General features: G+C 40.1%; 3 protein-coding genes, 1 non-coding gene and 1 pseudogene across 16 annotated transcripts; 1 reads left to right on the top strand and 4 right to left on the bottom strand.

Moving 5' to 3' along the window:
• Nucleotides 1-53,693: 53,693 nt before the first annotated feature.
• On the bottom strand, nt 53,694-189,605 carry ATP7A (ATPase copper transporting alpha). 12 transcript variants are annotated; one of them, XM_063634672.1, is made up of 24 exons: nt 189,361-189,493; nt 138,114-138,305; nt 130,867-131,007; nt 112,375-112,864; nt 111,147-111,872; nt 102,127-102,333; nt 97,260-97,423; nt 91,253-91,414; nt 89,312-89,388; nt 88,883-89,108; nt 87,447-87,680; nt 85,839-85,930; nt 84,714-84,841; nt 80,218-80,372; nt 79,534-79,668; nt 74,656-74,850; nt 72,517-72,699; nt 70,270-70,486; nt 65,094-65,240; nt 63,349-63,491; nt 61,286-61,489; nt 60,644-60,761; nt 58,506-58,608; nt 53,694-57,786 (listed from the first exon to the last, which is right to left on the bottom strand). In XM_063634672.1, exons 3-24 carry the CDS (start codon nt 130,984-130,986, stop codon nt 57,510-57,512), a joined length of 4,503 nt encoding a protein of 1,500 aa, XP_063490742.1. In that variant the 5' UTR covers nt 130,987-131,007; nt 138,114-138,305; nt 189,361-189,493; the 3' UTR covers nt 53,694-57,509. The 12 variants fall into 12 exon arrangements, with proteins under 12 accessions (XP_063490742.1, XP_055124534.1, XP_063490744.1 ...); XM_055268559.2 differs by lacking the exon at nt 138,114-138,305 and having other exon boundaries at nt 189,361-189,605; XM_063634674.1 differs by lacking the exon at nt 138,114-138,305 and having other exon boundaries at nt 102,127-102,249; nt 189,361-189,577.
• On the bottom strand, nt 133,666-189,112 carry LOC129476339 (renal cancer differentiation gene 1 protein-like; annotated as a pseudogene).
• A 5,139-nt stretch (nt 189,606-194,744) lies between the features above and the next one.
• On the bottom strand, nt 194,745-200,643 carry COX7B (cytochrome c oxidase subunit 7B). The gene is made up of 3 exons (XM_055268562.2): nt 200,461-200,643; nt 197,300-197,424; nt 194,745-194,946 (listed from the first exon to the last, which is right to left on the bottom strand). The coding sequence occupies exons 1-3, from the start codon at nt 200,498-200,500 to the stop codon at nt 194,869-194,871; spliced, it is 243 nt and encodes an 80-aa protein (XP_055124537.1). The 5' UTR covers nt 200,501-200,643; the 3' UTR covers nt 194,745-194,868.
• Nucleotides 200,644-204,253: 3,610 nt separating this feature from the next.
• On the top strand, nt 204,254-269,053 carry MAGT1 (magnesium transporter 1). Of its 2 annotated transcripts, XM_055268561.1 has the most exons (10): nt 204,254-204,513; nt 223,908-224,077; nt 228,557-228,674; nt 241,996-242,136; nt 242,619-242,759; nt 243,893-243,982; nt 245,514-245,577; nt 255,762-255,836; nt 264,553-264,643; nt 266,180-269,053. In XM_055268561.1, exons 1-10 carry the CDS (start codon nt 204,316-204,318, stop codon nt 266,193-266,195), a joined length of 1,104 nt encoding a protein of 367 aa, XP_055124536.1. In that variant the 5' UTR covers nt 204,254-204,315; the 3' UTR covers nt 266,196-269,053. The 2 variants fall into 2 exon arrangements, with proteins under 2 accessions (XP_055124536.1, XP_063490779.1); XM_063634709.1 differs by lacking the exon at nt 243,893-243,982 and having other exon boundaries at nt 204,350-204,513.
• LOC129476514 (U6 spliceosomal RNA) lies at nt 258,576-258,682 on the bottom strand. Its single transcript, XR_008654955.1, has one exon. It is a non-coding gene; the product is annotated as a U6 spliceosomal RNA (small nuclear RNA).
• Nucleotides 269,054-270,075: the final 1,022 nt, after the last annotated feature.

The following is a 270,075-nucleotide window of genomic DNA, read 5'->3' as shown; positions in this document are numbered from 1 at the left end:
TGCAGGCTCTGCAAAATATCTCAAGCACTGATCTTAGGTTTTGCAATGGTGATGTTATTCCCAGAAGCAATTTGGGGAGGTTCAGATTCTTGCAGCCAGAGGCTGCATGGCCCCTAAACTGTAATTTATAATCTTGTAGCTAATTTGTTACACCTACGAGGAAAGGCAGACTGGTCTCGGCAAGAAGGGGAAAGGGCTATTATCAATTTTTTCTCAGAGTTTACACTATAAATTCTTTCCCAAGGCTAGTTTGGCCTATACCCAGGAATGAACAAAGACGTTTTAGAAGTTAGAAGGAAGATAGGGTAGGTTAGGTTTGATCTCTTTCACTGTCATAATTTCCTCAGTTATGATTTTTGCAAAGGCGGTTTCAAAAGTATACTCCACAGGGTGAGAGCAGGCCTGAGCAAGCAGCTCAAGAGCTTGGTTACAGAATTTTCTGGGGTTTAAATACCCTCTAGAGGTTTCCCATTAGCCACTTAGTGTACACCCCATGCAAATGAAGTAGTGGTCCATGGTCAGTCTGATTGGTTGCAGAAAGTGACCAATCAGAGGCTGAAGTGAAGTTACAGTGTTACACTCCTATACAAATGAAAACTTGGCCTGCCACCAGCCTGATTGGTTGCAGAAGGGGACCAATCAGAGGTACTTTCAATTTCTCATTCAACTGACTTTTATTCACAGTGCTGGGAAAATATATATACTGACTGAGGAGATATTCTAGTTAACTAAGTGTGATGATGATATGATATATCACTCAGATTCCCTCCTTCAGAACTGAGGCACTCATTATTAGCTGCTGGGAGTATTAGTTGCTGACAGCTCACAGCTGAGTCTCTCCCCAGAAACTGCCCTCTGTTGAAGGAAGCTGCCTTGCCTAAGGTTATACCCACTTCCCAGGGGCATCCATCAGTGATTACTCAATGACGTTCCAAAGGCCTGGCTTCTTTGCTTCATTTCAGGACATCTCTAAAGGACCAGTTCTGCTTCGGAACTGTCTGTGGGGTTGGCTGAAGCCTCTATTGAAACTTCTCCCTTTCTATCCAAATCTGATTTCCTTACTCCTTTACAGGAGTTGTTCCCAGAAGCAACCCCCAGTGATCCACCTGCACACAAATCTCAATCTCAGAGCCATTTCCCAATTCTAAGATGGTGCCCATGATCTCTGCCCTCTAGTGTTCACATCTTTCTATAATTTCCTCCCCTTGAATGTGAGCTGGAACTATGACTGGCTTCTAACCAATAGGATGTGGCAGAAGTGATGAGATATAACTCCCATGATTAGATTATGATGTAGATATGAGATTCCATCTTTCTAGTTTGCTCTAGAGAGACACTCTTGTTGGCTTTTTTTTTTTTTTTTTGAGACGGAGTCTCACTCTGTTGCCCAGGCTGGAGTGCAGGGACACAATCTCGGCTCACTGCAACCTCCGCCTCCCGGGTTCAAGCGGTTCTCATGCCTCAGCCTCCTGAGTAGCTGGGATTACAGGTGCATGCCGCTTCTCCTGGCTAATTTTTGTATTTTTAGTAGAGACGTAGTTTCACCATGTTGGCCAGGCTGGTCTCGAACTCCTGACCTCAAATGATCCGCCCGATTCGGCCTCCCAAAGTGCTAGGATTACAGGTGTGAGCCACCACACCCAGCCTGATGTTATTTCTTTAAACCAATGAGAATTCTTGACAAACAACTTTGCAATCACCCCCTCTCCTGATTCATCCTTTTTTCTTAAAACATTTGAACTTCCCCATTGTTCTCCAGAGTAGTCTTCAAGGCAACCTGGAAGTGTGTCCCAGGCTGCAGTTCTCAACCATGGCCCAAATGACCTTTCCATATTTTGCCTACACTTCTTCCTTTTAGGTAGACATGATCTATAGAGAAAAATCAATTGAAGATATCTGTAATGTTAAATTTGTTAACCATAAAATGCAACTGTGAGACAGATTGCAGGCAATTTTATGAAAAAAATAAGACCATATTGAAAAAAATACATTTTTCAGAAAAATACCAGTAACATGGTATTAGAGACAGATATAGCTAAGAAACTGATCAAAATATGTGTATGCCCCCCAAAAAATCTGCTTGTGGTTATTTTTTTTGGGGGGGGGTTGTTTGTTTGCTTGTTGTAAAGACAGGACCTCGCTCTGTCTCCCAGGCTGGAGTGCAGTCCAGCAATCAGCTCACTGCAATCAGGCTCAACCTCCGGGGTTCAAGGGATCCTCCTGCCTCAGTCTCCCAAGTAGCTAGGACTACAGGCATGAGCCACCACGCCCAGCCTCCCTAAACTCTTTAAAGTATCCCAGTTTAGGTGATAAATCATATGGTCTCTCTAAGGCTATAGGATCTTTCTTTTTTGGCTTTTTCCTATCCTTTAGTTTAGTTATCTATTACCCAGATCCCCTTTTATATATAAGTGTAGTCTTCTGTAAATATAAAAGAGCCACTTACTTGAGCCACTTAAATTGTCTATTCTTTATCACATTCAAGGGAGATATCAAAGGAAGGGAGATAGGAAGTTCAGAGGTATCAACAGGCTCGGGCTTTTGTTCCCGGAGAGGCTTCTTTTTGCCAATTAATTCATTAACAAGCCCCAATAGTTGCCTCAGAAATAGATTGATACCTCCAAGGACATGTGAGTAAAGCAGTGAGAAAAGAAAAAAAAAAAACGCACACATACAGCAACATATACAGAAAAAGAGAAAGAGTGTGCAAGAGCTCTAACAAATAGTAAATACAATTCTAAGCAAAGAGAATCCCACAAATGTGAAGGTAAGAGGTAGAGCCTATATGAATCCTAGACTCCTCTGCACCAATCCTCTATTGTGAATTCCTGGAGGAAAGTTTATGCCATTATTTATGTTACAATGCCCCAATACCTTCTACATTGGGGTCCTTACCATCAGGTCACCATTGTAACAGAGACCATTTTCCCTTTCTTTACTAATAGAACTCCTAAATTTTAATCAAACACATGGCTCTCCAGCAAGAGACTACATTTCTCCATCTTCCTTGTGGCTTGGAGTGACCATATGAGCAAGTTCTGGGCAACTGATATAAGCCATTTCCACATAGTGACCCTAAAAAGGAAAGTTCATGCTGTCTTTAGGCCCTTTTCTGCCTTCTGCTGACTGGGAGATGGCAGAAGCTGGGACAGCCACCTTGGCCTCAGTGATGGTAGTGCTTCCTCACCAGCCCTGGACCACTCACCTCTATACTGTTAACATGACGGAGAAACCAACTTCTATCTTGTTTAAACTACTTGTGTACAATCTTTGTTACAGTACCAGTCCCCTCCCTAATAAAACTATGGTGAGCTAACCTTGCAAAATGAAAAAAGCACACATTGAGTCACTGGAACATGAGTAGAAAGACCAATGGGACAGAATAGAAAGTCTATAAATAGAACCAAATGCATGTAGAAAATTAGTACCGAGTCAAATCAGTGGGGTAATAATGGACTTTTATTTTAAATCAATGGTCTTGAGACAACTGCATAACTATATAGAAAAGATAAAGTTTGATCTCTTCTTCACACATATGGCAGGCAAACTCTAAGTGACACAAAGGTCTAATAGATTTACCCTTTGAGCCAGCAGTTCCATTTCTGTGAATCTAGTGTAAGGATAAATCTGGACTTTATATATTTCTGTATGTACATTTTCTCATTTGTCATAGCAAAAGACAGGAAAAATCCCAAGTGTCTGTCAATAAAGGACTAGTTAAATAAACTATGGTACATCAATACAATAGAATACTGTACTATATGAAGCTTAAGAATGAGGGAGCTCATTCCATATCAAGGCTGCAGTAAGCTATGATGGTGCCACTACTCTGGTCTAGGTGGCAGAGAGAAACCCTGTCTCCTGTCTCTACAAATATATATATATATATATATATATTTGTATGTATATGGCTTGTGTTTGCATAAAGAAACACTGGCAGGACACAGTGGCTCATGATTGTATCCCAGCCCTTTAGGAGGCCAAAGCCAGATAATCGCTGGAGGCAAGGAGTTTGAGACCACCCTGGGTAACATACCAAGACCCCTGTCTCTACAAAAAAAAAGAAGAAGAAGAAGAAGAAGAAACACTGAAAGGATATATAAGAAATGAATAATGTTGTTATTTATGGGAGTAGGAAGTGTAAGTTAGATGGGGACAGGAGTAGGTATGGGGGTTCTAAATGTAAATCTTGTTAGTTTATTTTTTGAACCATGTTAATGTATTACTTATTCAAAATAAGTAACTTAAAAAAAATTGGGGTTAGAGAAACAAGATCATCCATAAGCTACATTAGGAAAGCCCAAGATTTTCTGAGAGGCCAAAGCTATCAGTAGTCGCTGCTACTTAAACAACTCACTGAATACCAGTGTGCCTCCAGTGAACCTACAGAAAAGGAAATCAAGAAAAATGGCATGTCTTTGGGCTGTAAACTGGCTAGAGAATCCAGATACCATGAAACAATAGTAGGAATTCATACAGAAGTTGATAGGTTTAGCATTCTCTATGGTGGTAGATGAGACTTCTTTCTGTCCCTTTTCTTGTCATCAAGTATGGTTTCACGTGCAGTCACTTTAGACCACATAGTAAAATGGCAGAGATCATCAACAAGATCACAAAACGCAATGAGCGTTTGTTGAATCACTTAGCATCTGGGACATATGCAAAGACAGCTAGATGTGTAGAGAGAATTGATAATGATGGCTAAGTAGCTGCCTTGCTCAGATTTTCTGCACTGAACTACCAAGGATACAAATGTTACCCTTTAAGGCAATGATTGAGTAAAAGGTTGGAATGCTCTGGATAAATAGTGAGTTGGGGAGTTACCATATTAGGCAATTACCACCCAGTAACACCATTAGCCAGTTAACTAGAGTTCTGAAATGTGAACAATAAGTTATTAGGTTTTCATGCTGAAATAAAGGCTAAAAGGAATAGTGCAATGAATAGTATCAGAAGAGGGCAGGCTTGGGAGAGTAACAGTAATGGGGGTTTAGGGAAGGGGATGAAACATGAGAGTCTGGGAAATGACAAGGTACAGACCTCGTCATGGAGGAGCCATTACAAAAACAGCCTAGTTCCATGTAGCTTGCCACACAGATGTCCAAGCCCCACCTAGGTTTAGTGTTTTGTTTATTTATTTGTTTTGTTTGTTTTTGTTTTGAGACGGTGTTTTGCTCTTGTTGCCTAGGCTGGAGTGCAATGGCACGATCTTGGCTCACTGCAACCTCTGCCTCCCGGGTTCAAACGGTTCTCCTGCCTCAGCCTCCCAAGCAGCTGGGATTACAGGCACCCGCCACCATGCCCAGCTAATTTTTGTATTTTTAGTAGAGATGGGGTTTCACCATGTTGGCCAGGCTGGTCTCGAACTCCTGACCTCATGATCCATCCGCCTCAACCTCCCAAAGTGCTGGGATTACAGGCGTGAGCCACCACGCCCGGCCCCACCTAGGTTTATTAAATCATATGTCCTGTGAAATTCCAAATGGAACGGCAATGTAATGCACTTAAAGGGAAGTTATAAAACTTCTTAAGTACCCCAGGTGAATCTAATGCACAATAAGCCTCGCAAACTGAAACTTTCTGGTATCTACTGGCCATGACAGTTATATTTCTCACTGCAAATAAATTTATTTTTTTCTGTCAGGCAGTTTCTCAAGGGATCAACCCTGGGACATGCCTAATTCCCCAATGAGAGTGGGGTAGCCAAATAGCTCATGATCGAAGACTGGAATTAACACAAATGAAAACAGAGAGGGCAAAATAAACATTTTAAGAACAGTTTAAAGTAAGGCAACTTTGCACAGACATTGGCCTAATCATAAGATGAAGGAATTGAAACTGGCTTTGCAAAAATTATATCAGTGTGTAACAGAGCAGCTTAGCTTCAAACCATGTTTTAAAACTTTTTTTTTCTTTTCTTCTTTCCCCCAAGTCTCAAGACATAGCTTTGACACAAACTACAGACGTGTTTTCTTTTTCCTTGAAATACAGCCTGGGGATGTGCTTTAAAACTCCACTTCCTCCCCTTTCCCACCTTATGCTCCCATGCCTTATGCATATTTATTTACCTGAATGCTTGTTAAGTTCACACGGGCTCACTTACCTGGTCATATATTTCCTTAGAAGCTTCAAGGACCGAATCCTGACAGGAAACAGGCACCTCCAGGATTCTCTCCCCAGCAGGAGATTACTTCAAGACCGGAGTTCCCTCTGGGCTACAGATTGACTGCAAGATTGAATGTGACTGATTTGTAACCTGTCAGGTCCACAATGGTGCCATGGAACAATAATTCAAGATAAACCATCAGAGCAAGTCACACCATCTGGCATCTCCTAGCCCCCTTCCTCTCTTGCATTCCAAGCCCCTCTTCTTAAACCCTTGCCATCTCTCCAGAAATTGGAAATTGGCAATTTTTGGAAAGGGTTCCAGCCACTTTCCCCCTTGCTGGCAACGGGTAATAAAATTCACTCTCTTTTTATCATACCTGGCTCTTGTTACTTTAACTTCTTACTGCAACCATCAAGCAGCCAGACCCTCTTTTGGTTATAAGACATACTCACAAATTCCAGCAGAATCTATTATGGTTACAAACTAAAGGATAATGTTCACATATGCATAGTATTAAAATAATTAGTGGTCATACACTGAACCATCCACCACGTCACATTTCTCTCACTATTAGCCATGTTATCATTAAACATAAAGGACAATAAATTAAATATATGTAATTTAAGTACTTTTACCAATGGAGGTGAGCAATGTCAGATAATTCAAGCTATCAAATAATTCAAAACGAATATCATTTTGGCTGTGGAATATATTTTAAAATGTGCTCTGCTTTAACAAAACCAAATATATATCAAAGCTCAGATGACAAGAGGTAAGTGTTTACTCGAATTACAAAAGATTTTTTGCATTATAGCAAGTGTGCTTAGAGTATGATTCTGTTTATAATAATTCCTCTTGTTGCCATCACTTTAAATCTGTTAAATTTGTTTTAATTATTTGGGGAGTTGAGGGGCAAGTAATGACTGAAAGGGACACAAGGAGGCTTCTGGGTGCTAACAATGTTCTGTTTGCTGATTGGCTGCCCATTACATGGGTGTTTTCAGTTTCTGGAATTTCATCAGCTTACAATATGTTTGCTTTTATGTATGTATACAGCAATCGAAAGGTTAAAAATAAAAGATGGAGGCCTAGTGTGGTGGTGCACTCCTGTAGTCCAGCGACTCAGGAACCTGAAGCAGAAGGATTGCTTGAGCCCAGGAGTTTGAGGCTGCAGTGAGCTATGATCGCACTACTGCACTCCAGCATGGATGAAAGAGTGAGACTTTGTCTCTAAAATAAAATAAAGGATGGACAGAAGTATCGCAGAAAAACAGAAAGAGCACAAAACAAAACATAAACAATGCTAGGGCATTATATCTAAACAGATGCTATCTCATTTTCTTTTCTTTTCTTGGTTTTTTTGTTTGTGTGTTTTGTTTGGAGAGACAGCGTCTCGCCGTGTTGCCCACTCTGGAGTACAGTGGCATCATCATAGTTCACAGCATCCTTGAACCCCGGAGCTCAAGCCATCCTCCAGGCTCAAGCTATTTTCCTGCCTCAGCGTCCCGAGTACCAAGAGCTATAGGCACACAGCACCACAATCACCTAATTTTTTAATTTTGTAGAGACGGGGTCTCGCACTGTTGCTCAGGCTGATCTTGAGCTCCTGGCTGCAAGCAACCCTCTCTCTTCAGCCTCCCAAAGTGCTGGGATTACAGGCATAAGCCACCACACCCAACCGATGCTATCTCATTTTCCTGTGAGTTTGATCAAAACCAAACAATCCTGTCCCACTCACCAATCTAGAGATAACTGTGAACTGCATGTGGAAGAAAATTTGGATATGGATGTGAATGACTGAACAAATGGGAATTAAATTTTTGACAGTACTTTCTCTTTCTTTTTTTTTTTTTTTTTTTTTTTTAGACAGAGTTTTGCTCTGTTGCCCAGGCTGGAGTGCAGTGGCATGATCTCGGCTCACTCCAAACTTTGCCTCCCGGATTCAAGCGATTCTCCTGCCTCCGCCTCCCAAGTAGCTGAGATTACTGAGATGCACTGTCGTGCCCTGCTAATATTTGTATTTTTAATAGAGACAGAGTTTCACCATGTTGGTTAGGCTGGTTTCAAACTCATGACCTCAGGTGATCCACCCGCCTCGGCCTCCCAAAGTACTGGGATTACAGATGTGAGCCACCACACCCGGCCAACATTACTTTCAAAAACAATAAGACAAAGCTTTTTGGCTATATATATCCTCTCACATTTTCTAGAAGAAAATTATATTGTTTGCAAACAATGAGTTTTGTCTCTTCCTTTATAATATTTATACATTTTTCTTTCTCTTTCACATTGACTGGAACCTCCAAGAAAATGTTGACAAGAAGCAGTGTTGTTGAACATCTTGCTTTTGTTTTTGACTTTATAGATACTTTCGCCATCTACATAAAAGTTTTCCAACTTTTTTTTACCATGTCCCACAGCAAAAAACAAACAGAAAACATTTTAGTTTTGCAATCCAGTACACACACACACACACACACATTTTCAAGAAATAATGCTTACCCTTTCCACATGCAACACACTCTAAATTAATTTTATATTCTAGTACACGTTTTCATGCTGAGTGCATTAAAGACATTTAGAGGCTATTGGGGAAGTATGCATATGACTAGGTTTTAGATGATATTAAGGGATTGCTGTTAATTTAGGTATGATAATAGTATTGTGATTATGTGAGGAAATGTCCTTACATTTTAGAGATGCATACTGCTATGGTCTGAACGTCCCTTCCAAAACTCATGTTGAAACTTAATCCCCAATGTGGCAGTATTGAGAGGTGAGGCCTTTAAGAGGTGATTGGATCATGTAGGCTCTACCCTCAAGAATGGATTAATCCATTCATGAATTAATAAATTAATGGATTATGAGTTATCATGGGAGGGGAACTGGTGGCTTTGCAAGAGAAAGAAGAGAGACCTGAGCTAGCAGGCTAGCACAGTAAGCCCCCTTGCCATGTGCTGCCCTGTGCCACCTTGGAACTCTTCAGGGAGTTCCTACCTGCAAGAAGGCCCTCACCAGATGTAGCTTGTCAATTTTGGACTTCTTTGCCTCCATGACTGTAAAATATAAATTCCTTTTCTTGATAAGTCGAGGCAGCGCAAGATGGGGGAATAGAAAGCTCCACGGGCCATCCCCCCCACTCTGCAAAAACACAAAATTAACAACTATCTACACAGAAAACAACACCTTCATAAGAACCAAAAATTAGATAAGCACTCCTAGTACCTCGTTTTAACTTCGTATTACTGAAAGACGTACTGAAGAGATAGGAAAAACAGTCCTGGATCTATAACGCCACCCCTCCCCCACCCCGGTAGCAAAAGCATGATGTGGAGAGCATCTCTGGGAGGTGGGGGAGGCAGAGCACAGCAATCATGAGGCACTGTACTCAGTGCCATCCTGTTATAGTAGAAAGGAAACCTGAATCAAACTTAGATGACACCTGCCCACAGAGTGAGCATTTAAACCAACCCTAGCCAGAGGGGAATCGCCAGTCCCAGCGATCCGATCTTGAGTGCTCGCAAACCTTGCCACCGAGGGCTACAGCACTCTGCGTCTCCAAGTAAACTTGAAAGACAGTCTAGGCCATAAGGACTGCAACTCTTAGGCAGCCCTAGTCTTGAACTAGGCCTAAAGGCAGTGGAATGAGGGGCACGATGTGTCATACTGAAACACCAGCTGGGGCAGCCAAGGGAGTGCTGAGATCACCCCTCCCCTAACCCAGGCTGCACAGCTTGAGGATCCAAAAGAGACCTCTTCATTCCACTTAAGGAGAGGAGAGGGAAGAGTAGGGAGGACTTTGTCTTGCATCTAGGAAACCAGCTCAGTCACAGCAGGATAGGGCACCAGTCTGAGTTGTGAGACCTCTGTTTCAGACCCTAGCTCCCAGATGACATTTCTAGAAGGGAACCCACTGCTTTGAAGGGAAGGACCCAGTCCTGGCAGCATTTATCACTTGCTAACTGAAGAGCCCTTGGGCCCTGAATAACCAGCAGCAATACCCAGGTACTACATCAAGGGCCTTCAGTGAGCCTCTGAGATTTGCTGGATTCACATGGAACTCAGCACATTACCAGCTGTGGTGGTTACCAGGAAAAACTTCTGCTTGAGAAAAGCAGAAAGAAAAGTAAAGGGGCTTAGGTACCAGAACAGCCACAGGGGGGTAGTAGAGCACCAAGCAGGCACTTGGGGCTCTGATTCCAGGACTTAACTCTTCGATGACATTTCTGGACATGCCCTGGCCCAGAGGGAAAACCACTGCCCTGAAGGGTAAGTCCCAAGCCAGGCAGCATTCACCACAGGCTGACTTAAGAGACCTTGGGGCTTAAGAGAACATCGGCTACAGACGGACAGTACTCCTCATGGCCTAGGGTGGTAGTAGCTACTGGGTGGGGCTCATCTTCCTTTGCAAAGGGGAGGGAAGAATGGAAAGGATTGCATCTTGTGGTTTGAGTGCCAGCTCAGCCGCAATACAGTAAAACAACATGTAGACATCTAAGATATTTGACTGTAGTCCTTGGCCCCTAGACAGCACTTCCAGACCCACCTGGGGCCTGAGGAACCTTGCTGCCCTGAAGGAAAGAATACAGGCCTCACTGGCTTTGCCACCTGCTGATTGTAGAAGCCCAGGGCCTCGAGTGGAAATCAAAGGAAGACCATCTGTTGAATTGCACAAGACACTGCACACCACAGCTGACAAGAGATTCCTATCAAGGGCACTGGATATGGGCCTCAAATCTGCAGCTTCACAAAGCTTGAAGAGAGGGTCAACTCTGCCACTTAGGAACTTCTCCATGATTTTCTTCATTTGTGATAATTTACCTTTATTTTAAAAAGATTAATAGACTTCATTTTTAGAACAATTTAAGCTTTATAGAAAAATTGAGCAGTAAGTACAGAAAGTTCCCATAGACATCCCCCTTTGCCCACTCCCTCACATATACATAGATTCCCCTACTATTACCATCTTGCATTAGTGTGGTGCATTTATTACAAGTGATGAATCTATATTGAACACATTATTATTATTATTATTATTATCAACTAAAGTGTATAGTTTACATTAGGGTTCACTCTTTGTGTTGTATGTTCTGTGGGTTTGACAAATGTATAATGACATATATCCACCATTACAGAATCATAAATAATATTTTCACTGCCCTAAAAATCCTTGTGCTCCACCTACTCATCTCTCCCTCCCTGCTCCCTAACCCCTGCCAACCACTGATCCTTTTACTGTCTCCATAGTTTTGCTTTATCCAGAATGTCATACATTTGGAATCATACAGTGTTTTAGTTCGCTTTCTGTTACTATAGCTGAATGCCTGAGACTGGGTAATTTATAAAGAAAAGGATTTTATTTCTTATAGTTCTGGAGGCTGGGAAGTCTAAGGTCGAGGGGCCACATCTGATGAGGTTCTTGTTACTGCATCATAACATAGCAGAAAGCATCACTTGGCAAGAGGGCAAGAGCATGCCAGCTCATGTCTTTCTTCCTTTTCTTATAAAGCCACCAGTCCCACGCTAATGACTTTATCTAATCCTAATTACCTCCCAAAGCTCTACCACCAAATGCCATCAAAATATGAATTTGGTGATTGAGGTTTCAACACATGAAACTTTAACGACATATTCAAACCATAGCATACAGTATGTACCACTTTAAGGTTGGCTTCTTTCACTTAGCAATACATGTTTAAGGTTCCTTCACATTTCTTTGTGGCTTGAGAGCTCATTTCCTTTTATCATTGAATAAATAAATATTCTATTATCTGGATGTATCACAGTTTATCCATTCATCTATTGAAGGACATTATGGTTGCTCCCAAATTTTGGCAATTATGGGTAAAGCAGCTATAAACAAACATTTGTGTGTAAGTTTTTATGTGGTTGATTTATCTTTTATTTAAAAATGAGAGTTTTTCTGAAATACTTTTTTTTTTTTGAGGTGGAGTCTTGCTCTGTCGCCCAGTCTGGAATGCAGTGGCGCAATCTTGGCTACTGCAACCTCCGCCTCCAAGATTCAAGCGATTCTCCTGCCTCACCCTCCTGAGCAGCTGAGATTACAGGCGCGCCACCGGCTAATTTTTGTGTTTTTAGTAGAGACGGGGTTTCACTATATTGGCCAGGCTGATCTCAAACTCCTGACCTCATGACCCGGCCGCCTCGGCCTCCCAAAGTGCCAGGATTACAGGCGTGAGCCACCGTGCCCGGCCTGAAATACATTTTTAATGTTAGTTTTTCATGACAAAATAATACATGCTTGCTGCCACAAATTCAAATGACATGGAAGTTAAGTAAAGTAAAAAGTGAAAGCTGGTCCCTGATTCTGCTGAGAGATCGTTAAAGAAAAAATAATTGGCCAGGCACGGTGGCTCACGCCTGTAACCCCAGCACTTTGGGAGGCCGAGGCAGGCGGATCACGAGGTCAGGAGACTGAGACCATCCTGGCCAACATGGTGAAACCCCGTCTCCACTAAAAATACAAAAATTAGCTGGATGTGATGGCGGGCGCCTGTAATCCCAGCTACTCGGGAGCCTGAGACAGGAGAATCGCTTGAACCTGGGAGGCGGAGGTTGCAGTGAGCTGACATCGTGCCACTGCACTCTAGCCTGGCGACAGAGTAAGACTCCGTCTCAAAAAAAACAAACAAACAAACAAGCAAAAAAGAAAAAATAATAATAAATGATAATAAAATAAGATGGTCCCTAACATCACTTTCCAATCATTCCTTTTATAATATAAAATAAGACTGTGCACACTGGCTCACTCCTGTAATCCCAACACTTTGGGAGGCTGAGGTGAGAGGATTGTTTGAGGTCAGAAGTTCAAGACCAGCCTGGGCAACATAGGGAGACACCATCTCTACAAAAATTTTTAAAAATTAGCCGGGTATGGTTGCCTGTGCCTGTAGTCCCAGCTATTAAAGAGGCTGAGGTGGAAGGATTGCTTGAGCCTGGGAGGTCAAGGTTGCAGTGAGCTGTGATGGCACCACTGCACTCCAGCCTGGGAGACAGAGAAAGACTCTGTCTCCAAAAAATAAATAAATAAAATATAGATATTCATTATAGCCCATTTGGAAGACACAAAAAGTAAAATAAAGAATTGTCCCCCAGTTCCACCTCACAAAGACACCCATTATTACTAATATATTGGTGTATTTCCAGTGCTAAGGGTTTAAACAAATATATATAATATATAATATAAATAAAATATTTTATATATTAAATAAAATTATATAAATTTTTATATAAAATTTTATATAAAAATTAAATAAAATTTATATATATTAAATTTAAAAACATATATACACACACACACACACACACAAACCATACACACAAATAATACAGATTGAGGAAAAATTAGAAAATACGGGTATATTAACAGAAAAATTTTAAACCACCCAAAGTTTCACCATCCAATGATCATCTCTATTAAAATTCTGGGCTGGGCATGGCTCACACCTGTAACCCAAACACTTTGGGAGGCCAAGGTGGACAGATCGTGAGGTCAGGAGTTCAAGACCAGCCTGGCCAATATGGTGAAACCCTGTCTCTACTAACAATACAAAAATTAGCCAGGCGTGGTGGCACACCCCTGTAATCCCAGCTTACTCAGGAGGCTGAGGCAGGAGAATCACTTAAACCCGGGACGCAGAGGTTGCAGTGAGCCGAGATTGCATCACTGCACTCCAGCCTGGGCAACAGAGCGAGACTCCATCTCAAAATAAATAAATAAATAAATGAATAATTCTGGTATGTATCCTTATAGATATGCTCCTTCACATATAGACATATAAATGCATGTATATGAAAGTGAAATCATGCTTGACATACCATTTTTGACTTGCTTTTTTAGTTTACAATATACTGTGACATCTTTCCATTTCAATAAATATATAAATTAATACTGTCATTTATGAAGCCTCTATCACATTCCATTATATGGACATATAATTTATTTTATCAGTGTCCTGTGGCTGAACATGATTACAGTTTCCAAGTTTTCACCATTGAACAACGCTTCAAGAAGTAGCCCTATCTTTAAGTATTTTCCAGTTACTTCCTTACTATAAATTCCTGTATTCAAAATACTAGGTCAAAGAATACGGGCATTGAAAAAACAATGGAAAACACACACATACATACATACATACATAGGTTGACTAAAATTCAAATCATGCAAAAGGATAAGCAATGAAAATAATTCTTCCTCTTACTCCATACTTTCCAAGTCCCTCTTCATTTTTCACAAAATTACAGGACAATATAAACATGGTTTTGCATTTTTTCACTCAATACGTGTTAGAGAGATGTTCGTGGTAGTACACATAGGTCTTATTTTTCTTTTTTCATATTAAAAATAAATAATGATCCTTAAATTTATTATGCTAAGTGGAATAAGCCAGATACAAAAGGACAAATAGTGTATGACTCTGCTCATATGAGGTACACAGAGTCATCAAATTCATAGAGATAGAATGTAGAACAGTGGTTACCAGGGGTTGGAGGAAGGAGGAATGGAGACTTATTGTTTAATGAGTATAGAGTTTCAATTTCAGTTTAGGGATAATAAAAAGTTCTGGAAATGTAACCGAACACAGGCCCAGTTGCTTGCTGCTTGCAGAGTCCAATCATAACAAGAGCGAGGGCCAGGCACGGTGGCTCATGCCTGTGATCCCAGCACTTTGGGAGGCTGAGGTGGGTGGATCACCTGAGGTCAGGAGCTTGAGACCAGCCTGACCAAGATATAGTGAAACCCCGTCTCTACTAAAAATTACAAAAATTAACAGGGCATGGTGGCACACGCCTGTAGTCCCAGCTACTTGGGAAGCTGAGGCAGGAGAATTGCTTGAGCCCAGGAGGTGGAGGTTGCAGTGAGCCAAGATAGATTGTGTCACCGCACTGCAGCCTGGGAGACAGCACAAGACTACGTATCTCAAAAATAAATGAATGAATAAATAAATAAATAAATAAATAAATAAATAAATAAAATAACAAGAGCAAGGTCTGTTACGAAAAATAAGTGACTTTATTAGCCAAAACTAGTAAACCCCATCTGTACATCACCATCATCAAAGATCAAAGGTAGATAAAACCACAAAGATGGGGAAAAAACAGAGAGGGAAACCTGAAAATTCTAAAAATCAGAGCACCTCTCCTCCTCCAAAGGAACGCAGCTCCTCACCAGCAATGGAACAAAGCTGGATGGAGAATGACTTTGACGAGCTGAGAGAAGAAGGTTTCAGATGAACAAACTTCTCCAAGCTAAAGGAGGAAGTTCGAACCCCACACAAAGAAGTGAAAAACCTTGAAAAAAGATTAGATGAATGTCTAACTAGAATAACCAAAGCAGAGAAGTCCTTAAAGGACCTGATGGAGCTGAAAACCATGGCATGAGAACTACGTGATGAATGCACAACCTTCAGTAGCTGATTCGATCAACTGGAAGAAAGGGTATCAGTGATGCAAGATCAAATGAATGAAATGAAGTGAGAAGAGAAGTTTAGAGAAAAAAGAATTAAAAGAAACGAACAAAGCCTCCAAGAAATATGGGACTATGTGAAAAGGCCAAATCTACGTATGATTGGTGTACCTGAAAGTGACGGGGAGAATGGAACCAAGTTGGAAAACATTCTACAGGATATTATCAAGGAGAAGTTCCCCAACCTAGAAAGGCAGGCCAACATTCAAATTCAGGAAATACAGAGAACACCACAAAGATACTCCTCAAGAAGGGCAACTCCAAGACACATAATTGTCAGATTCACTAAAGCTGAAATGAAGGAAAAAAATGTTAAGGGCAGCCAGAGAGAAAGGTCAGGTTACCCACAAAGGGAAGCCCATCAGACTAACAGCAGATCTCTCAGCAGAAACTCTACAAGCCAGAAGAGAGTGGGGGCCAATATTCAACATTCTTAAAGAAAATAATTTTCAACCCAGAATTTCATATCCAGCCAAACTAAGCTTCATAAGTGAAGGAGAAATAAAATCCTTTACAGACAAGCAAATACTGAGAGATTTTGTCACCACCAAGCCTGCACTACAAGAGCTCCTGAAGGAAGCACTAAACATGGAAAGGAACGACCAGTACCAGCCACTGCAAAAACATGCCAAAATGTAAAGACCATCAAAGCTAGCAAGAAACTGCTTCAACTAACGAGCAAAATAACCAGCTAACATCATAATGACAGGACCAAATTCACACATAACAATATTAACCTTAAATGTAAATGGCTAAATGCTCCAATTAAAATACACAGACAGGCAAATTGGATAAAAAGTCAAGACCCATCAGTGTGCTGCATTCAGGAAACCCATCTCACGTGCAGAGACACACATAGGCTCAAAATAAAGGGATGCAGTTAGATCTACCAATCAAATGGAAAACAAAAAAAGGTAGGGGCTGCAATCCTAGTCTCTGATAAAACAGACTTTAAACCAACAAAGATCAAAAGAGACAAGGCCATTACACAATGGTAAAGGGATCAATTCAACAAGAAGAGCTAACAATCCTAAATATATATTCACCCAATACGGGAGCACCCAGCTTCATGAAGCAAGTCCTTAGTGACCTACAAAGAGACTTAGACTCCCACACAATAATAATGGGAGACTTTAACACCCCACTGTCAACATTAGACAGATCAACAACACAGAAAGTTAACAAGGATACCCAGGAATTGAACTCAGCTCTGCACCAAGCAGACCTGATAGACATCTACAGAACTCTCTACCCCAAATCAACAGAATATACATTTTTTTCAGCACCACACTGCACCTATTCCAAAATTGACCACATAGTTGGAAGTAAAGCACTCCTCAGCAAATGTAAAAGAACAGAATTTATAACAAACTCTCTCTCAGACCACAGTGCAATGAAACTAGAACTCAGGATTAAGAAACTCACTCAAAACTGCTCAACTACATGGAAACTGAACAACCTGCTCCTGAGTGACTACTGGGTACATAACAAAATGAAGGCAGAAATAAAGATGCTCTTTGAAACCAATGAGAACAAAGACACAACATACCAGAATCTCTGGGACACATTCACAGCAGTGTGTAGAGGGAAATTTATAGCACTAAATGCCCACAAGAGAAAGCAGGAAAGATCCAAAATTGACACCCTAACATCACAATTAAAAGAACTAGAAAAGCAAGAGCAAACACATTCAAAAGCCAGCAGAAGGCAAGAAATAACTAAGATCAGAGCAGAACTGAAGGAAATAGAGACACAAAAACCCTTCAAAAAATTAATGAATCCAGGAGCTGGTTTTTTGAAAAGATCAACAAAATTGATAGACCGCTAGCAAGACTAATAAAGAAGAAAAGAGAGAGGAATCAAATAGACGCAATAAAAAATGATAAAGGGGATATCACCACTGATCCCACAGAAATACAAACTACCATCAGAGAATACTACAAACACCTCTACGCAAATAAACAAGAAAATCTAGAAGAAATGGATAAATTCCTCGACACATACACCCTCCCAAGACTAAACCAGGAAGAAGTTGAATCTCTGAATAGACCAATAACAGGCTCTGAAATTGTGGCAATAATCAATAGCTTACCAACCAAAAAAAGTCCAGGACCAGAAGGATTCACAGCCGAATTCTACCAGAGGTACAAGGAGGACCTGGTACCATTCTTTCTGAAACTATCCCAATCAATAGAAAAAGAGGGAATCCTCCCTAACTCATTTTATGAGGCCAGCATCATCCTGATACCAAAGCCTGGCAGAGACACAACCAAAAAAGAGAATTTTAGACCAATATCCTTGATGAACATTGATGCAGAAATCCTCAATAAAATACTGGCAAACCAAAATACTGTGCTTTCCCAATGGTCTTAGCAAACGGCACACCAGGAGATTATATCCCGTGCCTGGCTCAGAGGGTCACATGCCCACAGAGACACACTCACTGCTAGTACAGCAGTCTGAGATCAAACTGCAAGGCAGAAGCGAGGCTGGGGGAGGGGTGTCCACCGTTGCTGAGGCTTGAGTAGGTAAACAAAGCAGTCAGGAAGCTCGAACTGGGTGGAGCCCACTGCAGCTCAAGGAGACCTGCCTGCCTCTGTAGACTCCACCTCTGGGGGCAGGGCATAGCTGAACAAAAGGCAGCAGAAACTTCTGCAGACTTAAATGTCCCTGTCTGACAGCTTTGAAGAGAGTAGTGGTTCTCCCAGCATGGAGTTTGAGATCTGAGAATGGACACACTGCCTCCTCAAGTGGGTCCCTGGCCCCTGAGTAGCCTAACTGGGAGACAACTCCCAGTAGGGGCCAACTGACACATCATATGGGCAGGTGCCCCTCTGAGACAAAGCTTCCAGAGGAAGGATCAGGCAACAACGTTTGCCGTTCTGCAATATTTGCTTTTCTGCAGCCTCCACTGGTGATACCCAGGCAAACAGGGTCTGGAGTGGAACTCCAGCAAACTCCAACAGACCTGCAGCTGAGGGTCCTGACTGTTAGAATAAAAACTAACAAACAGAAAGGACATCCACACCAAAACCCCATCTGTACATCACCATCATCAAAGACCAAAGGTAGATAAAACCACAAAGACGGGAGAAACAAGAGCAGAAAAGCTGAAAATTCTAAAAATCAGAGCACCTCTTCTCCTGCAAAGGAAAGCAGCTACTTGCCAGCAATGGAACACAGCTAGATGGAGAATGACTTTGACAAGTTGAGAAAAGAAGGCTTCAGATGATCGGTAATAACAAACTTCTCAGAGCTAAAGGAGGATGTTTGAACCCATTGCAAAGAGGCTAAAAACCTTGAAAAAAGATTAGATGAATGGTTAACTAGAATAAACAGCATAGAGAAGACATTAAATGACCTGATGGAGCTGAAAACCATGGCACGAGAACTATGTGACAAATTCACAAGCTTCAGTAGCCAATTCGATCAACTGGAAGAAAGGGTATCAGTGATGGAAGATCAAATGAATGAAATGAAGTGAGAAGAGAAGTTTAGAGAAAAAACAATAAAAAGAAACAAACAAAGCCTCCAAGAAATATGGGACTATGTGAAAAGACCAAATCTATGTCTGATTGGTGTACATGAAAGTGACAGGGGAATGGAACCAAGTTGGAAAACACTCTGCAGGATATTATCCAGGAGAACTTCCCCAACCTAGCAAGGCAGGCAAACATTCAAATTCACAAAATACAAAGAACACCACAAAGATACTCCTCGAGAAGAGCAACTCCAAGACATATAATTGTCAGATTCACCAAAAGTGAAATGAAGGAAAAAATGCTAAGGGCAGCCAGAGAGAAAGGTTGGGTCACCCACAAAGGAAAGCCCATCAGAATAAGAGTGGATCTCTCAGCAGAAACTCCACAAGTCAGAAGAGAGTGGGGGCCAATATTCAACATTCTTAAAGAAAATAATTTTCAACCCAGAATTTCATATCCAGCCGAACTAAGCTTCACAAGTAAAGGAGAAATAACATCCTTTACAGACAAGCAAATGCTGAGAGATTTTGTCATCACCAGGCCTGCTCTACAAGAGCCCCTGAAGGAAGCACTAAATGTGGAAAGGAACAACCGGTACCAGCCACTGCAAAAACATGCCAAATTGTAAAGACCAATGGTGCTAGGAAGAAACTGCATCAACTAACGAGTGAAATAACCAGCTAACATCGTAATGACAGGACCAAATTCACACATAACAATATTAACCGTAAATGTAAATGGGCTAAATGCTCCAATTAAAAGACACACACTGGCAAATTGGATAAAGAGTCAAGACCCATCAGTGTGCTCTATTCAGGAAACCCATCTCATGTGCAGAGACACACATAGGCTCAAAATAAAGGGATGGAGGAAGATCTACCAAGCAAATGGAAAACAAAAAAAGGCAGGAGTTGCAATCCTAGTCTCTGATAAGGCAGACTTTAAACCAAAAAAGAACAAAAGAGACAATGAAGGCTGATACATAATGGTAAAGGGATCGATTCAACAAGAAGAGCTAACTATCCTAAATATACAGGCACCCAATGCAGGAGCACCCAGCTTCATGAAGCAAGTCCTTAGAGACCTACAAAGAGACTTAGACTCCCACACAATAATAATGGGAGACTTTATCACCCCAGTGTCAACATTAGACAGATCAATGAGACAGAAAGTTAACAAGGATATCCAGGAATTGAACTCAGCTCTGCACCAAGCAGACCTAATAGACATCTACAGAACTCTCCACCCCAAATCAATAGAATATACATTCTTCTCAGCACCACATCACACTTATTCCAAAATTGACCACATGGTTGGAAGTAAAGCACTCTTCAGCAAATGTAAAAGAACAGAAATTATAACAAACTGTCTCTTAGACCACAGTGCAATCAAACTAGAACTCAGGATTAAGAAACTCGCTCAAAACCGCTCAACTACATGGAAACTGAATAACCTGCTCCTGAGTGACTACTGGGTACATGATGAAATGAAGGCAGAAATAAAGATGTTCTTTGAAACCAATGAGAACAAAGACACAACATATCCGAATCTCTGGGACACATTCAAAGCAGTGTGTAGAGGGAAATTTATAGCACTGAATGCCCACAAAAGAAAGCAGGAAACATCTAAAATTGACACCCTAACATCACAATTAAAAGAACTAGAGAAGCAAGACCAAACACCTTCAAAAGCTAGCAGAAGGCAAGAAATAACTAAGATCACAGAGGAACTGAAGGAGATAGAGACACAAAAAACCCTTCAAAAAATCAATGAATCCAGGAGCTGGATTTTGAAAAGATCAACAAAATTGATAGACGACTAGCAAGACTAATAAAGAAGAAAAGAGAGAAGAATCAAATAGACGCAATAAAAAATGATAAAGGGGATATCACCACTGATCCTACAGAAATACAATCTACCATCAGAGAATACTACAAACACCTCTACGCAAATAAACTAGAAAGTCTAGAAGAAATGGATAAATTCCTCGACACATACACCCTCCCAAGACTAAACCAGGAAGAAGTCGAACCTCTGAATAGACCAATAACAGGCTCTGAAATTGAAGCAATAATTAATAGCTTACCAACCAAAAAAAGTCCAGGACCAGACGGATTCACAGCCAAATTCTACCAGAGGTACAAAGAGGAGCTGGTACCATTCCTTCTGAAACTATTCCAATCAACAGAAAAAGAGGGAATCCTCCCTAACTCATTTTATGAGGCCAGCATCATCCTGATACCAAAGCCTGGCAGAGACACAATAAAAAAAGAGAATTTTAGAGCAATATCCCTGGTGAACATCGATGCAAAAATCCTCAATAAAATACTGGCAAACCAAATCCAGCAGCACATCAAAATCTTACCCACCATGATCAAGTGGGCTTCTTCCCTGGGATGCAAGGCTGGTTCAACATACGCAAACCAATAAATGTAATATATCATATAAACAGAACCAAAGACAAAAACCACATGATTATCTCAATAGATGCAGAAAAGGCCTTTGAAAATGTTCAACAGCCCTTCATGCTAAAAACTCTCAATAAACTAGGTATTGATGGGAACGTATCTCAAAATAATAAGAGCTATTTATGACAAGCCTGCAGCCAATATCATATTGAATGTGCAAAAACTGGAAGCATTCCCTTTGAAAACTGGCACAAGACAGGGATGCCCTCTCTCACCACTCCTATTCAACATAGTGTTGGAAGTTCTGGTCAGGGCAATCAGGCAGGAGAAAGAAATAAGGGGTTTCAACTAGGAAAAGAGGAAGTCAAATTGTCCCTGTTTGCAGATGACATGATTGTATATTTAGGAAACCCCATCATCTCAGCCCCAAATCTCCTTAAGCTGATAAGCAACTTCAGCAAAGTCTCAGGATACAAAATCAATGTGCAAATATCATAAGCATTCCTATACACCAATAACAGACAGAGAACTAAATCATGAGTGAACTCCCATTCACAATTGCTTCAAAGAGAATCAAATACCTAGGAATCCAACTTATAAGGGATGTGAAGGACCTCTTCAAGGAGAACTACAAACCAGTGCTCAACGAAATAAAAGAGGACACAAACAAATGGAAGAGCATTCCATGCTGATGGTTAGGAAGAATCAATATCGTGAAAATGGCCATACTGCCCAAGGTAATTTAAGGATTCAATGCCATTCCCATCAAGCTACCAATGACTTTCTTCACAGAATTGGAAAAAACTACTTTAATGTTCATATGGAACCAAAAAAGAGCCCGCATTGCCAAGTCAATCCTAAGCCAAAAGAACAAAGCTGGGGGCATCATGCTACCTGACTTCAAACTATACTACAAGGCTACAGTAACCAAAACAGCATGGTACTGGTACCAAAACAGAGATATAGACCAATGGAACAGAACACAGCCCTGAGAAATAATGCCGCATATCTACAACCATCTGATCTCTGACAAACCTGGCAAAAACAAGCAATGGGGAAACGATTCCCTATTTAATAAATGGTGCTGGGAAAACTGGCTAGCCATATGTAGAAAGCTGAAACTGGATCCCTTCCTTACACCTTATACAAAAATTAACTCATGATGGTTTAAAGACTTAAATGTTAGACCTAAAACCATAAAAACCCTAGAAGAAAACCTAGGCAATACCATTCAGGACATAGGCGTGGGCAAGGACTTCATGTCTAAAACACCAAAAGCAATGGCAACAAAAGCCAAAATTGACAAATGGGATCTAATTAAACTAAAGAGCTTCTGCACAGCTAAAGAAACTACCATCAGAGTGAACAGGCAACCTGGAGAATGGGAGAAAATTTTTGCAACCTACTCATCTGACAAAGGGCTAATATCCAGAATCTACAATGAACTTAAACAAATTTATGAGAAAAAATCAAACAACCCCATCAAAAAGTGGGCCAAGTTTATGAACAGACACTTCTCAAAAGAAGACATTTATGCGGCCAAAAGACACATGAAAAAATGCTCATCATCACGGGCCGTCAGAGAAATGCAAATCAAAACCACAATGAGATCCCATGTCACACCAGTTAGAATGGCCATCAATAAAAAGTCAGGAAACAACAGGTGCTGGAGAGGATGTGGAGAAATAGGAACAGTTTTACACTGTTGGTGGGACTGTAAACTAGTTCCACCATTGTGGCAGACAGTGTGGTGATTCCTCAAGGATCTAGAACTAGAAATACCATTTGACCCAGCAATCCCATTGCTGGATATATACCCAAAGGATTATAAATCATGCTGCTATAAAGACACATGCACACGTATGTTTATGGCGGCACTATTCACAATAGCAAAGACTTGGAACCAACCCAAAGTTCCATCAATGATAGACTGGATTAAGAAAATGTGACATATATACACCATGGAATACTATGAGTTAATGTCCTTTGTAGGGACATGGATGAAGCTGGAAACCATCATTCTCAGCAAACTATCACAAGGACAAAAAAACAAACACCGCATGTTCTCACTCATAGGTGGGAATTGAACAATGAGAACACTTGGACACAGGGTGGGGAACATCACATGCCGGGGCCTGTCATGGAGTAGGGGGAGTGGGGAGGGATAGCATTAGGAGATATACCTAATGTAAATGATGAGTTAATGGATGCAGGACACCAACATGACACATGTATACACATCTAACAAACCTGCACGTTGTGCACATGTATCCTAGAACTGAAAGTATAATTTTTAAAAAAAAGAAACAATATGTCAGTATGTTTGATTATTTGCCTTCTACTTTTAAACTTAACTTTCTCATAAAGCAACATTTTTCCATCACCTGCTCCACCCTGACTCATTCTGATTACCTCCTCCACCCTGACTCATTGTCCACCCTGACTCATTCTGATTTCCTGCTCTGCCATTACCATTTTTCCCACCAAGCCACTCCCCCCATCACTCTCTTTAAATTAGCCAATCGAAATTAGTTTAGCCTGTGTGGTCTAACCCTAGTCAATAGGGGAATGACACAGCAGCAGGGGCCACGTGCATCAGGAATAAGAATCCCTTCCCCTCCCTTGTCCAGGTGTATGCTCACTGTTGTTCCACCTGTGAGGGCGCACCCTTCTATAGAAGAAAATTGCCTTGCTGAGAAGAAAAAAAGAAAATTTTTTATTCAAGGGCTATTTCTTTTGCAGCACCAAAACTTTATTTATAACACCAAGATAATTGAGGTATTCATAAGAGAATAAATGTTTTAAATGCATGCATTCATTTGTTAATTCACTCCATACACATTTGCTAAGTATGTACTTTGTTTCAGCTACTACGCTAGGTGATGCTCTCATCAGCAAATCATGTGAGGGATGGTCCCTGCCCTGAGCAATAATCTACAGAAAGATGGATTCACATACACTAGTAAGTTATGTTACATGGAAGTAAGCTCTCTGATAAATGAATAAGGAAAACGTTATAGGAGTTGAGGTCTCCAAGCCCAGATCAAAAACAATTTAAGGTATTAAAAAGACTTCTTAGATATAATTTTGAAAAAAAACTGCTGGTAATCTTTGAGAAATTATAACAACTAAAGATTTTTGTTTAGAGAGCCAAACATGTTACAGAATTGTTCAAGCAACTAATACAACCTTGGATTAAATTAATAATATATTGTTCCCCTGGTCAGACCATACCTAGAATTTTTCTGTTCACCATGTTTTAAATTAAATAAGCTCATTTGAAAGTTTGCCAAAATGAAATGGGTATCTAAAGAAAGGTGAGTAGCATGAGGTGGGTTCTGGAAAGGAAGTTATTGTGAGTGACCATTGTGCCCTGATGTATGCCTAATGCTCTGTCATTCCATCCCATTATTACCCCCTTCCCCCTTTTCATTCTTTGTTTTTTGTTTTTTTGTTTTTTTTTTTGACGAGTCTTGCTCTGTCTCCAAGGCTGCAGTACAGTGGCATGATCTGGGCTCACTGCAACCTCCGCCTCCCAGGTTCAAGTGATTCTCATGCCTCAGCCTCCTGAGTAGTTGGGATTACAGGCACGTGCCACTGGGCCTGGCTAATTTTTGTATTTTTAGTAGAGACAGGTTTTCACCATGTTGGCCAGGCTGGTCTTGAACTCCTGATTTCAAATGATCTGCCTGCCTCAGCCTCCCAAAGTGCTGGGATAGCAGGTGTGAGCCACTGCACCTGGCCTTTTTTCTTTTTATTTTTAAGACAGAGTCTTGCTCTGTGTCCCAGGCTGAAGTGCAGTGGCATGATCGGCTCACTGCAACTTCTGCCTCCCAGATTCAAGCAATTCTTCGGCCTCAGCCTCCCAAGTAGCTGGGGTTACGGGTATGCGCCACCATGCTCAGCTAATTTTTGTATTTTTAGTGCAGATGGGGTTTTGGCATGTTCTTCAGGCCGGTCTCAAATTCTGACCTCAGGTGATCCACACGCCTCGGCCTCCCAAAGTGCTGGGATTACAGGCATGAGCCACTGTGCCTGGCCAGTTTGTTTTTAAAGAAAGAAGGGACCCACAAATGTAAAAGTGCACAGGGTCTACAAAAATTATAATGTGGCCCTGGTAATGAGTGGCCGAACTGGGATCCAAATGCAGAACCTATACTCTCAACCTCTATATGAAAAGCAAACCAGCTAAGGGGACAAGAGAAAGACAGACTCGGAGCATCTTGCTGGCTGTCCTCAGCTAGCCAGAGGGTGGCCACAGAAAGAGAGTACCTCTGTGCTTATTTGTTGTTTCATTTCTGCCTTTCTGCTTCAGCTGTGCTTATTGAAATCTTATCCAAGCTTCAAGATACAGCTGTTACTGTCTTTAGGATACTTTACCTAAACCACCTTTGTTGGTATTAGTTTCACTTTCTTCTGTACTCCTGCAGCTCGCCTTTGTACAGTCAGGCACTGCATAACACCATTTCAGTCAACAACAGACCACATATATTATGGTGGTCCCATAGGATAATAATGAAGCTGAAAAATTCCTATCACCTAGAGATGTCATAACTATCATAACATCATAGTGAGAGGTGAAGCCAGCTGAGCTTCTGGGTCAGATGGGGACTTGGAGAACTTTTGTGTCTAGCTAAAGATTGTAAATGCACCAATCAGCGCTCTGGGTCTAGCTAAAGGATTGTAAACACACCAATCAGCACTCTGTAAAATCACACCAATCAGCACTCTGTGTCTAGCTAAAGGATTGTAAACGCACCAATCAGCACTCTGTAAAATGGACCAATCAGCGCTCTGTAAAATGGACCAATCAGCAGGGAGTAAGTGGGGCTAAATAAGGGAATAAAACCTGGCCACCTGAGCCAGCAACGGCAACCTGCTTGGGTCCCCTTCCACACTGTGGGAGCTCTGTTCTTTTGCTCATCACAATAAATCTTGCTGCTGCTCACTCTTTGGGTCCGCACTACCTTTATGAGCTGTAACATTCACTTTGAAGGTCTGTGGCTTCACTCCTGAAGTCAGCAAGACCACGAACCCACCGGGAGGAGCAAACAACTCCGGACGCGCCACCTTTAAGAGCTGTAACACTCACTGCGAAGGTCTGCGGCTTCACTCCTGAAGTCAGCAAGACCACGAACCCACCAGAAGGAAGAAACTCTGGACACATCTGAACATTAAGAACTGTAACATTCACTGTAAGGGTCCGTGGCTTCATTCTTGAAGTCATTGAGACCAAGAACCCACCAGAAGGAACCAATTCCGGACAGAATAGCACAATGTGTTACTCACATGTTTGTGGTGATGCTGAAGTAAACAAACCCACTGTGCTGCCAGTAGGTTTGCACACACCATTATATACAGTACATACTACTTGATAATGATGATAAACAACTATGTTACTGGTTCATGTATTTACTGTACTGTCCTTTCCATCATTATTTTAAAGTGTACTCCTTCTACTTACATATAAAAAAGTTAACTGCAAAACAGCCACAGGCAGGTCCTTCAGTAGGTATTCCAGAAGAAGGCATTTTTATCATAGTAGGTGACAGCTCCATGCATGTTATTTTGCCCCCGAAAACCTTCCAGTGGGACAAGATGTGAAGGCAGAAGACAGTGATATCGATGATCCTGACCCTGTGTAGGCCTAGCCTAATGCGTGTGTGTCTTTTTTTTTTTTTGAGACAGTCTTACTCTGTCGCCCAGGCTGGAGTGCAGTGGCCTGATCTTTGCTCACAGCAACCTCTGACTCCTGGGTTCAAGTGATTCTCCTGCCTCAGCCTCCAGAGTGGCTGGGATTACAGGTGCCCACCACCACACCTGGCTAATTTTTGTATTTTTTTTTAGTAGAGACAGGGTTTCACCATGTTGGTCAGGCTGGTCTCGAACTCCTGACTTCAAGTGATCCACCTGCCTTGGCCTTGTGTCTTTGTTTTTAACAAAAAAGTTAAAAAAGTAAAAATAAAATAAAATAAAATATTTTAAAATAGAAAAAAGCTTATAGAATAAAGAAATATAGAAAGAAAATACTGCTGGGCACAGTGGCTCACACCTGTAATCCCAGCACTTTGGGAGGCTGAGGCAGGCAGATCACGAGGTCAGGAGTTCAAGACCAGCCTGGCCAACATAGTGAAACCCTATCTCTACTAAAATTACAAAAATTAGCTGGGCATGGTGGTGGGCGCCTGTAGTCCCAGCTACTTGGGAGGCTGAGGAAGGAGAATCACTTGAATCTGGGAGGTGGATGTTGCAGTGAGCCGAGATCACGCCATTGCACTCCAGCCTGGGTAACACAGTGAGACTCTGTCTCAAAAAAGAAGAAAGAAAATATCAAATATTTTGTAGTGCTGTACAAGGTGTTTGTGTTTTAAGCTAAGTGTTAGTACAAAAGGGTCAAAAGTGAAAAATATTTAAAAGCTTATAAAGTAAAAAAGTTACAATAAGCTAAGGTTAATTTATAATTATTATTATGATTATTTAAAAGAGACTTACTCTGTTGCCCATGCTGTAGTGCAATGGCATGATCAGCTCACAGTAACCTAAAAGTCCTGGGCTCAAGCAATCCTCCCACCTCAGCCTCCCGAGTGGCCTGGACTACAGGCACCCAGCTATTTAAAAAAAATTTTTTTGTAGAGACAGGGTCTCAGTATGTTGTCCAGGCTGGTCTTGAACTCCTGACCTCTAGTGATCTTCATGTTTCAGCCTCCCTAAATGCTGGAATTACAAGTGTGAGCCTGTGGCAGGCCAGGTCTCACTAACATAGGCCTCCTTAACAATTGTTTCAGCACTGACTGAGTGGTTAAGTTAAATATTAAAAGCTAAAGAGCCAGTGCCCTTATACAAAGGCTGGGATGTAACAAAAGTCCACCAAGAGTTTTGCCTAGGCCCTCCTGGGCCTTGAAGCATGAAAAAATAATGAAGGAATTCTTAACAGAACCTGTTGAGGATTAAACAAGTCTTATTGGGGGTCTGAAGAAACTCCCCAGACCTCCACAAACAAGTTTATTGGGGGTCTGAAGGAACTCCCCAAATCTCCATGATTTAGCCGGAGACAAGATAAGGGTAATCACTCCAGCACCTGGACCCATTTAGGTTGAATAAATTTACTGAGGTTCCAGAGGAAGGTCTTCAGGACTCAGACCTTAGTTATAAATTAAAAGAAGTTAATCACTTATTTCTTTAGATAAATGTACACTTACACGTAGACATACAGCTTAGAAGGTATATAAACGCTGGAAAACTTTGTAATTTTGAGTTGATCTGGCAATATTTTATAGGCCTTCTCTGTAACCGGTTACAGAGATAAAAACTCCCTCCTTTCCCAGTTCATCTGTATCTTGTTAGCCTGCGAGAATAAGCAGCCCGACTCTCGGTTTGGTCCAGGAACAAGCTACCACACCCAGCCTCATTTATTATTGAATAAATAAAATTTTAAAAATAAATTTAGCAAAGCCTAAATGTACAGTGTGTACATTATACAGTAATGTCCCAGGCCTTCACATTCACTCAGCACTCACTGACTCAGGCAGATCAACTTCCAGTCCTATAGGCTCCATTCATGGTAAGTGCCCTATACAGGTATACTACTTTTTGTCTTCTATATTATATTTTTACTGTACATTTTCTATATTTAGGATATGTTTAGATACACAAACACTGACCATTGTGTTCCAATTGTCTGCAGTATCCAGTACAGTCACATGCTGTAAAGGTTTGTAGCCTAGGAGCAATAGACTATGGTAAATAGGCTAGGTGCGTGGCAGGCTATACCATTTAGGTTTGTGTAAGTACACTCCGTAATGTTCATACAAGGACAAAATCATATAATAATGCATTTTCAGAACATATCTTCATTGTTAAGTGACACGTGACTGTATTCACATTATAGCATGTAGCATAGTCTGCCATATATAGTAGCCATTATATGAATGTTTATTTCTCTTAAGAGTCTGTAAGGTACAGGATATATCCTTTTCTTTGTATATACCAAATAGAATGGTTTGAACGTAATACAAGTTCAGCAAACACGAGCTGAGAATATTTTCTTCCCCAGCTTCCCCAGTTTATTGTTAAGTTAAACTTCTTAACAATCAGAGACAATCCGTATTGGAATGATCTACTTTCGAGATACCAAGCTCCTGACACTGAAAATTTTCAAGCAGGGCAGGGAGGGCATACAAAGGATTCCTCTATTGATTGGAAGGTTGGACCAAAAGTCCATTAATTGCCTTTCCAACTCTGAGTCTGTGGTTTTAGAGTTCTTCTTGTAGCCTCAAGAAGCAGCACAGTATTATGGCTGAAAGTATGGGGGTCTGGAGCTAGACTGCAAAGGTTTAACTCTGGGATCTGCCACTTATTGACTTTGTAGCCTTGGGTAAACATTTAACTTCTCAGAGCCTCAATACCTTCATCTGTAAAATGGGGATAATAATTGTACCCACTGCATAACATTGTTATGAGGATTAAATGAGTTAATACAGGTAAAATTGAGAGGTGACAGCGTGCTGGCAGTCCTCACAGCCCTCGCTTGCTCTCAGCACCTCCTCTGCCTGGGCTCCCACTTTGGCAGCACTTGAGGAGCCCTTCAGCCCACAGCTGCACTGTGGGAGCCACTTTCTGGGCTGACCAAGACCGGAGCAGCTCCCTCAGCTTGCAGGGAGGTGTGGAGGGAGAGGCGCAAGTGGGAACCGGGGCTGCACGTGGTGCTTGCGGGCCAGCTGGAGTTCCAGGTGGGCGTGGGCTTGGCGGGCCCGCACTCGGAGCAGCCAGCCGGCCCTGCTGGCCCCAGGCAATGAGGGGCTTAGCACCCGGGCCAGCGGCTGCAGAGGGTGTACTTGGTCCCCCAGCAGTGCCAGCCCACCGGCGCTGCTCTCGATTTCTCACCAGGTCTTAGCTGCTTTCCCGCAGGGCAGGGCTGGGGACCTGCAGCCTGCCATGCCTGAGCCTCCCACCCCCTCCATGGGCTCCTATGGGCCTGAGCCTCCCCAATGAGCACCGCCCCCTGTTCCACGGCACCCAGTCCCATCGACCACCCAAGGGCTGAGGAGTGCGGGCGCAAGGCACGGGACTGGCAGGCAGCTCCACTGCAGCCCCAGTGCGGGATCCACTGGGTGAAGCCAGCTGGGCTCCTGAGTCTAGTGGGAACGTGAAGAACCTTTACGTCTAGCTCAGGGATTGTAAATACACCAATCAGCACCCTGTGTCTAGCTTAGGGTTTGTGAATGCACCATTGGACACTGTATCTAGCTACTCTGGTGGGACCCTGCAGAACGCTTATGTCTAGCTCAGGGATTGTAAATACACCAATTGGCACTCTGTATCTAGCTCAAGGTTTGTAAACACACCAATCAGCACCCTGTGACTAGCTCAGGGTTTGTGAATGCACCAGTGGACACTCTGTATCTAGCTACCCTGGTGGCGGGGGACTTGGAGGACCTTTGTGTGGACACTCTGTATCTAGCTAATCTGGTGGGGACGTGGAGAACCTTTGCGTCTAGCTCAGGGATTGTAAACGCACCAATCAGCACCCTGTCAAAAGAGAACCACTCGGCTCTACCAATCAGCAGGATGCGGGTGGGACCAGATAAGAGAATAAAAGCAGGCTGCCGGAGCCAGCAGTGGCAACCCACTGGGGTCCCCTTCCACACTGCGGAAGCTTTGTTCTTTCGCTCTTTGCAATAAATGTTGCTACTGCTCACTCTTTGGGTCCACACTGCTTTTATGAGCTGTAACACTCACCGCAAAGGTCTGCAGCTTCACTCCTGAGCCAGCGAGACCACGAACCCACCAGAAGGAAGAAACTCCGAACACATCCGAACATCAGAAGGAACAAACTCCAGACGCGCCACCTTAAGAGCTGTAACACTCACCACGAGGGTCTGCGGCTTCATTCTTGAAGTCAGTGAGACCAAGAACCCACCAATTCCAGACACAAAATATTTAGAACAGCACCTAGCACAAAGTAAGAACTATGTAAAAGCTTTTCAAATAAATAAATATATTTATGATTGCTTTTCTTCCCCCTTAACTTCATCCACTTATATTCTGAAACCCAAAGCTGAAGCTTTAAGAAACCTGGACAAAAGTATAGCCCAAAGAAAGCTGAATTCCCAACTCCAGTACCTATCGTCCCTGATAATGTGACCCCATATCATTCTTGCTATTTGAACAGCTTTGCAAGGACCTTCTTTTGCCCATCTGAAACATCAGGATCCTACTTCAGAACCCAAGGAGAAGGGGAGACATGCTAACCCCTTTCTTGTTTTCTTGGTCAGTGTCGGTGTTGCTGCAGCTGAGGAGAGAGGCCATTTCTCCTACTCTCCCCTGTCTCCAAAGAAAAAGAGGAAGTAAAAACTGAAAAATAACAGACTGATTGGGGCCACTGGCCAGGCCTGTAGGTTAAAGATTAACCCCCACCCTAACCACTTGTGCTATCTATAGATCACAGACAATGGTATGGAGAAATACTTGCCTTGCTCACCACCCTCACCTAGTCACGTACCCCATGCTTACTCAATCTATCCTGACCCTTTCACGTGGACCCCTTAGAGTCGTAAGCCCTTAAAAGGGCCAGGAACTCTTTCTTTGGGGAGCTCGGTTCTTGAGATGCAAGTCTGCCGATGCTCCTGGCTGAATAAAGCCTCTTCCTTCTTTAACCCTGTGTCTGAGGGGTTTTGTCTGTGGCTTGTCCTGCTACACAGCAAGAAGAGGCTCCCTCATCTTTTGATCTAAGATGTATTTTCTGGTTTGGCACATGGTCAAGAAAACTAGATTCCAGTCTTAGCTTCAGTGAGTCATCTGGAGCAAATCCTTTATTTGCCCTGCATTGATATGCCCATCAGAAGGATCTCACTTCAGCCTGGCTGGCTTTCAAAACCAACAGCATTAATGTGAGGGTCAGGGAAGTGACAACTCTGGTGATCATAGAAGAAGAAAAGGGCCATGCACAGTGGCTCATGCCTGTAATCCCAGCACTTTGGGAGGCCAAGGTGGGTGGATCATCTGAGGTCAGGAGTTCAAGACCAACCTGGCCAACATGGTGAAACCTCGTCTCTACTAAACATACAAAAATTAGCCGAGTGTAGTGGCTCACACCTGTAATCCCAGCCACTTGGAAGGCTAAGGCAGGAGAATCACTTGAATCCAGGAGGCAGAGGTTGCAGTGAGCTGAGATCACGCCATTTCACTCCAGCCTGCGCAACACAGTGAAACTGTCAAAAAAAAAAAAAAAAAAAAAAAAAAACAAGAAGAAAAGGCCAGGCACGGTGGCTCATGCCAGCACTTTGGGAGGCCGAGGCGGGTGGATCACCTGAGGTCAGGAGTTCGAGACCACCCTGGCCAACATGGTGAAACCCTGTCTCTACTATAAATACAAAAATCAGCCAGGCTTGGTAGCGCTCACCTGTAGTCCCAGCTACATGGGGGGCTGAGGCAGGAGAATCACTCAAACATGGGAGGTGAAGGCTGCAGTGAGCTGAGATCGTGCCACTGCACTCCAGCCTAGGCAACAGATTGAGACTCTATCTCAAAAAAAAAAAAAAAGAAGAAGAAAAGCTCCCTCAAATCAGGCATATCCAAGTTCAAATCCTGGTTCTGCCTGACATTGTGTATCCTTGGGGAAGTCAGATCACATAAAGCTCAGTCTTATCTGTAAAAGGCAATAAGAATCTCATAAGATTTTTGTAAGGATTAAATATGGTGAGATAAGTAATGTAAATATCTAGCACATAGTCCTGCAGTTGATGTTACCATATGTACCTGTATTCAATATGCTTTCCGCCAAATGTATATGTACATTACTCAGTGTCTATAGCATACTGTTATTATGACAGGAAGCCAAGAGAAGGAGATATGAAATAACAGATTGGCTTAACTGCAAACAGAAGTTTGTATTATCTCACCACTGCTCCAGAATTCAATATTTAAATGAATGAACTAAATTTTGCCCCTGAAAAACACTATTAAATCACTTTTAAAACAAGTGTGATAAAGAGTTGAGACCCTCCCCAACACACACACACACACACACACACATTCACTGCGTAATGGAGATACTTTTACTGTCTTGTGCATCTTAAACATTGGCAAATATAGGTAGTCTCCCCTTATTGGTCCTTCCCTCATCCCTGCCTGTCCCCTTAACATTTTGAATGATAACAGGCATTGTTCCTATCCTAAAATGGAGAAATGAAAGCAAAAGAAGCCCAAGGTCATAGGCCACATGTCTAATGGAGTGGGCATAATAGGGAGAAAGTGAAAGAACTAAAATAACTAGAGATGTCTAGTTTGAAATAGAGAAGGTTCAGGGGCTAGCATAGCTATATCTTGGCAACCATCATCCGCCATTCACTATTTCTGCAGAACCTCTTCTTCCAGGCCTCCGTACAAAGAAGGCCAACTGCTTCTTCTAGATTTTTATTTATTTTTATTTTTTATTAATTAATTAATTATTGAGATAGAGCCTCACTCTGTTGCCCAGGCTGGAGTGCAGCAATGCTATCTCAGCTCACTGCAACTTCCACCTGCCAGGTTCAAGCAATCCTCCTGCCTCAGCCTCCCGAGTAGCTGGGATCACAGATGTGCACAACCATGCCCGGCTAATTTTTGTATTTTTAGTAGAGACGGGGTTTCACCATGTTGGCCAGGCTGTTCTCTAACTCCTGACCTCAAGCAATCTGCCCGCCTTGGTCTCCCAAAGTGCTGGGATTACAGGCATGAGCCACTGTGCCCAGCCTTCTAAATTTTTTGTTTGTTTTGTTTTGTTTTGTTTCGTTTTTTGAGACAGAGTCTCACTCTGTCACCCAGGCTGGAGTGCAGTAGCACAATCTTGGCTCACTGCAACCTCTGCCTCCCAGGTTCAAACGATTCTCCTGCCCCAGCCTCCCGAGTAGCTGGGATTACAGGTGTGTGCCACCACGCCTGGCTAATTTTTGTGTTTTTAGCAGAGACGGGGTTTCACCATGTTGGTCAGGCTGGTCTTGAACTCCTGACCTCTTGATTTGCCTACCTTGGCCTCCCACAGTGCTGGGATTATAGGCATGAGTCACCACGCCTGGCCTGGATTGTTAAAGGAGGAGAGAGATGGGGGACCAATAGCCAGACAGACCCTAACTTCTGTATCAAGAAGCACAGCCATCACTCTCTAACTCGGCCTCAATTCCATCACAGAGACAGGCCCTGAGCCAGGAAACTCTATGTAATCCTAAAACTCCAACCTATAATCCCAACAAGGAGATGAAAGGCCCATGACAAAAACTTCCCATAATCCCAAGTAACTTGCCCCTAAGGAGAGAATGTGCTTGTGGTTCTCAATCCTGCCTGAACATCAGAGTTATCTAGGGATACTGGGCCCCATCCCAGAATTTCTATTTTAAAACAAACAACTTGGGTATGCAGCCCAGGTTGAGAACTAAAGCTCTTAACCCAGTAGTTCTCAAACAATAACATGAATCAGAATCACCTGGAAGGCTTGTTAAACTGTGAATTGCTGGGCTCCACCGTAGACGTTATAGATTCACTTGTCTGGAGAGCAGCCCAAGAACTTGAATTTTCATCAATTTCCCAGGTGATGTTGATGTTACTTGTTCCCGAGACCACACTCTGTAAACAACTGGCATAACCTATCAGAGTTTGGCCTCGATATCTTTTTTCTTTTCTTTTCTTTTCTTTTCTTTTCTTTTTTCTTTTCTTTTCTTTTCTTTTTTCTTTTCTTTTCTTTTCTTCTTTTCTATTTTAGACAGAGACTTACTCTGTTGCCCAGGCTGGAGTTCCATGGCGTGATCTTGGTTCACTGAAACTTCCATTTCCCAGGTTCAAGCAAGTCTCATGCCTCAGCTAGTAGCTGGGATTACAGGCATGTGCCACCATGCCCAGCTAATTTTTGTATTAGGTTGGTGCAAAAGTAATTGTGGCTTTTGCCATTAAAAGTAATATTTTCAGTAGAGACGGGTTTTCACTATGTTGGCTAGGCTGGTCTCAAACTCCTGGCCTCAGGTGATCTGCCTGCCTTGCCTCCCAGAGTGCTAGGATTGCAGGCGTGAGCCACCGTGCCTGGCCCGGCCTTGATTTCTAACAATTCCCATGGCTTCCTCCTCAGTTTGCCCCTGCACCAAATCATTGCTGAGGATGTCAGAACTAACCCCAACCCTCAATTATCAAGTCAGTCTCCACCTTGTGTATCACTACAGAAAATAATCAGCTCACAACCCTCCCAAGGTCACCACAGCTTAAGCAGAGGGACACACAAACACACACACCCCTCAAGCTAAATTTTCCCAACACTGAAACCTTCACAACTGGCTTCTGAAGAGAAGGGCTGGCCCATCAGGGAATAGCAGTCTTTGACCTCACTCTTTCACTGGAGCCTACATAATACAGAGTGCACAGATTTGTCAGCAGTCAAATCAAACACTTTTCCAGCAGGAGATAAACTTAACTCTGAGATCAGAAACCTCATCTTGTCACACTTATAAGGTTTATCATACCTCACGAGAACTTTTGAGTTTCTTTCTAAGGCTGATGACCCCATTGCTTTTGCCAGCATCCTTCAAAGGCATTGTGAACTTGTAGACAGGGGCAGAGAATAAGGGTCTGTGGAAAGCTCAAAATGTGGAATGGAGTCATAGTGAGAGTTTAAAAAAAACATGACTCATATGGAACTCATGACTCACTCTCATGAGGGGTGTGACATTCCTTCAAATAACGCGTTATACCATCTGTGAAAAGGCACTCTAAGAGTCTCAGTCAAAAGCTCATTATAGGCCAGGTGCAGAGGCTCATGCCTGTAATCCCAGCACTTTGGGAGGCAGAGGTGGGTGGATTACCTGAGGTCAGGAGTTCGAGACCAGCCTGGCCAACACGGCAAACCCCATTTCTACTAAAAATACAAAAAATTAGCTGGGCATGGTGGTGGGTGCCTGTAATCCCAGCTACTTGGGAGGCTGAGGCAAGAGAATCGCTTGAACCTGGGAGGCGGAGGTTGCAGTGAGCCAAAATTGCACCATTTCACTCCAGCCTGGGCAACAGAGCAAGACTCTGCCTCAAAAAAAAAAAAAAAGCTTGCTATGAAGTGTAAATAGCTTATTTTTAAAAAAAATTCTAGGCTTTCTCTGTGGAAGTGGAAGGAATGGATGCTTCCATTTCCACCGTTGGCAGTTTTTTGACAGTGCTACTATTTGAGCATTAGGGTCGGAATGGAGGAAATGAGAGAGGAGGTGACCCAGGGTCCATACTCTAGTCTAAGGGATCTAATGGAACTTGATGCCCAGAAAAAGCACTTCAGAATTGCTTAACATTGACAATTTTCAGTCTTGTCACATGATTTTCCATGAAGTTTTGCAGAAGAGAAAAGGAGGCCCAGAGAAGTAGTGAGACTGGAGGACGGGAGAGTTCCCTGACTCCCTCATGGGACTTGCAAGGGTGTGGGTGGGGAGACTCATTTTGCTCAAATTGAGCTCAAACCCCTTGAGGGAGGGGGAGCATGCAGGTGGGTAGATGCAGGAGCCAGGTCAAGTGCCTTTAGATGCTGGCAGGAAAGAATCCTGTACCAGCTTGCAACAGTGTCTAGCAGTTGCCCGTGACCTTTGGAGCCCCAGAAGATGTGTGTCATAAATAATGCTCTTTTAGCAGTTGCCATCTGTGGACAAATGTCTTCCCTGAAGCCTGGCCTTCTTCCTGCTCCAACCCCCTTTCAGCTCCCCTTCTGCTGAGGGCCACTTCCACCACTTAATAAAGTCTTCACATTCAACACCCTTCAAGTCCGTGTGACCTGATTCTTCCTGGACACTTGACAAGAACCCAGTTACCAAGAGGGTATGTATGACTGAAATTCAAATCCAAGCCTCCTGACTTCAAATCCAGTGCTTTTACCACCTCAGCAGAGGTGGTGCAAAACAGACCTTGATGCCTGTTCCCCAAAGGCTACTGCATAGACTGTGGGTAATTTGAGCCCAGAGTTCTGTCTAGAATTCTACCTGCTCCTTCTAACTGCCTGCTCCTGGCGTATCTGAGGTGTGGTAAAACCCAATCAAGATCCACTGCAGTGGTCAAAATGAAAATTAATCCTAAACTTGTATATGCTGTCTTAGACAGTTTATTAGACTGAGCTTGGAATTACATTTTTAAAGCATTATAATAACTTGCATAGCAGATTTTGCACAGTAGTTATGGCAAAACCCGTCTTGGGATGTATGTGGGGATCTCAAACTCTTAAGAACTGCTTAAGCTGCTGGGTATGGGCAGAAAGGTATAAGCATCAGGGATCAGAGGCTTATTGGGCAATATTAAAATAAATGCTTGTCTGCCTCTATGTAATGCTAGTGTCTATGGTGGAATTTCTGAAGTGAGTTACTTTGAAGAAAAAATTATTTTTTCTTGATCCCTCAGTCTCTAGCAATGCTATCTATTTCTTGGTACCATTCTGAGAAACCAAGGACTTCTTCCCATAACGCCCTGTATATTGCTGGGATGCAATCAAGAGTCAAGGAAAACAACATACCTGTGAGAAGCTCTTGGTACATGTGATGGTTAATACTGAGTGTCAACTTGATTGGATTGAAGGAGGCAAAGTATTGATCCTGGGTGTGTCTGTGAGGGTGTTGCCAAAGGAAATTAACATTTGAATCAGTGGGCTGTAGAAGGCAGACCCACCCTTAATCTGGTGGACACAATCTAATCAGCTGCCAGTGAATATAAAGCAGGCAGAGAAATGTGAAAAGGCGAGACTGGTCTAGTGTCCCAGCCTACATCTTTCTCCCGTGTTGGATGCTTCCTGCCCTCAAACATCGGACTCCAAGTTCTTCAGTTTTGAGACTCAGACTGGCTCTCCTTGCTCCTCAAGATTGCAGACAGCCTATTGTGGGACCTTGTGATCATGTAAGTTAATAAACTCATATATATATCTCCTATTAGCTCTGTCCCTCTAGGGAACCCTGACTAATACAGTACACTTGGTACACGTTCCTGTTGTTCCTCCTTCTGTAGTCAGATTTTTTCTAAAATAAGGACCTTCTCTTGGGAATCTTCAAAGCCTTATGATGGTTGCTCTCACATATCAATCAGCAATCAAGATGATTGTTTCACATATCTCTTCAGACACCTCTTAGGACATGTGGCCAAAAGCAAGAAGCATTCTCTTCCTTTTCAGATTTCATCTTTTTCTCCAGGCTCTGGGGAGCTTCTTCACAAGTGTCAAAATCCTGCTTGTCATGTGTTACAAAGGCAAACAGGTTTCTAATGAGATTTCACCTTCTGCCCATTACAAATTCCTCCAGATTTCTTGCTCCCTGAAAGCTCTTCAGGCCCTCTTTTGGGAGCAGTTCCAGCAAATGTGCCTAGAATTGCACAGTTGACTGGTAGAGAGAGGCCTGTCTTCCCATCTTTCCTTCCTGAAACCAGTGTGCTGCTTTTACCTCTAGGTTCCAGCTGTGTTCAAGTCTTGTGACCAGGCTGTCTCACTCTACTTCCTTCCCCTCTGACCCTTTAATTCTACCACAAACTTGGCTGCCTATCTGAAGAGATTTTCCATTTTGTCCTGCATTTAGTTTGGTTTAGGGTATAGAATTTGTTTTTTCCCCTAAAATGATCCCCAAGAGAAGCTTGCGAGGAGACCGAATCCTTAAACTGCCGTGCAATCAACAACTGATTTGAGACAACTACAGATAGAGGGAAGAAGAAACACACAAAAATGCAGTTACAGGGCCAGCCCTTGGCAGAACTGAGAAATTTCTAGCCAGGTCTTGATAGTTTAACCTTCACATATCTCTAGTGTATTAGGGACAAAAATTGCCTTCTACCAGGTATGTCACACTCCAGAAACTTGGGGATGCACCTCCCTTTGATAGCCCAGCGCTCCTCACATTTTCTTTTCTTTTTTTTTTTTTTTTAGACAGCGTCTTGCTCTGTTTCCCAGGCTGGAGTGCAGCGGCACAATCTTGGCTCACTGCAACCTCCACCTCCCGGGTTCAAGTGATTATCCTGCCTCAGCCTCCTGAGTAGCTGGCGTTACAGATGCCGACAACCACACCCAGCGTTTTTTTTTTTTTTTTTTTTTTTAAGTAGAGACAGGGTTTTACCATGTTGGCCAGGCTGGTCTTGAACTCCTGACCTCAGGTGATCTGCTCGTCTTGGCCTTCCAAAGTGCTGAGATTACAGGCGTGAGCCACCATGCCCGGCCTGGTTTTTGTTTGTTTGTTTGTTTGTTTTGTTTTGTTTTGTTTTTGTTTTGAGACAGTTTTGCTCTTGTTACCCAGGCTGGAGTGCAATGGTACCATCCTGGCTCACTGCAACCTCTGCCTCCCAGGTTCAAGCGATTCCCCTGCCTCAGCCTCCCAAGTAGCTGGGATTGCAGGCACTCACCACCATGCCCGGCTAATTTTTCTATTTTTAGTAGAGACGGGGTTTCACCATGTAGGCCAAGCTGTTCTCAAACTCCTAACCTCAGGTGATCCACCCGCCTCAGCCTCCCAAAGTGCTGGGATAACAGGTATGAGCCACTGTGCCCAGCCCACTTTTAAGCACTGGAGCCATAAGGTTTTAGTAAAGGTGTAGTTCAAAGAAAGAGATAAAGATGGAATCATATATTCTGCAATAACTTCATAATGGAGAGGAGGTGAGCTACCCCTAGACAAGGTCTTTCGTTTGTGGCTGAGGAGACATTCTCTACCAGGATCCATGAGGTTCGTGGCAGTGTCCTCATTAGGGGTGGGAGGGGGACTCTCTTTTAGCTTTTTAACACTCTTGCTCATACTATGTATCCTCTCTTGTTTTCTAATAATTATAATAGCTAATAGTGAAAGTTATAGCACATATATTGTGCCAGACATTGTAATAAGTGATTTATATGCATTTACCCAGGTAACAAACAACTCTATGTGGTAAATATTATCACTGTCTCAGTTTTTAGATGGAGAAACTGAGGTGTGGAATGATTAAGTGGCTCAAGGCCACCCAGCCAGTGAGGAGCAGCGCTGTTATGGCATGCCCCATTCGTCCAAGCTCCTGTGTGGCTTCTGTTGATCCAATGTACTGTCTGCTGGTGGGTTAGGCTAGTGCCTTCTTCTCTTTGGGATCCTGGATCTCTCTTGCTCATGGCACTGCCAGCTTTTCTGAACACTCTGGATATGCTTTGAGGCCTATGCCTTAAAAAAAATTACTTGTTTTGGCTGAGACAATTTAGAAAACCACAAAAAATTTTTTAAAACGATTACAGTCACACTAAGTGATACCACTCCTAAAACTGTATTTTCATTAATTATTCTGGGAATACAATTCCCTATCAGACTTTCCTTCATGAAAAGGTCTTTAGAAGCCTACCAGTAAGATATCCTCCCCTTCTTTGCCACTCAGAGACGACTTCTTTATGAATTTTCTTCTAGAAACCATTTGTGCTTAGTTCTCCCAATTAAGTTACCAAGAAAGGTTAAAGTGAAAGCCATACTTTAGCCCATTTTGTAAGTAATTTATGAAATAACTTCAAGTGCTAATAAGTGCTATTTTTTGTAGGTGAATATACCAGAATGCTGAACTGGACACTCTCAGAATTGCACATTCTTCCAACAAAGCACAGCCTATAAACCAATGAAGTCTGATGCCACAAAGAAGAAACATTTATTTGAATGCACTGTTTTATCTCCCTAAAATAATAAAATGAATTCTATTTTTTTCAGATGCTTTTCTTAAATCAGTACACAACTCCCTCCTCCCTCTCCTGGGTCTGAGATGAAGCCAACTAATTTCCCAGTCTGCCCTACTGGAGAAATACCTGGAGGGAGGAAGAAGAGGGGGAAATGGCAGATTGAGGATTGATTTGTTTATGGTATTGCCATAACTCTTCCTGGAAACAGAAATGGGTGTGGGAAATGGCCTCTTCTTTACTTCTCCCCTATTGAATCCACTGACAATGAAGGTGTCACTGCATGGTCTTTCAAGAACAGGGTCAAGGTATGGGGTTTCTTGTAGGTAGTACTTTTTTGTTTTATTTCATGAGAAAATAAAGGGAAGGCGTAAAGAAATTAGATAGGAAGCCCCAGACAGCATGTCCTCTAGATGGTGAATAATAATTCCATTCTCCTTGCTCATGATTGGTTTAGGAATAGGTATGTGATGTGACTCTGACCAATAAGACACCAGGTGGATTCTTCTTGGGCTTCTGGGAATGTTTTCTTACCCTTAAAAAGTGGCACAAATAAGATACTGTTACACATCTATTTAAAACATCTTAGTCTGCTGGTAAAGATGTGAAGCAACTAGAACTCTTCTATAGCACTGGTGGAAATGTAAAATGGTATGGCCACCCTGAAAAACAATTTGGCTGTTTCTTATAAACATATACTTTCCATGTGATCTAGCAATTGTACTCCTGGGTATTTACCCAGGGTTTCTCAATCTTGGCACTGCTGACATCTCAGGCCGGCTAATTCATTGTTGTGGGAGGGAGACTGATAAGGTTGGCTGTGTCCCCACCCAAAATATTATCTTGAATTGTAATCCCCATAGTCCCTATAATCCCTGCGTGGCAAGGGAGAGGCCAGCTGGAGGTAACTGAATCATGGGGCAGTTTAACCTGTGAAAGAAAAATATCTTGGGCCCCCAGGATCACTAAGGAAAACTCAAGCTAGAAAATGCTTAGGGGAAACCTGCCTCCCATTCTATTCGAAGTCACTCCTCTGCTCACTGAGATAGATGTATATCTGATTTGCCTCCTTTGGAAAGGCTAATCAGAAACTCAAAAGAATGTAACCGTTTGTGTATCACCTACCTGTCACCTGGAAGCTCCCTCCCCTCTTCCAGTCTTCCTGCCTTTGCTTCAAGTTGTCCCACCTTTCCAGATGGAACCAATGTACTTCTTACATAAGTGCTAGGTAGTTCCTCATGCGGTCCTCTTCCTTCCTACCTACCTTCCTTCACCTTGTGAAGAAGGTATCTTGCTTCCCCTTTGCCTTCTGCCATGTAAGATGTACCTGCTTCCCCTTCGCCTTCCACCGTGATTGTAAGTTTCCCGAGACCTCCCCAGCCATGCTGAATTGTGAGTCAATTAAACCTCTTTCCTTTATAAATTACCCAGTCTCAGATATTTCCTTATAGCACTGTAAGAACAGACTAATACACAGACCCATGCACTGTAGAATGTTTGGCAGCATCCCTAGTCTCTATCCACTAGATGCCAGTAGCACTGCCCCTACCCCAAGTCTCTAGATATTGTCAAATATCCCTTGGTGGGGGCAAAATAGTCCCCAGTGAAGAACCACATCCCTAGAAAAATGAAAACTTATCTTCAGAAAAAAATCTGTACCCAAATGTTTATAGGGGTTCTAATCATAATTGCCAAAAACTGGAAACAACCCAAATGTCTTTCAGTGAGCGAATGGCTAAACAAATGGTGGAAATCTATTCAGTGAATTAACACTCAGCAATAAAAAGGAAAGAGCCGTTAATAGGCATAACAAATTTAATGGATGCCAAGAGCATTATGCTGAGTTAAATAAGTTAGCCTCAAAACATTACACACACTATATGATTCTATTTATATGACATTCTTGAAATGATAAAACTATAAGGCCAGAAAACAGATCAGTGATTACCAGAGGTTACATATAAAGGAAGGTGTGACAGAGGGATAAAATCAGGGAGTTTTTTGGGGTGATAGAACTATTTGGTATATTCATTATGCTGTTGTTTACATGTATGAAAGCTAGTTGAACCACATACTTTCTGTTGTATATTGCATCCCACACCAATCCATTAATCCTCTTGTACTTCTCTGTCAGAGCTCTTACGTGGCTACATGCATTGTCAAGAAACAATAATATTTTGAAAGGAATCTATTTTTCTGAGCAGCAGATCTCAACAGTGGGCTTTTTTTTTTTACATACAAACAAAAAGATGCATATCAAACATATTAGGAAGGTTGTACATGGGAAGACGGGGAATAGAAATGGGGGGTGGGAATTAAAGAAAATAAATGAGAGAGGGACTTTGTATGGATCAATGCTAATAACTCAATCCTCTATTTGACAAAGAAGAAGGAGAAGGAAGAGGAAGAAAAAGAAAGTGGGATAAAGGATCAGAAAGGGAGGAAAATAGAAAAAATTAGAGTATGACTCCAGGGTAGACCTGTTTTGTTGTCGCTTGGCTGGTTGGTTGGTTTGTCTGTTGTATTTTTCATATGATTCGCCATGTTGGCCAGGCTGGTCTCGAACTCCTAGCCTCAAGTGATCAACCCGCCTCGGCCTCCTAGAGTGCTGGGACTACAGGCGTGAGCCACCACGTCCAGCCCCCACATTGCGTCTGGCCTCCGTGGTAGACCTCCCAGACGGGGCGGCCAGGCAGAGGTGCTCCCCACATCCTAGACTGGGTGGCGGGGCAGAGGCACTCCTCACTTCCCAGATGGGGTGGCGGCCGGGCAGAGGTGCTCCTCACTTCCCAGACGGGGCAGCTGGGCAGAGGGGCTCCTCATTTCCCAGATGGGGCGGCCAGGCAGAGGCGATCCTCACATCCCAGACGATGGGCGGCTGGGCAGAGGTGCTCCTCACTTCCCAGGCGGGCGGCTGGGCAGAGGCGCTCCTCACTTCTTCCCAGATGGGGCAGCTGGGCAGAGACGCTCCTCACTTCTTCCCAGACGGGGCGGCCTGGCAGAGGCGCTCCTCACTTCCCAGACGATGGGCAGCTGGGCAGAGGTGCTCCTTACTTCTTCCCAGACAGAGTGGCCAGGCAGAGATACTCCTCACTTCTTCCCAGACGGGGTGGCTGGGCAGAGGCGCTCCTCACTTCTTCCCAGATGGGGCGGCCGGGCAGAGGCGCTCCTCACCTCCCAGATGGGGCAGCCGGGCAGAGGCACTCCTCATTCCCTGATGGGGCAGCTGGGCAGAGGCGCTCCTCACATCCCAGATGATGGGCGGCCGGCAGAGGTGCGCCTCACTTCCCAGACGGGGCAGCCGGGGAGAGGCACTCCTCACTTCCCAGACAGGGTGGCCAGGCGGAGGCACTCCTCACTTCCCAGATGGGGTGGACGGGCGGAGGCGCTCCTCACTTCCCAGTGGGGCAGCTGGGCAGAGGCGCTCCTCACTTCTTCTCAGACGGGGCGGCCAGGCAGACGTACTCCTCACTTCCCAGGCGGGGTGGCCGGGCGGAGGTACTCCTCACTTCCCAGACGGGGCGGCCAGGCGGAGGCGCTCCTCACTTCCCAGATGGGGCAGCCGGGCGGAGGCGCTCCTCACTTCCCAGCCGGGCAGCCGGGCAGAGGTGCTCCTCACTTCTTCCCAGACGGGGCTGCCGGGCAGAGGCGCTCCTCACTTCCCAGACGGGGCAGCCGGGCAGAGGCACTCCTCACATCCCAGATGGGGCGGCCGGGCAGAGGCACTCCTCACATCCCAGATGGGGCGGCCGGGCAGAGGCACTCCTCACATCCCAGATGGGGCGGCCGGGCAGAGGCGCTCCTCACATCCCAGACGATGGGCGGCCGGGCAGAGGTGCTCCTCACTTCCCAGATGATGGGCGGCCGGGCAGAGGCTCTCCTCACTTCCCAGACAGGGTGGCCAGGCAGAGACGCTCCTCACTTCCCAGACGGGGCGGCCGGGCAGAGACGCTCCTCACTTCTTCCCAGACGGGGCGGCCGGGCAGAGGCCCTCTTCACTTCCTAGACGGGGCGGCCGGGCAGAGGCACTCCTCACTTCTTCCCAGATGGGGTGGCCGGGCAGAGGCACTACTCCCTTCCCAGACGGGGTGGCCGGGCAGAGGCGCTCCTCACTTCCCAGACGATGGGCAGCTGGGCAGAGGCATTCCTCACATCCCAGACGATAGGTGGCCAGGCAGAGACGCTCCTCACTTCCTAGATGAGCTGGCAGCTGGGCAGAGGCACTCCTCACCTTCCAGACGGGGCGGCCAGGCAGAGGCGCTCCTCACATCCCAGACGATGGGTGGCCAGGCAGAGATGCTCCCCACCTCCCAGATGGGGCAGCGGCTGGGCAGAGGCTGCAATCCCAGCACCCTGGGAGGCCAAGGCAGGCGGCTGGGAGGCGGAGGCTGCAGCGAGCCAAGTCCACGCCACTGCACTCCAGCCCTGGCAACACCGAGCACCGAGTGAGTGAGATTCCGTCTGCAGTCCCAGCACCTTGGGAGGCCGAGGCGGGCAGACCACTTGAGGTCAGGAGCTGGAGACCAGCATGGCCAACATGGCGAAACCACGCCTCCAGCCAAAGGACAAAAAGCAGGCAGGGGTGGTGGCACGTGCTCGCAATCCCAGGCAGGCCGCAGGCCGAGGCAGGAGAATCACGGGAGCCGGAGGCAGGGAGTCTGCCGCGAGCCGACTGTACTCCAGCCTGGGCCACAGAGGGAAGAAAGAAAGAAAGGAAGAAAGAAAGAGGGAGGGAGGGAGGGAGGGCGGAAGGAAGGAAGGAAGGAAGGAAGGAAGGAAGGAAGGAAGGAAGGAAGGAAGGAAAGAAAGAAAGAAACAGTGGGTTTAGAATATTCAGTGAACCATGCTATAAACAGATGTGCTGTCATCCAGGCTTTGTAGTTCTATTGATAGAGCACAGACAGAGTAGATTTAGCATAACTCTTAAGAACCCGAGGATTTCAGAATGGTAAATGAGCATTGGCTTCAGTTTAAAGTCACCAGCTACATTTTATCACCCAACAATTGAGTCAGACTCTCTTTTTAAAGCTTTAAAGCCAGGGATTGACCTCTCCTCTGTAGCTATGAAAGTCCTAGACAGCAACTTCTTCCAATAGAAGGCTGTTTTGTGTACATTGAAAATCTGTTGTTTAGTGTATTCACTTTCATCATCTTCTGGACAACTTACTGCAGCTTCTTCATCAGCACTTGCTGCCTCACCTTGCACTTTTATGTTATAGAGATGACATCTTTCCTCAAACCTCATGAATCAACCTTGGATAGCTTCCAATTTTTTTTTCCAGCAGATTCCTCACCTCTCTCAGCCTTCATGAAATAGAAGCGAGTTAGGGTCTTGCTGTGGATTAGGCTTTGGCTTAAAGGGATGTTGTGGCTAGTTTGATTTTCTATCCAGACAACTAAAATATTCAAATTTTCTCCATATCAGAAGTAAGGCTCTTTTGCTTTCTGATATGCTTTGGATTTGTGTCCCCACCCAAATCTCATGTCCAAATTGTAATCTCCAGTGTTGGAGGAGGAACCTGGTGAGAGGTGATTGGATCATAGGAACAGACCTCCCCCTTGCTGTTCTCGTGATAGTGAGTTCTAATGAGATGTGGTTCTTTAAAAGTGTGTAGCACCTCCCTCTTTACTCTCTTTCTCATGTTCCCACCATGTAAGACATGATTGCTTTCTCTTCACCTTGCACCATAATTTTAAGTTTCCTAAGGCTTCCCCAACCATGCTTCCTGTACAGCCTGTGGAACTGTGAGTCAGTTAAACCTCTCTTCTTTACGAATTACCCAGTCTCAAGTAGTTCTTTATAGCAATGTGAGAACGGACTAATACAAAAAATTGGTACCCAGGAGTGGGGCATTGCTATAAAGATACCTGAAAATGTGGAAGTGGCTTTGGAGCTGGGTAATGGGCAGCGGTTGGAACAGTTTGGAGGGCTCAGAAGAAGAGAGAATGATGAGGGAAAGTTTGGAACTTCCTAGAGACTTGTTAAATTGTTGTGACCAAACTGCTGATAGTGATATGGACAATGAAGTTCAGGCTGAGTTGCTCTCAGATGGAGAAGAGGAACTTATTGGGAACTGGAATAAAGGTCACTCCTGCTATGCTTTAGCAAAGAGACTGTTGATATTGTGTCCCTGCTCTAGGAATCTGTGGAACTTTGACCTTGAGAGTGATCATTTAGGGTGTCTGGCAGGAGAAATTTGTAAGCAGCAAAATGTTCAAGATCTGTGTATTAGTCCATCCTCATGCTGCTATGAATAAATACCTGAGACTGGGTAATTTATAAAGAAAAGAGGTTTAATTGATTCACAGTTTTACATGGCTAGGGAGGCCTCAGGAAACTTAACAATCATAGTGGGATGCACCTATTCACAAGGCAGCAGGAAAAAGAATGAGTGCCAGCAGGGAAAATGCCAAACATTTATAAAACCATCAGATCTCATGAGAACTCACTCACTATCATGAGAACAGCATGGGGGAACTGCCCCATGATTCAATTACCTCCCACCGGGTCCCTCTCATGACATGTGGGGCTTAAGGGGATTATAATTCAAGATGAGATTTGGGTGGGGACACAGCTAAACCATATTAATTTGGCCTGGCTCTTTCTAACAGCATATGGTCATATGCATGACCAAAGAGATAATCTGAAACTGGAGCATATTTAAAAAGAAAGCAGAGCATAAAAGTTTGGAAAATCTTCAGCCTGACCATGTGGTAGAAAAGAAAAACCCATTTTCTGGGGAGGGATTCAAGCGAGCTGCAGAAATTTGCATAAGTAAGGAGAAGCCGAATGTTAATATCCAAGACAATGGGGAAAACGCCTTGAAGACATTTCAGAGACCTTTGCAGCAGCCCATCCCATCACAGACCTGGAGGCCTAGGAGGGAAAAATGGTTTTGTGAGCCAGGCCCAGGGCCTCACTGCACTGTGCAAACTAAGGACATGGCACCCTGCATTGTGGTCATTCTAGCTCCAGCCATAGCTAAAAGGTGCCAAGGTGCAGCTCAGGCCATTGCTTCAGAGGGTACAAGCCCCAAGCCTTGGTCACTTCTGTGTGGTGTTATGCTTGCATATGCATAGTGGGAAAGAGTTGAGGCTTGGCAGCCTCTGCCTAGATTTCAGAGGATGTATGGAAATGCCTGGATGTCCAGGCAGAAGTCTGCTCCAGGGGTGGAACCCTCATGGAGAACCTCTACTAGGGCAGTGCAAAGGGGAAATGTGGGGTTGGAGCCCCCATATAGAGTCCCCATTGGGGGGTGGAACTATGAGAAGAAGGTCACCATCCTCAGACCCTAGAATGGTAGATGCACTGACAGCTTGCACCGTGTACCTCGAAAAGCTGCAGGCACTCAATGCCAGCCTGTAAAAGCAGCTCTGGGGACTATACCCTAAAGAGCCACAGGGGCAGAGATGCCCAAGGCCTTGGGATCCCACTTGCATCAGTGTTGCCTGGATGTGAGACATGGACTCAAAGGAGATTATTTTGGAGCTTTAAGATTTAATGACTGGCCTCCTGAGTTTTGGATTTGCATGGGGCTTGTAGCCTCTTTGTTTTGGCCAATTTCTCCCTTTAGGAACAGATGTATTTACCCAATGCCTGTACCCCCATTGTATCTTGGAAGTAACTAACTTGGTTTTGATTTTACAGGCTCATAGGTGGAAGGGACTTGTCTCAGATGAGATTTTGGACTGTGGACTTTTGAGTTAATGTTGAAATGAATTCAGATTTTGGGAGACTGTGGAGAAGGGATGATTGTATTTTGCAATGTGAGAAGAACATGAGATTTGGGAGGGGGCAAGGGTGGAATGATATGGTTTGGATTTGCATCCCCACCCAAATCTCACATATGAATTGTAATCTCCAATGTTGGAGGAGGTGATTGGATCATGGGGACAGACTTCTCCCTTGCTGTTTTCATGATAGTGTGTTCTCATGAGATCTGGTTGTTTAAAAGTGTGTAGCACCTCCCCTTTCACTCTCTTTCACCTGCTTATGCCATGTACGATGTGCCTGCTTCCTCTTTGCCTTCCATCACGATTGTAAGTTTCCCGAGGCCTCTCCAGCCACACTTCCTGTACAGTCTGCAGAACTGTGAGTCAATTAAACCTCTTTACTTTACAAATTACCCAGTCTCAGGCAGTTCTTTATAGCAATGCAAGAATGGACTAATACACTTTCCTTTTTTTTTTTTCCTTTTCTTTTTCAGAGATAGTGTCTTGCTCTGCCACCCAGGCTGGAGTGCAGTGGTGCAGTGGTGCAATCATAGCTCACTGCAATCTTGAACTTCTGGGCTCAAGTGATTCTCCCACCTCAGCCTCCCAAGTTGCTAGGAATACAGCATGCACTACCACATGCAGCTAATTTTTTAAATTTTTTATAGAGAGAGTCTCACTATGTTTCCCAGGCTGGTCTTGAACTCCTGGCCACAAGCAATCCTCCCATCTTGGCCCATTTCAGACTTTTCACCTTCAAAACTGTAAGATAACAAGTTGGTTTTAACACACTACATTTGTTGTAATTTGTTACAATAGCAATAAGAAACTAACATAGTCAGTCACCCAGCTGGTAAGTAGCAGAATTGGTATCTTGCAAATAGGTGTGATGGATTCCAGAATCAGCACTCTTTCCATCACTATGGGTATGTGGTGATTTTAAAGAAACTGTGGATTCAAAAATTAGACCTAAAACCATAAAAACCCTAGAAGAAAACCTAGGCAATACCATTCAGGACATAGGCATGGGCAAGGACTTCATGTCTAAAACACCAAAAGCAATGGCAACAAAAGCCAAAATTGACAAATGGGATCTAATTAAACTAAAGAGCTTCTGCACAGCAAAAGAAACTACCATCAGAGTGAACAGGCAACCTACAAAATGGGAGAAAATTTTCACAACCTACTCATCTGACAAAGGGCTAATATCCAGAATCTACAATGAACTCAAACAAATTTACAAGAAAAAAAACAACCCCATCAAAAAGTGGGCGAAGGATATCAACAGACACTTCTCAAAAGAAGACATTTATGCAGCCAAAAAACACATGCAAAAATGCTCATCATCACTGGCCATCAGAGAAATGCAAATCAAAACCACAATGAGATACCATCTCACACCAGTTAGAATGGCCATCATTAAAAAGTCAGGAAACAACAGGTGCTAGAGAGGATGTGGAGAAATAGGAACACTTTTACACTGTTGGTGGGACTGTAAACTAGTTCAACCATTGTGGAAGTCAGTGTGGCGATTCCTCAGGGATCTAGAACTAGAAATACCATTGGACCCAGCCATCCCATTACTGGGTATATACCCAAAGGATTATAAATCATGCTGCTATAAAGACACATGCACACGTATGTTTATAGCGGCACTATTCACAATAGCAAAGACTTGGAACCAAACTAAATGTCCAACAATGATAGACTGGATTAAGAAAATGTGGATCCCAGCACTTCGGGAGGCCAAGGCAGGTGGATCATGAGGTCAGGAGATTGAGACCATCCTGGCTAGCATGGTGAAACCCCGTCTCTATTAAAAATACAAAAAATTAGCTGGGCACGGTGGCGGGTGCCTGTAGTCCCAGCTACTCGGGAGGCTGAGGCAGGAGAATGGCGTGAACCTAGGAGGCAGAGCTTGCAGTGAGTGGAGATCGCGCCACTGCACTCCAGCCTGGGCTACAGAGATAGACTCTGCCTCAAAAAAAAAAAAAAAGAAAAGAAAATGTGGCACATATACACCATGGAATACTATGCAGCCATAAAAAAGGATGAGTTCATGTCCTTTGTAGGGACATGGATGAAACTGGAAATCATCATTCTCAGCAAACTATCGCAAGGACAAAAAACCAAACACTGCATGTTCTCACTCATAGGTGGGAATTGAACAATGAGAACACATGGACACAGGAAGGGCAACATCACACTCCAGGGACTGTTTTGGGGTGGGGGGAGGGGGGAGGGACAGCATTAGGAGATATACCTAATGCTAAATGACGAGTTAATCGGTGCAGCACGCCAACATGGCACATGGATACATATGTAACAAACCTGCACGTTGTGCACATGTACCCTAAAACCTAAAGTATAATAATAATAAAATTTAAAAAAAAAGTGGAAGGCAACGAGCTGTAAAAAGCAAGAAGAGCATTGGAGTGCTGATAATGGGGTCTACTTGCCTTCAAATAACTTCTTCCATATGGCCTGATGTTTTTCATTTCAATAATTATGAAGTCATTTGGGTTCAAAAGCACTCTTTTCAAATTATTGCAAATACCTCTAGCAAGAGGTCAATGGCACTTTAGGATGTATTGAGTTAATCTCAGTTTTTCTCCTATACTTGGTAATAATAACTTCAATGAAGTAATTGGAGTTTTGATAATAGTCATCCTAACTGGAATGAGATGGTATCTCAATGTGATTTTGATTTGTATTTTTCTGATGATTAGTGATGTTGAGCATTTTTTCATATACCTATTGGCCATTTGTATGTTTTCTTTTGAGAAATGTCCGTTAACATCTTTTGCCCATTTTTAATAGGGTTTTTTTTGCGGTTAATTTCCTTATATATTCTGAATATTAACCCCTTGTTAGATGTATAGTTTGCAAATATTTTCTCCCATTATGTAGGTTGTCACTTCACTCTGTGAATTTAGAATGGCTATTATTAAAAAAACAAGTGTTGGCAAGGATGTGGCAAAAAGGGGAAATGCTTACGCACTGCTGGTGGGAATATAATACAGCCACTACAGAAAACAGTACGGATGTCCCTGAAAAAATTAAAAATAGAACTACCATATGATCCAGAAGCCCCACTACTCTGTGTATTTCCAAAGGAAACAAAATCAGTACATCACAGATATCTGCACTTCCATGTTTACTACAGCACTATTCACAATAGCCAAGACTTGAAATCAACCTAAATGCCTGATAACAGTTGAATGGTTGAAGAAAATGTGGTATATCTACACAATGGAATACTATTCAGCAATAAAAAGAATGACATCCTGTCATTTGAGACAAGATGAATGATCCTGGAGGATGTCGTTAAGTGAAATAAGCCAGACACAGAAAGACAAATACTACATGATCTCACTCATTTGCAAAATCTTTTTTTTTATATACTCTTTGGCAGAATCTAAAAAAAGTTGATCTCATAGAAGCAGAAAGTAAACAGTGGTTACCAGAGGTTGGGTAGGGGTGAAGAGAGGGGATGATGGAGAGTCTGGTCAACAGGTACAAAGATACAATTAGATAGGAGGAATAAGTTCTGGTGTTCTATTGCACAGTAGGGTGACGATGGTTAACAGTAAGGTAATTGTATATTACAAAATAGCTAGAAGAGAGGCTTTTGAATGTTCTCACCACAAAGAAATAATAAATGCATGAGGTGATGGATATGCTAACTACCCTGATTTGATCATTATGCAATATATACATGTATCAGAACACTGAATTGTACCCCATAATATGCACAATTAAGATTTTTTAAAAAAGAAATTGGAGTTTTGATTGGGTGAGGTGAAGCAAATAATTTTGAAGTATTGGCAGCACTTCAGTTTACAGGCAGGCCTTAGTGGGCAGAGAAGGTGATGTCAATGAAAAGCTTGGGGCCATTGAGGGCAATGGGTACAGTATGCCAAAGACTACTCAACCTATTTCAAACTTTCCAGAGGGTGACTGACCGTATAGATGTTTTCAGATTTCTTAAACTGCACAAGACCCTCTTTATACTAGCAACTTCACTTAAACCTTGTCTTCAAAAGCCTTGCCTTTTATCTCTCACTTCATTTGTACAACCAGGGGTCACATTTAGGACGGTGAAGCTGTTAAACCAGTAGGGCTGGCTGGCCCTAGTCAAATTTGTGAAAGAGGCAGCTCTATTTCTTTTTAATTTGAGCAGGGCCTTTGATGCCTTAATTTAGCAAGCATTCTCCAGCAGAAAGGTTTTTGTTTTGTTTTGTTGATCTGGAAGGTTTTGAAGGTTCACCTGGGAGGTAGCCATCACTACATATCCTTCTCTGAGGTCAGGATACCAATAAGAAAGGGAGGCTGGCAAGCTGAGTGGATGCCTTGGGGATTTTACTCTTATGTTGCCATTTCCCATCCTATCTCCTCACCCTGAGTAACCCCAAAGATTTGGAGGGAAATGAAAATTAGTTTTTCCTCACAGGTTTACAATGGTTTCCTTAACTCAAAAAGGAGTGTTTGGGTTTGGGAATGTATCTTGGGTGGGAACTTCAAACACTCTGTATAGGGCTCCCCAATGGCGAGAAAACCTCTTTTCTCTGTTTAGCTCATTTGGAGTAGACATTCTACCAAGAATGTATTAGAGACTACAAAGGAAAGCAGAACAATAATATTCCTTCCTTAATTTCTCATCCTCACTGAATGATATGGCAGGTGTAGTGGAGTCCAAAGGAAAATAGATTTCTTCCCTCCCATCCTTACAGAAAGTGTAGTGATGCTTATAATCCACCCCCATCATAGATGAACAGTTGAAAAAAAATCTAAAAACATAACAAAGGTAGTTCAGAACTGCTGATGGAGGGGGTTGGATGATTTAACAAAAGAGACAGACAAAAAAATTTTATAACACTATAATTATAAAGTTGAAGGCACATCCTTGGCAGAAATATGATCAATTACATGCTTATGAAAAACAAACTACTGAATATCTTAACCACAGTAGATGGATATTGCACAACATCGTCCACTGCTGTTTTGGGTACCAAACAATCAATGTTCAACAATGTTTAGCTAAACATTTCTTTAACTAAAAACATAAGGTTGAGACGCCTGGTTCTGGCTACAAAAGGCATTTGTTATCAACACTGTGAAAGAAGCTTTTTTAACTGAAGAACAAGAACTCATGCTTTGTGCTCTATCTGGTTACTCATACCAGATGGAGGGACTGCAGAAAGTTAGTGTAAAAATAGGTAATAATTTGACATGAATCTATATTTTTTCTATTTTGTAAAATAATACTTAAAAATGTAGAAAAGAAACAAAACAAACAAAAACCCAAAAAGAGTGATTCCAGGAATGTCTTTATTCTTTTTAAAATAACCAGTAACCAGATGCCTCACCCAGAGAAAAAAACAAAATGGAGTAAAATAAATATCAAGAAAAATCATTTTAAAGCATGATCCATAAGTAATAGAAAAAATTATCTTAACATACATTTTTGATTTTAAGCTGTATACAGAAAAGATATGTGCACGTAAAGTTTTGGAAACATCTTGTCTACAGTGCTATTTTAAGCATCCTATACATATGAATAAAGAATACTTTTTAAAAAATTAAAGCACAATATAAAATTACTTGTTCACAAGGCATCAAATTTGACATTCTAAAATGTTGATACTAAACTAGGAAAAATAACATTTCTATTTTCACAAATGACACACCATACATCTTGAGACTACAACACTACTACTCTAGTTGTGTTTTAATCTTTGAAATTCAAAAGGCATCTTTGGATATTTAAGTTTAAGGTGCCACATAGGTGAGTCTGAACTGGCACTGGATACTAAAGTATCCTTGTTATCTTCAGACTAAGGGCACGGTTGCTGAGTGAATACAGAAGAGTGATAAATGAAATACAAATAGAGAACTTCAAATATTCAAATATCAAATTCAAATATAAATCCATTTCCCTTCGGTATGGTAATATATATGTACGTGTATGTACATATATATGTGTGTGTATATATATATGTTTGTGAATACACACAAACACACATTTATAAAATTTCTCATTATTAACTCCTGACCTAAAGCTAGCTACTAACTGAAAGCAGTGTTTTTTATTCCCTCCATAATCACCTCTTTCTCCTATAAATACAGCTTCTCTTTGAAGCTAATGAAAGTTCAAGATTGCAAAAAAGACTTGTGGTAGAGGATTCAAATGTGGCTACATATTACTTAAAGCAGGACTCTTTCTAATTAGCATGTTTTCTGTTCTTGTTGTAAGAGCTGAAATTATCTCTTTGATTATTTCAATACTATAAGCTGCTATTCCCACTGTCCCACAATATGAATACAAGACCAAGAGGATGACTCAAAGGTACACACAATAATGGAAGAGTAACTGGTTGTGTTCAACTGCTTGAGGTGGGTGGGAGGGAGAAGGAGGGATGCTTCTTTTTTCAACATTTGCCCTATCAGCTGTGTCTTCTAGAAGAAACAAGTTGTGTTATAAGATGGGCCAATGGAATTAAAATAATAAATAATAAAAGTCAAGCTGAAAGCATGGAGGATGGCATAGGCATTGGTCTAAAAAAAGGGCCTAGATATACAAACTCATTGATATTTCAGTGAAATGGGTTTGCCTTTCTAGATTAATAGCACCTTCATCAAAAGCTTCAGTTCTCTCTTTAAGACAGCTGAGACAGAAATTAGATCTTTTCTAAATCTGAAAGACAGCATGGAATAAGGTTGTAAACTTTGTGTGTGTATATATGAAAGGATAAAAGAGAAAAGGGGTAGGAAAGGAAGAACTCCATCCCCTACCCCCACTTGATTTTAAGACTCTGCTCTAGAAAAATGATTTTTTGTATTTATTACTGACCTCAAGGGGAGAAAAGAACTAACATTTACCGAGTACAAATTCTACGTGCCAGATGTTGGGTTAGCAGCAGCTTTGCTTATGGTAATGGGAACAAAATGTTAGGAATTTACTTATGAGTCCTCTTCATTTACATATTCTGCATATGAAATCCATCTTGCAACTAACAAAGAAATTTAAATAGTCTTACAAGTACCAGATCTCTGACCAGCGTATTAGCTACCAGGCACTCACAAGGGAATTTCTAAATCCATTTGGCAATGGGAACGAGCTCCTAAATTTGCCAACCACACTAACTAGGCAAGTTCAAATGTTTTAAACTAGAGAAAAGTATATGTTTGGCTAAAAAGCATCATAACCTAGGGAAATTTTAGTTTCTGTATTATGATTTTACTGTATTTTTTGGTAAATGCAGCTTTGTGTAATAGCATTATTTTAAAGTCTTTTTGAGAGGTTATCTGAAACACTAAAAGATAAATAAAATCTATTAAATTATATATACTAGCAAAGTGATTATACTCAATTCAAAAAATACAAATTTAGGCCGGGCATGGTGGCTCACACCTGTAATCCCAGCACTTTGGGAGGCCAAGGCGGGCAGATCACCTGAGGTCAGGAGTTTAAGACCAGGCTAGCCAACGTGGCGAAACCCCATCTCTATTGAAAAATATGAAAATTAGCCGGGTGTGGTGGCAGGCGCCTGTAATCCTAGCTACTTGGAAGGCTGAGGCAGGGAGAATTCCTTGAATCCTGTAGGCAGAGATTGCAGCAAGCCAAGATGGTGCCACTGCACTCCAGCCTGGGCTACAGAACGAGACTCTGTCTCAACAACGACAACAAACAAATTTAGTGAATCCAGGTAATTTTATATGACCTGTATATGTATAATAGTTTTAATCTTTGAAAATCTTTTGAGCAGAAGAGGCTAATAATGTTAAGTTTCCGGACTGAGATCAACAGACTACATGAAGAACAACTTAAAGCCCAACTTGGCAGGAGTGAACTGAAACTGAGCACAGAGATAGGAAACTTGAAGGAATAATTTGATATACTTTTTACAACAGTGGAAAGATGGGAGGCAGGGAACCCTACAGACCTTTAAGGTCTTTTGAGCTACAAAATTTAAAAAGGAGCAAAATATTAGAACAGTTGTCAGTTATTTTTAATCAATGAAAAACCACCTAAACTTGGTTAGCTCGAAAGAAAATAACAAAAGAAGACATACTGGAGCATCTAAAAAAGCACCTGCAAGGACAAGGATGCAGGGAGAATGGGGGAAAGAAAGCCTGCAATAAATAAGGCACATCTATTTTTAAACAGTTTCAACTGTTTCCCTCTAAAACTAGATGTTTTATACACAGTGCTTTGAAAGTCATTGCTCCCCAATGGGGCAGGGATACAGGCTTGAGAGTATCTTCAATATTTTGAATTCAAAAGCATGAATATCTTCATGCTCTCAAATCTTCAAATTTTTCATTTTCTTCTTCTTGGGCCTCTTTTTTTTTGGTCAAATAAAAAATATATCACTTTGGCAGCAGTTCAGCAATCTCTAATTGTAGGGCTTGTTGTAAACCTCACTGCTCTACCTTATCTGTTGTTAGTGAAAACAAAAATATACTGGAAATTCAGTTTAAATAAAGCTAGGTTCAGAGCTGATGCCTTGAAAAAGATATTTTTGCCAACAGATAAACGCAACTCAAATAGAATCCCTAATATAAGAGCATGAGACCAACATAAAATCCTTCTACAATATTTTGAAAAGTGAAGGTAACATCATGAATGCTGTGTCAGTGCATGATAAGTTAAACTGGCAGCACTCTCCATGGCCTTTTATAATGCAGTGTCATCATCTTCCCTGAAGTCTCCCACTAGGAGTGAGTGCTTATCAGGTTCACTGGTAACAACACTGTTTAGGGAGCGTTTATCAGACCGTAGTGAGTTTATAGAGGCTCTGCTATAATTAACAATCCGGTCCAGCAAACCCAGTTTAGGAGAATTCCTTGAGGTATCATCTATTCCAACATGAACGCTGATTTCTGAAGGACTCTTCTGTCCTATCTGGCTCCGGACAGGCAGTTCATAACTCTCGTAAGTTGGTTTCCTGTAACTGGACACATGCAAAAGTACGCTAGTTTCAAATAACCAAAAGTAAATGAGATGCTTGCTACATGCAGAAAAGAAAGATTTGCTTATCCACACTTAGTTTTGGTACGAAATGTATAAAGGTGATCACTGGTAGGAAAATAGCTTGAAACGAATCATGTGGAGTCATATCATCAGAAACCCTACTTCTCAGAATCAGTGTACTATATTTTATCCCACTCAGTGCTTGTGGTTGCTATGCATAAAGTACACGAAGTAACAATTACATAGCTAATTATTACTGTTAGCTAATAATAATTCTTTTCTTTTTTTTGAGATGGAATCTCACTCTGTTGCCTAGGCTGGAATGCAGTGGCACGATCTCAGCTCACTGCAACCTCCACCTCCCAAGTTCAAGTGATTCTCCTGCCTCAGCCTCCCGAGTAGCTGGGATTACAGGCATCCACCACCATGCCCAGCTAATTTTTGTATTTCTAGTAGAGATAGGGTTTCACCATATTGGCCAGACTGGTCTCAAATTACTGACCTCAGGTGATCTGCCCACCTTGGCCTCCCAAAGTGCTGAGATTACAGGTGTGAGCCACTACGCCCGGCCGCTAATAATAATTCTCATTAAGAATGGTTTGGGCTTATCATTGATCAATACAAGAATAAAACCTACCAAGAATGACTGGATGATAACAGGAATACAAAATACAAATGTGAGCAAGCTATCATACTTACAGTTTAAGGAAGAGAGAAGAAAGTACTACAGAAACAGATGAAGCAGCCATTGCTGCAGATCCCATCCAGGGCTGCAAAACCAAACCAATGGGCATAAAAACTCCTAAGAAACAAGTATGGATTAGTTAGAGTAGATAATACTAAACAGATTATCAATGTGTTTCTAACATATGTATAAATCATTTCTTTGTTTGATATTTCTTCAGCATTTATCCTCTTGGTGGTGGAGATTTTTGCTGTTGCCATTTTTTCACTAACAGAGTGTTGCTGTTAACATTCTTGTACATGTCTCCCCATGTCCATGTTTGAGAGTTTCTGTGGGGTATATACCTAGGGGTGAAACTACTGGGTCATAACATGGGCACATCTTCAACTTTACGTGGATAGTCCTCAGTTGTTCTCCAAAGTGGCTGTAGTGATTCATAATCCAACCAATAGCGTATGGGAGTTCATGTTCTACAAACTCATCCACACTTGCTTTTGACAGACATAAGAATGTTTGCTCATATGATGAGGATGAAATAGACTTTTACTTTTAACTTTTTATGTGCTTCTCTATATTTTTCTACTTTTTCTATGGTGATCATATATTACTTGTATAATTATTTAAAAATCACTTGCTCCATGAATTAATCTTACTGGACTTAGATTGTTCTTTTGCTCTTTGTTCTCTCAGTATTTGTGTGTCCTTGCTGATAAACAGTTTTGTAATTGTTCTCATGTCATTTCATGTCTTTCCTTGGCCCTCAAACCAGAGAGAACAAGAAGAAAACGATACTTATTTCTTTTATGTCATCATTACTAACTCCTACCAGGTCCCTAAGTTTAGGAGATTCTTAGATGCTTATTAAATAACTCTAAATTCTTTTTTCTCAGTTACATTGCTTTATTCACTCTATCTGTCATCTGGTCTCTCAACCTAAAAAAAAACCAGCTGACTATAATAGAATATTAAGTGAAGAGCAGAAAATTCTCTGTAAGCTACAATCACAACTATGTAACAAGACAAAAGCTGATGCAGAGTAAAAAAAAGACTAGAGGAAAATACTTGTATAATTCTTTAAAAATCATTTGCTCCATGAATTATTCTTGCTAACAGTGTTGTGTTTGGATAGTCAGATTAAAGGTAAATCTATTTAGAAAAAAATTAATTAATAAGCAAACAAATACATATCTCTGTGCAAATATATGCAGAAAGAGATGAAGCAATGTGGCAAAATACCATCAGTTGGTGAGTTTAGGTGAAAGGCATACAGATTTTCATTGTACCATTTTTTTCAATGTTCTTGTAGGTTTGAGTTTCTTTCTTTTTTTTTTTTTTGAGACGGAGTTTCGCTCTTGTTGCCCAGGCTGAAGTGCAATGGTGCAATCTTGGCTCACCACAACCTCCACCTCCTGGGTTCAAGCGATTCTACTGCCTCAGCCTCCCGAGTAGCTGGGATTACACGCATGTGCCACCACGCCCGGCTAATTTTGTATTTTTAGTAGAGATGGGGGTTTCTCCATGTTGATCAGGCTGGTCTCGAACTCCCAACCTCAGGTGATCCACCCACCTCAGCCTCCCAAAGTGCTGGGATTACAGGTGTGAAGTTTGAAATTTTTCAAAATACAAAGTTGAAGGCTGGGAGTGGTGGCTCACACCTGTAATCCCAACACTTTGGGAGGCCGAGGTGGGTGGATTACCTGAGGTCAGGAGTTCGAGACCAGCCTGGCCAACATAGTGAAACCCCGTCTATACCAAAAATACAAAAATTAGTCGGGCATTGTGGCAGGCACCTATAGTCCCAGTTACTCGGGAGGCTGAGGCAGGAGAACTGCTTGAACCCAGTAGGTGGAGGCTGCAGTGAGCCGAGATTGTATGACTGCACTCCAGCCTGGGCAACAGAGTGAGACTCTGTCTCAAAAAAAAAAAAAAGTTGGAGGGAAAAAAATAAATCTGTCAGAATGCTTATATATTCTTAAGCTATAACAAACATTACTGAAAATTAAAATGATTGATTTTAACATTACCTCTCACCATACCAGTAGGCTACAAACAAAAACTAAGCTCAAAACTAATAGTAAGAAGACAGGCTTCCAATATGTTAGGTCTCTAACAACTTTAGTGGAAAAAGCAATACTAGTTAAGAGTCACATACCAGCAGCTATGGGAATTCCAACCAGATTATAAATTAGAGCAAAGACAAAATTTATCCGAATCCTCTTGACTGTCTTTCTTGATAAGTCAATACTTGCCACTACATCCAGAAGATCATTCTAAGAACAGAAATATTTGTGATATTAGTAAGAGACTCTAACTTAACCAGTAACTTTTACATTTGATACTGTGTATGTTGAAGATTACGTCTACCTTAGGGTAATATGTGAATTAACCACAAATCTCAGATAATGCTAAAACTTAGACTCAGCTTCCGAAGGTGTTTTTCAAAAATTTTCCTCAGGGTTCTGAAAACACTTTTAGGGGTGTATGCTGGTACTATGATTAAATCTACTTAAAATAATCTCAGCAACTATTTGTTGAAGATCATTTTATTCCAAATCCATTCTTAAATCTTCTTCTTCACTTCAGAAACTTATAATTCTCACTTGCTTATGAGCCGGGTTGAGAAAGTCAGGGGGTAAATTAGCATGACTTCCCATAATCCCACTCCATATTCTCAAACAGTGGCTGATAGCATGGAACTTAAGACAGAATTGTTATGCTCAATATACTTTATGACATTATCATTGACCATGTAGGGCAGTCTCATACTCCTCAAAGGTCAAGCCATGGCACTTACCCTTATCAAAACCACATCAGCTGCTTCAATGGCTACATCTGTGCCTGTGCCAATGGCAATTCCCACATTAGCCATTGCCAGAGCTGGGGAGTCATTGATTCCATCTCCCACCATTGCTACCCGTTTCCCCTCCTCTTGAAGTTGCTTCACTTTAGCAACCTTGTGAGAAGGTAGAACTTCAGCAAACACCTTAGTAATGCCAACCTATGTGATGAAAATAAACTCAATTCATTAAAAAATAATAATAATGAGTATGTGAAACATAACTGAGCAATAACAAGCCATCAGTTTTCACCCACAAGATGTCCACATTTTAAAAGACTGATAATATCTAGTGAAAGCAAGGATGTGGAGAAATGAGCTCTCTAATACACCGGTGGCTGGTGTGTAAATTGCAACTGTTTTTGGAGGGCATCTGGCAGCATCTATCAAAATGTGAGCATCATTTGGTCTAGCAATTCCATGTCTAGCTCTATTTTGGACAGGCTTGTACATGTACAGAAAGATACATGTCCAAAGACGTTCATTATTGCCTTGTTTGCAAAAAGAAAATTTTCAAAACCACCCAAATGTCCATCATTAGGGAAATGGTTAAATAAATTATGATACATCCATACCATGGAATTCAGTATAGAAAGCATAAAGTAACTTTTTTTTTTTTTTTTTTTTGAGACAGAGTCTTGCTCTGTCACCCAGGCTGGAGTGCAATGGTATCATCTCGGCTCACTGCAACCTCCGCCTCCTGGTTCAAGCAATTCTCCTGCCTCAGCCTCCTGAGTAGCTGGGATTACAGGCATGCACCACCACACCCGGCTAATTTTTGTATTTTTAGTAGAGACAAGGTTTCACCATGTTGGCCAGGCTGGTCTCAAACTCCCGACCTCATGTGATCTGCCAGCTTCAGCCTCCCAAAGTGCTGGGATTACAGGCGTGAGCCAACAAACCCGGCCAAAATAACTTTTTATGTTCAGATATGGATGAAGCTCCAAAGTATATTGTTATGTAAAAAAAGGAAACTACTGAACAATCTGTTCAAAATGATCTAACTGATGTTGAAAAGACCAGAATTATACTGTATATGTACTCTGTATATGCACATATATGCATATGAAAAAGTGGCAGTGTGGGGAGCAGTACAACTGGATGGGGAGCATGGGGAAAAGAGGACAACATTTTTACTTAATATCCTTCTGTATTTTTTACATAAGAAGTTGTTAATAGGCCGGGTGCAGTGGCTCACACATGTAATCCCAGCACTTTGGGAGGCGGAGGCGGGCGGATCACCTGAGGTCCGAAGTTCGCGACCAGCTTGACCAATATGGAGAAACCCTGTCTCTACTAAAAATACAAAATTAGCCGGGCGTGGTGGCATATGCATGTAATCCTAGCTACTCGGGAGGCTGAGGCAAGAGAATCGCTTGAACCCAGGAAGTGGAGGTTGCGATGAGCCGAGATCGCACCATTGCACTTCAGCCTGGGCAACAAGAGCGAAACTCCGTCTCAAGAAAAAAAAAAAAGAAACAAAAGAATGTATTAAAAGATTACTTGCATTATTTATTAGAAGAGGGGAGAAGGCATTCCAAAGTTAAAAAGATTGAAAAATTTTAGAGATAAGGCAGATGTGGGAGTCAGGAGCAGAAAAATGGTATGTCAAAGTGGTGCATTAGGAAAATAGTTCCACTGGTGGTGGTATTTAGGATGGACTAGAGAGGGATGTGTGTGGAGCTATTGCCGTGTTTCAGGCATGAGATCAGGAGAGCCCAGCTTAGGCTGGCAGCACTGGTAAAGCATATGAGCAACATTTCAAAGGATGCACCAACAGAAACTGGTGTACAGTGTCACGCAAGCATCCCATGAACTAAGCAAATACTTTTTTACTTATAACAGCAACACACAAAGCCCAAAGTCTTTCCAGCAAAGCATGGTAAATTTTCTTGAAAGAACCAGATAGGACTACTCAGTGATAATGAAAATAGTAGGTAATGTATATTTCTTAGCATTTGAAGGCAAGACACAAAATGTATATCAATAATTAGAAGTTATCACATACCCCTATCAATTACCTGAGAAGCAATAGATCTAGCTGTTTTACTGTTGTCTCCAGTCATCAGAACTACTTCTAAGCCCATAGATTTCAGAATATGGATAGCCAGTTCTGCTTCAGGCTTCACTGTGTCTGCAATGGCTATCAAGCCACACAGCTCATCTAATATAGGGGCAGCACAAAATAAGAGAACTTGGAATATAGTGAAAGCAGAATAACATTTTGACTTGAAATTTCAGAATGAAATGAATTTTCTTAAGTAAAGTTGTTCAGGGCATGGCTTAACTTAAAATATCTCTGAGCCCACACAGACTTTATACTACAAACTCTGTAACAAGCCTCCATATTTGGTTATAAAAATTTCAGAGTGAGGTAGGGGTTACTAATAAAGTAATCATAGGAAAATAAAAAGAGAGACCTTACTGGATATTAGAAGACCCTTTTTGTTCCTCAGAAAGGTATTTGCCAATAGCCTCAAACACTTTATCTAATTTAAAGGCAAATGAAACTGAAGACTAATACTTTTTTTCTTTTTAAGGTAAAGGGGGGGGGGCAGAGAGAGACAAAATGGGCACTTTATAGTGGGAAAAATATTACCATAAATCTTATTATTTTATTCTATTTACAAAACAAAAGTAAAATGGTATTCTCTGCTTCTTCCCAGACCTAAAAAGGCCATAGTAAAATACTGCCTTCATACTTAGCAAACATTATAAATGTAGAGTGGAATTAATCTCACAACTAGAAATTTACCCTAAGAAATAACAAAATAAAGCACATACAACCTCAAAGATATTTATTGTAGTGTCATTTACAATAGTGAAATATTAGGAATAGCCTAAATTTCCAACAAGAGGGGAATGATTATAGTGTGTAAGATTGATAAATTATGGAGTATTATAGTAAAATTATATAGCAACATTAGAAAGCATTAAGTAAAATAAAGCATAATAGTATGTGTACAAGTGATTTTAACTTTATTGAGGTAAAATTTACTTATGATAAAATGTATCCAGTAAAAAATGGTATATGTACTAATACTGTAATTCTGCAAACACACACACATTTCAAGAAAACTAGGAATGGAATATACAAAATTAAAATTGACGTTGTGGGCTGGGCATGGTGGCTCAAGCCTGTAATCCCAGCACTTTGGGAGGCCGAGGTAGGTGGATCACCTGAGGTCAAGAGTTCAAGACCAGCCTGGCCAACATGGTGAAACCCCATTTCCACTAAAAATACAATTAGCCGGGCATGGTGGCACGCACCTATAATCCAAGCTACTTGGGAGGCTGAGGCAGGAGAATCGCTTGAACCCAGGAGGCGGAGGTTGCAGTGAGCCGAGATCACACCATTGCACTCCAGCTTGGGCAACAAGAGCGAAACTCCGTCTCAAAAAAAAACAAAAACAAGAACAAAAACAAAACAAAGAAACAAACAAAAAAAACCTGACATTGTGTTAGGATGATGGGATTATGAATATTATTTTACTTTGCTATTATTTTACTGTTGCTATTTTTAGGTTTTAAAAAATCCTTGATTAGCCTTCATTTAAAACATAGGCTAGGGAAAAAAGTAACTAAGGCAGGCAAATGCGAGAGAATTTTAAATTAATCAGTAATAATCATGTGTTGTTGACATTTTCATTTTGCATTCAAGATGCTTTTGAATAACCCTCATAGTTCAGAGGTCTCTCAAAAATAAATAAATAAAACAATAACAAATCATAACATTGAGTTACAGCATACTTATGGAAAACCTTACCATCAACTGCTACTAATACAGCAGTCCGACCTTTTCTCTCATGTTCAGTCATGAAATCATCTACATCGTTATGAATGACAAGACCATTTCTAATCATCCACTCCCGGTTACCAATGAGGACTTTATACTGCTGAGCATTAAGAGCATCTGAAAGTAGGCACAGAAGTAACATTTAGTAAGTTCAATCAATATATATAAAACCCCATGAAGCAAGTTCTTCCTGTCTAACCTTGCACAGTCACTACATTGTATGGTTCCTAGAACATAGCCTCCAACAGTGATGTTCAAATTTTCTAAGAACATACTCTGCTCTTCCATGCCTCTGGGCCTTTGCACACATTGCTGCCTTCATCTGAAATATCCTTATCCCTCCTCTTCAGACAGCAAACTCTATCACATTCTTCAAGAGCCAGTTCAAATATTACTTTCTTGGTGAGGCTTTCTCTTTGACCTTCCATAAAAATTCAATCAAATTTAAAAATACTTACTGCGCATCAGTAGCTGAATGTGGCTAGATGAACATGTATAATCATGCTGACATCTCATTTTCTTTAAGTGGGCTTTTAGTGCTATCTGGCAACTGAACTATATTTCCCTAGTCCATTCATTCTCCATTTCTTCTAGATGGCTATTTCATACCTTCTCATCTCCCTTCAAATCTCCAACTTCTCCTGCCCCATCCTAATACCAGATGATGACTCTGCTTGCTACTTCAGAAAGAAAATAGAAGCAATCAGAAAAGAACTTCCACAGCTCTCATTGCTGCATCCACTCAACTACCTGTGTCTCCTGTGTCTGTGTATCTAGCTTCCCTTCTGCTATTATAAACTGATTCTGCTCCTAATTTAAGGCCAACCTTTCTACTTGTGCACTAGACACCCCCCTCCTTTGCCTATTCTAGAACATCTCTCCAACCCAACAATTCTCCCTGCCCACTCCCGCACAACTTTTCTCTGCTGTACATTGTCCTATCTTAAAAAAAAAAAAAAAAAAAAAAAAAAAAAAAAAAAACCTCTCTTGATCTCACCCACCTCTCTAGCTACCACATTTATCTGCTTCTGTACATAGCAAAACTTCCCAAAAATATCTCTATTGGCTGTCTCCAATTCATATCTTCCCATGCTCTTGTGAACCTACCCCATTTATTGCGGTGGTCAAAAGCTTTATGCTTTTGACTCTAATACTCCAGTGAATTATTACAGCCAGTGACCTTTACTTTAATAATCCTAATAGTTAATTCTCATTCCTCATCTTACTTGTCCTATTAGCAGAATTTAACATAGCTGTTCACTCCCTCCTGGAAATACTTTCTTCATTTGGCTTCTAGGATATCACATTCTTAGGGGCTACCTCCTAATTGGCCACTTCTTGGCCTTCTTTGCCCATCCCTCCTCATCTCTCTAACTTCTTAATTTATAGTGCTGCAGGATTCAGTACTTAACTCTTTCTTTCCCTTTATCTACTCTCATTCCTTGGGGTTCTTATCCAGTCTCATGGTTTTAAATACCATCTATACCCCTGCAGTCCAAGAGAGCTTTATGTGATATTAGAAATGTTCTATATCTGCTATGTTTAATACAATAGCCACTAACACACAGATGTGGCTATTGAGCACTGAAATGTGGCTAGTATGACTGAAAGATGAATTTTAAATTAAATTAAATGCAAATTAACTAATTTAAAGAGTCACAAGTAATTAGTGGCTATTTTCCTAGACACCACAGATCTATAAGCAGAGGACTCCCAAATCTATCTCTCTGATTTAGTCTGTTTCCTGGAACTCCAAACTTATGTAGCCAACTGCTTACTTGATATTTCCATTTATATGATATCTCCATTTGGGATATCTCTAATAGGTACTCAAACTTAACATGTACAAAACTGAACTCCTGATCTTTTTCCCAATATTGTCCCTCCTGTGGGATCCTCCATCTTATTTAAATGATAACTCCATCCTAACTGCTTAGGCCACAAACCTTGGCATAATTCTTGACTCCTGTTTCTCTCATACACCATATATATCCAACCCATGAGAAAAATCTGTGACTCTCCTTTTAAGACACATCTAGAATTCTATCATTTCTTACAACCTCTACTATACTGGTCCAAGCTACCATTATGTTTCACCTCGATTATGACAACGTCCACCAACTCATCTCCCTGCTTCTGCCCTTGCCCCCCATCCCCACAAGATTCTCTCCTGCCTGAGCCTCCCGAGTAGCTGGGATTACAGGTGCCTGCTACCATGCCCGACTAATTTTTGTATTTTTAGTAGACACAGAGTTTCACCATGTTGGCCAGGCTGGTCTCGAACTCCTGACCTGAAGTGATCCACCCGCCTCAGCCTCCCAAAGTGCTGGGATTACAGGCGTGAGTCACCGCGCCTGGTTTATTTTTCAAATGTTAAGTCAGATTTTGTCCCTCCTCTACTCAAAACTGTCAGATTGGTTTTGTCCTTACATATCTAGTCCCAAACCACCTCTCTGACCTTGTCTCATACCCCTTGCCCATCCATTTACTCTGCGCTTGCCACACTGTTCTCCTTGCCATTCCTCAAACAAGTCAAGCACACTCCCGACTAAAGGCTTTGGTACTTACTATTTCTCCTGCCTAGAATGCTTTTGCCACAGAAATCCACATAGCTTTTTCTCTCATCCCCTCAGATCTTCGTTCAAACACTACCTTCTCAGTGAGGCCTACCCTGATCACCCTATATGAAACAGAACCCACTACTCCCAGCACCCCTATGCCCCTTGCCCCACTTAATTTTCCTCCATAGCACTATCTCTATTGGACTTATTGTATTTTCTTATTTATTTGCTCACTCTCTTGTGTTCTTCCACCAAGAATGTAAGCTCCATGAAATAAGAACTTAGTTTATCTTGTTTACTGCCGATTCTTTAGTGCCTTGAACAGTGCACGACGCACAGTACGTGCTCAATAAAACCTGTCAAATGGATTTCCTATTTGACAGTGTGCTTGATACTAGAAGTTCATAGACAAATAATAAAGAAGTCACAGACTAGTAGAAACAGGCAGGTAAATAAATAATTATCATACACTGCCCTAGTACAATAACAGAGATTAAGTACAGTTATTATTCAGGAAGAAGAGTAAATACCTCTGTCAATATATGTCAGTCAATGAGGGTGTCACTGAAGAGAGAGATATAAGCTGGGTCTTGAAAGACAAGTGTAAGTTCACGAGGTAGATGCCATTTGTGAACAAGAACATTACATAGAGAAAATGGTAAATGACATGATCTAATAAGCAGGAAATGACACACCGTAAGGAAGAACTGCAAGTAGGTAGGGATGGAATATGGAGTACATATGTGGTAGTGGAAAAAGACAAGATGAGTGATGCAGGGAGGCAGGAGACATATCATGGGGAACAGAACTTAAAGTCCAGAGAGACTGGACTTTGTCCCGTAGGAGAGAGAGACCCATTAAAGCTGGGATCCTTAACAGAGACCCGTGGATGGGTTTCAGGATACATGTGCATCTCTTGAAACAAAAATTTTCTGAGGGGTGGGCTCATAGCTTTCATCATATTCCTCCAAAGGTCTATGGCTCAAACAGCTTATAAACCACTGTAATAAAAGGTATTGGTCAGAAAGTGACACGACTAGATTTGCATGTTAGCAAAATCACTCAGACACAAATCGGGAGGGAGGTGTTGGAACACTTAGGTGGCTAGATCATGTTTTGGGGGCAGATGGATAGATCGGCATGGAGCCAAGGAAACAGGACTTGGCTAAAGATATGGATTTCGGAGTGGTAGTGGAAGTCTGTGGGTGGTAGAATAAGTGGTGAGCATGAATAAGATTGTACAGAGAGAGTATGTATTATAAAATGAGAAAAAGACAAAGAACAAAACCCTGACGACATACAACATTTGAAAGCAAGAGAAATGAGGAACCAAAGGACAATTAAAAGGAACAGCCAGGGGTGTGGTGGCTCATACCTGTAATCTCAGCACTTTGAGAGGCTGAGGTGGGTGGATCACTTGAGGTCAGGAGTTTGAGACCAGCCTGGCTAACATGGTGAAACCCCATCTCTACTAAAAATACAAAAAATTAGCCAGGCATGGCTGCGCACACCTGTAATCCCAGCTTCCTGGGGGCTGAGGCAGGAGAATTGCTTGAACCTAGGAGGCGGAGGTTGCATGAGCTGAGATCGCACTACTGCACTCCAGCCTGGTTGACAGAGCAAGACTCATTCTCAAAAAAAAAAAAAAAAAAAAAAAAAAAAGGAACAGCCAGGGAGGTGAGAGGAGAATCTAGACAAAGCAGGATCATGGAATCATCCTTTAGGAAGGAAGGGATGGTCAACATTGTCAAATATCTTAATGAGGTCTTGCAGGATGAGGACTGAAAAGTGACCACTGGAGAGAGCACTGAGGTCAGTGGTCATCAGTTAACTTAGAAAGAATGGATTCAGTAGTATGGATGGGGGAGAAGCCAGACTGCAATGAACTGAGGCATGACTGTGGAGTAAGTGAATTCAACAAACCTAGATTACCCTTTCTAGAACTTGGATATAAAAGAAAAAGACAGAATTTATATGGGAATATAGATGGGAAAGGACAAAATCTAGATGGGAATATAGTGATTTTGATGGAAGAAATGTTTATATGTTTAGGAAAAGAAGCTAAAACAGAAAGAGATGAAAAATAAAGAAGCAAGGGGACCTAACAGAAAGAGGGAGGTCCCTGATGAATCAAGAGAGGGTGGGATCTAGATGAAGGGATTCATTAGGCAAGATGAAGGATACTGCTTTCCCTGGAAAAAGGAATGATTCTGGGCAAAAATATGTAAGAACACATGCCCAAGAACCATAATTTTCTATATAAAAAATATGATAATTTGCAGAGGGGACAAAGGAGAGGGTCACAGGATCTTGTGAAAGATAGAAAAGGTTTGGAGTAGTTGTAGTGAGAAAAGAATGATCATGGATGATCAGCTAAGGCTAGACCTCATCACCCTATGGTGGTGCCAATGACCACAGTTGGGAAATATTCTTGACTAATTTAAATGATCAGAAGGCATAGGGTATTGACTTGAGGAAATGAAATGATGCCAATTTTTGTTTCTTCTATAACAGTTCAGGGTTATAAAGTTAGCCATCTGTTCATAACTGCCCCATAATTGGTACTACAAAGAAAATGAGCTTACTTGAGATCTGGGCATCAATAATCATGGAAGACGAAGTTGGTGACTGTTCATTACTGGCATCAATTTGAACCAGGGATGCATTTTTAATATTATTGTCCTCTATATTCCAGTTATTCTTATGTAGCAAGCCTTCAATATTGGTGACTTTACAGCTAATACCACAGCCTGGCACAACCTGGAAATCTATGCAGGTACCCAAGGTTTCAGTGTCCAGCTCCTAACAAACAGAAACAAAAGGATTTCCTCTACTGTTCTGATAATGCAAGGTCATTCATTAGCAAGATAAAAACGCCTAGTTAATTCTAAATGTTTGTAATAAAATTGTCACTTATTGCCTACTTGACAGTGGATTTTGATAAGGACAAAGGAATAGAGCATCAAACACAACATTCAAAGTTACAGAAGAGCCTCAAAATCTTTGTTTTGACCAGGCACAGTGGCTCATGCCTGTAATCCCAGCTGAAAAAGCCGGCTGGGAAGCCGAGGTGGGCAGATTACCTGAGGTCAAGAGTTTGGGACCAGGCTGGCCAAAATGGTGAAACCCTGTCTCTACCAAAAGTACAAAAAAATTCAGCCAGGTGTGGTGGTGCACACCTGTAATCTCAGCTACTAGGGAGGCTGAGGTAGGAGAATCACTTGAACCCAGGAGGCAGAAGTTGCAGTGAGCTGAGATTGCGCTATTGCACTCCAGCCTGGGTGACAGAGCGAGACTCTGTCTCAAAAAAAAATATTTGTTTTAATCCCACTCTCTAAAATTTATAGAAAACATGGAAAGCTTATCAGTATTCTCTGCTCTTTCCAGTAGATAATTACAAATTAAATTTTTAATTCTATAGTCAAGTCAGGTTTTCTATTCAGTACAGGGCAAAGGGTAACAAAGTATAGGGCCTTTAGTTACCAGAGGTTCTCCATCTGCTCTCTAGTCTACGTCTTTAGCAAGTCAAAAAGTTCTGGGGACCCTCATTGTTTCCTGGCTTTTTATAGCTTCATCCTCTCTGCTGTTTGATTTGGGTGTAAGGAAGCCAGGTCAGTAATAGGTAATAGGTAAAAGGGAAAGAACAAATAAATAAATGGCAACACCAATGGTAGAAACTGCCACATTTTAAGTGTAAAATTAATGTGAGACAATTCATAAAGAACTCATGCAAATGAATAAGAAAAAGACAAACAACTCTATGGAAAAATAGGTCATGGATACAAACAGGTTAGAGGAAAAGAAATTCAAATGGTCAATACATATATAAAAAGATGATCAACCTTATTCATAATTAAGGAAATGCAAAGCAAACCATCAAGTAAATATTTTTTCACCTATTAAATTGAGAAAATAAAAATAAAGTGTTGGTAAGAATGTGGGGAAATGAGCACTCATAACTTTTGGTGCAGGTATAAATTGATATAACCCCTCATGTGTATTGGTAATATTCATCATATGGGTATTGGTAGCATTCATCAAAATTTAACTGCATGCATCCTTTGACTTAGCAATTGCATTGATAGGCATTTAATGTAGAGACAGACTTGCAAAAACTGATAAGGATGTTGAGTATATACTCTAAAAGTCAAAAAAAAACAAACACTCACACTATAGAGTATAATATTGCCATTAAAAACAATGAGGCAGATCTGCATTTCCTGACAGGAAAATTCACTTAATAAAATAAAAAAGCAAGGTAACAAAGATTGATCATTGTATTACCTTTCTGTATAAAGTTTAAAATATGATAAATACATATATGTGGCTATATGCATTAAAAACGGTTAACAGATGCACACCTTTATGACTATACTACAATTATTGAATTGTACACTTTAAAAAGGTGAACTTTATAGTATATGAATTATATCTCAATAAAGCTGTCACTTTAAAAGACTGTTAATAGGTTAACAGTTGTTAAACTTTGGAGAGAGGAATTATGGAAGGGGGCAGGGAATGAGGTTTACAATTTTCATTATGTAATTCTCTGAACTATCTGAATTGTCCTACCACAAATATGTATAACTTCTATTTTAATTTTTTATGTCAATAGGAGTTATCTGTGTGATAGGATTATAGTTCATTTGTTTTCATCTGTATACTTGTCTGTATGAAGAAATGAGTTACATACAATTAAATGAGAAAATACAAGTCTTTTTAGCCTCATAGCAACTATATATGCAAATCACAGTCAAACACCAGTCTGGATTTGATTTGGGGAATTCCTACAGGAGATGGCTACACTAATAAACAAGAGGAAAAAAATGTACCTGTTTGCAGTATTTGGTTATGGCTGCTCCTAGAGGGTGTTCACTGTTACTTTCAGCAGTTCCCACAATGGCCAAGATTTTATGGTGTGATATTCTGTTACTTTCCGTTAGAACCTTTACTTGATTCACGACTGGGGTTCCATGAGTAATGGTTCCAGTCTTATCAAATACCACTACCTTTACCTGTAAAAAAATTAAGATACAATGATGTGATGATCCTCCATATCACCTTTCCGGAAATAAGAGAAAGGTCTGTTTTGACAAACAGATGACTACTTAGTTTCTTAGTAAACTGACCTTTGACTTAATTTGACTTAAAAAACTGATGGTCTTCGGGAAAATAAAAGAAGAAATACTCTTAGTTATACACAACAGCTCTCCTCCACCAATGTTGAACTGTTTGTTCATGCTAAATAACTGTGAATATATGTTAAACAACTAGAGCTAATTTTTAAGGGTTGACTGTTAATAGGCAATTAAGAGATGCCTCTAGTGCCTCAAGGTAAAAAAGAAAGGGTTTCAATATAATGAATTATAGATCTGATGAGGAAATCTAAGCAGTAGGGAAATGATTATAAGAATAAAGGTAAATGGCCAGGTGTGGTGGCTCAAGCCTATAATCCCAGCACTTTCGGAGGCTGAGGTGGGTGGATCACCTGAGGTCAGGAGATCGAGACCAGCCTGGCCAACATGGTGAAACCCCGTCTCTACTAATAATAAAAAGTTAGCTGGGTGTGGTGGGGCATGCCTGTAATCCCAGCTACTCGGGAGGCTGAGGCAGGAGAATCGCTGGAACTTGGTGGGTGGAGGTTGCAGTGAGCCAAGATCGCACCACTGCACTCCAGCCTGGGCCACAGAGTGAGACTTCATCTCAAAAAAAAAAAAAAAAAAAAAAGAAAGAAAGAAAAGAAAAATAAACCAACAAAGTATGATTCTGGACAGGGGAAAATAGCTGTAAAGCACATTATTGAGACAACTGAGGAAACTGAAATATGGACTACAGATCAGATAACAGCGTATCAATATTAATTTATTGATTTTGATAGTTGTACTATGGTTACATAAGAGAATGTCCTTATTCTTAGGAAAAGAGCCCAATGACTGCAGTAAAGGGCATATAGGAATTCTTTGTACTAGTCTTGCAACATTTTTTTTTTTTTTGAGACGGAGTCTCGCTCAGTCACCCAAGCTGGAGTGCAGTGGCGCGATCTCAGCTCACTGCAACCCCTGCCTTCCGGGTTCAAGCGATTCTCCTGCCTCAGCCTCCTGAGTAGTTGGGATTATAGGTGAGCCACCTTGCCCAGCTAATTTTTGTATTTTTAGTAGAGACGGGATTTTACCATGTTGGTCAGGCTGGTCTCAAACTCTTGACCTCGTGATACGCCTGCCTCAGCCTCCCAAAGTGCTGGGATTACAGGTGTGAGCCACTGCACCAGGCTAGTCTTGCAACTTTTAAGTTTGAAATTATATCAAAATTTAAAATGTCTATAAAAATTACTAGCCTGTATTCTCTGGCGAGGTGAGTTTCCAGATTTGTTCTAAGATATGTTCTATGTTTACTACATACCTCTGTATATAGCTAGCTTACATCCTCATAATAAGAACATACTAGTAGAAACATGGTTTTAGTTGAAGTCAAGTAGCTTTGAGATGATTATGGAAATCCTAATATGAGATCAGAGATAGGATTATATTCCTAAAGTCATAGCTGCAAACTGTCGGCTGGTGGCAGCAAAGGCAAAGAAACGGCACTGTAATTGAAGGTCCCAGTGAAGAAAACAAGTCACACACAAATAGGTTAGAAGGCTGCTGGAGTTTGGCAAATTTTCCTGGGCAAATACCTATTCTGTCTTTCTGCCATAAAGACTAGTCTAGTCTGAGCTAGGATAGGAGTCCAGGTTTTCCACATTAGGGTCTGCTCTAATAGAATAGGCCTGGAGTAGTTTTAGGAATCTTAGGTAACTAAGGCCAATCTGAAGCAGAACCAAAATAACACCTTTCCTACCTCAAATCTCTGGATAGTCCTAGAAGCAGCTCAGCTCATGGACCATAGAGAAATAATTTAGGAGTATGTGTTTCTCAACAGGGGTGCTACTGATAGTTCGGTGGTACAGGTTTTAGTTCTGGGGACTGTCTTACCTTATGAGCCATCTCCAATGGCTCTCCACCTTTTATTAGTATGCCATTTTGAGCACCTACTCCTGTACCCACCATCACAGCAGTTGGAGTGGCCAGTCCCAGTGAACAGGGACATGCAATACACAGAACTGTGATAGAGGCTTGGAAAGCAAATCGTATTATCGTTTCTGTTCGGGAGATACTTCTACTGTAGCCCTTTAGAAGAAAGCCATAAATTTTGGTTATTGATTTAGAGCTGTACAAAACAAAAGAAACAAAACTTAACACTATTTCAATAAAACCACAATTTAAAAAGTGACATATCCTACCTAGCTACCTACATATATTTTTTAGTTACAGGTAAGAAAACACTTTCTTTCTTTTATGAATATAAGAAATTCGGACATACTGAGATTCTAGAATTACAAACTATGGACTGAATATAAGGGCTCCATATTGAGAATGAATGTTTTTATTAGAAATCTTCAGAAATAGCTGCAAATGTGAGACATAATTTTCAAAAAATTTGATACTGAATAAACAGAATTCTCAATCCCTGTATAGTAAAACCATAATTCTGCCTTTCACACTATTCTTGAAAGACAATGAAAAAGAATCACATGGCATGCAAAGGGACCTTAGTCATATTTCAACAAAATCCTTTTGGACATAACAATGTGAACCAAGTATATCTGCTAATTAAGCTCTTAGTGACGTTCAGTGTTTGCTCACGTGGGAAAAATATAATTGGTAGCTTTAGAAGAAATCTAAGACATCCTGAACTCATGAGAAAAATTCCTGAAGGAAACACATTCCAATCTACTTGCTGGCCTGTGCACGGGTTCACATCTGTAATCCCAGTGCTTTTGGAGGCTAAGGCAGGAGGATCATTTGAGGCCAGGAGTTTGAGACCATCCTGGGCAACATGGGAAGACCTCATCTCTACAAAAACATTTTTGAAAAATTAGCCAGGTATGGCCAGGCACGGTGGCTCATGCCTGTAATCCCAGCACTTTGGGAGGCCGAGGCGGGTGGATCACCTGAGGTCGGGAGTTCAAGACCAGCCTGGCCAACATGGTGAAACCCTGTCTCTACTAAAAATACAAAAATTAGCCAGGCATGGTGGTGTGCACCTGTAATCCCAGCTACTTGGGAGGCTGAGGCAGGAGAATTGATTGAACCCAGGAGGTGGAGGTTTCACTGAGCCTAGATCGCGCCATTGAACTGCAGCCTGGGCAACAAGAACAAAACTCCGTCTCAAAAAAAAAAAAAAAATCTCTGCTCCTGATGACAAGATTCTATACCTAGAAAACCATAAAGATTTCTCCAAAAGACTCGCAGACCAGATAAACTACTTCAGTAAAGTTTCAGGGTATAAAATCAACATACAAAAATTATTAGCATTTCTATACACCAACAACGTCCAACTTGAGAACCAAAACAAGAACTCAATCCCATTTACAATAATCACACACAAAACATACCTAGGAATACATTTAACCGAGGAGGTGAAAGATCTCTACAAAGAGAAGCATAAAACACTGATGAAAGAAACTGAAGAAGACACAAACAAATGGAAAAACATTCCATGCCCATGGATTGGAAGCATTAATATTATTAAAACTACCATACTGTCCAAAGCAATCTATAGATTCAACGCAATTCCTATAAAACTACTAATGTCCTCTGTCACAGAGTTAAAAAAGCAATCCTAAATTTCATATGGAAAAAGAACCTAAATAGCCGAAGCAATCCTAAGCAAAAAGAATAAAACTAGAGGCATCACATTACTCGACTTCAAATTATACTAAAAGACTATAGTAATCAAAACAGCATGGTATTGATACAAAAATAGACATGTAGATCAATTGAACAAAATAGAGAACCCAGAAATAAAGTCACACACCTACAACCAACTGGTCTTCAACAAAGTTGACAAAAACAAACAATGGGGAAAGGACACCCTATTCCATATATGGTGCTGGGAAAACTAGCTAGCCATATGCAGAAGAATGAAACTGGACTCATATCTCTCACCATATAAAAAAATTAACTCAGGATAGATTGAAGACTTAGATGTCAAACTATAAAAACTCCAAGAAAACCTAGGAAAAACTCTTCTATACATTATCCTAGGGAAAGAATTTATGACTAAGACCTCAAAAACAATTGCAACAAAACCAAAAATTAATAAAGGAGATTTAATTAAACGAAAGAGCTTCTGCACAACAAAAGAAACAACCAACAGAATAAACACAGAACCTACAGAATGGGAGAAAATATTTGCAAAGTATGCATCCAGCAAAGGACTAATATCTAGACTCTATACGAAACTTAAACAAATCAATAAGGATAAAACAACCCTATTTAAAAGTGGGCAAAGGGCATAAATAGACACCTCTCAAAAGAAGACATACAAGTGATCAAAAAACACATGAAAAAATACTCAACATCACTAATCATCAGGGAAACGCAAATTAAAACCACAATGAAATACTCCTTCACACCAGTCAGAATGGCTATAAAGTCAAAAAATAACAGATGTTGGCAACGATGCAGAGAAGACAGAACACTTATATACTGTTGGTGGGAATGTAAATTAGTTCAACCTCTATGGAAAACAGTCTGGAGATTTCTCCAAGAACTTAAAATAGAACTACCATTTAACCCAGCAATCCCACTACTGGATATCTACCCAAAGGATTTTCTTTTATTTATTTTAAATTGTTTTATCAAAAGACAACTGCATGTGTGTGTTTATCACAGCACTCTTCACAATAGCAAAGACATGGAGTCACCCAGGTGCCCATCAATGGTGGACTGGATAATGGAAATGTAGTACATATACACCATGGAATACTATGCAGCCATAAAAAAGAAAGAAATCATGTCCTTTGCGTAGCATAGGTGAAGCTGGAGGCCATTATCCTGAGTGAATTAACGTAGGGACAGAAAATCAAATACCACATGTTCTCACTTATAAGCAGGAGCTAAACAATGGCTACACATAGACATAAAGATGGAATCAATGAGCAGTGGGGCCTCCAAACGGTGAGAAGAAGGGAGGGGGGCAAGGGATGAAAAACTACTTACTGAGTACTATGTTCACTATTTGGGAGATGGGGTCACCATAAGCCTAAACCCCAGCATCACCCAATATACCCATGTAATAAACAATATATCCATGGACCAGGCACAGTGGCTCATGCCTGTTATCCCAGCACTTTGGGAGGCCGAGGCAGGTGGATCACCTGAGGTCAGGAATTTGAGACCAGCCTGACCAACATGGCAAAACCCCATCTCTACTAAAAATACAAAAAGTAGCCGGGCATGGTGGCATAAGCCTGTAATCCCAGCTACTTGGGAGGCTGAGGCATGAGAATCACTTGAACCTGGGAGGTGGAAGTTGCAGCGAGCCGAGATCATGCCACTGCACTCCAGCGTGGGCAACAGAGCAAGACTCTGTCGCAAAAAATAAATAAATAAATAAATAAACCTGCACATGTACCTCCTGAATAAAAAATAAAATAAATAAACACAACTAAGTAAGACTTTATTTACTTTGAGTAGGAGTCTCGCTCTGTTGCCCAGGCTGGAGTACATTAGTGCAATCATGGCTCACTGCAGCTCTTATCAGTAATAGTTTTACAGTGTTAGGTTCTTATTAAGTTCTCAAATACTTAAATATTCATCCAAGAATTATAGATCTATATAGAAACACAGCTGGAAGGGGCTTTCACAGATTTCTAGGCTTGTGCTTCCATAAACTTCCTATATGTATACATGTTGTTATAGAAAAAGAACAGATTCTTGTCAAATGACCAGGAAAGATTAGGTTTGCAGACACTTTGAAGGGTGAGGGGGAAAGGAATTTATTGGCCAAAAAGGAAAAACAACTCAGCAAAATGAGATTGAGTCCTGTTAACAGGCTCTCCACCTCACCGATTGAACCCCAGGTACCACCCAGGAACAGGACAGTCCAGACTCCTCCCCTATACAAACGGAGTGAACTTCCTGGGGCCCCACCCCATCCTCCCAGTGCGTAGGTGGACATTATTTAGAAAGAATCAGTCGGGGGTAGGGGAGTAGGGCAGGCTTCATCTGGGACCAGCAGTCCGGTTTTTCAACCTTCAGGATGTTTTAGGCTTGAAGGTTTTCAACCTACAGGGGTTTCGCAGGGGGACCCTTGGCTGTCACCTGCATTTGTCAATATGTTAGATGCTTTCACCTATACTAATTCCAATCCTGTATCTTAGGTATTATTTTCCCTATTTTACAGATAAGAGAACTGAGGATAGTAAAACTTACATGACTTAAAGTTTCTATATCTAATTTGAGGCACAGTCCAGTTTTACTTTACCACTTTACAACACCATAGACAGCATCAGAGAACTAGATGAGTAGACACTAATAATATATTTGTAAAGCATTTAATAAATTACAAATTATTTCTAATATATTATTTAATCTTCACAACAACCTTAAGTTACACAAAATGGGTATTATTAAAACCTTACTTTATAGTTGAGGAAACTGAAGCTCAGAGAGCAATTAAGTAGTCTAAGATCACATTGACAGTAAACGACAGAGCTGAAATCCTGAGGTTTTCCTCAATATATCTATAGTCCTTTGTGAAAGCAAAACCATGTCAGAAATGAGGCTAAGCATAACATGTAGAAGTTTGGTATTTGCTTTTGGAAAATCACAACTCATAATAAAATTTTTTTTCCAAAAGGAAATTTTTTTTATTTATAAAAATGCAAATATTATTCTTATCACCTTCCCACTCCAAACCCTTAAAGATCCTGGTAATTATTAAAGTTATTTCCAATGAATTACTAATGCAAAAGACTCACAAATTGTTCTGCATATGGTAAAGAGTTATTACAAGTCACTTACAGGAAAGTAGGTTTCCACAATTTCAAAATTCAGAAATCCAATTACAATCCATACCAAGAGGGTGGCAATGGAAACAAAAACAATAAAAGGAACAAAATAGCCACTGAGTTTGTCTGCAAACTGCTGGATAGGAGCCTATAATTTAAAATAACAAGAAGAAGAAGAAGAAGAAGAAGAAGAAGCATATCAAAGTCTTTTCTGATACTGAATGCAGTGTATATTTAGTAGTTAGCACAAATAGAAATATTTTAACAAACTTCATGTTAATGGCCAGGTGTGGTGGCTCACACTTCCCAACACTTTGAGAGACTAAGGCAGGATGATAGCTTGAGTCCAGGAGTTCGAGACCATCCTGGGCAACTTAGGGAGACCCTATTTCTATAAAAAAATTTTTTTTAATTAGCTGGGTGTGGTGGCATGTGCCCACACACAGTCCCAGCTACTCGGGAGGCTGAGGCAGAAGGATCGCTTGAACTTAGGAGGTCAAGGGTGCAGTGAGCCATGATAGTGCCACTGCACTCCAGCCTCGACAACAGAGTGAGACCCTATCTCAAAACAAAAACAAACGAACTCCATATTCATGCAACTAAAATTTTTATTGGAAAACGTAAAAACTAGGTGAAGATTTATACTGAGAAGGCTTTAAAGAAAATAGTTTGTGTTTCTCCTAGGGAGTTAATTTACCTTTGATGTTTGTGCCTCTTCCACAAGTTTGACAATTTGAGAAAGGGTTGTGTCTGCTCCAACATGTGTTGCGCAGATAAGCAGTGACCCGTTCTGGTTAATGGAACCAGCAATCACTGTGCTGCCAGGTTTCTTAGCCACAGGCATTGCCTCCCCTGTATGGAGAGTAAAGATAGATTTAAGGAGCATAAATGATCACTATCATGAAACATATCATTATTTGTTACTTGTCAAAAATCTCTAGATATAAAATAGAATCTGAACAAATGCCTAGGTGAAAGTTGCTTTCCCTTTTTCCTTATATCAGTTCTAGGCCAAAGCCAGGAATATAAACCTTGAACTGGAAAAACCTGTATGGTAGCTCTTGTTGGCAGATACTTTTAGAGTTTCACCCTAGTCCTAGAACATCGGTTCTTAACCTGTTCTCAAGGAACATTTAGAAATGTGGGAGGGAGTTTTCGTTTGTAATAATGACTGCATGGGATGGGGAAGGGGGTGCTACTACCTCGATTTAGTATGCCAGTGCCAGGGTCAGGGGCACTGAATTGTACTACAGTGTGTAAGAGAGTCCCCCAGAACTAAGAATTGCCCCATCCAAACTGGCAATAGCACCCCTATTGAGAAACACACAGTCTCGTTGGGCACAGTGGCTCATGCCTGTAATCCTAGCACTTTGGGAGGCTGAGGCAGACAGATGGCTTGAGCTCAGGAGTTCGAGACTGGGCAACATGGCAAAACCCGATCTCTACAAAAAAATACAAAAGTTAGCCAGGCATGGTGGCATGCGCCTGTAGTCCCAGGTACGTGGGAGGCTGAGGTGGGAGGATTGTTTGAGCCTGGGAGGCAGAGGTTGCCATGAGTCAAGATTGTGCCACTGCACTCCAGCTTGGGTGACAGGGTAAGACCCTGTCTCAAAAAAAAAAAAAAAAAAAAAGAAAGGAAGAAAGAAACACACAGTACTAAATTATTTCCACATGGTTCATAAACTGAGCTTCTTCTAGGACTATCAGAGAGTTGAGATGGGAAAGGTATCATTTTGATTCTGCTTCAGATTGGCCTTAGTTACCTAAAATTTCTAAAACTATGCCAGGCCTATTCCCTTAGAGTAGACCCTGATGTGGAAAACCTGGACTCGTGTCATAGCTCAGATTAGACCAGTCTTTACAGCAGGAAGGGCAGAATAGGTATTTGCCCAGGAAAATTTGCCAAAGTCCATCAAGTTCTACAGGAAACTGAGACAACTTCCTTTGGTTATGCATGCTAGTAGCTAATAATCTCCAGTGATAAAAGCCTTCAATAGTTGATACAGTTTGGCTCTGTGTCCCCACCCAAGTTTCATCTCTAATTGTAATCCCCACATGTTGAGGGAGGGACCTATAATCCCATGTCAAGGGAGGGAGGTGATTGAGTCATGTGGGGGCATTTCCCCCATGCTGTTCTTGTGATGAGTGAGTTTTCACAAGATCTGATGGTTTTATAAGTGTCTGGCATTTCCCCTGCTGGCACTTCTCTCTACTGTTGCCTTATGAAGAAGGTCCTTATGAAGAAGGCCCCCTTCACCTTCTGCCAAGATTTTAAGTTTCCTGAGGCCTTCCCAGTCATGCAGAACTGTGAATCAATTAAATCTCCTTCCTTCATAAATTACCCAGTGTTGAGTATTTCTTTAGAGCAGTGTGAAAACTGACTAATGTAGTAAATTGAGTAAGTTGTTACCACAGGGAGTAGGACACTGCTATAAAGATACTTGAAAATGGGGAAGCGACTTTGGAACTGGGTAATGGGCAGAGGCTGGAACAGTTTGGAGGGCTCAGAAAAAGACAGGAAAATGTGGGAAAGCTTGGAACTTCATAGAAACTTGTTGAATGGTTTTAGGTTTTTTTGTTTTTTTGTTTTTGTAACAGAGTTTCGCACTTCTTGCCCAGGCTGGAGTGCAATGGAGCAATCTCGGCTCACTGCAACCCCTGCTTCTTGAGTTCAAGTGATTCTTCTGCCTCAGCCTCCCAAGTAGCTAGGATTACAGGCATGCTCCACCACACCCGGCTAATTTTATATTTTTAGTAGAGACGGGGTTTCACCATGTTGGTCAGGCTGGTCTCAAACTCCAGACCTTAAGCGATCCACCAGCCTCGGCCTCCCAAAGTGCTGGGATTACAGGCATGAGCCACTGTGCCCAGCCAAACTTGTTGAATGGTTTTGATCAGAATGCTGACAGTGATGTGAACAATGAAGTCCAAGCTGAGGTGGTCTCAGATGGAGATGAGGAACTTATTGGGAACTGGAGTAAAGGTCCCTCACGCTATGCTTTAGAAAAGAGATGGATGGTGGCTGGGCGCGGTGGCTCACGCCTGTAATCCCAGCACTTTGGGAGGCCCAGGCAGGCTGATCACAAGGTCAGGAGATTGAGACCATCCTGGCTAACACAGTGAAACCCTGTCTCTACTAAAAAATACAAAAAATTAGCCAGGTGTGGTGGCAGGTGCCTGTAGTCCCAGCTACTCGAGCAGCTGAGGCAGGAGAATGGGGTGAACCCGGGAGGCAGAGCTTGCAGTGAGCCGAGATCGTGCCACTGCACTCCAGCCTGGGCGACAGAGTGAGACTCCGTCTCAAAAAAAAAAAAAGAAAAAAGAAAAGAGATGGGTGGCATTTTTCCCCCACCCTAGAGATCTGTGGAATAGTGAGCTTGAAAGAGATGATTTATGATACCTGGCAGAAGAAATTTTTTAAGCAGCAAAGCATTCAAGACATGACCTGCATTATTCTGAAAGCATTCAGTTTTATGTGTTCACAAAGAGATGGTTTGAAATTGGACCTTACGTTTAAAAAGGAAGCAAAGCATAAAGGCTTGGAAAATTCACAGCCTGACAATGCAATAGAAAAGAAAAACCCATTTTCTGGGGAGAAATTCAAGCAGGCTGCAGAAATTTGCATAAGTAACAAGGAACAAATGTTAATCACCAAGACAATGGGGAAAACATCTCCAGGACATGTCAGAGATCTTGGCAGCAGCCCCTCCCATCACAGGCCCTGAGGCCTAGGAGAAAAATTTTGTGGGCTGGGAACCAGGGCCTCTGATGCTCTGTGCAGCCTCAGTGACATGGTATCCTGCATCCCAGCGGCTTCAGCTCCAGTCATGGCTAAAAGGGGTCAAGGTACAACTCAGGCCATTGCTTCAGAGGGTGCAAGCCCCAAGCCTTGGCAGCTTCCACGTGGTGTTGGGCCTGCAGGTGCACAGAAGTCAAGAACTGAGGTTTGGGAACCTCTGTCTAGATTTCAGAGGATGTATGGAAATGCCTGGATGCCCAGGCAGAAGTCTGCTGCAGGGGAGGAGCCATCATGGAAAACCTCTGCTAGGGCAGTGCAGAAGGGAAATGTGAGTTTGGAGCCCCCACACAGAGTCCCCAATGGGGCACTGCCTAGTGGAGCTGTGAGAAGAGGGCCACTATCCTCCAGACCACAGAATGGTAGAGATCCACCAACAGCTTATACTGTGTACCTAGAAAAGCCACAGACACTCAACACCAGCCCGTGAAAGCAGCCAGTGGCAGGGGCTGTACCCTGCAAAGCCACAGGGGTGGATCTGCCCAAGACCTTGGGAGCCCACTTCTTGCATCAGCGTGACCTGGATGTGAGACGTGAAGTCAAAGGAAATCATTTTGGAGCTTTAAGATTTAATGACTGCCCCACGGACTTTGGACTTGCATGGGGCCTGTAGCCCCTTTGTTTTGGCCAATTTCTCCCACTTGGAATGGGAGCATTTATCCAATGCCTGTACCCCCACTGTATCTTGGAAGGAACTCGTTTTTTATTTTACAGCCTCATAGGTGGAAGGGACTTGCCTTGTCTCAGATGAGACTTTAGATTGTGGACTTTTGAGTTAATGCTGAAATAAGACTTTGGGGGACTGTTGGGAAGGCATGATTGGTTTTGAAATGTGAAAAGACATGACATTTGGGAGGGGTCAAGGGTGGGATGATATGGTTTGGCTCTGTGTCCGCACCGAAATCTCATCTCAAATTGTAATCCCCACACGTCGAGGAGGGGAGGTGATTGAATCAAGGGGGCAGTTTCCCCTATTCTGTTGTCATGATAGTGAGTGAGTTCTCATGAGACCTTATGGTTTTATAAGCATCTGGTATTTCACCTGCTAGTACTTCTCTCTCCTGCTGCCTTGTGAAGAAGGTCCTTGCTTCCCCTTCTCCTCCACCATGATTACAAGTTTCCTGAGGCCTCCCCAGACATGCGGAACTGTGAGTCAATTAAACCTCTTGGCTTTATAAATTACCCAGTTTCAGGTATTTTTTTATAGCAATGTGAAAATGGACTAATAGCATAACTAAAGCCACAAAGTAAATCTGAGGAAATTGATTTAATACAGTCTTAAAAGAACTTATTCTCTTTGTTCATAATTTAGCTATTCATAGCTTCTACAAAAAGTGCTTCATCTTTCATGTCTATTTTTCTTAACATTTTGGTCATGATCCTTTGAAAGAACATACCTGTGATGAGGGACTCATCTACCATAGAATGTCCTTCAATAACACGACCATCCACTGGAAATTTGCCTCCTGGAACTACTTTAATGATATCTCCACGTTGTACAAGTTCCACATCCACTTGTTCTTCACTGGATATAAGTTAACATAAAAAGCACCATGATAATATGCTTCCTACCCTGACCTCTCCATGTAAGCTCTTTAGTTCACGTCAAGCTTGTGGCTCCATAATTACTACCAATGGAAGCTAGAACCAACATTTAAACTAGGAACTAGTATGTCAGTCTTGCTCACTGTTAGTGAACAGCACAGTAGCTAGCACAAAGTAGGCACTCTATTTTTTTGAACAGTCATTAAATTAAAAATGAAAGTTTAAAAAATAATGTAATGGGTTTCATTTAACTAAAAATGTCTTTATTATGTAACTTTGCCTAAACAATTTTATGAGTATAAAAATGAGAAATACAAAAGACTGAAATCTAATCAAGTCTTTAGCTTTATCTTCCAATTTACAAGTAACATAGGAGTTATAGAACAAGTTAAATGAAACCAAAAGGAAACAAAGGATAAATTCAGATTGTGGGATATTCTACAGAACAACTAATGGCTATTTCTTCAAGTCAATTGTTTTGTGGGAGGAGGGAAGGAAGGACTATGAGAAGAAAGAAGGGAGGCACTGTTTTAGATTAAAAGAACATAAGCCATATGATAGTCAAATGCTATGATGCATGGATCTTGTTTGAATTCTATTTCAGGCAAAGAGACTTAAAACATTTTGGAGACAACAGGAGAAATGTGAATATGAATTGGGTCTTAGGTGACATTAAGGAATTAATGTTCATTTTGTTAGGTACAATACGGTAGTATAGTTATATCAGAATGTATCCTTTTTTAGAGATAATACAGAATATTTAGCAGTAAAACAATATGACTGAAATTTGGTTTAATACTACTGCAACAAGACAGACAGACAAAATGGATAGATGAAGTATGGCAAAATGTGGATAATTTTTTTATCTGGGAGACAGATTATGTGAATTCATAATAGTCCTTTTTCTACTTCTGTATATATTTGAAATTTTTTTAAGAAGTTAAAAAAAGAGAAGAGGGAAGAGGGAAGATAAATACCTGAGGAGGATATTATCAGAATCAAGAGTTACAATAGTTGCTTCTGTAGCTTGTAGTGAAATTAGCTTTGCAAGAGCCTCTGATGTTTTGCCCTATAAATTAAAACAAACACATTGAAAATGCTAAGGAAGAAAAAGTTCAGGTCTTAACTAAAATAAAAATACAATCTTTAGCATTTACCCAAAGGACAGCTTTAGGAATATTAATTTGTTTAAAAATTAATATGAAAATGTTTCACTAGAAAATGTTTCACTTCACAAAGACAAAGTACACAAAATATTTTATTTTTTATTTATTTATTTTTTTGAGACAGAGTCTCACTCTGTTACCCAGGCTGGAGTGCAGTAGCATGATCTTGGCTCACTGCAACCCCTGCCTCCTGGGTTCAAGCAATTCTCCTGCCTCAGCCTCCCGAGTAGCTGGCATTACAGGCACGTGCCACCATGCCGGCTAATTTTTGTATTTTTAGTAGAGATGGGGTTCACCATGTTGGCCAGGCTGGTCTCAAACTCCTGACCTCGTGATCCACCCACCTCGGCCTCCCAAAGTGCTGGGATTACAGGCATGAGCCACCGCGCCCAGCCTAAAAGTACACAAAATATTTTTAAAAGTATTATTAGGTATAATTTATGAAGAAATTATATAAATTAATAAGAAAAACACGAGGAGCCCAATAAACATACAGGCAAAGAACATATACAGACAAATCATTCAAAAGGAAATATAAACATCCGATGATGAAAAAATGTTTATCCCCACCATTAATGGAAGAAACACAAACTAAAGTAACCCTGTAATATCATTTAATGTCTATTAACTTAGCAAGAATTTGTGGGGGATGCAATGCTGGTGAAGTTGTAGTAAAAATACTTCACTGACATACCCCCGCTGGCAAAAACTGTTACAATTTGTACCATGAACCAGAGAAATATTTATGCCCTTTAACCCAGTAAGCACATCCTTTGTAATGTCTTCTAAGATATTAGCTCAATGGAAATGACTATTAGACATGAATATGTTCAATGCAGGATTATCTAAAAATAAAAAATTAGGAACAATCTAATGGTGAAAAACACCTAAATGGTTTAGTAAATTAAAGCAAACTGATGTGACAGACTTAGTCAGAAATATTAGATAATAATCTAGACTGCAAAAATGGGGAAAAATTTTATAGTGTTAAGCATACAAAGTAGTATGAATACTACATTTGCAACTCTGTTAAGTAGAAAGGTATGTAGAATGGAATTAGAAAATGATTTACATTATAGCAAGGGAATATGGGTGAATTTTTTCTATCATTATTTTAAACCATGTGGTCATGTCAATTTTTCAATTAATAATGTGATGTAAGTAAATAAGTGATAAGTATTTCTCGTTTGTCTCTCTCTTTTAAAATAAACAGACATACTGTACTATCTACAGTATTAATTTCATATTTGGTAAATCTTCTAAACTGATATTTAACTTAAAATATTGCCCAAATGAAAATACGTCTTTCAGTAGATGGTTAACTACATAAAAACATGTATTTCCAATGATTGGCCTAAAAAATACTATGGTCATTTATCCACCCAACATGTTAACAAATGTCACTCTTTCTTACTTTACCTTTGCTATATGTTCCAGCCATCGGCCTAGTGCAATAAACACAAACAGCATAGGGGGTGTGTCAAAGAAAGTAATAGGGTTCACTTTGGCTCTCTCATACATTGCAACTAGAAGAATAACCAAAGAGTAGGCAAATGCAATGGTGGTTGCCAGCACAATCAGTACGTCCATATTTGCTGTCTTATGCTTCAGTGCTTTATAAGCCTGAATGTAGAAGTACCAGCCTCCGAAAAACTGCAATATAGGAATGATAATCATTGAATTTTTAAAAATGCTGAAATTCACATATATATCTCAATAACTTAAAGTATCAATAGTCACTTTCTTTGGCTTTTAGCTAATCCATAAACACTAAAGGGAGATTAAGCCAAAACAATCGTGTTTGTATTTCAATAGATGTACATGCAGAGGGAGGTATTCAAATTGCTGCACAAGCCTGTGGGGCTATCATCTATGATCCAATGGATATTCCATAATACAAGGAAAATCAGATATTTCTTCCTTTTTTTTTTTTTTTTAAAAAGAGACAGTCTTGCTATGTTGCCCAGGCTGGTCTCAAACTCCTGGCCTCAAGCAATCCTCCTGCCTCAGCCTCCCAAGTAGCTGGGATTACAGGCATGAGCCATCACACCAAGCAGATTTTTCTTTCTGAGGCTAGCAAAAACAAGAACTAGGAAAGGAATTACATTTTCTCAAGAATTTTTTTGTGCAAAACTCACCCATCTTTCCAAAACTCAAACTAAGTGGTGTATCACAAGCTATGAAATCTGTTGGCCGTTTTTGTTGGTAAATATAACTGGAAAGCTTATGTCATTAAAACAGAGAAACTAAGATGTTTTTTAAAATCATTATTGCCTTTTATAAGGATCAGATAAAGGAAAAGATTTATTTGCTAGAAGTATTCTATTCCACAGTAAAAGTTTATCTCAAAAAAAGAGTTTAAAACATACAGAAAGTAATGAACTGAAGTGCCAGGAAGAAATAACAAAAATAAAGTCATTGAGCTGGGTGCAGTGGCTAGTGCCTGGAAGTCCCAGCTACTCAGAAGGCTGAGGCAGAAGGACTGCTTGAGCACAGGAGTTCAAGACCGCAGTGAGCTGTGCTTACACCACTGCATTCCAGCCTGGGTGACAGAGCAAAACCACATCTCTAAAAAAAAAAAATAGATAAATAAAAATTGAAAAATAAAATAAAGTTATATACAGTAGCAGATATAAATACCAAATCCAAAAATCTTGAACTCTTTCTTAGGGGTCAAATGGCATCTATTATCTACTTAAATAACTACCCAGTTGAAGATTATTTTTGTAAAGCATATGGCATAAAATGATCAGACTTCTAGCTAACATCAGTTTTGTAGTTGAAAATAAACCCTGCCTGCCAAATTTTGCTTATTTTTCATTATTAACAAATATATTTGCTAACAATTCACTTGCCTGTACAGGTACACACAATAAAAAGGACAGCAAATTCATAACAGACAATCCTGGAAGAATCTGGCGCTCCAGGAACATAGAAGAATGAAGGTTGATCATTTCTTCTTTACTCATGTTTTGATTATGGTGAAGAGTTGCAAAGTGGTGGTCCATAACCATCATATATATCATCAGCCCCATTACAGGAATACAAAAAAACAGACTCACAAGAAAAGACCGTCTCCATCTTATATGGAAAAAATAAAAAAAGAAAAATCATGGTCATAAATAGCTAATGGGTAAAGATTCTATGTACTACAGAGAGATATACATTGTGACCATTTCATCCAGTATAAGGATGATATTATAAAAACTGACATGCAAAAAGGATGTTAAATTTGTAATAGGGAGTCAAAATTTGTTTTTTACTGACACTCCAAAAGTACTTACTGTCTTATTTCTCGTTTATGATCTAGGTGACTTGCTGACCGATCCTTCTTGACCAAAGAAGCTTCAAAACCTAAGCTCTAAGGAAATTCATGAGAAAAAATTATTTCACTGAACATATAAATATTGTATAGAGAAATTCTAAGCCATGGTATTGTCATTAAGAACAGTTCAATTACTGAGGGCATGTCACTCTGGGGAATACAAAGATGAAGATGTGCTTCCTGCTCTTGATTGCATTTGTTTCCAATCTTTCATAAAAGAAATGAGTATTTCCTTAATGCTAGTTAATATCTATCCTACATATAACAGTTTAACTCAAGTACAACTGTCTTCAGTAGAGGTTCTCATTAATAGGCCATAAAAGCTAGCACCAGGCCGGGCACAGTGGCTCATGCCTGTAATCCCAGCACTTTGGGAGGCCAAGGCGGGCAAATCACAAGGTCAGGAGCTTGAGAGCAGCCTGGCCAACATGGTGAAACCCCGTCTCTACTAAAAATACAAAGAATTAGCTGGATGTAGTGGCAGGTGCCTGTAATCCCAGCTGCTCGGGAAGCTGAGGCAGGAGAATCGCTTGAACCCAGGAGGCGGAGGTTGCAGTGAGCTGAGATCACGCCACTGCACTCCAGCCCAGGCGACAGAGTGAGACTCTGTCTCAAAAAAAAAAAAAAAAAAAAAGCTAGCACCATACTAAACATATTATTCAAGGCCTTGCATATGCAGTATTTAGTCTTGTTTTATCAGAAAAAGAACATGAACATAAATCATTTTCCCCAATAAAACAAAGTATAAAAAGGAAACTATCCCTAAGCAAGACTTATCTGACCGTAGATAGTAATACACATTATATTTCCAACTGCTAGGGGAAATGCTGCCATCTTACATTTGTTGGCCGTGCACAGTGAATAGAACAAGCATGAGCTTTGGAGTCAGAGTAATTAGGCTCAAATCCCAGTTATGAAAGTTACTAGCTATGACTTTGGATAAGTAACTTAACTTCTCTTAACCTGGGTTTCCTCACCTCCAAAATGAATATGACCACATTGCTGTGAGAATTAAGGGTTGAAGCTTTGCAATCTTGGTAACTGGCACATAGTAGGTACTCAGTAAAACTAGTTTCACAAAAATGGTAATGATAATGTCATCTACACTAATAGGATCTTAACTGAACTATTAAAATGCTTTAAATCACTTAAATACCAATTCTATAGCATACTGAAACTTTTAAAATACATTCACATGTATTACCACTTAAGATTTATTGAAGAACACAGGATGAATCTGTCACAAAGAAAGGGTTGTGTTTATTTGTTTGTTTGTTTTAGAGACAAGGTCTCTCTCACGGTAACCTTCAACTCCTGGGCTTAAGCAATCCTCCTACCTCTGCTTCTCGTGGGATTAATACTGTGGGTGCTTGGCACCACACCTGGCTAATTATTTTAATTTTTGTTGCAGAGACAGGGTCTCGCTACATTGCCCGGGATGGTCTTGAACTCCTGGCCTCAAGTGATTCTGCTGTCTAGGCCTCTCAAAATGCTGAGATTATAGGCATGAGCCACTATGTCTAGCTGGGTTTAGTCTTTTAAATTTCTTACTTTAACTTAAAAATAGGTCTTTTGTTTTGACCTAACAAACAAAAAGCCATCAAGCAGGATCCTTCACTTTCTTAGTAACTAATATGAATCTTATTTATAACAAATTATACTTTATTTCCATTTTCTAAATATTTAAGTGTTTTGTGGTTCTAACTTGTTTGCTCCTGAAAAAGACCAAAAAAAAAAATGCAGACATGTTTACATTAAATTTTGAGACAGATCTTGTTTGAAGTATTCAAAGGAGCTAGATTTTTTTTTCATTGCCTCTATCTGATGCAAACCAGAAATGATTCACGGGAGTGCTGATTAAATAGGTAAGAACACAGAAACATAAATTCTTGGCACTTACTTCAATTGTATGGATAATATCTCTAGGACCAATAATTTCTGGGTCATATTTAATATGTGCTTTGTTGGTTGCCAGGGCCACGGAGCAGTATAGGATCCCTCTGTGTTTTGTGAGACTAGACTCTATTTTATGTACGCAGGAGGCACACGTCATTCCCCTCACCTGTTAAAGACAAAGCATTTGTTCTTCAGGAATATACTTTTTCCACCATTAAACATGAGTTACCACTTTTTTTTTTTTGAGACAGAGTCTCTCGCTCTGTCGCCCAGGCTGGAATGCAGTGGCGCGATCTCGGCTCACTGCAACCTCCGCCTCCCAGGTTCAAGTGATTCTTCTGCCTCAGCCTCACAAGTAGCTGGGGTTACAGGCATGTTCTACCACACCCGGCTAATTTTTTGTCTTTTTTGTAGAGATGGGGGTTTCACCATGTTGGCCAGGCTGGTCTCGAACTCCTGACCTCAAGTGATCCACCGTGCCCAGCCTGAGTTACCACTTTTTACTAAAAGGACTCATGGGATTGCCACACAAGATCTTAATTGCACTACTAGTATGCTTTAGATATGATCATTAGGATACCATTTTTATACCACATTGAACAAATATATGGTCCCAGATAAAAGAGGATCTCATTAAAAGTCTCCAAATTCCTGTCACTACTACTCAGTGATAGAAGATTTGACATTTATTATTGTTTCTTGTATCCAGTCTTGCTTCCCTCTGGATTTTTTTTTCATCCTGCTGAAGTATATAACCACTAGTATAGCTTTTAGTGAAATTAATGGATGGCAAAAGTGTTTTGACTTTGTATGTCTAAAAATGTATTTTTCCCTATATCTTGAGTGGGGTTATAGTTTAGCTGGGCGTTAAATTATAAAATGGATGGGCATGACTTCTAGAATGACTGTGTGAGGAGCTCAGCAAATCCTTTCCTCAAAAAGCAATGATAAAACTGACAAAAGTATCAAAAAACAGCCATTGAAATACTCTGGAAATTGACCAAAGGGCATACCACAAATTAAGAAGGATTTATTCAAGAATATCTGCTGAAGGGATATCAGTGAAAATGGTGCAGTAAGACCTCTAAAATTCTCTCCTCTGTAAAAGCAACGAGAACACTGGCAGAAATTATAAGAACCATCTTTTTCCAGAAATCTGGAAATCAAACAAAAGCTTGCAGCAATCTAGGAAGCATTTATTCAAGAAAACAAGATGGAGTACAAAAAATAGAATGAATAAGACATAGTATTTCATAGCACAACAGGATGACTATAGTCAATAATAACTTAATCATACGTTTAAAAATAGCTGAAAGACTATAAATGGATTATCTGTAACACAAAGGATAAATGCTTGAGGGGATGGATACCCGATGTTATATGATGTGTTTGTTACTCATTGCATGCCTGTATCAAAACGTCTCATATACCTCATAAATATATGCACATGCACCTATGCTGTACCCAGAAAACTTTTGTGCTCTAAACAACACCGCCAAGGAAGAGGCAATACCAGAATGGGAGAAAATATTTGAAAATCATATATCAGATAAGGGACTTGTATCTAGAATATATAAAGAATTCTTACAACTCAGTAATAAAAAGAAAACAATCCAATTAAAAATGGGCAAAAATGGTGGAGCGCGGTGGCTCACGCCTGTAATCCCAGCACTTTGGGAGGCCGAGGCGGGCGGATCACGAGGTCAGGAGATCGAGACCATCCTAGCTAACACAGTGAAACACCATCTCTACTAAAAAATACAAAAAATTAGCAGGGCGTGGTGGCAGGTGCCTGTAGTCCCAGCTACTCGGTAGGCTGAGGCAGGAGAATGGCATGAACCCGGGAGGCGGGGCTTGCAGTGAGCCAAGATCGCGCCACTGCTACTCCAGCCTGAGCGAGACTCCATCTCAAAAAAAAAAAAAAGGCAAAAACTCGAATTGTTTCTCCAAAGAACATTTATGAAAGGCCAATAAGCACAAGAAAAGATACTCAACGTCATTAGTCATCAGGGAAATGGAAATCAAAACCAAAATGAGATACCAGTTCACTTCCACTGTGATAGCTATAATAAAAAGGTAATAGCAAGTGTTGACATGCATACGGAACAATTGGAATGTCAATACAATGTTGGTGGGGATATGAAATGGTACAGCTGCTTTAGAAAACAGTCTGGCAGTCCCTTAAAAGGTTAAATATAGAGTTACTAGATGACTTAGTAATTCCACATCTAGGTATATCCCCAAGGGAATTAAAAACATAAGTTCACACAAAAACTTGTACATGAATGTTCATAGCAGCATTATTTATAATAGCAGCAATATTCATAAAGTGGAAACAACCCAATTATACATCAACTGATGACTAAATCAACAAAATGTAGTATATTCATACATTGGAATATTATTTGGCAATAAAAAGGAATGCAGTAATGATACATGCTACAACATGGATCAACCATGAATACACTATGGTAAATAAAAGAAGCCGGTTACAAAGGACTACATATTATATTATTCCATTTACATGAAATGTCCAGAATAGGCGAATCTATACAAATACAAAGTAGATTAGTGGTTGCCTAGGGTAGAGAGAGTAGAACCAGTACAGGTAAGAGATTAGGACTAAAGAATGACTACTAATGAGTTTTATTTTAATGGGGATGAAAATGTTTTGAAATCAGATAGTGGTGATAGTTGCACAAGTCTGTGAATATACTAAAAACCACTGGGTTGTATACTTTAAAAAGGTGAGTTTTCTGGTATTTAAAAAAAGCTATTATTTTTTAATCCTTAAAAACATATAAAAGCCTACTCATTCTTTTTCATTGTTTTTAATAGCTACTCAGTATCCCATGATATGAATGTATCATAATTTATTTAGTCCCTAATGACTGAAATTTAGTCTTTCCCCATATTTTGCTATTGTAAACAATACTATAATGAACATCTTTGCATACACGCCATTTCATACATATGCAAACATGTCTGTTGGATAAATTCCTACAAGTGGAACTTCTGAGGCAAAGGCTATGTGCAATTTCACCTTTGACAGATATTGCCAAATTCCTCTGTTGGCAGCTTGTATCAATGTACACTCCACCAGCAATACATGAGAGATCAGAAACACAGTGTTAACAAAATTGTTAACTTTACCAATCCAATAAGTGAAAATGGTATTTCAGTGCCATTTTAATTTGCTTTACTCATTACAAATGAAGTTGAACATCTTTTCATGTTTAAGAGTTATTGTTTTTGCTTTTCTGTGAACTGTCAGTTCATATCCTTTATCACAGAAAAGAAATTTTGGGGTGCTGACGCTTGTCTTATTGATGTATAAAAGTTATTCATATATGAAAAAAATTAACCTTCATCTATGATATGAATTATAATTATTTTAATTGCCTTTTGACTTTCCATTTGGTGTTTTCCTCCCAAGAAGAAATGTTTAGGTATCTGAATTCATCAATCCATTAATCTTTTCTTTTATTGGCTTTGTATCATGTTTTAGAAAAACGCTTCCTACTCCAATATTGTTTTTTTCTTCTTTTTTTTCTTTTTTTTTGAGATGGAGTTTCACTGCTGTTGCCCAGGTTGGAGTGCAATGGCGTGATCTTGGCTCACTGCAACCTCCACCTCCCGGGTTCAAGCGATTCTCCTGCCTCAGCTTCCCCAGTATCTGAGATTACAGGCGCGTGCCACCACGCCCGGCTAATTTTTTGTATTTTTAGTAGAGACGGGGTTTCACCATGTTGGCCAGGCTGGTCTTGAACTCCTGATTTCAGGTGATCCACCCACCTCGGCCTCCCAAAGTGCTGGGATTACAGGCATGAGCCACTGCACTCGGCCTCCAATATTGTTTCATAAATGAATTAGATGTTATCATTGAGAAAAGCTAGATGAAGGCTACATGGAAATTTTCTGTACTTTTTTTTACTTCCTTGTGAGTCTAAAATTATTTCAGTGATGAATTGATGGATTGATGTATGATAAAGCAAATATAGTAAAGTATTAATTGTAAAATCTAGCTGGTGTATATAGGTATCTACTGTACAATTCTTCTGACTTTTCTGTATGTGTAAAAGTTTCATAATATTGAAAAAAATGTTCCAAATATTTCGTCTAGTAATTTCATGGTTTCATTATTTACATTCAAGTTTGGGAGGCAGGCAAGGTCTCACTCTGTCACCTAGGCTGGAGTGCAGTGGCATGAACACAGCTCACTGCAGCCTCAACCTCCCAGGCTCAAGCAATCCTCCCACCTCAGCCTCCCGAGTAGCTGGGACTACAGATGCACGCCACCACACCTGGCTAAATATTTACTTTTTAAATTTTTTATTTTTATATTTATTTTTTTATTTTTTGAGATGGAATCTCACTGTGTCGCCCAGGCTGGAGTGCAGTGGTGCAATCTTGGCTCAGTGCAACCTCTGCCTCCCAGGTTCAAACAATTCTCATGCCTCAGCCTCCCGAGTAGCTGGCATTACAGGCGCAAGCCACCACACCCAGCTAATTTTTGTGTTTTTAGTAGAGACGGGTTTCACCGTGTTGGTCAGGCTGGTCTTGAACTCCTGACCTCAGGTGATCTACCCACCTCGGCCTCCCAAAGTGCTGGGATTACAGGCGTGAGTCACCATGACTGGCCTAAATTTTTACTTTTTGTAGAGGCGGGGTTTCACCTGTTGCCTGGGCTGGTCGTGAACTCCTGGGCTCAAGTGATCCTCCCACCTCGGCCTCCCAAAATGCTGAGATTACAGGCGTGAGCCACCACACCCAGCCTACATTCGAATTTTTGCTTAAACTGAAACTTATTTTGGTACAAGATTAAATTTTTGTTTTAATTTTTTAAATTATACAAATAAATTTAAATACATTCTAGCTGTAAAAATTTCAATGTTGAAAAGATGCAAGTTTCTCTTTGATCTTCTCCCTCAATCCCACTCTCTTCCTGAGATAAACACTGTTAATCATGTGTATACACTAGTCCTTTCTCTAGGTGTTTATATACATATGTAAGTACACATACATGTAGTTTTGCATTTTTTACTAAATGAGATTATGCCATAAGTATTACACTGCAACTTGTTTTGCTTAAGTAAATAATATGTACTGGAAATCTTTACTTGTCAGTTAATATTGATCTATTTTACTCTTTTAACATCTATATTGTATTCTATAATATGTCTATACATAATTTATTTAAACATTCCCTATTAAAGGACATTTAATATAGATTGGTTCTAAATTTTTGCTCTTAAAATTATATAATAAATATAATCTTACGAATGTTCATATTCCTTTTTTAAAAAAAACAAAGTCTCATTCTGTCACCCAGGCTGGAGTGCAGTGGTGTGATCTCAGCCCACTGCAACCTCCGCCACCTGGGTTTAAGTGATTCTCATGCCCCAGCCTCCCAAGTAGCTGGGACTACAGGAGCACACCATCACACCTGGCTAATTTTTGTATTTTTCATAGAGATGGGGTTTCACCATGTTGGCTGGGCTGGTCTCGAACTCCTGACCTCAAGTAATCCACCCGCCTCAGCCTCCCAAAGTGCTGGCATTACAGGTGTGAGCCACCATGCCCAGCCCTATATGATCACATTTCCACAGGAAAGAATCCTAGCAGCTGATTTGCTGGGTTGGAGAAAGTGATCACTTTAAATCAATATGCCTTACACCAGGTTTTATGACTTTATAAAATTTGAGTCTTTAATGTACTGGAATGTATTCAATTACATGCTACTAGATAGGAATCATAATATATTTTAAAAGTTAATTTTCATTTATTCATTCAAACCCAATTCTTTTTTGGTTAATAGAGATATGACAATTATCTTTTTAAATTCCATGCTTGAAGAGTACCATTAAATCATACCTTATCCATTTTCCAGTTTCCTTAATTTTCATCATATCTTATTTTCCCCACCTTTAATTATCTTCACAACTCTTCTCTGAACCTTACCAAGTTTTTTTTCTGGAAATTTTATTAATCACACAAGAAATCTTACTTACAACAAGTTCCAAAACACCATCTCCTTCATCAGCATTTTCTATCACAGTGGCTCCAAATCCAAGCTCTCGGATGAACTCTGCTATCATTGGGGGTTGTATAACAGCAGGATTATACCTTACTTCTGCCTTGCCAGCCATCAGGGCCACAAGTATAGAATATATTCCTAAGAGCATTGATAAGAAAAACAATACAGATAACATTCTTTTTAAAAAGAGTAATGTTATAATTACTTTTTAGTATTCTCAAGTATGAAAGGATTTCTCTTAAGTATGAAAGGATTTGAATCTGGAGAAATTTATTATTTAACTTTTATACCAGTCTTGACCCCAAACAATTAGAACTATTCCAAAAGATAGCCTGATTTTTCTTAAATTTTTTATTATGGAAATTTTCAATTATGTGTGTGTGTGTGTGTGTGTGTGCGTGTGTATAAGAACATAATAAACTTGATGTGCCTATCACCTTGCTTCATAATACTTGGCTAATCTTATTTCATATACATTCCTACACCCTCTACTCGCTGCTCTCTACCTGGATTATGCTGAAGCAAGTCCCAGACATCACATCATTTCATGTGTAAATATTTAAATATGTATCTCTAAAAAATACAGACTCTGTAAAAAACCATAATACCATTTTCACACCTAAAATAATTCTTCAATATCATCAAATGTCCAGGCAGTATTCACATTTTTACAATTGTCTTATAACTGTTTACTAGTTTAACAGTTTCTTGTTTGACTTGGATCCAAATAAGGCCTATGAATTGCAATTGCTTGAGACTGTATCTTGTAAATATAAAGCATTTTTAGAAACTAATAAGACAGAGTACTAGAGAAAGGGACTTGGCTGGGCATGACAGCTCATGCCTGCAATCCCAGAACTTCAGGAGGCCAAGGAGGGCGGATCGCTTGAGTCCAGGAGTTTGACACCAGCCTGTGCAATATGGCAAAACCCTGTCTCTACAAAAAACAATACAAAAATTAGCTGGGCATGGTGGTGCATGCCTGTGGTCTCAGCTACTCAGGAAGCTGAGGTGGGAAGATCACTTGAGCCTGGGAGGTCAAGGCTGCAGTAAGCAGTGTTCATGCCACTGCAATGCACCATTTGTGACAGAGTAGGATCCTTTCTCAAAAAAAAAAAAAAAAAATAGAGAAAAGAACTCATGCACTCATGAAATCATAATTATAGCAAAGAATCCAATAATATACCAACATACACATTATAATATTATCAAATAATAGTCATTTATTTAAATTATCAGGTTTTAGTGTCTGGCACACAGTAATCTAAAAAGCTCTTATTCCTAGAAAAAAAGTCCCACGCAACTTGTTAACCAAAAAAAGGAGTTCATTTTATGGCAGTCATGCTGTTCACTAGTGCAAACCTTTTTTTTTAACAACCATTCCACTTTTCTAGGCCAGCTATTGCTGTCATTGCCAGGAAGAAAATTAATTCTACATAGCAAAAATAGAAGCTCTTTCTAGGAATCTGTGGCATTTGATGGCTACCTGACAGGGAATGGGGATCAATAGTCCATAGGTCAAGTCTGAGGTTTGATAAAAAAGAAAAAATGATTAAATATTAATTTAATAGCTTTAAATAAGTAAACAGGATAGTGGGGGTTGTAAGGGGAAATGGGGATGGTTAATGGGTACAAAGAAAAAGAATGAATAGGACCTAGTATTTGATAGCACAACAGTGTGACTATAGTCAATCATAATTTAATTGTACATTTAAAAGTAACAGAATATAATTGAATTGTTTATAACACAAAGGATAAATACTTGAAGAGATGGATACCCCATTTTCCATGATGTGATTATTATGCATGGCATATTTGTATCAAAACATCCCATGTACCCTATAAATATATACACCTACTATATACTCACAAAAATTAAAAATTAAAAAATAGATAAGCGTATACACAGTGAAAAAAAGAAAACAAAATACCTAATATAATCTAATTTTTCTATATAAAGTGCTTACATTTTGGGCTTTGTTGGTATCAAACAATTCAGGTGATCAGTTCATGGGAAAGTGTCAGTAATATGGGAAAGGTACAGAGAAAGTAGGAAAAAATCTTTTTGCTTCAGCTGAATGTAATCTATGGGCAAACAGAAATAGAAGGGAAAATTTGATTTTTCAAATGTCAAAAACATAAGTTCAATACTTATGTAAATTGCAGATACTTAAAAAAACTCTTCAAACTATAATAAGAACTCTCTCTATTCATTTTTTAAAAATATAATGCAGGGCCAGGTGTGGTGGCTCATGCCTGTAACCCTAGCACTTTGGGAGGCCCAGGTGGGTGGATCACTTGAGGTCAGGAGTTCAAGACCAGCCTGGCCAACATGGTGAAACTCTGTCTCTACTAAAAATACAAAAATTGGCCAGGCGCGGTGGCTCACGCTTGTAATCCCAGCACTTTGGGAGGCCGAGGCGGGCGTATCATGAGGTCAGGAGATCGAGACCATGATGAAACCCCGTCTCTACTAAAAATACAAAAAATTAACCGGGCGTGGTGGCGGGCGCCTGTAGTCCCAGCTACTCGGAGAGGCTGAGGCAGGAGAATGGCGTGAACTCAGGAGGCGGAGCTTGCAGTGAGCCGGAGGTTGCAGTGAGCCGAGACTGCGCCACTGCACTCCAGCCTGGGTGACAGAGCGAGACTCCGTCTCAAAAAAATAAATAAATAAAAATAAAAATAAAAATACAAAAATTAGCCAGACATGGTGGCACACACCTGTAGTCCCAGTTACTAGGGAGGCTAAAGCAGGAAAATCGCTTGAACCCAGGAGGTAGATGTTGCACTGAGCCGAGATGGTCCTACTGCACTCCAGCCTGGGCAACAGAGTGAGACTTGTCTCAAAATATAAATTACATATATATTTATATATTATATTAATATACATTTATATATTTATATATAACATATAAAATATATAAATATATGTATATTACAGACTAAATTGAGAGAAGACCAATGCTACTTAGTTAAAAAAAAAAAATGAATGTAGTGACTCCAGCTAGGCTAAAGTTATTTCTAACTGGGCTAAGAGGTTGTAAAGGGGATAATATGGAAGTAATTGGAAGAATCAACTTAACAGACTTAAAAAAATTGTAACTGGCATAGGCATTGCTTGTCTCATGAAGAAGGCTATTTCTGAATTGCCCCAAAATAGTTGGTTCTTAAATTAAATAGAAACCTTGAATGCTTCTTTTCGTTTTCATTTGCTTGGCAACCTCCCTCCTTTTCTTTTTAAATTAATCTAAAAAAGAATAATAGAAGCTTTAGCCTTGAGTGCATTCCAGTTAGACATAATGGAGGCTAAACTGAAGCAGAAATCATAGAATGCAGACAAGGTAATATTGAACTGAAGATGACTCCGTATACCATACATTTTGTCATAATAATGTTCTGCCCTTAATATATGAGGTGAGGTGATTACTACATACATTTTGAGTAATTTTCTCAATGGTGGAGATAAGCTTATACTAGTCCATACTTCTTTATTTAGCTCTGTGACTAACCATATGTATCATTAAGACACCTAGGGCTAGGGCAGCCAAAGTACCAAATCTATGACTTTGATCTCATGAAACCTCATCACGTATCTTTTTTTTTTTTTTCTTTTTGAGATGGAATCTTGCCCTTTTGCACAGGCTGGAGTGCAGTGGCTGGCACGATCTCAGCTCACTGCAACCTCCGCCTCTCAGGTTCAAGCGATTCTCCTGCCTCAGCCTCCCAAGTAGCTGGGACTCCAGGCGTGCGCCACTACACCCAGCTAATTTTTGTATTTTTAGTAGAGATGGGGTTTCACCATGTTGGCCAGGCTGGTCTTGAACTCCTGACCTCAGGCGATCTGCCCACCTCGGCCTCCCAAAGTGCTGGGATTACAGGTGTGAGTCACCGTGCCTGGCCATCATCACATATCTTTATGGTTAACAAATCTACTGTGCTATACTGGGAAGTCTATAAATATGAGTGCAAATTAATAAGCTAAAACATCTGAGTGTGACTGAATTTAAAAAACTGTGGTATGCATTTTCTAAGATTTTGTAACCTAAAATTAACACTTGTATACAACATTAAGTAACTTGTGAACATTTTTACCACAAGCAAAGAGAACAATATAATTCTAAACAAACTTGTTTTTGGTCTGGTGCTTGGTCTGGGTATAGAAATAATGAAATTCTTAAATATTCTAGTTGTCAGTTTTAGGCATAGCTTTAGAAGAAAATTTATGCGCCGTGTGTGATGGCTCATGCCTGTAATCCTGGCACTTTGGGAGGCCGAGGTGGGTGGATCACCTGAGGCCAGGAGTTTGAGATCAGCCTGGCCAACATGGTGAAATCCCATCTCTACTAAAAATACAAAAATTAGCTGGGCGTGGTGGTGCGTGCCTGTAGTCCCATCTACTCGGGAGGCTGAGGCAGAAGGAATGCTTCAACCCAGGAGGCAGAGGTTGCAGTGAGCCGAGATCGCGCCACTCCACTCCAGCCTGGGCGACAGAGCAAGGCTCAGTCACAAAAAAAAAAAAAAAAAAAAAATTATGTTCCTTAAAATCCAACACAACCATGATTGATCTACAAAAAATAGCAATCTCTTGTATTTCTTTCTGCTATTTTTTAACGAATTTCATAGATATACAAATGTGATCATGAGGTAAACAAGAGAGGAACTTTATCTAAGGCAACAAAACACTAAGGCTTCCAGGACATCAGGGTTGTCCCACACATTACTGAAAATCTTTATGAGGCCTTACCAAGAATCATAAACATAGTTACAAAACATGTAAGAGAACAAAAAAGATGGAGTTCCCAAACTAGCACATAAAATAACAAGCTTCAAGAGTGTCTCACCTTCTTCCCGCCTTAAATTCCGTTCAATGTTTGCTACACAGGAAGCGCAAGTCATGCCAGTGACCTGTATGTAACACTTAGATGAAGTCTTTCCTTCCTCCTTGTCTTGAACTGGTGTCATCCCTTTAGTATAAAATTCATTAGTTGAAGGCAAAAGCGGCATTTCCGATGAAGGCTGAGCTATTACTACCAATGGCTCATTCGTGTCTGGTGGAAAGGGAAAGATTCTTTTCATTTGCAGTATTGATCATTCAACTGCATCCTTGCCTCGCATCACAATCCAAACCTCCAGGCACTGACAATCTATTCCTTTAAAATGAGCAAGTTCCTACTATCCGTTAGCATTAAGTTATCTCTACACTTTCCTCTGCAGTGACTTCCAATTTCAAAACTTCCCATCCCAATTCCCAGGAAAATCTGAGCTCCCTGAATAAACAAAACTTTTTTTCTTCTAGCCATTATCTCTACTCCCAATCTCAGAGAGAGAGTAGTTTGTTAATGGATAGTTCTTATTTTTATAATGAAATTTTACCATCATGTTGATGATTGGCATACTGGCATCAAAGCAATTCACAGTATATTAAGTGGAACAAAAAGCAATTTGCAAAACAGCATTGCAGTGTGCTGATATTTTTTTTAATTTTAGTGTATGCATAGATGAGAACATGCATAAGAAAGCTGGAGGGGTTACATACCAAACTATTAACAGTGGCTACTTCTGGGGAATAGGGTTAAGGCAGGAATAGAAAGACAGATGAATAAATTTCCTCTATCTATACTTCTATATTGTTTGAATTTTTAACATACATATATAATATTTTTAAATTTTAATATGTCTGTGGACAGTGGAAGAAGAGGCAAGGAATAAGTCAGCAAAAAGTCTATTTTGCACAATGGAGTATTCAGAGAATCTTTATGGACTGGGGAAGCTCATATCATCCCAGAAGCTCCCCTGAAATCTCTGAAATTCTGCTATTTTGTTATAGTTTATCCACTGCAGTATTAGTTACCTCCCAAGAAAGGAGAAATTATTCTAACACATCCCTGCACCTGAAAAAAAAAAAAAAGCCAAAGATTTTCTCCTCCCCTGTAGAGAAAAGGAAGAAAAGAGCAAATTTCCACTAGCCTATCTAATTTGTTCATTCTTGTGCTTAGACAAAATACCAGCTCATGTCTATTTAGCTAGCACACAAAGGAACCCCTGCACAGAAGAGTTGGTTTTCAGGATGTTGAAGATGAGCATGTTTGGAAGAAACTTTAACAAAAACCTGACCATTTCCCTACAGAATAATGTAGACTTCTCAAATAAGTATATTAATGCCTCTTAAATCTGAATGCATATACAATCACCTGGGGGAGCTTGTCAGAATGCAGGTTCTGACTCAATACATCTAAGGTGGGGTCTGAGATTCTGCATTTCCACCAAGCTCTGAGTTGATGGCAGTGCTGCCAGCCTAGGTCTGAGTATAGCAAAGGACATTTAAAAAAAATAATTTCTTTTTTTTTTTTTTTTTTTGAGACGGAGTCTCACTCTGTCGCCCAGGCTGGAGTGCGGTGGCGCAATCTCGGCTCACTGCAAGCTCCGCCTCCTGGGTTTCCGCCATTCTCCTGCCTCAGCCTCTCCGAGTAGCTGGGACTACAGGCGCCCGCCACCACGCCCGGCTAATTTTTTTTTTTTTGTATTTTTAGTAGAGACGGGGTTTCACTGTGGTCTCGATCTCCTGACCTCGTGATCCGCCCGCCTCGGCCTCCCAAAGTGCTGGGATTACAAGCGTGAGCCACCGCGCCCGGCCTAAAAAAATAATTTCAACTTTTATTTTAGATTCAGGGGGTAGGTGTACAAGTCTGTCACATGTGAACACTGCATGCCACTGAGGTTTGGATTTTGGATGATTCCAGCAAAGGACACCTTGAATAGTAAAGTGTCCCTTAATTAGCCCGTCTTTGGTCTTAATTGAATCACTTCAGAAAGATACTGATTCAGATTGTGAGAATATTATTTAGAACACAGACTGTGAAATTTACCAAATAGTACTTGCTGTTATGCTTTTTTAAAAACCAAAGAAAAACAAAAAGGAGGCTCAGTAGCCAAAAAAAAATCGCTTTGGTTTTGAATAAAACCATCATTTTAATCCAACCAGAAGTTTCCTTCATTCTCTCATAATTACTATTGAGACTTAATTGTGAACTTGGACAATGAAAAAAAAGTTTTTTCTGTTCATCACTTTACCTGTTGTTCCAGAGCAATTTCGTTATTTTAGGTACCAGAGGTAACCTAGAATACCATCTGCAATTTTCACACTCTGGAAGTACAGTATTATATTAAAATAAGTCATAAGAGGTAGTCTACCCCTTTTAGCTACCTTAGCATGACCTCTAAACAAAGATCCATAAAATTGTATCCTTTAGCTCTGTGAGTGTGGCAAGCAAAAGAGCAAAGCCTTCTTCATCCTCCACAGAGACAGTAAGGGTGTTAAAAGGTTACAATGAATTTTAATTTTTTAATTTTAATTTTAATTTTTCTACAGGCTGTAACAACACTACTTAAACTTTTAAATAAATTCAAAGGAAAGTTGATTTTCCTGCACTTGAGGCAACAATTACAAACAATTCCAAATATTTCAAGAAAGAATTTCCAATCTGATACTCAAAACTGATGTGAAGTTCAGCCTCTGGTGTAATGTGAATATATAAATAATCTAAAAATGGCTTTAAAATAATCATAAACATCATGTCTGCAGCTTACTCTCAAATAGCTCAGAAAAAAATGTATGTATGTGTGTGTATATATATGTAAATGTATATCTATCTATTAGAGAGAATGCTAAATGATGTAAAATATTAACTGTGGAACCTGCATGAAATTGGTAAACAGGAATTCTCTACTATTTCTTGCAGTTTTTTTGTAAGCTTGAAATTAGTTAAAAATAAAAGTCACGGCCGGGCATGGTGGCTCACGCCTGTAATCCCAGCACTTGGGGAGGCCGAGGCGGGTGGATCACAAGGTCAGGAGATCGAGACCAGCCTGGCCAACATGGTGAAACCCCGTCTCTACTAAAAAAATACAAAAATTAGCTGGGCATGGTGGCGTGAGCCTGTTATCCCAGCTACTTGGGAGGCTGAGACAGGAGAATCGCTTGAACCCAGGAGGTGGAGGTTGCAGTGAGCCAAGATTGTGCCACTGCACTCCAGCCTGGGCGACAGAGCAAGACTCCTTTGCAAAACAAACAAACAAACAAAAATAAAAAGTCACAAAAAGGAAGGAATTTAATCAAGTATTTAGATTGCTTTAATTGGTTAGTGATTACTTCATATATTATGCCTTTTTACTTTAAGGAAATGATAATACAGATAGGATAAAAGGCATCTCCCATTTTTCTCACTACCTTTTTTTTTTTTTTTTGAGATGGAGTCTCGCTCTTGTCACCCAGCTGCAGTGCAATGGCACAATCTCAGCTCACTGCAACCTTCGCCTCCCAGGTTCAAGCGTTTCTCCTGCCTCAGCCTTCTGAGTAGCTGGGATTACAGGCGCCCACCACCACGCCCGGCTAATTTTTGTATTTTTAGTAGAGACGGGGTTTCACCATGTTGGCCAGGCTGGTCTCGAACTCCTGACCTCAGGTGATCCACCTGCCTCGGCCTCCCAAAGTCGTGGGATTACAGGCGTAAGCCACTGCATCTGGCTTCTCACTACCTCTTTTAAGATTTATAGCTCACCTAGGACTAGTATGATACAAAGGCAAAATGTGCCAATCCTTCTGCCTGAGAATGAGTCGCAGAGGTAGGCTGTGAGACCTGGATCAGCACTGACACTTACACTTAAAAAATGGGTAGTTACAATTCTGGTGAAATCTTAAACTCTAATCTCTAGCAGAATCACAGAATGCAGTCACTTCATGTCCCGATAATATGGGTCACTGTAGTTAAGCTCTATCAATCTTTTATGGTGACATTCACTATGCCAAGGTTTTTTACCTACCCATCATGGCCATTAGTATGTATGTTATAAGCCCTAACAGATGCAGGGCATATAACTGGCTCCTGATAATCATTTGTTGAATAATTGATTCCCGGGGCTCTTAACAATAGTAGGTTGAGGTAAAAGACACTGTTAAAAGTTACTGAGGCCAGGCATGGTGGCTCAAACATGTAATCCCAGCACTTTGGGAGGCCAAGGTGGGTGGACTGCTTGAGCCCAGGAGTTTGAGACCAGCCTAGGCAACAAAGTGAGACTCCATCTCTACAAAAAATAGAAAAAAATTAGCCGGGTGTGGTAGTACATGCCTATAGTCCCAGCTACTCAGGAGGCTGAGGTGGGAAGATAGCTTAAGCCCCGGAAATCAAGGCTGCAGTGAGCCGTGATCGTGCCACTGCACTCCGGCCTGGGCAACAGAGCGAGATTGTGTCTCAAAAAAAAAAAAAACAAGTTACTGAACTTGCTGCAGTCATAGTTCCTAAGGACTAGGTAGATGCTATACATGGTGCCAGAGACTGATCAAGTACTCTTGAATTCCATTTACTAGTTTGATCACCTAAGGTAATTGAAAAGTTGCTTTTACTCTGTTCACATTTGTTATATAAACCCTCATAAAATGCTAGCTTTTTTGGCTGGGCTCAGTGGCTTACACCTGTAATCCTAGCATTTTGGAAGGCTGAGGCAGGTGGATCACCTGAGGTCAGGAGTTCAAGACTAGCCTGGCCAACATGGCGAAACCCCGTCTCTACTAAAAATACAAAAATTAGCCGGGCATGGTGGCATGCGCCTGTAATCCTAGCAACTCGGGAGGCTGATGCAGGAGACTTGCTTGAACCCGGGAGGCAGAGATTACAGTGAGCCGAGATCGCTCCATTGCACTCCAGCCTGGGTGACAGAGTGCAACTCTGTCTCAAATAATAATAATAATAATACAATGCTAGCTATTTTAGCTATTCATATTGTGTTAAATCTAAGCACAAAAATGGGCAGTTTCTCCTGTATCTTTGGGTCTTCATTCTGAAGGCTCCCATGTCATGTAAAACTATGATCAAATAAATTTATATGCCTTTTCTCCTAAAAAAATGCTAGCTATTTTAAATTATAATATTTAATATTATACAGTCATGAGTCACTTAAACGATGGGAATATGTTCTGAAAAAATGCTTTAGGCAATTTCATCATTGTGTGAACATCATAGAGTGTACTTACACAAAACTAGATGCTCTTTATATTTGTATTTATATATATTTTTTCAGATAGAACACCAAATGTCCTAGCACCATTAATGAATATCAATCATTTCTCCTACTTGATCTGCTATGCCAATATCAAATGCCTTATATGAGGTTTCTATATATGCTCCATTATAATCTTACTGGACCACCATCATCTATGTGGTCCATCATTGATCGAAATGTTGTTATGACTGATATTATTGCCTTCAATCAAATTTCTGGACTTGTTTATGTAAACAGTTAATATAGATTTAATTTAGAAATTTAAAGGTCAATGCATCACATTATGTAGATCAGTGTTCTCAAACTTTAGTGTGCAAATGGATTACCTGGAGAGCTCATTAAAATTAAAATGTAGAATTTGATTTACTGGGTCTGCAGAGGGCCAGAGTCTGATTTCTAACAAGGTCCTAGGTGCTGCTGGTCTGTGAACCACACTTGCAAAAATGTAAGTTGCAAAAATATAAACCCAAGTGAATAGAAAAAATTCTGTTTTTGAATCCAATCTGAAAGTTTATGATGCCTTTGCTTACCGTAATTACGGATACCACATTTGAACATGAAAAATATTTCAGTTTTATACCATATGTGATATAAGATGATTATAATTGTGTTCCTATATGTAAGAGGCATAGGAATATTATAATGTAAGTAACTTGTTTTGGTGATACTGATATAACTAATTTATGTGTTGCTCATTATTGACAACATAATCCATTATGCATATCAAAGTATTTTAATTTAATACAAGCTCTGAGAAATAATCCAACATTATGAAGTAATGAATTATGAGTCAATATAATTTCAAACACTGTCATTTTCAAAAATTTAAAAAAATGTAAGTGGGCCAGGTGCAGTGGCTCACGCCTGTAATCCCAGCACTCTGGGAGGCCGAGGCGGGCAGATCACCTGAGGTCAGGAGTTCGAGACCAGCCTGACCAACGTGGTGAAACCCTGTCTCTACTAAAAATACAAAAAACTTAGCTGGGCATGGGCGCACACCTGTAATCCCAGCTACTCAGGAGGCTGAGGCAGGAGAATCGCTTGAACCCGGGGTGCAGAGGTTGCAGTGAGGCGAGATCACACCATTGCCTTCAGCCTGGGTGACAGAGCAAGACTCCGTCTCAAAAAGAAAAAAAAAAATTAAGTGGTGATAGGTAAAATGAAATTTTGCTGAAACCAATTTTAGTCATTTTTATGCCTCCCTGATATAACTGCACTTATTTCCAACTTAAATTTTTCTTCTGGTTTCATAATTATTTCCTTTCGCAGTTATGGATTTCCTACACTTTGTTCAGACTTTTGGTACTAGAGTCTCTTTAACATTTCAGTGTTCTGTATGAATTTTCTAATACAGAACTATGTATCTCTTTTTTAGAGCAAAAGAATCTAAAGGCCAGGCATGGTGGCTCACGCCTGTAATCCCAACACTTTGGGAAGCAGAGGCCAGTGGATCACGAGGTCAGGAGTTCGAGACCAGCCTGACCAAAATGGTGAAACCCCATCTCTACTAAAAATACAAAAATTAGCCAGGCGTGGTGTCAGGCGCCTGTAATCCCAGCTACTCAGGAGGCCGAGGCAGGAGAATTGTCTGAACCTGGGAGGCAGAGGTTGCAGTGAGCTGAGATCATGCCACTGCACTCTAGCCTAGGTGACAGAACAAGACTCCGTCTCAAAAAAAAAAAAAAAAAAGAATCTAATTTTTTAGATTAGATTCTAATCTAAAATCTATTTTTTTTAAAGACAGGGTCTTGTTCTGTCACCCAGGCTGGAGTACAGTGACACGATCACAGCTCACTGCAGCTTTGACTTCCAGGCTTAAGCAATCCTCCCACCTTAGCCTCCTGAGTAGCTGGGACTACAGGTGTTGTGTCAGCATGCCCAGCTGATGTTTTGTATTTTTTGTAGGGACAGGGTTTCATCATGTTACCCAGGCTGGTCTCGAACTTCTGGGCTCAAGTGGTCTGCCTGCCTCAGCCTCCAAAAGTGCTAGGATTACAGGTGTGAGCTACCGTACCAGGCCAGATTCTAATTTAAAAATCTCAAAAAATTGAGATTTTCTACATTAGAGTGAGAACTTGAGATGGTAATGTAAAATGGAACAGCTACTTTGAAAAACAGTCTGGCAGTCCCTCAAAAAGTTTAGTTGCCACATGACCCAGCAATTCCACTCCTAGATATATACCCAGGAGAAATAAAAACATATGTTGATACAAAAATTTGAACTCAAATTGTTCATAGCAGTATTATACATAATAGGCAAGAGAGTGGAGACAATCCAAATTCCCATCAACTGGTGAATGAAGAAACAAAAATGTGATATATCCATACAATGGAATAATATTCAGCAATAAAAAGGAACGATGTTCTAATACATACTACAACATGGATGGACCTTGAAAACATTATGCTAAATAAAAGAATCCAGGCACAAAAGGACAAATGTTGTATGATTCCACTTAAATGAGGTACCTAGAATAGTCAAATTCAGATACAGAAAGTAGAACAGTTGTTATCAGGAGCTTGGGGAGGGGAAGGAGAAATGGGCAATGACTGCTCATGGATATGTGATTTCTTTTGGGAGTGATAAAAAGTTCTAAAATTATATAGTGATGATGGCTGGAAAACTCTGTAAGTATACTATCAACCACTGGGTTGTGTACCTTAAACAGGCAAATTTTATGGTATGTGAACTATGTGTCAATTTTAAAAAGTGAGAATTCTATAATTTCTACCATTTGTCATCAATAGAAAAATTAAGAACTAAAAATTAATAATGGTATGTCTCTGAGTCCTCTCTCACTGACATTAACCTACCATAACAATTTAGACATGTGTTTAGTAAAATTTTTTACTCAGATTTAGTGAGCCTAAAAAGGGAATACTACCATTTGATATCTTTCATTCTAATCAGGATAGCAAAGATTAATTATATTGTCTAGAAATTGGTTGTAAAACGTTTCAATTGTTATTTTAAGCAAAAAAATTCATTTGGGCATTTTCCAGTTTAATTCAAGGCCAGGTTCAATTCTGGTTCAAAAGAACAATTTCACATAATTAAATTCCATTGAATATACATTTTTTGTTTCAGTTCAAAGGTAAGAGCTGTCAGGAAATACGAAAACTTTGGGACAGCTCTGGAGTCAGTTTAATTTGAATGCCTAAATATAAAATTATAGTTAAAATCCTATTATTTATTTCAACTACTTTTGTTTTTAAAAGAGCACTGGCTTCCCCCATTATATAAATACATAGCTACATACATAAATTCTTATTGTAAAAACAACTTATAAAACCAGGAAAGCACAATGGAAACAAAAATCACATTTATCCTACCACCCAAAGATAATCACTGTTAAAATTTTGGTTCATGTCCTACCAGGAATCTTATTCATATACACAAACAATATATACATGGCATAAATTCAGATACATTTCTTTATAAAATTTTGACCACATTGTATATATAGCTTTTCAGCTTTTTTTTCATTTAACAAAATATCTCAGACACCTTCCTGTGGCATTAATTATCTTTAATACCATAATGTTTTATGACTTCATAGCATTTCATCATGAGTTATACATTGTTGTACCATGAGTTATTGCTTCCAGTTTTTAAATATCATAAGCAATTATACAAACATCCTTACGCATCTTTGTATATACTGCTGGCTACCTCCATAGGACTTATTTGCAAAAGTGGAATTACAGCGCCTATGAATCATTTCTCATTGATAAATGCCAAAAGCAGCAGCAAAATGGAAGTAAAAGAACATTAGGGTAATCAAAGAAAAAAAATGATAATTACCTGACAAGGTAGCATCAAATCCCATGTCTTCTATTGCTCCTCTCAAGGTTTCTGGAGAGGTTAGTAGAGGATCATACTCAATAGTCCCATTGCTATTTGCAAGGGAGACTCGTATGGATTTTACACCTGGCTTTTTTGATATGACACCCTCAATAGACTGCACACAGGAATTACAAGTCATGCCATCAATGTTTATCACAGTTTCTTGTGTCAGAGGCTGGCTAACTACATCCAAAGGAATCTTCTGAAGAGATGAGCTGGAGGGAGAGTTTGAGGCACTCTCAACTTCACTTGCAATACTAACTCTATATAGCCCCGGTGATATAGCCTCTATTGCTTTTCTCAGGGATTCTGGAGTGACTGAGCTTGCATTATACTTCACAGTGGCAGACCTATTCTCTAAAGAAACTACTATGCTGCTTACATATTGGAGTGCAGATAAAGTACTTTCAATATTTGACACACATGATTTACAATGCATGCCATCAATGATGAAAGTGGCTGTTGAATCACTGGTATATGATGGACTCCTTTGCTGTGACCCTTCTGAGGATTTAACTGGTGTGTTCTTTAGACGTTCTACATCAATAGCTCCCAATTTGAGGTACTTGGGCTGCTTTTTGACAAATGCTGGAAAGCCCATAGCTTCAATCTGCTTTTTCATTTCCTCTACAGAGATAAGATGAGGTTGATAAACAATAGTAGCTTCTTGATTGTCCAAGGAGACTAGTTAATAAAAAGAAACATAATTAATTCAGTTATTCCTGGGCTACTTCAGAAAACATTCTGTTTTCTAAATCAATAACCACAAATAATTGTTTCTCTCTCATTCTTGTCATCATCTTTTCTTAATTTTTTTTTCTTTTCAGAAAATGTTATTGTCATAGACTAGAAACAAGTAAGAGATATGACCACTGTAGCTATGGTCTCCAAGTTTCTCCATGCCTGAGTAAAATATATTAGAGGTAAAGAGTACCCTAGTCATGTTGTGTTAAGAACCCTGAATTCCATGAATTGCCAACTCAGCTGCCTTTTCTTCAGTTCAAGGTTTATGTAACCTTTAATTATAATCATTAACTTTTAATCCTGGAAATATGCTGTACCTCAACGATACAGCAAGCACTCTAGTCTCATGGATTCAAAACTCATGCTTAAGAAGAAAGCAAAAAGTTAAAAGACCAAAACAGACACCTAAGCCTTACAAAACAATCAACACCAGACACATTACCTTTAATTCGCTGAACACCTTGCAGTTTCCCAATTTTTCCTTCAATGGTGCTAGTACATGAATGGCAGGTCATCCCTTCCACTTTCATCTTCAGCACGACTTCACCAGCTTGAGCCATACTATGATCTTCGCAAGCTCCTGACTTTTTCTCCAGTGTCCCAGTATCTAAACGGAGTTCTGGAACCAGCTCTTTTATCTGATTGGCATTCACTATAGAAGGGATTATTGTCACTGCTACAGTTCTTTTCTGAGGGTAAATTTTAATGTCTGTCACACCCTTGGTCTTGAGCAATGTGCTTTGGATATGGTCCCATGGCAAAGTCAGTGAAGCCGTAACAGTCAGAAACAAGGTGTCAGTTAAAACAGGGAGAGGGTCAGGATTATGGAGAACAGCATCAAAGCCCATGTCATCAATAGCTTCCTGTAGGGTCTTTGGAGTCTGTAGCTTAGGGTCATAAATAATAGTTGCATTTTTTTCTTCCAGTGATACCTTTTGGAAGGAAATTCCAAAAGTTAGTTTAATTAAATTCTATCACATAGGATTTAAAATAACAATCATCACACCACATTCAAGAAGAGTGAGACAACTCAGTCTAATGGAGTTTCCCTATTAGTTTTCATTTTTACTCTTCTTGTTAGAAAGAAACATAAAATGTCTTGTGTACCTACAAGAATGGTAAAGTTATATATGCAGACATACGTGACTGTGGTACCTATCAGGCATTTGAAACATGTATATTGACAAACACACCCTAGAATTTCACAACAAACTATTCTTTCCTTCCACTCCTTTCATAAATTACTCCAACACTTCACACTCTACCAACTGAAAAGGTTATACATGAAACAGGATCAGCTACAGAAAAATAAAAGGTAATATGAAGTTTAATCTTTTAAAATGTTCAATTTCCTAAAAATATGTATAACTATTATATATCAATTTAAAAAAAAATAATGTTCAATTAGGATAAATTTGTTGGCAAGAAAAAGTATAAACCTGCCGGTTTATGAGTGAAGGCAGTATTCATAGGATTTTATAGCATATACTCCTATATCCCGTAAGTCACTAGAGCATACTATTAATTTTGTTCAAAATAAGAACATCTTTATTGTTTTGCCCAATTAGATTATAAAACAATGATTATATTCTTAAAGCTTAGTTACTGCATATAATTTAACTACTGTCATGATTGCATCTCTTTGGCTGACATCTTACAAAGATTCATGATGAAGATACACACACAAACACACACACACACACACACACACACACACACACAAATACTGGGTTGGGAGTCAGAAGATTTAAGTTCCAGCATCAATTCTCCACTTATTAGCTAACCACATCCATTAGTTCTACCATCTGAAAAATGAGAAAATATGCCCTGTTATCTTCCAGGGCTATTATAAGGATCATATGAGTAAATAGATAGGAAAGTTCTTTGTAACAGCAGTGAATTATATAAAATTAAACATTGAGCAACTAATATTTATTGAGCACTTATTATGTGTGTCAGGAACTGGGATTCTCAGGATACAAAGCTGAACATGTCACAGGAACAATAGGACAGAGAACACAGAAAAGGGATACCCATTCATCCCTGGGAATATGGGTCAGAAAAGTCTTCTTAGGAGAGATAATACCTGAGTGTTAAAGGACAAACAGGAATCAGCAAGGATGTATGAGGCAGGGAATTCCAGACGAATGGAAACAAAAAAGTAGAGAAAAATAAGAGGCTTGAGAATTAGGCAACTGCTCTATTATGGGGTTCTATATGCCAATAATGGTTGTGATTTATCCTATAGGTAATAGGAAGCCACGGAAAAGTTAAGCAGAGAATTATGTGATTAGATTTTCATTTTAGAGAAGGATCATTCTGGAGGCAGTGTGAAAGATGATAGTGTAGTAGGGTGGAGTGATACAGGAGGGAGGACTATCAGCTAGGAGGCTACTGCAATTGCAAAAGTAGTGCAATAGAGGGTCTGAATTAAGACATGAATATTGGGGGCAAAGATATAAGAGGCAGCTCCAAGATACATTTAGGAGGGTAGGGCCTCCTAACAAGATGTATAGGGTAAAGGAGGTGACTAGGATGACTTAAAGGTATCTGGCTTGCGCCAGTGGATAGATAGATGGTGGCACCATTAACTGATATCAGAAAGGGAGGAGGAAATCAGGAGGAAATTAAGAGGTTAAACTGGAGGGAAAGGAGAGATGATAAATTCAGTGCTGGACCTATTGATTTTTGAGATGGCAGTAGGATATTAATATTCAAAAAGCAGTTAAATATAGGTGTTATTAATTTCTAGTGAAAAGCTTTGCTCTATAAAATAAAAACTCAAAAATATAATTAAAAGTAATTCAGCGTAGAAAATCTCTCTTTAAATTGTCTACAATAGTTAGTTAAATCTTTCACTTATTTTAATGAACATATTTTTATTTCTTCCTTTAGCTTGATAATTGATGACTGTGTATTTGGGTGAAAATGTGAAATGTACCCATGGCATGGAAAGTTTCTAAGACTCTGATAATTCTAGTTGGCTAGTTGGTTCTTAGGGATGGAGGAAATCACTAGCATAAATGATCCAAAACAGAAGTGGGGAAATAAATTATATTTCGTTTTGGATAATACTATATAACATTTTCCATGAAAAAAAAAACGCAGAATAGTCAAACCACGTATAGTTGAGACATATACTATTGAAAGAGATGCAATATAACAGTAGCCACCATCAAATGAAGGCTTTTGTGTCCTTGTGTTTTTAAAGAAGGCCTCTTTTAAACTTTAATTTCACTCCCCTGAGGTGATTTTAGATTAAGAAAATGACTGTAAATAATTTAAACTTTCCAACTAAAGGGGAAGAGGTAGAACAGAACAGTGGTTTCCAGGGGTTAGAGGTAGGGAAAATGGTAGCAAGAGGGAGTTTTTTAGGGGTAACAGGGCTGCGCTATGTCCTGGTTGTGTTGGTGTTAAACAAATCTATACATGTGTTAACATCCACAAAACTAAAAAAGAATTTCATAGAACTATATACCCAAAAAAAGTCTATTTTACTAGATGATTATTTTTTAAAACAAAAAAAAAACTATTAAATAAGATTAAAAATTCAGTTCCTCGGTTGCACTAGCCACATTTCAAGTGTTCATTGGCCAATGTGGTTAGCCCTAGCAGACAGGGCGGATACACAGTATTTCCATCATCACAGACCATTCTTGGATGGTATTGCTCTAGGTACTACTATACTTTTTCTGATAAAGTACCAACGTAAAGGATTCTTGCCCTTTAAATACTTTGTATCTGGTACATCTTAAACAAGACCTGGTTCCCCCGCACCCACCCCCCCACAAATGTCAATTTACCAACATAGCCAATCAGAAATTGTTCTCATTTTAAAAGCAAAAATCCCTTCGTCAGGCCAGGTGGCACACGCCTGTAATCCTAGCACTTTGGGATGCCGAGGTGGTTGGGCAGATAGCTTGAGCTCAGGAATTCCAGACCAGTCTGGGCAACATGGTGGAACCCTGTCTCTACAAAAAATACAGAAATTACCCAGGCATGGTGGCACACTCCTGCAGTCCCAGCTACTCAAGGGGCTAAGGCGGGAGGATTGCCTGAGCCCGAAGGTCAAGGCTGCAGTGAGCCAAAATCGTGCCACTGCACTCCAGCCTGGGTGACAGAGTGACACTGTCTCAAAAAAAAAAAAAAAAATCACTTTGTCACTGGATGGTTTGCTATACTTTCTAACTGCTTTAGCCTATCTTTTATTTATAAAAGGCATAAGAAAACTATGCATAAAATACTATACAAAAAAGAAGTCAAAGTACCCTATGATATTTGCATGCCGCAGATGAGAAAAGACTTCCTTTAGTAACTTCTATTTCTGTTTTAAAAGCTGACCAACCACACTCAGCACAAACAAAAGTATCCCTCTTTGGGGTAACAGCACTCAACTTTTCCTCTGAATGTTAGATAGCAAAGAGACTTTTCAAACCTAAGGTCTCAAAGGAAACAAATTCACAGTACAGCTCTGGGTGCTAAATCTTTGGGCAGGAAGTCAAAATGGTACTTATTGGCCGGGCATGGTGGCTCACACCTGTAATCCCAGCACTTTGGGAGGCTGAGGTGTGTGGATCACTTGCAGTCACAGTTTGAGGCCAGCCTGGCCAATGCAGTGAAACCCGTCTCTACCAAAAATACAAAAATTAGCTGGGCTTGGTGGTGCGTGCCTGTAATCCCAGCTACTCGGGAGGCTGAGGCAGGAGAATCACTTGAACCTGGGAGGCGGAGGTTGCAGTGAGCCGAGATTGCGCCACTGCACTCCAGGCTAGGCGGCAAAAGCAAGACTTCATCTCAAAAAAAAAAAAAAGGTACTTATGTATTCAACAAATATTTACTGAATGCCCATTATGTGCCCGGCACTATGCTAGCTGCTAGAGATACAATGGTGAGCAAAACCAGGCAGACTCCATAGAGCTGGAAAGTGCTGGCGGCAGTCTGATTCTGGGTCTGTGCTGCTCTCCTTTCATATGTCCTCTAACCCCAGCCCCTGCTCCACAAATAACCTCCCTTCTCTGCCCTACCCCACCTTCCTCATTCCCCACATTGCTCCAATATTTCGACAGCTTGTCTTTTTCTCTTAATCTTTTATTAGGAACCAATGCTGTTATTTTTATTTTCAGAGGAACTATTTTTCCATTGTAACAATCGTTCCTCCGGTCCGGAGTGGTGGCTCATGCCTGTAATCCCAGCACTTTGGGAGGCCGAGGTGGGTGGATCACTTGAGGCCAGGAGTTCTAGACCAGCCTAGCCAACATGGTGAAACCCTGTCTCTACTAAAAATATAAAAATTATCTGGGCATGGTGGCGGGCGCCTGTAATCCCAGCTACTCAAGAGGCTGAGGCATAAGAATCGTTTGAACCCGGGAGGCGGAGGTCGCGACACTGCACTCCAGCCTGGACAAGAGAGTGAAACTCCGTCTTAGAAAAAAAAAAAAAGTTCCTCTGAAAATAAATGTAACAGCCTACAAATTAAAAATATAGCTCATAGGAAAGACTGAAGATGGAGGACTATTCACTGTATTTTGATTAAGGCAGTAGTGGGAGAGAAAAAAAGGAAAATATACCAAACGTACTCTGTGGCCTTCATAGTATTAATGGTGGTGTAGAGTGCTGACTGCCACAGGGATTGTAAAGATCGATTATTTTAATTTTTTTTTTTTTTTGAGACGGAGTCTCGCTCTGTCGCCCAGGCTGGAGTGCAGTGGCGCAGTCTCGGCTCACTGCAAGCTCCGCCTCCCGGGTTCACGCCATTCTCCTGCCTCAGCCTCTCCGAGTAGCTGGGACTACAGGCGCCCGCCACCACGCCCGGCTAATTTTTTTGTATTTTTAGTAGAGACGGGGTTTCACCGTGGTCTCGATCTCCTGACCTCGTGATCCGCCCGCCTCGGCCTCCCAAAGTGCTGGGATTACAAGCGTGAGCCACCGCGCCCGGCCCGATTATTTTAATTTTTGTGGTGTTCAGTGTCTCTTGAAATGTCAAACATGAAATTCAGGCACAGTATATTTTATTTGCATATGATTTCTGTATAATTTGCATAAACCCACAAAGACTGCATCTTCTATTCTTAGGCAATATGAAAGCTAGAACCTTAAACAAATCACCCTACCTCTGAGGGCTTCAGTTTCCTGAGAGACTAGATATAATAATCTTTTCATTTCTAACTTTCTATATAAGCTAAAAAACTATGTTACTACCACTTCTTAGGTTGTCATCAGTACATGTTTTCTCTTCTGTATTCTTTCTTATTTGATAGGGAAAGGTCCCTCAAAAATTCATATGTTGAAATCCTAATTCCCAAGGTGATAGTATTGGCAGGGGGCCTTTGAGAGGTGATTAGGTAATGAAGACACAGCCCTCAAGATTGGGATTTATGCCCTTATAAAAGAGGTCCCAGAGAGCTACCCTGCCCCTTCCACCATGTGAGGACACAGGGAGAAGGCGCAATACATGAACCAGGAAGTCAATCCTCACCAGACATCAAATTTGCCAGCACCTTGATTTTGGACTTCCCAGCTTCCAGAATTGTGAGAAATACATTTCTGTTGTTTATAAGCCACCCACTTTATGGTATTTTCTTATAGCTGCCTGAACAGACTAAGACAAAGGTGATCCAGGTTCCTATATGAAGGCCAGGAAATTGAATAAATTGCCCAAGGAACCCAACAAGAAAATGAAAGAGCTAGGATTCAAATGCAGGTGTATGTAACTCCAAAGTCTACACTCTTTCCATCTATAAATGATTATGCTAGATAATCTACAATTTCCTTGGAAAACTAAAATTCTATGCCTATGATTTGAGCAATTTATGGCTTATAAATAATCTGAAAAGTATACAATATTTCTAGTGTTTGAACCAAATTTTAATTGTTTTTTCCCCTCACATTTCACATATTCTCCCATGCTAGTTTAAATTTGAAATGATTTTAAAACACATTTGAGTTTTTAACAGAACTGACAATCAGAACATTCTAATATTTCCACATTTTTAAAAGTCATTATGGGAAAATAACTTAGCTCAAGTTTTAGCACATTGAAATTCCTTTTTATCCCCCAGGAATCAATTTATATATGATCATAATAAATTCAGGTTAGCATGCTGCTCAGTGTGGGAATCTTCAGGTAGTTTAAAGCTTACTTTCTTACATTTTCATATAACAACTCAACATAAAGGTTATAAGAGATTTTTCACAGCTTGAAAGGATTCTGTTATTTTATAGACGTGGAGACTGAAGTCAGAAAAGTGACAGGATTAATCAATTATCCTGAATTTCTAATATGTTTGATTCACCACCCATAATATATTTTTGAATCAACTAAAAATTATTTATAATACACAAAAAGATCCTCACTTATAATACATACAGTCTCAATACAAATTCCATTATGGTTTGCTGAAAAATATAATGTGTTTACATTAATAGGGTAACACTCTATTTGAGGCTTCAATATCGAATATTGAAAATTAAAATATCGTAAGAGGAAGCCATCAAGCTCCATGAACATTTATCCTATTTGAGTAACCTAAATAAAGGTAACCACTTTAAAACCATTATATCAGATTATAAACTAGAAAAAGACAACTCTTAGAAACTAAATAATAGTCCAAAATCAATCTAAAAATTCAAAAATCAAATATTTTAAAATGAAAAAGATGCAGACATTCTGTTAGTTTTTATTACATTGTAGCAGTTTTTCATGAACTAAACTATCTTTAAACTGAGTACTTTGTCAGAATTCTCATTTCTAATATATTCTCGTTCTCTCTCTCCCTCTCTCTCTTTCTCGCTCTTTCTCTCTCTCTTTTTAAAAGACAGGGTCTTGCTATGTTGCCCAAGCTGTTCTCAAACTCCTGGTCTCAAGCAGTCCTCCCACCTTGGCCTCCCAAAGTACTGGGATTACAGCATGAACTACTATGCCTGGCCATTTCTAATGTATTTTCACTTTGCTTCAAACATTATACAACAAATGTATGATTGTTCGCTATAAAAATTTAAACACAAAAATATACAAAAGAAATAGTGAAAGCCCCTCTTTACACCATTCCTTCACTGCTAAATTTTTTATCTTGGATTTGACCTTCCTTTGATCCTCAGAATAGAGTTCAACTAAATCAGAAACCTAATCCTCTTTGAAGCTGATTCTACATTTTCATGGATAAATGATTATTACCTACTAATTTATAACAATAAAAATGCCTATGTTACTCTAATATAGTATTGGTGACAGAGAACCAGTTTGAAAAACAGAATATTCAATGCACTGTCATTTGCCATAGAAAAAGCTAAGAAGCCAAAAAGAGTCCCATATAGAAAGAAAAATATTAGATGGGGCTCTATATATTGATGTGGAACAATATCTAAGATATATTTGCTAATTTAAAAAAAAGGAAGGTGCAGAATGATGTGCATAGTATGCTTCCATTTTTAGAAAAAGTGGACACACACACATCAAATATATATACTTATGTACATGTAAGTAGTTTTGGCTGGGCACAGTGGTTCATGCCTGTAAGCCCAGCACTTTGGAAGGCCGAGGCAGGCGGATCACCTGAGTTCAGGAGTTCGAGACCAGCCTGGCCAACGTGGCAAAACCCGTCTCTACTAAAAGTACAAAAATTAGCCAGGCATGGTGGCAGGCACCTGTAATCCCAGCTACTCAGGAGGCTGAGGCAGGAGAATCACTTGAACCCGGGTGACGGAGGTTGCAGTGAGCCGAGATCGCACCACTGCACTCCAGGCCTGGGTGACAAGAGCGAGACTCCGTCTCAAAAAATAATAATAAAAAAGTTTTATATTAATAGTCTTTCTGGAAGGATACATATACATAGGACAACTGGTTTTCCTTGGGAGAGGAATTTTACTCTGTGTATGTGGTACTTTTTCAATAATAAAAACACCAATTAATTGTAAGGGGAGTAAGGAATGTATTTATTGATCCAAAGGAGGAATTTAGTAACTGCTAGCATTGATGTGGTCATTTTTATTTTATTTTATTTATTTATTTTTTGAGTTGGAGTCTCGCTCTGTCACCCAGGCTGGAGTGCAGTGGCATGATCTTGGCTCACTGCAACCTCCGCCTCCAGGGTTCAAGCGATTCTCCTGCCTTGGCCTCCTGAGTAGCTGGGATTACAGGCACGCGACACCATGCCCAACTAATTTTTGTATTTTAAGTAGAGACAGGGCTTCACCATGTTGGTCAGGCTGGTCTCAAACTCCTGACCTCGTGCTCTGTGATGTGATCATTTTTCTAAAGGATAGTCTATATTAAGAGAATGGACTATAGGCTTTATCTAATTAAAGAGGAAAAGCACTCAAAAAGTTAGCGTTGTAAGTTTCAGGGATAAACTAATTTGTTAATAAGGCATTAACCTTTGGAATAATTCAGTACTTATATCTAATTAAATTTGTTTTATATTTCCACTTTCAAAAAGGCCAAGCAACCCCGGAGAAAGATCTTCACATTATCTGCCTATTTTACTTTTCCTTTGAACAGACCACCGGGGCGATTAAATTAAACTTCAGGTTAATCCCTTTAAAGTCTACAGTCTTAACACTGGCAAGACAAACAAGAAGATTACATTTATTTACTGTATAACTTAGGACACAATTCCCAAAATGTATTTAAATTCTAAAGTTGCAAAGGCAAATAGTCATATTCTATTTATTCCAAAATTAGAGATTTCCTGACTATTCACTCTCTTTGAATTCTGTTAATTAAAGCTCTAATCTGTTCTGCTGTTGCATTTTCCAATAAAACAACTTTACTCAATTTAATATCACAATTATATTACTTCATTCCAAACACTACCAAGAGCTCCTTGACTTAGTTGAAACACTCTTCTCCCCAAATCTGGTTTCTAAATTAACTGCACCTGAGGCTTAATTATAATCCTAGAAGTTATGATTCAGAAATATTATTTTTTGTGTACATTTCTTTTTTAACTTTTATTTTAAGTTCAGGGGTACATGTGCAGGTTTGTGATATAGGTAAACTTGTGTCATATGGGTTTGTTGTACAGATTATTCTGTCACCCAGGTATTAAGCCTAGTTCCCATTAATTATTTACAGAAATTTTAAGCTTTAACATTCTTTAAAAAGTAATCAATATTTATGTATGATCATGTTGAACTACATTCTGACTATAAATCACGTTTGGGCAAAGACAGCTTTCTATATGATGTCTAGAAAGAGGTGAATTCACACTTTGTGGTGTCTGAAACTTAAACAATTTGAAGGGCCTTCTTTAAAAAAAGAATACAAAACCATAAACAACAAAATTTTGTATAAAAGAAAATATTCCGAGCGCATAACAAAAATCATAAGTTATATGGCCGGGTGCAGTGGCTCACACCTGTAATCCCAGCACTTTGGAAGGCAGAAAGGGGCGGATCATCTGAGGTCAGGAGTTTGAGACTAGCCTGGCCAACATGGTGAAACCCTGTCTCTACTAAAAATACAAAAATTAGCCGGGCATGGTGCCGCGTGCCTGTAATGCCAGCTACTCAGGAGGCTGAGACAGGAGAATCGCTTGAACCCAGGAGGCGAAGGTTGCAGTGAGCCGAGATCGCACCATCGCATTCCAGTACAGACGACAGAGCAAGATTCCGTCTCAAAATAAAAAAAAAAATTTAAATCACAAGTTATAAATTTTTCAAGCTAACAAATATCATAAAAATCCATAACAATAACACTTTTATTAATAATGCCTGATATACCTCTCTGATACTTTCTTTTCCTGTGTTTTTGGCTGTATATTCTTTAGTGCTTCATTTGACAACTTTATAAAATCACTTGCATATAAAGAAAATAAAAATACTTCAGTCTTTTCTCTAGATAAAAATTTTTTAAATTAATGATAGTTTAGAAAAGTTCCTTTCAACATAACAACTAGGCATTGATAAATTTTTAAAGCTACTGTCAAATTTGTGAAAACTGTTGAGTTTCTTTCATATATGAGCTGTAAGATTTCAGGGCATTTCAAATTTACTTGTGAAGTGACTAATCTTACATATTCTTTGAACTGGTAACATTCAATTACCAGTTTTACACTGAGCCCCACACCTTCAAGTCATGATGCTTAGTGAGCTGGCCCCATGAGTAGTAGGGGTGTTCCAAGAAGCCATCCCTATATCAGAATTCCTAGCAAAAACTCTACTATACACAGAAGTGACAAAGAACCACCTATAGCCAAATAGCCTACTAACCCCAAACTAAACATATCCCCAACTCAAACTCCCCTTAGTCACATCCCCAAAAAACTCATGGCCACTCCAATATCACACTAACACAAAGGGGAGGTCTAACAGAAGAGTCATCGAAGTAGAAATGGACAATGGCCTTGAAGGGTTGTGGTTAAATTTTTTTTAATTTTTCAAATTGTACAAAAACACATGACCATGTAAACACATTGCTGATACTCCTTCCAGAGTCTTAGAAGAAGGTCAATGCAAATGAGGAGCTCTGAAACTTAAGCTTCATTAACTTCACAGAAAATCTGTCTCTGGCCCCAGAAGACTTCACACTTAGTAAAATATTTTTTAAAAAAAGAATAAAGGTTACTAACATAAGGGCTTTTGACTGAAAGAGGAGAAGCAGAGCTGAAAAAGGCAGAACAAGTGTGTTTTCTTTTATTTTTAGCAATCAAATTATGAATGTGCCCTGGAAAGTAGTCTTGAGTATCTGTCACTGGGATTTGTATAAATCACTGTTGACAACACAAAGTGCTTTCACATTATATTGCTGCTATTCTTCATTTTCAATGTAATCAAAATTCAATTGCATTTGTTTGACCTTAAACAGACCTTATTAAGCAGTGGTGAACTTTGGGAAGATGCAGTGGAAATAGCCATCTTATAGATGAGTGTGATGCAAACAGGCTGTTTTGGGAAGCAAGAATGTATTTGCAAATATCAAAGCAGAATCTAGCTTTATAGTTATACATGGATATGTTGGCAGAGACAAATATTCACCTACAATAGTTTGCTAGACAGAGAGTTGAGGGTTTTGGAAAATACTTTAGCTGTCAGTGGACAATAAGTACCTAAGTCATTTGGCAAAAAATTACATGAACTAGTTTCCAAATGGTTAAAACAGCTTTACTGCAATTAGCACAGACACTACTATATAATTAGTAAGGTTCAGCTTCTGTTCTGGCCCTCAACACCAGCCCCACCTTAGATCAAGTGGAGGAGGTTTAATTAGTTTCATCTGAGGATAAATCAAATGCATGTGTCATACTTATTACTCACTGAAATTAAGCAACTCATTTTTAAAGTGTTAGCATTGAGGTTGCAGAGCTACTTTTGCTATTCTCTTTCCTAATCAACAAACTGCAAAATATGCCTAACTTTTGCATAGATATGATTGGGGAAAATATTTTTATATAAATTTCCATATTTTGAAGATAAATACATAAAATAATTACCTGTCATCTCTCAGCTTTTCCAACTTGGCTCTTTCCCCAAAGATCATTAAAGGCAACCATATCCCTGTTAGGGGATGTTGCCGGGAAGAAGCAATGTGGGAGCCTCTAAGACTGGAGTTATGCCAAGGTAGATGGTGAATACAAGAAAAAAAAATCTACCTTTGGAGCATGTGAAAATGGAAAGTTCATATCTAAATAGTCACATGGATGTCAACAGTACAGAAAACTTAGGAGAAGGAATATGTACTATGTAAATAAAACTTTTCTAGCCACAGCTATCAACATAGTCTTAGCTAATCATTGTGTAGAGTCAACAAACGAGAAATACTGCTTTTTCCCTCATACAAATAGTAATATGGATCCAAAGTTTACTCTCTGGCCAAGATGACTATCAAACTTGGACATGGAAAAAATCACCTACAGTTTCAGATTAAGAAGAGAAGAATTGTCCACATATTAGCACCACACTTCATAGGACTCTTGAATTAAGGAAATGTATCAGACTTCATAGAGAGTAATGATGGGCTAATTAGCCAATTTTGGGTAATAAAAACAAGGCAAACCGAAACCAATCTACTCAAGATCTTATGATAAATCAGAATTTTAGGTAAGAATACTGCAGAGATAAAGTATAAATTCTGTATTTCACTAAAGAGCCAAAACCATTTTGAAACCTCTGAAAAATAAACGGTAAAAATTAATGTTTAGATCAAGAATAGTTAAAAAGTAGAGCTCTCACAAGTATCTGATCTGGAGACACAAAATATTCTAGTTCCAATGTAATCACTCACACCCTTAAAAATATGATGAGCTTCTGATAATTAGAAAGAATCCATCATGTCCCTAATTTTGAATTTTGTGCTAAATCTGATGTCCAGTTGGACAAAGCTTTCATTATAATATTAACATCTGCTCCTGGTAGTATGTCAAAAAATGTATTGCATGTGGATCTCAACTAGTCATAGGAAAACCATTCTGGTATTGATGCAAGCTGATCAAATTCCAAAGTGGCATTAACTTCCCGCCATTACTGTAATGAACATTGCATAAAAGCAAAATTACAGAGAACCTCCAGCAAATAGAATTACCACCAATATAAAGTTGTTTTAATGATAAAATAACATTAAAATGATAAGTATATTACACAAATGAGAATACAACTCAGCTAAAATGACACATCCATTACTGACTCATTAAAGCCTGGCAGTAAAAATAAACATGTTTAAGAGTAAGCAATTCAGGCTGGACGTGGTGGCTCATGCCTGTAATCCCAATACTGTGGGAGGCTGAGGCGGGAGGATCACCTGAGGTCAGGAGTTCCAGGCCAGCCTGGCCAACATGGTGAAACCCCGTTTCTACTAAAAGTACAAAAAATTACCCAGGAATGGTGACGTGCACCTGTAGTCCCAGCTACTTGGGAGGCTGAGGCATGAGAATTGCTTGAACCCAGGAGCCAGAGGTTGCAGTGAGCTGAGATGGCACCACTGCACTCCAGCCTGGGCGACAGAGTGAGATTCCATCTTTAAAAAGAAAAAAAAAGTAAGCATAATATTTAAGCAAAGCTTCTGTATGTTATTGTCAATACAGTAGGAATCCTCAAGCTTTTGGCATGAGATATTGTTAATTCTTTGGATCCTGAGATACAAGTTGGAGAGAAATGAGAAAAAAATATGTTCAAAAACAAACTAAATAAAGCATGGGAAAGAGTACTGAAATTATATACACTAAAATTAGTGCTGAGAATTGCGAAGAGTGACAAGGGAAAGGGGCGGGCAGGGGTGGTGGCAGGGGGCGGCCAAAAGGCTTAGAAATGGCAACTGGTATGGAGATATACTAGGAAGTTCCAATCCACTAGTCAGAGACATCTACCTTAACAGAATACAATAGGCAGGAAGGCCTGGACCAACTCTTAGAATCATCAGCAAAACACATTATAAAATTCAACTGATGAGAATGGCATGCAAATAAATAGCAAGGATTTTCCTAGGTGATGGGTATAGGGTAGATTCTTGTACTATTAATAGTTTCTCCACCTTTGTGTATGTTTGACATTTTTAATGAAAAGTAAGTCTTCTTTGACCAAGTGAGGCTTATCCTGGGAATGCATGGCTGGTTCAACATTTGAAAATCAATCAGAGTAATTCACCATCTTAACAGACTAAAGGAGAAAAACCATATGATTATCTCTATATGCAGGAAAAGCACTTGACAAAATTCAACATCCATTCATGATGTTTAAAAAAACCCTCAGCAAACTAGTAATAGAAATAACTTAATTAACCTGATAAATAGTATCTACAAAACTCTACAACTAACACAATGCTAACAGTAAATGACTGAATGTTTCCCCCAACCGCCGTTCACTCTCACCACTCCTAATCAAAATTGTAATGAAGGTTTGATAATACAAGGGGAAAAAAAAGATATAGACTACAAAGGAAGAAATAAAACTATGTGGCCAGGCGCAGTGGCTCACACCTGCAATCCCAGCACTTTAAGAGGCCGAGGTGGACGGATTACTCAAGGCCAGGAGTTCAAGACCACCCTGGCCAACACGGCAAAACCCCAACTCTACTAAAAATACAAAAATTAGCCAGGTGTGGTGGCATGTGCCTGTAATCCCAGCTACTTGGGTGACTGAGGCATGAGAATTGCTTGAACCCAGGAGGTGGAGGTTGCAGTGAGCCAACATTGTGCCACTGTACTCCAGCCTGGGTCACAGAGTGAGACTATCTTAAAAAAAAACTATTTATATACCTTGATGACATAATTACATAGAAAATCCCAATAAATGTACAAAACAGCTAATAGGTTTGATAAGTCAGTTTAGCTAGGTTCCAGGATACAAAGTCAACATACAAAAACCTCATAATGAACAACTGAAATTAAACTTAAATTTAAATTTTAAAAACAGTACCATTTATAACAGCATTCAAAAACATAAAGTACTTAAATATAAATCTAACAAAATATGTATAGAAACTGCATGCTGAAAACTATTGATTCCTGATAAAAGAAATCAAAGAATACCAACATAAATAGACATATACTATGTGCATGGATTGGAAAACTCAATATTGGTAAGATGTTACTTCTGTCCAAATGGATCTGTAGAATCAACACAGTCTCAATGAAAATCCCAGCAGATATTTTTGTAGAAACTTATAAACTGATTCTAAAATTTATATGGAAAGTAAAAGGGCCTAGACTAACCAAAACAATTTTGAAAAAGAAGAAAGAGTTAAGGAATCACAGTATCTGATTTTAATACTTATTATAAAGCTACAATAACCAAAACTGTGTGGTATTGGCCAAAGGACAGACATACAGATCAATGGAACAGAATAGCGCAGAAAGAAATAAACCAATAAATACATGGCCAATTGATTTTCAACAAAGGTTCAAAGGCAATTCAATGGAGAGAGAATAGACTTTTTAACAAATGATGCTGGGAAAAATGGGCATACATATCCAAAAAAAAATTAACTTCAACCGGTATCTAACAATGTATACAACTTAATTCAAAATGGATCATAGACCTAAACGTAAAATCTAAAATTATAAAGTCTTTAGAAAAAGACACATAGGAGAACAATCTTTGTGACCTTGAGTTAGGCCATGATTTCTTAGATATACTAAAGCATAAGGCATAAAAGGAAAAAAAGTGGATAAACTGGAATTCATCAAAAATGAAAACTTCTACTCTGAAAAAGACACTATTTATTTATTTATTTATTTATTTATTTATTTATTTATTTTGAGATGGAGCCTCGCTCTGTTGCCCAGGCTGGAGTGCAGCGGCACGATCTCTGCTCACTGCAAGCTCCACCTCCCGGGTTCACGCCATTCTCCTGCCTCAACCTCTCCAGTAGCTGGGACTACAGGCGCCCACCACCACACCTGGCTAATTTTTTGTATTTTTAGTGGAGACGGGGTTTCACTGTATTAGCCAGGATGGTCTCTATCTCCTGACCTCGTGATCCACCTGCCTCAGCCTCCCAAAGTGCTGAGATTACAGGTGTGAGCCACCACGCCTGGCCAAGACACTTTTTAAGAGACTGAAAAAACAAGCCATAGACTGGAAAAATGTATTTGTAAAACACATATCTGACAGAAGACTTATATTCAGAACATATAATCAAAATTCAATAACAACAAAACAAAAAATCCAATTAAAAATTTGGCCAAAGGGTTTAACACACATTTCACCAAAGAAGGTATACAAATGCCTAATAAGGACATGAAAAGATGCTCAATATCATTAGCCATTAAGGAAATGAGAATTAGTGATGTAATATTACACACCCTTTAGAATGCCTATAATTTAAAAGACTGACACTACAAATTGTTGGAGGGAATGTGGAGAAAATGGAACACTTTCAAGGTGGAACACAAACACTGCTGGTGGGAAGATAAAATGGTATTTCCACTGTGATAAATCATTTGGCAGTGTATCGCTTACCAATGAGGACACCACGTATGGGCTCTGTCACAACTATTCAACTCTGTTGCAGTGAAAAAAGGGCTGTACACAATACATAAATGAATGAGTGTGGCTGTGTTCTAATAAAATTTCATATTACTAAAACTTTACTTACAGACACAAAAATTTGAATTTCATGTGCTTTTCGTAAGTTCCTAAATTTTTTTAAATTTTTTTCAATGGTGTAAAAATGTAAAAGCCATTCTTAGCTTATGAGCCATATGAAAGCAGTTGGCAAACTGGGTTTGGCCTGCAGATCATCATTTTCCAATCCCTGCCATACATGCATGAAGTTTCTTATGATAACCACAGGTACTTCATGCAGTATTCAGAAGGCTTTTTTATAACCTGAACTACATCTTTAACCACAGTATATCTAGAATGCTGTTGATGCTCAAGTAATGTTAAACAATAATAGAGTCTTCAACTTAAAGCCCTAGAGTCTGAAAAACAAACAAACAAACAAAAAACCAACAATAGAGTCTTCCTTAGGCATATCATACAAGGTGTACTAGTAATTTTGGCTGGGCATGGTGGCTCACACCTGTAATCCCCCCACTCTGGGAGGCCCAGGTGGGAGGATCATTTGAGTCCAGGAGTTTGAGATCAGCCTGGGCAACATAGTGAGACCCCCATTGCTACAAAAAATAAATTAAAAAATTAGCTGGCATGCGGCTGGGCGCAGTGGCTCATGCCTGTAATCCCAACAATTTGGAAGGCTGAGGTGGGCAGATCACCTGAGGTCAGGAGTTCGAGACCAGCCTGACCAACATGGAGAAACCCCGTCTCTACTAAAAATACAAAATTAGCTGGGAGTGGTGGCGCATGCCTGTAATCCCAGCTACTCGGAAGGCTAAGGCAGGAGAATTGCTTGAACCCGGGAGGCGGAGGTTGTGGTAAGCTGAGATCACGCCATTGCACTCCAGCCTGGGCAGCAAGAGCAAAACTCCATCTTAAAAAACATTAGCTAGCATGGTGGTACACGCCTGTGGTCCTAGGTACTTGGGAGGCCGAGATGGGAGGATTGCTTGAGCCTGGGAAATCTAGGCTGCAGTGAGCTGTGATAAGACTCGTCATTTGGTCATTTTTTAGTCAGGTTATTTTGTGGTCGTTAAGTTCTTTATATAGTCTGGATATTAACCCCTTGATAAATGTATAGTTTGTAAATATTTTCTCCCATTCTGTAGATTGTCTCTTTACTTTGTTAATTGTTTCCAATGACGAGTTAATGGGTGCAGCACACCAACATGGCACATGTATACATATGTAACAAACCTGCACGTTGTGCACATGTACCCTAAAACTTAAAATATAATAATAATAAATTTTTTTTTTAAATGACCAAAAGACTTTAATAGAGATTTCTCAAAAGAAGACATACAAATACCCAACAAGCACATGAAAAAAACACTCAACATCAGAGCAAGTACCTAGCAAGCAATTCTCCTGCCTCAGCCTTCCGAGTAGCTGGGTGACAGAGCAAGACCCTGTCTGAAAAAAAATTAAAAATAAAAACCAAAGTATACTAGTAATTCTCTAGACATTTTCCCTTCAAGTTTTAATTGCAAAATAATCACCATGTTATAAAAGAAAAACCCCAACCCATCCCCTGAAAACATACATTTTAGTTCAGCATGAGATTCAGAGTAATAAACAGTATATAAATACTCATATACTTATAAAATATAAATCTATAAATATACAACCACAATATCAAGATTCCATGTTCAGATGTTCTTAAATTGAAAATATATCTTACATGGTGGGATTACAGGTGTGAGCCACTGCGCCTGGCCAGGTATTTCTTTATAGCAATGCAAGAGCAGCCTAACACAATTAGTGTTTTTTCTTTATGAGAGGAATTAATGGGTCAAAGAAAACTTATTTAGCTTCAAGATAAGAAGTACGATAGTTCTTATTGCCAAATGTGTCAGTGTGTCTGCTTCTATCTCAGTGTTAGAAGTAATTTATAGTAGAATTCTCTTCAATGGCATTTGACTTCAGTTTCCAAAGAGTAACTTACCTTAATGTGATGCACACCATTCACTTTTCCAATCTGCTGCTCAATGGTCCAAACACAGGAATTGCAAGTCATACCCTCAACAGAAATGGTAACAGAATTCACACCCATACTTGGATCCATTTTGATTTCCTCATTACACTCCTGTTAGAAACAATAAACTCATTAATTTCAGCCATGCAAATAATCTTTCCTCAACTTTTCCCCCACCTCCCCAATTAAAAATATGCTATATTTTATATATGCTCGTGTCATGTTTAAAAAATTAAAATGTGCTAGTAATAAAATATGGTAAGCATTCTTCTTGCTTAGAAAAAAAATTCTCATCACCTTAGATGAAGTAAAGGAAAGTTGTTTCTATGGATATGCTAACTAAAAATAAAAATTTCAATACTTTAATAGAAGTAACTAGCTTTCATAGAGTGCTTTCCTGATTACTAATGTTTCCTATACATAATCTCATTTAACATTTGTAAGTACAAATTAAGAACTAACCAAAAATGCCCCAAATCCTTACAACAGCCAGCAAGGTCCCACATGATTTCCCATGCCTGTCCCCCTCAAATTTACCTGGCCTCCTCTTCTACCACTCACCAAACCCTTCTCTGTGCCAGTCATACTGGCCTCCTGGCTGTTACTCATGCAAGGATGACTCTTACTTCAAGGCCTTCGTTTTAGCTATTCTCTTGCTTTGGGACTTTCTTCTTCCAGATAACTGCTTGGCTAACTTCTTTGTCTCCAAGTCTTTGTTCAAATCTAACCTTAATGAGGACTATGCTGACCTCCCTATTTAAAACTGCAACCTACATCCCTTCCACACAAACATACTCTGATTCCCCTTACCTCTGCTTTTTCTTTTGTTTTCATATACCACCTTCTAACATACTCCATAATTTGCTGATGGATACTGTTTATTGCTTATTGTCTGCCTTCCTGTGGTGGTTTTAAAATATGCCCACAAATTCTTTGCTACTCCTTCCTTCAAGAGGGGGAATTTAATCCTTTCCCTTCGGTGTGGCCTGAACTTAATGACTTGTTTCTTGCTTTTTGTTGTTGTTGTTTTGTTTTTCGTTTTGTTTTGCTTTGTTTTTTTGAGACTCATTCTGCCTCGCAGGCTGGAGTGCTGTGACACGATCTTAGCTCACTGCAACTTCTGCCTCCTGGGTTGAAGTGATTCTCCTGCATCAGCCTTCCCAGTAGCTGAGATTACAGGCACATGCCACCACACCTGGCTAATTTTTTGTATTTTAAGTAGAGACAAGGTTTCACCATGTTGACTAGGCTGGTCTCGAACACCTGACCTCAAGTGATCCACCCGCCTTGCCCTCCCAAAGTGCTGGGATTACAGGCGTGAGCCACCACACCTGGCCTAATGACTTGTTTCTAATGAATAGACTAAGGTAGAAGCGACGAGGTGTGACTTCCAAGACAAGGTCATAAAAAACATTGCAAGAGGAGAAAAAAGCATTGTGTTTTCCTTGTTGTCCTCTCTCCTGAATCACGCAATCTGGGGGAAGCCACCTACCAGGTATGAAGACATACAAGCAGCCTTATGGAGAGGTTCATATGGCGAGGAACTGAGGCCTCATGTCAAAAACCAGCAAAGACCTAAGGCCTCCCGCCAATAGCCAGGTAAGTGAACCACCTTGGAAACTGCTCCTTCAGACCCAAGTTAAGCCTTTAAACTGCTGCAGCCCCAGACACCATATTGACTACAACTTCATGAGACACCCTGAGCCAGAACCACCCATCTAAGCTGCTCCCAAATTATTGAGTCATAGGAAATGTGACATAATCAATGTTTGTTGCTTTAAGCCACTAAATTTTGGGGTTATTTGTTACACTGCAATAATTAAGTAATACACTTCCCACTAGAATAAAAACTCCATGAAGATAGGACTCTGTTTTTTCACTGATATTAGGCTGAACCACATGAAATCATCATAGTCAAACACTGGCAATTTCATATAAATCAATCTAATATATCCCATGGAAACAGTGGTTCCTCCGGTGAGGGGAAATGAGTGGTTAGGGAATAAGGGTGGGAAAAAGAATTTTCAGTGTATAACCTTTTGTACCTTTTACTTCAAATGGTATAAAAAGTATTACAACATCATTTTAGTTTTGGTAAGCTCAGAGAAACTTAAACAGAAAATGCTGAACCATGCCCGCTGCTACTAACAAAGCAAGATGATTAATGGACTCTTGTAAGTTCTCCAACTAATTTCTGTGGAGCTTTGAACAATTAGACCACCCAGTCTATGGTATTGTGTTATGGAAGACTGAACTAAGACATATGCATTCTTTTTTTAAATTGGGATATAATTCACATGCTATAAAATTCAGCCTTTTAACCTACAGAATGGGAGAAAAAATTTTGCAATCTACCCATCTGACAAAGGTCTAATATCCAGAATCTACAAGGAACTTAAACAATTTACAAGAAAAAAAACAACCCCATCAAAAAGTGGGCAAAGGATATGAATAGACATTTCTCAAAAGAAGACATTTATGTGGCCAACAAACATATGAAAAAAGCTCAACATCACAGATCATCAGAGAAATGCAAATCAAAACCACAATGAGATACCATTTCATGCCAGTCAGAATGGCAATTATTAAAAAGTCAGGAAACAACAGATGCTGGTGAGGCTGTGGGGAAATAGGAACGCTTTTACACTGTTGGTGGGAATGTGAATTAGTTCAACTATTGTGGAAGACAGTATGGCGATTCCTCGAGGATCCAGAACCAGAAATACCATTTGACCCAGCAACCCCACTACTGGGTATATACCCAGAGGAATATAAATCATTCTACTATAAAGACACATGCACACATATGTTTATTGCAGCACTATTTACAATAACAAAGACTTGGAACCAACCCAAATGCCCATCAATGATAGACTGGATAAAGAAAATGTGGTACATATACACTATGGAATACTATGCAGCCATACAAAGGAATGAGATCATGTCCTTTGCAGGGATATGAATGAAGCTGGAAACCATCATCCTCAGCAGACTCACACAGGAACAGAGAACCAAATGCTGCATGTTCTTGCTCATAAGTGGGAGTTGCACAATGAGAACACATGGCCACAGGGAGGGGAACATCACACACTGTTGGGGGGTGAGGGGTGAGGGGAGGAAACTTAAAGGACGGGTCAATAGATGCAGCAAACCACCATAGCACACATGTAACCTATGTAACAAACCTGCACGTTCTGCACATTTATCCTGGCTTTTTTTAAGAAGAAATGAAAAAAATTCAGCCTTTTAAGGTATCCAGTTCAGTACTTTTTAGTACATTCGCAAGGATGTGCAACCATAATGACTATGTAGTTGCAAAACATTTTCATTACTCCAAAAAGAAATCCCATGCCCATTAGCAACACTCCCCATTCCTCTCTACTCACAGCCCCTGGCAAACACTAATTTTATTTCCTATCTCTATGGATTTGCCTATATGGTCATTTCATATAAATTGATTCATTCAATATGTGTCCTTGTGTGTCTGGATTCTTTCACTTAGCATAATGTTTTCAAGGTACATTGATGTGTAAAATGTATCGGTATTCCATTCTTTTCACTTTCTTGATGGTGTCCATTGAATCACAAAAGCTTTTAATTTGTGAAGTCCAATTTATCTTTTTTCTTTTGTGTTTTTTGTGTCATATCTAAGAAACCATTGCCACATTCAAACTTACGAACATTTACTGCTATGTTTTCTTCTAAGAGTTTTTGTAGTTTTGGCTCTTATATTTAGGTCTTTAATCAATTCTGAGTTAATTGTTGTACATGGTGTATGGTAAGGATCCAACATACGTTGTTTTACATGAGGATGTCCTGTTTTCCCAACACCAGTTTTAAAACATTCTTGAGATGTAGTTCACATATTATATAATTCACACATTTAAAGTGTAGAATTCAATAGTTGTTAGCATATTCACAGACATGTGCAACCATCACCACAGGCAATTTCAGAACATTTTCATCACCTAAAAACAACAACAACAACAACAACAAAACATACCCCTTACCTATCAGTCATCACCTCCTAAGCCTTCTGTCCTAGGCAACCACTAATCTACTTTGTTTGTATAGATTTTCCTCTTCTGGACATTTCAGATGAATGGAATCACGTAATATGTGGTCTTTTGTGACTGACTTCTTTCATGTAGCATGTTTTCAGTGTTCATCCATGTTACAGCACATATCAGAACATCATTCCCTTTTCTGGCTGAATAATATTCCACTGCATAGATATACCATATTTTATCTATTTGTCAGTTGATGAACACTTGGGTTGTTTCCATCTTTTGGCTATTATGAATAATGCTGCTATAAACATTCATGTACAAACTTTTGTGTTTTCATTTCTCTTTGGTAATACCTAAGAGTAGACTTGCTGGGTCATATAATAACTCTATGTTTAATTGTTTGAGGATCTGCCAGACTGTTTTCCAAAGTGACTGTACCATTTATACTCCCATCAGCAGTATATGAGGGCCCCAATTGTTCCACCTCCAATACCTATTATCTTTTTTATTCTACCCATCCTAGCAGGTGTGAAGTGGTATCTCATTGTGGTTTTGATTCACATTTCTCTGATTACTAATAATGTCAAGCATCTTTTCATGTGCTTATTGGGTATTTCTATATCTTTGAAGAAATGTCTATTCAAGCACTCTACCCAATTTTTAATAAGGTTGTTTTGTTGTTGTTGTTGAGTTGTAAGAGTTCTTTATATTCTTGGATACTAATCCCTTATCAGATATATGACTTTCAAATACTTTCTCCTATCCAGTTGGTTGTCTTTCATTCTTCTTTTTTTTGAAATAAAATTTGCTTTTAATAAAAATTTATTTTGTACATTTTTAAAATCACAATTTTCAGGACATGTAAGAAAAACATTTTTCCTAATACTGAAATAAGCATATCTTTGGTATAGAAATCACACCCTATGTGTGATCTTTTAACTTAAAAAAAAAAAAAGTCCAGTGCTTTTACATTGTTGGTGGGAGTGTAAATTAGTTCAACCATTGTGGAAGACAGTGTGGTGATTCCTCAAGGATCTAGAACTAGAAATACCATTTGATCCAGCAATCCAATTACAGGATATATACCCAAAGGATTATAAATCATTCTACTATAAAGACACATGCACATGTATGTTTACTGTGGCACTATTCACAATAGCAAAGACTTGGAACCAACCTAAATGTCCATCAATAACAGACTGGATAAAGAAAATGTGGCACATATATACCATGGAATACCATGCAGCCATAAAAAAGGATGAGTTCATGTCCTTTGCAGGGACATGGATGAAGCTGGAAACAATAATTCTCAGCAAACTATCACATGAACAGAAAACCAAACACTGCATGTTCTCACTTGTAAGTGGGATTTGAACAATGAGAACACATGGACATAGGAAGGGAAGCATCACACACTGGGGCCTGTCAGGGGGTGGGGATTAGGCAAGGGATAACATTAGGAGAAATACCTAATGTAGGTGATGGGTTGATGGGTGCAGCAAACCACTATGGCACGTGTATACCTATGTAACAAAACTGCACGTTCTGCACATGTACCCCAGAACTTAAAGTATAAAAAAAGAGTCCAGAGCTAGACCTAATATGCTAAACAAAACTATTATTTGGCCATCCATCTGCAGCCTTTCAATGCACCATTGTGGAGCTTCAGAATATCATTCTGTACACATCACCATATCTACAAAGAATTAAGATGTCATATCAAATATCCAGAAGTTATATATGGTACAGAATTAGTTGGCTTAATCATTCACACATAATACAAACTACCAAAAAGCGACATAAGATACAGAACAAACAAAATTGGACATTGTCACTAACGTCAAATAATATAAAAACAATCATGTTATTTAAATTTGATGTATTGGAAGCAAAGTAACTTAGTTAGAATTATGTAAATAACTTGTAAAGCTCCAAAATTCATAGTACAGAGCCATAAATCTGATAAGGCACTTTAAAGACAGCAATCAAACATATAAAAATACCAAAAACAAAAAATACTAAGTGTAAAAGCAGTAACCATAGAAATAAATAGGAAAAAAAAATTCGTTCTTTCTAGACAGTCTTTCATTTTCTGAAATAAAGACTTCTTAGCTGGGTGCGGTGGCTCATGCCTGTAATCCCAACACTTTGGGAGGCCAAGGCGGGTGGATCACTTGAGGTCAGGAGTTCCAGACCAGCCTGGTCAATATGGTGAAACCTTGTCTCTACTAAAAACACAAAAAATTAGCCGGGTATGGTGGCACACGCCTGTAATCCCAGCTACTGGGGAGGCTGAGGCAGGAGAATCACTTGAACCCAGGAGGCGGAGATTGCAGTGAGCCAAGATCGCACCACTGCACTCCAGCCTGGGAGACAGAATGAGACCCTGTCTCAAAAAAGACTTTTTAAAATAATCATAGGAGGACAAAAGTATTTATCACATTTTTAAAAGCTATCATCAAAGTTAAAATCTCTGTGAAAAAGATAACATTTTCCTTCAAGTCAACAAAGTCCTGATTCATACATTTTTTAGAGAAACAACTAGAGTCTTCCTGCTAAATACAGGAAGAAAAAATAGCTTTGTATTATGTTAGTCAACTCTTCTTTTCAATAAACATTTAGTGAATGCTATGTGACACTGTTTTAGGTGCTGGGGATATTGAAGTAAGTAAGACAATCATTTGCTCTACAGAACTTAGCCTAATGGAGCTGGAACTACCATTGGCAACCTTAAAGTTACCTCCCTTGGTTCATAAGATGAAGCTCAACTTCTAACTCTGCCATGCTCGGCATCTTACTGCACAACAAATAATGGTCCACTTAGTTTACTACTGGTAGCACTGTGGCACAATTAATATTAACTATCTACTGATAAAATTAAATTTTGTAAAGGATTTTATGAAAGTTTGAAGGGCAGAAAGTGTAAGAATAAACAAGTACTGATCAACATCAAAAATAGAATCAGTATTCTGCTTTTACAAAGGTCAAGAAAACCAAGAAAAATTTCAGTCTGAAGATATAGAGAACTGCTAGATATTATCCTATATATGTGGCACATGTGAAATGATCATATATGAGGAAGTATGAATTATTACACAGTCACTATCAAAGAGCTAAGTATGCCAAATCAATTGTCAGATTTCCAGGAATCACAGCGTTCTTTCAAGAGGTCCCGTCATGTTTTAAGGAAACGTGCATTTTCCGTACATTTGACGGCAAGCTCTTCCACTTGAGCTGATACTGTAGATATGGCTTCAAGAGGTTTGGGTGACGAAAATGCTGTGTCTCCGATCTGCAGCCCCACTTCCTCCAGCAGGTCTACTGTTCGGCTGCTGCTCCTGCTCAAAACGGGCCGGCCTAAACTCACAGCAATTCCCAGGGAAGATGCTGAAGAGGAGTCTGAAAATGAGGGAGAAGAGAGAGGAAGCAGGGCTGTGAAGAAACTCGTAACACCTCAGGGTCAGCCACAGGGAAGGGCTGGTGTTAACAGTGGAGGGTGTCCAGGTTCTTGGCGTCTTAAACAAAGAATTGGACAAAACGCACAAACAAAGCAAGGAAGGAATGAAGGGATTTGTTGAAAATGAAAGTACACTCCACAGTATGGGAGCGGGCCTGAGCACAGGGGCTCAAAAGGCCCTCTTACAGAGTTTTTGTGAGTTTAAATACCCTCTACTTGGAGTACACCCTATGTAAAAGGAGAGGATGAAGTAAAGTTACAAAATCATTTACTTGGCCTATGCTCTATGAGAGGATATTTCCTGTCATAGCTGAAGTGTGAATCAGCCTTATGTTCCTGCCTCCAGACCCTATTTTCCAGCCTCACTGGGATGGCAGAATCCGACCAGAGCAGCCAAACCATCTTTCAACCACTTGTACACAAATCCTCCATTCTCTTGATAGTGTCCTTTTGTGTACAAGTTTTCAAGTCTGAAGAAGTCCAATTTTACTATTCAGGACTCTCACAAGGTTCACACATTGCATTTGGTTTTATGTCTCTTTTGTCTCATTTAATCTAGAATCGCTCCTTCCATATCTCTTTTCCCTCATGAAGTGACTTTTTGAAGGTCAGTTGTCTTAACATCCATTGTATCTTCTTTTTAAAATATAAACTCTTTTTTGATAATCAGGGGGATGATAGTTGGAATTATATCTCTTAATACCTACATAAGGTCAGTTACTGCAAGAGAACAAAAGCCCAGAAAGGACAGGAAAGGCAGGTTTGGGAGCAAAGGACAAATAGGATGAGTTCAGGTGGCGAGTCCAGGATGGAGTACTTAAGGCAAGCATGAAGGGTATTAGGGGCCCAGGAGGAGTCAGTGGGAAGCAGTACAAGGGTATAAAAATGGAAGTAGAAGAATGTCTAAAACAAACAGATCCTATCAAAATTTTACCTAAGGATAGTCCTGAGCCTAAAAAAGGAAACTCTTCCTTATTCTCCTTATAGCTTTGGCTGTCTACCTCCAGAACACAGAACTCAGACGCGCTCCTCTATCTTATGGGTCAAATGGGGCTTTTGAGGGCTAATCTCGCAAGATTACCAAAGTTGACTAAATCGTTTTATGGGAAAACATCAAATTCAACAAACAGAATTGGCAACAAACTTTTAGAATACAATACCTTTGGTAGGTGAAGGCTAGTTTACCTGTTTAGGAATGTAAGACTGAAATACAGTTTTATCATGGGGTATGTCCCAGACCAAAGCACTGGACTAACTCTCAGGCTTACTGAGGAACTGAGAGACATCAGTCAGGCAGAAAGGCACTGGATAATTCACCCAGGAAGTAAGTATTGAGGAGTCCACAATGTGTGAGCACAAACAAAAATTATATTAATTAAGCCACTTTTCCCACTACATCTTAATTTAAGTCACATCAACTCTGAATACATATTTCTTTCTGCTTTCGTAATTCACCTGCATTGTTTTTTTCAAAACTCTACTTAAATTGGACTTTACACATGAAACCTCGGAGGAATTCCATCTCACTCTCACTACTTCATTACATATACACACAACTCTAACTGACTTTGTTATATATGTTATGTCCCATCTTTTTCATTTTAAATGTCTTAAAGGTAGGTACAAAACCAGGAATATCTTTTGTAACATCCCATTGCATTTAGCAAAATGACTCAGAAAACAGAGTAAGATCATAAACAGTTTCATATGGTATGGAAAAAAAATGTAGGCTTCTGGAAAACAACAGTATCAAAGAGACAAATTTGGCATCCAACTGTTAGTGATGAGTGACTCTGAGAACAAAAGCATCCAACAACACTGAGGGAAATAACTTCAAGTTATTAATATATTTTGAGCCATTCCCTAAGTAGAGATGGTAATCACCATCAGTAATATCATTTTCTAAGAGGAACAACAATATTATTGAGAGGTGACAGCATGCTGGCAGTCCTCACAGCCCTCACTCGCTCTTGGCGCCTCCTCTGCCTGGGCTCCCACTTTGGTGGCACTTGAGGAGCCCTTCAGCCTACCGCTGCACTGTGGGAGCCCCTTTCTGGGCTGGCCAAGGCCGGAGCCGGCTCCCTCAGCTTGCAGGGAGGGATGGAGGGAGAGGCGCAAGTGGGAACTGGGGCTGGGCACAGCGCTTGTGGGCCAGCTGGAGTTCCAGGTGGGTGTGGGCTTGGCAGGCCCCACACTCGGAGCAGCTGGCCAGCCCTGCCGGCCCAGGTCAATGAAGGGCTTAGCACCCGGGGACAGCGGCTGCGGAGGGTGTACTGGGTCCCCCAGCAGTGCCAGCCCACCGGCGCTACGCTCGATTTCTCACAGGGCCTTAGCTGCCTTCCCGCGGGGCAGGGCTCCGGACCTGCAGCCCGCCATGCCTGAGCCTCCCACTCCCTCCGTGGGCTCCTGTGCGACCGAGCCTCCCTGATGAGCACCGCCCCCTGCTCCACGGCGCCCAGTCCCATCGACCACCCAAGGGCTGAGGAGTGCGGGCACATGGTGTGGGACTGGCAGGCAGCTCCACCTGCAGCCCCAGTGCGGGATCCACTGGGTGAAGCCAGCTGGGCTCCTGAGTCTAGTGGGGCCTTGGAGAACCTTTATGTCTAGCTCAGGGATTGTAAATACACCAATCGGCACTCTGTATCTAGCTCAAGGTTTGTAAACACACCAATCAGCACCCTGTGTCTGGCTCAGGGTTTGTGAATACACCAGTGGACACTCTGTATCTAGCTACTCTGGTGGGGCCTTGGAGAACCTTTGTGTGGACACTCTGTATCTAGCTAATCTGGTGGGGATGTGGAGAACCTTTGTGTCTAGCTCAGGGATTGTAAACACACCAATCAGCGCCCTGTCAAAACAGACCACTCGGCTCTACCAATCAGCAGGATGTGGGTGGGGCCAGATAAAAGAATAAAAGCAGGCTGCCGGAGCCAGCAGTGGCAACCCACTCGGGTCCCCTTCCACACTGTGGAAGCTTTGTTCTTTTGCTCTTTGCAATAAATCCTGCTGCTGCTCACTCTTTGGGTCCACACTGCCTTTATGAGCTGTAACACTCACCGCGAAGGTCTGCAGCTTCACTCCTGAAGCCAGTGAGACCACGAACCCACTGGGAGGAACGAACAACTCCAGACGCACTGCCTTAAGAGCTGTAACACTCACTGCGAAGGTCCGCAGCTTCACTCCTGAGCCAGCGAGACCACGAACCCCACCAGAAGGAAGAAACTCCTAACACATCCGAACATCAGAAGGAACAAACTCCAGACACGCCGCCTTTAAGAACTAACACTCACCGCGAGGGTCCGCAGCTTCATTCTTGAAGCCAGTGAGACCAAGAACCCACCAATTCCGGACACATTATGACTAGATGATCATCTCTGGTTTGGAAACAGAAACTACAGAAATTGAGTACAAAACATGGCACATATGAAGTCTGATTGTTCAAAACCACTTCTTAAAGCTAGTCACAGAAGCTCAAACATCATTCTAAAATTCCCCTGAAATAATCAGCACTTATAATTTGGGAAAGGCTCCTGTATTCTCAGTAATCATGCAGTAAGATTTAATTCTTTTTGGGAGTTTTGTTTTGTTTTGCTGTTGTTTTTGTTTTTGTTTCTTGAGACAGAGTCTTGCTCTGTCGCCCAGGCTGGAGTGCAGTGGAGCAGTCTCAGCTCACTGCAACCTCCACCTCCCAGGTTCAAGTGATTCTCCTGTCTCAGCCTCCTGAGTAGCTGGGACTAAAAGCAATGCCACCAGGCCCGGGTAATTTTTGTATTTTTAGTAGAGATGTGTTTTCACCATGTTGGCCAGGCTGATCTCGAACTCCTGACCTCAAGTGGTCCACCCGCCTCAGCCTCCCAAAGTGCTGGGATTACAGGCATGAGCCACCACGCCCAGCCTTAATCCTTTTTTGGATACAATTCTATCTGCACAATTTGTGATCCTTGTGGTAATCAAGGAAATTCAAATTAAAACCACAATGAATATAATGCACCTCCATCAGGTAGATAAAAATCTCAAAATCTGACAATACCAAGTGTTGGTGAGTATATGGAGAAACAGGATCTCTCTTGTTCCGTTGGTTAGAGTATAAATTAGTACAATTATGGAAACTGCTTCATGATAGCTGGTAGAGTTGAAAATATGCATATATTAAAACTCAACATTTTCTCTCCTAAGCATAGTACCCTAGACAGAGTCTCACACATGTGCACAAGGAAACAAGAACAAAAAATGCTCATTGCAACAATGTTGCTAATAGTTAAAACTCTGGAAATAATCTAGATGTCCATCAACAAGGAAATGACAAAATTGGTTGTGGTATATTTGTAATGAAACATAATATAGAAGTTAAAATGAATGAACTAGAATTGTGATTCTCACTGAGAGAAGGGGTGATGTCACCACCAATAGGACATTTCAAAATGTCTGGAGACACTGTTGGTTGTCACAACTCAGAGTGCAGCAAGGGAGTACTACTGGCATCTAGTGCATAGAGGCCATGGATACTGCCAATTATCCTGTAATGGACAAGAAACCCCCTCACAACAAAGAATGATCTGGCCCCAAATGTCTATAGCACTGAGAATGAGAAAGCTTGAAGTAGAGCTACAAGTAGCAACAGGGATAAATCCCATAAACATAGTTTAGAAAAAAAAGTTTCAGAAGAAAGTCAAACTGTCCCTGTTTGCAGGTGGCATGATCTTATATACAGAAAGCCCTAAAGAATCTACTAAAAAACAGAACTAAAAAATAAATTCAGTAAAGTCACAGGATACAAAATCAACTTATTAAAATCAGTAGTGTTTCTATATGCTAATAGCAAACCACCTGAAAAAAATTTAAAAAATTCCATTTACAATTGCTACATAAAAAAAAAGATACTTAGGAATAAACTTAACTAAGGAGGTGAAAGATCTCTACACTAAAATCTATAAAATACTGGCTGGGTGCGGTGGCTCACGCCTGTAATCCCAGCACTTTGGGAGGCTGAGGCGAGCAGATCACCTGAGGTCAGGAGTTCGAGACTAGCCTGGCCAACATGGAGAAACCCTATGTCTTCTAAAAATACAAAATTAGCTGGGCATGATGGTGCACACCTGTAATCCTAGCTACTTGGGAGGCTGAGGCAGGAGAATCACTTGAACCCTGGAGGCAGAGGTTGCAGTGAGCTGAGATCATGCCATTGCATTCCAGCCTGGGTGACAAAGTGAGACTCTGTCTCCAAAAAAAAAAAAAAAAAAAAAAAAACAAAAAAAAAAACTATAAAACATTGATGAAAGAAATTGAAGAAGACAGAAACAAATGAAAAGCTATCCTATGTTCATGGATTGGAAGAATTAATATTGTTAAAATGGCCATACTACCCAGAGCAATCTACAGACTTAATGCAATCCCTATAAAAATATCAATGACAGTCTTCACATAGGAAAAAACTACCCTAAAATTCATATGGAATGACAAAAGTCCCCAGATAGCCAAAGCAATCTGAAGCAAAAAGAACAAGGCTGGAGGCATCACACTACCTGACTTGAAAATATACTACAAGGCTATAGTAATCAAAGCAGCATAGTATTGGTATAAAAACAGGCACATACACAATGGAACAGAATAGAGCCCTAAAATAAATTCATGCACCTACAGCCATCTGATTTTCCAAAAAAAAGGTGTTAAGAACACTGTTAGTCCATTTTTGCATCACTATAAGGAAATACCTGAGATCAGGCAATTTATAAAGAAAAGAGAATTTATTTGGGCTCATGGTTGTACAGGCTATACAGAAGCATGATGCTGGCATTTGCTTCTTGTGAGGGCCTCAGGAAGCTTACAATTATGGCAGAAGGCGAAGGTATGCCAGCATGTCACATGGCAAGAGAATGGGCAAGAGAGACAGGGGGAGGTCCCAGAATCTTTTAAACAACCAGATTTCTCCTTCCTGTAAGAGATGGCGAAAAACAAACTAACAAACAAACAAAAACAAAACCCACCATATCTTGCTTATCACCAAGGACATGGTGCCAAACCAGTCATGAAGGATCTTCCCCCATGATCCAATCACCTCCCACAAGTCCCACCTCCAACACTGGGAATCACATTTCAACATGAGATTTGGAAAGGACAAACATCCAAACCATATCAAACACACACTGCTCTCTTCAATAAGTGGTGCTGAGAAAATTGAATAGCCACATGCAGAAGAATGAGACTAGACCCCTACCTCTCACCATATACAAAAATCTACTCAAAATGGATTAAATGCTTAAATATAAAATCTGAAACTATGAAACTACTAAAAAAAAACATGCAGGAAATGTTTTACAGCATTGGGCTTAGCAAGGAAGTTTTGAGTGGACCTCAAAAGCACAGACAACAAAAGCAAAAGTAGACAAATGAGATTACATAAAACTGAAAAGCTTTTGCACAGCAAAGGAAACAATTAACAAAGTAAAGAGACAATCTACAGAATGGGAGAAAATATTTACAAACTATACATTTATCAAGGGGTTAATATCCAGAATATATAAAGAACTTAACGACCACAAAATAAGACTCGTCATTTGGTCATTTTTTAGTCAGGTTATTTTGTGGTCGTTAAGTTCTTTATATATTCTGGATATTAACCCCTTGATAAATGTATAGTTTGTAAATATTTTCTCCCATTCTGTAGATTGTCTCTTTACTTTGTTAATTGTTTCCAATGATGAGTTAATGGGTGCAGCACACCAACATGGCATATGTATACATATGTAACAAACCTGCACGTTGTGCACATGTACCCTAAAACTTAAAGTATAATAATAAAATTTTTTTAAATGACCAAAAGACTTTAATAGAGATTTCTCAAAAGAAGACATACAAATACCCAACAAGCACATGAAAAAACACTCAACATCACTAATTGTGTTAGGCTGCTCTTGCATTGCTATAAAGAAATACCTGGCCAGGTGCAGTGGCTCACACCTGTAATCCCACCACTTTGGGATGCCAAAGCAGGCAGAATGCTTGAGCCCTGGAGTTTGAGACATGCCTGGGCAACACGGCAAAACTCAGTCTCTACAAAAAATACAAAAATTAGCCAGGTGTAGTGGCACACACCTGTATTCCCAGCTACCTGGAGGCTGAGGTGGGAGGATCATGTAAGCCCAGGAGGTCAAGGCTGTAGTGAGCTGTGACTGGGTCACTGCACTCCAGCCTAGGTGAAAGAGCAAGACCCTGTGTCAGTTAAAAAAAAAAAAAAAAAAAGAAAGAAAGAAAGAAATAACTGAGACTGGGTAATTGATAAAGAAAAGAGGTTTAATTGACTCACAGTTCTGCAGGCTGCACAAGTATGGTGTCAGTATCTGCTCAGCTTCCAGTGAAGCCTCAAGGAGCTTTTGTTCATGGTGGAAGGTGATGTGGGAGCAAGAGAGACAGAATGGGAGGTGCCACACACTTTTAAACAACCAGATCTCATGTGAACTCACTCATCACCAAGGGGATAGTGCAAAGCCATTCATGAGGGATATGCCTCCATGTTCCAAACACTTCCCACTAGGCTCCACCTCCAACACTGGGGATTACATTTCAACATGAGATTTGGCCAAGACACAGATCCAATCCATACCACTGATCACCAGGAAAATGCAAATGAAAACCACAAGGAGATACCAACTCACTCCAGTTATTATCAAAATAACAAAAGAAAAGGGGTGGTGACGATATGGAGAAAAGGGAACCCTTATACACAGTTGGTAGGATTGGAAATTAGTATAGCCACTATGGAAAACAGTATGGTGATTCCTCAAAAAATTGAAAATTGAACTACCATATGATCCAGCAATCCCACTACTGGGTATTTATTCAAAGGAAATGAAATTGGTATGTTGAAGAGATTATCTGCACTGCCATGTTTATTGCAGCAGTATTTGCAATAGCCAAAATATGGAATCAATCCATGTCCAACAATGGATAAATGCATAAACAAAATATGGTGTATATATGTACATGGAATACTATTCAGCCATAAAAAAGAATTCTGCCATCTGTGACAACATGGATGGACCTGGAAGACATCATGTTAAGTGAAATAAGCCAGACACAGAAAGACAAATACCACATGATCTTGCTCATGTGGAATTTCAAAAAAAAAAAAAAAAGGTTGATGTCATAGAGTAGAACAGTGGTTACCAGAGACTGGGGAGGGAAGGATGGAAAGAGGTTGGTAAATGGGTACAAGGTCACATTTAGATAGAAGGAATAAGTTCTTGTGTTTTTATTGTACAGTAGGTTGAGGATTGTTAACAGTAAGGTATTGTACATTACAAAATAGCTGGATGAGAGGCTTTTGAATGTTCTCATCACAAAGCACTGATAAATGTATGAGGTGATAGATATGCTAAACACCCTGATTTGATCATTGTACAACATGTAGATGTATCAAAACATCAAATTGTACCCCATAAATATGAATAATTATAATGTGCCACAAAATAATTTTAAAAACAAATGAACTAGAAGTATTTTTATGTATCAATATATGTTGATACATAAATGCATGTTCTAAGAAAACAATGTTCTAAGAAAAACGTTCTAAGAAACATTGTTCTAAGAAAATAATGTTCTAAGAAAAATGCAAATGACAAAGTGATAGTTTGATACCATCTAATACATTTTAAAATATGCAAGACAAAATAAAACAATGCTTATGAATAAAAAATAAAATAAAATGTTGATGTTACGTCCAAAAAAAGATACAAAGGTTTAAAAACATAAAACAATGTTATACATTGTTTTTGTATGCACACATATATAGTTGTGATAGTAAAAATATAAAAATGTGCACAGACATGATAAACTCCAAATTCAATAGATTGAGGGGAGAGAGGGGAGAGGAGTGACTTGAGAGGAGCACAAAGGGGAAATGCAACTATATATTTAATGTTTAACTTCTTAGGCTGGGTAGTAAATACACAGGTATGTCATAGGACTACCTATACTCATTGTAGGCCTAAATTATTTCATGTCATAAAGCCAACTCATTTTAATGGGAAATGAAAAAGAAAAAAAATAGGAAGTATGCAGAAATTAAGAGAAAAGTTACTGAAACTGAAATAATTCAATAAGTAAGACCAATGATAAAGTCATATATATAAAAAGCCCAAATAACCCGTTTTATTATACCAAGGCTATAAAAACATGCTTATTTTATTAAATAAATAGATGATTTCCAGCTATGCAAATAACATTCAACTAGTTGCCTTCAAGGTATCTATATAATATTTCCAGATCAATTAATTTTTTTCCTACCCATTCACTTTTATTTAAAATTGCTACATTCTAAAATGAAAACAAAACGGGAAAGCATTAGCTTCTCTATTATTTTATATAATTCATCCTTTTCTTTTAAATTGTATAAACCTCTAAAATGAAAATTAATCTTATTACTTAACTTGTTTCCAAAATACTGAGTGTCTAATTTCTTTCATCAAACAACCAGTATTATATAAAGAGAGGACTAAGATTCCAGATGAAACAACTGAAGTAGGGAGGTGTATGTTTTAAAAAATAACAGTTCTTGCCAGGCACAGTTGCTCACGCCTGTAAACCTAGCACTTTGGGAGGCCAAGGTGGGCAGATCATGAGGTCAGGAGTTCAAGACCAGCCTGGCCAATACGGTGAAACCCTGTCTCTACTAAAAATACAAAAATTAGCCAGGCGTGGTGGCACACGCTTGTAATCCAGCTACTCCGAGAGTGAGGCAGAGGCAGAAGAATCGCTTGAACCCGGGAGGCAGAGGTTGCAGTGAGCCAAAATCACGCCACTGCACCCCAGCCTGTGCGACAGAGTGAGACTCCGTCTCAGGAAAAAAAATAAAATAAATAACAGTTTTTTTCATTTGACCATTCCTAAAAGATTAGGTAGCAATACTTAAACACATTAATAAGGTCAAAAAAGAACAGAACATTCCAATTAAAAGGCAATGTACTTCACTGGTCATTTTTGTTACTCCTAGACTAGTCATAACATCTCTACAAATAAGTTGTCCTATGATAACAATACAGATGCTTCAGATTCCTATAGCACCGCATGCATCTCACAACAATCCTGCTATGTAAATAGAATCATAACCTCCTTTTAAAATTAAGGAAGCTAAAGCTGAGACTTGTCTATGTTCATACAGGCAATTCAGGCTTAACAATAACCTCAAAAGGATTAACTTAACAGGGCAATGTGTGCAAAAGTCATAAAGTAAAAACAGCCAAAGGTGAGAGTGGTGTGGAGAGAATGCTTGAAAAATACCAATACCCTGCAATAAACACAGGTAGAGACAGGTTCCCCAAAAGTGAGAAATATGCCTCAAGTATCTATGTGCCTTTCCAACAGGGGCTGAGCAACTGCTGCCATGTCAATAATAGACAAAAGGTAGAAACATGTTTTTAGTGTGTGTGGAACTTTTCTTGCAAAGCAGCTATCATTATCTCAGGAAGGTAGGGGGAAGTAGAATTCAACTACTTGAAATTACAAATGAGTCAGCTACTTTTCAACAATGTTATGTGTTAAATATGGTCTTGGTGCAGGAATCTTAGAGTCTATGAAGGCTATTTGGTGATTGGAATGCCTCCTCTCCCTCACCAAAACAATCACCTGATTACACATGTAATACCCATGTAACAAACAAGCACATGTACCCCCAAATATAAAAATATTAAAAGAAAATTTATTTTTAAATCACCTGATTCAACTTGTCAGACACAATCTATGTCTAAATCAAGAACTGCCTGTAATGTTATTGCTTTCTTCTAAGACAAATTTACTTCTAAGACAAAATAGTGCCAAAACCAACAAATGCAAAAACATTAAATGCCTATGAAAACGAAAATAACTGTCAGTATTTAACCACTTATGTAGAATAAGTTGAAAAAACAGGCTAGACATGGTGGCACACGCCTGTAATCCCAGCACTTTGGGAGGTCGAGGTGGGTGGATTGCTTCGAGACCAGCCTGGGAAACATAGTGAAACTGTGTCTCCACAAAAAAAATACAAAAATTAGCTGAGCACGGTGGTGCACCCCTGTAGTCCCAGCTACTCAGGAGGCTGAGGTAGGAGGATCGCTTGAGCCCAGGAGGCAGAGGTTGCAATGAGCCAAGATCATGCCACTGCACTCCAGCCTGGGCAACAAAGCGAGACTATCAAAAAAAAAAAAAAAAAAAGGAAAAAGAAAAAACACTTATTTTATATTTATCATAACTTGTTAAGAATAAACTACAAGAAAACAATAAAAGTTTGGTGAGGCTGAAAAGGACAACTCAGTTTGGCCAAACATTTCGAGTATACCATTAATTTTATAAAAGTCATTACTAAAAAATAATGATGCTAAATGCTAATTACCCAACCAGACATTAAAGAGTCTTTAAAAGTTTTAATTATTAAAAAGTCTTGTGCTAAGAAAACAACCTGATGTTATGGGCTAAGGACCTTAAAAGACAACTCACCAAAGGAGATATACAGATAATATATAAGCATATGAAAAGATGCCCCACATCATACGTCATCAGCGAAATGCAAATTAAAACAATGATGAGACACTACTACATATCTATTATTAGTTGAATGGCCAAAATCCAGAATGCTGACAACACCAAATGCTAAAGAGGATGTGGAGCAATAGGAATGCTCATTTAATGCTAGTGGAAATGCAAAATAGTACAGGCACTTTGGAAGACAGTTGGGCAGTTACTTACAGAACTAAATATAATTTACCATACAATCCAGTAATTGCACTCCTTGGTATTTGCCCAAAAGAGTTGAAAACTTATGTCTACACCAAAACTGCACACAGATGTTTATAGCAACTTTATTCATAATTGCTGACACTTGGAAGCAACCAAGATACCCTTTAGTAGGTGAATGGATAAATAAACTGTGGTGCAGCAAGGCAATCAAATATTATTCAGCACACACATTAAAGATGAGATACCCATAAAAAAACGTGGAGGAAACTTATATGTGCATTACTAAGTGAAAGAAGCCAATCTGAAAAGGCTACATACTGTACCTTCTGCTCAGTTTTGCTGTGGACCTAAAATTACTCTAAAAAATTGCCTATTAAAAAAAAAGTATTGGCCAGGCACAGTGGCTCACGCCTATAATCCCATCACTTTGGGAGGCCAAGGCAGGTGGATCACCTGAGGTCAGGAGGTTGAGACCAGCCCGGCCAACATGGCGAAACCCGTCTCTACTAAAAAAATACAAAAATTAGCTGGGCATGGTGGTACATGCCTGTAGTCCAAGCTACTTGGAAGGCTGAGGCAGGAGAATCACTTGAACCTGGGAGGCAGAAGGGGCAGTGAGCCGAGACTGCACCACTGCACTCCAGCCTGGGTAACAGAGAGAGACTCTATCTCAAAAAAACAAAACGGTCTTGTGCTGATGTCAGAATATAAAGATCCTTGCAACAGAACAGAAAGTTCCAGAAACATACATATGTGTGTATATAAGAATTCAGTATATAACAAGGGCAGCAATTCAAATCACTGAGAAAATCAGTAAGTGGTGCTGGGATAATATGCTAACCATTTAATAATTGTGAACATTTTTAGAAACCATCTTACAATCTTTAAATTAATTCCAAGTTGAACAAGATGTAAAAATAAAAAGTAAAAAATACTAGAAAAATATAAAAATAAGTATTACCTAACAACAACAAAACATTGGGTGGGGAAAGCATTTCTAAGCATAAGCCAAAACAGAAACTATAAAGGAAAAGAGATTAAAATGTAATTAAATGAAATTTTAAAATTTTGTGTGGCAAAAACCACCATGTAAACAAACTGCAAAAACATATGCATGGAGTTTCTTTTTGGATTAATAAAAATATTCTGTAATTAGATAGTGATGATAGTTGCACAAATCTGTGAACATACTAGAAATCGCTGAATTTGACTTTTTAAATTTTTTTTTAATTTTTTTCTTTTTTGAGACAGAGTCTCGCTCTGTTACCAGGCTGGAGTGCAGTGGCGTGATCTTGGCTCACCGCAACCTCCACCTCTCGGGTTCAAGTGATTCTCCTGCCTCAGCCTCCCGAGTAGCTGGGACTATAGGCGTGCGCCTCCACAGCGGGCTAATTTTTGTATTTTTAGTAGAGACAGGGTTTCACCATGTTGGCCAGGATAGTCTCGATCTCCTGACCTTGTGATCTGCCCACCTCGGCCTCCCAAAATGCTGGGATTACAGGCATGAGCCACTGCGCCTGGATGACATTTTTTTAATAATGAATTTATGGTATGTTAAATTATATCTCAAAAAATATATATGCCAGACAATTGACAAAAGAAAACCAAAATGCCAATACACATGAAGTTACTCCACCTCACTAATAACTTTTAAAATCTAAATTAAAACGGCTAAAATTAAAAATTAAAATAATTAATTAAAACAGCTAAGATACCGTATTCCCCCTAGTAGATTGCTCACATGTGTCCATTACTATGTGGCTTAAAACAGAACAAAACTGGAAATGATCTAAATTTTTTATGATAGGATATTAATTAAATAAACTCTAGTGCATCACAGTGTAACACTTGTCATATTTTTGGCTACCCAGCATATAAACACACATCCCATGCCAAGAAAATGCCCCCACCGCAAGCGTCTTAGAAATAAACAGTACAACCCTGGCTCCCATTATTAAAACCAAAGCATGTGTGTTGTGGGAGACAGGGAGAAGGGAGGAGACCAATATTCCTTGTCCCTGTCCCCTTGATGCTGAGATGCTTCTAAATGATTCTAGATTTGGCTAGTTGGACGCTTCTGCCCAGGATTTTGAATCATGAGAAAGTGACATGAATACACAAGGACAGATGAAAATAATTCTCAGCACAGGCAGCAATACAGTCAAGATGCCAGAAGTGGCACTGGCAAAAGTCCTGAGAAAGCCAGTGCCAGTGAAGAGGTCCTCACTAGACTTCCTGGGGCATGTCCTTGGCGTGTTTTAGTCTCATTGTGTTCCTACCTATTTTCCAAGCCTGGTTGACTCTGATTGACTTCTGTTGTCTCTATAAGCAATCCAAATAGCCTAACCAATAAATTCAGTTTCTCGTTAAGCGAGTCACCTGCTTTATGTTGTCTTCAAGTAAGAACCCAGCCTAATGCATGTATAATAAATACCATGTGGCCATTAAAAACAATGATGTAGATTTCTATTTTCAGACAAGAAAAACGTTAGGATACATTAAGAAAAAGCAAATTTTACTCTGCAAAAAGTTATCTTAACCAACCTCCAATGGGTTAACTGATGGTCTCTTTTGTATCACTAAAATATTCAGATGCCCACAGCATGCTTAGTACTTAGATGCACAGTCCTTGTTGCACCAGTACAATTGTTGGCATATAGAAATTCAGCTGTGTTTGCCCTCAAGCTGTTTATGTCCACTGAACTTCTCATGGCCAAGTGATTTAATTAAATATTATGTACACTGATTAAATAACAGCATAAAGGAGAGTTGTTCTTTCTATGAAAACAAAGTTGAATGCATTAGGAATGTTCAATAAGGTGAATAGCAAAGTTATTGCTAAAATAGCTGTACATGAAGCAACTTTAAGAGATTGGGGGGTAATAATAAAAACCTAAAAGAACTCTCATCTCTTAAATTTGTCCTCTATTTTAATAAAACCAAACTAGAAGATAGAAATCTGGAATGAAGCAATATGGGTGTGGTTTATACAAGTAAGGAAAGGAAGAATTCCAAAGGACCCATATGCAAAGAAAAGGTTGTGGCCCTACATATAAATATTGGAGAATAAGGCTGGGCGCAGTGGCTTACACCTGTAATCCTAGCATTTTGGGAGGCCAAGGTGGCAGACTGCCTGAGCTCAGGAGTTCGAGACCAGTCTGGGCAACAAGGTGAAACCCTGTCTCTATTAAAATACAAACAATGAGCTGAGTGTGGCGGCGTGCGTTTGTGGTCCCAGCTACTCGGGAGGCTGAGGCAGGAGAACTGCTTGAACCCAGGAGGCGGAGGTTGCAGTGAGCCAAGATCACGCCACTGTACTCCAGCCTGGGCAACAAAGCAAGACTCCGTCTCCAGAAAAAAAATAAAAATAAAATAAATACAAATAAATATTGGAGAAAAAATGAACATATGTTTTAGGTTTTAAAAAAAATGACTAGGCTATATTTACATAATTTTTATGATTCCCTTCTTCAACTGACCAACCATGGTAGAGAGTTTCTACCATGTTTCCATTGTCTGTGAAGAAAGAGCCTGGACCATATCACATGACAAAGAAGAAAAAACTACCGACTTTCACTTTGTCCTTCCCATCATCGAATTTTCCCCAGTGTTTGCCCTATAAAGCCATGGCTGCAATGTCCTATTATAAATGGATATGTCCATTAGGTTTTGCTGCTATTCTTTAAGTTGCTGCCATTCAGAATACTCAGTGGAAGTCAGAGATGATTTTCCTCACACACAGTTTTATACAACATTTGTCTTTTCTCTCAAAATATGTATGGGCTATAGCAAAATGACTATTTTCTGAGAAAGGCAGACACTTTTTTTAAAAGACTTTTTAGCCAGGCGCGGTGGCTCACGCCTGTAATCCCAGCACTTTGGGAGGCCGAGGCAGGCAGATCACAAGATCAGGAGATCGAGACCATCCTGGCTAACATGGTGAAACCCCGTCTCTACTAAAAATACAAAAACATTAGCCGGGCATACGGACGGGCGCCTGTAGTCCCAGCTATTTAGGAGGCTGAGGCAGAAGAATGGCATGAACCTGGGAGGTGGAGCTTGCAGTGAGTCGAGATCATGCAACTGCACTCCAGCCTGGGTGACAGAGCAAGACTCCGTCTTAAATAAATAAATAAATATTTTAAAATTGTGGTAAAATGGCCGGGCATGGTGGCTCACGCCTATAATCCCAGCACTCTGAGAGGCTGAAGCGGGCGATCACCTGAGGTCAGGAGTTCCAAACCAGCCTGGCTAACATGGTAAAACCCCGTTTCTACTAAAAATACAAAAAATTAGCTGGGTGTGGCGGCGCACACCTGTAATCCCAGCTACTCGGGAGGCTGAGGCAGGAGAATCGCTTGAACCCAGGAGACAGAGGTTGCAGTGAGCCGAGATCACACCATTGCACTCCAGCTTGGGCAACAAGAGCAAAACTCTGTCTCAAAAAAAAAAAATTGGCCGGGCATAGTGGCTCATGCCGGTAATCCCAGCATTTTGGGAGGCTGAGGCGGGCAGATCATGAGGTCAGGAGTTCGAGACCAGCCTGGCCAACATGGCGAAACCCGTCTCTACTAAAAATACAAAAATTGCCAGGTGTGGTGATGGGCGCCTGTAATCCCAGCTACTCAGGAGGCTGAGGCAGGAGAATCACTTGAACCTGGGAGGCGGAGTTTGCAGTGAGCCGAGATTGTGCCATTGCCCTCCAGCCTGGGCTACAAGAGCAAGACTCTGTCTCAAAAAAAAAAAAAAAATGTGGTAAAATACACATAACATAAAATTTACCATTTTAACCATTTTCATATGTAAAATTTAGTGGAATTAAGTACATGCATATTGTTGTGCAACCATCGCCATCATCCGTCTTCAGAACTTTTTCATCTTCCCAAATTCAAATTCTGTACCTATTAAAAAATAACTCCCTATTCTCCCTCCCCCTCAGACCCTGGTAACCACGGTACTACTTTATGTCTCTATGATTTTAACTACTCTAGGTACTCCACATAAGTAAACTCATATAATATTTGTCCTATTGTGGCTGGCTTATTTCATTTAGCATAACACATTCAAAGTTCACCCATGTAGTATCATGTGTCAGAATTTCATTCCTTTTTAAAGCTAATGCTCTATTATATCATATATACATATTCATACCGCATTGTGTTTATTCATTCATCTGTTGATGGACATTTGGGCTGCTACCACCTTTGGGCTACTATGAATAATGCTGCAATGAACACTGGTATACAAATATCTGTTGAAATCCCTACTTCAAATTGTTTTGGGTATACATCCGCAATTGGAGCTGCTAGATCATGTGGTAATTCTATATTTAATATTTTTAGGAACCACTATACTGTTTTCCACCATGACTGGACCATTTTACGTATCATCAACAATGCACAAGAGTTCCAGTTTCTCGCCAACACTTGATATTTTCTGAGTTTTTTTTTTTTTTAGTAATAGCCATCCTAGTGGATGTGAAGTGGTAACACACTTATTTTTTTATATTTCAGAAACTTCAATGAAGAATTGAAGAATCAAAATTAACTACAAATAAATGGAAAGATACATTTCATTGTCAGTCATTTCCTTGTTATTTTATTTCATTTATAATGTATTTTTATAATTTTTCTTGACTATTTCCCCTCTCTTCTGATTTTCTGGCAAGAACTGGTTGTAATATATACTTTAAATGTGAAATAATTGGCTTTGATTTCTATTTCATGAACAATCAGCTTAATAGGTTAGTACAATAACTTGGAATGAGTTCAAAGGGATCAAGATAAAAGGATGTAACAACTGGTCATTAGTGGATGTTCTTGGTTCATCATATGCTTATTTTTAGAGTGGATATAAAAAAGGAAATGGAATTTTTTTTTTTTTTGAGACAGAGTCTCACCCTGTCGCCCAGGCTGGAGTGCAATGGCGCAATCTCGGCTCACTGCAATCTGCCTCCCGGGTTCAAGTGATTCTCCTGCCTCAGCCTCCTGAGTAGCTGGGATTACAGACACATGCCACCATACCTTGCTAAGTTTTGAATTTTTTTGTAGAGATGGGGTCTCACTATGTTGCCCAGGCTGGCATCAAATTTCTGGACTCAAGCAATCCTCCCGCTTCGGTCTCCCAAAGTGCTGTGATTACAGGTGTGAGTCACAGTGTCCAGCCTACCTCATCTTTTTTGACAAATATGTCTGTGATTGAAGTGCAAAATCTAATGAAAAAAGCATTACCGCATATGAACACGTAAGATGACCTTAGGGGTGGGAACTAGCCATCAAAGATCCTGAGGTTAAAAAATTGTAACTCAATCCATCTTATCCCACCTGTAAATTTATTTTACGTCACACCTTTGGATGAACAGTAAAACTCATAATTAAACATATATTTTTATTCTTGAAAAAAACTTGTAACCTTAGAAATATAACACTATAGAATCTTAATACAGGTCTTAATAAAAGTCAGCAAATAATATTATCCTTTCAGTATTGACCTATTAAAATAATTTGGCAAATTACAATTCTGCTACTATGTAGCGCTGCAATTTTATTATGTAATTCTGGTCAATTAGTACATATGTCTACAGGGACTCTGGCCTATAAACACAACATAAAGAGTTATCAAGGCAGATAAACGTTAAATAGTAGTGAGCTATATCAGTTATCTAAAATATAAGAAAGATTTACAAAGTCAAAGATAATTGCCAGGCTAGGCATGGTGGCTCACACCTGTAAACCCAGCACTTTGGGAGGCCAAAGTGGGCGGATTGCTTGAGTCCCGGAATTTGAGACCAGCCAGGGCAACATGGCGAAACACCGCCTCTACAAAAAATACAAAAAAGTTAGTTGGGTGTGGTAGTGTATGACTGTGGTCCCAGCTACTCAGGAGGCTGAGGTGGGAGGATCACCTGAGCCAGGCAGGCAGTGGTTGCAGTGAGCCAAAACGGCACCACTGCACTCCAGCCTGGGTGACAGAGTCAGATCTTATCTCAACAAAACAAAACAAAACATTAAATAACATCCTCGGCCAGGTGTGGTGACTTATGCCTGTCGTCCCAGCACTTTGGGAGGCTGAGGCTGAGGCAGGCAGATCACCTGAGGTCAGGAGTTCAAGACCAGCCTGGCCAACATGGTGAAATCCCATTTCAATTAAAAATACAAAAATTACCTGGGTGTGGTGGCAGGTGCCTGTAATCCCAGCTACTTGGGAGGCAGAGGCAAGAGAAATTGCTTGAACCTGGGAGGCAGAGGTTGCAGTGAGCCAAGATTGTGCCAGTGCACTCCAGCCTGGGCAACAAGAGCAAGACTCCATCATACATACATACATACACACATACATACATACATACTATACTGAGGAATGACACAACTGTCCACAAAGCTAAGTCACTTTCACTGGCAGACTTGAGCCCGTTCAGCCAGACAACAAGTGAGAGAGCCACTTGGGGCCGGGCACAGGAGGATCACTTGAGGATTGGCGTTCAAGACCAGCCTGGGCAACACAGAAAGGTCCCGTCTTTAAATAAACTTTTTAAAAAAAATTATCTGAGCGTGGTAGTGCACCTGTAGTCCCAACTACTCCAGAGGCTGAGGAAGGATTGCCTGAGCCCAGGAGTTCGAGGTTACGGTGAGCTATGATCATGTCACTGCACTCCAGCCTGAGCTACAGAGACCCTGTCTCTAAAAAAATTTTAAATTAAAAATATCACTTGGCCTATCATCCCAACAGATGCTAAAGTCTACCAGTCGGGAGTTCTTTATAGGCCCCTGAAAAGATGATCAGTTCATATATTATGTTACTTTATCCCAAACATATGCAGAAAAAGAGGGATGAACAATTACAAACTTTCTTCTGTGTACACTTTTTTCTTGCTGAAGGTTTATAGCATATGCTCTAATTTACAAACTTTTTTATTTGACATATAATGTAGTTGTTAAAAGATGTTCAACTAAACTAGTTAAAAACACAAATTTGAGAAATTTAAATACAAACTAAAACAATGACATCGTGTTTTTTTCTTATAATGTCGGCAAAAATTTAAAAGGCTTATGTATCTATTAAGGATAGTCAAGGGTATAGAAAAATATTTTATCATACTGTTAATGAAGTGTAAATCACTACGGCCTTTTTTGAAAGGCAAATCTGCAATACTTATCAACATATGACGTGTACATAACTCGACCCAGCAATTTTACTTAAAAGAATCTAGCTACAAAAATACTTACACAGATGTATAAAGTTATAGGTGTAAGCATATCTAAAATAGTTAAAATTTGGAGACTCTCTAAATGCCTATCAATTAGGGAATAGATAAATAAATTATGGTGCATTCATACTGTAGAATACTATACAGCAGTTAAGAACAACAAGCTAAATCTGCATATACTGACATGGAAGCATATCTGTGACTAGTAAAGGGTCTAGAAGAATACAAGCTATTAATAGTGATTACCCTTTGAGGGAGTGACTATCTTTTTACTTTATGTAATCCTATATTACTTTAGTTTCATTAAAACAAGCATGTATTTTTTATTTTTTTAATTACTTATTTTTATTTTTTGCATGTATTACTTTATTATTCAGGAAAATAATTAAGAAAATGCTGAAATTAGCCAAACATTTTCTTTGCCTGAATTTGATGCATTTATTGTCTTCTATGGCTTTGGACATTTGTAGATAGCTTTTTCCCAAACCCAAGAGTAAGCAGGTCATATACAGTTCCTGTTTAAAAGCAGAAATGAGCAAAGGTTAAAGATAACAAAGAGGAAACTGCAATTAAGGAAGTGAAGAAAACAACAGTAAGAGAGGGCTGACAGAAAACATACCAAAAAAGGAATTCTTTTAGTGCTGGGCACTAAAATAATTAGCAGAATGTGATTCTTTAATTTTCAAATCTGTAAGATTATTTAATCTTAAATTTATAAGAGAATCAAAAAGAAAAACAGACACAGTTTTCTTCAATCATAAAAGGATGATTTTTAAAAAGCAGCACCAACAAGTCTCACTATAATTAGTTTAAAAGCTTAGAAAGGCAGGGCACAGTGACTTATGCCTATAATCCCAGCACTTTGGGAGGCCCCAAGGCAGGTGGATCACCTGAGGTCAGGAGTTCGAGACCAGCCTGGCCATGATGAAACCGCGTTGCTACTAAAAAATACAAAAAGTTGCCAGGTGTGGTGGTGCTTGCCTGTAATCCCAGCTACTCGGGAGACTGAGGCACAAGAATCGAGAATCACTTGAAACTGGGAGGTGGTGTTTGCAGTCAGCCGAGATCATGCCGCTGCTCTCCAGCCTGGGTGACAGAGCAAGACTGTGTCTCAAAAAATAAATAAATAAACAAAAAACAAAAGCTAGAAAAATCCATTTGTGAAAAGAAAATAATACTTTCAGAAAAAGAGGGCTGGATGCGGTGGCTCATGCCTGTAATCCCAACACTTTGGGAGGCCAAGGTGAGAGGATTGCTTGAGCACAGGTGTTCAAGACCAACCTGGGCAACAAAATGAGACCCTCGTCTCTACAAAAAATAAAAAAATTAGCCAGGCATAGTGGCACATGACTGTGGTCCCAGCTACACAGGAGGCTGAGACAGGAGGATCACTTGGGACCAGGTCAAGGCTGCAGTGAGCCATGCTCGCCCCACTGCATTCCAGCCTGGGTAACAGAGCTAGATGCTGTCCGCTCCCCTACCCCCCACCGCAGAAAAAAAAGGAGTTCCTAAACTGGTTGAGGAAAACAGCATGTCCTGTTCTGACTTCGGGGATAGATTTGGGACAAAGGAATTTGTAACATTTGAATTAAATCTTCTACTCCAAAACTAGTAATATAGAAAATTTATCAAATTAGGAACAAGACATGGGTAAGTTACATTAAAACCCCATGGATGAGCAATTACAGAGGTTAGTATGTTAAATGAAGATTTTGATATTAGAAGATAATATGATGGTTTGGAGTTGAGAAAATATTCTTTTTTAGACTCAATCCAACAACAACAAATACCAATCAATCTGCATTGGGCAAAATAACGTTAGAGGTCATACTGCCTGGATAACTAAGACATTATGGTCATCTCAATCTGCCTAAAGATAGTAAACCTGAGAGAACATCTTTCTTTTTCTGAGAAAAATCTACTCAAAAGGCTCAAAGATCTGAATCTCTACCCTGGCATATCATTTCCATCTGGGGCCTATGAGTTAACATTGTTCCCATAGAAATAAATTCTGTTAGTGTGATATACTTAATTAATAAGCAAAGGAATGCAGTAATTTTATTCTTATGTTCTCATAAGCTTTAAATTGTCTAATAATTTAAATATATTTTCTATTTGGATTTTATAGCATGTGATGTTAGTTCTCAGATCCACAATCAACAGAGCTTTTAAGTCAACTGGGAAAAAAATTTGAAAAGAATTCACTCATGAATTATACTCTAAATATAAAAATGAAAACTTTACTATTCCCAGTGCATTTTAAAGCCTCTGTAATGCCCATCTTCCCTATTTTTTCTTCTTTACACACATGGGATCATACTATATGTACTATTTTGCACCTTGCATTTTCCATTTAACATATCTTTTACACCTTGTATCAAGACATATAAACCTCCTGCCAGGTGCAGTGACTCATGCCTGTAATCGCAGCACTTTGAGAGGCCAAGAATCACTTGAGGCCAGGAGTTCAAGACCAGCCTGGGCAACATAGTGAGACCTCATCTCTAATTATTAAAAATAAAAAAAATGTTAAGGACATATAGACCTCCACAATAAAAAACAAAACTGAACTACCCCCAAAGAAGATAGATAGACCTACCATTTTATAAAATGGTTGTAATATTCCATTATGTGGATATGCTATATTTTATTTAATTAGTTCCTTTTTGATTAACATTTAGGTTGTTTTCAGTTCTGTGCTATTATAAATCCTGCTTCAATGAATATCCTTGTATATACATCTTCATGAGGATATCTTTTAGATAAAATTCCTGGAAGTGTAATTGCTAGGACAAAGGGCATGTACATTCTAAACTTTGATAAATAGTTCCAAACTGCCCTCCAGAAAAACTATATCAATGTATATACCCACTAACAACATATATAAATAGTACTTATTTTTTATTTTTCCACATGTTCTAAATATAAATAGTACTTCTTAAGGCCTGTGATACACACTGTAAATTACCCTCTGGAAAGATATCATGTCACACTTACACTAGCAGTGCAGGAGAGTGTCTAGCCACACTTTTATCACGTACTATGAAAATTCTTTTTAAGCTTTCTCTATCTGTTATGTGAAAAATGATCATCTGTTTTTTATCTCCAATAACTCTGTGAGATTTTTTGACCATTTGTATTCTTCATTTGTGAATTGCCTGTTTACTTCCATAGTGCATTTTTATTTTGGGTGTTTACCTTTTTTGTTACAGATAGGTAAGAGATCTTTGCATATTAAAGATATTCATCATTTACCTGTCATATATTGTTAGTCTTTTTTAAGTTTCTTGTTTATCTTTTATCTGTTTGTGGGGTTTTTTAATTTTTAAGTACCATGCCTTTGGTGTCAGGCTTTGGAAGGCCTTCCTTACCTCAACTTACACTGTCTTCTAGTACCTTTTATACATTACATTTACATCCTTAACTCATCTAGAATTTATTTTAGTTTAAGTATACAACATAAGAAACTACCTTTTTTTCTTCAAAATCATTAACTGATTGTCCCAATGCCATTTGTTAAGTAAGCCACTCTTTCCTCATCGACCTGAAAAGCTACCACTATTAAATATACTGTATACTAAATTTTTATTTGGGGGTCTCTTTCTGGATGTTTTCTTGCATTGATCTGTTATTCTATTTTGGTGCCAGTACTTTTGGAGAGGGGCGATGAAGAAATTCTTTAAAATTTTATTTATTGGAGTAAAAACACTTACCATGAGAGTTACCCTCTTAACACATATTTAAGTGTATATTAGGTACAATGTTACTTTTTAAAATTGTTGTACATTTTAATGCATTTTTTGTCTAATAAGGCACATCCCCTTTGTCATCCTTCTTTTTCAGAATTTGTGTGTTTTCAAATATTTACTCTTTCATATGAACCTTAACATCATTGTGTCAGATCCTCCCTCCATCAAAATCTCCTAAATTTATAGACTAACTTAAATAGAGTTAACCTCTTTTTACAATATTGAATCTTACTGCACATTTCTTAAGTTTATTCCTTACTACTTTTTTGTTTTTGGGGGGTCCCCCCAAAAAACAAAAAAAAATACTAAGGAATAAACTTAATAGGAAGATATATATGAATAAGGGCTTTTTTCATTATATTGTCTAGATGATTATTGTTGGTGTATACATGAGATAATTGTATAACTGCATAATTTTGACATATTTAACTGCCAGCCTTATTAAATCCTCTAATACCTCTCTATATTAACTCAAACTTAGTAAACTCTGTAATTAGAGTGGATGTTTCAAGAAAACAAATATATCATCTAACACACATGAATTTTCTATAGAATGTATAAATTAATGTAAATGTATATCTGTTTATTTTACAGTTCCTCTGAGAGGGGAACTGTTAAGTCAGAGCATTTTACTGTTTACCTTGTACCTTTTTGCACCTTGTGCCTTCTCATTACTATGAGCATATGTACTACTTTGATAATAAAAAAATAAGTTTTTAAAAAGTACCACTCTCTGACCGGGCCATACTGCTTTCAGGAATATATCCTAAGGAAATAAATGGAGGGATAATGGAGAGATACTCAAAGATACTAATATAGGAATATTCATCAGAGCAAAAATAAGTGGATATATGTACTTTTTTTTTTTTTTGAGACAGTGTCTTGCTCTGTCACCCAGGCTGGAGTGCAGTGGTGCAATCTCAGTTCACTGCAACTTCCGCCTCCCAAGTTCAAGCAATTCTCGTGCCTCAGCCTCCTGAGTAGCTGGGATTACAAGCACACACCACCACACCCAGCTAATTCTTTGTATTTTTAGTAGAGATGGGGTTTCGCCATGTTGGCCGGGCTGATCTCGAACTCCTGGACTCAAGTGGTCCACTTGCCTCAGCCTCCCAAAGTGCTAGGATTACAGGTGTGAGCCACCACACCCAGCCAAAATAAATGGATATAAGTTAAAAGACTAATAAAATGGGAATTGGTAAAATAAATAATATTCCATATATTCAGTAGAATACACAACTATTATATTTAAGTTTTCTCACATACAAAGACAGTCAATAATATATTGAATATTAAAATGAGTTTTTTTGTTGTTTTTAAAAGGAGACATGGACAGACACACATGTATATACCTACATAGCAAAGTTTGGAAAACTAAATAAACAGTTATCTTAGGAGTAATAATCCTGGTGGTACTCTTATAATCTATGCTGTGCATTGTGAAGTTTTCTACAATAAACATGCCTTAATTATTTACAGAAATAAACAGGGTGACAACCCTTGTAGTGTTAAACCCATAAATTCTAGGAATTAAAAGGTTCACTACCCATGTATACTCCTACCCATGTATACTCCTCAAACAAGTTCAAATCCCACTTTGGTTAGCCTAGTCCTCTAAGAATCCTGAGACATGTCTAGTTCTAGCAGGCTGTTTCACAAGGGTGGTATGGCATCTGATGGTTATGAAGAGATTTAAGTTTGTAAAGAAAAAAAAGGAACTAAAACTGAATGAGGCCTTTTGAAAATTTATGTTAATATCTTGTTCCCTACTACACTTGAAATTTCAGGATACTTATAAAAAGAAAGCATTTACCTTCCATCCCAGGCTGCCTGAACCGCAAGATAAATGCTTTTCTGTAACAGATTCTGAGAAACTTAAGTAGGTGTTATGCTCACGAAATTTATCACTAACTTGCACAATGGTCTACTGAAAGCTCAAGCAGTGGAAAAAGTTTATCTGGTAAAACCAGCAAATTCCAGTAAAGTAAGACGTTTACGATAAATAAATGTGTGTGTGTATATCCATACCCATATTTTTAAACTAAAATACACATTTCTATGACTTTTGATATGACATATTAGCTAATAAATCATCATTTATTTTCTTTAATGAAATTGTACTATATATGCTACCAAGCTGATAATATAGATTTTGGGAGGGGTGGTAATTAGTACACCAGACCAAATATTAACACTGACAACTTGCCCATCAATTTGGTGACAACTGGCGAGAGAGAGAGGGGTAGTGGGGTGTGTGTGTGTGTATGTGAGAGAGAGAGAGAGAGAGAACCATCCCATCACCTCCAAAATTCCTTCATGCCATGCCTTTACTTTATAACCAATACTTCCCTATACCCCCAAACTCTGGCATCCACCGTTTTCCTCCCTGTAGTTTTGCTTTTTCAGATTTTTATATAAATGGAATGATTATTCATATAAGTGGATAAATGAAATGATACACAGCCTTTTGTATCTGGTGTCTTTCACTTAGCAAAATGCATTTTAAGATTAATCTGTTGTTGCACGAATCAAGGAGTGTATTCCATGGTATAAATATACAACAATCTATTCATCTTTTTCACCAGTTGAAAGAACTGGGTTGTTTCCAATTTTTGGTGACTAATGCTGAACAATGCAACTATAAACATTGATATACAGGTTTTTGTGTAAACACAGGTTTTCACTTCTCTTGGAGAGATATCTAGAAGTAGGATTGCTGAGTCATATTGGAGATACAGGTTTAATTTCATAAGAAACTGCTGGCAAACTGTTTTCCAAAGTGGCTGTATCATTTTGTATTCCCATCAGAAACGTATGAAAGTTCCAGTTGCTCTGCACACTTGCCAACAATTGGTATTGCCGCTTTAAGTGTACCGTGGTATCTCACTTTAACTTTATTTATAGATGATGTTTAGGATCACAACAAAATTGGGCAGAAAGTACAGAGATTTCACAAATACCTCCTACCACCATATACATACAACCTCCCTTGTTAGCAACATCACATACCAGAGTGGTACATTTGTTATAATTGTCATTTTGGTTTTAACTTTCATCTGCCTAATCTGCATTTCCTTTATTTGCTATTTTCATATCTTCTAGGTGAAGTGCCTATTCACATCTTTTGCACATTTTGTTATTTGGTTGTTTCCTCATTGTTAAATTTGGAGGCTTTCAAAAGTTTATTATGGATACAAGTCTTTGTCAAAAATGTGATTTGCAGCTGGGCACAGAGGCACATACCTGTAGTCCCAGCTATTCAGGAGGCTGTGGTAGGAGGATGGCTTGAGGCCAGGAGTTCAAGTCCAGCCTGGAGAACACAGACTGCATCTCTTAAACAAAAATTTGATTTAAAATATCTTCTCCTAGTTTATGGCTTGTCTTTTCACTTTCTTTCACAGAGCAAAAGCTTTCATTTTAATTAAGTCCAGTATATCCATTTTTTCATTTATGGATTATGCTTTTGGGATAATATAGATTTCTATTCACATTTCTTTTAAAGTCTTTCTTTGTACAAACAGAGTAACATTTCTCCTAACTAGCAGCCTTGGTCACAAAGCTACGAATAATAAGCAAAAACTGCCACTAGTGTTGTTTAATGGGTATAGAGTTTCAGTTTGGGAAGATGAAGAAAGTTCTGGAGGTGGATGGTAGTGATGGTTGCACGACAATATGGCTATACTTAATGCCACAGAACTGGTATAGTTAAACACGGTTTAAATGGTAAATTTTATGGTATGTGTATTTTACCATAAGTTTTTAAAACTTGAAAGTGAGCAACAAAAATATGTCAGGGAAGTCTATACTCTAAGTTCATGCACACTATTTGTCAGAAGAATACTTCAGGCACTGATAAAACCAAGGCAATGGAGCCAAAACTTCACTTTGGATTCATGAATGATGAATGAGGGGTCCATTTCCAAGATAAGAGATGGCTGGTCAAAAGGCACCGTGCCTTGCACTTTGTAGAGAGGTTGTCTCATTTAGTCCTCATACTTATCCTATGAGGAAGATACTATATTAGCTTCTTTCACAATTAAGGGAACTAAGACTTGGAGGGCAAGGTTGCCTGATCAAAGTTATATTAATACTTGAATCAGTTAAATCAAGAAGTGAAAATTAGCGGAAGCCACCAGACAATCTGACCCAAGAACTCTCACTCTGGGCCACTGCTCTATACTGTCTCCAAGTCTGTAAAATAAAACTGTCTTCACTCAGCTTTTGTTTTGAGAAATTTAGAAGTTTTAAAAAACTAAAAATTATTTAATAAACATTCCTTGGGGACTGTTAAAATGTAATTTCACTAGATTGGCTTCCCACAGTACCTTGAACAAAGATAAGCTACATGTTATCATTTACTCTGCAGTGGAGTGGGTAACAGCTCTACATCTTAAGTCAAATGGCCTGGTGTCAAATCCTAGCTCTGGCTTTGTGCTAAAGAATCTTATGCATCTTAGTTCATATGAACAAAATTGCTAATTTGTGTGATAAAAGCATACAACCCTAGAAGCTTCTTTACTCAAAATGTATTGTTTATGTCCTATCTTGAAGCCTCCAAAATATAGGTAAGCTTCACTATTACTGTGAACACCCAGTAATGCTTAGAATATTTTAAATCTCTATAAAAGTCAGCTATTTTTTATAAAAAGAATTACCTTGCACAAATCACTTCATCAATAAAATGGTTAAGTATTTAACAGCAGTGGTTCTGGAATCAGGCTACCTCTGTTCAAATCCTGGCTCTGCCACTTGCTAAATTTAAAGCCCTGGGCCTGTCACTTGTCTCCTTAAGCTTTAGTTTTCCATGACTGAAAAAGAAAAGAATTGTTATAGCATTGCTATGAGCATAAAATGAAACAATCTATATAAATTGCTTAGTATAGTCCCTCATACACAGTAAGACATCAGTGCACATGAACTATTCCTGCTTTTTATTAGTAATATTAAAACGTGTGGGAGTAGCATTATAAATCAAATCATAGAAAGGGCATTTTGCAAATCTGCAGAGACAGCAATACTCTAAGTAATTAATTCTTAAAGAACTCAGCCAAGTTCTTTGGCTCACACCTGTAATCCCGCATTTGGGAGGCCAACGCAGGGGGATTGCTCGAGCCCAGTAGTTCAAGACCAGCCTGGGCAACATGGTAAAATGCCATCTTTACAAAAGACACACACACAAAAAAAAAAGCCAGGTGTGGTGATGCACACTTGTAGTCCCAGCTACTCTGGGGGCTGACGCTAGATCACACCACTACACTCCACCCTGTGCAACAGAGTAAGGCTGTTTAAAAAAAAAAATAACTATAACTTATCTCACTTGGTGCTCATAAACATCGACCACCCCAAATAATGCTACCCTCTGCCAGTCCCTCTGTATCACAATCCCTTGTTTTATATGTTATCAGACAGGTTGAGCATTCCTAATTTGAAAATCCAAAACCTCAAATGCTCCAAAATCTGAAACTTTTAGAGTGCCAACATGATGCCACAAGTTGAGAAATTCCACCCCTGACCTCATGTGATGGGTTGCAATCAAAATGCAGGCACACAACAGTTTATTCAGCATCCCTAAGGGGAAAAAAAAGGCCCTCCCAACTCCCTTCAGCTGCAGTGTACCTGCGTGCATTCATAACAGACCAAGAAATCATATCTGTCCAAAATATCGAAGAGAGATTTCTAAGAAAAAACCATTGTTAATGAGGCAGAAGACTCTAGAGGAAACTTCAGGGGTTTTTTTGGATACAGGGTCTTGCTCTATCACCCAGGCTAGAGTACAGTGGTGTTATCATAGCTCACTGCAGCCTCAAATTTCTGGGCTCAATCAATCCTCCCACCTCAGCATCCCAAGTAGCTGGGACTACAGGTGTGTGCCACCACGCCCAGCTAATTTTTTTTAAATGTTCAGGATAGACGAGGTCTTGCTATGTTGCCCAGGCTGATCTCAACCTCATGAGCTCAAGCAATCCTCCTGCCTCAGCCTCCCAAAGTGCTGGGACTACAGACATGAGCCATTGCGCCTGGCCTAGAAGAGACATTTTAAAAAGCCATACAGCAGAATGCCTCCTCATCCCTAGAGGACCCACTTCCTGGTCCTTCAACTACTTCTAATGTTTCTTTTCACCTAAAAACATAAAATATAGTATACAGTAATATTTTATTCAAAACACAGTATCATAAGTAGAGACGGAAAACTTGCTGTTGTTTGTTGCTGTGGTTTAACATATAAAAAAGGAACTCTGGTGATGCTACTGTACTGCTTAGCTACCCTGAACACCTTGTTTTTTCACTATATTAATGGTATGTCATGTTTTTTAATTGATTAAAATTTACAGTTATGTGAATAAGTGCAAGAAAATGATTGCTTACCAGTAGCATATAAATTCAGAGTCAGGAACAATGGTTAGACCAATCGCAGATTGTCCACATGGGTGGCTGAGATAGTGACACCTTTGCTTTCTAATGGTATATTGTACACAAGCTTTGTTTCATGCACAAAATTATTTAAAATATTAATAAAATTAACTTCAGGCTATGTGTACAAGTTATAGATGAAACGTAAATGAATTTCATGTTTAAACCTGAGACCCATCCCCAAGATATCTCATTATATATATGCTAATATTCCAAAATCCAAAAATTCCGAAATCCGAAACACTTCCGGTCCTAAGCATTTCTGATAAGGGATACTCAATTGGTACCGCCTGTTGCTACTTGGTCTCTATTTTCTTTGTTTACTTATTTACTGTCAGTCTCCCACTTTCAGAACATAAGCTCCATGAGAACAGGGAGGCATAATGGTTAAAAACATAGACTCAAGTTCCAGTCCAGCCTGGGTAACACAGCGAGACCCCTGTCTCTACAATTTTTTTTTTAAACAGACTCAAGAGCAAGACTGTCTGGATTTGATTCCTATCTCTGCTGCTTGCTAGCTGTGTGACCTTGGCAAGTTATTTAATCTCTGTGCCTCAGTTTCCTTATCTGTAAAATAGAGATCATAACAGCATCTGTTTCAGAGGGTTGTTTCGAGAATTCAACAACTTAACACATGTAAAGCACACAGTAAGCATTCAGTAAATGTTAGCTATTATTACAGATCTGGTTCATTACTGTCATTCCAGCAGCTTGAGCAGTACTTGCACAGAGTAGGCACCTAATAAACATTTACTGAATAAATGAACAGTAAGAGTTCAATGCTGCAGTTGGAGACAGTCTTAAGAATGTTCCTAAAAGACAGAGTTAAGAATGAGAGAGAGGAACTGGGGAAAGGTGTCTTCTGTGGGGTCAAAGCCCCTGTTCAGACCCCATGTACCACCTATGTAGAAAAGGCTGCTGGTCACCATTGCGGCATGATCTAAAGTCCAGAGCTGCCTTTGACAGCTAATGAAGTCCCTGGGTACTTCCTCCTTCCTCAGCTAGTATTTACCAGATCTTACCATCAGCAGTGCTTTGTTAACTCATTTAATCTTTACAATAATCTTGAGGTTCCTAAAGGTGGGAACACTGAGGAACAAATAGGTTAAGTAACTTGCCCAAGGTCATATAGCTGGTAAGTAGTTAAGTCTGAATTCAAACTCAGGAAGCCTAACTCTAGAGCCCATGCCTTTAACCACTATGCATTTCAGTATTGAGTGAATGACAGCTAGCTATCTTTTTCATTGTGGAACCCTATCATGTCACCATCTGGAATTCTTTTCTCTGGGATCATTCATTTTCCCAGAAAAGAATTCTCCAATCTCCTATCTGCAAAGCAAGGTATATTTGCTGCTATATTTGGGAGCAAGGTGTGGAGAAGGGGCTGACCACACAGTATGCAGACTTCCAATGAATTTCCCTGTTCTCAACCCAATGCCTTAGTATCCTCCACTCTACTCCACTGTCCAGGAGCTCAGAGCCTTTCAGATTCACTTAGTACTGAGACTATACTCCTGGTCTCCTGAGAAAAACTAAGAGGTCCAATCTCTTTAAAACATTTCCCTTATTTTCAACCCTGGGTCTCTTCTTCACCTTTCAGGATAAACAACTTACCTTCAAATTCTGAGCCTATCATGGGTAATATGAGATTAAAGAGCTGACTTCTCATTAATATCCTCCTCTGCTGGGAGGTTCTCCCTCTTCATGTGCTTCCTATCTTCCAAAAATATATTAAATTCATCCCTCTGCTGATTTAGCTCTCCTGTTTTCTTTTCCTTGCAAGTGTAACCTTTTTAAAATCTTTTCACTGTCACATTAATGGCGTTTTGTGAAGGACGAGAGCTAAACATATGGCCAGGTGGCCATGTTTAACCTCAATATACTACTTTTATAATGTTATTCTTTCAGACGCAGATTTTTTAAATAGAAGATGATTCTGGTAGTGGGTGGAAAATGAGGTGGAGGAGAGGGGAATGAAAGAAATTAAGATTTAGCTGAGCGCAGTGGCTCATGCCTGTAATCACAGAAATTTGGGAGGCCAAGGTGGGAGGATTGCTTGAGCCCAGGAGTTCGAGACCAGCCTGGGCAACATAATGAGACCCTGCCTCAAAAAAAAGAAAGAAATTAAAATTTATTTAGTTCCTATCATACTCCAGACATTTTAAACACTTTAATCCTAATAACACAAAACTTTTTTCTCCTTCTAGAGAAGATTCAAGTTCGAAGACATAATGAGAGCTCCTTTGCCTAATACAAATAAGTTAATGAATTATAGAATCTGACTCTAACTCAGGCCTCTGAGATCCCAAAAAGTAGGCTCTTTTCCCCTACCTTATGTTGTCTGAAAAGAATACAGCCTAAATTAATGAAAAGTAATAGTCATTAGAGTTGAAGTAATGAAGGGGATGGGTTCAAGCAATTCTTTGGGTATATGGCAGCAGCAGTGTGGCACTGTCCTCAAGCAAAAACAGAACAATGACAGGTCAGTTTTGTTAAGTTATATGCAAAGACTAATATTCCTACACAAGGCATTTTGATGGCAGAATGTCAGCCTGAATGTCCATCCTCACTCATCTCAAGAAGACAAACAGTAACCTCTTCTCCCCTTAATCTAAAAGAAACACATTAATCTTTCCAACTTTCCCACTTCCTTACCATTTCCTGTATGTTTTGCTCTTCTACCTCTTCTGAGCAGCTACTCCTTCAATCCTGGCCTCCAAAGTTCTGCAGAAACCCTTGTACTTGGTCCCCTGCCTAGCAAACACACTCCAGTAATATTTCCTCCCTGGGTTACAATTGCAACTGGTTGTCCTGACCTGACCAAAACGATGACTAGGGGGTAGGGGTACCTTAACACTGCATCATCAAGAAAAGAATTACCCATTGAGGGCCTAGCACATTTATCTTCACGCATACAATAAGCCCTCAATATATACTTATTGAATGAGTACCTTCAATTTAAAAATGGGTTTCTTGAACAGTTGTTTCTCAATTTTGAAGATGAAACATGTTTTCTCATAGGAAGAACTTTATAAATGATGGCTAGGTTCAAAAGTCCATTTTTTAGGAGTTTAGACAATAGTGCAGCTGGACTATATATTAATAGTGCTATAACACTGTTTCATGTGGGGAAACATATAGTAAATTCCAATTAGGAAGTCAAGATGCCAAGGAACATATATCTCTTACTGACATTCTCAGCTCTGGAAAGGACCTCTCTGCCCCATGGAGGCAGTGGTAGAAGGAAGAACACTACTCTCAACTCAAGGACAGTGAGCCATAACAGGTCAAGCACGTCATGTCATATATATATGAGTGTGTGTCTGTGTGTGTGTGTGTGTTATAATTAAATCAGGTACAGGTATCCTGCTTAGAAAAGTAATAAAGCACTAAAAACACTTAATGTGTTTTAGAAAGTCTTTTTTTTTCAAAATCATTAATATCAAAATAGTTTTGAGTTAACAAACTATGATATACTGCTGATGGTAGTATAAACTAACACCAATCCCTACAGAGTTTCCAAAACACAAGTTGGCAATATTTATCAAAAGCCTTAAAATAGGCAGCCTGGGCAATATAGTAAGACCCTGTCCCTACAAAGAAATTTTTAAATTAGCCGGGTGTGGTGGTGCACATCTGTAGTCCCAGCTACTCATAAGGCTGAGGTGGGAGGATCACTTGAGGCTGCAGTGAGCTGTAATTGCACCTCTGCACTCCAGTCTGGGTGACAGAGTGAGACCCTGTCTCAAAAAAAGCCTTAAAATATACATACCTTTTGATGAGTTCATGTCCTTTGTAGGGACATGGATGAAGCTGGTAACCATCATTCTCAGCAAACTATTGCAAGGACAAAAAACCAAACACCGCATGTTCTCACTCATAGGTGGGAATTGAACAATAAGAACACTTGGACACAGGAAGCGGAACATCACACACTGGGGCCTGTTGTGGGGTGGTGGGAGGGGGGAGGGATAGCATTAGGAGATATACCTAACGTAAATGACGAGTTAATGGGTGCAGCACACCAACATGGCACATGTACATATATGTAACAAACCTGCACATTGTGCACATGTACCCTAGAACTTAAAGTATAATAAAAAAAATGCATACCTTTTAACCCAGAAATTCCAGTTCTAAGAATATATTCAAAGGGGAGGAAAGGTACAGACAACTGTACTAAGATGTATGGCTAAGGATGCTTATCACAAGGTTGTTTATGTGATTGAAAAACTGGAACCAACCTAAATATCAATACAGAATTGGTCAAATATATTATCATATCTCCATTAAAAACACATAATTGTTTGCTTAATGACATCATGTCTGTGATGAGTTAAGTGAAAAAAGAGGCTACAAACAATTGATGATAGTCCTATTTCTATTAAAAGGTTGTATAAATTTATATATACACATGAGAATGTGTATGTAAGAGAAAAATACTTTTGTTAGAAATCATACCAGATCAGTTAATAAGGTTGCTCTTTAAAAAAGAAAAAAAAAAGAAAGAAATGATACCAGAATCTTAACAGTGGCTAATCCCTGGATGGTGGAATTAAGAGTGATTTCTACTTTCTTCATTTAGTCAGCACATATTTATTGAAGTCCCATTATGTTTCAGGTACTAATCTATGTGCTGGTGATACAGCAGTGAAGAAGAGCACTGTCTCTTCTTTCCTGGGGCTCACATTCTCGTGAGGGAGATGGACAATAAGCAAACAAAGGAATGTATAAAATCAAGTAGTGAGCCAGGCACAGTGGCTCATGCCTGCAATCCCGGAACTTTGGGAGGCTGAGGCAGGAGGATCACTTGAGGTCAGGAGTTCAAGATCAGCCTGGCCAACATGGTGACACCCCGTCTCTACTGAAAACACAAAAATTAGCTGGGTATGGTGGTGTGCACCTGTAATCCCAGCTACTTGGGGGGCTGAGGCAGAAGAATCACTTGAACCGGGGAGGTGGAGGTTGCAGTGAGCTGAGATTGTGCACTGCATTCTAGCCTGGGTGACAGAGCAAGACTCTGTCTCAAAAAAAAAAAAAAAAATTGCGAAAGTCAAGTAGTGATAAATGCTGTAAGAAAAAATAAATCTCAGAAAGGAGAGATATCTAAATGTTGACTGGGACTGGGCATGGTGGCTCATGCCTATAATCCCAGCACTTTGGGAGGCCAAGGCGGGTGGATGACTTGAGGTCAGGAGATTGAGACCAGCCTGGCCAACGTGGCGAAACCCTGTCTCTACTAAAAATACAAAAATTAGCCGGGTGTGGTGGTGGACGCCTGTTGCCCCAGCTACTCAGGAGGCTGAGGCAGGAGAATCATTTGAACCTGGGAGGCAGAGGTTACAGAGGGCTGAGATTGCCCCCACTGCCTGGGCGACAGAACGAGACTGTCTCAAATAAATAAATAAATAAATATTGACTAGATTTTGTTTTTACATTGACCATTTATCAATGTTCTAATCAGAAATAAAAGTATTTTTATTTTGGAAAAATAAATGTATTTCAAGGATGCCTTTGTAGGATACATGCATCAGATCCCCTCTAAGATCTCTGAATGACAAAAATGTAAAGGGTATACTTCAGTTATTTGGAAATTCACTTCTGCAAAATACCTCATTCTTTAATGATACTCAATAAAAGATACCATAGATTTGTATAGATTACAAAAGACTATGAGCCACACTGGAAGCTCAGTTTCATGAGATTCCCAGAGGCTCACCTAAAACTGCTCTACTTAATATAGAAGAGTCTAATAAACCCCAAAAGAGTTGTTTAGTTTCAATTCTGAAACTGTAGATTTGTCACTTTGTTGAGATCACTTTATGGCGATAAAAAAAAGCCTTATTACCTTCTGCAAATGCATATAATGAGCCAAGTCTTTCCTTAGTTCTCTGAGACCGTAAAGTTTTGAGACAAAAGAGTCTGGAGATAAAGGCAAAAAAGGATCTACAGTTGAAACCACAGAAACACTTTATAAGGAGAATATTGCAGAAGTCCAAAGAAATAAATTTCTAAGTGCAGCCTCCACTGATTAATAATAAAAATGTATATGTGAATTTGAAAGCCTGGACATTACAGACCCTCCTCCCCCCATCAGGAGGCTAAGGTCATGGGTACTGATGATGGCTTTTTGCTGAGCTATTTTTACTCTGTACTAGCCTTCCTTTCTTAATGAACAAACTGCATTCGGAAAACTGTGGAGCAGAGTTAGTGGCATACCTAATGACTCCAAAGAACAAGTGACTCCCACAGAGATGAAGTCTATAACCCTGGCTTCATTAGCACCATTTAATCAGCAAAACCAAAAAGGTACCAGGTAGGTTTATACTACCAACCCTATACACGCTAGCATTTGACTCATGTTGGTGAAGACTGTAATACTCAGTATATGTGGTGTATGTTGGTAAACCATCTTGGTGATTACTCAAAGTTATCTTTCCTCTTAGGAAAGAATATAATCAATCTTGCCAATACTTTTTTTTAAAGCAGTTAACATATTGGGAGAAAATTTATTTTGCATTAATTTTTATAGCTGAAATATTTATATGGTATGATTACAAAGTAGTATACTAATGTATTTTTCAGAATACTTAGACTTTTCATAACATTCTTATTTTTCATATATTTTCTCTTTTCATCCCAAGGTCCAAAGAACAATTTTCAGCACGAAGGAAGAAAACATTCCATAAATATAGTCTAGATCTACATCCCCACCCATACCCAACCCTTCAATTCCTTTCATGTCCTATTTTAAAGACTTAGACTGGCTGGGCGTGGTGGCTCATGCCTGTAATTCCAGCACTTTGGGAGGCCGAGGCAGGTGGATCACCTGAGGTCTGGAGTTCGAGACCAGCCTGGCCAACATGGCGAAACCCCATCTCTACCCAAAATACAAAAATTAGCTGGGCATGGTGGTGCATGCCTGCAGTCTGAGCTACTCAGGAGGCTGAGGCAGGGAATCACTTGAACCCAGGAGGCAGAAGTTGCAGTGAGCCGAGATCATGCCACTGCACTCCAGCCTAGGCGACAGAGCAAGACTGTCTCAAAAAATAAACAAAGACTTAGGCCAATAAAGGTGAAACTCTGGCAACATTCTCTCTTATTCAAAGCTGAATCACTGTCAGGACAGATAAAGATGAAAAATTATGTACTGGAAATGTATGGGAGATCAGCTTCTGGAAAGGAGTTTTTAAGAAAGGAAACAGTAATTTAAAATCGTCAAAGACAACTGTTTAGCCAGGTATTTTATACAGATAAAGGGGAACGAATTCACAGAAGGCCCATATCATTTCACACCCTTGAGAATTTTCAACTGGCAGGTTTCAAGTGATTTGTAATCATAAGCAAGCAGAATCCCAAATATTGATGGCTAGGAAAAATATACTAAATTGCTAGGAATAAAATAAATTGTGTGCTAATTCAAACATACACTTCTTGAACAGAAATCAAGACAAATAACTATCAACAACAATATTTACTATTTATGGAATTTAAATATTTACTATTTCTGTAAATTCATCATAATTTGCAGGAAGTTTCCCTTTCCAGAATCTATTTCTCAGTTCTGTGGTTGTGCTTTCTTAGTTAGAAATCACTAAGATGAACTTTGTCATCTCACAAAACTGAGACTAATAAAAATAGGTTGAAATCTTTAGAAACCAGGTTCTGGTAGAATAAAAAAAGTGCAGTACTTAAAAGGGAGTTATTTCCCCCCGCCCCCATTTTAGACAGGAAATTTTCACAAAGTAGATGCTTCCCTTCAGTTAGTTTGCTTTTAAAGGGGATTCATCTTTTTAATTCTGAAAAAATTGTAGGGAGTCAAGCTATAATCAAATTCTAAATTTTGGTTTAGTATATTCTGTTGTAGCTGTGATATAAATTGTTAAAACACCTCCTGACTATCTGCCTTTTTTCTTTTGATGAAGGCTGCATACACATACACGCAAAACATAAACTTAAATGATGAAGGCTGTGCACACATACACACAAAAACATAAACCTAAATAAGACATAGGCTGAACTTATTAACATCCTCTGTCTAAAAACTATTTCTGTCTAATGTTTTATCACTGACAACACCTTCTTTTGAAAGTGGTATGAATACGAATGTAGGAAATTAACTGTGGACGTAACAGCACACACAAAAAAGGTAAACAGGATCTGTCTTAAAAAACAAAGAAAGAAAGAAAAAAAAAAGAAAAAGGTAAACACATTAAACTAGGAATTATCATACTTTGGCATCCCTGAAACAAATTGTATCTGGCCAGGTACTTTCTAATTAGTTTCCTCAACATGTACACACAACAGTAAATCTGATGGACATGGCTAGATTAATCTGAAAAGCTTAACATCATAATTATGAGTCAGGTTCCTAAAGAGTGGAAAGAGCATGGGCAGTATAAAATGACAAATGGAGAGCCAAAATTGCCAATTTATACTAATAGAGGGAAAAAATTGTGCATGGGGAGAAGGAAAGCTCGTTTGCCTAGTCAGAATCTAGGGTGCAGATGAAAATATAGCAGAAAATAACAACAACATATCTTTACATTCATATAGCGCATTTGTTTACCAATAAGTCTTTCATAAATTATGTCATCTGAGACAGCAGATACATTCATTAGATCATGCAGTCATTCAATATACGTTGAAAAGACCACCTTTGGCATCAGACAGACTTGGATTTGAATCCAAATTCTGTTGCTTACTGTTGTATACCTTCAGCAAATTGTTTGGTCTCTTCTGATGCTCAGTTTCCTCGTCTGAAAAATACAGATAACTCTTACTCATGGGACTGCTGACTGGTGTATATGAGATAACATGTGTAAAGTGCTTGCACATAATTCCATTTTCACCTTACTAATATGGCTAAGTGCATGTATCTTTTAGGCTCTGCATTAGTCCCAGTTGGGGATTAAAAGGTAAATGAATATAACACAGGCTTTAAGGAGTTCAGGGATGCATGGTATTCTGGTGCCCTAAAAGACGAAGGAAAGGAAATCACGGAAGTCTTCACAGAAGAGATGCTTTAACTGTGTCTTTCTTCACGCTCCCCAAATGTAAGAAATAAATGTCAAATGGAGAAAAACAGAAAATATAGATAAGCAAATATAAAAAATAAACAACCAATTGGTCTATCACTGAGAAATAACGAAGGCTAACATGTTGAGGGTTGTGTGTGTGGGGGGGTTGGGTGTGTGTATCTAAGTCTAGGAGGGTATTATATGTGTGTATACATATAAACACACATTTTTTTGAGACAGGATCTCACTCTGTTGCCCAGGCTGGAGTGCAATGGCACAGTAATAGCTCACTGTGGCCTCGACTTCCTAGGCTCAAGCAATCCTCTCACCTCAGCCTCCTGAGTAGCTGGGACTCAAGGCATGCACCACATGCCCAGCTAATTTTTTATTTTTTGTAGAAATGAGGTCTCCCTACATTGCCCAGGCTGGTCTGAAACTCCCGGCCTCAAGCAACCCTCCCGCCTGGTCCTCCCAAAGTGTTGGGATTACAGGCATGAGCCACCACACCCAAGAACACACACATTTTTAACAAAAATGATATACTATTCTATTTTACAGCATGTTTCTTTTCATTTAATACTATATAATAAACATTTTTCTATGACAATAAATATTAATATATAACAATAGCTAATACTTTTGGCTGAGCACAGTGACTCACGCCTGTAATCCCAGCACTTTGACAGGCCAAAGCAGGAGGACTTCTTGAGGCCAGGAGTTCAAGATCAGCCTGAGCAACACAGCGAGACCCCGTCTCTGCAAAAAATTTAAAAACTAAAAAATAAATAAAACATAATAGCTAATATTTTATTTTTATTTTTATTTTTTGAGGCAGAATCTAGCTCTGTTGCCCAGACTAGAGTGCAGTAGCATGATCTCAGCTCACCACACCCTCCACCTCCTGGGTTCAAGTGATTCTCCTGCCTCAGTCTCCCAAGTAGCTAGGATTACAGGTGCCCACCACCAAACCTGGCTAATTTTTATATATTTTTTAGTAGAGACAGGGTTTCACCATGTTGGCCAGGCTGGTGTCGAACTCCTGACCTCAAGTGATCCATCCACCTCGGGCTCCCAAAGTGCTGGGATTACAGGCGTGAGGCACTGCGCCTGGCCTAGCTAATACTTCTAAGTAATTAAATGTTCACAGAAACCTGATGGGATAGATACAATTACTATCCCTGTTTTATAGATGAAAAAATTGAGATACAGACAGGGTAAGGGACTTTCCCAATGTCACACAGTTAGTAAGTGACAGATTTGAAATTTGATCCCAGTAAGCCTGGTCCAATGTCTGTGCTTTTAACCACTAATATATATGCCATAATTTTAAAAGGCTGACTAGAAGTCCACTACATGAACGTATCATAATTTCACCCATCCACTATTGTTAGGTAAACTGGGTCTTAAAGATTGAGTAGGAGTTCTCCAGAAAAATGGAAATAAATTTCAGACAAAAGAGCTATGAATAAAGTTACAGAGTTGTCAAACAGCATGGCATATTTAAGGACTACCACTGGTATGGCTGAGGCATAGGGCATGAATGGTAACAACAAGGAGATTGTAAAGGTAAGTAAGGTCAGATCATGAAGGACAAATTTGATAGGGCAAAGCCTGGAGTTAGGAGGACCAGTTAAAATGTTATTACCCAACAATGGAATATTATTCAGCCATAAAAAGGAATGAAATTCTCACACATACTACAACATGGATGAAACTTTGAGACATTATGCTAGGTAAAATAAGCCAGACACAAAAGGGCAAATATTGTATTATTCCATTTATTAAAAGTACCTAGAAATGCTTATATACTGTTGGTGGGAATGTAAATTAGTTCAGCCATGGTGGAAAGCAGTTTGGAAATTTCTCAAAGAACTTAAAACAGAACTCAATTCAACCCAGTAATCCCATTACTGAGTATAAATCCAAAAGAAAATAAATTGTCCTACCAAAAAGAGACATGCACTTGTATGTTTATTGCAGCATTATTCACAATAATAAAGACATAGAATCAACCTAGGTGCCCGTCAATGGTGGACTGGATAAAGAAAACGTGGTACATATACACCATGGAATACTATGCAGCCATTAAAAAAAGAACAAAATCATGTCCTTCGCAGCAACACAGAATCAGCTGGAGGCCATTATCCTAAGCAAACTAACACAGACCAGAAAACCAAATACCACATGTTCTCACTTATAAGTGGTAGCTAAACAATGGGTACTCGGCCGGGCGTGGTGGCTCACGCCTGTAATCCCAGCACTTTGGGAGGCCGAGGTGGGAGGATCACAAGGTCAGGGGATCGAGACCATCCTGGCTAACATGGTGACACCCCGTCTCTACTAAAAATACAAAAAAAATTAGCCAGGCGTGGTGGCGGGCACCTGTAGTCCCAGCTACTTGGGAGGCTGAGACAGGAGAATGGTGTGAACCCAGGAGGCAGAGCTTGCAGTGAGCCAAGATCGCACCACTGCCCTCCAGCCTGGGCGACAGAGTGAGACTCTGTCTCAAAAAAAAAAAAAAATGGATACTCATAGACATAAAGATGGCAACAACAGATACTGGGGACTACTGGGTGGGGAGGGAGTGGGGCAAGGGTTGAAAAATTATTGTGCACTCTGCTCAGTACCTGATTGCCAGGATCAATTGTACCCCAACCTCAGCATCATGCAATATACCCAGGTAACAAACCTGCACATGTACCCTCTGAATCAAAAACAAATCTTGAAATTATTTTTCAAAAAGTACCTAGAATAGGTAAATTCATAGAGACAGAAAGTAGAATGAGGTTACCAGGGGGTGAGAGAAGGCAGAATGAGAAGCTATTATTTAATGGGTACAGAGTTTCAGTTTGGGATGATGAAAAAAATCTGGACATGCATAACAGTGATGATTGTACAACACTGAGAATGCACTCAATGCCACTGACTTGTACCTTTAAAAATGGTTAAAATGGGGCCGGGCACAGTGGCTCACGCCTGTAATCCCAGCACTTTGGGAGGCCAAAGAGGGTGGATCATTTGAGGTCAGGAGCTCGACACCAGCCTGGCCAACATGGTGAAACCCCATCTCCACTAAAAATACAAAAATTAGCCAGGGGTGGCATGTGCCTGTAATCTCAGCTACTCAGGGGGCTGAGGCAGGAGAATTGCTTGAGCCTGGGAGGTGGAGGCTGCAGTGAGCAGAGATCACACCATTGCACTCCATCCTGGGCGACAAAGTGAGACTTTGTCTCAAAAAAAAAAAAAAAAAAAAAAGGTTAAAATGGTGAATATTATATTATGCATATTTTACCACAATTTTTTTTAACAGGCTGCTGCCCAAAAGGGAAGTGATTAGGAACTGAATGGAGATAGAGAGGGCAGGACCAACTTAAGAAATTTTAAAAACTAGACAACAAATTTGGTGACTGAATGTGGAGGTGAGGAAAAAGTAGCTCTTAGGTTTCTGGGTAGATAGGAGTGGCATTATTAGTTTCCTCTTATAGGTAAGGAAACAAAGTCCCCAGATCACAAAGTAACTTGTCCAAAGTCACAGTTTGTTAATAGCAGAAAGAACTGAGATGCCAGACATCTGATTCGAATTCAGTATTCTTTCCACAACATAATACATCCAAAAAGAATATTATATTTGTGTAGTATTCTTTAATTCATGAAGTTTTTGCATACATTATTCCACTTGATACTGATAAAAACCTATGAATTAGATGAGGCAGGTATTATCATTTTCTTGATGAGTATACTTAAATAGAATAAGAAAATTTATGCAACTCCTTGAAATCCTTAGACAAAGATGTAAATTGTATCTGTTGGACTAAAGGGGAGCCTTAAAGTGGGAAGCAAAGAGATTCAAATGACAAACGTGTTGGGACTATCACGGCTGCTGGATGTAGTAGGTATTGAAGGGAATACAGGACTAGAAATAGAAATGGTTTGGGTAGTTTCCAGGGCTGCCACATTGTGTAATTCCATGTCATAATTTTTACAGACTGTGGCTGCTGCCCACTAGATTTGTATAATGCAACAGCCATGGATGAAATAAGGTAGGAGTCTCAAACCTGCAAATCAGGATCTACTGGTAGATCTAGACACCTCACCTCCTATAAAGCTCCATGCTGGCTCCCCATAAATGTCTTCTCTCTGCTACATGTCTCAGCTAAGATTCCTAGTGTGAAAGGAAGAACAGCACAGCCAGCAACTACTTCTCAGGAACTACACTGTCAGTATCTGCCCTGATCTCATGACTCTGAGATTAAAAGAAGCTCCTCCTTATAACAAGGTTGGACATCACCATAATAAAAGATTGGGAGGAGACAAAGGTAGTCTGGTATGATCATTTCTACTTTTCTGGTGGAAAAAATTTCTTAAAAGCACCTGAATAAGCAGCTATGCATGATGGCTCATGCCTGTGTACTCCTAGCACTTTGGGGAGGCTGAGGCAGGAGAATCACTTGAACCCAGGAGTTCAAGACCAGCCTGGGCAACAAAGTAAGATCCCGTCTCTACAAAAAAAATTTTAAAAATTAGCCAGGCATGGTGGCACATGCCTGTGGTCCTATCTACTTGGAATGCTGAAGTAGGAGGATTGCTTGAGCCCAGGAGGTTGAGGCTGCAGTGAGCTGTGATCGTGCCACTGCACTCCAGCCTAGGCAATAAAGCCAGACCCTGTCTCAAAAAAAAAAAAAAAAAATGCCTGAACAATACTGTCAAATGTTCTCAGAGCATTACTATACTTACATTAAATCCAAAGGTAACAAGAAAAAATAAAGGTCATAACAGGTATTCATTTGGCAATCCATTCATGCTTTAAGCCATGTTAAGAGAGTACTAACACAGGTTACAAACAATACTTACTACATAAGCTTCTGACCAAGTTGAGTTTAGGTAAAATACAAAACTGGGACACAACTGGTCTAGCCAGATGCTTCAAATATAGAAGACAATCTAAAATTGACCAGATGCTTCAAATGTAGAACATAACCTAAGCCAAACATTGGTAGCTCTCAGATGCCCAAGTCAAATAGCTGCAATTTAGTTTCTCTTTCTCATATTTAGACAAGGAAAAAACACACTACCATTAAACGCAACTAGAAACAAAAGACAGGCAAATGTATTGTTTTGCTTGAAGACATTTCTGATGACATTCTACCAACTATCACAGAATGTATTTATTTCTCTTTCCTTGACTAACCTCCTTTTATTTCTCCCAACCTTTCCTTGGACTTCCTACTGGCACTTCATGTGGACACTGCTTAACTGATACAAGGGTTACTGACCCCAATCACTCTGTAAATATCATTTTATTGCCTATAGAGTTGTGTCACTGAGAAAACTTACTATAAAATTCTAAACTTAAACAAATTAGAGTAGAGATGAGATCAAACAAAGGCAGTATGACCCCAAAGCCCCAAACCCTCTCCAGAACAGTGTATCCAAAGGACTTTTAGACAGACTTAAATAGTTCTTCAAAGCATTCAAAAGATGGTCTGCATCTATCACTTGCAATGCTCCTCCCCAACATAAAATCTCTACTACAATCAAGCAAGTCCCTTCACTGATTGCCATACAGTCCATGCTCTTATCATTTATTTCTATGACTTTGTTTAGAACTGGTCCCCTCACCTAGAATGTTTTCTTGCACATATTTAAGTTCTATTACTTCACTAGTCTGTAAACTCCACAGAAGCAGGACCATATCTGCTCTGTTCACTATCATACCACCAGTGAACATGATGGCTACTCAGTAAATCACTGTTGAGTAAGTAAATGAACTGAAGTCCCACCTCCTTCATGAAAAATCATGTCAAATACTCCTAGCCACTTTCTTTTTAAATTCGAATACCCTGGAATCAGTTTCATAGTTTAGTAGTACCTAATTTCTCTCTGCTTGGTATTAAACTTCTTTCTCTTGCTAGACATTGGAACATATGCCTTATGCTTCTTTGTATAGCTCACAGTAAACACTGAATATGCAATAAGCACACAATAAAAATGTACTAATCAAAGTGCTGACATGCTTTGTAAAAATTCAACTTACACACAACTTTGTAAGAATGCAGCTATTTGCAGAGTGGGTTAGACATACATAAGGCCTTTTCCCTTGCTTACACTGTATCACAACTTATTCAGTACAAGTATGTTCAGCATTTGACAATTAGGGAATGTGGAAAATCTCGATGGCCTAGAGTCTGTGGCTCACTAATTACAGAAGCAGATTGTTATGAGTTTTCTTGATAGGGAAATAGAATGAGCACATCACAGTGATTTGATTTGCCAGCTGTAATAATGAGCTTTAAGATGCCATGTTAGCATATGTAGGTGTACTGTAGGCTACCGGGGGACCCTCTCAATCTGAGTTTTCCATTTTCTTTCTCTTTTTTTTTTTTTTTTGAGACAGGGTCTCACTCTGTCGCCCAGGCTGGAGTGCAGTGACATGATCTCAGCTCACTGCAGCCTCAACCTCCCAGGCTCAAGCAATCCCCCTACTTTAGCCTCCCCAGTAGCTGGGACTATGGGCGCACGCCACCACACCTGGCTATTTTTTGTAATTTTTGTAGAGATGGGGTTTCAACTTGTTGCCCAGGCTGGTCTGGAACTCCTGAGTTCAAGCAATCTACCCATCTCAGCCTCCCAAAGTGCTGAGATTACAGGCGTGAGCCACCGCACTGGCCAATTTTCTATGGTGTAACTTAGAAATTAAGTATTGTGCCAGGTGCGGTGGCAGGGCCGGGAGTGGTAGCTCAAACCTGTAATCCCAGCACTTTGGGAGGCCGAAGCGGGCAGATCACTTGAGGCCAGGAGTTTGAGACCAGGCTGGCCAACATGGTGAAACCCTGTCTCTACTAAAAATAAATAAATTAGCTGGGTGTGGTGGTACACACCTGTAACCCCAGCTACTCGGGGGGCTGAGGCATGAGAATCGCTTGAACCCTGGAGGCAGAGGTTGCAGTGAGCCGAGATCATGCCATTGCAACTCCAGCCTGGGCTACGGAGCAAGACTCTGTCTCCAAAAAAATTTTTTTTAAAGAATTTAAATATTGCTTGCAAGTATTGATTGATAAGTACGTTGATCCTGTAGTCTACTAAATTTGTAGTACAGCAAAACTATAATTTATAATTTTATTATATAGGATGCTAAAATTACTTTTACAGTAAATAATATATTAAAATATTAAAGGTAACTACATTTTATTGTATGTTTACTATCTGCCAGACACTGTACATGTATTAGATCATTAACAATCCTGTGAGACAGGTACTGTTATTGTCCCCATTTTAGAAATTTGAAGGAACTGAGGCACAGAGGAGTATGAAATCTGCCCAGGGTCATACAAGTAGTAAGCAGAGGGGCTGGGATCCCACCTAGACAGTCTAGCACCTGGACTGAGCCAGACATGACAGGCTTTTTTTTTTCCAGACAAGACAGGGTCTCACTCTGTCACTCTCTCATCCAGGCTGGAGTGCAGTGGTGTGATCTCAGCTCACTGCAGCCTCAACCTTCCAGGCTCAAGCGATCCTTCCACTTCAGCCTCCTGAGTAGCTGGGACTACAGGCACGTGCCAACACACTCAGCTAATTTTTGTATTTTTTGTAGAGGCAGGGTTTCCCTATGTTGCCCAGGCTGGTCTTGAACGCCTGGGCTCAAGCAATCCGCCTGCCATGGCCTCCCAAACTGCTGGGATTACAGGCGTGAGCGACTGTGCCCCACCTAGCCTCCACTCTTAATCCTACATTATACTGTCTCTCCAAAACAACATATCACAATACAATGGTGAAGTTAAGATACCTTGAAGCATCAAGAGAATAATATCTAATACTCCAGAAAATGTTCAAAGATATTACTGTCAAGATGAAAAAACAAACATAGACCATTTCACTCCAGCCTAGGTGACAGAGCCAGACTCCATCTCAAAAATAAATAAACGAAAATAAACATTAGGTGTTTTAGTATATCTAAATATACATTTAGCATATCTTTTCTTTCTAGGAGAATCTGAGAATACAATTAAGACACCATTTTTAACACTAGGTGTTTTAATGCCTGGTGCAGTGGCTCATGCCTGTAATCCCAGCACTTTGGGAGGCTGAGGCAGGTGGATCACTTGAGGTCAGTCAGGAGTTCAATACCAGCCTGACCAACATGGCAAAACCCCTTCTCTACCAAAAATACAAAAACTAACCAAGTGTGGTGGCACACACCTGTAGTCCCCGCTACGTGGGAGACTGAAGCAAGAGAATCACTAGAACCCAGGAGGCGGAGGTTGCAGTGAGCCGAGATCACACCACTGCACAGCACGATGCTGTCTCTACAAAAAATTTAAAAATTAGCTGGGAGTGGTAGCACACACCTATAGTCCCAGCTACTCAGGAGGCTGAGGTAGGAGGATCGCTTGAGCCTGTGAGATCGAGGCTGCAGTGAGCTATGATGGCTCCACTGCACTCCAGCCTGGGTGACAGAGCAAGACCCCATCTCTTAAAAATAATATTAAAAATAATAATAATTAATTAATAAATAAGTAGCTAGGCATGGTGGCATGCACCTGTGGTTCCAGCTACTTGAGAGGCCAGAGGATCATTTGAGCCCAGGAGATTAAGGCTGCAGTGAGCTACGATTGTGCCACGGCATCCTAGCCTGGGCCACAGAGCGAGGCCCTGTCTCTAAAAATAAATAAATACATAAATAATAACAATAACATCTTTTAAAATAAAAATAAAATAAAATAAGGTTAATGGCCAGTCTAAAACAATATCCCTACAGTGTGAAATAACACATTTATTTCAACTGGTAAATTGTTAAAAATGCACTCATGATTATAGGTCTGAAAAACTGGACTTCTACACCAGAGATTAATGGTAAAAATAAGTAAAACTCTTTTTTCATCCTTGAGACATAGCTGTATAATTCTAAATGTGAACAGAAAATATGGTACAAAGTACACATAACTGGCTCAAAATGGGGTATTTTACCCTCATTTCCTTCAAGGAAAGAGTTATCTGTGAAAACTGATGTAGTCTACCAATATCTCATACATTTGGGCACATAAAGATTAGGAAATCACTTCAATTTGCAAACAGTGCTGGAAAAAGTAAGAACATTTTATAAAATCAGAAACACAGGACTCTTTTACTTTAATGAAACATATTCTAAAGGAATTTTGATATTTTTCCTGCCAAACTATCTCAGCAAGTTAAGTAAGCAAGTAATATCACATTGAATCAACCTGAAGACTGAGATTTAAGAGGGAAAAACATGATTGCTGGGATGGTAGACTGAACTAAAATACGCTGCCTAACCATTGCCTATCACTCATCTGTCCTCCAGCCTCCCAACACTCTTGGCCCGGCCCCATGTTGAGCTATATCCTAAGAAATATTGTTGTCTAAAAACAAAACACTAAAACCTGAACTGCCCTTTAACAAAGATGAATAGAAGGAATTTTGAGACAAAACTCCCAAATACTATTCTCATCTATGCTAGTGCTTCTTTGAGTTGAGACAAAAATCTCCCCTTGCAATTTACTTTCCCAACTGGCAAATGAAGATTATTTTCACTCATCAGGATGTCCAAAGTCTTGATCAATAAAGTTTGCCAAGAGCTTTTAAATATATAGATAAAAGGAGTTATAACAAGGAATTTATTTTTTTTTAATGTATTTCCTTTAGCGCCCTCACAGAAGTGAAGGTTGTAGTGTGTTAGCTGGGGTTATTTTTGCACTCTTTTCTCTCTCTCTCGTTTTGTAAGCAAATTTTACTGCTTCTGCAAGCAGTTTTCAAAGAAAATCAACCTTCTGCTTTAGAGAACAGAGATGTTAACCTATCCTTTGGAGGGATTAGTGTTTAACCTTATCTTGAGGGCAGGAATCAAGATCTTTCTAAGGCTGTGATTGGAATAGAATAGTTCCTATCAAGTTAAGAAGACCAATAGAGAGAAATCAATTTAGAGGAAAAAAGGAAAAGCGGAAATTCCTTGGGGAAAACCTGGAACAGTTGCTCACTTCAGAAAATGTTATTCATTCCCAACAATTTTTAAAATGATTCCAAATTATATTTAAGGCACAACACTCAATCAGAATTAAAGTATAGCAAGTTTTACATTTTTTCTCTTTTAGATTTGAGTTTACATCAGAATTAAGCCTCATATATTAACATTGCTTTTGTCATTTCCATGTATTTTTTTTCTCGATATAAGCTTTTTTATTGGCTGGAGGGCAGTTGGATATGTTTGTGAGCTGACTAGTTTTGTATTCTATATTTTTTCTAATTTTAATCAGTGACATCTTGGAAGATGTGGCTGTTAGAAATAGGGATATTGACATACAGTGTGTTACTGGATGTCGGGCAACTTTACAGATCCCCACGGCTTTGCTCACATTATTTCTTCTATCTATCAGTCCAGATAGATGTCTTCCTCTTCCTCCATTCCTGCAAAGCTAAATCCTATCTATTTTTCAAAGCCCAGTTCACATGCTCCTTTCCCTGCACTCTCATAACACTTCCTGTTTCTAATATATAATGTTAGTGAGATTTTTTGAATGTTTAGGTAATCGTGTATCTTTCTTTCCTACTACATTGAGACCCTCAAGTACAAAAAAAACTCTCATGTCATGACCTTAGACACAAGAAAATGTTAAATATAATAAAATGCCAGTTCAAAAATAACCATTAAAAAGGATGTGATAAGCAACCTAGTAATTCAGTGAGTGGGGCTGCTAGAAACCATTGTCTTCATAGCTGAATTCAACTGACTCAATTCGGACTCAATTGTATGTAAACTGTTTATTTTTTTTTTCCTTCTTTTTTGCAGACAGTTTCGCTCTTGTAGCCCAGGCTGGAGTGCAGTGGCGCGATCTCGGCTCACTGCAACGTCCGCCTCCCAGGTTCAAGCGATCCTCCTGCCTCAGTCTCCCGAGTAGCTGGGATTACAGGCGCCCGCCACCACGCCCAGCTAATTTTTGTATTTTTAGTAGAGACAGGGTTTCGCCATGATGGCCAGGCTGGTCTCGATCTCCTGACCTCAGGTGATCCACCCTCCTCGGCCTCCCAAAGTGTTGGTATTACAGGCGTGTGAGACACCGCGCCCAGCCTATTGTAAGTAAACTCTTTTGAGGCCAGGAACTGTCTTATTTCTTGTGCATCACCCCCTCCCCGCCCCTCTGCACCCAGCAAAAAAAAAAAAAAAAAAATTAATAACCTCAGTATCATCTAATTCAATGTTTTGCACATATTCTCAATACAAAGCCATACTATTGTAGATAAAGGGTCTGTGATTAAAATAAAGATCAGATCCTGGACAAACGCTGAATTGTGAAACGATAAGTGTTTGTGCTTAAGATAATCTCAACGTCTACAACGAAGAAAAGTGTCAAAGATAAGATGCCACAGGGTTGGACAATGGACAGGAACTTTACTGGAAAGGGGGCACAATGAACAAAACTAAGCGGAAACAAGAATGTTCTCTCAGTTTACCTTACGCTCCCAGAGCAAGACAAGAAGCCAAATATCTATTTTTCAATTATTATTTCATCAATTATGGTCATTTTAGTAACCTTAGCTTCCAAAGTATAAAGAGGTGTCACTAAGCAAAGACCCCAGTCCATGTGACTTCCAATGCCAAATACAAACTTTCTTGTACCCTCAATTAATTGGGTAACGTAGGCCATGGATGATCAGGACACTCTCTCCAAGAGGGTACAAGAAAGTGACACAGGTCAGGATTTAATTTCCCCTCCTCTATCCCCTGTTAGGGGAGGTAAAACATAAATGTAGTAATACCTGAATTGTGAATAAGCGAGACTTTCGAGACTGCCCCAGACTAACATGACCTTCTCACCACACTCGTAGTACAAACTGACAGCACAGAAGACCCCCTCTAGGAGAAAGGACGACAGGAAGCCAATGTAGGACTTACCTGGTTTCTCTATCCTATGGTTAAACCTCTGGAGCTACGCAGACCGTGGCAGCGATAAATCCACGTACGCAGGCTCCAACAAAGCTCACACAATCGGAGAAGTCACAGTAGCCGCGTCTGCGGCGGCGGCAGCAGCAACTCCTCCCTCTGCTTCTCTTTTCCCACCCCCCGCCGCCGCGGCCATCCGCCTTTATCCCTCCCTCCCTCGACTACCCCCACTTCCGGGTGATGCCCCTGCCGGAAGCAGGGCCGCCACGGGAAAGAGAGCGACAGGTCACGTGAAAAGGAACGCGTGGTCCAGAGCCAAGCTTCTCCCGCCCCCTGCTGCCCCCGGGCCGACACGCAGCCTCGGGTGGGTCTTTGTTAGGGTACGAGTCCGCTACCCCACCCCGCCCCCACGACAAAAACGAAACCAGAAAACCCATACTAAAACAGTGCCTTTGTCATCATTAGTTTCCTAACCTCAGGCCAAGATGTAACATAAAACCTCCTTATAAGTCATCTTCCACATAGTTCGTCTTTGCCCAGCATGAAATTCACGTGCATCTGTTAGACTGTTAACTGCCAAGATGTAACATAAAGGCTCCTTATAAGTCATCTTCCACATAGTTCATCTTTGCCCAGCATGAAATTCACGTGCATCTTAGACTGTGTTAACTTGCTTCCCGTAGACTGTGTTAACTTGCTTCCCGTAGACTGTGTTAACTTGCTTCCCGTAGACTGTGTAGCCTAATTCCAGATGTAAATGCCAGAACTATGAATTTATCCTCTTCCCTCCATTGAAAAATTACATCAAGAGGAAAATGTTTATAAATTCATAATTTGTATGTGTGTTGAGGGGGTAGAGACGTCCCTTCACCACCTTCATCGTGCCATCCCAAGCTCTGAACCACTCCCCCATTTATTCATTCACTCGTCCATCATTTTAAACACCTAGAAGATTCCGGTGATGCAAAAATGTTACAGTCTCTATTACCATGAGTTCATTTAGAAATGAGATGCATAAAATGTAAACAATGCAATAAATGGTACAGAAAACATTTGAAAAAAGGGTCTTATTTTATTCTTGTTTCACAACTTGACATTTTAAAAAGCAGCAAAATTCTAGGATTTTTAAAACTATGAACATTAACAGTAAAAAGAGGGAGAGGCTCCATCTCACTTATTTCAAAGCAAGATGTGGCCTTTTCATATTTCCTTTCATGAAGTATCTGTCATAAGATGTAGAACAAAACTAATCACAGGACTATTTGTATTTTCATCTGGAACCATTTGAACCTAGTTCCCACAGAAGAGTATGAAGTCTAATAATGTTGCAGAAATCAAAATAGTACACAAAATACAAATATCAAGTAAATGTTTGTAAAAGACTTAGAACAGCGTCCGGCACAAAGTAAGCATATTTAAGTGTTGAAATAATTTCCATCCTAGCTGTTGTCAAGTCCCTATTAAGCCTGACAGGCAACATTTAAAATTACCCATAGATCTACATTTTAGGTCTGTGATTAAGTATTTCAGAATTGTTCTCCCCCTCTACACTCATCCACATAAATATAAAATTAGCCTCAGGACTCATCTTCCCAGGCATTATTTTGTAGTTGTCAATGTGCGCAGCCTTAATTACTAAGATACAAACTCAGCCCCAAATTTAAAATCTTAAAAATCACATCATATGAAATGAAGATAGCTTTTAAGTGAGTTTCCAAATATTAGCAAGTTGGTTTGTAACTATATTAACATTATGTTAAGCATCCAAAAGAAATTCACTAAAAGGCAAAACCAAAAATATATCTTTATCAGAAGCAGAACATTGAATCTACTAGCTATCTAGTATTTTTATGTAAATATTAAAGTTTATCACTATGAGCTGCAAGATCCTCTGCCAACCATGTACATTCTTAGGCACTCTAATATTTAACATAAAAACCTAGAGAGCTATATATACATTTTGTTGTTGTTGTTTGGTTTTGAGAGTCTTGCTGTAGCCCAGGCTGGAGTGCAGAAGTGTGATCATAGGTCCCTGTAACTTTAAACTCCGGGGCTAAAGCGATCCTTGCACCTCAGCCTCCCAAATAGTTGGAACTGTGGGCACACACCACCACACCTGGCTTATTTTTATTTTTTTGTGTGTGGAGATGGGAGTCTCCCTTCGTTGCCCAGGCTGGTCTCGAACTCCTGGCCTCAAATGATCCTCCCACCTCAGCCGCCCAAAGTGCTGGGATTATAGATATGAGCCACCAGGCCCAGCCTAAAACTCTGTCTTTAAATGCATCATCCCTAATCCTCCTTACCAATGCACAAGCATAGAAGGGAACGTCTTCAAGAAATAATCAGGTTTGCTGGGCGTTGAGCAGACAGCAGGTGTCCCTAAAATGCTTATGAAGTGTATTAATAACCCCAGTGACGTTAAGCCAGGAGGATGGGAACTCAACATCTGTACCTCTACAACTACCACAGTACCCATGTCTAGGTAAGTTAAATGAATCTAAAATAACAGAACACAGGTGCTAAAATAATTCTGTCCTAGAGTGAAATTAAGAATGGGATTCATTAGGTTGGGCGCCCTGGCTCACGACTGTAATCCCAGCACTTTGGGAGGCCGAGGCAGGTGGATCGCCTGAGGTCAGGAGTTCGAGACCAGCCTGGCCAACATGACAAAACCCTGTCTCTACTAAAAATACAAAAATTAACCAGGTGTGATGGTGGGCGCCTGTAATCCCAGCTACTTGGGAGGCTGAGGCAGAATCCCTTGAACCCAGGAGGCGGAGGTTGCAGTGAGCCAAAATCACACCACTGCACTCCAGCCTGGATGACAGCAAAACTCGGTCTCAAAAAAAAAAAAAAAAGAATGGGATTTATGACATTCACCCCGTTAAAATATTTCATAGCCATCCAAACAGAGTTTAAAGGATTGGCAATGCTTTTAAGGTAAGTAACTTACCTAAATTCTTCAGACATACAGATACTTGAGGACAGAGGACTAATTTGATGACTTTCCAACTCTAGGTATGACTGAAACTCAAAGTGATGTTACGGGTAAGTTGAGAAAATTTGTGTGAAAGGATATTTTCATGGCTCTGAGAGCACTAGGAAAGCTCCAAGGTCAGTATATACTGTGATGGCACAAAAAAAAAAAAAAAACAAAAAACCTGCTTCATTTCTAGTAGTGGTCAGTTTTAGAATTACTCATCAGGATAAGATTAACTACAAAATTAAGTTCAAAAAGTGTGTTCAAAGTTACTACCACCACCAGGTTTTATCACACAAAGCAACATATAATTTTGGCCACAAATGGACACAGAAAACCTAAAGTGTCATATAGATGACAACTATCACTTAGCTTAGTACAAACCATACTGAAACTGCTTCGTGAGAAATAAGTGTTAATTCAGTGACAAAAAGGTATATAATTGAAGGTTGACACTTCCTTAAATACATGTTTATTTTACTTCAATATCTCTCAGGGTTATATGTATTTGAATACTTCAGTACTATTTTGAACATTCTAAATATGAAATACCATAAAGCATTCAAATTTATCAAACAGTGGTACAATATGGTTACTAAACTTGCAACTTAATTTACGACGTTCAATTTTTCCTCTTCAAATAAAATCACTGACTTTGGTCCATTTGATGAGAAACTAGGACATATGCCATGACAGCATACTTCTAGCACTCTATGTAATAAGCAAAAAATAATTTAGCTAATATAGACAGGTTACTTGACTGAAATTCTACTTTCTGCTTAATTGATCACTACCAAGAAAACTACAAAAAAAAAAAAAAAAAACTACCACAGATTACAGCTCTCAGCCAAGAAAGTAACAATATATAAGCCGGGCGCAGTGGCTCACGCCTGTAAGCCTACCACTTTGGGAGGCTGAGGTGGGTGGATCGCCTGAGGTCAGGAGTTTGAGACCAGGTTGGCCAACATGGTGAAACCCCATCTTTACTAAAAATACAAAAATTAGCCAGGCATGGTGGTGGGCGCCTGTAATTCCAGCTACTAGGGAGGCTGAGACAGGAGAATCACTTGAATCCGGGAGGCAAAGGTTGCAGTGAGTCAAGATCACGCCACTGCACTCCAGCCTGGGCAAGAGTGAGACTTCATCTCAAAAAAGAAAAACAAAGAAATATGTGGTACAGATACTCTTCTTCTTCAGGTAACATACGTAAAATCCAATGTTATATACTAAAATAATAATCCACAAATCCAAACATTGTTATAATTATAGCAAGTCAACAGGTGACTGATAGTAGATAACTAGGAACAGACTGCATTTGACAAGATTTTCTTTAATAACATCATAAACATCCCTAATAATATGATGAAAGACCAAGAGCTATAATCAAGATGAATATGCCAAAACAGCCAAGGAGCTAGTAGCTAGTCTTCAGACAGGCTAGGAGTTTGTTTTATAGGACCACTCCACCCTTGGGTCTGGTGACACTTTAAGTTTTCTAGGCAGGAGTAAAAAGGAGTTAATAATGCCAATTCCAAGTATAAATACAAATGAGAGGCACATAGTAGTAGGCATAACCAAAATCCGGGCCAAATTTTTGGCTCAAAGGTGATCTACAATAGTTCTGTGATCAGTTATTTATAAACATAATTTCAGCTTACTATAAAGTTGACTTCCAGGTCAAAGGCAAATTTTCCTTTCACATTACCTCATAAAAGCCATTTAAGGGCTGGGTGCCATGGCTCACGCCCATAATCCTAGCACTCTGGGAGGCCAAGGCAGGCGGATCACCTGAGGTTGTGAGTTCAAAACCAGCCTGACCAACATGGTGAAACCCTGTCTCTACTAAAAATACAAAAATTGCCGGGCACAGTGGCTCACACCTGTAATCCCAGCACTTTGGGAGACCAAGGTGGGTGGATCACGAGGTCAGGAGTTCGAGACTAGCCTGACTCACATGGTGAAACCCCGTCTCTACTAAAAATACAAAAATTAGCCGGGCCTGGTGACGTGCGCCTGTAATCCCAGCTACTCAGGAGGCTGAAACAGGAGAATCGCTTGAACCCGGGAGGCAGAAGTTGCAGGAGCCGAGATCATGCCATTGCACTCCAGCCTGGGCAACAGAGTAAGACTCCGTCTAAAAAAAAAAAAAATTAGCTGGCCGTCGTGGCATGCGCCTGTAGTTCTGGCTACTCGGGAGGCTGAGACAGGAGAATCACTTGAACTCAGGAGGCAGAGGTCGCAGTGAGCTGAGATGGCGCCACTGCACTCCAGCCTGGGGGACAGAGTGAGACTTCGTCTCAAAAAAAAAAAAAAAAAAGAATCTATTTAAGAAGCTGCACAGCATTTGACTTTAATATTAACATAAAGGCTAAAGTGATCAAGCTTAGTTTCATTTACAAAGAAACAAAACCTACAATGAAGGTTTCAAATGTACTTTATTTCTTCAACAATGCCATATCTTAATGGGTACACAGTGCTTTAATTTGGCAGCAATTATGAGCTGTTTTTTAAACAATTCATTATTACACCAGCTGGGATGATTACTGATTCCTCCATTCCTTTGGGGTAACTCTGCCAACAGGGGACAGGTTCCATTCTATTCCGACTTGTGTTGCTACCTGTAAGAATTAAAATGTTGTCAGTTACATGTTTAAACCAGAGTACAATCTCTCTTGGAGACTATTTCTTGAAAATGACATATTCTGTTCTACAGGTTAAAAATACACAGAAACTCACCTGGGATCTAATACCCTCCATATAGGCCAAACCTGATTGCTGTCCTAATTTTCTAGAGCAGTCTTGTTGTTCAATAGAACTTCTTGAGCTGAAGGAAATGTTCTAGATCTTCACTGTTCAAAACAGTAGTCACTAGCTACATGTGGCTACTGGCCACCTGGAATGTGACTAGTATCACTGAGGAAATGAATTTTTAAATTTTATTTAATTCAAATTTATACTTCACATTTCTATACTACCCACTCAATACACTGAGTCCCTCAACCACAACTACCTAAATAACTGCCAATGAGTGTTTTATATTCTCTGTATCACTAAGGAACATTTCACCTCCAAAAGCTCCTCTGATCAAACATTTGTTCAACATCTGTGTATCCTTCTAATTAAGTACACTTTTTTTTTTTTTTTTGAGACAGTCTCGCTTTATCGCCCAGGCTAGAGTGCAGTGGCACGATCTCGACTCACTGCAACCTCCACCCCCTCCAAGTTCAAGCGATTCTCCTGCCTCGGTCTCCCAAGTAGCTGGGACTACAGATGCCCACCACCACGCCCGGCTAATTTTTGTAATTTTAGTAGAGATGGGGTTTCACCATGCTAGTACCAAACTCCTGACCTCAGGTGATCCACCCGCCAGGGCCTCCCAAAGTGCTAGGACTACAGGCGTGAGCCACCATGCCCAGTCTAGGCACCCATCTTAATATTTGATTTCAGGAATATAAAAACAAAAATTAAAAAGACCTATTTATTTAAATAAAGTTTATTACAGTAAGGGTTAATTTGTATCTTTTTAAACCAACTTATGTATTTATTAAGACTTCGGGCCGGGCGCAGTGGCTCACGCTTGTAATCCCAGCACTTTGGGAGGCCGAGGCAGGCGGATCATGAGGTCAGGAGATCGAGACCATCCTGGCTAACACGGTGAAACCCCATCTCTACTAAAAATACAAAAAATTAGCCAGGCGTGGTGGTGGGCGCCTATAGTCCCAGCTACTCGGGAGGCTGAGGCAGGAGGATGGCGTGAACCCAGGAGGTGGAGTTTGCAGTGAGCAGAGATCACACCACTGCACTCCAGCCTGGGTGACAGAGCAAGAAAAAAAAAAAGACTTCAGGACTCCTACTTTTAGCCAGTAAGTACAGTGACTGAAAGATAGATTGTTAAATGTAAGATGTAAAGAAACTAAAATATAAAAAGTCACATTACATCTCATCTGTCAGGAATATTGTGCTAAATTCTGAGTGCAAAATTTTAAAAGAAAAATTGTTAAGTGAAGTTATGTCCAGGAAAGCAATCCAAGATAGTAAAAATCCTGGAAACTATGAACAAAAAAATTACCAATAGAACTAAGGATGTTTAATTTGAAAAAGAAAATTCAGGAGATATGATAGCAATTTTCTATTATCTGATGGCTGTTATATGGAAGTGGGTCAGAATTTCTGTGTTGCAATGAACAATGGGTAGCATAGGAAAAAGGCAGATTTTAACTCACCATATGATCCTTTTAACAGCTACACAAGGCTGGGCACGGTGGCTCACACCTGTAATCCCAGCACTTTCGGAAGCCAAGGCGGGCGGATCACCTGAGGTCAGGAGTTCGAGACCAGCCTAACTAACATGGTGAAACCCTGTCTCTAGTAAAAATATAAAAATCAGCTGGGCATACTGGAGGGCGTCTGTAATCCCACTACCTGGGAGGCTGAAGCAGGAGAATCACTTGAACCCAGGAGGCAGAGGTTGCAGTGAGCTGAGATCACGCCATTGCACTCCAGCCTGGGCAACAGAGCGAGACTGTCTCAAAAAAAAAAAAAAAAAATTAGCCAGGCATGGTGGCGCATGCCTGTAGTCCCAGCTACTTGGGAGCCTGAGGCAGAAGAAGTGCTTGAACCCAGGAGGCAGAGGTTGCAGTGAGCCAAGATCGCACCACTGCACTCCAGCCTGGGGGACACAGCGAGACTTCTTAAAAAACAAAAACAAAAACAAAAACAAAAAAAACAGCTACACAATATGGAAAGGGCTGCCTTGTGATCCAGTAAGCAATTATTACTGGGAATGTTAAGAACAGAAGATGGATGAATGCTGGGGGAAAAAAAAACCCTGCACTGGGTGGGTAATTAGATTACACAATCTCTGAAGTCCCTCCTAACTAGATATGTACACTACTATGTTAAGACACTTTGAATGCACAGACTGAGAATGAAAAACATCTAAAATACAAATTATTAATCAATAGTACTTACATATGTCCATGTAACAATACAGAAAGTGGCTCCACTAGCTAATACAGCATTACCATATTTGTCATGAAAATCAGGTGTACGTTTCTGGTGGCTCTGCCTTGCCATTGTTTGCTGAATGCTTCGAACTTACAGGAAAACAAAAAAAAGAATACAGAAGCATATTATCATCAGGTAAAGAAAACATGTGATTGATACTGCCAATCAGGAAAGCCAAGGAAGTTAATTTTACAATATTATGTAGTTCAGTAAAATGTTAAAACATATTGTAGCTATTAAAGTAGTGTACTTTGAAATGCAACAAAAATAAATGAATTGACAGATGGACAAATACGTGATAAAACAAATAGCAAAATGTTAACTGTAGAATCTTTGTGGTGGGTATATGGGTGTTCATACAATTCTTCCAACTTTTCAGTATGTCTGAGAGTTTTCATAATAGTGTTGGGGGAAAAAAGCAAAGAATGAATGATGTCAGTAACATTCTCTACAAAGTGGTATTTGCATAACCCCTGAAATTTTGGCTCCCATTGATTAATTTGAATACTTATGACTTAAATTTTCATTAAAGTTTACTCAATAGAGCCCAACAACTTACAACATACAAGGGCAAATGAACTCAAATGAACTTCAAATTAAAGCACACTAAATGCTTATGACTGTAAAATTACTACAGTAACAAAAAAACTCGCCAAAACTAGAGTAATTTTGATTTTTAAAAAATTAATGGGCCAGGCACAGTGGCTCACATCTGTAATCCCAATACTTTCGGAGGCCAAGGTAGGAGGATTGCTTGAGGCCAGGAGTTTCAGACCAGTCTGGGAAACACAGTGAGACCCTGTCTCTACAAAAAAATTGAAAATTAAAAATTAGCCAGGCATGGTGGTGCACGTACACCTGTAGTCCCAGCTACTCAGGAGGCTGTGGCCGGACAATCACTTGAGTCCAGGAGTTAGAGGATGCAGTGAGCTATGATCATACCACTACACTCCAGCCTGGATAACAGAGCAATTCTCTGTCCCTAAAAATAAAAAATGAGAAATGGGGTATATAAAAAAGTGTAAGACACAGATCCTGTCCTCAAGTAACTTCCAGTCTAGAGGATTACACATGTAGATAAAAATCAGTATCGTACAAGGAAGCAGAATTAGCTAAGGACTTAGTTTTTGAGCAGAATGATAAACTTTGCTGTTAGTATTATACCAGTAGAAAGAGGAGAACAAAAGTTTTCAAACGGCCCCTGGAGGAACTAAAAAGGAGGGCTTGGGAAACAGCCGAGACTGGAAAAAGCTTGTTTCTAGCTGTTTTTTTTTTCTTCCTGTCCAATTTAAGGGACAGGTTCTTATCATTTTAAAGAGCCTCCAAAGGTACTTACATATATAATGAAAAGCTAGGGAGCCTGAGGCAGGAGAATCACTTGAACCTAGGAGGCGGAGACTGCAGTGAGCCAACACTCAGCCACTGCACTCCAGCCTGGGCAACAAGAGCGAAACTTTGTCTCAAAAAAAAAGAAACTGCAATGTTGCCCATTCACTAGCAATTAATATTTCTACATGGTACAATGGGTTACTTCATGATAGTTATCAGACCATTATCGGATCTTCTGTCTTACATAGCTTTCCCTTTTCATCTTTCAGTCACACCGGGATAGGCAAATTTACAAATATTTCATAATATATTCTGCTCCAGAAAAGATAAAAAGTGGGCATGTGAATTCCACACTGAAAAAAAACAAAAAACCTTTCCTGAGGTACAAAGTGGCCCTATTTGCTCAAAGAGCAAAGAAATTAAGACGACCAAAAAATTCTGCAACATCTCATAACTTCAACACACTCATGTAACTCTGGTGGATTTCATTAGACCTCTCCTCTGTGACAACTGTTTAATTACCACACATTGGTGATCTCATATAATCCTCAACAACCCCATGAAGTAGGCATTATTTACAAATTACTTATTTTACAAAGAAGGAAACTGAGGTTGAGAGAGGCTAAATCATATGCCCAAAGTAAAAGAGATAATAAATGCTACTTTTGGAATATGAAAATAGTCCAGCTAATATTTTGTGGTTATTTTCACAGTTGCTTAAGTGTTTAGGACACAATCTAATAATATCCTCCAATGATTCTATTAAGTGAAAATCAAAAGATGGCTAAACAAACTGAATAGTAATTAAGGGTCACCTTCATTGTGTAACAACTGCCCACGTTACTCAAGGTCACCTTCGGTGCAAATCAAGTATGAAAATTAATTTGTTCTCTTCAATCTATTGCATTTTCACTACATAATGCTGGTCTCAAAACTCCCTGTACCTGCCCAATCTTTGGATAAGAAAAAAATGACCACGATTGCTTTCAGGACAGCTAACATTGTTTTGTTTTTGTTTTTGAGACGGAGTCCCGCTCTTGTTGCCCAGGCTGGAGTGCAGTAGCAGTCTTGGCTCATTGCAACCTCCGCCTCCCGGGTTCAAGCGATTCTCTTGCCTCAGCCTCCCAAGTAGCTGGGATTACAGGCGCCTACCACCGCGCCTACCACCACGCCTGGCTAATTTTTGTATTTTTAGTAGAGATAGGGTTTCACCATGTTGGCCCGGCTGGTCTCGAACTCCTGACCTCAGGGGATCCGCCTGCCTCGGCCTCCCAAAGTGCTGGGATTACAAGTGTGAGCCACCGTGCCTGGCCAGCTAACATTGTTAATCCACAAATAACTTCAAAGCTGCATCGATACCATTTGGGTTGTTTCCCTGCAATTAGACCAGGTGAAGAGCTAGATTTACAGTTTCCGTCTATTACAGTAATAGGAATTGGAGAAGACATTCTTCTATACAGGGTTAGGAGTAAACATATCCCCAAAGCTAAAATGTAGCACATCACTTAAGGAACGAGGTGTCTACCAAGAGTGTCCTTCCCTGAAATCATAGGTTACTGAAGAATTAAAAAGCAGAGCTAGACTATCACTCCGATAAGAGAGCTGGAAACCGAAACAGAAATACTGGGTGATAAAGCCAATGCTAAGGACATCATCCCAATGACTTGGGACGAGATGGGAGACAGCATTCAAGATTAGAAGGCCGAGATGTTGGTAAAGGGAAAAGGACACGAGAGGCCGCGAGGACAAATTGATATAAGGTTGTTGTAAATGATTTGTCATAATTTTTTGCTCACCTTGGAGACGATTTAGTGCGTTTTTGACCAAGGGAAACATCGTGAAGGTGAAGCTAGAACTGCGGCAACACAGCTGCTGCTTTGGTGCAAATTCGCTTCAGGTACCCTTGAAGAGAGCTGAAAAACAAAATGGCTTTCAGCCGGGATCCGTAATGAGATTTGACGAAATCTCGCGAGGCCTGTAAAACCTATAGTAATTGCAATCCCTTTTACCGCGAGGAAAAATAAAGGCCTTTTGGGAAATGTAGTTTCCGGCTTTATAAAATGACGTATGGTGGGTGGTATCTAAAGAAGAATGAAAGAACTCCTTGAAGCCAGGTTTAGAGCTCTATAGAGGGCAGCCGAGACACTGATCTTCGGCCGAATCGTCTAAGGAACTAGCTTCAAAATGGTGTTAAAGTTCTACAAGCTTCGATTTGGTATCTCCACACTAGCTCTTTCTTCTTTCTGTTCCCCCAAAACTTCCTTTACTTCTCTCATTTTTTTGGTCGGCTATTACTACTATACTAATTGGCTTAGCTTTTAGTTTTCAAATAACTTCAATTTAGAGAAAAGTTGCAAGAACAGTAAAAACTTCTGTAATATGTAGATAAATACGTAACTTTGGAAAGCTATTGGCCGGGCGCGGTGGCTCACGCCTGTAATCCCAGCACTTCGAGAGGCCAAGGTGGGCGGATCACGAGGTCAGGAGTTCGAGACCAGCCTGGCCAAGATGGTGAAACCCCGTCTCTACTAAAAATACAAAAATTAGCCGGCGTGGTGGCGCGCGCCTGTCATCCCAGCTATTCAGGAGGCTGAGGCAGAATAATCACTTGAACCCGGGAGGCGGAGGTTGCAGTGAGCCGAGATCGTGCCACTGGACTTCAGCCCGGGCGACAGAGCGAGACTCCGTCTCAAGAAAAAAAAAAGAAAGAAAGAAAACAAAGCTGTTAGGCCGGGCGCGGTGGCTCACTCCTGTAATCCCAGCACTTTGGGAGGCCGAGGTGGGCGGATCACGAGGTAAGGAAATCGAGACCATCCTGGCCAACATGGTGAAACCCTGTCTCTACTAAAAATACAAACAATTAGCTGGGCGTGGTGGCCTGCACCTGTAATCCCAGCTACTCGGGAGGCTGAGGCATGAGACTTGCTTGAACCCTGGAGGCGGAGGTTACAGTGAGCCAAGATCGCACCACTGCACTCTAGCCTGAGACCTGTCTCAAAACAAAAAAAATAAAATACATACAGTTCAGTGGCATTAATGGCATTCACATTGTTGTGCAACTATCACCATTATCCATCTCTAAGACTTTTTCATCTTGTAAAACTAAATGCTTTGATTATACATTTTGACTATTGAAAATATTAACATTATTCCAAAAGTCAAAACTAAACAGACTAGTGTACTTAGAGAAGTGTCATTCCCTCCCCTAACTGTTGCATTCCATTTCCACCAATTCCTACAGGTAGCCGATTTCATTACTTTCTGGTTTATCTTTTGTGTGTTTCCTTTTGCAAAAATAGGCAAATACCTGTATGTTTTCTTATTTCTCTATTTTATGCAAATGTAGCATAAAAATCCATTATCATTTTACGTAAGTCTTCCTCATTCCTTTTTTACAGCTGCAAAATCTGTGGTGTACATGTGCTATAGTATATTCAATCAATCTCCTATGTTGGAACATTTAGGTAGTTTCAAGAATATTTCAATTTCAATAATGCTGAAATGAATAACTTTGTGCACACATATTTTCATATTGCTGGATGTATCTCTCCAAGGTAGGTTACTAGAAGTGGGATTGCTGGATTAAAGGATAAATATATGTGTAGTTTTTTTAGATATTGCCAAATTATAGATGTTGTAACATTTTGCCTTCCCGCCAGTAACGTATTAATATAAAGGGTGCCTGTCTCCCCACAGCCTTGCTAATAGCATGTAGTGTCAAGCTTTTGGATTTTTGCCAATATGATAGGTAAGATATCCCTTTTAAACTTTAAAATTTTTATTTTTAAAACATACACATAGTAAAATTCACTTTTTGGTGTACAGTTCTATGCGTTTTGACAGATGCATACAATTGTGTCACCACCACCACAATTAAGGACAGAATAGTTCTAGCATCATAAAAACACCCGTTTGACCTCTTTGTGATCAACCCTTTTCCCTACCCCTAGCCCCTGGCAGCCACTAATCTGTTCTCTGTACCAATGAGTTTGCCTTTTCCAGAATGTCATATATCATATAGATTGAATCATATCATACCGTGTGTCTCAGTGTACTTTTATTTTGCATTTTTTCTTTTCTTTTCTTTTTTTTTTTTGAGATTGAGTTTCGCTCTTGTTGCCCAGGCTGGAGTGCGATAACACGATTTCAGCTCACTGCAACCTCCGCCTTCGGGGTTCAAGCGATTCTTCTGCCTCAGCCTCCCATGTAGCTGGGATTACAGGCCTGCACCACCACACCCGGCTAATTTTTAAATTTTTAGTAGAGACGGGGGTTTTGCCATGTTGGTCAGGCTGGTCTCGAACTCCTGACCTCAGGTGATCCACCCACCTCGGCCTCCCAAAGTGCTGGGATAACAGGCATGAGCCACCGCACCCGGCCTGCATTTTCTTAATGTAAGTTTCCATGAATGATTTAAATTTTCTTCACACGTCTATTTCACATCTCTTCACTTCGGAACCAGCTATTTTTCTTTCCATCCCATCTCCTTGTCTCTCCAACATACTTAAATTAATTTCCTGGTTTTTTTATCTAGTAGCGCCTAAAATAATAGTCATATAATATTTTCCACACCATCAACATAAATCCAAATTGTAGGCAGATTGATTTTATCTTGTTGGTGTTTTTCTTCGTTACAACCTTACTTTTGCACCCATCCCCCAAACAAAATAATGAATAAAAAGAAGGAATTTGCTGTCTATAACCTGCAATTAAAGTCCTTGTTGGTGCTTTAAATAGTAAGTCAAGGAGTTTAACTGAAAAAACAAACAAAGCCGGCCGGGCTTAGTGGCTCACGCCTGTAATCCCAGAACTTTGGGGGGCCGAGGCGGGCGGATCACCTGAGGTCAGGAGTTCGAGACCAGCCTGCCCAACATGGCGAATCCCCGTCTCTACTAAAATACAAAAAATTTGCCGGGCGTGATGGCGGGCGCCTGTAATCGCAGCTACTCGGGAGGCTGAGGCATGAGAATCGCTTGAACCCGGGAGGCGGAGGTTGCAGTGAGCCGAGATGGCGCCACTGCACTCCAGCCTGGGCTACAAGAGCGAAACTCCATCTCAAAAAAAGCCATAAATAAACAAAAACTTTAAAAAATAGTCTTTGATGTCCTCTTTTTTCAGCGCTCCTGGCACAGTTTCTAGGACACAATAGGTATTCAACAAGCTTTTGTTCATATTTACCTTTAAAAATTCCCCTCAGTAATATTAGGTATATTTTTGCTTTCCTACTTTTATTTTTTCACTTTGAAGTACTTTGGAGGCAGGATAACGGACTAAATAGCTCTTATCCCTCACGCGGCTAGGTCCCATTGTTCTAGAATATTACATGAAGGAGGCGAATTTCAAGGACTTCTAAATGAGTCTTTGGGTGAAAGATTCCGTTCTGGCAACTTCAAGGCATTTTCGACTCCGAAAACTCCGCAATATTTCACAACTGCGCATGCGTGTTTGGAAAGCGGCAGCACGCTAGATGTTTACGTATCGAGAAAGGGGCGGATCATTATCTTTAGCGGACCAATGAAAACCCTCCAGATTATCCTTTTTCTATTGGCCGACTGGGGCCAATTAGAAATCAGCCTTCTTTTAGCGGGCGTGTGGCGCCAGCGCGCTGTGACGTAATGTGAGCGGTCGCCCGGCAGCGCTGAGCTGGACCAATGAGGAAAGGCAAGGGGCCGATTTGCCTGTTCTCACGCCCCACCCTCAGACCTAGCCGGAGCAAAGTTTCGGTTATAGAAGGGAGAGGAGCGAACATGGCAGCGCGTTGGTGGTTTTGGTGTGTCTCTGTGACCATGGCGGTGGCGCTGCTCATCGTTTGCGACGTTCCCTCGGCCTCTGCCCAAAGAAAGAAGGAGGTGAGGACGCGGTTTCCAGCAGCCTGGGCTTTTCCCGGTGACTGGGGCTTGAGAGGGTCTGTTCGCCTCTTCCCAACCCCCTTTCCCTGCCGCTTCTATGCCTTTGGTGGCTTCAATTACGCGGTTTTCGGAGTTGTGGAATTCGTGAGAGAAGGAACTGTAACTCTTTGTCTTCTGGGGATGTAGAATCTGAGAGTGGAGTAGCGTAGGTGACAGCCCGACTTCTATGGACTTGTGAATGTGCATAGCTATGAGTTTTGACACTTTTGAGTGTGGGCCCCGTCAGGTGTTGGGGGTGGGGAGTTCGACTTTAGATCCCGGGAGTAGAATATCTGAGACTCTCTACTGTTGGCCGATGTAACTCCCTGAATGATGTGTAAGAGTTCTCTATTTTGTAGCATTTTCATTTCAGGAGTGTGAGAGTTAGACCAAAGAGTGAAATTATGCCAGATTTATTACTTTGTCCGAATAATTGTTTCAAGGCAATTTACCAGATTGAAAGCTCCTAACCATTTTCAATCATTCCACAAATGTAAGCATGCTAGGCAATGTTCTAGGCGCTTGGTATACATAAATGGACAAAACTAAGATCTTGTGGAACTCATAGGCTTTAGGAAGTGGAGGAGATACAGTATTCTCACCATTAAGCAATCCAGGTAGAGGAATTTTAACAATGTGTTTTCAAACGTTTGTGATTTGGAGTCCTATACTCTTAGGACTTTAAGACTACTGCAATTATTTATACCCTCTAATTTTATAGATGAGAAAAATAGAGTCTTAAATTTAGAAAATGAACAAGTACTCAAACCCTACGTCAGTCATTCTAATTGTATTTCCTGTACATGCTGTGCTTTCTCTAATACAGAAAAACTGTACACATACGCTAAAAATACCAGTTAAGCACTTCAGATACTTGTCTACTTGAGCTGAATTAAGAGAGAAAGCTATCTTCTCTATGTTTCTAAGTATTTGAACTATTCCATAAGAAGAAAAACTAAGCTAGGAAGTTAAACTTAATGAGTTGCTAATTAGATTGGCAAAGAGTACAATAAAAATATACAATTGTCAAAAGCATCGTGAAGTGAGCAGGCTCAGACACTGAAACTAGAAATTGATGTCCTTCTTTGGGAGGATCGTAGGCTATTGTTATGTGGAAAACAAGATGCAGAGCAATACATAATTTTATGTCTTAGAAATTTTTTATGTTAAAAACAACAGCATCCCCTATATAAAAGTATATGTGTATGTATAGAGAAATCTCTGTGAGGATACATGATAATACCTTAACAGTGGCTCTCTCTAGGCAGTTGGGATTATCGATGAGGGGAACGTTTTCACTTTTTACTTTACATGCTGGTATTGCTGGTATTACCTGAATTTCCACAATGACCACTTTTTTTTTTTTTTTTAAGACAGGGTCTCGCTCTGTTGCCCAGGCTGGAGTTCAGTGGTGGGATCATGGCTCACTGCAGCCTGGACTTCCTGGGCTCTAGTAATCCTCTCACCTCCACCTCCACCTCCCGAATATCTGGGACTACCGGCATGTGCCACAATATCCCTGGCTACTTTTTTATCTTTCTGTAGAGACGGAGTCTCTCTGTGTTGCCAGGCTAGTCTCGAACTCCTGGGCTCAAGTGTTGCTTCCGCCTTGGCCTCCCAAAGTGTTGGGATTACAGGTGTGAGCCACTGTGCCTAGTCCACTTATTCTTTTTAATTAAAAAGTGAAGGCTTTTTAAAACTTAGCATTTCTACCAGTGAAATTATATTTATTCATTGACTCACTGAACTGGAAGCAGAACAGCCTGGCTGAAAATAGGTTTTTTTTTTTTTTTTTTTTTTTTTTTTTTAAGGAATCAGTACTGAATTGTATACTTTAAAATGGTCAATATGGTGAATTTTATGTTAAGGCAATAAATTACATGCATTCCTTGATCTTTCTGTACTGTCTTGGAAGTACATTCACCCTTTTCATGCATGTACAAGACTTATGCGAGAATATCTTCCTTTTCTCTTACCCCACCCTTTGATTCACCTGAAGATTCCTACTCTTCAAGTCTTAGCTCAAACAGTATCTTCTTTCTTCCTCGGCTAAAAGTTTTCTTGGTGCCTTCAGGTGAACTGAGATGAATTCAGCACATCATATAATCATTGTAGGTACGTATGTATTTATTTGGAGACAGGGCCTCTTACACAGGCTGCATGCTGTGCAATGGCACTATCATGACTCACTGCAGCCTCTACTTCCGGGGGTCAAGTGATCCTCCCACCTTGGCCTCCCAAAGTGCTAAGATTACAGGAGTGAGCCTCCATGCCTGACCTGTATTGTCCTTGTTTATATGCCAGTCTTTGCCCTAACACTGTAAGCATCTGGAATGCAGGAACTTCTTAATTAATTTTTCTTTACCTCACATCCAGCATTGTCTGTCAAAATGTCCTCAACAAACATCAAATTAACTACGTACTTATATAAAATCAGGAATCTGTTCTTTCTTTTTATAAATGTATATTTTAAAAAAAATTTTTCAGACAGGGTCTCACTCTGTTGCCAAGGCTGGAGTGTAGTGGCATGATCATAGCTCAGTACAGCCTTATGACCTCACTGGGCTCAGGTGAGCCTCCCACCTAAGACTTCCCAGCTGGGACTACAGGCATGTGCCATCACGCCTAGTTAATTTTTATATTTTTTGTAGAGATGGGGTTTCGCCATGTTGTCCAGGCTGGCCTTGAACTCCTGGGCTCAAGTGATCTACCCACCTTGGCCTCCCAAAGTGCTGGGATTACAGGCATGAGCCACTGTGTTCAGCTGGGAATCTGTTCTTTCAGTTGTAGGTTTTCTTAGATTTCACAACATAAAATTGGATTTTCTCATCAGTAAGCATGGAATTTACATAGGCTGCTAAGGATGATTTAGTTTTTCCTCCTTCCCTCTCTGAGAATGATTTAGGCTGTTTTTAAAAAGACTGCTGTGATACTCCTTAGACACAGTTTCAAAATATGGGTGTTCTGTTGCAGAACATTTTTTTGTCAATTTTTGAAAACATTATTTAAAAAAATTCCAGGTCTATCTACTATAATAAATTTGACTTTAAATAATAGGGTAATGTCTGATCTTAAAATCTATTTTTTTGCCGGGTGCAGTGGCTCACGCCTGTAATCCCAGCACTTTGGGAGGCCGAGGCGGGTGGATCACTTGAGGTCAGGAGTTCAAGACCAGGCTGGCCAACTTGGGGAAACCCTATCTCTACTAAAAGTACGAAAAAAATTAGCCAGCCAGGGTGGCACATGCCTGTGGTCCCAACTACTCAGGAGGCTGAGGCATGAGAATCGCTTGAACAAGAGAGCGAGACTCTGTCTCAAAAAAAAAAAAGTGTGTGTGTGTGTGTGTGTGTGTATATATATATTCTTTTTAAAAGATACCGCCCCTCAATGAATATGATTAAAAATCACTCATGTTCCTCATAGTTGTCTATTGTTAAATGGGATGCTACCCTGCTTATTATTTATACCTTTAACAATGTTTTCATTGGAATGTGGACTTATTCTTTTTAAATTTTTTAAAATGTTTTGTAGAGACGGGGTCTCACTATGTTGACCAGGCTGGTTTCAAACTCCTGGCCTCCAGCAATCCTCCTGCTTTGGCCTTCTAAAGTGACAGAATTACAGGCATGAGCCACTGAGCCCAGCCATTTATTCTCTGATATTGATCGAATGCATTCTACATGCCAGGCACCATAGTTTACACTCATTATCTATAATCCACACATTAACATTGCAGAGTAAGTATTAACCCCCTTCGAAAGATGAGGGGACTTGAAAGATGAGGGGACTGGCCAGGCATGGTGGCTCATGCCTATAATCCCAGAACTTTGGGAGGCTGAGGTGGGAGGATCCCTTGAGGTGGTGGGAGGATCCCTTGAGGCCAAGAGTTTGAGACCAGCCTGAACAATATAGCCAGACTCATATCAACCCACCCCAGATAGATAGATGATGATAGATAGATAGATAGATAAGGGAACTGATACTAAGCAAGAGGGAGGTTGGGGGCTTGCTCAGAGAAGCACAGCTCTAAGAAACTGAGCTGGGATCCCACACTGGTCTGTCTAGTTCTAAAGCCTATGTTTTGTGCTAGGCAACAAAGGCTTGTTTTGCAGTGACTGGTTTTATTTTATGGTGAATCCTTTCCCCCTGTTGTGGAAGGGAAGTTGTTCATCCTCGCATCTGGTGTTATCTTAGAGAGGCAGCATGATAAAAATGAAAAAGCTTGGTCTTTGATAAAATTATTCATATTTCTTTACTTCTGGGAATCTATAATAATAAATAAATAATATGAAATGTGGAAAGTGATGAACACGCAGTGCATACTGAAGCATAATAAAAATGGTCATCATAATGCTAGGATGGCAGATAGGTCTCCCTTCCCAGTTTTCCAAAAAAGTCTGTAGTTTTAAAGAGGATATGCTTTAATCCACCCCCAATGATGTTTAACAAGTTACTCTGAGTCTCATTTTCCTCATCAGTAGAATGGAAAAAATGCTGATTTCTTTGGCTATTGTGAAAATTAAATGAGATGAGGGATGTGAAGTACCTAATGCAGTACCTGGCATATAGAAGACGTTAAGTAAATGTTAGAAAATAAAGTGAGATTATATTCCTCTGGGTGGTAAATGTTTTGCAGTTGATCTTTTTGGGATGTTTAACAAGGCAGGCTATCATTGGAAAAACTTTGCTTTGAGAAATGGCACATGAAAGTATCACATGTGCAAAAAATCTAGAAAATATCTCTAGAAAATATCTGATTACAGAGAAATAGGCTTAGTAGCAGTTGCGGAACATAAATGGAGACACCACCAAACAATTAAAAACTAAGGAAAGGGGACAAGGATAGATTTTAGCTCTATCCAGGAAGTACGTGAACTGATAATGGAGCAGATGGCCTTTAAGGATGAAAAATGCTCGCTTCTCTGTTCAGTGTCTTCTTCAGTAATTATCTGCCCGTTATATTTCCAGATCTGTTCCAGATCTCTTAATTTAGGGAGGGAGTTGGAAATGTATACCTTAACTAAGAATTTGTTTCGTTCTACTTCATACTAACATCTGAAGACTGGTAGATGATTAGGAAAGCTGAAAATATGAAGAATTTTTATGAATAAACCCTGATGGTTAGAACAAAGACACGAATAAGTTTTGGGAGTATTATTCAGCCATAAAAAAGAATGAGATCCTATCATTTGCAACAACATGGATGGAACTAGAAGTCGTTATGCTAAGTGAAATAAGCCGAGCACAGAAAGACAAACATTGCATGTTCTCACTTAGGTGTGGGAGCTAAAAATCAAAACACTTGAACTCATGGAGATAGTAGAATAATAGCTACCAGAAGCTGGGGGTGGTGGTGGGAGGTGGGGATTCTTTATGAGTACAAACAAAAAACAAAAAAACAATGAATAAGACCAACTATTTGATAGCACAATGGAGTGATTATAGTCAATAATTAACTGTAGATTTAAAAAATTAAGAGTGTAATAGGATTGTTTGTAACACAAAGGATAAATGCTTGAGGAGATGGATATCTCATTTTACATGATGTGATGAGTACACATTGCATGCCTGTATCAAAACATCTCATGTACCTCATAAATATATACACCTAAGGCCGGGCACGGTGGCTCACACCCGTAATCCTGGCACTTTGGGAGGCTGAGGCAGGTGGATCACGAGATCAGGAGATCGAGACCATCCCGGCTAACACGGTGAAACCCCCGTCTCTACTGAAAATACAAAAAATTAGCCGGGCATGGTGGCGGGTGCTTGTAGTCCCAGCCACCCAGGAGGCTAAGGCAGGAGAATGGTGTGAACCCGGGAGGCAGAGCTTGCAGTGAGCCGAGATCGCCCCACTGCACTCCAGCCAGCCTGGGCGACAGAGTGAGATTCCATGTCAAAAAACAAAACAAAACTATATATATATATATATATATATATACACACATACATACACACACACCTACTATGTACCCACAAAAATTTAAATTTAAAAAAGAATGAGGCCAGGCGTGGTGGCTCACACCTGTAAGCCCAGCACTTTGGGAGGCCAAAGTGGGCAGATTGCTTGAGCCTAGGAGTTTGAGATCAGCCTGGGCAACATGGCAAAACCGTGTTCCTAGCAAAAAAAAAAAAAATAGCAGAGCATGGTGGTGTGTGCCTGTAGTCCCAGCTACTAGGGAGGCTGAGATGGGAGGATCACCTGAGCCTGGGAGGTCCAGGCTGCAGTGAGCCAAGATATACCACTGCACTCCAGCCTGGGTGACAGAGCCAGACCCTGTCCCAAAATAATAATAATAATAATAATGTAGTTGTATATTTTAAAATAATTAAAAGTATAATTGGATGGTTTGTAACACAAAGGATAAATTCTTGAGAGCATGGACACCTCATTCACCATGATGTGATTATTACGCAATGCATGCCTATATCAAAGTATCTCACGTACCCCATAAATATATACACCTACTGTGTACCCACAAAATTTTTTTAAAGAAATATGCTTTTGGGGAAAGTTGCATTTTAGAGGAATTCAGACTGGTAATACTTAGCTTTCTTGCTTCTGAAATGCAAAAGAAATTTGAATGGCAGGATCAGATTTTAGCTTTAAATCGTAATTAATAGATCCTATATTCCATTTTTGATGAGTGATAGTGACAATAGGATAATTTCTGGTTATTAAAGCTTAAGCTACTTTGGTAGAGCTAATCAAGTTAAATATTATGCAAGCAGGTAAGATGAAATTAAGCTGATGTCTCACTGCCCTTTCTTGGTCCTCTTAATCTCTTATAGTCATAGATTTCTATAACACTTGATTATTGCAAATAGGATTAGAGACATTGCCTTCTAGTAGTGAGGTGATTTTTTTTAGACATACTAATTAAAATGTTTCAAGAGAAGAGAAAGACTTTAAACTTACTTTACTTTGTTGGTAAGTATTTCAATTGGGAGTGTTACTGCTATTTTTGTTTTATTTGAATGGTAGAAAATAGACTAATGTATGCCAAGGAGAAGGAGGGAAATAAATTGATTGTGAACATCTTATAAATTCAATGTGTTTTTTCATAGTAAGCCTGTAATTTGTTTTATAAAAAATATATCCAATACAAATTGAAAGCTTTAGATCAGTATATTTTCTTGAATGTTTAACAACTATTAGTGGAGGCTGGGCACAGTCGTTCGTGCTTGTAATCACAGCACTTTGGGAGGCCGAGTTGCGTAGATCACCTGAGGTCAAGAGTTTGAGACCAGCCTGGCCAACATGGTGAAACCCTGTCTCTACTAAAAGTACAAAAATTAGCTGGGCGTTGTGGTGCACGCCTGTGGTAGTCCCAGCTACCCAGGAGGCTGAGGCACGAGAATCGCTTGAACCTGGGAAGCAGAGGTTGCAGTGAGCCAAGATTGTGCCACTGCACTCCAGCCTGGGTGACAGAGCGAGACTCTGTCTCAAAAAAGCTATTAGTGGGCAAAGTATTTGCATTAGGAGTTGTTTGCAAATTAATTGCTTTTTTGGAGTTGCTGAGTAGTTCAGTTGATAAACCTCTTATCTTTACATGTTACAGTCTTTGCAAGATATGTTTCTTCCTAATAATTTTCAAGGATTATTAGAATGATCTGAAGTGCACAGGTGAAATTTTTAACTTTTCCATTTGAAGGTTGTGACTTTGGAAGATAAAGAAGAATCTGGAAAATGAATAGTGGGATTTAGTGTAGTGGCAATAGAGGAACAAAATTTTTATTTCTCAACCATGCCTTTCCATACCCAAATAATGGGTTCTTGACAAAGAACCAGAGGCACCCTTAGGAAAAAGCCTCTTTAGGAATAGAGATTTACCTTGATCAAGAAAGCTTTCAATTCAAATTTGAAGAAATTCCTGACCACACATAGTGGCTCCCACTTGTAATCCCAACACTTTGGGAAGGCCAAAGTGGAAGGATTGCTTGAGCCTAGGAGTTTAAGACCAGTCTGCGCAACATAGCAAGACCCCGTCTCTGCAAACAAATAAAAGAATATAACCAAGCATGGTAGCATGCACTTGTGGTCCTAGCTACTCAGGAGGCTGAGGCAGGAGGATCATTTGAGCCCAGGAGTTCGAGGCTGCAGTGAGCTAACAATCATGCCACTGAACTCCAGCCTGGGTGACAGAATGAGACCCTGTCTCTAAATTGAAACAAAAAAGAGAGAGAGAAAACAAGAAATTCCCTTATAAATCTATTAACTAAAGAAGACAAAAAAGAGGACCAGTGAAGGAAGTGTCTAGGAAGTATTAAGGCATTATATTTGAGTTGAGTAGAATATCACATTCTTCAACCGTTCCAGGAGGATCAGGGGGTGGTTTATTATTAGAAATGGTATGCCTTTTCCTGTTCTTCATCATTTGATTCACTTAATGTTTATTTAATTTCCCTTTGCTATCCATAGAAATTTATATAACATGTAGTCCTAACCCATAAGAATCAGAATGTAGAGCTGTGATCCTCAAACTTCAGTGTATATAAAGAATCACGTGTGTAACATGTTAAAATTCAATATTCTTGGAATCTGCCCTGGACTTACTGAATCAAATGTATTGGGGGATGAAATCTAGAAATACGGATTTTGATTTTTGTTTTTTTTAGAGATGGAATCTAACTATGTTGCTCAGGCTGAAGTGTAGTGGCTATCACCAGGTGCAATCATAGTGCACTACAGCCTCAAATTTCTAGGCTCAAATGATCCTTCTACCTCATCCTCCTGAGTAGCCGCAACTACAGGCCCATACCACTATGCGTGGCCAGAAGTCTGCATTTTTTTTTAATTTTATAAAATAGAGACAGAGTCTCGCTATGTAGCCCAGGCTGGTCTTGAACTCCTGGGCTCAAGCGGCCTCCCAAAGTGCTGGGATTACAGGCATGAGCCACTGTGCCTGGCCAAAGTCTGCATTTTTAATAAGCTCCTTTATACCAACCACACTTTGAGAAACACAGGTTTAAAAAGTTTATTATCCATTATGATAAAGGCTTGCTCTAGGGAGTTTTGGGTTACTTTATCACTAAATCTTTCTTTCATTTTGTGTTCTGATCAGTAATGATTTTTAAAGATTTTTGAATACATAAAAATAAGATTATAAAATTGTAAATTCTTTTCAGTTCAAAACAGTTGTTCTTGAGCTAGGCATGGTGGTTTGAGCCTGTAATCCCAGCCACTCAGGAAGATGAGGGAGGAGTATCTATTGGGGCCAGGAGTTCGAGACCAGCCTGAGCAACATAGCAAAACCCTATCTCTAAAAGATATATATATTTTTTTTTTGGAGACGGAGTCTCACTCTGTCACCCAGGCGTCAGTGCAGGGGCTCAATCTCAGCTCACTGCAACCTCTGCCTCCCGGGTTCAAGCGATTCTCCTGCCTCAGCCTCCCAAGAAGCTGAGATTACAGGCACGTGCCACCACGCCTAGCTAATTTTTGTATTGTTAGTAGAGACAGGGTTTCACCATGTTGGTCAGGCTGGTCTTGAATTCCTGACCTCATGATCTGCCCACCTCGGCATCCCAAAGTGCTGGGATTACAGGAATGAGCCACTGCGCCCAGCAAGAGTTTTTAAAAATTAGCTAGGCATGGTGGCGTGTACCTGTAGTCCCAGTTATTTGGGAGGCTGAGATGGGAGGGTCACTTAAGCCCAGGATTTTGAGGCTGTAGTGAGCTATGATCACACCACTGCACTCCAGTCTGGGTGACAAAGTGAGACCCTGTCTCTCTCTTTTTTTTTTTTTTTTTTTTTTTGAGATGGATTCTCGCTCTGTCGCCCAGGCTGGAGTGCAGTGGCGTGATCTCGGCTCACTGCAAGCTCCGCCTCCTGGGTTCACGCCATTCTTCTGCCTCAGCCTCCCGAGTAGCTGGGACTACAGGCACCTGCCACCACGCCCGGCTAATTTTAGTAGAGATGGGGTTTCACCATGGTCTCGATCTCCTGACCTCGTGATCCGCCCACTTCGGCCTCCCAGAGTGCTGGGATTACAAGCCTGATCCACTGTACCCAGCCTTTTTTTTTTTCTTTAAGAACAATATTGTGGGATTGGGGGTGATTTTGCTCCCCAGGAGATATTTGGCAGTGTCTGGAGATATTTTTGGTTGTTGCAGCTGGGAGAGGAGAGTGCTACTGGCATGTAGTGAGTAGAAGCCAGGGATGCTATTCAACATCCTACAGTGCACTGATAGGATCACTCCTCACAACAATGATCTGGCCTAAGATGTCAGTAGTGTTGCTTTTGAGAAACCCTGGTTTAGAATGATCATGGCCTGTTTGAATTTCTACCTCAGTATCTTACTAACTGTGGCATTTTGGACAAGTTGTTTAACCTCTCCAATCCTGTTTTCTCAACAGATAAGCAAATGTAAAAAGAGTACTTACCTTATAGTGTCATTCTGAGGATTGAACTAAATTATATATTCTATAAAGCAAGAAGTAACTGCCTGACACATGCTAGACATTCCAAATAGTAGCTATTATTTTCTCCATAAATCCAAGAGAGGCTTGCTTTAGAATATCTTAAAATATTAGGTCATTGCGAATAAGGATTATAGCATCTAATTATGTTCCAGGCTATGTTCATGTAATTTTATTGTAAAAGTTTTTGTTGTTTGTTTTTTAGACAGAGTCTCACTCAGTCACCCAGGCTGGAGTGCAGTGGTGCAGTCTCAGCTCACTGCAACCTCCACCTCCCAGGTTCAAGTGATTATCATGCCTCAGCCTCCCGAGTAGCTGGGACTACAGGTGTGTGCCACCACACCCAACTAATTTTTGTATTTTTAGTAGAGATGGGGTTTCACCATGTTGGCCAGGCTGTTCTCAAACTCCTGACATCAAGTGATCCATCCGACTCAACCTCCCAAATTGCTGAGATTACAGGTATGAGCCACCACTCCCGGCCTGTAAAAGTTTAAAACTAGTTCATTTGTTGTGATCTGTTTTCAGTTCATTTCAAAGAAAATGAACCCAGTGGGGGCAAGGTGGTTCATGCCTGTAATCCCAGCACTTTGGGAGGCCAAGGATCATTTGAGCTCAGGAGTTTGAGACCAGCCTGGGCAACATGGCGAAACCCCATCTCTACAAAAATTAGTGGGGCACAGTTGTGCACACCTGTAGTCCCAGCTACTCAGGAAGCTGAGGTGGGAGAATCACTAGAGCCTCGGAGGTTGAGGCTGCAGTTAGCCAAGTTCACACTACTGCACTCCAACCTAGGCAACAGAGTGAGACCCTGTCACAAAAAAAAAAAAAAAAGAAAATGAATTCAAGAAGTAATCTAATTGGCTCTGCATTAAGCAGCCTTTTGAAGTGATTTTGTTTTATAAGAGCCTGAAAAAAAGATAATTCCTTTGAACTAGTTTCTTCTACTTGATAAATTATTTCGAGAAAGAATAGCCAGAAGTCTGGTCTTTCTAGTCTGTTAATAAACAGGAAGAGGAATAATATATATTATAATGTATATTATAATATATATTATTATTATACATGGTCTTGATCTCCTGACCTCATGATCCGCCCACCTGAGGCGGATGGGATGACCTAACCATCCCATTACTGGATATATACCCAAAGGAATATAAATCATGCTGCTATAAAGACACATGCACACATATGTTTATTGCGGCACTACTCACAATAGCAAAGACTTGGAACCAACCCAAATGTCTAACAATGATAGCCTGGATTAATAATAATATATATTATAATATAATTATATTAATATATGATATATAATATTATATTGTATTAATATATAATATTTTATATATATATATATATATATATATATATATATATATATATATATTAGAGACCAGATATTGCTCTGTTGTCCCCGCTAGAGTTCAGTGACGTGTGATCATAGCTCACTGCAGCTTCGAACTCCTGGACTCAAGTGATCCTCCTGCCTCAGCCTCCTGAGTATCTGGGACTACAGGCACATGTCACCACACCCGGCCAATTTTATAATATTTTGTAGTAACTGGGTCTCGCTATGTTGACCAGGCTGGTCTCAAACTCCAGGGCTCAAGCAGTCCTCACTCCTCAGCCTCCCAAAGTGCTGGGATTACAGGCTTCAACCACCATGCCTGGCCATAAATTTTTTATGTAGACCTGCTTGAAAACGTTTATTCAAGAATTTTTGTGTAAGAAAACTCCACATATTGATAACTAATTCAAAGCACGTATATTTCTTTTGTTGGCATGATTATATATCTATATGGTTGAATAGAGATAGGAGGATGTAAAACTGTGTAAATACCTGTTACTGCTTCACACTTGTTTTTCTCAGCCCCATACAGAATATGTAGTCACCCTGAATAAAATAGCCAAATCATATTTGTATTTGCTGGTAACTGTCAAATTTAATTTGAAAATATGGCAAAATTAGATACACAATCATGTCCTCTGCAAACAGGGACAATTTGACTTCCTGTTTTCCTAATTGAATACCCTTTATTTCTTTCTCCTGCCTGATTGCCTGGCCAGAACTTCCAACACTATGTTGAATAGGAGTGGTGAGTGAGGGCATCCCTGTCTTGTGCCAGTTTTCAAAGGGAATGCTTCCAGTTTTTGCCCATTCAATATGATATTGGCTGTGGGTTTGTCATAAATAGCTCTTATTATTTTTAGATATGTCCCATCTATACCTAATTTATTGAGAGTTTTTAGCATGAAGGGCTGTTGAATTTTGTTGAAGGCCTTTTCTGCATCTATTGAGATAATCATGTGGTTTTTGTCTTTGGTTCTGTTTATATGCTGGATTACGTTTATTGATTTGCGTATGTTGAACCAGCCTTGCATCCCAGGGATGAAGCCCACTTGATCATGGTGGATAAGCTTTTTGATGTGCTGCTGGATTTGGTTTGCCAGTATTTTATTGAGGATTTTTGTATCGATGTTCATCAGAGATATTGTCTAAAATTGTGGAAGACAGTGTGGCGATTCCTCAGGGATCTAGAACTAGAAACACCATTTGACCCAGCAATCCCATTACTGGGTATATACCCAAAGGAATATAAATCATGCTGCTATAAAGACACATGCACACGTATGTTTATTGTGGCACTATTCACAATAGCAAAGACTTGGAACCAACCCAAATGTCTAACAATGATAGCCTGGATTAAGAAAGTGTGGTACATATACACCATGGAATCCTATGCAGCCATAAAAAATGATGAGTTCATGTCCTTTGTAGGGACATGGATGAAACTGGAAATCATCATTCTCAGTAAACTATCACAAGGACAAAAAACGAAACACTGCATGTTCTCACTCATAGGTGGGAATTGAACAATGAGAACACATGGACACAGGAAGGGGAACATCACACTCCGGGGACTGTTGTGGGGTGGGGGGAGGGGGGAGGGGTAGCATTAGGAGGTATACCTAATGCTAAATGACGAGTTAATGGGTGCAGCACACCAACATGGCACATGTATACGTATGTAAGAAACCTGCACATTGTGCACAAGTACCCTAGAACTTTAAATATATATATAAAAAAAGAAAATATGGCAAAATTAATGATTGCTTCAAAATATAGATTGTGTATTTTAAAATGTGAACCCATATTGTCTGTGCTCTGAGAATCATTAAAACGGTATCAAATAATAGCAATTCATTTTGTTGGAAAAACTGAATAAATTAGATCTGTGCAGTCTTAATTTAAATCGTATTCTCTATCTTCCTCCTGGTTCACTCTCTCCCACAGTCTTTACCAACTACTTGTTTCATTGTTCCACAGTCTTGTTAATTATTTGTTATAACCAATCTTTCCTTCTTTTTTTTTTTTGAGGCGGAGTCTCACTTTGTTGCCCAGGCTGGAGTACCGTGGTGCCATCTTGGCTCACTGCAACCTACCTCCACCTCCTGGGTTCAAGCGATTATAGTGCCTCAGCCTCCCCGGTAGCTGGGACTACAGACATGTGCCACCACGCCCAGCTAACTTTTATTTTTTTAGCAGAGACGAGGTTTTGCCATGTTAGTCAGGCTGGTCTCAAACTCCTGACCTCAAGTGATCCACCCACTTCAGCCTCCCAAAGTGCTGGGATTACAGGTGTGAGCCACTGCACCTGGCCTGTTACAACCAATCTTTCAAGAGTGTATATCTTTTTCTGTGGGTTTAGAGTGTGTTTGGTTTTTCATGTGTGGCATATTCATTTTGTGGCCCTTACCAGAATTTTTTCGTATTTGCTACAAAACTATTTTTTTTTTTTTTTTTTTTCGAGACCGAGTGTCGCTCTGTCACCCAGGCTGGAGTGCAGTGGTGCAATCTCGGCTCACTGCAACTCCACCTCCCGAGTTCAAGCAATTCTCCTGCCTCAGCCTGCCGAGTAGCTGGGATTACAGGCACCCGCCATCACGCCCAGCTTATTTTTTGTATTTTTAGTAGAGACGGGGTTTCACCATGTTGACCAGACTAGTCTTGAACTCCTGACCTTGTGATCTGCCCGCCTTGGCCTCCCAAAGTGCTGAGATTACAGGCGTGAGCCACCGCACCTGGACTACAAAACTAATTTTTATGCATCTTTTTTCCATCATTCATAGAGATGTATTTGTGACATAAAATTGTGGTCAGTATTAGATGAATTCAGATATGCTTAAAGGCAGATCAGGCTGGGCATGGTGGCTCATGCCTGTAATCCCAGCACTTTGGGAGGCTGAGGCAGGTGGATCATTTGAGGCCAGGAGTTCAAGACCAGCCTGGCCAACATGGTCAAACCCCGTCCCTACTAAAAACACAAAAATTAGCCAGGGGTGGTAGTGCGTTCCTGTAATCCCAGCTACTTTGGAGGCTGAGGCACGAGAATCACTTGAACCTGGGAATCAGAGGTTGCAGTGAGCCCAGATCATGCCACCACACTTCAGCCTGGGCACGACAGAGCAAGACTCTATCTTTAAAAAAAAAAAAAAAAAAAAAAGGCAAATTGTGCATTTTTAGAATCCATGTTACTTTCTAAAGTGAAAAAAAAAGTTGTGTTTCTATGTATGTATTTACATGTGCAATTATCATTTCTTTCTTATATGTTAATGTAAGCAAGTCAGTCAATTCCCAGTTAAATTTCATTAATTATAAATTTAGTACACACTTACTGAGTGCCTACTGTATGGTAAAGAATTGTGGGTCTCTGTTCTCTTGTAGCTAATAGTCTAGAAAAGGAATCAAATGTCAAAGTGTCTTAAAATGGTAAGTGCTAGAATATAGGTAATGGGAAATATAACTGGTCAAATGGTTCTGAATGATGAACCACTCCATGATTTCCCAGCTTTTTCTATACATATCTCTATAAAGATGAGCAAAATCATAAATTAGCATTAACTCTACATTGAGATTCTTGTTTTCTTTGTTATCCCTTCCTGCCTTCTTACTACTCATGGCAAGGATTAAACATTGAGGGTGGTGCTGGACACAGTGATTCACGCCTGTAATCCCAGCACTTTGGGAGGCCCAGGTGGGCAGATCATGAGGTCAAGAGTTCAAGACCAGCCTGGCCAACGTGGTGAAACCCCGTCTCCACTAAGAATTCAAAAGTTAGCCAGGCGTGGTGGCGTGTGCCTGTAATCCCAGCTACTCGGGAGGCTGAGGCAGGAGAATTGCATGAACCCAGGAGTGGGAGGTTGCAGTGAGGTGAGATTGCGCCACTGCACTCCAGTCTGGGCGACAGAGCAAGACTCCATCTCGAGAAAAAAAAGAAAAAGGCCGGGCGCGGTGGCTCACGCTTGTAATCCCAGCACTTTGGGAGGCCGAGGCGGGCGGATCACGAGGTCAGGAGATCGAGACCATGGTGAAACCCCGTCTCTACTAAAAATACAAAAAATTAGCCGGGCGCGGGGGCGGGCGCCTGTAGTCCCAGCTACTCGGAGAGGCTGAGGCAGGAGAATGGCGTGAACCCAGGAGGCGGAGCTTGCAGTGAGCCGAGATTGCGCCACTGCACTCCAGCCTGGGCGACAGAGCGAGACTCCGTCTCAAAAAATAAAAAAATAAAAAAATTAAAAAAAAAAGAAGAAAAAGAAAACATTGAGGGTGAAGATGAGGGGAATGATAAATATGATGGCATTTAATTTCAAACTTAAATCCTATCGACTAACCATGCTTCTCTTCCACTGCCTCATGATGATTAGCCAAAAAGGAACAAACAAACTAGTTCTTTTTTGTGTGTAGACATAAATTTTCATTTCTATAGGACAAATGCCAAATAATGTGGTTGATGGGTTGTATGGTAAGTGTATCTTTAGTTGCCAGATTTTTTCTTTTTTTTTTTTTGAGATAGAGTTTCACTCTTGTTGCCCAGGCTGGAGTGCAGTGGCACGATCTCGGCTCACTGCAACTGCCACCTTCCCAGGTTCAAGAGGTTCTCCTGCCTCAGCCTCCTGAGTAGCTGGGATTACAGGCGCCCACCACCACACCCAGCTATTTTTTTGTATTTTTAGTAGAGATGGGATTTTATCATGTTGGCCAAGCTGATCTCAAACTCCTGACCTCAGGTGATCCACCCGTCTCGGCCTCCTAAAGTGCTAGGATTACAGCATGAGCCACTACACCTGGCTTTTTTTTTTTTTTTTTTTTTTTTTTGAGAGAGAGTCTCACTCTGTCACCCAGGCTGGAGCGCAGTGGCATGATCTCAGCTCACTGCAACCTCTACCTCCTGAGTTCAAGCATTTCTCCTGCCTCAGCCTCCCAAGTACCTGGGATTACAGGCGTGCACCACCATGCCCGGCTAAATTTTTTTTCTTTTTTTTTTTTTTTTTTTGCGTCAGAGTTTTGCTCTTGTCGCCCAGACTGGAGTGCAATGACGTGATCTCGGCTCACTGCAACCTCCGTCTCCCGGGTTCAAGCGATTGTCATGCCTCAGCCTCCTGAGTACCTGAGATTACAGGCATGTGCCACCATGCCCAGCTAATTTTTGTATTTTTCTTTTTAGCAGAGATGTGGTTTCAACATGCTAGCCAGGCTGGTCTTGAACTCCTGACCTCAAGCGATCCACCCGCCTTGGCCTCCCAAAGTGCTGGGATTACAGGTGTGAGCCACTGCACCCACCCAGTTGCTTGATCTTTTAAGACTGCCAAACTGTTTTCCAAAGTGGCTGCACCATAGTACATTCCCACCAGTGATGTATGAGAGATCCAGTTTCTCCACATCCTCGCCAGCATTTGATATTGTCAGTATATTTTATTTTATTTTATTTTGTGACGGAGTCTCACTCTTTCGCCCACATTGGAGCACAGTGGCACGATCTCAGCTCACCGCAACCTCTGCCTCCCAGATTGAAGCGATTCTCCTGCCTCAGCCTCCCGAGTAGCTGGGGTTACAGGCGCCCACCACCATGCCTGGCTAATTTTTGTATTTTTATTAGAGACAGGGGTTCACCATGTTGGCCAGGCTGTTGTCGAACTCCTGACCTCAAGTGATCCACCCACCTTGGCCTCCCAAAGTGCTGGGATTACAGGTGTCAGCCACCGCACCCGGCCCAGAGAGTAAAATTTGTTATTTTTTATTTTTTTGAGACAGTGTCTCACTATGTCACCCAAGCTGGAGTGCAGTGGTATGATCTTGGCTCACTGCAACCTCTGCTTCCCAGTCTCAAGTGATTCTCATGCCTCAGCCTTCTGAGCAGCTGGAATTTTAGGCATGTGCCACCACGCTCGGCTAATTTTTGTATTTTTAGTAGAGACTGGGTTTTGCCATGTTGGCCAGGCTGGTCTCGAACTCCTAGCTTCAAGTGATCTGCCCACCTTGGCCTCCCAAAGTGCCGGGATTAGAGGCGTGAGCCACCACATCCGGCTGAATTTTGATGAGGTCCAGTATATCAATTTTTCTCTTTTTATGGATCCTACTTTTGTTGTCAGGCCTAAGAATATTTTCTGCTATTTATTTTAGTAAAAATTTTATAGTTTTGCAGTTAGGTATATGACCTATTTTGTATTAGTTTCTTTTTTTTTTTTTTTTTTTTTTTGAGATGGAGTTTCGCTCTTGTTGCCCAGGCTGGAGTGCAACGGCACGATCTCGGCTCACTGCAACTTCTGCCTCCCAGGTTCAAGTGATTCTTCTGCCTCAGCCTCCCAAGTAGCTGGGATTACAGGCATGTGCCACCACGCCTGGCTAATTTTGTATTTTTAGTAGAGACGGGGTTTCTCCATCTTGGTTAGGTTGGTCTCGAACTCCCAACCTCAGGTTATCCACCCGCCTCAGCCTCCCAAAGTGCTGGGATTACAGGCATGAGTCACCATGCCCGGCTGAGTTAGTTTTTATATAAGGTGTGAAGTTCGTATTTTTGGCTATGGATGACCAATTACTTCTGCACCATTTGTTGAAAAGGCTATTCTTCCTCCACTGAGTTGTTTTTGCACCTTTGTGCAAAATCATTTGGCTACACTTGTATGGGTCTATTTCTGGGTTGTTTTTCTGTTCTGTTGTTCTGTGATACTATCCCTTCATCTGTACCACACTGTCTTAATTATTGTGGCTACATAGTAAACCTTAAAATTGAATAGACTGATTCCTCCCACTTTACTCTTTATTTTCAAGATTTTCACTGTATGTTTTTTTGAGAGAAGTCAAATTGTATATAAAACTGGCCATTGGTTTAACTCAACTTTCTTTGGAATTTTTGGCAAATGAAAGGTTTTGTTATTTTTATCTTATGTTATTAGTAAATAATAAATAATTCTGTCTGGGTGCAATGGCTCATGACTGTAATGCCAACACTTGGGAGGCTGAGGTGGGAGGATCATGTGAGCCCAGGAGTTCAAGACTAGCCTGGGCAACATAGTGAAACCCCCATCTCTGCAAAAAATAAATAAATAAATATATATAAAGGCCAGGTGTGGTGGCTCATGCCTGTAATCCCAGCACTGTCGGAGGCCGAGGCGGGCAGATTGCTTAAGCCCAGGAGTTCAAGACCTGCCTGGGCAACATGGAGAAGCCCCATCTCTACCAAAAATACAAAAATCAGCTGAGCATGGTGGAACATGTGTGTATTCCAAGCACTTGGGAGGCTGAGGTGGGAGGATCCCTTGAAGCCAGGAGGTCAAGGCTGCAGTGAGCCCTGATTGTGCCACTGCACTGCAGTCTGGATGACAGCGAGACAGTGTCATTCATTCGTTTATTCATTCATTAATTAATTCATAATTAATTACATCAAAAGTGTAATGTCTGACAAAATATTATGAAATAATGTATTTTAAGAATAATTATCATCCAGCCCAACTACCAAATTTTGGCTGTAGGTCTCACATTTTCTGTATACCTCTGCTTGTTAGTATTGGTTTTATGTAAGCTGCCTAATTAAAAGAACTTTAAATGCCAAGTTGAGTATATTAATAGCATGCTCACTTTGTCTTTTTTAGATGGTGTTATCTGAAAAGGTTAGTCAGCTGATGGAATGGACTAACAAAAGACCTGTAATAAGAATGAATGGAGACAAGTTCCGTCGCCTTGTGAAAGCCCCACCGAGAAATTACTCCGTTATTGTCATGTTCACTGCTCTCCAACTTCATAGACAGTGTGTCGTTTGCAAGTATGAACTTCAACTACACTTTAAAATTGAATAACTCATATAACGTTAACCATTTCTCAATCCCAGAAGAGCCAAGTTAGTGCAGTAGGTACTTAAATAATGTGTATACCTTACTCAGGATGTCTATGGTAGCAATACTACTGCTCTTTTATAGTCAAGTCTTGATTATCCATATTAGTGGGGGAAGCATGGATAAATAATTGTGGTAGCCATCATAAAAGTAACTTAAAGATCAAACAGTCATCTTATAAATTAGTATCAACTTGGCTGGGCATGGGGGCTCATGCCTGTAATCCCAGCACTTTGGGAGGTCGAGGCAGGTGGATCATCTGAGGTCAGCAGTTCAAGACCAGCCCAGCCAACATGGTGAAACCCCATCTCTATTAAAAAAAAAAAAATACAAAAATTAGCTAGGCATTGTGGTGCATGCCTGCAGTCCCAGATATTTGGGAGGCTGAGGCAGGATAATTGCTTGAACCCGGGAGGCAGAGGTTGCAGTGTGCCAAGGTTGCGCCACTGCACTCCAGCCTGGGCGACAGAGTGAGACTCTGTCTCAAAAACAAAAAAATTAGTATCAACTTATGTAACTGTATGCCAGTAGCATTAATGTAATATTTTATTATTTAAAAGTGCTTTCAACTTCATACTCTTGTATTGTCAAAATCCCAAAAGGTAGGTAAAGCAAATATCCTACCATTTTTGGAAGAAACAGGCTCCAGAATTTTAACTGGTCTACCCAATGCTTGAGATGTTTACTAATGCAATAATGGTGGCTTCATCCAATTTTGAAATTCAAGAAAACTGGTAATTTTCTTTTTCTTTTTTTTTTTTTTTTTGAAACAAAGTCTCGCTCTGTCACCCAGGCTGGAGTGCAGTGGCATGATCTTGACTCACTGCAGCCTCCACCTCCCGGGTTCAAGCGATTCTCCTGCCTCAGCCTCCTGAGTAGCTGAGACTACAAGTGCACACCACCACGCCCAGCTAATTTTTGTGTTTTTAGTAGAGATGGGGTTTCACCATGTTGGCCAGGATGGACTCAATCTTTTGATGTCGTGATCAACCCACTTAAGCCTCCCAAAGTGCTGGGATTACAGGTGTGAGCCACCACACCCAGCTGGTAATTTTTTTTCGTTTTTTTTTTTTTTAAAGATGCAGCTGGGTGTGGTAGCTCATGTCTGTGATCTCAGCACTTTGGGAGGCTGAGGTGGGAGGATCACTTAGGCCCAGGCATTGGAGACCAGCCTGGGCAACATAGTGAAACTTTGTATCTATTAAAATAAACAAAATTAGCTGAGTGTGGTGATGTGCCTGTAGTCCCAGCTACTCTGGAGGCTGAGGTGGGAGGATCACTTGACCCTGGGAGGTCGAAACTGCAGAAGGCTATAATCATCCCACTGCACTCCAGCCTGGGCAACAGACCAAGACCCTGTCTCAAAAACAAACAAACAAAAAAGATGCATGGGATCTCATGTGAAATCTAAAAAAGTTGAACTCCTAGAAGCAGAATAGAATGGTGGTTTTCAGAGGCCTGGGAGAGGATGGGGGTGAAAGTGTACAAAGTTTTAGTTAGATGAGAGGAGTAAGTTCTGGTGATCTGTTGCACAGCATGGTAACCATAGTTAATGTATTGTAGATTTTGAAATTGCTAAAAACATTTTAAATATTCTCACCACCAAAAAATAATAAATAGGTAAGGTGATGGGTATATTAATTATTTTTTTTTTAATCCCAAAGATCCATGATTTAGGGATGTTTCTAATTTCCCAATTGTTTTATAGTGATTGTAAACCTTGGAGATGGAGACTAATCTTGCTTAAGTTTTCATCAAACAATGGTTTCTTGATTTTATTTTATTGTTTCTTAATGATCTTAGGAGCCAAGATTGCTGTTTTGTTAAATAAAAACACCATGAGCAATTCAAAATGGTGGATACTAAAAAATAAAATAGCTTTTGCTTTTTAGTGTCTTTTTATTTATATTTTTAGATCAGTGTATCTGATCTGGTAATTAACTTTAAATAAAATGACAAAGCTACTGTATGAAGAATTAGTTTAGTAAAAACTTGGAGGTTCTCCAGATTCTGATAGCCTGATAGCCATACAAAGGAATAGACAGCTTGTTTCAGAATGGTGTGTTCTGCCACCCTAAGCCTTGATAACTTTTCTTTAATGATTTTCTCCCTAGAGCTAGGGTATAGTCAAGGTATTTGGTTCCATAGTGCTTATTTTGTGGAGTATATGCTGAATATAAATTAAAAATAAAGAAGAAAAAGGAATCGTAAGTAATAACTGTGAATAAACTTGAAATCTAGAATTACTTCTAATTCCATCAGTTCACTCAGTAGCAATCAAAAATAGCAGGGAACAAACACAAACTCCTTCATAATTCTCTATTAAATGCAAATTAATGGAATTCTTACTAACCTAAGTTTTTACTGGCATCTTATTTTCTATAAGACCAAATTTAATATTAACTCAAATTTTTCTACACTCATTCAACAAATAAAAATTAAGCAACAGCAGCATGAATAATACTGTAGTTGTGGTGCTGTTGGGATGAGAATTGTAAAATAGATATCCTACCCTTATCATCTGGTTAAGGAAATGAGTTACACATATGAAAATTTAGATGGCAATATAAGGCAATTTGTGATTAAGTACCAGATCAACTGTACATGTAATAAATACTGTAAAATTTCAGGAAAGAAAGTTAATAGGAGTGCTTTGGATTGGCGTAATGGAGGAAATAAGACTTGGGCTAGGGCTAGACAAACGGATAAGATGTTGATACAGGCAGGATATTCTGGTTAGAAGCATGATGTACACAAGGGTACAAGGATAGGAGTAAATAAAATATTGGGACTAAAGGTTACTGTTTGAGATTGATTAGTAGTAAGACTAGATAAAAACTAGATGTATTGTTTGAAGCTATGTGATAAAGAACCTTCAATAACTAGTGAAAGAGATTAGAGAATGTATTCTGAAGGTAATAATAAAGCAATAGTGATTTCTGAGAAGTGTTTCAGGAAAGTAGTAATTTAGGAAGATGGATGTATATTGCAGTATAAGGATTGGAGGAGGGCCAGGCACGGTGGCTCACACCTGTAATCCCAGCACTTTGGGAGGCTGAGGCAGGCAGATCACCTGAGGTCAGGATTTCAAGACCAGCCTGCCTAACATGGTGAAACCCTGTCTCTACTAAAAATACAAAAATTAGCTGGGCATGGTGGTGGGTGCCTATAATCCCAGCTACTTAGGAGGCTGAGGCAGGAGAATCGCTTGAGACTGGGAGGTAGAGGTTGCAGTGAGCCAAGATGGTGCCACTGCACTCCAGCCTGGGCCACAGAGCGAGACTCTGTCTCAAACAAAAAAAGAAAGATTGAAGGATGAGAAACCAGAGTCAATATTTTTAAATATCCTACTATTAGATAACAAAAATCTGACCTTAGATGATAGCAATAAAAATAGGAGGGTATGGAGTGAAAATTTTATCACAAATGAGAATTGACAGATCATGAGAACTGAAAGCATATGGGAGATATGGAAAAATTCAAAGATGACTTGAGGTTTCAATAATTTTTTTTTTGAGATGAAGTCTTGCTCTGTTGCCCAGGCTGGAGTGCAGTGGTGTGTGATCTCGGCTTACTGCAATCTCCGCCTCCCCGGTTCAAGCCATTCTCCTGCCTCAGCCTCCCAAGTAGCTGAGACTACAGGTGCCCGCCACCATGCCCGGTTAATTTTTGTATTTTTGGTAGAGATAGGGTTTCACCATATTGGCCAGGCTGGTCTCGAACTCCTGACCTTGTGATCCGCCTGCCTCGGCCTCCCAACGTGCTGGGATTACAGGCGTGAGCCACTGCACCTGGCCTAATTTTTGTATTTTTCATAGAGACAGGGTTTTGCCATGTTGGCCAGGCTTGTCTTGAGCTCCTGACCTCAGGTGATCCACCCACCTCAGCCTCCCAAAATGCTGGGATCACAGGCATGAGCTGGCCTCAATTAATTTCAATTCCTAGACTCTTCTTATCTTTCATCCTAATAATTTATCTGATTGTGTTATTTACCAAGTAGCTTTTGCACTTTAGATTTTTAAAAATGGATTAATTTTGTATTTCTGCTTTCTTCAGGGAATACACTTCTGTCTTGTCTTTGAACTCTTAGAAGTAATTTAGGGTATTGAAAGTTATTGTAGAGACAGTTAGCTATATATTTCCAATGATTGTTGAAAGAGTTTTGGGATAAGAAACAGGCACAAAGTATGAAGCGGAATCAGGTAATTACTACTTCTCATGAAATCCCTAACTTGGGGGATTTGTCTTAACCCTGTCAGCAGAGTCTGACCTACTTGTCAGTGTTTTTTTATTATTTCTCCCATTGGAAAAACTGCTATTGCTTGCTTGGACCTGTTTTACTGGTGATAAATGAGATTGCTTTCAAAAATTGTTTTATATGTTATCTTCACAAATCTCATTGCATCCAGGCAAGCTGATGAAGAATTCCAGATCCTGGCAAACTCCTGGCGATACTCCAGTGCATTCACCAACAGGATATTTTTTGCCATGGTGGATTTTGATGAAGGCTCTGATGTATTTCAGATGGTAAGATCTTTGGTTTATTCTGCTATGTAAAAATAGGTAAAATATAGTGAAAGTGGAATGTATTTTTTTCAGTGGCTATAAGACATTAAATGAGGTTGCTCTTATGTAAGATCTAGAGTAGCAAACTAAAAGCTAAACTTGAGCTAACCATAAAATGTAGTTATCAATGCTAACCTACTAGAATATGGAAATTGAGTAGTATTTAAATAACATACATTTTTATTGTAGTAAAATATATAAAACAAACTTTATCATTTTAACCATTTTAAGTATATAATTTATTAAGGAATTTTTTAAATCACAGCACGAGTCCCACCATTATGTAATATTGAAGTCTTTAGTATAGCTATCTATACTATAGATATCTTTATCCCCTTACCTCTTTTTTTTAATTTGTATTTTTATTTCAATAGTTTTGGGGCAACAGGTGGTTTTTGGTTACATGAATAAGTTCTTTAATGGTGATTTCTGAGATTTTGGTACACCCATCCCCCGAGCAGTGTACACTGTACCCAAATATGTAGTCTTTAATCCTTCATCCCCCTCTGATCCTTTCCCTGCAAAGTTCCCAACATCCATTAGATCAATCTTATGCCTTTGTATCCTCATAGTTTAGCTCCTATTCATAAGTGAGAACATAATGATATTTGGTTTCCCATTCCTAAGTTACTTCACTTAGAATAATGACCTCCCGCTCCATCCAAGTTGCTGCAAAATACATTATTTCATTCCTTCTTATGACTGAGTAGTATTCCATGATTTATATATACCACATTTTCTTTATCCACTCATTGGTTGGTGGACACTTAGGTTGGTTCCATATCTTTGCAATTGTGAATTGTGCTGCTATAAATATGCGTGTGTATGTGTCTTTTTCATATAATGACTTCTTTTCCTTTGGGTAGATACCCAGTAGTGGGATTGCTGGGTCAAATAGTAGTTCTACTTTGAGTTCTTTAAGGAATTTCCATACTGTTTTCCATAGTGGTTGTACTAGTTTACATTCCCACCACCAGTGTTAAAAGTGTTCCCTTTTCACTACATCCACACCAACATCTATTTTTTTTTTTTTGCTTTAATTATGGCCATTCTTGCGGGTGTAAAGTAGTATTTCATTGTGGTTTTGATTTGCCTGATAATTAGCGATGTTGGCCATTTGTATATCTTCTTTTGAGAAATGTCTATTCTTGTCCTTTTCCCACTTTTTGATGGGATTGTTTGTTTTCCCCTTGCTGATTTGAGTTCTTTGTAGATTCTGGATATTAGTCCTTTGTCAGATGCGCAGTTTGCAAAGATTTTCTCCCACTCTGTGGGTTGTTGGTTTACTCTGCAGATTATTCCTTTTGCTGTGCAGAAGCTTTTTAGTTTAATTAGGTCCCATTTATTTATTTTTGTTTTTGTTGCATTTGCTTTTGGGGTCTTAGCCATGAATTCTTTGCCTAAGCCAATGCCTGGAAGAGTTTTTCAGCTGGGCGTGGCGGATCATGCCTGTAATCCCAGCACTTTGGGAGGCTGAGATGGTTGGGTCACTCGAGGTCAGGAGTTTAATACCAGCCTGGCCAACATGGTGAAACTCCGTCTCTACTAAAATACAAAAATTAGCTGGGTGTGGTGGCGGGCGCCCATAATCCCAACTACTCGGGATGCTGAGGCATGAAAATCGCTTGAACCCAGGAGGCGGAGGTTGCAGTGAGCCAAGATTGCCAGCCTGGGTGATAGAGTGAGACTCAGTCTCAAAAAAAGAGTTTTTACAATGTTATCTTCTAGAATTTTTATGGTTTCAGGTCTTAGATTTAAGTTTCTGGTCCATCTTGAGTTGATTTCTTTTGTCCCCTTACCTCTAGTCTTAGTAGAAAAGTAGATCTTTTGTTGTTTGAAACGGAACCTTTTTCCTGGGCCCTAGATCACATACCCACCTGCTCTGTCAATCATGACCTCTCACAACTATTTTTTGTTTTTGAGACAGTCTCGCTCTGTTGCCCAGGCTGGAGTGCAATGGCACAATCTTGGCTCACTGGCAGCCTCTGCCATTTGGGTTCAAGCAATTTTCCTGCCTCAGCCTCCCAAGTAGCTGGGATTACAGGCACTTGCCACCACACCTGGCTAATTTTTTTATTTTTCTTTTTAGTTTTAGGTTTTTTAAGATGGAGTCTCGCTCTGTTGCCCAGACTAGAGTGCAGTGGCTTGATCTCGGCTCACTGCAACCTCTGCCTCTCGGATTCAAGTGATTCTTCTGCCTCAGCCTCCTGCATAGCTGGAATTATAGATTCCCACCACCACGCCTGGCTAATTTTTGTATTTTGAGTAGAGATGGGGTTTCGCCATGTTGGCCAGGCTGGTCTCAAATTCCTGACCTCATGTGATCCACCCACCTCAGCCTCCCAAAGTGCTGGGATTACAGGCGTGAGCCACCGCACCTGGCCTGTTTTTAACTTCAGCATCTCTACTAGTTCTTTCCCCTTGCATATAAATACTTAAGGACATAGATTCAATTTTGTCTTTGTTTATAAATATGTCTAATTCATATATTTGAACATATTTTACTCAATTGTATAAAACATAAAAGGAAAAAGCTGGATATAATGCCTTGCTATACATCTTCATATGAATGACTTCCCAATCTAAAAATTTATTATGTCCCAAATTAAACTCTTTTCTCTTCCACTTTCACCCAAACCTCATCTTATGTTCTGTATCATTAATGACACTTCTTTGTCATCTTCGTCTTCTTGTATAACATGTGTCATAGCCATACCCCCTTTACATTCCAAGGCCTACATTCATCTCTCATTCAAGCTAATGCAGTAGCCTTTTAACTGGTCCACTTACCTTCCATTTAGCACTCTGTCCATATTGCCTGCTACAACATTATTTCACAGAGTTTTTTCTACATGGTGTTAATAAGAATTCTTGGAAAAAAATAAACTTGGGAAACCCTGGTTTAAACAAAATTAAGTTTTCTTTTTACTTCAGGGTTCAAAAACTGGGAAGGATCTAAGTTCTTACCCTACTTGCAAGCTAACAAGTTAGCCTGCCACAGTTTCATGGATGCTGGCAGAAAATATGACACTCCTGAGTCAGAGTCCAGCAAAGGACTTTCTGCTGTTTGTTTTTGAGACTGGGTCTTGCTATGTTGCCCAGGCTAGTCTTGAACTCCTGGGCTCAAGTAATCCTTGCACCTTAACCTCCTGAGTAGCTGGGATTACAGGCTTGTGCCACCATGCCTGGCTCAAGTTAAAGGACTTTACTACTCACAAGTAGCCAAAATGTCGTAGGTTCCCCAAACCCCATTTCCCATAGGGCAATCCAAAGAGGGCCAGTGGTAGCTACTCGGAAGGCTGGATCAGGAGGATTGCTTGAGATCAGGAGTTTGAGGCTGCAGTGAGCTGTGATCCTGCCTCTGCACTCTAGCCTGAGCAGCAGAGCCAGACCCCAACTCTTAAGAAAACAACAATAACAAAGAGGGCCAATGGGCTGCATTATGGGGGAGGAACACCAAGTTCTGGGGACCCACATTTTCTGTAATGGATAGTAAGTGTGCCTCCCCTTTGCTGTGGAGGGAGACTGTGTAACCGCCCAAGGGGTTCACTTTGCTGCTACCTAAACAGAGCCAATTCATTAAGACAGAGGAATTGCAATAAAGTATTTCATGCACAGCCAGCTTTGTGGGAGACGGGAGTTTTATTATTACTCAAATCAGTCTCCCTGAGCATTCGGGGAGCAGAGTTTTTAAGTATAGCTTGGTGGGTGGAGGGAAGCCAGTGAGCCAGGAGTGCTGATTGCTCAGAGATTAAATCATAGGGAGTTAAAGGTGTCTTCTTGTGCTGAGTTAGTTCCTGGGAGGGGGCCACAAGATCAGATGAGCCAGTTTATTGATCTGGGTGGTGTCAGCTGATCCATCAAGTGCAGGATCTGCAAAATATCTCAAGCGCTGATCTTAGGAGCAGTTTAGGGAGGGTCAGAATCTTGTAGCCTCTAGCTGCATGACTCCTAAACCATAATTTTTCATCTTGTGGCTAATGTTAGTCCTACAAAGGCAATCTAGTTCTCAGGCAAGAAGGAGGTCTGCTTTGGGAAAGGGCTGTTACCGTCTTTGTTTAAACTATAAACCATAAACTAAGTTTCTCCTAAAGTTAGTTCAGCCTATGGCCAGGAATGAACAAGGACAGCTTGGAGGTTAGAACCAAGTTGGAGTCAGTTAAGTTAGATCTCTTTCACTGTCTCAGTCATAATTTTGCAAAGGCCGTTTCAACTGTCTTCCAAAGATATACAAATATCCTTGAGAAGATTGTCCAGAACAAAGGCAGTTAGGGCCCTTGTCCACAAGATGTGCAGAAACATGAGAAACTCATGAAGAATTGTCTCCCAACACAGCTTTTGAGAGATCAGAGATGTTAACATGCTGATGCTGATATGTGTTATACTTTCCAGTGGGGGCTCTAATATACAGAATTTCTCATATTATCGGACCACTTAATGGAGCATTTGGCTAGATTCCATGGAACACACTTTTGAAAGGAGTAGTGTATTGACTGAAGCCAGAATTCCTTAGTCCTAATTTCATGTACTCTTTACTCCAGTCACACCTTTCCCATAATCATATTCTTTGATGCACTCTTTTTTTTTTTTTTTTAATTGAGACGGAGTCTTGCTGTCACCCAGGCTGGAGTGCGGTGGTATGATCTCGGCTCACTGCCAACCTCTGCTGCCAGGTTCAAGCGATTCTCATGCCTCAGCCTCTGGAGTATCTGGGATTACAGGCACGCGCCACCACACCTGGCTAATTTTGTTAATTTTTAGTAGAGACGGGTTTCGCCATGTTGGCCAGGCTGGTCTCGAACCCCTGACCTCAGGTGATCTGCCCGCCACAGGTTCCCAAAGTGCTGGGATTACAGGCGTGAGACACCACGCCTGGCCTGATGCACTCTTGTATGTCAGCACTGTTGATTGTTGGTTTACAACAACGTGAAGCATCCTTTCTTCCCTGTCTGCTTTCTCTCCACTCTCAAAATTCTGCTTACATTTTAAGCCTTGTTTCAGATACTCCCTGTAAGCTTTCTCAACTTTTCCAGATAAAAAGTGAGTCACTCCTTTTCTTGTATTGTTATATTACTTGCCTTAAATTTCTGTTATACATTTATCCACATTTTGTCTTACAGTAGAGTTAGCTCTGTAGTTGTTTGACAGTCTCCCTTAGAATATAGTTACGGCCAGGCACGGTGGCTCACGCCTGTAATCCCAGCAGTTTGGGAGGCCAAGGCAGGCAGATCACGAGGTCAGGATATTGAGACCATCCTGGCTAACATGGTGAAACCCTGTCTCTACAAAAAAAAAAAAAAAAACAAAAATTAGCCGGGCGTGGTGGTGTGCACCTGTAGTCCCAGCTACTTGGGAGGCTGAGGCAGGAGAATGGCTTGAACCCAGGAGGCGGAGCTTGTAGTGAGCCGAGATTGCACCACTGTGCTCCAACCTGGGCAACAGAGTGAGACTCCATCTCAAAAATAAATAAATAAATAAATAAATAAAAGAATATAGTTACTACTTAGTTAATGGCAGAGCCATATCCTTTAGCTATCAGTGCTAAGCACATAACGGGTATTTGGTAAATGTTGAAAAAAATGGCTTAATGTTTCCATTTTACAGTATATCATTCATTGTGCTATTCATATTCCAGTCTCACTTAGCCATCTCCATAAATCAAAATCAGTGCATTTATAAAAATGTTGTAACCTAAAAGGTTAGTGCATTTAGGATTTATTAGACCAAAGGAAACAATTTCTAGAGTTTAAGAAATTGAGGCCAGGCATGGTGGCTCACACCTGTAATCCCAGCAGTTTGGGAGGCCAAGGCATGGGGATCACTTGAGGTCAGGAGTTTGACACCAGCCTGGCCAACATGGTGAAATCCCGTCTCTACTAAAAATATAAAAATTAGCCAGGCGTGGTGTCAGGCACCTGTAATCCCAGCTACTTGGGAGGCTGAGACAGGAGAATCGCTTGAACCCAGGAGGCGGAGGTTGTAGCGAGCCAAGATTGTGCCACTGCACTCCAGCCTGGGTGACAGAGCTAGGCTTTGTCTCAAAAAAAAATTGCTTTTTAATTCTCTACTATTTAGGCTGCAATTATTTTTGGAAATTACAATTTTTAATTCCATTTATTCTAACAAGGTAACACATAACTTCTGTTAGTGATTTGTAAAAATAGAAAACTCAATTTTTTTCTACCTTAGTTTTTTTTACTGATAATATTTGTACATATTTATGGGGTACATGTGATATTTTGTTATATTCCTAGAATGATCAAGTCAGAATAGTTGGAGTATCCATCACCTTGAGTATTTATCATTTCTATATGTTGGGAACATTTCAAGTCCTCTCTTCTAGCTGTTTTGAAACATATAATACATTGTTGTTAATTATAGTCACCCTACTCTGCTATGGAATATTAGATCTTACTCCTTCTAACTGTATGAGTGTACCTATTAACCGACCTCTCTTCATTGCCCATTCCCGCACCCCTCCCCCCCCCACCCCACCCACCACAACACACACTCACACTCTTGCCAGCCTCTGGTATCTGCCATTCTACTCTGTACCTCCCTGAGTTCAACTTTTTTAGTTCCCACATATGAGAACATGCCATATTTGTCTTTCTGTGCCTGGCTTATTTCACATAATTTCCAGTTCCATCCATATTGCTGCAAATAACATGATTTCATTCTTTTTTATGGTGGAGTAGTATTCCATTGTGTATATACACCACATTTTCTTTTTCTTTGAGATGGAGTCTTTGTCGCCCAGGCTAGAGTGCAGTGGCACAATCTTGGCTCACTGCAACCTCCCAGGTTCAAGCCATTCTCCTGCCTCAGCATCTCGAGTAGCTGGAATTACAGGTGTGTGCCACCACGCCTGGCTAATTTTTTTGTATTTGTAGTAGAAATGGGGTTTCATCATGTTGGCCAGGCTGGTCTCCAACTCCTGAGCTCAACTGATCCACCTGCCACGGCCTCCGAAAGTGCTAGGATTACAGGCACGAGCCACTGCACCTGGCCTAATACCACATTTTCTTGAACTGTTCGTCTGTTGTTGGATGCTTAGGTTGATTCCATATCTTTGCTATTGTACTGCAGTAAACATGGGGGTGCAGGTATCCCTTTGATATACTGATTTCCTTTCCTTTGGATACATATCCCAGTAGTGGCATTGCTGGATCAAATGCTAGTTCTATTTTTAGTTTCTTGGGAAATCTTTATACTGTTTTTTCTTTTTTTTCTTTTTCTTTTTCTTTTTTTTTTTTTTGAGACGGAGTCTCGCTCTGTCTCCCAGGCTGGAGTGCAGTGGTGTGATCTCGGCTCACTACAAGCTCTGCCTCCTGGGTTCACGCCATTCTCCTGCCTCAGCCTCCCAAGTAGCTGGGACTACAGGTGCACACCACCACTCCCAGCTAATTTTTGTTGTATTTTTTAGTAGAGACAGGGCTTCACCATGTTAGCCACGATGGTCTCGATCTCCTGACCTCGTGATCCGCCCACCTCAGCCTCCCAAAGTACTGGGATTACAGGCGTGAGTCACCACACCCGGCCTTATACTGTTTTTCATAGTGGCTATACTAATTTAATTTCCCACCAACAGTGTATGAGTTCCTTTTTTTTTTTTTTTTTTTTTTTTTTTGAGATGGAGTCTCGCTCTGTTGCCCAGGCTAGAGTGCAGATCTCAGTTCACTGCAACCTCTGCTTCCTGAGTTCAAGTGATTCTCCTGCCTCAGCCTCCCGAGCAGCTGGGATTACAGGTACACATCACCACACCCAGCTAATTTTTGTATTTTTAGTAGAGACAGGGTTTCACCATGTTGGCCAGGCTGATCTCGAACTCCTGACCTCAGGTGATCTACCTGCCTCGGCCTCCCAAAGTGTTGGGATTATAGGAATGAGCCACTGTGTCTGGCCATGAGTTCCCTTTTCTCCATATCCTTGCATCTGTTTTTGTTAGTTTGTTTGTTTAAGGTAAAGAAAGGCAGATTTATTAGAGAAAGTAGGAAAACGCATTGCAAGGAGGCAACAGATAGATGAGCAGAAAAGGAGCTTTTCTAATAGTAATAATAATAATGGCCATTCTAACTGGGAGAAGATGGTATCTCACTGTGGTTTTGATTTGCATTTCCCTGATGATTAGTGATGTTGAGTATTTTTTCATACACCTGTTGGCCATGTGTGTCTTCTTTTGAGAAATGTCTATTCATGTCCTTTGCCCACTTTTTAACGGGATTATTTGCTTTTTTACTGTTGAGTGATTTGAATTTTTTTTTTTGTTTTATATTTTCTTTTTAGAGTTGTTTGAATTTTTTGTATATTCTGGACATTAGTTCCTTGTTGAATGAATAGTTTGTAAATATTTTCTCCCATTCAACAGATTGTCTCTTCACTTTGTTGATTGTTTCCTTTGCTTTGCAGAAGCTTTTTAGCTTAATATAGTCCCATTTGTCTATTTTTGTTTTTGTTACGTACACTTTTGTACCTTGAATAGTTTTTAATATTAATTTCCATTACTCTATTTTAGAGCTAGATTTTAGAGCCAAAGGTATAAGGATGGTAGTGTGTCCATCTGTAGAAGAGATTCAAATCTTTCTTTAAGTAACAGTGTCATATGCCACAGTATGCAAAAGCTAAGCCTGTGTGAAAACTGATACCTACCAAAAATAGTGTATCTTATTTTGGCTCATTAACCTCCAAGGATTTTCAAAGTGTACAAGGGGTTTTGGTGGGGTTGTTTTGTAAATACATATGATATAAAATTTATTATGTTTACCATTTTTTAATGTACAGGTCAGTAGTGTTAGACATTCACATTGTTGTACAACCAATCTCCAGAATTCCTTCATCTTCCAAAACTGAACCTTTATAGCCATTAAACAACTTCAGTTCCCCACTCCCCCAGTTCCTGACAACCACCATTCTACTTTCTGTCTCTATGAATTTGACTACTCTAGGTACCTAATATAAGTGGAATTATATAGTATTTGTCTTCTTGTGACTAGCTTATTTCACTTAGCATTGTGTCCTCAATGTTCATCCATGTTATAGCATGTGTCAGAACTTCCATCCTTTTCAAAGCTGAATAATATTGCATTGTATGTATACACCTTATTTTGTTTACCCATACATCTGTCAGTGGATACTTAGGTTGCTTCCAGCTTTTGGCTATTGTGAATAATACTGCTATGAACACGAGTGTTCAAATAATCTCTTCAAGACCCTGCTTTCAGTTCTTTTGGTTATATGCTTAGAAGTAGAATTGCTAGATCATATGGTAATTCTATTTTTAATCTTTTGGGGAACCTCCATGCTGTTTTCCATAGCAGATGCACCATTTTACTTTCCCACCAGTAGTGCACAAGGGTTCCAGTTTCTCCACACGCTCGCAACCACTTCTTGTTTTCTGGGGTTTTTTGTTTGTTTGTTTTGGATAATAGCCATCTTAATGAGTGTGAGGTGGTATCTCACTGTGGTTTTGTTTTTTATTTCCATAATGATAGTAATATTTAACATTTTTTCATGTGTTTTGTTGGCCATTTGTATATCTTCTTTGGAGAAATGTCAAGTTCTTTGCCCATTGTGTGTGTGTGTTGCCTTTTTTTTTTTTTTTTTGAGACAGAGTTTCACTCTTGTTGCCCTGGCTGGAGTACAGTGGCACGATCTCGGCTCACCACAACCTCTGCTTCCCGGGTTCAAGCGATTCTCCTGCCTCAGCCTCCCGAGTAGCTGGGATTACAGGCATGCGTCACCACGCCCGGCTAATTTTTTTCATATTTTTAGTAGGGATGGGGTTTCTCCATGTTGGTCAGGCTGGTTGCGGACTCCCGACCTCAGGTGATCCACCTGCCTCGGCCTCCCAAAGTGCTAGGATTACAGGCATGAGCCACTGTGCCCACCCGTGTTGCCCATTTTTTAAATCAAGTTGTTTTTTTGTTGTTGAGTTGTAGGAGGTCTTTATATATTCCAAATTTTTTGTTGTTGTTTTTATTTTGTTTTTGTTTGTTTGTTTCTTGAGACAGTCTCACTCTGTCGCCCAGGCTGGAGCACAGTGGTGCAATCTTGGCTCACTGCAACCTCTGCCTCCCAGGTTCAAGCAATTCTCGTGTCTCAGCCACCCAAATAGCTGGGATTACAGGCATGCGCCACCACACCTGGTTAATTTTTGTATTTTTAGTAGAGACAGGGTTTCACCATGTTTGCCAGACTGGTCTCAAACTCCTGGCCTCAAGTGATACACCTGCCTTGGCCTCCCAAAGTGCTGGGATTACAGGCATAAGCCACCATGCCCAGACTATTAACTCCTTATTAGATAAATGATTTACAGATAATTCCTCCCATTTCACAGGTTTTCTTTCTATTCTGTTGATTGTATCATTGGGCTACAAGATGTTTTCAGGCCGGGCATGGTGACTCACGCCTATAATCCCAGCACTTTGGGAGGCTGAGGCAGGCGGATCACTTGAGGTCATGAGTTTGAGACCACCTTGGCCAACATGGCGAAAACTTGTCTCTACTAAAAATACAAAAAAAAAGTAGCTGGGTGTCATGACGCATACCTGTTATCCCAGCTACTTGAGAGGGTAAGGCAGGAGGATCGCTTGAACCCAGAAAGTGGAGATTGTGGTGGGCCAAGATTGCGCCAGTGCACTCCAGCCTGGACAGCAGAGTGAGACTCCTTCTCAAGAAGAAAAAAAAAAAAGATGTTTTCAGGTAACTAATTTGTTATAAAGATGTTTTATTAGTAATCAGGGAAACACAAATTAATAGTATGATAATGATAAAGTACAGTCTTCACCCATCAGATCAACTTTTGGCAAGGATGTAGGGAAATGGATACATTACTGCATTGTTAGGTAGAAGTATATTTTGGCACAGCCACTTTGGAGGACGATTTGGCTATATCCATTTTTTTTTTTTTTAAAGACAGAGTCTCACTCTGTCACCGAGGCAAGAATGCAGTGGTGCAATCTCGACTCACTGCAACCTCCACCTCCCAGGTTCAAGTGATTCTTGTGCCTCAGCCTCCTGAGTAACTGGGATTACAGACACCCACCACCACGCCCGGCTAATTTTTGTATTTTTAGTAGAGATGGGGTTTTACCGTGTTGGCCAAGCTGGTCTCGAACTCCTGACCTCAAGTGATCCACCTGCCTTGGCCTTCCAAAGTGCTGGGATTACAGGCGTGAGCCACCTGGATATATAGTGCCTGGGCACTATATCCATTTTAATTAAAAAATATTTCTATCCTGTGACCTAACAATCCCATTTCTAGAGAATCACTTTCACATGGGTACGGGGAGATATGTGCAAGGATGTTCACTGCAACATTATTTTTAGTTGCTAAAAAGGAAAACAACCAGGAAATTACCATTAATATGATACCATTTATGTTAAAACAGAAAGCAATATTATATGTTTTCTGGTGGTATAAACACAAATATGAATAAATTCAAAAATATCTGTAAATGGTAACTGTGGCTGCCAGAATGCACTAGAATTGGTCCTTATAACCATGTAATGTTTTTAAAAATATTTTTTACAAGAGAGGTGTATTTATATGTTACTTATTTTGTATTTATTTATTTAGAGACAGAGTCTAGCTCTGTCGCCCAGGCTGGAGTGCAGTGGCATAATTTCGGCTCACTGCAACCTCCGCCTCCTGGGTTCAAATGATTCTCCTGCCTCAGCCTCCCGAGTAGCTGGGATTACAGCTGCCCACCATCACGCCCAGCTAATTTTTGTATTTTTAGTAGAGACAGGGTTTCACTGTGTTGGCCAGGCTGGTCTCGAACTCCTGACCTCATTATCTGCCCACCTCGCCTCCCAAAGTGCTGGGATTACGAGCGTGAGCCACCGCACCCAGCCAGTTTTTATTTTTTATACACATTTTCAAAAATGTAAAGGTGGTGTAACTAAACAAATATTGAATAAAGAGTTTGGCCTAAAATTTGGGCAGCATTTGGTAGACTGAACATTGTATAAGATTTGTTTCCTAGCTTTGCAATCACAGAAATTGAATTTTAACAGGATAGCCAGAATTTATCTACCTCCAGGGATTTTGTGCCTACTGACCAAGGCATATAAATCTATGGACATTGGTAACCAAAGGAGTAATCTATTAATTCATTAATTTACCACATTATACAGCCAAAGAGACCAAAATAATGATAAGCAACAGTCAGTACATGCTCTCACCTTATGGGAAAGTTTGAAAACTTACTGTTAGAAGGATTTTAACTAAAGAATCAAAGCATGGGAGTTGGATTATTTTATTGGCTGAGGTTTTAAAATTATAATTGTAAGGCCGGGCACGGTAGCTCACGCCTGTAAACCCAGCACTTTGGGAGGCTGAGGCGGGTGGATCATTTGCGGTCAGGAGTTCAAGACCAGCCTGGCCAACCTGGTGAACCCCTGTCTCTACTAAAAATACAAAAATTAGCTGGGTGTGGTGGCGCATACCTGTAATCCCAGCTCCTTGGGAGGCTGAGGCAGGAGAATCACTTGAACCTGGGAGGCGGACGTTGCAGTGAACCAAGATCCTGCCACTGCGCTTCAGCCTGGGCAACAGAGTGAGACTCCATCTCAAAAATAAATAAATAAATAAAAATTGATTTGTGCAAGCCAATCTCTATAAGATTGTCACTAGCCTGGGTGACAGAGCAAGACTCCATCTCAAAAAAAATAAAAAAAGATATAATGCAGGTGAGACGGTTATGGTTTCTTTAACTTAGTATTTCCAGTGTTGTCTTCTCAAATATATCATGATGTCATGATGGAGAAAAGAGAAATGTGATGCTCATCAGTAAACGTTTATGGACCTTCTTAGAATAGACTATTTCTGCATATAGCCACCATTTTGTATTGTTTTTCACTGCCATTTTAGAGCATTATTTTATTATCTTGGTTCCTCCAAATTGAGAATGCACTCTATTTGGAGCTTACTCAGCTACATAAGATTATTTTAGTGCTCATAAATGTATTCATTTTGCATAATCTCTAAACAGATTAAAATATCTGTGGTATGGCAAAGTTTCCATTCTAGTGGAGTAAAATACAGGTTTCTTAGTGAGGAATGTATATTTGGTGAGTAGTGTGTAATACTTAAGGTCACAGGCAGCTTTGCTTTTAAAGCCTGCTCCACCACTTACCACTTTCCTTGGGCAAACCAACTCACTTAACCTACCTAAACCCAGGCCTCCTCATCTTTGTAAAATCTAAATTTCAAGATGTTAACTGCAATTAAGATTATTTTCCTGATAATGTATATTTTCATGGGCTCCTTTTTATTCAGCTAAACATGAATTCAGCTCCAACTTTCATCAACTTTCCTGCAAAAGGGAAACCCAAACGGGGTGATACATATGAGTTACAGGTGCGGGGTTTTTCAGCTGAGCAGATTGCCCGGTGGATCGCCGACAGAACTGATGTCAATGTAAGTTTCCCAACTTTGTAGACTGTTTCTTGGCCATTATCCCCTTTGAATCTTACTGGGAGGCCCTAATTAGTCTTGTCCCCATATCACTGAGGTGGTACTAGTTTGGAAGTCTCTTCATAAGTAGCATTAAACAGAATCATCTTGATGAATGAGTGAAATTACAGAACACTCTCTATTACCCTATTGAATTCAGCATGGAAACCAGTCTTTCGACCTTAAGTCCATGGATTATCTAGTTGTACTTGGCAAATCCTTCTTAATCTAAAAGATGTTATATTGTGGTTAAATAGAATATTGTACCTATTCTATCCTATTTTAGGTTATATTATAGACTATTTTGATTGGGATAAAATAAAAAGGATCATTTTTCTGAAAGTAACCACACTAATTTTGATTGCTTTCACTTCAGATTTTATTTTGACCCATATAATTAGTAAAAAATTTTATACTTTAACACGTTTTTCTCTCCTTTCCATTAGATTAGAGTGATTAGACCCCCAAATTATGCTGGTCCCCTTATGTTGGGATTGCTTTTGGCTGTTATTGGTGGACTTGTGTATCTTCGAAGAAGCAATATGGAATTTCTCTTTAATAAAACTGGATGGGCTTTTGCAGCTTTGGTGAGTGAATTTTAGAAGACAAAAAATTATTTGAATAAAATTCCTAATGTATTTTTAGGTAAGCTTTTATTTATGTGAGAAGTAGCATTTTATTTCTTACCTGAGGAAAATCGTTTTATATATTTTAATTTTCTGTCTTAGAATCAGTTTATTTCATTCGTTATCTCATTAGGATGGCCAGAACTTCAAGGAACTGATTGTACCTGCCTTTTATTCAACCTAAATGACAGACTGTCATCTCTATGAAAATCTCTAGTTGTTCTGAAAATATTATTCTTTTTTTTTTTTTTTTTTGAGGCAGAGTCTTGGTCTGTCACCCAGACTGGAGTGCAGTGGCACCATCTTGGCTCACTGCAACCTCTGCTTCCTGGGCTCAAGTGATTCTCCTGCCTCAGCCTCTCGAGTAGCTGGGATTACAGGCGTGTGCCACCACACCCAGCTAATTTTTTTGTATTTTTGGGAGAGACGGGGTTTCACCCTATTGGCCAGGCTGGTCTTGAACTCCTGACCTCAGGTGATCCGCCCACCTTGGCCTCCCAAAGTGCTGGGGTTACAGACATGAGCCACCATGCCCAGCCTGAAAATATTATTCTAAAAAGCCTTTTCAGTATTCAATTTTGAAACTTGTGTCTGCATAGTTATAATTTTTAAATAGTGTTTTCCTGGCCGGGCGCAGTGACTCACACCTATAATCCCAGCTCTTTGGGAGGCCGAGGTGGGCGGATCATGAGGTCAAGAGACCGAGATCAACCTGGCCAACATGGTGAAACCCTATCTCTACTAAAAATACAAAAACTAGCTGGGCGTGGTTCCGTGCTTCTGTACTCCCAGCTACTCAGTAAGCTGAGGCAGGAGAATTGCTTAAACCTGGGATGCAGAGGTTGCAGTGAGCCAAGATCGCGCCACTACACTCTGGGCAAAAGAGCGAGACTCCATCTCAAAAAAAAAAAAATAGTGTTTTCCTTTTGAAGTATTATGGAATTGTGATCCTTGGGATGAAATATAAGCCTTAATAAATCATTTATCTGCAAAAAATTCTATGTCTTAACTAAACAGATGCACATTTTCAATTCCTATTATCTAATCAAGACAAGAACAGTTCGACCATGAATATTTTATTATTTGTTTCCTAGTGTTTTGTGCTTGCTATGACATCTGGTCAAATGTGGAACCATATAAGAGGACCACCATATGCCCATAAGAATCCCCACACAGGACATGTGGTAAGGGAAGTCTGGGATTTCTTTCCTTTGTAGACCAAAGTTAACTCAATGATTATTACCCTGTGAGAACAGTGCCAGCATATGAAGGAGCTGGATTTAGTCTTCACTTTTCAATCTCTCTGTGTTAACAAGCTTCCATCACTGATAAGACCATGCGGTGCTCTTTTTTTTTTTCTTCTTTTTTCGAGACGATTTGCTCTTGTTGGCCAGGCTGGAGTGCAATGGCGCGATCTCAGCTCACTGCAACCTCCACCTCCCTGGTTCAAGTGATTCTCCTGCCTCAGCTTCCTGAATAGCTGGGATTACAGGCATGCGCCACCACGCCCAGCTAATTTTGTATTTTTAGTAGAGACGGGGTTTCTCCATGTTGGTCAGGCTGGTCTCAAACTCCCTACCTCAGGTGATCCGCCTGCCTCAGCCTCCCAAAGTGCTGGGAATACAGGCCTGCCGGCATGAGCCACGCACCCGGCCGCAGTGCTCTTAAAAGTGGGAAGTTCCTTTTCCCATTTGGTGAATCCTTCTAACCAAGCTAGCTAAGAATGAAAGACAGCCTTCAACTAAATAGAAAAATTGATCAAGTACCTGAGCATCCACTGTTTCTAAGCACTGTGCTAAGTATTATTAAATATAGTGATAAGAAAAGCATGATCCCTGTCTTCATGGAGCCTACATTATTGTACCTCATGGTCTTGTACACTTAAATACTAGTTTTCTCACCGAGGTGCAGTGTTTTGCATTTGTAGTCCCAGCTACTTGGGAGGCTGAGGTGGGAGGATGACTTGAATCCAGGAGTTCTAGCCCAGCCTGGACAACACAGCAAGATCCATCTCCTTTAAAAAAAAAAAACAGGGCCAGGTGTGGTGACTAATACCTGTAATCCTGGCACTTTGGGAGGCTGAGGCAGGAGGACCACTTGAGGCCAGGAGTTCAAGACCAACTTGGGCAGCATAGTGAGATGCCATCTCTATGAAAAACAAAAAAGAAAAGAAAAAACAACAACAACTACTTTTCTGACATACTCTGTTGGTGAAAATATAAGTACAATATCCAAGCATTTGGGAGGCTTGAAGTGGGAGGATTGCTTGAGCCCAGGAATTTGAGACCAGCCTGGCCAACATAGCAATATGTCATTTCTAATGAAAATTTAAAAATTAGCTGAGCAGGCATGGTGGTGCATACTTGTAGTCCCATCTACTTGGGATGCTGAGGCAGGAGGATCGCTGGAGCCAGGACTTTGGGGTTGCAATGAGCTATGATCATGCCACTGCACTGCAGCCTGGGCAACAGAGCAAGACCCTGTCTCAAAAATAAACATAGTATTAGTACAATGAAAAGACAAATCGAGAATAGATAATACAAAAATAGCCTTATAGTAACCAAACTTACTGATGAATGCCACAGACCCAGAGTATGTCACATGGTTTATCAGGTGAATTAATAATTTCATAGTTTAAAATATCCCATTTTAGGGTTAGCATACCAACATTTAATGTATACTTAAAGATTCCATTTTGTCTTTTTTCCCTCCTAGAATTATATCCATGGAAGCAGTCAAGCCCAGTTTGTAGCTGAAACACACATTGTTCTTCTGTTTAGTATCCTTTTACAATAAGTCTTTCTTGCTGTATTTTGTCTGTTTTCTCACAGTCTAGTATTCTCTCTACAGCATTTGGCTGAGGCTGTTCTCTTAATGCAAGTCACAATATCCTGTGAAAATCATTACTGTGTCATCCTCTCCAGCCCAATAAACTAAAGGCTACTAGGGACAAATCTGTAGTCTGATAGGACCAGGTTTATTGGCTCGTTAATACAAGGAAGACTGTACATTAGAAGAACCATGGAGCATCTTAACAAAGAAAAGATAGAGTTGTAATAGGATTTGGGAGAATAGTGGAGTTTATGTGAAATTTAAACAAAGCATTGTTTTGACAGGCTAAAAGCAGTGTACGGCTGTGTAAAGGGGTCAACATCAGGTCTGAACTGTGAATCAGACCCAGGGTTCTGTTTGCTTGGAAACTACAAAGTTAACATAAATGTGGGATTTTTGTCTTCAAAAATTTCTTCTTTGAAGCTCTATACCTTGGTTGTAAATTGAGGCTACTTAGAAATTATACTTGTAAATTGAGTGACTTAGAGCTGCCAAGCAAGAATATTTCATTTTTACTCATATAATTGCAAGAAGTCTATTTAAAGACCAATATTCCTCAGTAAGAAAACAGTAGTTACTCAAAGATGGGAATATTTTGACATTTTACAGCTGAAGTGTGTGCTAGGGAAAAATACTTCCTGTGGACTTTGCAGCTGCTTTATGTTTGTGTTGTTCCATCCTCTTGAATGACAAGGAATATTTTTACTTTCTTGGCCTGAGCTAATTTTTATTTTCTTGTATCTAAAAGTGGATGCCTCTGTAAGCTGCAAAGACAGGTAAAAGCAATGTCAGATAAATAAGAATCTAAATTTCATAATATTACTAAACATAGTTTACCCACCTGAATACATAAGCACTGACTCTGGAACAAATCAACAAGGTGAACAAATGTAATATTCCTGGAATTGTGCTTCTTAGCCAGGGTGTCCTGACATTGATATACAAGAATCAGCTGGGCATGGTGGCTCACACCTGTAATCCTAGCACTTTGGGAGGCTGTGATGGGTAGATTGCTTGAGCCCAGGAGTTTGAGACCAGCCTGGGCAACATGGCAAAACCCCATCCCTACAAAAGAATACACACAAAAAATTAGCCAAGTATGATGATGCATGCCTGCTACCAGGGAGGCTGAGGTGGGAGGATCACTTGAGCCCAGGAGGTCAAGGCAACAGTGAGCCAATATCACACCACTGCACTCCAGCCTGGACGACACAGTGAGACCGTCTCTAATAAAAAAGGAAAAAAAAATGAAAGTTAAATATATTTTTTTCTGATTGCAAAAGGAATACAAATTAAAGAAAATTTAGAATACAAATAAGTATAAAGAAAAAAATTCAAAACCACTGAAAATTCTATCTTTAGTAAATGTTTGTGTATGTCTTTCCCAGTTTTATTATACTATGTTGATGATTAGAGAGATTTTAAGGAAAGCATTCTAAAAAAATATTAAGCTTTTGATTTTAACTGATTTTAATTGAAGGATATTTGGGAAAATGTTCTTATGCACTATGGAAAATATACTTACTGCTTAACATCCAGCCCAAACCTGGGAGAGTTAATCTATTCAACCATGAAATGGTAAGCTGAAAGATTAACAATATACACCTAGTCCATATGAGAAGAAGGAAGACTGAGGCCGGGCACGGTGGCTCATGCCTATAATCCCAGCACTTTGGAAGGCCAAGGCGGGTAGATCACCTGAGATCAGGAGTTCGAGACCAGCCTGGCCAACATGATGAAACCCCATCTCTACTAAAAATACAAAAAAAATTAGCTGAGCATGGTGGCGGGTGCCTGTAATCCCCGCTACTCGGGAGGCTGAGGCAGGAGAATCTCTTGAACCCAGGAGGTGGGGGTTGCAGTGAGCAGAGATCGCGTGATTGCTCTCCAGCGTGGGCAATAAGAGCAAAACTCCATCTCGGGGGGCGGGGGGGAAAAGACTGAAAGAAAAGTATTACTCAAACTTTATTTTTTTAACTCCTAAAATTATAGTTGAAAATGTTCGTTTATGGGCTGGACGTGGTGGCTCACACCTTCCCACCCAGAAGTAACTGCTATCCTGACTGCTAACACTATGGGTTTATTTTACCTATTTTTTTTAACTTACATAAATGGAATCCTACAGGGCTGGGTGCGGTGGCTCATGCCTATAATCACAGCACTTTGGGAGGCTGAGGCAGGCAGATCGCCTGAGGCCAGGAGTTCAAGACCAGCCTGGCCAACATGACAAAACCCTTTCTCTACTAAAAAAAAGTACATAAATTAACTGGGTGTGGTGCTGCATGCCTGTGGTCCCAGCTACTTGGGAGGCTGAGGCAGGAGGGTGGCTTGAGCCCAGGAGGTAGAGGTTGCAGTGAGCTGAGATCACACCACTGCGCTCCAGCCTGGCTGATAGAGCCAGACTTTGTCTCAAAATAAAAAAAAAAAAAAAGAAAACACAATAAATGGAATCCCACAATAAATATATTTGGATTTATTTTTATTTTTATTTTTTTTAGAGATGAAATCTTGTGTTGCCCAGGCTGGAGTGCAGTGGGGTCACCACAGCTCGCCGTAACCTCAGCCTCCCAGAATCAAGCAGTCCTCCCACGTCAGCCTCCCGAGTAGCTGGGACTATAGGTGTGCACTACCGCACCCAGCTAATTTTTGTATTTTTTTCTAGAGACGGAGTCTCGCCCTGTCATCCAGGCTGGCCTCAATCTCCTGGGCTCAAACAATCCTCATACCTTGGCCTCCTGAATTTTTAAAATAAAGTAGCAGTCTGGAAAATGTTCACCTATAACCTGAAACCCTAATAGTATAAACTACGTTTACTTTTGCATATTATCTTGCATTCATTTCTATATGAATGTTTCATGGTAAGGGTGTTCATTTTTTATACTTGTAGACATGTTGTGCATGAAGTTTGCTGTCTTAATATATTATAAGCATTTTCTATGTTGTATGGCCTTTATATTTATAAAATACATAAAAATTACAAAGAAATCTGAAAATACAAAGAAAAAGAAAAGTAGTCAATATTCTTAATGTTTAAATAATGGATATATCATATCCATGTTGCCCAGGCTGGTCTCGAACTCCTGACCTCAGGTGATCCACCCGCCTTGGCCTCAAGCGTGAGCCGCCACGCCTAGCCTTCTACTAGGTTTTAATAGCCTAGTTGTATGTTATGAAATACTGTCTCCTCTATTTCTGCTCAGTTTTCCTGGAGTAACATTTAATCAGGACTGTGTAATTTAGGTATTTCATTGTATTCCTCACTAGAGTGTAATCTTCTTCATGGTAGGATCTTTATTTTGTTCAACTTTTTATTTCCAACAGTTTATAGTGCCTGCCATATAATAGGCAGTGTTAGTAAAAATCTAAAGATTCAGTAAATGAAATAAAACAGTATACATGGAAGTGCATCATAGCTCTTGACAGCTAAGAAGAGTACACAAAAGACTTTGAGGTATTCAGCAAGAAGGAAAGCTCATTCAAAGCAAAAGCACATAAACCATGATAAAAAGACAAGCTTTCCCCAGAGCAAGTCTCAATCATTAATCAGAGAGTACCCAGTAATCAAAGCCTATAGAAATGATCAATCTTTGGCCGGGCATGGTGGCTCATGCCTGTAACCCCAGCACTTTGAGAGGCTGAGGTGAGTGGATCACCTGAGGTCATGAGTTCGAGACCAGCCAGGCCAACATGGGTAAACCCCGTCTCTACTCAAAATACAAAAATTAACCAAGCGTGGTGGCATGTGCCTGTAATCCCAGCTACTCAGGAGGCAGGGGCAGGAGAATTTCTTGAACCCGGGAGGCAGAGGTTGCAGTGAGGCAAGATGGCACCACTGCACTCCAGCCTGAGTGACAGAGCAAAACTCCGTCTCAAAAAAAAGAAAGAAATGATCACATTAACAAAAGACCTTTGTCCAGCCAAGATGGCCGAATAGGAACAGCTCCAGTCTACAGCTCCCAACGTGAGCAACACAGAAGATGGGTGATTTCTGCATTTCCAACTGAGGTACCGGGTTCATCTCACTGGGGATTGTCAGACAGTGGCTGCAGGACAGTGGGTGTAGTGCAGCGAGCATGAACCAAAGCAGGGCGAGGCATCGCCTCACCCGGGAAGTGCAAGGGGTCGGGGAATTCCCTTTCCTAGCCAAGGAAAGGGGTGACAGACGGCACCTGGAAAATCGGGTCACTCCCACCCTAATACTGTGCTTTTCTGACGGTCTTAGCAAACGGCACACCAGGAGATTATATCCTGTGCCTGGCTCTGAGAGTCCTACGCCCACTGAGCCTCGCTCATTGCTAGCACAGCAGTCTGAGATCAAACAGCAAGGCGGCAGCGAGCCTGGGGGAGGGGCGCCCACCATTGCCGAGGCTTGAGTAGGTAAACAAAGCAGCTGGGAAGCTTGAACTGGGTGGAGCCCACCGCAGCTCAAGGAGGCCTGCCTGCCTCTGCAGACTTAAATGTCCCTGTCTGACAGCTTTGAAGAGAGTAGTGGTTCTCCCAGCAGGCAGCTTGAGATCTGAGAACAGACAGACTGCCTCCTCAAGTGGGTCCCTGACCCCCGCTTAGCCTAACTGGGAGGCACCCCCCAGTAGGGACAGACTGACACCTCACATGGCCAGGTACTCCTCTGAGACAAAACTTCCAGAGGAACGATCAGGCAGCAAAATTTGCTGTTCACCAATATCCGCTGTTCTGCAGCCTCTGCTGCTGATACCCAGGCAAACAGGGTCTGGAGGAGACCTCCAGCAAACTCCAACAGACCTGCAGCTGAGGGTCCTGTTAGAAGGAAAACTAACAAACAGAAAGGACATCCATACCAAAACCCCATCTGTACGTCACCATCGTCAAAGACCAAAGATAGATAAAACCACAAAGATGGGGAAAAAACAGAACAGAAAAACTGAAAATTTTAAAAATCAGAGTGCCTCTCCTCCAAAGGAATGCAGCTCCTCACCAGCAACAAAACAAAGCTGGACAGAGAATGACTTTGACGAGTTGAGAGAATAAGGCTTCAGACGATCAAACTTCTCTGAGCTAAAGGAGGAAGTTCGAACCCATGGCAAAGAAGTTAAAAACCTTGAAAAAATATTAGACGAATGGATAACTAGAATAACCAATGCAGAGAAGTCCTTAAAGGACCTGATGGAGCTGAAAACCATGGCACGAGAACTGCGTGATGAATGCAGAAGCCTCAGTAGCCGATTCGATCAACTGGAAGAAAGAGTATCAGTGATGGAAGATCAAATGAATGAAATGAAGCAAGAAGACAAGTTTGGAGAAAAAAGAATAAAAAGAAACGAACACAGCCTCCAAGAAATATGGGACTATGTGAAAAGACCAAATCTACGTCTGATTGGTGTACCTGAAAGTGACGGGGAGAATGGAACCAAATTGGAAAACACTCTGCAGGACATTATCCAGGAGAACTTCCCCAATCTAGCAAGGCAGGCCAACATTCAAATTTAGGAAATACAGAGAACGCTACAAAGATATTCTTTGAGAAGAGCAACTCCAAGACACATAATTGTCAGATTCACCAAAGTTGAAATGAAGGAAAAGATGTTAAGGGCAGCCAGAGAGAAAGGTCGGGTTACCCACCAAGGGAAGCCCATCAGACTAACAGCTGATCTCTCAGCAGAAACTCTACAAGCCAGAAGAGAGTGGGGGCCGATATTCAACATTCTTAAAGAAAAGAATTTTCAACCCAGAATTTCATATCCAGCCAAACTAAGCTTCATAAGTGAAGGAGAAATAAAATCCTTTACAGACAAGCAAATGCTGAGAGATTTTGTCACTACCAGGCCTGCCCTACAAGAGCTCCTGAAGGAAGCACTAAACATGGAAAGGAACAACCAGTACCAGCCACTGCAAAAACATGCCAAATTGTAAAGACCATCAAGGCTAGGAAGAAACTGCATCAACTAACGAGGAAAATAACCAGCTAACATCATAATGACAGGATCAAATTCACACATAACAATATTAACCTTAAATGTAAATGGGCTAAATGCTCCAATTAAAAGACACAGACTGGCAAATTGGATAAAGAATCAAGACCCATCAGTGTGCTGTATTCAGGAAACCCATCTCATGTGCAGAGATACACATAGACTCAAAATAAAGGGATGGAGGAAGATCTACCAAGCAAATGGAAAACAAAAAAAGGCAGGGGTTGCAATCCTAGTCTCTGATAAAACAGACTTTAAACCAACAAAGATCAAAAGAGACAAAGAAGGCCATTACATAATGGTAAATGGATCAATTCAACGAGAAGTGCTAACTATCCTAAATATATATGCACCCAAAACAGGAGCACCCAGATTCATAAAGCAAGTCCTTAGTGACCTACAGAGAGACTTAGACTCCCACACAATAATAATGAGAGACTTTAACACCCCACTGTCAACATTAGACAGATCCACGAGACAGAAAGTTAACAAGGATACCCAGGAATTGAACTCAGCTCTGCACCAAGTGGACCTGATAGACATCTACAGAACTCTCCACCCCAAATCAACAGAATGTACATTCTTTTCAGCACCACACAACACCTATTCCAAAACTGACTACATAGTTGGAAGTAAAGCACTCCCCAGCAAAAGTAAAAGAACAGAAATTATAACAAACTGTCTCTCAGACCACAGTGCAATCAAACTAGAACTCAGGATTAAGAAACTCACTCAGAATCGCTCAACTACATGGAAACTGAACAACCTGCTCCTGAATGACTACTGGGTACATAACAAAATGAAGGCAGAAATAAAGATGTTCTTTGAAACCAACGAGAACAAAGACACAACATACCAGAATCTCTGGGACACATTTAAAGCAGTGTGTAGAGGGAAATTTATAGCACTAAATGCCCACAAGAGAAAGCAGGAAAGATCTAAAATTGACACCCTAACATCACAAAAGAACTAGAGAAGCAAGAGCAAACACATTCAAAAGCTAGCAGAAGGCAAGAAATAACTAAGATTAGAGCAGAACTGAAGGAGATAGAGACACAAAAAACCCTTCAAAAAATCAGTGAATCCAGGAGCTGGTTTTTTGAAAAGATCAACAAAATTGATAGACCACTAGCAACACTAATAAAGAAGAAAAGAGAGAAGAATCAAATAGATGCAATAAAAAATGGTAAAGGGGATATCATCACTGATCCCACAGAAATACAAACTACCATCAGAGCATACTATGAACACCTCTACGCAAATAAACTAGAAAATCTAGAGGAAATGGATAAGTTCCTGGACACATACACCCTCCCAAGTCTAAACCAGGAAGAAGTTGAATCTCTGAATGGACCAGTAACAGGCTCTGAAATTGAGGCAATAATTAATAGCTTACCAACCAAAAAAAGTCCAGGACCAGATGGATTCGCAGCCAAATTCTACCAGAGGTACAAGGAGGAACTGGTACCATTCCTTCTGAAACTATTCCAATGAATAGAAAAAGAGGGAATCCTCCCTGACTCATTTTATGAGGCCAGCATCATCCTGATACCAAAGCCTGGCAGAGACACAACAAAAAAAAGAGAATTTTAGACCAAATATCCCTGATGAACATTGATGCAAAATCCTCAACAAAATACTGGCAAAAAAAAAATACTGGGGGAGAGATAGCATTAGGAGATATACCTAATGTTAAATGACGAGTTAATGGGTGCAGCACACCAACGTGGGACATGTGTACATATGTAACAAACCTGCACGGTGTGCACACGTACCCTAAAACTTAAAGTATAATAAATAAAAATTTTAAAAAAGAGAGAAATGATCAATCTTTGCACAAACCTGCAGATAAAGAACTCAGAAAAAATTGCCAGAGAAGAGACTTGGCTGAACAACTGAAAACATGATGAATGGGCATCATACCTAACAAGAGGCTATTGAAGAAAGAATGCCAGATGGGGCGCAGGCACATTGGTTCATGCCTGTAATTCCAGCACTTTGGGAGGCCCAGGCTGGAGAATTGCTTGAGCCCGGGAGTTTGAGACCAGCCTGGGCAACATAGTGAGACCCCGTTTCTACAAAAAAATCAACAAAATGAACCTGGCATGGTGGCATGCACCTGTAGTCCTAGATACTCAGGAGGCTGAGGCAGGAGGATCTCTTGAGCCTGGGAGGTGGAGGTTGCAGTGAGTTGTGATTGTGCCATTGCACTCCACCCTGGGTAACAGAGTGAGACCCTGTCTCAAATAAATAAATTAAATTTAAAAAATTTAAAAAAGAATGCAAGATGGTAATGAAGGGATGACAAGTCAAATTTTAGAGCCAATTTTAAATTCAGGCCTCATCTAAACACATATTTTTCCCTTTCCGCTTAATGATATCCACATGCGGTAGCATACAACATGTATGTACATATGCATAATTGATTTGGGAGTGTTTTACTACTGTTAGTATTCACTAGACTGCAGGGTGAATCTGTCTTTTCTACTAGAACACATTCTATTTGCTTTAAAATTTGAATTTGCTTATTTTAATATTCAACCATGCCATCTGTTACCTATTTGTATGGGTAGTTGTATTTTGTATTTATGCAGCTCCTATTAAGCTGAATAAAAGTGTGGTCATGGCACATGTGGGATTTTTCTTTTTCTTTTTTTTTTTTTTTTTTTTGAGACGGAGTCTTGTTCTGTCCCCCAGGCTGGAGTGCAGTAGTGCCGTCTCGGCTCACTGCAACCTCTGCCTCCCGGGTTCAAGTGATTCTCCTGCCTCAGCCTCCCGAGTAGCTGCGATTACAGGTGCCTGCCACCACGCCCGGCTAATTTTTGTATTTTCAGTAGAAACGGGTTTTTGCCATGTTGGCCAGGCTGGTCTTGAACTCCTGACTTCAGGTGATCCGCCTGCCTCTGCCTCCCAAAGTGCTGGGAGTACAGGCATGAGCCACCACGCACGGCCAGGATTTTTCTTTTTTATTAGAATAGGATAAAATTAGATAGGTTAGTAGTAATTTGTGCTTTAAAGGCTAATTATTGATGCACTTTTGGCATCTTGGCACGGGGAAAAATTAAAAAATAAAGTATTATTGAAAATATGGAGAATTTTTTTTTTTGACACACAGTCTAGTTCTATCATGCAGGCTATAGAGTACAGTGGTATGATCACGGCTAACTGCAGCCTCAACCTCCCAGGCTCAAGCGATCCTCCTACCTCAGCCTCCCAAGTAGCTAGGACTACAGGTATGTGTCACCAGCCTGGCCAATTTTTTGTATTTTTTGGTAGAGACAGGGTCTCACCATGTTGCCCAAGCTGGTTTTGAACTCCCAGACTTAAGCAATCTGCCCACCTCGGCCTCCCAAACTGTTAGGATTACAGGTGTGAACCGCTAAACTAGGCCAGGAGAAATTTTTCAGAAATTAATTTTCAAATAAAAAGTAGTTACTATTCTCCCTGAATGATATATATTTCAAATGTGTTCTTTAGGGAGGTGGGGTGAAATATTCAAAATGGCTATTTAGGGCTGGGCGTGGTCGTTCACACCTGTAATCCCAGCACTTCGGGAGGCCGAGGCAGGTGGATTGCTTGAGGTCAAGAGTTCAAGACCAGCCTGTGCAACGTGGCAAAACCCCATCTCTACAAAAAAAAAAAAAAAAAAAATTACAGAATTTAGCTGGGCGTGGTGGTGAGCACCTGTAGTTGCAGCTACTCAGGAGGCTGAGGTGGGAGGGTGGCTTGAGCCTGGGAGGTGGAGGTTGTAGTGAGCTGAGATTGCGTCACTCACTCCAGTCTGGGTGACAGAGCCAGACCCTGTCTCAAAAAAAAAAAAAAGCTATTTAATATTTTTAAATGTGTTTGAGGTCAGGGCAATAACTGAATGTCCAGACAGGTTATTTCAAAGTACAATTTTTCGGGAAAACTCATATTTCATCTGTAAGTTATGGTGGGACATTTGTTTAAAATATCATTTTTTCTTTGCACAAATGAAGTAATCTTCTAATTTTAATTTTTTATATCTTCATAGTAAATAATTGTCATGCTGTATAGATACAAGATTCCTTATTTTGGTTTTTTATAATGAAGAGTTGAAGGTTTATATATTCATTTTAATTTTCTTCATGAGAAACTGGGAATAGTAAAATGGTATGTCTTTTGTGTCTGTGCAAATTTCTCCTTAAACAATTTTTCTTAGATGGTGGAGTTACCTTAGGAATGGTGCTTTTATGTGAAGCTGCTACCTCTGACATGGATATTGGAAAGCGAAAGAGTAAGTCACCTTACTCAAAATGTAACAGTGCTGCCTGTAATATGGAAAAAGAGTGATCTCTTAATCACTTTTCCTCTTACTTATAGGATAAGTAGGTTATTTTACCCCTTTACTATTTTTTTCTTTAAATGTCTTACCTGTTATTAAATTCCTTTACTATTATAAAATTAATATATGCTCATTATAGAAAATGTAAAAAAACAGGAGCATGAAACATTTATTCCACCACTGAAAAACTAATTATTTTTAAACTGTAATATATTTCTTTCCACTTATAAAAACATCTTAAAAACTGTATATATAAAATTTTGACACTTCATACCCCCTTTTTAAACTGGAATTAAATAACTAATCACTTTTTCTATATACATAATTTTAAACTTATACTCTGTTATTGTTTGTTTTCTTTAAGATAGGGTCTCACTCTGTCACTCAGGCTGGAGTGCAGTGGCATAATCATAGCTCACTGAAACCTCTGCCCCTAGGCTCAAGTTGTCCTCACACCTCAACTTCCCTAGTAGCTGGGACTACAGGCATGTGCCACCATGCCCAGCTAATATTTTGTACTTTTTGTAGAGATGGGGTTTTGTCACTTTGCCCAGGCTGGCCTCAAACCCCTGGACTCAAGTGATCTTCCCACCTCAGCCTCCCAAAGTGTTGGGATTACAGGTGTGAGCTGCCGTGCCTGGCTGACTTACACTCTATATTGTAATTTAACTATTCCGATTTTTTTCAATGTTTAGTTTTTTCCTAATTTCAACTATAATTACTCTTCAGTAACTATCATGATACATTAAGCATCATTTTTTTTTTTTTTTGAGACAGAGTTTTGCTCTTACTACCCAGGCTGGAGTGCAGTGGCGCGATCTCGGCTCACTGCAAGCTCTGCCTCCCGGGTTCACCCCATTCTCCTGCCTCAGCCTCCCAAGTAGCTAGAACTACAGGCACCCGCCACCATGCCCAGCTAATTTTTTTGTATTTTTAGTAGAGATGAGGTTTCACCGTGTTAGCCAGGATGGTCTCGATCTCCTGACCTCGTGATCCGCCCACCTCGGCCTCCCAAAGTGCTGCGGTTACAGGCGTGAGCCACCGCGCCCAGCCATTTCACTGTAATTGTATCAGCATTAATCTCATTAATATGTATCTGTTTTATAGATACATACATATTTGCCAATCAGATAAGGTGGAAATGTATTATTTTGTACTCCTTTTATTTTTATAAGGTCAAATATTTTCCTAAATGTTTATTAGTCATTTGTGTTTATGTTTTTCCTTCTATAAATTGTCCTTTTGTCTTTTGCCATTTATCTGTTAGAGTCTTAGCCCTTTTATTTGGTTTGTAAGGAATTTTTTTTTTTTTTTTTTTTTTTTTTTGGAAACGGAGTCTTGCTCTGTCTCCCAGGTTGGAGTGCAGTAGTGTGATCTTGGCTTACTGCAACCTCCGCCTCCTGGGTTTAAGCAATTCTCCTGCCTCAGCCTCCCATGTAGCTGGGATTACAGATGCATGTCACCACGCCCAGCTAATTTTTGTATTTTTAGTAGAGATGAGATTTTACCATGTTGGCCAGGCTGGTCTCAAACTCCTGACCTCATGATGTGCCTGCCTCGGCCTCCTAAAGTGCTGGGATTACAGGCATGAGCCACCATACCTAGCCAGACATTTTTTTTTTTTTAAGGCAAGGCGTTACTCTGTTGCCCAGGCTGGAGTGCAGTGCCATGATAATGATTCACTGTAGCCTCGAACTCCTGGACTCCAGCAATCCTACTGCCTCAGCTTCCCAGGTAGCTATGACCACAGGCTCATGCCACCACTCCCAGTTAATTTTATTTTATTTTTTGTAGAGATGGGGTCTCACTTTGTTGCCCAGGCTGGTCTGTATCTCCTGTGCTCAAGCAACCTTTCCCACTGTGGCCTCCCAAAGTGCTAAGATTACAGGTGTGAGCCACCATGCCCAGCCTGCATGAACTTTTTATATATTAGAATATTCACACATTATTATCTGTTGCAGAGAGAATCTAACAATGTAATTTGGTTTTACTTTCATGAAATAAATATAAGTCAAGATTTTCCTTTTATGATTAAAAAGTTAAATGTCAACCAGGCGTGGTGGCTCACACCTGTAAATTCCAGCACTTTGGGAAGCCGAGGCAGGTGGATCACCTGAGGTCAGGAGTTCAAGACCAGCCTGGCCAACATGGCAAAACCCTGTCTCTAAAAAAGCAAAAATTAGCCAGGCATGGTGTCACGCGCCTGTAATCCCAGCTACTCGGGAGATTGAGGCATGAGAATCACTTGAACCCAGGAGGCGGAAGTTGCAGTGAGCCGAGATCACGCTACTGCACTCCAGCCTGGGCGACAGAGCGAGACTTCATCTCAAAATAAATAAATAAATAAAAAAGTTCAATGTCATCAAAATTACCCTACCTAAATAAAGTCTAATATTTACTTTAACTTCTAGAAAAAAGATGAAGATACTGAACTTCAAATTTGAGAAATACTTGTTTTGCTCAATTAAAATAATTTTTTTTTAGCTGGATGTGGTGCCACGCACTTGAAGTCCCAGCTACTTGTGAGGCTGGGACAGGAGGATGGCTTGAGGCCAGGAGTTAGAGGCTGCAGTGAGCTATGATCACACCACTGCACTTCAGTCTGGGCAGCAGAGCAAGACTCAATCTCTAAAAAAATGAATTTTTACATGGTAGAAAAATAATTAATGTATCAGTTTTTAAAATTAAAAAAAATACATGAAACTCTTCACGAATTTGCGTGTCATCCTTGCACAAGGGCCATGCTAATCTTCTCTCTATGATTCCAGTTTTAGTATATATGCTGCCAAAGCAAGCATTTTACAGTTTTTAATCCAGTCAGTATATGTCCTTTCACTGCCTGACTTTTTACGAGATCAGGCGCGTTCAGGGTGCTATGGCTGTAGACTCTGCCTGACTGTTTAAAAATTGCCTATTTCAGTGTTTATTCTTGGGGAAAGCCATCAAAGTACACTACTGACATGAACTTAAATTGTTAAACATTTTGGCAACAGATACTGAAATAGTCACAATTTGATCTCCTAAGTTTCTTACCTAACAAAATGATCACAAATTAATAGATGTTTCTTTAGCATGTTCTGGGAACTGCTCTAAGCACTTTTAGATGTATGAAAAGAGGAGGATACAAATATATACAGAGTGATGCTGTATATATGTATGTGCACATTTTCTTTTCCTTTTTTTTAAATTTGAGACAGGGTCTCACTCTGTCGCCCAGGCTGGAGTGCTGTGGAGAGATCATAACTCACTGCAGCCTTGACCTCCCTGGCTCAGGTGATCCTCCCACCTCAGCCTTCCTAGTAGGTGGGACTACAGGCATGCACCGCCACACCTGGCTAATTTTTTATAGAGGTGGGGCCTCGCTACATTGTCCAGGCTGGTCTTGAACTCCTGGGCTCAAGCAATCCTTCTGCCTTGGCCTCCCCAAATGCTGTGATTTACAGGCGTGAGCCATCACACCCAGTCTGTGAGTACATTTTCTTAGAGAATAAAACGCTACCTTGTCTACACAGAGCATGTGTTAATACTCAGAAAAAGTATTTTATTTTTAATTTTTGTGGGTACATAGTAGGTGTATATATTTATGGGATACATGAGATGTTTTGATATATAGGCATGCAATGTGTAATAGTCACATCATGGAGACTGCAGTATCCATCCTTCAAGTATTTACCCTTTGTGTCATAAACAATCCAATTATACTTTTTTAGTTATTTTAAAATGTACAATTAAATTATTATTGACCATAGTTATCCTGTTATGCTATCAAACAGTAGGTCTTATTTATTCTATTTTTTTTGTACCCATCAGCCATCCGTACCTCCCCCAGCATTCCCCAACTACCCTTCCCAGCCTCTGGTAACCATCCTTCTATTCTCTGTGTCCATGGGTTCAATTGTTGTCATTTTTTGATCCCACAAATAAGTGAGAACATGTGATTTTTTTTTTTCTGTACATGAATTATTTCACTTAATGATTTCCAAGGCCGGGCATGGTGGCTCACTCCTGTAATCCCAGCACTTTGGGAGACCAAGGTGGGCAGATTATTTGAGGTCAGAAGTTCTAGACTACCCTGGCCGATATGGTAAAACCCCGAATCTACTAAAATACAAAAATTAGCTGGGCGTAGTGGTGCACACCTGTAATCCCAGCTACTCGGGAGGCTGAGGCAGGAGAATTGTTTGAACCTGGAAGGCAGAGGTTGAAGTGAGCCAAGCTGGCGCCACTGCACTCCAGTCTGGGTGACAGAGCGAGACTCCATCTCAATAATAATAATAATAATGATTTCCAGTTCCATGTTGTTGCAAGTGACAGGATCTTATTTTTTTAATGACTAAATAGTACTCCATTGTATGTATGTGCCACGTTTTCTTTATCCATTCATCTGTTGTGGACATTTAGGTTGCTTCCAAATGTTGGCTATTGGGAACAGTGCTGCAACAAACATGGGAGTACAGATATCTCTTCGGTATACTGATTTATTTTTCTGTGGGTATATACCCAAGCAGTGGGATTGCTGGATCATATGGTAGCTCAATTTTTAGTTTTTTGAGGAACCTCCAAACTGTTCTCCTTAGTGGTTATACTAACTTACATTCCCCCCAACAGTGTGCAACAGTGTACAAGGGTTCCCTTTTTTCCACATCCTCGCCAGCATTTATTATTGCTTGTCTTTTGGATATAAGCCATTTTAGCTGGGGTGAGATGATAGATATCTCATTGCAATTTTTATTTGCATTTCTCTGATGATCATTGATGTTGAGTAGCTTTTTTATGCCTACTTGCCATTTGTATGTCTTCTTTTGAGAAGCGTCTATTGAAATATTTTCTGTTTTTGCGGTGACTCACGCCTGTAATCCCAGCACTTTGGGAGGCTGAGGCGGGTGGATCATGAGGTCAGGAGATCAAGACCATCCTGGCTAACACAGTGAAACCCCGTCTCTACTAAAAAAAATACAAAAAATTAGCTGGGCATGGTTGCAGGCGCCTATAGTCCCAGCTACTCGGGAGGCTGAGGCAGGAGAATGGCATGAACCCGGGAGGCAGAGCTTGCAGTGAGCTGAGATCACACCACTGCACTCCAGCCTGGGCGACAGAGCAAGACTCCGTCTCAAAAAATATGTATATATATTTTTCTGTTTTTTTGATGAGATTATTAGATTTTTTTCCTGTAGAGTTGTTTGAGCTCCTTTTATATTCTGGTTATTAACCCCTTGTCAGATGGGTACTGTGCAAATATTTTCTCCCATTCTGTGGATTGACTCCTCGTTTTGTTGATTGTATCCTTTGCTCTGCCGAAGTTTTTAAACTTGATGTGATCTCATTTGTCCATTTTTGCTTTGTTTGCCTGTGCTTCTGGGGTATTACTGAAGAAATTTTTGCCAAGACTAATGTCCTGGAGAGTTTCTCCAATGTTTTCTTGTAGTTGTTTCATATTAATAGTTTGCAGTCTTAGGCCGGGCACAGTGGTTCACACCTGTAATCTCAATGCTTTGGGAGGCCGAGACAGGCAGATCACTTGAGGCCAGGAGTTCGAGACCAGCCTGGCCAACATGGTGAAACCCTGTCTCTACTAAAAATACAAAAATTAGCTGGGCGTGGTGGTGTGTGCCTGTAGTCCCAGCTACTTCGGAGGCTGAGGCAGGAGGATTGCTTGGCCCAGGAAGTGGAGGTTGCAGTGAGCCAAGATCATGCCACTGCACTCCAGCCTGAGCAACAGAGCAAGACTCTGTCTTTAAAATATATATATATAAATAGATATATAAATATATATATATATATGGTGTACAGTCTTAGATTTAAGTCTTTAATCCATTTTGACCTGATTTTTCTATATAGCAAGAGATAGGGGTCTAGTTTTGTTCTGCCTATGGATATCCAGTTCTCCTGGCACCCTTTATTGAAGAGACTGTGTTTTCTCCAGCAGATGTTCTTGGCACCTTTGTTGAAAATGAGTTCACTGTAGGTGTGTGGGTTTGTTTCTGAGTTCTCTCTTCTGTCCCATTGGTCTGGATGTCTGTTTTTATGCCAGTACCATGCTGTTTTGGCTACTATAACTCTATAGTATAATTTGAAGTCAAGTAATATGATTCCTCCAGTTTTGTTCTTTTTGCTTAGGATAGCTTTGACTATTCTTGGTCTTTTGTGATTTCATATAAATTTTGTTTTTTTCAATTTCTGTGAAGTTGTCATTGGCATTTTGATAGGGATTGCATTGAATCTGTAGATTGCTTTAGATAGTATGGACATTTTAACAACATTGATTCTTCCAATCCATGAACGTGGAACATCTTTCCATTTTTTGATGTCCTCTTCAATTTCTTTCAGCAGTGTTTTATAGTTTTCATCATAGAGTTCTTTCACTTCTTTGGTTAAGTTAACCCTTTTCCCATTTGCCTCGAGAATACTCACCGGCAGTGCTTGTGGCTGCAGTGTTTACCCTGAGATAACTCTGCCACAAAATATCGTGCTTTAATTACTGTTTTCACATCCACTCTAGTATATCAACTTTGGAAACAAAATTGATATGTTAGATATCACTGGATTCAAGTGATCCACTACCACTACTGAAAACAGAGTGCTGTAAATAGAATAATATACTAGACATCATTCCATTTGTATTTCCATTATAGTGGTATTTCCATTTACAAAATATAGTAATTCTTGATCACTAAAAATGTCAAATCCTAGAAAATGTAGCATTCCACGTGTAATGTTTACACCATTCTCGAACAGTCATTGGCCAAAGATTCATTTGATGAATTCAATTTTTCTGAAATAGACGATTCTGATGATTCGGGTGATTCTGATGTTAGTTCTGTTTAGTAATAACTCCAACAACAGTTTTTGTTTTATTTTAACATTGAAAATCAGTCAGATTTACTTCAGCCTCAAAGAGCGTGATTATATAAAATTAAATGAGCATTGGCAGCAAGCTGCACTTCTTTTTTGTAAATGAGAAAAGAATTAAAGAGAAATATTGTTTAACATTTACACATTAGCCCCTAGTCATATTGTGTGACAATTAGAAAAGGCAAAAGAATTGTTCCATAAGTAAAACAAAACTGAAAGTTGATTTTCTTTTCTCTTTCTTTTTTTTTTTTTTTTGAGACAGAGTTTCGCTTTTTCGCCCAGGCTGGAGTGCAGTGGCGTGATCTTGGTTCACTGCAAGCTTTGCCGCCCGGGTTCAAGCAATTATCCTGCCTCAGCCTCCCAAGTGGCTGGGATTACAGGCGCCTGCCACCACGCCTGGCTAAGTTTTTTTGTAGTGTTTAGTAGAGATGGGGCTTCATCATCTTGGCCAGGCTGGTCTTGAACTCCTGACCTCGTGATCCACCTGCCTCGGCCTCCCACAGTGCTGGGGTTACAGGCATGAGCCACGTGCCCAGCCGAAAATTGATTTTCTTATCAGTCACTAAGTATGTTTCCCTAGAACAAGCTTGTCCAGTCTGTGGGCCACATGCGGCCCAACACAAATTTGTAAACTTCCTTAAAACATTATGAAGATTTTTTTCTGCGATTTTTTTTTTTCAGCTCATCAGCTATCATTAGTGTTAGTGTATTTTATTTGTGGCCCAGGACAGCTCTTCTTCCAGTGCGGCCCTGGGAAGCCAAAAGATTGGACACCCCTGCCCTAGAGCTTCCTTTGCTGTTGGGCACATGCTTCCCTACATCCCTGTCTCTATAGTTCTTAGCCATTTTTAGTCCAGGGATTCAAAGAGCTTCACATCATGACAATCCATACTTGAGCATTTGGGGATTAGTATTTGTAGTTCACTTTAATAACTGCTGTGCTAATGTAGGACATGACATGTGGGATTAGTGGAGAGAGCTATGAATCTATGGCTAGGGATCAGATTTTTTTCTCATTATTCAAATAAGAAATCCATGTTTATTGAGTTACATATATAAGGCTGTGTAGTTATCTGTGCATGAATAAAGTCTTTCAAGTGAGGCTATCGCAATGAAGTCATCAGATGTCTAAGTTAATGTTTATCAATAATACTACACGGCCACTTTTAGGGGTATTAAAGTTCAATAAATAAGTAAGCCGGGCACAGTGGCTCATGCCTGTAATCCCAGCTCTTTGGGGGGCTGAAGCGGGAAGATCACTTGAGCCCAGGAGATCAACACCAGCCTGGGCAATGTAGTGAGACACCGTCTTCTCAAAAAAATTAAAAAATTAGCCAGGCGTGGTGGCACACATCTGTAGTCCCAGCTACTCGAGAGGCTGTAGTGGGAGGATTGCTTGAGCCCAGGAGGTTGAGACTGCAGTGAGCTGTGATTGTGCCACTGCACTTCAGCCTGGGCAACAGAGCAAGACTCTGACACAGAAAAAAGAAAAAAAAAAAAACCAAATGAGTGATTTTCTTGTCAATAATAAGACAGTGTTTCTAACAGTAAACCCTTCAGTGTGATGGCTTTAAAGGAATTATTTCATACATTTGAACTGCATAATTATGTAAAGGAGTTACTCTATTACATTGTAATGGAGCAAATTAAAGGGGAACACAAATTCCTGAAGATAAGAAATAAGGATGAAAACTGTTGAAAAGTTGAGATTTATCAATAATGTATACCCCTTCCTTTTCACTCTGAAAGTATAGACTGCCATGGTTATTTATTATACTCAACCTGCTCATTTTACTCTCCTTTTATTTTTCTGCAGTAATGTGTGTGGCTGGTATTGGACTTGTTGTATTATTCTTCAGTTGGATGCTCTCTATTTTTAGATCTAAATATCATGGCTACCCATACAGGTATGATTCTTCTTTTTTATTCATACAGTGATTACCAATACTTGGAATGATTAGAGTTGATATTGCTTTATAATATCCTTCTTTTTGCTTTGCTTCCAAACTATTTTAGCTTATAAAGGAAAGACATAGGCTTTATTTTTATTTATTCATCTATTTATTTATTTATTTTTGAGACGGAGTTTTGCTCTTGTTGCCCAGACTGGAGTGCAATGGCGCAATCTCGGCTCACTGCAACCTCTGCCTCCCGGGTTCAAGCGATTCTCCTGCCTCAGCCTCCCAAGTAGTTGTGATTACAGGCGTGTGCCAGCATGCCTGGCTAATTTTGTATTTTTAGTAGAAACGGGGTTTCACCATGTTGATCAGGTCTCGAACTTCTGACCTCAAGTGATCACCTGCCTCATCCTCCCAAAGTGCTAGGATTATAGGCATGAGCCACTGAGCCCAGCCTATTCATTTATTTTCAGAGACAGGGTCTCACTCTGTCACTCAGGCTGAAGTGTAATGGCGTGTTCATAGCTCATTGTAGCCTTGAACTCCTGAGCTCAAGCCATCATTTCACCTCAGCTTCCCAAGAGGCTAGGACTACAGCTGCACATGACCACACCCAGCTAATATTTTTATTTTTTGTAAAGACAGGGTCTTGCTATGTTACCCAGGCTGGTCTTGAACTTCTGGCCTCAAGCGATTCTCCTGCTCAGCCTCCCAGAGGGCTGGGATTATAGGCATTAGCCAGCCACCATGCCCAGACAGCTGTAATTCAGATATGTTCCATATAAAAATTAATTATAGTATAATGGACAATATTAGTATGTGATTTCTCAGGAACATGTTTTAGATTTATTTTGCCATACCTAATTTATTCTAGAAATCTCTATAATATATAATGATTAGAACATTTTATGCATTATCTATTCACATAGCTCCTTGTCTACATATTATACTTCCTTTTGAAGAAGAAATGATTTTTTTAATGTTAAAAACTTCTTCTCACCTGTACTTTTTTTTAAGAAATAGAGTGCCACTGCACTCCAGTCTGAGTAATAGAGTGAGACCCCATCTCAAAAATAATAATTATAATAATTTATCCTCTACAGAATACTAATTGAGATGTGAGGGTAATTTTGCTGGGACTTCTGTTAATTATTTCATCAGCAGAGTTGATTCAATAGCAGTGTTGTGTGCCTGTAGTCCCAGCTACTCAGAAGGCTAAGACAGGATGATCACTTGAGCCTGGGAGTCCCAGACCAGACTGGGCAACACAGTGAGACCCCATCTCTAAAAAACATGAAAAATAAAATTTATTAATTAACGTCTCTATTCAGGAGATATTTTAACTTGAGGTTGTTCTATTTCCTTTTGTCATAAGACTAACGGGTCTCTCAATGTTTCTCACTTTTTGTTATTGATACCCAAAGATTATCATGTATGTATCAAAATGCTCTTTTATCTGTTAAAACCAACATACTGCTTATTGATTAAAAGTAAAGCCTACTTTTCTTTCAGAGACTAATAGATTGGTATATATTTTTGTTTCAGCTTTCTGATGAGTTAAAAAGGTCCCAGAGATATATAGACACTGGAGTACTGGAAATTGAAAAATTAAAATCGTGTGTGTTTGAAAAGAAGAATGCAACTTGTATATTTTGTATTACCTCTTTTTTTCAAGTGATTTAAATGGTTAATCATTTAACCAAAGAAGATGTGTAGTGCCTTAACAAGCAATTCTCTGTCAAAATCATGAGGTATTTGAAAATGATTATCCTCTTAACCTTCTCTTCCCAGTGAACTTTATGGAACATTTAATTTAGTAGAATTAAGTATATTATAAAAATTGTAAAACTACTACTTTGTTTTAGTTAGAACAAAGCTCAAAACTACTTTAGTTTACTTGGTCATCTGATTTTATATTGCCTTATCCAAAGATGGGGAAAGTAAATCCTGACCAGGTGTTCCCACATATGCCTGTTACAGATAACTACATCAGGAATTCATTCTTAGCTTTTCCATCTTTGCATGGATGTGTATACTTTACTCATCTTTCCTTTTGGGTAGAGAAATTATATGTGCCATGTGGTCTTCTGAAAATGGAACATCATTCTTCAGAGCACACGTCTAGCCCTCAGAAAGACAGTCGTTTCTCCTCCTCGTTGCATATTTCCTACTGAAATATAGTGCTGTCTATGATTGTTTTTGTTTTGTTGTTTTTTTGAGACAGGGTCTCACTGTGTCACACAGGCTGGAGTGCAGTGGTGTGAGCTCAGCTGACTGCAAACTCTACCTCCCAGGTTTAAGCGATTCTCCTGTCACAGCTTCCCAAGTAGCTGGGATTTACAGGTGTGCACCGCCATGCCAGGCTAATTTTTGTATTTTTAGTAGAGATAGGGTTTCGCCAAGTTATCCAGGCTGGTCTTGAACTCCTGGGCTCAAGTGATCCGCCTGCCTCGGTCTCCCAAAGTGCGAGGATGACATGTGTGAGCTACCACACCAGCAATGTCTATGCTTCTCGATAGCTGTGAACATGAAAAAGGACATCTATTTGGAAGCCGAGGCAGGTGGATTGCTTGAGGCCAGGAGTTAGAGACCAGCCTGGCCAACAAGGCAAAACCCCGTCTCTACTAAAAATATGAAAATTAGCTAGGCTTGGTGGCTCATGCCTATAATCCTAGCTACTTGGGAGGCTGAGGCACAAGACTTGCTTAATACCTGGGAGGCGGAGATTGCAGTGAGCCGAGATCACGCTACTGCGCTCCAGCCTGAGTGATAGAGTGAGACTCTGTCTCAAAAAAAATGTATCTCTAAATACAGGATTATGACTTCTGCTTGAGTATGGTGTTAACTACCTTGTATTTAGAAAGATTTCAGATTCATTCCATCTCCTTAGTTTTCTTTTAAGGTGACCCATCTGTGATAAAAATATAGCTTGGTGCTAAAATCAGTGTAACTTATACATGGTCTAAAATGTTTCTACAAATTAAAGTTTGTCACTTATTCCATTTGTACCTAAGAGAAAAATAGGCTCAGTTAGAAAAGGACTCCCTGGCCAGGTGCGGTGACTTAACGCCTGTAATCTCAGCACTTTGGGAGGCCGAGGCAGGCAGATCACGAGGTCAGGAGTTCGAGACCATCCTGGCCAACATGGTGAAACCCCGTCTCTACTAAAAATATAGAAATTAGCTGGGTGTGGTGGCAGGCGCCTGTAATCCCAGCTACACAGGAGGCTGAGGCACGAGAATCACTTGAACTCAGGAGATGGAGGTCTCAGTGAGCCAAGATCACGCCACTGCACTCCAGCCTGGCAACAGAGCAAGACTCTGTCTCAAAAAAAAGAAAAAAAAGAAAAAGACTCCCTTAGAATGGGAAAGGAAAACCATAAAATATTGAGCTGATGCCTGTATATAGAAATTAAGCATTTCTCGAAAGCTGTTCTATGTTTTGCTGTTATTTTAGTCTTTATTCTCTTCCTTTAGGTGGAGAAACAAAGTACCAATTTGAAGTGATTTTTTTTATTTTGTCTTTTGTTTTCTGTCAGTAGAAATAACCATATGTGCTAACCAAATTTCTGTGAAGAATGTTTTCATGGTTATCATTATATCTAACTATAACCTCCCCCATAGTTATGAAGAGTAACCTGAAATGCCACTATTGTGGAAATAGGATAATTGTAATTGTGAAAAAATAATTTTAAGGAAATCTTACAAGTATTACATTAAAAAGATACTATGACTGCCACCTGCTATTTACCTTCTAATAACCCTGCCATGTGGTTTGCAGAAAGAGATGGATATAGTAGCCTCAGAAGAAATATTTTATGTGGGTTTTTTTGTTTTTCGTTACTAGATTTCTTGGATGAGGGGATATGGTTGACCTTTTACTCTTTAATGGAGCAGCCAGTTTTTGTTAATTACTCACTTGTAAATTGTGAGATTCTGAATTCCTTACCTGCTATTCTTGTACTTGTCTCAGGCCAAATCTATGCTGTGGTTCTTATGAGACTTGTATGAAGATGCCCTGATTTGTACAGATTGACCACAGGAATACTACTGCCATGTAATCTGTATAGTTCCAGATAATTTGTCATGAACATTGACAGAATGACAATTTTTTGTATTTGCTTTTTCTCCCTTTAAGAGCACATTCTTCTGTAAGGAGAAAGGTAGCATTCTGGCTAAAATGTGTGGAAAGCTAATTTACTACACTTATAAAATAGTGTTACTTTTGTGAAAATTTTGAATTAGCTTTCATATGAAGTGCCTTAAGTAGACTCTTCATTTACTTTTCTAGTAATGATTTAAATATCATTTGTTATGCATTTTTAAGATACAATTCAGAATGATACATTGTAGTGGCAAAGGTAACCAAATGTCTGGCTGTTTGCTTTTTGACCATATCAATAAACTTTTACAATCTAAATTCTGAGTTTTTGATTACCATCTAAAGAGGAGTGAGTTTTAAACACTAAACTAGCATTGTAAAATTAGGATTTTACATTTTGAAGTTATAATTAAATTCATTTAAATTTCATATTGTCCTAAGGACAGTTTGATGGGACAGTTTCTTTAAGTATTTCTGGATTGGGATATATTATTCTAGGAATCTATACATGGTCCCTAATTCTTAATGTTGTTACCCATTAGGTGAGTCAAAACAACCAAGATGAGTAGATAAATGACTGTTTGCAACAGTTGATCTACCTTTCGTCCCAGACAGTGAACATGCCTTGACTAGGTAATTTCCTTTTGGTAATAAAAACTTGATTTGAAAGTTACCCTGGCAGATTATCAAGTTATATGAAACTAGACAGCAGCTCTTTTGCAAACATGGAGTAGAAACACTGCACAGGAAGTAAAGGGATCTGGCTTTTAGCCCTGGCTCTGTTTCTGTCTAACTATATGACCATAGGTGTCACCTGAACCTCTCTGAACATACTTCTTTATACTAAGTAGAGTGTATTAGACTAAATTACCTTAGTAGTCCTTCCTGCTCTATTGTTCTATTATGCAAAATATTAAAGATGCACTTAAATTTGAATAGATAATATTTTTATATCCAGATTTGGTGCTGAATTAAAATCAATTGAAATGGAGGATATTCTGCAGTCATATTTCTGAAGAAGCTAGGAAATGCTGGTGGAGGCCACTATAACTACAAATTGCTTCATATGCATCGAAATATTTTTTAGAAAGGATGCACTTGGAACTCTATTAGACTGTTATTGCATTGCTCTAAAGAAATACCTGAGATTGGGTACTTTATAAAGAAAAGAGGTTTAATTGGCTCACAGTTCTGCAGGGTGTACAGGAAATATGATGCTGGCATCTGCTCAGCTTTTGGGGAAGCCTCAGGAAACTTACAATCGTGGTGGAAGGCAAAGGGGGAGCAAGCACATCACATGGCCAGAGCAGGAGCAAAAAGGTGAGGGGAGTTGCCAGACA

Source organism: Symphalangus syndactylus, chromosome X, assembly GCF_028878055.3.
Source record: "Symphalangus syndactylus isolate Jambi chromosome X, NHGRI_mSymSyn1-v2.1_pri, whole genome shotgun sequence".
Classification (NCBI taxonomy): Eukaryota; Metazoa; Chordata; class Mammalia; order Primates; family Hylobatidae; genus Symphalangus; species Symphalangus syndactylus.
This window is presented reverse-complemented; position numbering and strand designations above follow the sequence as displayed.

What these genes read in the sequence shown, in the direction of transcription:
- COX7B (XM_055268562.2), bottom strand. Translation starts at nt 200,500, where the DNA reads ATGTTTCCCTTGGTCAAAAACGCACTAAATCGTCTCCAAG. An exon ending in CGCACTAAATCGTCTCCAAG is followed by an intron (nt 197,425 to 200,460) that starts GTGAGCAAAAAA and finishes TTTTCCTGTAAG; the next exon opens with TTCGAAGCATTCAGCAAACA. An exon ending in GTATTGTTACATGGACATAT is followed by an intron (nt 194,947 to 197,299) that starts GTAAGTACTATT and finishes TAATTCTTACAG; the next exon opens with GTAGCAACACAAGTCGGAAT.
- MAGT1 (XM_055268561.1), top strand. Translation starts at nt 204,316, where the DNA reads ATGAGGAAAGGCAAGGGGCCGATTTGCCTGTTCTCACGCCCCACCCTC. An exon ending in GCTCTGATGTATTTCAGATG is followed by an intron (nt 228,675 to 241,995) that starts GTAAGATCTTTG and finishes CTTTTTATTCAG; the next exon opens with CTAAACATGAATTCAGCTCC. An exon ending in GGATATTGGAAAGCGAAAGA is followed by an intron (nt 255,837 to 264,552) that starts GTAAGTCACCTT and finishes ATTTTTCTGCAG; the next exon opens with TAATGTGTGTGGCTGGTATT.
- ATP7A (XM_055268559.2), bottom strand. Translation starts at nt 130,986, where the DNA reads ATGGATCCAAGTATGGGTGTGAATTCTGTTACCATTTCTGTTGAGGGT. An exon ending in AGATGAGTCCCTCATCACAG is followed by an intron (nt 80,373 to 84,713) that starts GTATGTTCTTTC and finishes CTCTCCATACAG; the next exon opens with GGGAGGCAATGCCTGTGGCT. An exon ending in TCTTCTCTCTTCCTTAAACT is followed by an intron (nt 57,787 to 58,505) that starts GTAAGTATGATA and finishes GCATGTGTCCAG; the next exon opens with TTACAGGAAACCAACTTACG.